Source organism: Megascapheus bottae, chromosome 10 (genome assembly GCF_031878675.1).
Source record: "Megascapheus bottae isolate mThoBot1 chromosome 10, mThoBot2.hap1, whole genome shotgun sequence".
Lineage (NCBI taxonomy): Eukaryota > Metazoa > Chordata > Mammalia > Rodentia > Geomyidae > Megascapheus > Megascapheus bottae.
In genome coordinates this window covers 18,100,776-18,353,275 of record NC_143518.1, presented here as the reverse complement: position 1 = coordinate 18,353,275, position 252,500 = coordinate 18,100,776, and the positions used below count along the sequence as shown (strand labels likewise).

Genomic DNA, 252,500 nt, shown 5'->3' with positions numbered 1-252,500 from the left:
AGCGTTCAGGCGGCTGAGGAGGGTTGACGGTGAGTTCGAGGCCAGCCTGAGCTACAAAAAGAGACCTTGTCATAACCAAACATACAAAATGAGCAATGAATGTTTTAGGTCAATCTGTAATAAAATATCAGATCCTTGTGACATTTATCTCTTAACTGCCTAACTCCCAGTTGTGTGATAGCTGGTTGTTTGGATCGGTTTGTATTTTTTCAAATCGCATGCATCAGGACTACTACAGCAAGCCTTGGGTATTAGTCATCTACAACAACAACTAATAATAATAATAACAATAAGATTGATAATAATGAATAATAATGATGAAAATCTGCATGAGCCATACCAGTGTCAGGTCAGCCTGCACTGCTAGGACTTGTGCAATTCATGGCAAGGGTGGCCCTGGCCTGGTGGGGACTGAATATGAGCCCCGAGGTTTGTAGGCCTGGCCCTCTCTGTATGGGTGAGCATCTGAGACCTTTGCTCACCATGCATGAACATTGTTTACATTGCTTTGAGCCAAGTCAGCGAAGTCAGCACAAACAGAAATCCAGAGCCAGGGTCAGGCACCACTCAACACTATCCTGAGTCTACTTGAGCAAGGCTGGTCCATAGCCACAACCAGTAGTGGTCCTCACACAGGACAAGAAGGGACAGGACAGGCCACCATTCTCCAGCCTCTCCCAGTGGCCCTCGCCTGCCCAGTCACTGACCCCCCCCCCCTATTTTCTGAGCCTCTAGGAGACCTTCCCACAAAGACCTTGGGATTTTTATCAAACTTGGTGTCATAACACCTGGAAAACACAATCCAGCGATGCCAAAGTTCCTCACAAGAAAGACTGTGTGCCACTCAGGGTCCCTGAGGATACCCCATGGGAGCAGCACCCTACTCTGGGCACTATCCTCCCCTGAAAGTAATGCATCAGACACGTGCAAGGGAGTCCACATCCAATGCCATCTAACGAGGAAGGAAAGGACAACAAGCAAAGAGTCAATATCCACCGATGGCCAGGAAAACAAGAGGAGGCCCCTGGCAATAATACCAGTGGATGACCAGCATTTAAACCCCTTCTGGCCCAAAAAGCCACTGTTCTGCTTCATCTGCACCTAGGCCTGAGCCCCTGACAGGGAAGTCTTGCTTCTCAGAGCTCAGAGCCCTTGAATAAGCCAGCAATGGCACAGGCACCACTTTGGGGACCTCCCCAACAAGCATGCACACAGGTACCATTCCTGGATCCTGCCATAATGCCATTACCAGTTCCTTATGCTCTTGAAGTCAGGCATGGCACAGTCCCATCTCCTCCCTTACCTAGATGCTAAAGAAAGTGAGAAAAGAGGAAGGCCAGAGGAAACTGTTTCACTCCCCATCTTCCATGGAGGTAGGACAAGGTGTGCCAGAGCGGTAGTTAAAACCACAGGAAGATAACAGAGCTCTTCCTGATCCTCATCTGCCATGTTTAGACGGGAGACTCAGTGCTGCCCTCGGGCAGAGGACACAATGACCTTGTCACCACCTCCCTAATCAGGCTATTCCATCACTGCCAAAGATCTGAGTGTGCAAAAGAAAGCGATGCTTCCATCAATTAACAAGGCCTTGGAGGGCAAGACTGACAACACATCCAATTCTGTTACCCAGAGTGCACGTCGCTCACCAGAGCCTTCCCTCACATTTCCACTGCCTCGTACCATTCCTGCTTCCTCTCCAACCTCCTCCCAAATCTGGATGCTTTCCTACTGTTGCAGAACTGAGAGAAGTCCCCTCAAGTCCCGATCCTGGCACCCTTCCCAGACCCTCCTGGAGCAGCTGCCCCTGCAGCCCTGCTTCTCCCCAGACACCAGGCCTTCTGGCAGCTCTTGGATCTTCGCTGCCAGGGCCCCTGCCTGGCACCTCTGCAGCCATCAGGGCTGTCTCCCGCTACATCCATGAAGCCAGTCATCAAGTCACCTCTAGCCCCCCAAGCTGACACATCTGCCTAAGCCCAAGGCCATTGGTCCATGTCCTCTAGCCCCAAGCCAGGAATGCTGTGTAGGAGCAGTCAGCCTCTTAAACCTTCCTCCTCTGCTGCTTCTGGCCATCTTCTGACCCCATCTGAAATCAAGAACAACACTCTCTTTCTGTCTGGCCCCGTAGCTACCACCACAGCCTCCTCCAGCTCCATCCTCCCCACCACAATCACCATCACCGGGTTGCCTTGCAGGTCCAGGTTTGACAGCCTGGAGCCATCTACCTCTGACCCCAATGCCCTTCTCCTTCAAGTAGTCAAGCGCTTCCCAGGCCACTGCAGCCACCACTGCCCCTTACTTCACTGGCCTCTCAGCCACCTCAGTCCCTTCTTTACCACAGACAGGACCTCCCTCCACAAACTGCCTCAAATCCCATGTGGCTTTGGGGTGAATGATGTGGCCTACACCACCACTTCTACCCCCACCCATTCCCACTGGGGTTCCCACTGCCACTGCTGTCCACTCATCCCCTCAGTGGGCTCCATTGTCCAGTTTCCCCAGTCTCCTGCCCTGCCAGCTCCCACAACAGTAGCCCTGACCTATGACCTTGACCTTCAGTCATCTCCTGTGGCCGGCCCTACAACCCTGACATCCGGCAATACCATCAACTCCACCTGCAGCCTTCCTCTTGTCTATCAAGACAGGCCTGCTCTCAGGGGCATAGCTAGCATCCAGCACCCAGCCAGCATTTGGGGCCACAGAGGGGCACTGGCAGGATGTCACCAAGTCAGGCCTTGCCCTGACCTTGGGAAACAACTTTGCTTTTGGTACTGCCACATCCCCAGCCCCAGGTGCAGCACCAAAACACCTGTGCAAGCGCGGGCAGCCTTGGGTGGCTTTAAGTGGTTGAAAAGGCCCAGCCACTACCTTCTCTGGCCCTGCCAGCAAGCGGTCTCCATTGGCACAATCACCACTGACCTCTAGCTTCCAGGCCACCAGCCAGAAGTCCTGCACAAGAACCAACAGCACAATGCATGGCGGCTTGTCTCTGTCTCCTTTCACGGGCTCGGTAGCACCTTGTGGTTCTGTGAGGAGTGAGGGCTGAAGCTTGGTACCTTTCCTTCAGCGGTTATACAGGTGAGATTGGAAACAAGAGGAATCTCTGGACACATGGTCCACTCTCTTCCCTGACTCTGTGGCTCCATCAGTTACATCTTTGTGGAGAAGGAGGCTCAGTGTTGTGTCCAGCATCTCTCCTGAGGGCATGCTCTTGGTGAGTTGTACGGATGTAATTCTTATTTTATGAATGATATGGGATAGCTTTATCCAGTTCCCTTCCTTCTTAAAGCTGAATATCACATCACAGAACCCCACATCTCTACCCTTAGGACCTAGAGTCCCAGGGGACCTGAAGGAGCCTGAATGTCAAAAAACAAAACAAAACAAAAGAAAAACCACCTGCTAGCACTGGAGGTTAAAGCTGGGCTGCGGACTAGAAATGAAGCCTCGGGTAAGGTTCAGCCTCTTGGTGGAGCCTGAACTGGTTTGTCTCAGCCCCACAGACAGGCCTAGGCCTGCCGGTCTTGGTGCAGCCTGGGTTTGTAGAACAATCCTGTCTGCCTGCCCTGAATAGGGCAGAGGCTGGGCTTCCCACTTACCGACTTCGTTCCTGTCTGGATTTTAATATGAATGTAAGATGCTTCTCCTTGCTTATGTCATTAAAATGTAATCAAGTCTGGTCTGTCAAAACCATCGGTAGAAATTTCTCTGTTTTTATTCCCCTTTTGGGGATGCTAGGGTTTAAATTTAGGGCCTCACACAGTGGTCTATCACCTGAGCCAGGCCCTAACCCCAAAGAAATCTCAGCAACAAAAGTTTGAAATCCCTGCAAGTGCATTCTGCAGCTCAGTTGATGTAGAACATCTCTTTACATCCTGGGTTTTCATTCATTGTTTGCAAATCATTCTGTGGTCTGCTGAATATTTCATTTGTTTTCATTTTAATCTTTTAACAAAAAGCCTATCTCCCCAAAAGCAAACAGTACCAAGAAAACAAATTTAAAATGAATATCCTTAATGAAAGTGAGGAAATAAGAACTTGAGACTTAATTTTGTCTTTAGCAGAAGGAACTGAGCAATGTTCTGTGAGAAGATAAGCAAGTATCTGAAGTATAGTACTGATCTCCATAGTATCTCTCTGGGCCACATGGTTTCTGTAGCAAAAAAAAAAATTGAATTCTAACCTGGAGTGTCTTGAGTGGCTGCACAAGTGTGCTGTGATTTCCACAGGGTACATATGCACATTGCCTATTTATTATTCCCCTGCCCTCTTCAGGACACATCTCTGTTTTAATTTCTCATTGGGATAAACTGCTTATCTCCTGTGGTCACATAGCTCAGAACAGGCTGAAATAGAGACTGAGGACTTAGGGAATTATCCTCCAGTCTCAGGCTTCACTCACACTTGCTCAGCCTTCCAGTCAAGGCTGTTTCTTGGTGGCCATACCTTTTCCCACTGCTTCCTTCTCTCTCTTATCCTATGTCTGTGCATGAACAATTTGCTATGGTTTGGTCTGTTTTTCACTTGTGTTTTGATCCCTTTGTCTGACCTTCCTGTGTTTCCCACAGGGAGCCAAGATACCTTTTTGCCTTATTCAGTTTAACTGGAAGTAAGGATTGTTAGAGTGGAGTCTAGAGTACTCTTGCTTACTTTATCCTTTCTTTATAAAAACCCCTATGAGTTTTATCCCATTTTTTTCTGGTGAGGAAACTGAGGCATGGAACCAGACAGAACATCTAAATGCTAGTGGGTCCAGCTCAGTACCTTGGCCATCCAAAGATAAAAGGATAGTATTATGTGTTGGCAAGGGTATTGTGCAAATGGTCTTATAAGACACTGTGGGTATGCAATTTAGGTAAAATGATTTAAAAATTTTCTAGAAAACTATGTTCACAAGTTTCTTTAAAAGTTTATGAGTATGTGTTTCCCAAAGAGAAATACAAATGTGTGTCCATACAAAGACTTGTACAAAAAATTCCCAGCAGTTTTAATTCAGAATAGCTCTGAACAGGAAGTTACTCAAAAGTCTGTCAACAAATTTTGGTATAGCCACCTAAGCAGTAGAAAAGAATATTGAATCAGAAAGAAAAGGTGGCTGACTCTCACAAAGATGCTTACTGAAAGCAGCAGTATAGGGGATATGTACTTCAAGATTCCATTTATATGAAATTCTAGCAGAGACAAGACTAGTGCATAGTGGTAACAGATCAGTGTTTTCTGGGTTGGAGGCTGGAGGAAACCAATTGGAAAAGGGCACAAGAAAACACTCCATGGAAATGCTGTCTGTGTTGATTGTATATAAACGTATCAAAATATGTGAGAATAAATAGTAAAAATGAATACATTTTACTGATCAATAAAAGGGAGTTTGGAAAAATTTTAATGTCCTACACATAAAGCCAAAGGACGTGGGTTTGAAATCAGGTAGCATCTCTGCTGTCATCAGAACACAATGCCACTCATTGGCATATTATCCCTGTCTGGTTGTTAAAATTTTTGGGTCTTGGGAGCGTAGCCTAGTGGTAGAGTGCTTACCCATTATGCCCTCGATTTGATTCCTCAGTACCACATACACAGAAAAGGGGGGAAGTGGTACTGTGGCTCAAGTGGTAGAGCACTAGCCTTGAGAAAGCCTAAGGACAGTATTGAAGCCCTGAGTTCAAGCCCTAGAACCGGACCAAAAAAAAATTCCTGAGTCCTTTTGTTATGAAGTAGTTGAATCTAGCTTTCTTTCTTGTGTGTCTTGCTGGCCTTAGACATCTTTGATCAATGGAATAAAGCAGATATAATGTCAATCCAGTTGTAGATCTGGCCTTTAAGAGACTGGTCTTTGAAAGCCTTGGATACCTTCAAGTAAGCCCAGTTATCCTATTCAAGAGATTACATGGAGGAGCTTCTCAGGTTTCATTGAGGTACTCAACTGAGTCCCGCTTCCTGACATCCCCCAAAGAGAGCAGGTGTGTGGATGAAAATATCAGAGACCTCCAGACCAGAGAAGCCACTGTTTGAGAAGAATTCAAGGACCCCAAAACACCTCAGAGAAGAAAAGAAGCAGCCAGACGATCTTTAACCCTATTCCCAAAGCTGGAATCCTGAATGTAGAGAAAGATGGTTACTTTAAAGTACTTTTTGCTGTACAATAGTAATCTAAAAACCCAATCTAAGGCATCCATATTTTGGTTTCTGTTGGTATCTTTTCAGAACACTCTGCCTGCCTTTCTTTAGTATTCCAGAGATAATAGCTATACTGTAATTCTTGCATTTGAGGGCTTTAATAGAGGATGAAGAACTGAACAAGCTGTGAAGACCCCTCTGTGTAAGTTTACTAATAAAGAGAAACATCAGATCCCAGTCACCAGCACATTTTATTCAGGCTATTGCATCTGAACTACAGCTTCATAAAGGAAGGTATAGGCAGCCGGAAGCATGACTAATCTCAAAATCAAACATAGTTTTAAGATGAAGAGGTTTGTGCAGAAGCTATATATTTGGGGAGTTGTCTGAGAGATGACTCTGAAGTGCCGAGTCACTGCTGGGCCCAGGTAAGCCATCAAAGACCTCAGAATGAAGGTATTTTCTGAACTATTGGGGAACATCTGACTTCAGCATCTGCGTTAATGCACTGTGATTAAAATATAAAGTACTGATTCTTCACTTTGTGGCTCTGGGGCTCTGCTTAGCTACAAAATGCCAGCTGTTCTAAAGACTCCAATTGCTTACTTCTCAAGAACAGAGTCAATGTACAAAAGAGAAAAGAAAACTCTGAGAAAGCTGGCAGAGAAATCCCTGACAAGATGGCAGAGTCAAGAATCATGGAGACTGTCCTAATGCCTTTTGGATAATGACATTCCATCATCTGTTCTCATTTCTCAGTATACTCTCAACGAATCAACCATGTTTGTTTGGTTGATTGGTGTTTATGATAAGCTGCTTCCCTATACTCTCAAGAAACAAGGTCATATGGTAATAGACTGCTGATCTGCCAATACTACTGGAAGTTCCAGATTGTGTCACTTCCTCCATAGAAGACCTTAATGGGTACTTATTGAAAGCATTTTCCACGGCCTAAGAAAAGTCTAACATGATCTTCCCAGCACCAGTCTCTTTCACTCGATGTGGTCAGTGTACTTTAGTCACAGAGGTCATTGCTACATTCCTCTATTCCAAATTCCTTGGATGCTTTAGCTCATTTAATGTGCATAATGACCCTATAAAATAGATAGTATTTCTTCCATGTTGTAGACAAATACTGACCCAGAAATTATGTAATGCAGCATAGGTAACATAAATATTGAGAGTTGGAGACAACTGAATTCAATTCTCTAAATTATATATATTTTTGAGTGCCAGTTCTGGAGCTTGAACTCGGGGCGTGGGCATTGTCCCTGAGGATTTGCTTTTTGCTCCAGGTTAGCACTCTACCATTTGAGCCACAGTTCCACTTTTGGCTTTTTGGTGGTGAGTTAGAGATAAGTGCCTCATGGACTTTCTTTCCTGGCTGCCTTCTAACTATGATCCTCTCAGTCCACACAAAGCTATTCATATATGAAGAGATAGAGTTAAAAAGATACTAATAATGCCTACGTTCTTGTTTTTTTCTAGGCCTGGGGTTTGAACTCGGGGCCTTTTGGGAGCTTTCTCAAGGACAGTGCCCCACTTCTTGAGCCCCAGAACCACTTTGGCTTTTTCTGTGTATGTAGTACCAAGGAATGGAACCCAGGGCTTCATGCATGCTAGGTGAGCACTCTAGACGACTCTAGCACCATGAGGTCACACTCCCAGCCCTGCCTCTCTGTTCTTTCAAGTTAGAAAGACAAAAGATGAAAAAGTGTTAATCTTCCTGATTTTTCTTCCAATTTAGAAAGACTTTATAGGGATAAAAATAGAATTTAATCAAATGAAAAACAAAAACTAGCAAAACAAATCCTAGCTACTCAGGAGGCTGAGCTCTGAGAATCAAGGTTCAAAGCCAGCCTGGGCACAAAAGGATCTGTGACTCTTATCTCCAAGTAACCTTTAGAAAACAGGAAATGGGGCTTGGCTCAGGGTAAGGTGATAGCCTTGAGCTGAAGAGCTCAGGGACAGTGCCCAGGCCACGTTCAAGCCCCATGATCTACAAAAAAAAATTAAATTAAATAAAAATTTGAAAAAAAACAAAGAAAACTAATGAAACAATAATTAATCCAAACATGGTATTTCAAATGAACTACTGAAATACATAATCTATTACAAACTTGATTAAGGCAATAAGAAAGTAAAAGTACAAAATATTAAGAGTGCAAAAAGAGGCAATACAATATGGGAGAGATTTTTAGAAGTATGAAGGAATTACACACAACTAAGTCTATGTCAAGAAGTGATGTCTAGGTAAAATATAAATGGCCAAAATTAACCCAGGGTATAAAAACCTTTCACCAGACCAATTACCACAGAAGATACTAGAAATGTCCCTTTGACCTTTCAGTGAAAATGTCACCTACTAGCTTCATAGCCTTAATCTAGCTAACCTTTAAAGAACACTGAATCCTTGTGTTATCTAAGTGGTGCTTGGCCATAGGAAAAGATATAGAACCTCCAGACTCAACTAACTTACTAAAATAATAATAATTAAAAAAAACTTTGTGATGAAGTTGCAAAAACAGGTGACTGGAACCTTCTTTATGTGCATATAGGTAGAAGTTCTTTTTAAAAAGTTAAATACTAGAATCTAATGCTATAAAAATGAATGTTTGTTTGCTACTCAAATATTTATGAGTAATCAATAAAAGAAGTTTTCTTGAAAACCAGCATGAATAACTAGGATTTATTCAAAGTAGGCAAAAGTAATTATAAGTTAGGAAACCTAATAAAGTACTTCAGTAGGAGAAAAACTATGAACATAAGGTGTGTGTGTGTTGTGTGTGTGTGTGTGTGTGTGTGTGTGTGTGTGTGTGTGTGTGTGTGCATGGGTATGCACACATGCTGGTACTGAAATTTTAACTCAGGACCTCACATTCTCCACCTTTTGTTTAGGACTGGCACTCTACCACTTGGCACACCCCTAGTTGTGGCTGTTTTCTGTTTTTGTTTTTGTTTTTGAGATAAAAGCCTCTGGATTTGTCTTCCTAGCCTGGCTTAGAAACCTCAAACCTCAGATCTCAGCCTCCAGAGTAGCTAGGGAATCCGCCTGCACCTGACTCCCACACATTTTAGCGCCCATACTCCCATGTCTGCTGCCCTGACCTTTGTTCAGTTGTTTCTGTTGGTCAGTTTGTACAGTACTGGGATTCTAACTCAGGCCCTTACACATGCCAGGCAGATGCTTTACAACTTGAACCTCATCACCAGTCCTTTTTGTTTTCATTATTTTTAAATTGTGTCCACATTTATTTTTTATTTTTTATTTTTTTTTTGCCAGTCCTGGGCTTGAGCTCAGGGCCTGAGCACTGGCCTTGGACTTTCTCAAGGCTAGAGCTCTACCACTTGAGCCTCAGCACCACTTCCGGCTTTTTTCTATGTATGTGGTACCGAGGAATCGAACCTGGGCCTTCATGCATGCTAGGCAAGCACTTTAACCACTAGGCCAAACTCCCGGCCTGTGTCCACATTTCTATAGAAGTATCTTGAGATACACTTCTCCTATTTATGCTTCCCACATCATTGGATGAAAAGTTTCTAGGGAATGGAAGAGAAAGATAAAACTATTATACGTACAAGAGGCACAACAAACAGCAAAAGGAATGGGCAATAAGGAAAATACGATAGAGATAAAAAAATTAACTATATCATTGGAAAGATTTCTGTTTGAGGTCAGCCTGAGCAAAAGGTTCATAAGACCTCATCTCAACCAAAATAGCTAAGTATTGTGTCACCTTAGCTACGTGGGAAGTGAAAATAGGAGGAATGTGGTCCAGGCTAACCCCAGATAAAGACGAATACTATTTTGAAATCTAACAAAGGCAAAAAAGGATGGGTACATGGCTCAAGAGCTTAGCAAGCTCAAGACTGAATTCAAATCCCAAAATTACCATGAAGGAAGTCTGCTCTCTTCCTTGTTATGTTTTAACTCTATATATTGCCTTTCATGAACTTTGTTCACTTTTAGGATTTTTCTACTTGACTCTAGTTTTCAATAAGTTGTGATCCTTGGCATGAGGTTCTTTGATTTCTTTTATTTGTGCAAAGTTGTTACTAATTCCATTCAGTATAATTTTTATTTTAGATATTTCATTGTGAAAAATGAAATAGGAAAGGGAGAGAGAACCAAGATACGTGGATATTTAAATAGGATCACCAGAGAAAAGCTTACTAAAAGGTGGGATTTGAACAAAGAACTGAAAAGGGGGCAATAATAAGACTCAGATTGCCATCAGAACTTTTTCTACCACAACTTCTCTACTTCCCACTTCCTATTTAATCTCTTCTTTCCCTCCAGCAGTAGAAAGAACAGCTCTCCATTGTCTTCTACATCTTCTTTTTGTTTCAAACTCTCCTTGACCACATCTGTTTTCTTTTCTTTTTTCTGTTTCTGCCCTGTCTTCCTTCACCTTACCATCAATTACCGTTGCTGCTTCCTGTGGCTTTTGTATCTAAAATGGTTTCATTTTTCTCTTTCATTTTTTATTTAAAATTCAATGTAATTGTCCAGGTGACATACAGAGGTAAAGAGGTTACAGTTTCATATGTAAGGTAATGAGTACATTATTTGTAAAACGTTATTACCCCTCCCTCATTTTTCTCACTCTTTCCTTCCCTAACAATGCCCCCTCAAGTTGTAAAGTTCATTTCCAACATATTGTCTTGAAAGCATCACTGTTGCATTGGTCTGTCCTGTGTTCTTTGTCTCACCATTTTGTTGTTTCCCATCCCTTCCCTCATTCAGATAAATGTATATACAATAAACAGGGTACCAAAATCAAATGCAATGACAAAAGGGGATAAATTATATGTAAAAAATGAAAGAAAAAAGAAATAACTTCACATGGTACATTAAAAACAACAACCACAAAGATAAAACTCTTGTTACCATATCTTGGAGTTCATTTTCCGTAGCATCATTTCATATGGTCGTATGTACATAGCTATTGAGCTATTGTGATCCTCTGCTAGGACTATCCTAGACATATACTAATTATTACAAATGAGGGAAACCATGGAGTCTATGTGTCTTTGGGTCTGGCTTATTTCACTTAATATGATTTTTTCCAGTCTTTCCATTTCCTTACAAATGCGATGGTGTCATTCTTTCTGATGGAACACAAAATTTCATTGTGTATACATACTACATTTTCTTGATCCATTTGTGTACTGAGGAACATTTGGGCTGGTTCTATGGTAAATAATGCTGCAATGAAACATGGCTGTGCTGGTAGCTTTAGTGTGGCCTTGTTTGTGATCATTTGGTTAAATTACAGGAGTTAGATTGGTGGGTCATAGGGGAGCTCCAGAAGCCATTGCCCATTTCTTATCTCATTTAATAATTTCCTACCTTACATTGGGAAACCTTTTCCTGTTCTGTGATATCTTACTGCTATAGACCATGTTTTCCTTAATTTATCTGAAATCAGGAAGAAACCTAGGGACTATCACCTTTATCTGGTGATTTTTTTTCTCTCTCATTTTGGGCTTATCATATAACTTTCTCTTTGTGATTTGTGGGAGCCTGTAAATGCTGAGCCATGTGGTCTAATAAAGAGAATTGGAAGCTCCTGTGGGTTGGCGGTTAAACATTACGACATGATCAAGTCCAAGAACCACACTAGGCACAATCAGTCCCAGAAATGGCATCAAGAAACCCTTTCTTACACAACCTTTTATTAGTAACTGGTCCTGGTGAAGCCCAAAATAGTGAGTAACGAATGCAAGCTCCCCAAGCAGGCCACCCACAAGCTTCAGCGACTCACCTACATCACCCACACCAAGCTTGGGAAGGCCATCCATGCCTACATCGCCAAGGGTTACAGGCTCACCCAGCCTAAGAGGCCCTGGCTAAGGCCAAAGTTAAGGCACAAGCCAAGGCCCAGGCTTCAGCTGCCACTCGAGCTCAGGCCCAGATTGCAGTCCCTAAGGGTGCCCAGGCTCCAACCTCTAAAGGTGCCCAAGGCCCTGTGAAGGCCCCACAATGAAGACCTCTGTCTGCCAGTGTGAGGACAGGAGGACTGCTGGGGATGCCTGGCTGCCATCTTCTGGGGGGCTGGTGGCCTGTGTCATTTCTACCAGTAAACCTGAGGAAGGATCTGGTGAGGGGGGGAGGGAGAGGGGGAGGAGAATGAGAGGGAGAGAGAATTGGAATACCATTTTCTGATCCTCAGAAAATTGGGAGTGGCCCAGGAAAGACCAGTTGCTCTTGGCATTACAGAGACCCAAGATTCAGCCCTTAATGCAAGTTAAGCAAAATCTATCCATCAACCATAAACTCTCACAATGCTGAGAGCCTCCCAAGTCCCGTCTTGAAGAACCTCAGATTCCTATCCTAGGTGTAGGCTACTTCCACACCCAACCTTTTGGGAAATTAGGGAAAGACTTAAATCTGGGCTAATTGTACCTGCCTTTAAGATAACGTGTTTGTCACTTGAGTCTATCACATGCTTGTTGCTGTGACTTCAAGGTCCTGTACTGTGACCTCACTCTTGCTGTTTGAACATCCCTGTATCCTTCTCAATTAATACCTTGTAATATGGACTCAGGACATCTAAAACTGAGGAAGAGTTCAGACCTCTGGTGCTCCATACCTTAATTCCATGGTCTGGTGTCCATTGTTGTCTGTTACCATGCTTCGGGACAGTGCTTGCTTTAAAAAAAAAAAAAAGATAATTACAACTCACCTTTCTGGACCAGTTATTAATGAAAGGTTGTGTAAGAAAGGGCCAGGAATTGAGCAAAGTCAGGAGTGAGCCTTTTTAAAATTTTCTCACACTTTTCCTTCCTTCCATGTGCCTGGCATTTTGTCTTTCGGTCTTGTCCTTTAAGGCAAGCAGAAAATCTACCTCTCTCCCACGTGCAATATTTATTTGGATGGCTGGTGGTGATCATTTCTTCTTTTTCCAGTCTATTTACAGAAGTAGTTAAGCTGATTGCCACTTACCGTCTGGTTCCCTTAGTCCACCAATATGAACCCCTCTCCCTGTAAAAATGGCAAGCTGCTCAGATTGTCCTGGAGCCCCTCCTCTCCCGCTGTTCTGAGATGGTCACTCAGCCACAAGATGCTTCCACAGCCCGCCTCTACCTATACCTACTGATAAAAGGAAGTAACAATGCACTGATGCTCAGGATATCTACCAACTTCGATTATCCATGTACATCTCATAATCTGACTAGGCAGGTATCTGGTATTTGATTTGCATATTCTTATATTTGAAGTCTGTGCTTCATTGATATTTTGAGGAGAGGGCACAGTACTAGAACTTGAATTCAGAGTCCATGTTCTTGCCTGGTGATCTATTAAGTCAGCCACACCTCCACTTCTGGATTTTGCTGATTGATTTGAAAATAGCAGTCTCACAGTTTTGTCTTCCCAAGCAGGCTTTGAACTGTGGTGCTCAAATCTCAGCGTTCTGAGTGGTTGAGATTACAGGTATGAGCCACCAGCACTTCGTTGCTTTGGAGATTCTTGGTCTATGCATTACTCCTTCCTCATTTCATCTTCTCTGTGGTTTGTTGTTTGTTGCTATGATTGCGGGCTGAACACAGAAGAATGGAGTCGAAATGTATTATTTCCAATTATCTGCTAGGAGTCTCTATTTGAATTTAATCAACTCAATACATATTTATTCAGTGCCCGAAAACACAGCCCCTTCAGGTTCTGATTTTAATGTTGGAGAAGCACAGGAGTTGGAAGTAGAAAAAAATTGTACCAAGTACTCAAAAAGCACATGCCATCGCATTCTCTGGGAACACAAGTGTAAAAAATGAAATCTTATACATGGCAACCCCATGGCAGTAGACATTTTTGCTTCAGCAGAAAAGTCTTATAACTGCCTTACATATATAGTCCTATTTATGTGCTGGGAGCCCTCAGGATCACCCTAACAAGAGCAATTTTTGGAGATATTAATTTTAAAATGCTGAACTCTGATTATGGTAACTAACATTCAGCATGTTCTTTGGCAGATAGCTTCATCCAAAGCTGTGTGGCCCACTTAACAGCAAAAAATTTTGCTTAAAAATTAAAACAAAATCTAGATGTATGATAAGCAGTTTCTGGAGTGGTCTTTGCCAGCCAAGAATGCAGCTGTGCCCTGGAGACTTAAAGTATGGCTCTATGGTAACTAAAGGAAAAAAAAATGTTTCTCTTCAGGAAGCTAGGTAGAGAACAAAAAGAAAAAAAACTGAGATCAAGGGCTTTAGGAACCTGTGATAATGTTTCAGGCAAAAAGGAATGAATTTAAATACAATTAAGCAAGAATAAGAGGTGGTGATTTGTTTAATCTCAAGAAAAGTTAGCACCAAGAATTAAACTCCAGTAGTAGAGCAGTTGCCTAGCAGATATGAGGCCAAGTTCAGTCCCTAATATGATCAATGAACTGATTCCTACCTCTGCCCCAAGCCATGGCAAAAGGCTCCCCAACAAAGAAGCAATTTCAGGCTCTCACTTACCTTCCCACATTTCCTACTTATCCCCTTTTTCTGACACTCTTCTTTCCTTAAGAGCTGGATCTTGTGCACTTGGGGATCTAAGCAGGAAGAAACCAAATATATTCTGCCAGCTCTGTGGGATCCATGATTTTTGAGGTGACCAGTGGGAATCTTGGGAACTCTTCTTATAAGGTCTGCTGAAAGGAAACTTCACACAGTTCAGAAGAGGGTTTATTGTGTGAGGAAAGAGCAGACTCCTGATGCCCAAGATGGAGTCAGGCAAGCAAGAGAGCTTATGCTGGGAAGTAAGAGATTATGTATGGAGAGGGGTATAGCCACAGCGGAAGTGGATGTGATCTCAGAAAATGGGGAAATACCTCAAACTGGAGAATCTCCCACTGTCCCCAGGGGCGAGGTTAGGAATTGAACTGAGGGCTTCACTATGTGTGAGCCACCCCCACAGTCTTCTCTGCTTTTGGTTCATTATCATGGTAGGTTCTCACACGTTTGCCTATGCTGGCCTTGAACCATGATCCCCCTACCATATCTTTCCAGATAAACTGAGGTTGCAGGCACGGCATCATCATTCCTAGATAATCTTTTGTGATTTTGATGTAAGTTGAAGTTTGAGAACCAGTGCACTAAGAAGAGGAAAAATAAGCCCTCAGGGCAGCCATCAGAGGATCTCAAGTTTTATGCTGCATCTGAGTCATTTGGTAAGTTTATTAAAACAAAAGTTCCTAGATTCCTTCCGAATTTAAGACTCATGTTCCTAGGTGCTGCTGGCTGCTGTGACTGCTGCTGTTGCTACTGGTCCAAGGACCACGTTTGATAACCACTGATCAACATAAAAGACTTTTCTAGTCACAGAGTAGAAAAGGATTGTCTGAGCTCAGGAATGGGCGGTTTGGAGGGTAACATGATGACCGGAGACTTATCAGTGATTTATACAAAGACCCTGTTTTTTTAAGACTCAGAGAGAAAGCAAGGGCTGAGCACCCAGCAGTAGGATTTTACTTAGATAGCTCCCTGCTTGCAGGGCGCCAGTGGCTCATACCTGTCCTAGTTACACTAGAGACTGAGATCTGAAGATCAGGGTTTGAAGCCAGCCTAGGCAGGAAAGTTCATAAGACTCTTCTCTCCAATTAATCACACACAAAAAAGCTGGTAATGGATCTGGGGTTCAAGTGGTAGATGACCAGCCTTGAGCTCAAAAACTCAGGAATAGTGCCTAGGTCCAGAATTCAAGCCCCAGGACTAGAAGAAAAAAACCCTGCTTGGTAGGAGTTCTAGACAGAAACAGCTGCTCAACACAGGCCCAAAGAACTGCCTTTGGAGTAGTCTGTGTAAACCGTTTCCCAAGGACCAACCATATCAAGAGGACAAATGAAAGGAAGAAAGGTAAATTCATAAACAAGAATCTCCTTCTCATACAAAGACCCCCTGATAACTTAGCACATCAGAAACTCCCAGAACTTTGGCCATAAACCGAAGGAAAGTTAAGAAACTGATCGTTCATTTGGGAAGAGACCACTTTATCAGCCATCTTTTATGACTTTTGGAACTTATTTCAGGTAGGAACTAGGAGCAAGGTTCAATTTCTTGTTAACACATCCTTCACACTTAGATCTCAAATCCTGCCTCAGTTCCTCACTCAAGCAACTAGCCAGATGAAGCAGTCAAATGAAAACTGAGTTGTAAAATACAACATGACTAAGTAGGAATTGGTCAGATTTGAGTAGCAAGACATTCCTGTGAAGAACAGATCTGAAGTTTCAAGGAGGTGCGATCTATTGGGTTGCAGAACTGGGTAGATGACTACCTGAATGTGCACAGAAAGGAACATGACTTTGTGGATTGAGATTTTTATCTGCTATTCTCATGCTCCTGTTATAAGTGATGTTTTCTCCCCCAGAGTGATGGTCAGGATAGTAGTTTCATAGTTCAATACAAAGAATATACATCTGAAGTATAAGAACTGATCTGTCTTTTCCACTGGGGATGATTTTCAAACGTTCTTCAAGAGCCCACTGTTGATTTCCTCCTGTAGTTAGTTGGATGTCTTGGAGCTGGCTGCTAGAAAGTCCAGGGCCAGCATGGACTATCACACCATTTCATTTGGTTTCATTTTAGTCTTTTCTGGGTGGATCACTGCATTTAGTGCTGACATCTGACACAGAAGGAGCACTCTTGCAATCCCCTTTTCAGAATGACTCTTCTCTCCTGTGTGATCTTTCTTGTGTCTGAATTTCTTTAGTGCTTGCAGTTGGAACAATATACCTTCATGCTTGGTGTTTTTCAGCCTCGTATAATTCATCTCTAGCTTTAAGTAGTTATTACTCCTCTCCCAGCCCAGATGCGACCTGCTAAGAGGCAGAAACCGTGTCTTCTCTTACTTTAACACACTTGCTAGAGTTGCACTGTGCTAGGTCCTGCATGCCCCAGAGACATCTGCTTGTTTATTTGCAAAATGCTCTGAATGAATGAACAGGGAGTGCCCATTTCTCCTAATAGATACATTTACGAAGCATTTCTACTCATGCCTATATTCCTAATTATAGAGGGGCTGAGATTTGAAAAATCACAATTCAAAACCAGCTCAGACAGACAAGTTCAATTCTCATTTTCAAATAAAAAGCCAGAAATGAAACACGTATGGCATCAATCTTCAGCAGATAAAGCTTAAACAAGAGGTTTGAGTCCTAGTACTGGCTAAAAATCAAACAAATAAAAAATGAACTCCTCTTAGAAGCATGCCTGTTGGGAAGAACTGAATAACAACTATAAACTAAGACTTTCCCATCTGCTTAGGAAAATATGTTTTATTTGGCATTAACTGTTGCCTGCACATTCTTTCCAAATATTTGTTAGAGAACTGCCACCTGCCCATTACTTGCAGCACCTATAGGTTTTTCTCAAGTCACTAATAGTGACTGACCCAGGCAAGGCTGTGAAATAAGGAAATTCTAGCTGCATTTCCCTCCTTACAACTGTTCATGTTTTCATTTTCCCCAGGTCCCTTCTCTTTCTTAACTAGTAGTCAATTAGTAAATCAGATAATAAGAGCTAAAGTCCCCTTGTAGAACTATTTTTCTTTTAATAAAGGATTTATGAAGAGCCAGCTTTAAAAAAAATTAGAGGAATGAATCTCTAACTGTAGCTTACCCTTTCTTGAGTAGATGGTGGGAGAGTAGACTAGGGGATCAGTTTTCTGAGCTCTGCCTTTCTAGGAGGAAGTCTTTCCTCACTGCTCCTGGGCTAATGCTAGTAAGATTTAAGGAAAAGACTCTATTTCTATTAGAAGTTTAAAAATTCTTTTTGTTCATGTTGCACATGTATTTATGTATGCAGTAATGTATCGAGGAATGGATTTGAGCTAATGAGACAAATCACTAGTTTGTAAGTCTATAAAGCAATATCTTAACATAGTTACACTCTTCCCATTAGAACATTCATTTGTTTTTTAATTTTATTTAAGAAATGGGTGTCAGATATCTAGTATAATTTCAATCATGTCTCCTACTGCTAAGCTCAGGGAAACCATTATGACAAAGCATCAGATTCCCTGCTTCCTTGAGCAGTGACCCAAGCATGTATCACAGCTGATGTAAGAGCATGAAAAATAGAACTTTGCTAAGCAGTGTGGCAGTGCCTCAAAAGGCTAAACATAGAGCTCCCCTATGACCCAGCAATTCCACTACTTGGCATTTACCCAACCATCCAGAAACAGGGGCATACTAAATCCACTAGCACAACAATGTTCATTGCAGCACTATTCACCATAGCAAAGATATGGAACCAACCTAGATGTCCCTCAGTTGATGAGTGGATCAACAAGTTGTGGTATTTGTACACAATGGAATTCTATGCTGCTGTCAGAAAAATGACATCGACCCATTTGTTAGGAAATGGGAAGACTTAGAAAAAATCATATTAAGTGAAGTAAGCCAGACTCAAAGGAACTTAGGCTCAATGACTTCCCTCATTCATCATAATCAGTAGAAACCTTGGGCTCTACTAGCAGAGATCTGCAATAGAGCAAAATCTTGATACATAAGGCCATATAGTATGAAGCTAATTGAAAGGACCTCCAGGATATTGAAACAAAAGCCGTATAATGAATGATAGTTGTCCTTAATGTACTATGCTATCTCTCATCTCCTTTGCTGTCCCTTGGTTATCTCATATTGTTACAGTATCTCACTTTGTTATCTGATATATTGAATTTATTTGTATTTGGTTATTTGAAATTTGATAGGGAAGGGGGAAAACCAAGACGGGTGGGAGGGTGGGGGGAGGGTAATGGGTACCAAGACATGTGAAAGGGTATCAATGTATGTGAATTAATGCACCTTCTATCTGGCAAATATCATGGAACCCTTTTATTAAGTACAATAAAAAATAAAAAATAAAAAAAATAGAACCTTTGCTGCTTTTGCTATTCTTCCTGACATCCGGGCATCCAGGAAGGAATCATGTGTTAGAATAGTGTTTGACAAGAAAATGGCTCATCATAAAAAATACAATTAGAGGGCCGGGAATTTGGCCTAGTGTAGAGTGTTTGACTAGCATGCATGAAGACCCAGGTTCGATTCCTCGGTAGCACATACATAGAAAAAAGCCAGAAGTGGTGCTGAGGCTCAAGTGGTAGAGCTCTAGTCTTGAGAAAGTCCAAGGACAGTGTTCAGACCCTGAGTTCAAGCCCAGGACTGACAAAAACAAATACAATTAGAAAATATATAAGTAGGATATGAGGAATTATAAAAAGGAGTAGACCATAAAGATGAGAGCGGGAGCGTGGTTCTACATAGCTAATGTGAGGCTTTTGTAAATTGCTTTTAGAAGCTGACTTTTTAGATCTTCAAATAGTTACATAAAGGGGTTTCATAAACATGTCAATTTATAAGTACAATTAATTTTGATCAGTGTCATCCCTTCCATCATTTTCCCCATCTTTGCCAACCTCCTCCATAGCCTTTCAAGTGACCTGATTCCATTGTCACCTATTAACCTTGAATATAGTTAATACATGCTTACTGGCCTCACAATTTTGTGAAAGAAAGAAAAGAGAAAAAGAGAAAAGAAAGGGGGGAGAGGAGAAAGTTATTTTAATTAATTTGTTTGTTTATTTATTTATTTGGAGTAGTGTTCTGATATTTTACTCTGGACTGCATATGTGCTAAGCACTTGCAACCCAGGAAAGGTAGGATGGAATATCACTGGAGGGATAGAAAATGATCTGCTAGACAATTTCCTTATTCTCATGACAAATAACTGCAATGAACTTTATAAAATGATTGCTTGTATCATGCCTCAGTAAATGCCAAGGGCATAGACTTCAGGCATAATTCACTGAAGGAAGTTACAGAGAGGGACAAGATAATAAGTTCAAATTTGATCCCCCCAAAAGAACTTACACTACTGAGAAGTGAGTGGGTAGTCCCGAAGGGAATTTGCAAGTTCTGCAGACTATTTTCTAACTTGGGGATATTACTGCCACTTCTACATAGGATCGCGTTCTAATGAGTATAATACAAAAAAAAATGTCACTTTCCGGAAAACGCTGACAAAATATTGCTCTTTCCTTCTCCCTTTTAAGAAATCTTTCAAGTGTGCCAGAAAATTTTATCCTTGCATTTCCTAGCATTAAGGCGTTTCTGATTGGTTAATTGGCAATTGGTTTCTTGGAAACACGTGAAAAGGACAGTTGACAATATTTCTGAATTCTACCATGCAGGATATATGAACCATGTCCCCTGTGTATTTCCAGTCCCCTCACAGTGTACCCTGGCTGTACACAGAGCCACTCAATAAATATCCATTGAATCAACAAGTATCAAGGACACTGATGTACAATTCACTCCTATTATTTCCAGATCATTTGCCTAATAGTCTGTGTCTCTGTAATAACTTTCTTGTGTCAGATCATTAAGATGCAACTAATTTTATCTCCTGGGCTCCATATAATCAAATGCAGAGGAATAGGTATTTTAGTCTGACCTCCTTTGACCAAAAGTAAATGAAAGTCTTCCTGAGATTCCTGAAAACCCTGATACTTTATGCTATTTGATTCTTGCTCAGTTTCAATGAAGGAGATTCAAGGAGACTTCTTAGTTTTGGAAAAGAGCCTTAGTTTGTGAGCTCTATGTTTGTGTGTAGCTCTTAAATTATACCATAAACCAAAGTAAATTCCAGAATGATTTATGTGGTAGCTTTAGACAATGTAATAGTATTTCTAAATAAAATATAATTTAGATGAATATTTATGTTACATTTGAGAAATGAATCTAAATGTAAAAATATTGAAAAGTTATAGATATTTAATTACATAAAAGTTAAACTCTACAGTCCAGTGTGGTGGTATATGTCTGTAATCCTAGCATTTAGGAGACCGAGATGGAAGGATCCTAAGTTCCAGGCCAGCCTATACTACGGAGTGAAACACTCCTTAAAAAATTTAGGAAATAGAAAGACTTAGAAAAAATCATATTAAGTGAAGTAAGCCAGACTCAAAGGAACTTAGGCTCAATGGCTTCCCTCATTCATCATAATCAGTAGAAACCTTGGGCTCTACTAGCAGAGACCTGCAATAGAGCAAAACCTTGATACATAAGGCCATATAGTATGAAGCTAATTGAATGTACCTCTAGGATATTAAAACAAAAGCCATATAATGAGTGATTGTTGTCCTTAATGTACTATGTTATCTCTCATCTCTTTTGCTGTCCCTTGGTTATCTCATATTGTTACAGTATCTCACTTTGTTATCTGATATATTGGATATATTTGTATTTGGTTACTTCAAATTGGATAGGGAAGGGGGTAAAACCAAGATGGGGGGTGGGGAGAGGGTAATGGGGACCAAGACATGTGAAAGGGTATCAATGTATGTGAATTAATGCACCTTCTATCTGGCAAATATCATGTAACCCTTTTATTAATTGCAATAAAAAATATTTAAAAAATAACTCATAATTAAGAGAAAAAAATTAAATTCTCAAATATCTAAAGGCAAAAAGTAACAGGTGTTCTTATGTGACATGAATACATATATTCATATGCAAAGATTTAATAGCCATTACTTGTAAAACACTCATATAATCAATGAAAAAATTAATCTCTCAGTAGAATGATTGCAAAGGGTACTGACAATTTTATAAAGAAAAGACAAAAATAGACATTAAAGACATTTCCCATGGTTGGCATTTACCATGGAAATTCAAATGAGACACTCAGTTTGACTATCATGTTAGTATCTATCTCAGAAATAATAATACTGGCAAGAGCATAGGGTTTCTGGAAAGCATTTTGACAGTATATGCCAAAAACCTTTGAAGTTACCAGTCAAACAAGGGCAAGGTTATATTTCTCACATTATTTTCATTACATTACTTATAATGGCCAAAACTGGAAAAAAGCTACAGATATTCAAAGAGAAAAGGAATGGTTAAAATAATTAAAGCATGTACTGGAAAACTTTTGAAAAGATTATATAATCATGAGAAAATTCCTATAAAGTAATTTTATGAAAACAGAAGAATGCATAGACATATATGCCATATGGTTTTGTTTGCTTAAAATCTGCACATCAGAGCCAGGCACTTGTGGCTCATAAGTATAACCCTAACTACTCAGAAGGCTGAGATCTGAAGATCACAGTGTGAAGCCAGCCAGGGCAGAAATGTTTGTGTGATTCTTATTTCCACTTAAGTGCCCAAAAGCCAGAAGGGGAGCAATAACTTAAGTAGGAAAGCACTCACCTTGAGCATAAAGGCTCAGGGACAATGCCAAGGCTTTGAGTTCAAGTCCAAAGATTGCCACAAAAAACAAAAACAACAATGAATAAAATTATGTGCTTATATATGCATAGGAAAAGGTTAGAATAAAATATGACAAAATATTCAAATATTATCTCTGAAGTATACTAAAATAATAGGATTTAATACTAATTATATAATTTTCTTTTTTTGTACTTCTGCCTTGTTCACTAAATTTTCTGCAATGAGCATATATTATTCTCCCAAGTGTTACTACATAGCATATGAAATATGCCAGACAGCCGAGTGTGGTGGCTCATGCCTGTAATCCTAGCTACTCAGGAGGCTGAGATCTGAGGATCAAGGTTCAAAGCTAGCCCGGGCACCAAAGACAATGAGACTCATCTCCAATTAACCACTAAAAAACCACTAGTGGTGCTGTGGCTCCAGGGACAGAGGGTAGCCTTGAGCTGAAGAGCTCAGGGACAGCACCCAGGCCCAGAGTCCACGCCCCACGACCACCACCACCACCAACAACAACAACAAAAAGCAATACGCTAGAAAGCAGATTCTGGAGAAATTCCATGTAAGCACTCAGCTTTTTCTGTGTGAGTTATTTTTCACTGCCTGCCTGGGCTTATGGTCTGGTCCTGCCCTTCAAACCAGTTTCAATATACCAACCCAAGGGTAGGTGTACTTCAGTGATGAAGTTTTTTTCCAAGACTATGCCTTTAAACTACTAAGAGCCAGGTTGAGCCTGGATGGTTGATAGGTATGCTTTATACTAAGAGAAATAATCTAAGGCTGGTACCATAGCTCAATATTAGAGCCTGTGGTTAGCCTAAGAAAACCTCTGGGTTCAATTCCCAACATTAAAAAAGAAAAACATGGCAATGTATGAAAGTGGAGGTCATCACGTTGAGCAACACAAGCCACGCTCACAAAGCCAATTATTGCATGCTCTTACTCATTTGTAGAACCTAGACCTAAAATGTGATAATGATGATGTTGATATTGGTAACAATGGAACAATATCAAGGGGGAACTGTCTGAGGTTGGTCATTATATGAGACACATATATATATGTATATATGGAATGTATGTGTATATTTAATATATATACATTATATTTCATATGAGAGACTACCATATATATACACACACATATATATATGGAATATATGTACATATTTAATATATGCCTACATAGTTGCACATTTATATGTATATATATATACTAATAACATTAAAACTTTCCAATAACTGAAAAGGAGGGGGAAAGGGAAGGATATAGAAAGGTAAAGGAAGGGGATGAAATTTTTGGAAGCACTCTATACCCATGATGCATGGAACTATCATAACAGAATCTCCTGTATTATTCATGTATACTAGTTTTAAAAAAATAAAAACAAAACAAAAAGAAAACAGAAAATCTGTCTCAAGAGAACTCAAAGTCCTTGCTATCCAACTTCAGAAGAGACTTGGAGCACAGAAGCATCTCCCTTGGGCATCATCCTTAAGCCTCTGGACAGTCCGGATGTCTCCGGCGTTCCGTTGGCCTCAGCATTTCTAGCTTGCACTGTCAACTCCTCTTGACGTGTCTGCCTTGTCCACCTCCCCACACCCAACCTAACAAGGGCTATGAATTCTTTACGCACAAATCTCTGCTTTGCTCATTTTTGAAACAAAGTGCTAGACAATCAACTATTTCTTGCCTCAGGCTTTCCTCTGCACCTTGACCCTTAAAACGTACTCCAAAGAGAAGTAAAATATTTGCTTCTTGAAGTAGGATCAGTAAATAATGAATGCAAGCTTCCTCCACTTCGTCTGGCCAATCACCCAAACATAAGGCAGTGCTTTACGGATTGTTCTGCCCACGAAGTGGCTGTATGAAACCCAATCCTGTATCATTGCCACATGTTCTCTTCCAACTCTCCTTGTCTATCAACATTCTAAGCATTAACTCAAATAAGCATTGCTTTTAATAACAGTGCTTGGAAGTGACTGTATAAAACCATGAGATAGCATTGAAACTTTGTTGTTTTACTGAAATTGGATCGACATTTATGGTCACCCAGTAAGTGCTGTGGTCACTGGCTGGCCTAGGGCCTTTTCTCTGTTAGCAGCCTGCTTGATTTTTATATGTACAGCCAGAATCAAAAGTCAAGTGGAGCTCTACCGTCTGTAGGAATTCTGCAAGACTATCCGACCTGGCAACTTTCCTTTTGGGGGGATCAGTTTCCCAGTCCAAGTGGAGAGGAAGCATCCTCACTGAGTCTTCTGCTCTCTGATGCCTCCATCTTCTGAGACCTTACTGGATCAGTGTTTGGAGATACTAGTGTCTTGTGACTCCCTCTGGAAATTACAATTGTGTTTACACAAAATCTAAACATTTTCTAGGATACATGTGGTTGGTAGAAACATTTGGATCTGTATTTTAGTCCTCTATCAGCTTTAATTCCTCTTGAATATTAGTGCCTCTGAATTTCACCTCCTGTGTAGGTAGTATTACAGATGTACACCATCATCACACTCAACTTCGTTCTGAGATGGGGTCTCATTAACTTTCACCAGCATGCCTGGCTTTACACTGAGAGCTTTCTCTTTCTGTCTCCTGAGATAAGAAGGGCTTAAAAACAGATCAGCAAGGTGGGCGTTGGTGGCTCACACCTGTAATTCTAGCTACTCAGGAGGCTAAGATCTGAGAATTGCAGTTCAAAGCCAGTCCAGGCAGGAAAACCCGTGAGACACTTGTCTCCAATTAACTACCAGAAAGCCAGAAGTAGAGCCAAGGTTCAAAGTGACAGAGCACTAGTCTTGAACAAAAGAAGCTCAAGGAGCTTCATACAGGCCCTGAGTTAAAGCCCTATGATCCAAAACAAACAGCAACAAAAAAAACAGATTAGTGCCCAAAGCTTTCCTATACTAAATCAGAAATATCTTCATTGTGACCAGAGTGCCAATTTAAAGCCCTGCAGATGTTTCCATATGCAACTTCTGTTGTAGGGAATTGCTATCAGTGATTTAGGAGGTAACTATGATATTGTAAAGAAAGGATGAATGGAATCATTACTAAAGGGCTGGGAGTTTGGCCTAGTGGTAGAGTGCTTGCCTAGCATGCACCAAGACCCAGATTTGATTCCTCAGTACCATATACATAGAAAAAGTCAGAAGTGGTATTGTGTCTCGGGTGGTAGAGTGCTAGCCTTGAGAAAACCCAAGGACAGTGCTAAGTCCTGAGTTCAAGCCCTAGGACTGGCCAAAAAAATCATTATTAAGAGTAAGTAATACTTGTTAATCTTGTTTTGACATTTTTCTCCCTTCCTCCCTCCTACTGTCTCCCCTCCCTCCCTCCCTCCCTCCCTTCCTCTCTCTCTTCCTCCCTCTTTTTGGTAGTTCTGAGGATTCAGCTAGGAGCCCCAAGCTTGGCCTTCCACTTGAGCAACCTCCCCAATCCTGTTCTTTGTTTTTCCAGATAAGTTCTCACACCTTTGCCCTGCCTGGCCTCATTCCACTGTCATGATCCTCCTGCCTCTGCCTAACTAGAGTTCTAGTTAGAGGCCTATGCCAGTGTACATGGTCCTTTCTATTTCTTGAAGGGTTATCTTACGATAACACATTAATAGAAGAGAGCTATTCATAACTACATATAAAGAATGTCACTGGGCACAAAGCAAGAACCAACTTGATTTCATAAGAGTGAGCCTGAAGGATCTCTTTGCCTGTCATGCCCCCCCCACCCCATACCCATCCAGCTTGTACTCATTACTCCATTGTTTCACACTGATGGTGTTGAAGAGTGATTCAAAACTCATTTTGTTTTCCTCTGAATATTCTGTGTAGAAAAAAATGTTTGTAAGGCTTTACACTGGTAAGATAATTCTAGAGTACTACATTTGACAAATGACATCAGCTAGCCTGCTCTAGCCATAAACCAATTTAGAACTCTTATGCATAATTTGGCTGGAGGTCAAGGTGGTGTAATATGAACCAGCAGAATATACAGCACAGTGTGTCCTTAGCAGCTATCCTAAAGATCAGCAAAACTCATTCCTGTAAGAGAAGCTCAGCTGTAAAGCAAGGTCAAGCCCTGTGGTCCTCAGTGAATGATCCCTTAAGGAGAATTGCTCCTTGCCTGAGTTGCTTCTGCCTTGTCCCTCTGCTGTGCCAGATCCTCGCCATCCCTCCTGCCACCATCTTTCTTACAGCACTTCCCACTATGTCATGCTCTATAGAGAACTCTGGATTTCTCTTCAGCCTCAGGCGTCGGCACTCATGATTAGACAAAATATGGTAACTGATTTCCTTTTTCAGTGATTTCTTCTAAAAAAAAAAAGCGTATCAGTATATATAAACACACGATGGAGTGTGTGTGTGAGTGTGTGTGTGTGTGTGTGTGTGTGTGTGTGTGTGTGTGTCCCCAGGCTTGAATTCAGGTTCTAGGCCCTTTCGCTTTTGTGCTCAAGGCTAGCACTCAACCACTTGAGCCACAGCTCCACTTCTAGCTTTTTGCTAGTTAATTGGAGATAAGAGTCTCATAGGCTTTCTTGCCCAGGCTAGATTTGAACCACGGTCCCGAGACCTCAGCTTCCTGAGATTACAACCAGGAGTACAGATGTGAGGCAACAGCACCTGGTCACAGTGGAATTTTAGTCATCCGTTGGGAAGAATGATATCATGTCATTTGCAAAGAAATGGATGGACTTGTCTTCTCTCATATGTGGAAGCTAGAAGTAATTTTTAAATGCACAACTAAATACATATGGGGTTTTACACAAATAAATTAGCAGAAGTATGGTATTTGCAGAAAATAATTCAAATGGCATAATTCCTTTAAAAAGAAGGACAAACAGTCCAACAAAATGAATACCAGGAAACTGGCACTGGAAGGAAGGGGTAAAGGGGAGGGGATAGAGAAATGAAGGGAGGAAGGTGGGAGAATTCAGTCATAATATTCAATGTACTTCCTATAACATGAAGAAACCTGAGGTGAGGTATTGAATAGGGAGAGGAGGGGTAGAATAATGACAAGCGACAAGATGTATTATATCCATAAACAGTTGTTAAGTGATAACTTCTTTGTATAACTACTTGAAGGTAATAAAATTTAATTTTAAAATAAGTACATGGCATACAATTCTGACCAATGTCATAAATTAACAAGGTTCTCTTTGCTGTTCAAAAAATGCAGAGAATTTTTAATTTTTGTTTTTTGTTTTGTTTTTGTTTTTGAATTTAGGGAGGGCCTTTTACATGCTAGGTTAGCACACTTTACCACTGAGCTACAATCACACCATAAGGTGTTATTTCTTCAGCTATTAGTTATAATATTGTGAGGATATTGTACTTAGAGCTACTGTGGCCCTCTTACAACAATGGGAGCTGTATCTAACCCCAAAGCCCACATACCAAACTGTGTATTAATCAACATTCTCCATAAAAATAGAATCAAAGATAGATAGAGACAGACAGACAGATAGACAGATAGCTGTTACAGAATTGGTTCATAATTATGAAGGCCAAAAAGTTCCACAATATGCCATCAGCAGATTCTTTTTTGATATTTTTTGTTTTTGTTTTTATTGTAATTAATAGAGGGGTTACAGTTATATTCACCAGATAGAAGGGGCATTACTTCACACACATTGATACCTCTTCTCATGTTTCTGTTCCCATTTCCCTCCCTGCAACTCCTCCCCTCATCTTGTTTTTCCCCCTTCCCTTTCCTATTTCAAATAAACAAATAAGCGTATATACAATATACCAGATTACAAGGTAAGATACTGTAACAATATGAGAATAACCAAGGGACAACAAAAGACATGAGAAATAACATAGTACATTAAGAACAACAATCACACAAGGTAAAACTCTTGGATCTATATTCTGGATATCCTTTCATTTAGCCTCATCCTATATGGCTTTAGGTATCTAAGTTTTGAGTTATTGTAATCCTCTGTTAGAAGAGTCCAAGTTTTATGCTAAACGATGTTCCTTTGGGTCTGGCTTACTTCACTTGATATGATTTTTTCCAAGTTTTTCCATTTCCTTATAAATGGGGCAATGTCCTTTCTGCCATCAGCAGATTCTAATTTCATAGAATGCCCAAGGCTGAAGGTCTGAGAACTAAGTTGGGTACTGGTATAAACCTGAGTCAGAAGAACTAGAGTCAGAAATATCAATATCCATGGGCCCTTTTTAGCCATAAAACCACATACAAAACAATCTTGTCTTACAGCTAGTGTCTGATCACTCCAGTGTTAGCACTGGAGGGGGAAGGTAAGTTGTTTATTTTCTTACTTTTCTTTCTTACTGACGTAGCTCTGTCCATCATAAAGCCTTCTCACACATAATGCCCCATCTATGCAGAATACAAACAAAATGCAGGACCAATCTTCTTGTGCAGCTGTAATGTATTGCTTGTATCTGTTGTTGTTGTTGTTGTTATTCTTGAGTTTAACCATGGACTGAGCTTCTTAAAAGCTCTCTGTAAGCTCAGTGCTTCACACATGAGAGTCCATCAGTGAATGCAGAGTGAATGCCTGAATGAACAGTATTTGCAAAAGGAAGGACAAGGAGCATTTAGAGGACCTGGAAATATTTGTAGCTCTCTATTTTTGAGACAGAAACCTGAGCCCCAACCAATCCTTTTGTGCTGCACCTAACTGAAAACCACAGTGAAAAGTATAGTAGCTCTCCTTTCAAAAATAAAGTGCCTTCTCTTCTCGCTCTGGTTCTGAATCTATGCCTGCCCTCTCTGTAACGTTTCCAAAAGATGTGATCCCATTCTTTGAAAAATGTTTAAAGCAGGCATTTTTATGTCTGTAAGTTTTTCTTTGAAGTCCAGAAAATGTTTATCATTGTTGGTTACAAGTATCAGATGCATTGCTTCCCCCCCCCCCTCTGTCTTTCCTCTCTGTTTGCATGAGCACACATCTTGAGAGAAGCATGCAGCTATGTCAGATCCACAATGATTACTTTGTCAGACAACTTCAAAGTCCTGGGCTGTGTACAATGCACCTTTGAAGACATGCCATCTTCGGAAATGTCTCATCTTTTCAGACTGACTTTAGTAGCAAGTATGAAGAAGACTAGCTTTGTTTACCTTCTCCTCTGTACCTTTCCCTCAGAGAAAGGCAGATCTATGACATTTAGGGTGAGCATGGGCATGGAAGAAAATGTCCTCCTGCTTTCTTGTGGAAACTCTCTGAGAAGGGGGGCTAGGATTACATGTCTCAAGAGGCTGATTCTACTAGCTGAGAGAGATTGAATGACCTCCACAGAGAGAAAGGAGCATCATGCTGAGACCGAGCTTTTCTGAAGGCAACTCTACTTTAGAAATGTATTCCTCACAGGAAGGAACACATGCAGGAGTTCCATAAAAGAAGAGAACAAGCTGGAGCAAAAGAAGCACATGTATTAAATGCACTCCCTGCAGTCCTTGGCCATGCACAGGAGGATGCAAAAATAATCAAACCAATTCCAGTGATTAGTATTAATTCCACAACAGTGTTGTCTGCATCTGTACCCAACCCATATTTAATGTTCTTTATGAAACAGTGTCTTGCTTATATGTATCTCTGTTCCATTAAATCTTAAATGCCCTGAAGCCTGACCCATGTTTCAACTCATCTTTGAAACTCAGTCCTGGAAGACTTACAGTAGCAGGCACTGAGTAAATATTTTGAGAAGGGATGAACCATCATGTAGTAATGAAAAAGCCCAGGTGCAATCAGCTGACAGATCTTACTAAGGCCACAAGAAATAAAGCATATACTATAAATAAAGATATATTGCTTACATACGAGACTCAGGACTTTTGAGTCTAATAGACTATGCTTCGAATGCCACACTTAACAGTGGCTGGTCTATCTTAATGACTTAGTTTTATTGGGTCTCAGTTTCATCCTTTGTCAAATGTTGTCAAATGTACATTAAATTGTTATCCTGTACAAATTAGAAGTTGAAATTCTAACTGCCCCCACATCTCAATCCCTCACAATATGACCTTCTTTGGAAACAAGGTCACTGGCTGGTATCCTTTCATAAAGTGAAAATTGAGAAACAGACCTGAACACAAGAACAGTATGTGAAGATTAAGGTAGAGTTTAAAATGACATTGGTACAGGCCAAGGAATACCAACTATTTCCAGGAAACCATCCACCACCAAGAGAGAGGCAAGAAACACCTGCTTCCCTGGAATGCCAAAGAAGGATTAACACTGCCAACAACTCAAGATCTTGGTTTTCCAGCCTCTGGAATGGTGAGAAACCATGCTTATGTTAATGAAGCCACTGTTCCTGGTATTTGTTAAAGTAATCCTAGAAAACTAATACAGGAAGCATGAGAGAGTAGAGCCTGAAATAATAGAAATTTATGTTTTATGCTTACTATTCTTTTTGAATTATACTCTCCTAGAAGGTGAAAATTGGCTAATGGTGGGGACTATTGAAAATATTAATGAGGGGCACACTGATTTATGTTGAAAAGAAAAGGATGGGCTCAGACAAATGAGAATAAAAATGTGAAGAAATGGCATTTGGTAGGGTATGCCTTTGAGTGAAAAATCCCTCTGCCCCCCAAACATGAAACCATTATTAAAATTGTTTCTTTCTTTCCAGAATTTTTCTTTTGAAAGCTAGAAGTATACTGGGCACCAGTAGCTCATGCTTATAATCCTAGCTATTTGGGAAGCTGAGAATAGGAGGATCATGTTTTAAGACTAGCCCAGACAGAAAAAAAATTCAAGAGATCTTCTCTCAAATCATACCTGCAGGGGGAGGGGGCAGTGGTGCGTATCTGTCCTTAAAAGTTATGTGGAAGACTGAGATTTGGAAGATTTCTATTCTAGATCAGCCTACATAGAAAAGTCTGTGAGATTCCATGTCCATAGGAAAAAAGCAGGGTATAGTGGCACACTGCCGTGATCCCAGCCACAACTCAGGCATGCACACAGGTGGGAAACAAGATACTATCCTAAAAGTAAACAGGGAAAAATGAGGCTAGAGGGTGAGAGCATAACCCCAGGACTGCACAAACAGCTCGAAATAATGACAGCTACACGTAGTCTTTGTGGTTATCTTTTTTTCTATTGCTATAACAAAATGCTCAAGGCTGGTGACACATAAAGAAAGCTTTAGTGAGAGCCTCATGGTAGATGGTATCATAGTGTTTAAAGCGAGTGTAGATGAATTTGTGTCACATGGTGAGATATGAAGGCAGAGACTGGGAAGGAGATCTTGTTCTCATTTCCTGTTATTAGTTCACTCTCAGGAGAACTAACTCCAATTTTTAAACTATGTTCCAGAAAGTCCCAACTTTTCAAGGTTATACCACTTCTCAGCATCATCACATTGAAGATGAGGCTTAGAATACCTGAGCCTAGGTGAACAGATCCAAACCACATTCATCCGTAGCAGTTTTCACCGTACATCTTCAAAGCTAAAAGAAAACCAACGAGCCCAAATTAAAAGCAGATGAATGAATTCCATCAAGAATTTACTCTTACCGGCTTAGGGTAAGACCACTATGTCTTTAATAGGTAAAGTGCCAGAAACACTTCCTCTGTTTCCCAATAGAATAAAGATCTTTGTTCTCATGGTCAAAGTCCATTCATTCAACAAAGGGGTTCTGAGTGGACAGTTTTCTCTGTTGCATTGGTATATGCTGGGGTACCATGATTTTGCTTGAGAAGCTGTCAAGTTAGTGAGAGCTAGAGAGACTAACATTTGCCACACAAAAAAGAAAGAACATGAGCTGGGAGTTTAGCCTAGATGGTAGAGGGCTTGCCTACCATGCACAAAGACCCGGCTCGATTCCTTGGTACAACATACACAGCAAAAAGCCAGAAATGGTGCTGTGTCTCAAGTGGTAGAGCTCTCGCCTTGAGAAAGCCCAAGGTCAGTGCCCAGGTCCTGAGTTCAAGGCCCAGGACTGGCAAAAAAAAAAAAAAAGAACACTGAGAGATTCAGGACATTGAGAGATGGTTGCTGGAAGCAGTCACCTGCCTGAGGCTTCACATGGGACTGCAGCCCAATGACATCTTGAGGCATAAGTATGAGCTGAAAGGCTCTGAGTTCAGCTTTAGAAGACTTTCCCAGAAGGGATGCAAAATGTCATCATTGACTTTATTATTGAGGTAGGAAATACCTGTCTTCCTAAACCTTCCTCGTCCCTTTCCTTTCTACCAAGTGGATGAATGGATAATAATATATTTTGTAAATGTATAACCTATTTAGGTATATTTCTTTAATAGTAACAGAACTAATTCACTTGTATTGTTAATTATGGATTATCTCTTCATATCTTGAATCACTTTTCCATTGAATTTGTGTCCTTTTTATTCCTTTATAAGTCTTTTTACATATGAAGCAAACTCTGCCAAATATATGATAAATGTTATGCCAAACTGTCATTTTCAACTTTCTGATGCTTTTCAACATAATTGTTTCATGCATTAAAAATCAGTCTTTTCCATCACAAAGGAACTTATGGGACACAGCAAGGCAGTTCTAAGGGGCAAATTTATTGCACTAGGAGTGCATATTAAAAAGACAGAAGAAGAGCATGTAAATAACCTAAAAAAGAAATCAAAACAGCTAGAGGAGCAAGAAAAAAGTTAATTCTAAAACAACTAGAAGGACAGAAATAACAAAAATAAAATTAGAAATATCAGAGATTGAAATAAGATCTATCATACACAAAATTAATAAATCAAAAAGTTGGTTCTTTGAAAAAGTCAACAAAAAGAGACAGACCTGGCAAGATTAATCAAAAAAAGGAGAGGGGAGACTCAAATAAACAAGATTAGAGACCCCATGGGAACAATCACAACTGATATCTAAGAAATTCAGTCCATTATGAGTATATATTACCAGGGCCTATATTCAAAGAAACAAGAAAACCTAGTAGAAATGGATGATTTCTTAAATAAATATAGGCTACCCACATTGAACAATGAAGAGGTAAACAAATTGAACAAGCCAATCTCTTACAATGAAATTGCAGAAGCAATCAAGGAAATGCCAACCAAAAAGAGCCCAGGTCCACAGGGTTTCATTGTGGAAATCTACAAGACGTTTAAAGATGAAGTAACACCTATACTCTTGAAACTCTTCTGAGAAATAGAAGCAGAAGGAGCAATACCAAACTCATTTTATGAAGCTAATATTACTTTCATCCCCAAACCAGGGAAAGACCCAACCAAAAAAAGAAAACTACAGACATATCTCTCTAATGAACTCAGATGAAAAACTCTTCAATAAAATACTAGCCAACAGAATCCAGAAAAAATTTTAAAAATTACACACTACGCTCAAGCAGGCTTCATCCCACAGATGCAAGGCTGGTTTAACATTCGCAAATCAATCAATGTAATACATCACATCAATAGAGCTAAGGATAACAATCATAGGATACTTTCTCTGGACGTGGAGAAGGCATTTGACAAAATACAATATCCATTCATGTTGAAAGCACTAGAAAAAATAGGAATAAGAGATACATTCCTTAAAATAATTAAAGCCATATATGACAAACCTACAGCCAGTATTATACTAAATGGTGAAAGACTGGAACCATTTACCTTAAAATCTGGAACTAGACAGGGATGCCCACTCTCTCCACTTCTCTTCAGTATAGTGCTGGAACCCTTAGCCAGAGCAATAAGGCAAGAAAAGGACATCAAAGGGATCCACAAAGGGAAAGAAGAAATTAAACTATCCCTATTCGCAGATGACATGATCCTCTACTTGAGTGACCCAATAAAGTCCATTCCCAAACTCCTAGAATTAATAAACTACTTTAGCAAAGTGGCAGGATACAAAATTAACTTTCAGAAGTCAGTAGCCTTCTTGTACACCAACAATACACAAACAGAAGGCCAAATCAAGAAAATGATCCCATTCGCAATAGCCCCCAAAAGAATAAAATACTTAGGAATTAACTTAACCAAAGATGTAAAGGAATTATTCAATGAAAACTATAAAAGCCTAACAAAAGAAATTAAAGAGGACACTAGGAAATGGAAAGACATCCCATGCTCATGGCTAGGGAGAACCAACATAGTGAAAATGGCTATACTGCCAAAATTGATATACAAATTCAATGCAATCCCCATCAAAATCCCAAAGACATTATTTACTGAAATAGAAGATACAATCCAAAGGTTCATATGGAACAAGAAAAGACCTAGAAAAGCCAAAACAATTCTAGGCAAAAAGACCAATGCTGGTGGTATTACAATACCAGACTTCAAATTCTACTATAGAGCCATAATAACAAAAACAGCATGGTATTGGCATAAAAATAGACCAGAAGATCAATGGAACAGAATAGAAGATCCAGAAATAGAACCACATACCTATAGTCAACTTGTATTTGACAAAGGAGCCAAAGATATACAGTGGAACAAACACAGCCTATTCAATTATTGGTGCTGGCAAAACTGGGCAGCCACATGCAGAAAACTAAAAATTAACCCTAGCCTTTCACCATGCACAAGCATTAACTCAAAGTGAATCAAAGACCTCAATGTCAGACGGGAAACTGTGAAACTGCTACATGATAGATTAGGAGAGACCCTGAAACTCATAGGCACAGGCAAAAGATTCCTGAACAGAATCCCAGGGTGACAACAGATTGGAGAGAGACTCGATAAATGGGACTACCTAAAAATAAAAAGTTTCTGCACAGATAAAAGCATAGCCACAAAAGTAGAGAGACAGCCAACCAACTGGGAAAAGATATTTACCAATAATACATCTGACAAATGCTTAATATCCAGTATCTACAGGGAACTCAAGAAACTAATCCCCCCCAAACCCAACAAACCATTCACTAAATGGGCAAGGGAACTAAAGAGAGACTTATCAAAAGAAGAGATTAAAATGGCAGAAAAGCATATGAGAAAATGTTCATCATCCATGGTCATAAAGTAAATGCAAATAAAAACAACCCTAAGATACCACCTTACCCCAACAAGAATAGCCAAGATTTTGAACTTAGACAATGACAGATGCTTGCGGGGTTGTGGAGAAAAAGGAACCCTACTACACTGCTGGTGGTATTGTAAATTAGTTCAGCCACTCTGGAAAGCAGTGTGGAGGTTTCTTAAAGAACTGAAAATTGACTTTCCTTATGATCCCGCCATACCACTTCTGGGCATCATACCCTGAACATCATAACCCAAGATATGATAAGGACACCTGCTCAGCTATATTTATCTCTGCACTATTCACAATAGCCAGGCGATGGAAACAAACCAGAAGCCCTACTACAGATGAATGGATACAGAAAATGTGGTATGTATATATATATATATATATATATATATATATACACACACACACACACACACACACACACACACACACACACACAATGGAATTCTACATATCCAACAGACAAGATAAAATATTGGCATTTTTCAGGGAAGTGGATGAATCTAGGGTGAATCATATTGAGTGAGACAAGTCAAGACCAAAGGAACAAAAGGCGCATGGTATCCTTAATATGTGGCTATTAAATCCAAAGAGTAAAAGAGCGAGGACTCAATATTTGCATACCCAATGCTATGGACATGGTATTGGAAATATAAAAACAACTGCATAGACATAAAAACCTATGACTCTATAGACATAATGTTTTATTACATAGATGAATATGTATCTATCATATACAAACCCTTAGCCTAATTTTGATTATGTTCTAAAATCTAAGTGCCAGTGATTGTATGTAGAGATTCCCTTCTTGAATACTTGTTTGTTAAACATGTCATTTGAAAAATGATGTAAAAATCAATGTTAATAAATTCTTTAATAAAAAATCAGTCTTTTCACTTTTGCTACATAGATAAGCTTTGCCTATTTCAGTATTATAGAAAAATTTTCTTTCTTTTGATCCTACATAAGAGACAAATAATGTTTTAATTTTCATGTTCAAGTATGCCGCCCATCTGGAATTTATTTTTATATATTGCTGAATAGGAATCTAATTTTACTTTATAAATTTTTGCCTGTTTCTCCAAACACTATTTATTTATTTTTTCCACAGGCGAATATGTTTATTTGACTCTAAACCTTGGAAAGGTATCTATATGTGTTCTTCAGCCCAGCTGGAGAATTACCCTACAACTAAGGTTTCTTTCTTTTTTTTTTTGCCAGTCCTAGGCCTTGAGCTCACGGCCTTGGCACTGTCCTTGGGCTTTCTCAAGGCTAGAGCTCTGCCACTTGAGCCTCAGCACTCTTCTGGCTTTTTCTATGTATGTGGTATTGAGGAATTGAACCTGGGTCTTTGTGCAAACTCCCAGCCCAAGATTTCTTTTTATTAGGCAGGAAAGGGTCTGAGGTAGTTTGCCATGCCAACACTACTTATGGCTTAATCTATCTGTTCACAGGTTTTTGTTTGTTTGTTTGTTTGTTTGCCAGTCCTGGGGCTTGAGCTCAGAGCCTGAGCCCTGTCCTTGGGTTTTCTCAAGGCTAGAACTACCACTTGAGCCACAGCACCACTTCTGGCTTTTTGGTAGTTAATTAAGATAAGAATCTCGTGGCTTTCGATCAGGGCTGGCTCTGCAGCATCATCCTCAGATCTCAGATCTCAGTCCTCTATGTAGGACTACAGTTACAGGCATGAGCCAATGGTACACAGATCCTATTGTGTAAAATTTTGCAAAATAAATGGTTGTAAGTAATAAAGTATTTAAGCTTAGCACAATGTACATTTTGATAAATTCAAGAGTTTCAGTTTTCATTTCTTTTTGGCAGTAGTAGAGATTGAAACCAGCCTCATGCTTACTTGAGTCAGGCCCCCAACCCTTTTGTTTCTATAGCTTATTTATGAGAGAAAGTACCAACCAACTTTGCCCAGGCTGGCAATAATCTTGTGCTTCCCCTGACTCTATATCCCAAGTAGTTAAGATTTAGGTGTATCCCACCATCCCTGGCTAAGTATATTTCTTGTTGTGTCACAATCATTGTGATGTACCACGGGGACGGAATGGTGGGTGCTATCTGGAGTCATATCAGAGCAGGGCAGTGGCTTGTGGAGGTTGCTCTGTGTTGGCTGTCTATGAGGTTCGACATCCTAGTATTTCTGATTTCTCATTTCCAGAAAATGTTCCACAATGCTCCAGAAAGTAATTACAGTAATTCTTGGTCTCTCTGACTCAAGCCTTAATGCCTCACAATAATAATAATAATAATAATAATAATAATAACAATAATAATAATGTAATAGTAATAAAGAATCCCCAAGATCTCTAGGCTGGATGAAAGGACCAGCAGCCTGAGGAGGAAGGTAGTCCTAAAATTCACTCTTTGTCCCTAAAGGAGGCAGACATCATTTGAGGAGTTAGCCATGACCCTAGCATTGAAGTGGGGTCTGTACTTTGGGCTTCACTGTGTTTTCCAGGGGGACTAGTCTGCATCTCCTCCATCCTCTTTAGGTGCTAAGCTCTAGCCTCTGCAGTAGCCAGGAGAATGGGATTTCACTGCATAGCCCTTTCTCTTGCCCCTTATTTCGTTTCTTTTTGCATGTCATGAATTGAGGTTGCCCTTCTTTTCTCTGAAAGGAATTCCCAGGAGCTCAATGGATTTCACTGACTGAAAATACCTAGCAAGTATTCTTCAGATGTTCAGGAATGTAGTATGATCTTAACTGAGTTCTAGGTTGGCTACAGAATTAGTTCCTTTGGAAAAAAATGTGTGTGTGAGTATGTGTGTATGTGAAGTTAGGGCCTTGTACTCTAATGAACACCATGACTTAAACATTCCTTCTCCTAATTTCATGTTTCTTCTTACTTTAAAACTTTTACTTTTTTAAATAATGTTTCCTTGACTCTACCTAAGTAGTTATGGGAAAAACATAGTGATTGGGAATTCACTGATAGACACAGGAGAACATCCTTAATAGCTGAAGAGGATGATTCAACATATAATTTGATAATCTCAGAATAGTATTGCTTGATATTTTCCTCTCTATTCTTTTCTCACCTTTTTTTTAAGTCTCTGCCTTTTCCTTCATGTTCAGTTTACACCAAAGGCCTGATGAGTAATAGTAGGGACAAATGGCTAAGTTGATTATCATACCTTGAACTCTTTTACCTTTTTTTTTTTTTCTATATTGAGCTGTTTGAACTCAGACTCAGAGTCTTATGTTAGGCAAGCACTCTGCCACTTTAGCTACACTACCTAGCCCTTTTGTTCTTAGAGTTTAGTTTCTTTTTCAGATAGGCTTCTAAACTTTTGCCTCTGCTGGCAAAACCATAACCTCCCAAGTGGCTAGGTTTCCAGGTGTGGGCCATTAAGCCTGGCTACTATTGAAGGATTTGAAATGTTTATGTCAACCTTACTTTCCAATGACACTTGACATTTGGAATATGGCCAAACTGTTCCTCATCAATAGTTATTTCAAACCAAGGAATGATTTAAATAAGTGCTATGGCAATGCATGATAAAGGTATTTTGTCCTAAGCCTTCTAGCGGCTTTTGCCCTTTAATCTGTCTCTGTTAATAGTGCTTTGACAAGAAGCAGTGAAGGAGCATTTCCCTCCACCAGTGGGTAGCCTGGTTCTAGAGTGCTGATTCCCTTTCTTGTCATGCTGTCTATAGGAGAAGGTGGACAGTAAAGTGAGGATGTCTAACATTTAACAGATTCCACAGACTAAATTGTTCTTTCATGCCCAGAGCCACCCTGCTAAGTTGCCACATCACCCTGTGGTATGTCGTTAAGTATCAGGCTTAAGCCCAGATCTCTGCTCTGCCATGTAACTGAGTCACCTTGTCTGTGGCCTATTTCCTTAGACTCTCTGTTCCTTGAATTTTGCATTGAGAAAAAGCAGAAATTACAGTAATAGTAATATCCTTCGAAGCCTTGTTGGGCAACTTAAATGAGTTACAACAGGTAGGAGAAATTAGAAAACTGTCTTATATATACTGATATTCAGAAACTCCTTGAAACCTTCATTTTGAAATTTCCTAGTTCCTTCCTTTCTCCCTGTAGAATATAAAGTGTAAACAGTTTTATTATAGCTCTATGATTAAAAACTAGTTTCCACTCATTCTTAAAACAATCTGATTTTGGGGCCATGAGTTTGGCCTAGTGGTAGAGTACTTGCCTAGCATGCACAAAGGCCCGGGTTCAATTCAAGGTACCACATACATAGGAAAAAAGCTGGAAGTGGTGCTGTGGCTCAAGTGGTAGAACTCTAGCCTTGAGAAAGTCTAAGGGCAGTGCTCATGTCCTCAGCTCAAGCCCAGGAGTGGCAAAAAAAAAATAATAATCTGAGTTTTGACTGTCTCTGAACTAGCCAAACAGGAGATTAGCCTAGATGCCTTTGAGTAGATGTGTGGATGAAGCAAATGTTGTTTGTTCACATAGTAGGAAACTCCTCAGCCATAAGAAAAGAATGAAGTCTTATCATTTATAATAACATAAATGCTAGGGATTATTATGTGGAAGGAAACAAGCCTGCCATAGGATGAGCAAACCAAATGTTCTTACTCATTTGAGGAGACCAACAAGTCAACATGGTAGAAGCGGAAAGAACAGACTAGTGGTTGCAAAAGACCAGGAAAGACAAGGAGTTTAGGGCATAGGAGAGGAAATTAAGGGTGATTTTAAGGCACCAGGAAGGGTGATGCGGCATGAGGTAGAAGAATGGGAGGCATTCAGTTAATCCGTGATGTACAATGAACTCATAATTTTCCATCCACTGTATGTACTGTATGGAAAATCAAAGTGAATCTCATTATTTTCTGCCATTACTACATATTGATCACTGTCATAGAAATCATAAAAGATAATAATTGTGTAATAAAAGATGATAATTATATCAGAACCAGTACAGCTTTTGAAAAGTAGTGTAATCAGTGCTCATGCCCTAGCTGTCTGAGGGAGCTGCCTATGTTTGCACCCACAAGAGTTCTCTTTCTGGAATGAAGGAGAGGAAGGAAAGGCCTTTCCAAAGAGCTGGTGAACACAATGTTTTCTTCTGTTTCAGGCCCATTTTTCTTTCTTCTCATTTCTCTCCTTTTCTCCTTTCAATCACATTCTTTGGGCTTTCTGAAATGTGTACATGTTAGTGTTTGATATCACCACTAAGACTTAATGGACTGATCTCTCCATCCACAGGATGAATTGAGCCCAAGCCCCATAGGAGCTACTAACTGTGTGGTCCTTTATTCTCACAGTGCACACAGTTCATTGGAGAGATGGGAATCAACATGTGAAATAGTACAGCAATTGCAGTATAGACACTTAGCAGGAAGACAGTACTCAAGAATCAGGTGACTTGAACAGCCAGGGGTTCGTGGGTTATACCCACCATGCTAGAATTGTCATGCGACCTGAGAAAAAAGTTCACTGTAGAAAATGAACCTCCAATATCTGAGCATAGCAAAGGTGATAAGATAAACACACAAAGGGGCAAGCAGCAATCTACTCAGCCCTCTCTGCCTCTGGCTTCTCATGCAGCTGACTGAGTAGCTATCCCTGCACTTGGCTTTTTGTCACCCTTGTGCACCATCTAGTCTCTTCTATCAATCCAGCATTTGAAAAGCAGATAAAAGAAAATACATCTCCTAAAGAGAAACTCAAGGGAAAAAAATAGGCATGAAAGGTATAATTTGCAGAGCTCGAAAAGCAGGTTAGAGTAATTCACACCACTGAAAGACCAATTAGAACCATTAGCAAGTTGTTAGCTCTGACTTTGAACTCTGGGCTCTGATTTAGCCTGAATCATTCAGAAGCAGCCTTGTGTCAGTCAAGTGACACCATTATAGTCCAAACACATAAACAACCTTCAATTCACAACTATTTATTGATGTTTTGCTGTGTCTACAACCTCCGCCCCCATACACACATATACACACATCTTTCAAGCTTCTAGATACTGATCATCATGGTGGAGTTAACAAAATATATGAAGGGTCCCTTCAAAATGCAGGCTTTAAAATTTCACCAAGAAGAAGAGGACACTCTGAATAGTTCAAGAATCTCAAGAGACTGGGTTCACCCATATGGACCTCTCTTAAGAGTTTGAACCTGACTTTGAAGGATGAATAAAACTGAGGCAGAAAGCAGAGACAAGGAAAAGAGAACATGTTTTGTTTTTTTGTTTTTTTGTTTTTTAAATAGCGGGGGATCGGGCATGTAACAGGGGAAACTGAATTGGCCACTTGGCTAATTAATTATTTCACTCCTGCATATCTCTGTTTGAAAGAAGATAATATGAATCTGATTGTGAGGTTGGAGGACAAGTGATTTAGCACACAATTATTATGGATATTCAAAGTCTACACTTGACATTAGCAGATGATTAGCATTCAATGATTGAAAGGACAGAATGAATTTCAGAGTACCCAAGGCTCCTCCCCCTGTGTGAATTATGTCTACACTATTTTTAACTTCATTATTCAGAAAGATCAATGGGAAACCTTTGCAAAATAAATCATTATGCCATTAATTCATCTAGATTTGTATGAGAAGCTAAAGGAAGGCAGTGCATTGCTTTTATCCTCTTAGTCTTTGGTCAACCTGCATTTCCCTTGGGTTTCCTTTTATTTTATTTTATTTTTGCCAGTTTGGGGGCTTGAACTCAGGGCCCGAGCACTGTCCTTGGGCTTTCTCAAGGCTAGTGCTGTACCACTTCAACCACAGTGCCACTTCCAGCTTTTTCTGTGTATGAGGTACTGAGAAATTGAACCCAGGGCTTCATGCATGCTAGGCAAGCACTCTACCACTAAGCCATGCTCCTGGCCTCCCTTGGATTTCCTTTTACATTCAAAGATAAAGCGAGCCTATATGTTTGAGTTCCACACTGGATATCTTGAACAACAGAAATACCTTTCTTATAGTACTGGAGGTTGGAAGTATGTGGTCCACTGCTGGCATGGCCAGGTCTTCCATGGAGACCTTCAGGGACAGACTACTGCCTTCCTGAGTTCTTATTTGGAGGTAGAAGGTAGCAAGCTCTCTGGCTCATCTTCTGAGGGTGTTAATTGAATCTGAGGACCTTATCCTCATGACCTCATAGGTCCCACCCCCTTATATCACCACATTGAGAGTTACATCTTCACTCTATGAATTCTGAGGGGCCAAAACCATTCATCCCATAATACAAATACACCGGAAAAAAATCATAGAACAAAGAAATTTAGTCTGCTGAGTTATAAATGGTCTTATGTAGCTAAGTATTAATACTAGAGAAAATGTATTGAGATGATGCTACCCCTGAAGATTAAAATGTTGCTTTTCTGGGCAGAAAAAGAAAGAATATCATTGTTTGAGGAAATTGTATTTATTCGTAGATTCTGGTGGTGTGGTGAGGCCGGGAAATTTAAAAAAATTCTTTTCATGCAAGTGGTTTCAGTCAGAGATAATTTGGTGATAAAAGGTCTAGAAGATTTAGCTTGTGCTCCGTGGGTAATGGCACAGGGCCACCTCTAGTGCCTGGTGCTCAACCTGTTTGTCTCCTTCCCTCCTGTGTTTTTCTTCCCTTCTTCTGCAGCCTTGGCAGGTCCATAGTTCCTCCATCCCTCAGAGGGGCTGGTGTGAGGAAGTGTGTGTGTGTGTGTGTGTGTGTGTGTTTGTGTGTGTGTGTGTGTGTGTGTGTGTGTGTGTGTGTGTGTGTGTGTGTGTGTGATTTTGTTGCTGGGAGTTTCCATTTCCATCTTTTCCAAATATGGGGAGGAGAAGGGGAGAGAGGCCTCCAGGGATCCTGGGTGAAAGGCATGCTGACTTTTCACATGGAAACAATGTTGATCAAAGTATCTGATTCATGCAGAAATGCTGGCACCAATAACTAGGCATACTGAAAGACCTAGGAGCTTGTTCTTGACCTTCCAAGATGTTTTTATATTTTGTTATTTGTTTTTTCTTTCCTTTTTTCCCCTCTAACATTTTGAAAACATATGTGTTGTTATATTTAAGAAGTTGTACAAAGGAGTTGCCATTCAACACAGCAATATATGAATATCTGTACTGTGAAGGTATTTTTATTTTTTCATTAAATGATTTTATTAACACTGAATTTTTTACATCATATTTCAATGCCAAGTTTAACAAACAAGTATTCAAGAATGAAATCTCTATAAGCAATCACTGACACACAAATTTAAGAACAAAATTTAAATTAAGCTGAGAGTTTGTATGTCATGGATACATTTCGATCTATATAATATATCAATATGTTTATAGACTATATATTCCATCATAGGGTTATATGTCTATATAGTTATATTTATATCTCCAAGTTCATGTCAGTGACCTTGAGTACCCGAGTACTGAGTCATTGCACTTGTACTGTTTGGATCTAATATCCACATAGCAAGGAGACCACGTGCCTTTTGTTCCGTTGGTCTTGGTTTATATCTCTCAACATGATTCGCTCTAGTTTCATCCACTTCCCAACAAATGCCATTATTTTATCTTGTCTGATGCCTATGTAGAATTCTATTGTATATATGTACCACATTTTTTGTATCCATTCATCTGTCGTGGGACATCTTGGTTGTTTCCTTCGCTTGGCTATTGTGAATGAACATGGCTGAGCAGATGTCCTTATCATATCCTGGATTATGATACTTGGGGTAGATGCCTAGAAGTGATATGGCAGGGTTATAGGGAAGGTCTATTTTTAGTTTTTTTCAGGAACCTCCAAACTGCCTTCCAGAGTGGTTATCCTAGTTTACATTCCCATCGGCAGCACAGTAGGGTTCCTCTTTCTCCACATCGCTGCCAGCATTTGTTGTTGTCTGCGTTCAGAATACTAGCCATTCTGATTGTGGTAAGGTGGTATCTTAGGGTTGTTTTATTTGCATTTCCTTTATGACCATCATTTTCATTTACTTTTAAAACATACTGACCTGAATTTTAGATGATTCAAGCCTTATACAACCTCTGGTCCATTTAACTCTAGGATCCCTTTTTTGGGCTTTTCTAGATTATTTTAAGCCCTCACTACCATATACATTATTGCTTTTTAGTAATGGTTTCTCTGAAAAACAAACACAAAACAATGCAATCTACATCTGGGACCTGGCAAATTGTCTTGTTTCTAATGACTAGTTTTGAAGACATGTTTGATGACTGGCTGACTGTTAAAGGAATACAAAAAATAAGAAAGGAAAATAGAAACCTTTGAAGCACTTCCTGAGTGATTCTCTGGGGAGTATGGTATTAGGATGACATTTATTTTTCTTATACTTAGCTGAGTTTTTCACGTTTCACAATGCTCCACAACAAACATAGTTCCTTGAATAATTTAGAGACTTGTTTCAGAGGCTGTCTGCATGGGTGGGCCTGCGTCCACAAATGTATGAAGTGCTGGCTGGGTGGCTTTCTGTTACTTCTGAGGATATCAATTCAAAGAGAATTCTCATTGCCTGGCCATCAAGTGCCTACCACTGTCTGACGATTTCTGGGGGGAAAGAGTCTCAGGCCCATGTGGAAGGGCTATATCCATTCAGGCCAGTCTGTGGTGATGAGGAAAACAGAGAAAAGGGGAAGGATGAAGCATTTAAGCCCCAAGTTCTTTTTATATAAATACAAATCTGTGCACCCACATACAAATACACACAATTATATATGTATTCTGTTTTTTTTTCACAAGTGCAAGCTTCAGGTATGGCCCCTAAAATCCAGGAAAGGGCTGAATATGGTTGGACAAATTCAGCAGCAAAACCCATCATTGTAAGAAGGAATATAAAGAGCCAAAGCTCTGCCAACTTTGGGATTAAAATATATATGCTCACACCCACAATCCTAGCTACTCAGGAGGCCAAGATTGGAGGATCATGGTTCAAAGGCAGATTGCCTAGGAAAGCCTGAGAATTGCTTATCTCCACTTAAAAACTAAAATTAGAACTCTGGCTCAAAGTTGCAGAGTGCTTGCCTTGAGCAAAAAGAACTCAGGGACAGTCCTGTCCCTGAGTTCAATCTCTACCACCACACCTCACACACACACACACACACACACACACACACACACACACACACACACGTTATATAATATAAAACTTACATTAGCAGTTGGACACAGGTACCTCATCCTCAAACACAGAGTCTGAGATCTGAGGATAGTATGATGTAATGACAACGCTGGGTACAAAAGACTAAGAGGTTCTTATTTCTAATCAACTAGTAAAATGCCAGAAGTAGAGGTGTGGCTGAAGCTGTAGAATGCCAGCCTTGAGTGCAAAAAGCTAAGAGAAATTACAAGGCCTTGAGTTTAAGCCCCAAAACAGGCAAAAAATAAACTGAAACCAAAGAATATTTGAGATACTGACTACTAGTTATTGATATCTTCCTAGACTGAATCACAATGCAAAGTGTCTTACACACATGGCCACCTCATTTTATTTGCTATTTTCTTTCATAAAGAAGCTCAAGAGGTAGAACTTACTAATAATCAATCTCAGTTGACAAATGAGGAAAGGTTGACAGAAATCAAACCCTAGGCTTGTGATAACTGGGATGTGGCTGAGAGCCACAGATTGAAATCCCTCTTTGTTTACCCCTCCCTTTTTAGCCACTCCCTTTCAAGTGGCTAGACTACAAATTCATGTTCCACAGGGGGAAAAATATTCTAGAATCTGGATAATTCTCACCAAACCTAGTCTGTTAAGTTTCCTGAGCAATATCTTTTTCAAGCCAGAAAATGAGTGGGAAAGTTAGTACCTCTTCCACCCCCAAATTACAAAAACAAAACAAAAAACCATTTCCAGGCATGGGTGATTACTACCTTATTTCATTAACTGAATTAGAAATTTGCTTTTCAATCAAGTGTCTCGGCATTGTCCTGGGTCTGGATCCTTTTCTATTTCCCAACTTCATCCTGGCAGAATGTGGGAACGACTACGTGCATAACCCACTAGGGCTGCAGAGGGTCTTCCTCCCCCTCCTCATCCATTGTTTCCTTGGGTGTCCTCACTGGGGGGGGGGGGCTGACATTCCTCGCGTGTGTGTCTAAGGCAATGACGGGGCAGTGAAGCGCGGGGAAGCTGCACAAAAGACGTCCAAAGGCTGTCGACACGGAACGCTCAATTCAGTGAGCACACGAAAATACCCAGGATGCCAGGCAAGAGGAGAAAAATAGCCGTTCCCAAAGGGTGGGAGATTGGTTGACCTTCCCCGAGGGTTCCCTTGAACTGGATGAATGAGGTGCTGGGTGACGACCTCTCTGGACGGCCCCCTCCCCTCCTCCCTCGGCAGGCCCGGTCTCGGCCCTTGGGCTCTAGGAGACCTGGGAGGGAGGGGAGCATGGCGCAGGACGCCCCCACGTTCCCTCCGCGGCGCAGCTGCTCGGGACTCGCCCAAGTTCCATTCATCTTGCCCGCGCCCCAGCAATGCGGGCCGTGTGGAGGCGCTCGGTGGCGGGACCTCGGCCTCCGCTGCCTATCCAGCCTGGCCTAGGAAGGGGCAATGAGGGTGCGTAGCCGTCTAGCCTCCTCGGGTCGGCCTTTGCATGCACAGCCCCTCCGCTGGGCCCGGATCTCCCACTGAGCTGGATCCGCTCGGGATCCCAGAATGACAGGCCCTGGGAAGACCGGGAAGGAACCAGCAGGCTTCCAGTCCCCCCACCGGCCGCCCCGCCAGCTCGGGCGCGCGCGCGCACACTCACACACCCGGACACACGGCACCTCCGCGCGCGCGCACACTCATGTATGCACACAGACACCCGGACACACACACGCGCGCGCACACACGCCCTCTCAGCAGCCAGGGCAGCCCCCTCCGATCCAGCTTCCCCGTCCCAGGCTCCCGGGGGCGCCGCGCCCCGGTGGCCTTTGCAGGCCCCGCCTCCGGGGAGGGGCGCCGGACGCGCGGGAGCGGGGGCGCAGGGAGGGGCCGGCGATGGGGGGTGGGGGGAGTGTCTGGCTGCCCCCGCCCCGCGAGTGAGTGACTGGGCGAGGAGGTCTCCACCCTCCTCCCCTCCCTCCCCCCTCCGTCTCTCTCTCCTCCCCCTCCCCCGCCCTCCTCCCTCCCGGTCCCCTCCCTCCCGCGATCGCTCCCTGCCCACTCCCGGGGGGCGGGGAACGTCCGTGCCGCGGCCGCCGCGGCCACCGCTTCTTTCACACTTTAGTTGGGAGCCGCGCGCCGCGCTCAGTTACTGGAGAGCTGGCCGCGCGCCGCCGCCTCCCGCACGCACGCACGCGGGCCGGACTCCGGGGTTCTCGGCTTTTACTCCGAGCGGCGGGAAGGAGGGGGGACACCCGGACCCTCTGTGGGGAGGAGAAGGAAGAAGAGGAGGAGGAGGAGGGAGGAAGAAAAACATAAAAACCCCACAGGCGAGGAGGCAAGGGGCGGGGGGCGGGAGGCTTGCCACCTTCAGCCCCCCCCCGCGAGCACCCAAGGTAAGCGAGAGGCACAGCCAGCCGTGGGGTGCCGGGGGGGGGGGGAGGTTGCGGGTGGCGACGGCACGATCCGTCCGGGCATCCCGGGTGGGCATCGAGGGAGGCCTGCGGGGTGTCTGCCTGCCGCGCGGAAGGGAAGGATGGGAGCCCGCGGTCGTGGCGCTGCCGGCGCGGTGCCCGGGCTGGGCTGCCGCCGCCGCCGCCGCTGCTGCTGGCGGCGGTGGTGCGGGGCTGGTGCAAGGGAAGGAAACTGGGGTGTATGTGGAGGGGAGAGCTGCAGGGGGAGCCTGGCTGCTGGGTGGAGGGGCTAGGATGCGGTTGGGGTTGCTGACGACTTTCGTCACATCGAGGCCTGGGTGGCTTTGGTGTGAGACACCCCTCCCTTCTCACCCGCACCCCCCACACCCCACCCCACCCCCGCCCTTCGCCTTCCAGCTCTTCCCCCTAGCTCTGCCCTTAGCCCCTGTACTTTGCAAGACAGAGCTGGAAAGAACAAGAAAACATAGCCCATAATCGAGGAGCCTTTGGCTAAGTCTCCAAGTCCCTTCGCCTTTGCCTCCGGACTGATGTGTGTTTATGTGGGTGGTGGGATTCCTCCCCCTCGCCCCCCCTCGAGATTTCTGAAGTTTTGACCTTTCTGGGAGTGGCTTGTTTGGGGGGCGCATCTGTTTTGCCATGTTCTGTGTGTTTATTATTCGTGCCCATGCGAGGCAGCCGGAGAAGGTGGCTTGGTTGTTGAACACCAAGGCCACAGCTCACTCTCTGCTGCAGGCAGTTCCTGAAGTGCCCTCGCCAGGGTTACCTCTGGTCTGCTGGTTATGGCCTTCCTGCTATCCTCCCTGCACCCCCCCCTCAAAAACTCCCCCCTCCCAGCTGTGTGTGAGAAGTGCCTAGGCTTAAGGGACTTCACTCATTCATTCCTTTTCCAGAGCTCTGAATGGCTCAGGCAGGCTGGTAACATTTGGGGTGGCTTTCTTTGCTCTTAAGAGATGCACAGATTCAAAACAAAAAAAAACATGCCCATGTAAACACCCATTAATCCTGAGAGAGATGGCAAGTACAGTTTGAGAGGGAAGTGGGAAGTGACTTTTTTTTTCCCAAAAGGAAGTTGCCACCATTGCATGTGCTTAGGAAAACGGTTTTAAAATAGAAATTGATAGAGCTTATGCTGTGCATTCTGCGTGGCTGGGAGACAGTCCTAAGTTCAGTTCTTGTAGCAACTCTGAAAGTGAGACACCCTGATCCACCAGAACTTTGGTGAAGACACACACACACTGTGACTCATGCGCTGGGAGGGGTCTGACACTGACACCATGGATTCCATGCAAGACTTTTTTTTCTTGATATGAGCACCTCCCATTTCCAATAGATGAGCTTGCATTCTACCTTGAGAAAGAATAACCTTTTAGTATGGAAGGATTGTAATATACCAGGATGAGGGGAGAGAGAGAGAGAGAGAGAGAGAGAGAGAGAGAGAGAGAGAGAGAGAGAGGGGGGGGGGGAGGGAAAGAAAGAAAAGGAAAGAACACAAACAAGGGTGGAGTGGGCCTGGTAAGACTTTAACTTCCATAGGAAGCAATTGGTGTTTTCTAAAGGATCTTTTTAAGTCCAAAATGATGAATTTTTAATTTTCTTCTTTTTCCTATTTTTTTGGAAGATGCATAGAGCTTGTTTTGTGTTGGCTGTTTGAAAATGCAATTGATCAGACATAGAACTTGGACTTATTCACCCATCTTTTTGTTTGTTTTGCTGCTTATAAAATGGAAGTGGTTGTGTGATAGAGCAATGGAGTATTTATAGGCATCAACCCCGTTCTGACACCAGCTTCATAGATCACGAATGCAGCATTGAAATGTAATCTCTCCTAATGATTCCTGCTGTGCAAACTGGGCTCAGAAGATAGCCCTGGAAGGTGACTGGGAAATCCACAAAGACTACCAGGCTGGGCCCTAGGATTGGAGATTGACTAAAGAGGGGTAGGGTGCCTCTGGGGGTGGCTAGCTCTTCCTTGGTTTGGGGCACTTTTCCCTATTGGCTAGCTGGTGTGGTAGAGAGGAATGATATCCTTCACTGTGAAAAGTTCATCCTAGAAAGATCTGGAGGATCTAGCTTCCTCCTTTGAGACTGACTCATTTTCCCTCTGAATTGAGAGAGCTTATGATTTTATTTGGGGGGTTAGTAATTGATCCTTTTCCTCACCCCACCTGGCTTTATTATGTGAATTTCTGCAAGTGGTTTGAGCTTCTTGAAGAAATCACAGAGTATAAATGAGTAACTTGTTCACTCATTGCTATTGTTTCTTGTGACTGATTCAAACACCTTGCAGAGAAGAAAGGCGGGCTGCAGGACTGTTTAACAGGTTGCCTGTCTCTCCACATAGTGTTGAATTTAGGACCCAGCAAGTTCTGCATGTTATAGCTGAGTGACTGGTGCCAGGATCTTTTGGCCCTGCAGATGGGAAAGCCTGGAGCCTCCTTTAGGACAGGGGACTCAGGAGGTATTCAGAGATGATCCCAAGTATGCCACGTGTCACAGGCTCCATTGGAACTTAGTGTAGCTTGTAACCCTTCTCTTCCACTTAAATGCATAGGACATGGGATACTGCATTGTTCTAAGTTTCTTTGGGGCTGCCCTTTGATGATGGCCAAGAGAGAGAATGTGACAGTCGTTATGGAGGGACACTAGAGAAGGAAAGTATCAGCTATGAGACAATCTGTGGAGTGTTCCCCAGCTTATTTAGAAGCAAATATCCAGGGAGGGGAAGGCATTTCTTTGTATGTCCTGTGTGGTTTTTCCCACCTACTGTTTTGCTTTTATCTCAGACGGTGGGCACGGCTTGTTTTATGTGGTTTCAGCTGCTTCATTTTGGACCTCCCCATGGGTGGAATGAAATCTAAACTTAACAGGGAGTTGGGTAGAGACGGAGACACTTGTGGGAGTGGACAGCAGCTCTCTAAGTAGCACAGTGTTCATTGCCAATCAGGAGCGAAGGGCAGCAGATCTGATCGCCAAATACAAGGTTACCTGAAAAGTAAGTTTTACATAAAAACCCATTGATTTTTCCCCAACGATTCAGGAATGTATTGACTAATGAAATCAACTCATATTATCCTGTAAATAAGAATTCATTCAGATATTGGATGGATCAGACTTAGTTTCATGGAAATGTACATCTCTGAAAAAGATGCTGTTTTGCAAGTATGGGTGGTGCCATCCTCCAGGAGAAAACCTGGGTCTGCAGGGCCTCCTGCTGTAACAGAGTGTGCCTTCAGTTGTTTTGCTGACCTTTGTGCTTTTCAGTTTTAGTGGAGAGATACTTCTTTTGGTGGTTGTAGGTAATAAGTACACTTTTGGCCATTCCTTTGGACTTCCACTTTCTAAAAGCATCATAGACTGGGGAAAGAAAAAGTGACTTTATGAAGAGTCTTGATACAACTTGAAAAGCAGATTGCAGTACACATTATACCATACTGCTGCAGCTGGGCACCAGTGGCTCATACCTATAATCCTAGCTACTCAGGAGGCTGAGATCTGAGAATCACAGCTGGACGCCAAAAGAAGCAGGAAAGTCTGTGAGACTCTTACCTCCAATAAACTGTTGAAAGCTGGAAGTAGAGCTCTGGCTTAAGTGGTCGAGTACTAGTCTTGAGTACAAAAACTCAAAGATAGGGCCCAAGACCTGAATTCAAGCCCAGGACTCACATCAAAAAAAAGAAAAAAGAAAGAAAGAAAGCTCAGTTGGGAGGTTAGAAGTGTGATTCAAGTGTTAGAGCATTAGCCAAGCCAAGCAAGCACAAGACTCTGAGTTAAAACCGTAGTACTGGCAAAAAACAAACAAACAAGTAAAAACTGTTTAGAAAACTGCAAAAACAAGGATTGGGCTCATGTACAGGAAGCATTACGACAGTGAAACTCTATTTTAAAAAAATGGTGACAGCTTTGACTTTCAGAGATCATAACTCAACAGCTTATCTGAAGTGGCATGTAAATTATAGACATATCTTAAAAGCAGGTAATTATTTAGCTTGACTATCTGAGTTCTGAAGTTTAATTTTCTAAGTTACAGTTGCAACAAGAAACAACATGACATGCTCTGGTTATGCAATTATGACTGAAGTACTTGGATGTCCATGGGGCCGGGATAAACACAGACAAACACACAACCGTGTCTGCAGGCGCAAGGTATTAAGAAGCACCCTTACCTTCTGATTGACTATGTTGCTGGAAACTGTCTTTACTAGGTTGTAGGCTAGGAACAGAATATCAGGATTGCTCTCTGCATCCACTTGCAGGGAGAGGGCCTGCAGCTCCGTCCCCATTTAGAATGGAAACAGAGAAGTGTAATTGATCAAGCTATGGGGAGGCAGGGCTGGGAGTCTGCTCATCTCAGCAACTCCCTTACAGCTGGCACAGCACACTGCTTGAACTTGGAACCCACTCAATATGTGATCAAATCCAAAGACTTCACCTAATTAGTTAAAATCTGGAATGTGTCAACCCCTAAGAGAAATACATTTGGTGCAGATGTCAGTTTTTAATAAACCTGTATGAGAGTTATATATGAAGAGTTGAACATGATACTTTAGGTATGGGTTTTAAATGTAAACATGCCCAGTATGATGCTCTTTGTTTAATCACTGGAATTCCTACTGGTTTGAATAGAAGTAACTCCTCACTTGACAAATACGTAAATACGTCTGTCCCTTACGTGGTCTTTGCTTTACTTGTTTGAGAGGCTTGGTGAATAACAACATCTCTTATTTGTCCTGTGACTTTTAGATAGCTTGTTTGATATAGACCGTGGCCACAGCAATAAGGGCCTTTCAGGATGGGATCTTGGAGAATGTTCTAGAATCCAGGAAGCGGGGGAGGGAGAGAAAGAGAGATCTTGAGAAAGTGCAGGTAAATCAACTCTTGATTTATTAGATGCACAGCTTCTCCTAATCTAGCTTGTGACTGTAAGCTCCCAACATTCAGTGGCTCTCACTTAGATCTGTTTCTTTTTAAAGCTCTTTCTACCTTTTATGTGCCCTTCCTTTCCCTCCTAAATACAAACAAGACAAAAGGAAAAGAAAACAAAAACTGCCACAATGGCAACTAATGAATGTTCCTTGTCTCCTTTTCTTGGCTTCATTTCATAGAACACTGTTTTATATGATCATCTGTCCACAGCTATTGAGCCTTTATTCATCACTCTTATGCATTGCCTCCTTTGGCCTCTGTATGTTAATGACTAAGGGAGGGCACATACAAGGTTGAACAAGGATGAACAAATAGAGCAACAGTGATACTCCCTAGACACTATGTGGAAAATCAACTGGGTGTCTTGTGGGTGAGGACTGGAGGGAAAGACTGGGAAAGAGCAACAGGAGAGACATGGTTCAAAAAGAATTGTACTCATTACTGATTACCTGATTCATGTAACGTGTTCCCCCTTTGTGTATCAATTCTATGGTAGCAATGAACGAAAAGAAAGAAAAGGAAAGAAAAAGAAAAAATAACTCTTGCCACTACCCAGTATCCTTCCCATCTTCCTACCTTCCTATTCCTCCCCAGGCTCTTTGGGTTTCTATGTCACAGATTTTCATCCACAGACCCTTCTGCTTCTTCTCCTACTACCACTCCTTAGACTGAAAGAAATGGATTTTGTGGGTCTGAATGAACTGTTTTTAGCTTTTTAACCACAGCTTCAGAGCCACTCTCTCTGGACTCCTCCCACCTGTCTAACAACAGTAGAGTTCCTGCTTCTAGCCAGCTTTTCTAGTCTACCCCCAGGGCCCCTCTTCTGTTGTCCTGCTTTGCCCCACGCCTCCCCCTGATTCCTCCCACCCATTTCTCCCCATCTAGCCTCAGATCTCCCAGGATATGCCTGCCTCTGCCTGTTCCTCCAGCTTTTGCCATCTCTGCAGACACATATAGCATTCATGAGTGGTATGTTTGCTACCTTGTCAGAAAAATGGAATTAGAGCCACTCCAAGTCCAGGGATCTTTCTGCCTTTGTTTTCATATTTGATTCTGTGTTATATTGTTGACTTTTAAAGCCTCTTAAGCCATTTAATAGCAGCTAAAGCATTTTGCGTCTTTGTTCCTTTTAGCCGTTTACATCCTCTGATGGGTAGTACAGAAGGGAAATATCTTGGTGATTATTGTTGTTTTTAAAGATTTTGACAACAAATCTTGGAAAGTGTTTCAGAGCTTTTCATAATAATACCATTCAAAGGCTTTATTACACACCAGCTCCTACTTGGTAATCGTAAAAGTTGAATGGTTTATTTACTATCACCTTCATTATCTTTTTTTCTCTGCTTGTTAAATATATGTTTGTGTAAGTTGAAACATTTTATTTTTCTCATTTGTGGTAGTTTTAATGCTCTCCATGAAAAATTTATAAATCATGAGATGCATTTATGCCAAATAAAGATTAGCTAAGACCTAACGTTGTTTTCTCCTAAAAGTTTGTTACTTACACTTATGTTAATCATATTAGTATGATTTGTGGGGAGAAAAAATGGCAAACTGAAGCCTACTGCCAGGCAAACATACCCTATTGACTTAGTACTTGAAAGTGATGATTGTCCTAGAAAACAACTTAAAAGTAGATCTAGTCAGGTGTCAGTGGCTCACTCCTGTAATCCTAGCTACTCAGGAGGATAAAATCTGTGGGTTGTGGTTCAAAGCCAGCCTAAGCAAGAAAGTTTATGAGACACTTATCTCCAATTAATTACCCATAAGCAAGAAATGAAACTGTGGCTCTTGAGTGAGAATGCTGAAGGGTAGTGCCCAGGCCCTTAGTTCAAGTCCTAGTACTAACACACACACACACATACACACACTCCTATAATCCTAGTATTCCGGAGGCAAGGTACCACAAGATTATGGTTTGAGGCTAGCCTTGGCATAACGTTTGTAAGACTTTACCTCCACCAATAAAGAGTGGTACATACCTGTCATCCCTGCAAAGTGGGAAGCACAGATAGAATGATCATGATCTCAGGCTAGTTTGGGCATAAAGTGACTTGCTTTGAAGAATAAGTAAAGCAAAAAGTATTGAAGGCATGGCCCAAGTGGTAGAATGTCTCCTGAAACTTCAATTCCCACTACTACTACAAACAAACTAAAAATAAATAAATAAAAGGTAGATTCAACAATATTCTGAGTGGACACTTCAGGGCATTTGGAAGCAGATGCGCACAGCAGAGCAGGGGCACGATGGTTTTCTGAGTAAGAATTCCTCATTTGATGGATTTCTTTGCAAGTGGTGCATATTGCAGTACTTTTGCATTTATTGTTAAACCACCTGTTAGGATATATTCCACTTCATTTGTTGACTTATGACTTTTCCTGCCAGCGGTAGGTAGGGAGAAAGTCCAAGAAGGGGATCATTTTCTCTGATTTGTTTCACAGCTGTCACCTATGGGGTAAATAATAAGAGGCGCCATTATGGCTGAACCCCAGGGTTTGATGAGGAGCCCTCCATATGGTCATTTTCAGCATGATGGAGTCTCTGGATGCATACTAAATTCTCTCAGGAAAAGACTGAAGGAGGAACTTCATGCCAGGGACATCAGTGAGCTTTCCAAACATGTGGCTAGTTTTTACATGCCAAGATGGATAGAATATCTTTGGCTGTTCTGTCTGAAGGTTTTATCTGAGAATAGCCCTTCTTCTAATATTCTTCCAGTTCCTACAATTAAAAGGTTATAAAGGAATAAGCAACTTATAACTCATTATATGGCTCAGGCAGATAGTTTTATTTTAGTGAAGGAATTGATGATGCAGGAACCTTTCTGTGCTACTTAATATTTGCTAAAGATTCAGATGGCCTAATTTTTGGTTAAGGAATCTTTGATAGTCCATGTACAACTCTCCAAATCCTTCTGATGGTTTCCTTCATGGCCTTTTCTATAGGCTCACTGCCTTGCCCTGGGACAGCCTCTCTTTTCTCTCTTGAGATAGAAGTCATTTCTCAAGTGTCATTCTTTAGGGAAAAATGTTTTCCTACTTACTTTCCATAAATTCCTGTAACATATTTTTATTTTTATTGAATTACTAGGTTGTTGTGTGTGTGCATGTGCGGGCACATGCCAGTCCTGAGGCTTGAACTCAGGGCCGGGCACTGTCCCTGAAGTTTTTGCTTAACGCTAGCACTTGATCCACAGGTCCACTTTCGTTTTGGTGGTTAATTGGAGATGAGTATCTTGGAGTTTACCGCCTGCAGTTAGCTTTGACTCTTGATCCTCTGATTTCAGCCATCTGAGTAACTAGGACTACAGTTGTAAGCCACTGGTGTCCAACTTACTAGTTTTGATTAAGTACTTTAGCTTTTTTTCTTTTTTGCCAATCCTGGGCCTTGAACTCAGTGCCTGAGCACTCTCTTCGGGCTTTCTCAAGGCTAAAACTCTACCACTTGAGCCACAGCACCATTTCTGGCTTTTTTCTATGTATGTGATACCAAGGAATAGAACCCGGGCCCTCGTGTTTGCTTGGCAAGTACTCTACCACTTCGCCAAACTCCCAGTCCCAGTACTTTAGTTTATTTTGCGATGCTGGTGGTCAAGCCCAGGACCTTGATCATAGCAAGTGCCCTGCCACAGAGCCATCATTTCCAGCCAATTGTTTATGTACTCTTTGACCCCATCAAAATATGAACAAGACAAGATATTGGGAAGTAAAAAAGAAATGCTGACCAAGACTAAGGCATCTAATTTCTCTTATTTGCTCATATGATTTCTTGAGTAAATAATTACTTTGGTTGTGTCATCTCAGTGCCTGACACTAGAGAACTGTTAGAGGCAGGGAGAGAAAAGACCCTTGTCTTTGTGCAGTTCTTAGATGAGCAGAGAAATTGACAGATGTTATAGGAAATGCACAAAAGTACTTTAAATGCTGAGATAAGAAATCCCACCAGGAAAAGCCATGTACAGCTTCACATTGGGAAATTTGTGGGGTGTGGAAAGCAACATAGCACGTAGCAACACAGTAGTCCATCCACCAAGCTATTGCTTGTGTTTCCCAAACTCTTGGGAGACGAACACCGACTTGACACCTTTTTACTTTTCTAATTTTACTCGTTTGTAGACTCATCTCTCAGTTTTCATGGACTGGCATTTGGGGATAAAGGATACTGGAGTCAAATGGCAGATGAAGTAGGGCATTGTAGGCTGAAGAAACAGGTGATGTGGAGTCACGTGGCTTTTCACTGGTGAGGCTGGTGAACTATGTAGAGATTTGTAGGTCATACTATATAATTTAGATTATGAAGAGGGAAGACACAATTGGCATGATTGTTCTTTCCTGGGTGCAAGTAAAAGACCAAGAGGGGACAGAGACAGATCAAATAAACCAGTACCAATTTGGTAGGAGCTGCTGAGAACAGCTAAAAAGAGAGGAGAAGGGGCCAAGTAAAAGGATTTAGGAAGCAGAATTGGCAGGACTTAGTAAGACCATGCAAGGAGAGCGATGAAGGGAATAAAGGATAATTTCACATTTTCTGGATGGACTAAACTCATGGAGATGAGGAATTGAGCATTGAGGGGAAAGTAACTGTTTTTGGTGTCTACCTTCTCTTAGATGGAGCTAGTAACTGAAATTCTAGACTTGAGTGTCAGAGGACAGGATTGAGATAGAATTATGAGTTTGACCTCAGCTCAGCAATCATTTCCTATGGGTATTATTTTATGACATCCAAGTTCCTCCATTCTGCTCTCTAACCATACCATATACTTTCGTGCTGATATAATTGTAATTGCATCTTCATCCTTATGACTTTTAGATTATCATTAATACCACCCCCAACTGTAATGTCCATGAGGGTAGAATTTTGCATTGAAAGGAAACCTACGACACAAAAATAGGGGTGGAACGCATATTTGATGAGTGGATGAGTGAAGGAACGATTGAATGAAATGCCGTAGGTGCTGCCATACTGTGACATGAGACTATGCAAAAGGAAAAGATGGAGAAGGAAGTTGGCAAAGACAGGGTTGGAAAGAAGCAGGAGAAACAGGCAAGAATAGCTGTGGCCAGATCTTGAAACAAAAAGAATCCAGCTATGGCATGTGGTCAGAATTGTTGCATGAAGATGATAAGCTAAAGAGGTTTTCTCAGGATTCATGTAATGTTTTCTTTCAAATAGAGGTGTAAATATTTCAAAAAGATGTCTGGCTACTTAGCATTGTGATATTATATTATCTTATGCGTGTGGGAAGGTTGATTTTACATGCTTAAAATCTGAGGCTGGCCTTGTATAATTAATGCCATCACCTGATGTAGTAAAAATTTGAAGCCATATTTGGGGAGGAGGAAGAAATAGCACAATGTTTAATCACTATAAAGTTAGGAGTGTATATATCAATTTAGAAGTTTGATAAAATCCTTCTAGCATATGACTAGCCATCGACAGCAACAACATATTAAGTTACCACCTTATAACAAAGGCTTAAAGGTTTTCAGTATGAAGCGGGTGTTTATTGCAGAATATGATTCTTCCTTGCTCTCATTCTCTACTGAAGGTAGAGGCTGGGAGACATCATAATACACTGGGAAGGATATAGAATCAACAGCTTCTCTCCCACCTCTGACTTGGTGATCTTGAATAACAATGGCAATAACTGACAACAGTAATAATAGAAGCTAACGTACTGAGCTAATTAACATAGACTGTGCCAGTACTGTGCTAAGTACATTATATGTGTTATCTTCAGTGCTTACACTAGCTAGCACCAACAAGTACTTCTTTTTATACATAGGAAAACTGAGGTTCAAGATGCTTACGATTATGATCCAGATCTTGCATCTAATGAGTGTTTTGCTGAGATGGGAATCTAGTCACTTTAAGTCTACAATAAGAGTTTTAATGATTGACTCCTGGCCAGTTCTGCTGCCTTCCCCTCCCCCATTACCTGTTAGTTCTTTTTGCAGCAAATTCCAGACATTGCATCATCAGTTTGTACATATGAGATTTTATTTCTAAAATAGGGATTTTCTTTTAACATAATGATAATACAATAATCATAACTAATCTTTTTAACAATAACCCTTCAAATGTCCAGGCAGAGAAAAATAGTTCTTTGATTGCCTTCTAGTTGTTTTTTGATGATGATTTGGTGTTATTCAGGGTCTAAATAATTTCCATACCTGAGATACATTTGTCTTTATAGATTTCCTTTTTCTATTTTTCTTTCCTGTTTTCTTCTCTAGCAGTTTGTTTATTGAAGAAACAACAATTTGTCCTGTAGCATTCAAGGACTGTGTCTTCTTTCCATTCTTCTGTTTCCTACAGTTCCTGTGAACTGGTAGTTATGAGGTTAAGCAGATGGTTTGGGGAAAGTACATCATAGGAATTGTTGTGTCCTTACTGATATATCTTCTTGGGAGACACAGAGCACCTTGTTTTTTCTTTGGGATTGTAAGACTGATTAGTGAATGTGATATTATCAGCCTTACTATTTTGTTTGTTTGTTTGTTTGTTTGTTTATTTCTCAAGGCTAGAGCTCTACCACTTGAGCCTCAGCACCACTTCCGGCTTTTTTCTATGTAGTGGTACTGAGGAAATGAAACCAGGTCTTTGTGTGTGCTAGGCAAGTACTCTGCCACTAGACCAAACTCCCAGACCTCAACCTGACTTTTTAATAAGTTGTTCTGGGCCCATCAGAAACCATTGATGGTCACAGTTATTATTTCAGTAAAGGTTGCAACATGGTGATTTTCTTTTACCCTTTCTATATTTGCTATCTCTTAACAACATAACTCAAAAACAAACCTTAACCACACCATCCCATCTGTTGCCTTAAGGTACAGTTTATGTAGTTTAATTAGTGTTTGGTCTTCTTTCCTTGAAACCACAATGCAGAATAATGAGTTGATTTTCCAGTTATCTTCCAAATTAAACAAATGAAGTATTTTGATATATTTTTTGTGTGTTTCAGTAGCCTTAGCACACATGGATTTTTTTACACAGTATATGCTTCAGTCCTTTATAGTTGTTTATTTTGAAGCTCAAATTATCTTTTACCGGTGGGAGATTCTTCATTTCTGAATTTGACAAGATTATAGTAGTCTTAGCCTTGTTAAATTTCTGGCTTAACAAGATACTTTAGACTTGTACTTTTCTTGGCTGGTGGTAAATGGCGTCTAGAGACCAAAGACCAATTGTTAGAGGATTTCATTGCCTGTGAGCTTGTCATTGTTTCTGGATCGTTTAGTGGGCAGGGATAGGAAACCATACATTTGTATTTGTATATATTAATGTATGAAAATAAATTTATGTATATATATGAATGTATATGCATCTGTTTTGTGTGTGCATAGATATGTAAGACATATCCATGTATACACATATATGTATATTTACATACTGCATCTATTTAAGCTAAGTGGACATCTGTTTTTCTCTAGAAAACAAGGTAGCATGCAGAGGTTTAGTACCTTCCTTTTTGCACTTCAAAAGCATATTTCAGAGATGACTTTGGAGCTATACATAGAATTTTCTATGTATTTTCTCTTGCATAATCACCTCAGAATCATTCATTTAGATCTACATGACTGTTTCTAGACCTTTACTATTACATTGCAGGAGGGAGTAGTAGTTTTTTTGTTGTTGTTGCTGTTTGTGGATATTTATTTGCAAATCATACACATACAACCTTAAACTGGCTGAGTGTTGGTGACTCACCCCTATAATCCTAGACACTCATGAAGCTGAGATCTGAGAATCATGGTCCAAAGCCAGCCCAGGCAAGAAAATCTATGTGACTCTTATCTCCAGTTAACCACCAGAAAGCCATAGTGGAGGTATAGCTCAAAGTGGTAGAGTGCTAGCATTGCATGAAAGAGGTCAGGGACAGCACCTAGGCCCCAAGTTCAAGCCCCATGGGCTATTCCTGCCAAAAAAAATATCCCTTGAACTGGAGCATTATTATTAATTTTCATTATAGTTAGATGAATGAATAGTTGAATGAATAGTGTGGCAATAAAGAAACTTGTGAATATTTATACTAGCATTTTTGCCAGTTTATGACAGATTGCTAGAAGTAGAATACTGGGTTAAAGGATACATTCAGTTCAGTCATGCTAGGTACCACTGTCCCCTTCCATCCTTTAAGCCCTCTCATCTTCCAAGCTCTCCCCCTCTAGTGAATGGCCTGAAACCCTATAGATAGATACAGACATGTCTGTGGTAAAGCTTAATGTGTAAATTAAGCACAATAAGAGACTGAAACAGAAAAAAATCCAGCATTATTATCTAAACATTATTTAAAACTTACAAGTTTCTCATTTCCAGAAGATTACTTTTAATGTTTTCAGACCCTTGCCATTTGGTACATTGTAGAACCTTGATGTCTAAATAGTGAGAATGGATCACTGTTCATTTTTATTTTTATGAGACAGCTTGAGTCCTTTTGTTGCTGATAAGTGTCTAAATGTGCTTATTTGCCCTTTTTCCCCCCTTGTGATTATTTCTTACTTTTTGTTCACTTTCATTGGGCTGTAAATCTTTTCTGTTTTGTTAGGAATATTATTCCTAATATGTGATGAATTTTTGTCACACTATATCATTTGCTGTTTTCCTCTGGTTACAGTTATTTTCTTTGATATAGTTAGTTTTAGGTCTTTAAATTAAAATATAACCTTTAAATTCATTGCATTGAGTCTAAGTTGGGCCAAAAAAGTCCTTACATTAGTTGTAGAGCCTCACTGGCCAGCAAGACTATGTACAAACCACATGTGTAAAATTTTAGTAGCTACAAAACAAGGAGAAACAGGTAAGTCTAATTTCAATAATACGTTTTACTTAACTCAGTGTGGAAAAATTATTTCAGTAAATTATCAGTATTAACAGTTATTTTAGACTATATTAATCCTACCAACTATAATGGGTTTCATTATCACATCTTCATACATGTATGTAATGGACTTTGATCATATTCAACCCCCATATAGCTTTTAAAGAACTTTATGTCTGTTTTGATTTTTAACACATCTCAACTTGATTACTAAACTTTGATTATAAATTCTTGTTCCAAATTTGGATTTCACAGATTTGCAGTTGAGAAAAGTAAATTCACATAACCGAGTTGTTCCAAGTGTCCTTGAATTTTTTCCAATAATTGAATGATCAGTTTTTCTGTTTCACTTAGTTAAAATTAAGTAAAAGGCTCTTCAGTTTCTCAGTTCTGTCAGCCCCGGTTTAATTCCTCAGAAACCAAGTGGGAAGTGGCTGCCATTGTGGAGAGCCAACTGTACAGGGAGTCACCTAATTTCTGATAAGACTGGATGACTTTATTGTATGTGAATTTATTGTGCTACATGGTGTGGGAGATTTTAAAAGAAATCTTTGTTATGTGTCTACTGTAGACTTCTTGTTATAAAGTCCACCTTTCTTCAGTGATTTGAGATGTGTCCTATTATGGAGTTACTTTTCATTCATCTTCAGCTATATTTCTACATTTTCTATTCAATCTTACACTTCAAGCTCTAATACCCCACTATTTTAGCAAGTGTATAATATGTTTTAATATTAAATTCATCTGTGGATGGGCTTTGCTTGTTCATTTCTGTAATTCTAGCTATTCAGGAGGCTGAGATTTGAGGACTGTAGTTTGAACACAGCATGGGTAGAACAGTTTATGAGACTCTTCGCTTGAAATAATCACCAAAAAGCTGGAAAGAGAGTGTGGCTGAAGTGTTAGAATGCCAGGTTTGAGCACAAAAGCTAAGGGACAGCTCCCAGACCCTGAGTTCAAGCCCCAATATCAGTACACAACAACAACAACAAAAATCTGTGATGAAATACCAACTGAGATGAATGAATGCATGGATTTAAGGACAAAAGGAACAAAAGGTCTGCTTATACAGTGCTCCAATAACCAGTACAAATGATTTTAGAAAGAGATTTGGAATGTCTGGTACAATGGTCACCTTATCCCTGTAACCATCCAGGTAGCAGAGCAAGATGGGGATGGAGCAGATTAGAGGCTGGAGTGAGAAAAATTTTGTCAAATAACTACTTCTAATAACAACTTCACTTAATAAATTTGGCCTAATAACTTTGTCATGCCAAAATTATCATTTTTCTAGGTAAGCTGCATTGTGCAAAAGGTTAGGAAGTGTTCTTGGGGGAACTCTCATTCCTAAGCAAGCATGCGTGAGGCAATGCCATTCACAATAGCAGAAGATTTGAAACAGATTATGCGTCTATCACAGGGACATAGGATAAGGACATTGTGGTGAATTTATACTAAACCATACGGAGAATAGCCTATACATGTGCTATCGTACCATGTGGCATTCATCTCCAGTGTTCCCCTCAACATTATGCTTTTGAGATTCATAATGAGTGGAAAATCAGTATAGAATCTAATAGGATTCCATTAGTATAAAGTTCAAAATGCTAAATTATATGGCTAGATTTTAAATAAAGGGGGATTATTCAAAAAAAGCAAGAACATGATTTGCATAAAGCACAGGGAGTTAATAAGTACTTCTACAGTGAAGCACCGGTTATCCACTCCCCAGGAGACATACAGAACTTCACAGGTACTTGTGCTCATCCGTGGGGGAGAGGGGTATGTACATGTTCATTTCCCTTTTTTATGCACTAAGTTGTGCTTGCATTATGTGATTGTTTTATAACAAAAGAAAAAAAAAGGAAACAGGAATAAAAATCCTGATTCAGGAGTAGGCCAACCAAAACTCCAAACTTGTGCTTGAGAAGGATTTTTGTTTACTATTCATTGGCAGTGATTATTATTTCTTCTTCTTCTTCTTCTTCTTCTTCTTCTTCTTCTTCTTCTTCTTCTTCTTCTTCTCCTCCTCCTCCTCCTCCTCCTCCTCCTCCTCCTCCTCCTCCTTCCCCTCCTCCTCCTCCTCTGCTGGTCGTTGTTGTTGTCCTCGTCTTCCTCCTCCTCCTCCTCCTCCTCCTCCTCCTCCTCCTCCTCCTCCTCCTCCTCCTCCTCCTTCTCCTCCTCCTCCTCTTCTTCGTCTTCCTCCTCCTCCTCTTCTTCTTCTTCTTCCTCCTCCTCCTCCTCCTCCCCTCCTCCTCCTCCTCCTCCTCCTCCTCCTCCTCCTCCTCCTCCTCCTCCTCCTCCTCCTCTTCTTCTTCTTCTTCTTCTTCTTCTTCTTCTTCTTCTTCTTCTTCTTCTTCTTCTTCCTTCTTCTCCTTCTCCCCCCTCCTTTTCCCTCCTCTCCCCTCCTCCTCCTCCTCCTCCTCCTCCTTCTTCTTCGTCCTAGATTTTTGAACTCAGGGCCCCCCATTCGCTTAGCTTGGGTTCTTGGCTGGCACTCTACCATTTGCATTTCTTGCCGGTTATTTTGAAGATATAGTCTCATAGACTGTTCTGTCTGTCTGGTTTCACATTGTGAGCCTGGATTTCAGCCTCTTCAGGAGTTAAACTTGGGCCAATTCTATACAGTAAGCAACTGAGTTTATATACATCAGTTTTAAGCTACAGTTGGTATTTTCTATTTAAGCCATGCCTCTAATTCTGGCTTTTTGCTGGTTAGTTGGAGATATGTCTTGGATTTTTCTCCCCAGCTCTTCCAAACTGCAGTTCTCAGACCTTAGCTTCTGAGGTAGTTAGAATTGTAGGTGTGAGCCAAACAAAGGTGCCTGACTCAACTTGTGAGATTGTAGCATCATTTCTGCGTCTTGTTTCTTCAAGATTAACCTATGTATCCCAAATTACAATAGGAAATTAAACTTCTTCCTTGATCTGGGTCATCTTTAGCAGTATTTTAAAAATCAGACACAGCACTAATAATTCCAATTATGCTTTGATGTTACAGTTGTTTATCTTCACAATTCCTAGTCTTATTCCCCCTTCCTCCTACTGATATTTTCATCAGGAAACACAGCTGCTACAGGGGCTGCTACAGAAGAATATGTGGTTGCTAGGGAACCTGGTTTACGCAGAAATTGTGACTTGCAAAAGTTATGTAGAAATCACAGCAGAAGTATTTGGAATCTTTGTCTATTCCTTTTGAGATTGCTGCATCTCTGGCTTTTTTCTGGGAACTTTCTACAGAAGAAAAGCTTTCATCTGCCGTGGCCATAGTTCAGTGGGAGAGAACTCACTTAGCACAGAAAAGGCACTGGGTTCCATTTCTACTATCACCCAAAAAAAGTTTGTAAATCCAAAAGAAAAGAAAGTCCACATAAAAGTAGAGATGTCAATAGAATGGAAGAAAGACAGCCTCTTCAACAAGTTGTGCTGGCAGAACTGGTTAAGCACCTGCAGAAAGTAAAGTTGGATCCTTCTTTGTCACCTTGCACTAGAATTAACTCCAAATGGATCAAAGACCTGGAGGTAAAAGCTGACACACTGAAAACTTTACAGGAAGGAATAGGAGATACACTAGGCCTCCTTGGCACAGGTCGAAACTTTCTTAATAAGGACCAAGAATCACAACAAATCAGAGAAAGGCTGGATAAGTGGGACTGCATTAAACTGCAGAGCTTTTGTATGGCAAAGGACATAGCTAGTAAACTAATCAGGAAGCCTACAGAGTGGGAGAAGATCTTCACCAACCAAACAACGGACAAAGGCCTCATATCTAAAATATATCAACAACTCAAAAAATTGAATCACTCCAAAACTAACCTCCAAAGTAACAACCATCCCATTAAAAATGGGCCAAAGACTTAAAGAGAGTCTTCTCTGAAGAAGAAACAAAAATGGCCTATAGACACATGAAGAAATGCTCAACATCTCTGGTCATAAAAGAAATGCAAATCAAAACAACTCTAAGATTCCACCTCACTCCAGTTAGAATGGCCAGGATCAGGAAAACGAATAATAACAGATGCTGGAGGGGATGTGGCCAGGAGGGATCACTATTACACTGTTGGTGGGAGTGCAAACTCGTTCAACCACTATGGAAAGCAGTGTGGCAGTGCCTCAAAAGGCTAAACATAGAACTCCCCTATGACCCAGCAATTCCACTACTTGGCATTTACCCAACCATCCAGAAACAAGGGCATACTAAATCCACTAGCACAACAATGTTCATTGCAGCACTATTTACCATAGCAAAGATATGGAACCAACTTAGATGTCCCTCAGTTGATGAGTGGATCAACAAGTTGTGGTATTTGTACACAATGGAATTCTATGCTGCTGTCAGAAAAACGACATCGCCCCATTTGTTAGGAAATGGAAAGACTTAGAAAAAATCATATTAAGTGAAGTAAGCCAGACTCAAAGGAACTTAGGCTCAATGGTTTCCCTCATTTGTCATAATCAGTAGAAACCTTGGGCTCTACTAGCAGAGATCTGCAATAGAGCAAAATCTTGATACATAAGGCCATGTAGTATGAAGCTAATTGAAAGGACCTCCAGGATATTGAAACAAAAGCCATATAATGAGTGATTGTTGTCCTTAATGTACTAGTTGTCTCTCATCTCCTTTGCTGTCCCTTGGTTATCTCATATTGTTATAGTATCTCACTTTGTTATCTGATATATTGAATTTATTTGTATTTGGTTACTTGAAATTTGATAGGGAAGGGGGGAAAACCGAGACAGGTGGAGGGTGTGGGGGGGGAGGGAAATGGGTACCAAGACATGTGAAAGGGTATCAATGTATGTGAATTAATGCACCTTCTATCTGGCAAATATCATGTAACCCTTTTACTAATTACAATAAAAATGCAAAAAAGTAGAGATGTCAACTTTTATCTTTTCTTCTGATTTGTTTATCTTTGTTGTAAGTTTCTCTAATAACACCAAAGCCATCTTCATACATGCTTGCTATTTTCATTATGTGTGAGTCTCTGCCAAGTTTGCTTTTGGTTCAAATGTTGAGAAAAAAATACTTTCTTATAGTGTAATCTCAAATGAAAGTTTTATGACGCTCTGTGTGAAGATAAAAATCTCCAACATGTGTTTTGATTTTTTTGCACTTTTTTGCCATCATGTTTCAAACTAACCAAATTAAAAAGTTAACCGAATCTTCCTTAAGAAAAACAAAAACAAAAACAAACGGCACACTTCATGGATTAGTCTAAGTAAAATGAACATATCCAAAAGTGATGTGTCTGGGAGACTCATCTTACTTTTCTGTCACTGGTTAAAAGATGAATTAACAACTTGGGAATCCTTCTCTTGGTCTTAAATGTTTCCAGTTACAAAGCTGGGGTTAGAATGAAGAGAATGGTCGCAACGTTCTTGGAAGAGAAGGAAAAGGAACCCAGTATTTATGATCAGTTGTTGTTCTTTGGAAAGTAAGGTTCCTTGTTGAATTGTAGAGAGAATTGGAATGGTGGGACCATCCAGCAAGGCCTGCCTTACAGCCTGGAGACCTCCTTAGGATGTGCAGAATGCACTTGGACTCTTCCTAAGGGGCTACTCATGAAGAGTGTGAGACCACTCAGTGTCTTACATTGTGCTTACTGCACCAGCTGCTCTGCTAAGGAGTAAGGGAAAACTTGGTAGAGGCCCTGGTCTAGGTTTGTATTCATTCATCAGAGTATATTAATGAGTTTTTTTTCTTCTTTTCTACATTATCCCTTCCCCATTTGTTTTTCTAGTTAAGTTTTTGATGTAGAATGATAACTGTCACATTTTACATTTCTCAAATGAGTGGGCAAAATATGAAAGATCCTAAATGGTACTTCCCATAGTTGACTGCATAGACAAGCTATATGAAAATCTAAGAAACTCTTTTAGGTGAGCGCTATCTAAGCTAAACAAAAACTTTCTCTACAGGCTCTGTTGCCTCTACTTAGTGTGGCATGTATTATCTGTTGGGTAAATGAGTGTGGTTAGTCCAAAGAGCCACTAATGCCATCTCCCTCTTAAGCATATAAAATGTATTGTTTTGACTTATTTTGATGGCTTAAAGCAATATGTTTATTTCCCTTTGAAGTATGGTGCTTTTGGTGGGAATGGGAGGTGGATAGACAAATTTAAAAGGAAGTGTCTCAGCCTCTAGAAAATCATTCATGGCTATTGGGAGGCCAAACCAGCACTGTATCTGACTTAACTACATCCTTCTTTTTTATCAAGAACTCTAAAATATGTAAAATATGTATGCCTTTGTTAATCGATTGTCATGATAAACAGGGAAAAGATCCTGGTTTGGCTTTTCACTGCATGAGCATATAAATTTCATCTTATGAGCTAATAGATACCAGGAGAGGAAGAGAGCCCAGTTAATCCACTGTCAGGGTTTAGAAACCATCAAGCAGGGCACAGGGAGGCTGGACTCTCTCTCTCTCTCTCTCTCTCTCTCTCTCTCTCTCTCTCTCTCTCTCTCTCTCTCTGTCTTGTCTCTCTCTCTGTCTTGTCTCTCTCTCTCTGTCTTGTCTCTCTCTCTGTCTTGTCTCTGTTTCTTTGTCTCTGTCTCTGTCTCTGTCTCTCTCTCTCTCTCTCTCTCTCTCTCTCTCTCTCTCTCTCTCTCTCTTTCTCCCTCTGTTCCTCCCTCCTGCCTCTCTTCCTCCCTCCATCCCACTTTTCCTCCTTTCCTCCTCCTTTCCGTCTCTCTGTACTATAGTTTAAATTCTGGGCCTGGGCTATCTAGGCAGGTTCTCAGCCTCTGAACTACATACCTCCAGCTCTTTTTTTGTACTGGAAATTTTTGAGATAAAAGTTTGCTTCCTGACTAGGTGCATGCCTGGACTGTGATCCTCCTGTTTTATACCATCGTCTATTTGCACATCACTATGCCTAGACTTTTTTAGTTGAATTAGAATTGTGGTGGAATTTTCTCTTTTCTGCTTAGGCTGTCTGGAAACTTGATCCTTTTTGATTGCTCCTGTACAGCTAGGTACCCCGTTACTGGTCGAAAATAAGTCTTTTTGCCCAAGTTAGCCTCCAATACTAATTCCAGTGTCACCTTCTTAAATAACTAGGAATACAGGTCTAAGCCACTATGCCTAGCTTAATTTTTACTTTTATTATCCTGTCTATGACTTTGTTATCTCATATGGTCTACAAAAAAAGAGAACAATTGAAAAATTAAATAACCCAGCAAAACTGAGATTAGTCAACTAAGAAGGAAAAAAAGGTCTCCCAAATAGAAATTGTAGCAATTTGGTATTTCCTTGCTGAGTAGGTAGATGACTCAGTATACTTGGTAAAACATTAAAATTGTTCTATTAAAACTGGGAAGTGTATGATTGTTAATATTATTACATCACAGTGGGAAATGGCTTGTTTTTGTTGGCAGTGGTTTATTTGCAAATCAGTCATAAAGCCCGAACTGAAACATTACTTTTCATTTACTAGATGAATAGCTGAATGGGCAGAAAAGTGTGTCATTTGATTCTGTAGCTGTGGCTGAGAGTTTGGAAAGTTTGTGCTTGTAAGCTGAGCCGGCGCTCAAAGTGACTTCCTCTCCCATGAGTGAGACCTTTGCTAGTAATGAGAAATTGCTGCTCTATTGGACTTCATATTGTCTTCATTTTTTCATTCATCATTCCTTATATTGAATCCATATCAACAAAGGATTTTCAGTGAGATTTACCAGGCTAGACCTGGAGCTTTGGTAAACTAAGCCATAGCTTTAGTATCTGTCATCAAGAAAGAATTTTTACCTGTGGAGACAGAGGGGTTCCTGATAAGCATTTGGGAATGGTAAGAGTCACTGAGCTGCGGGCAAGTAGCTAGAATGTGGAGGCACATCTTCCCAAAGGCTCTGCTGTCCTCAGGGGATAGTGTGACATTTAAAACAGCAGCTGGATGGGTGGTCAGGTTTCACCATCTTTTCTGTAGTACCCCAATCTGATGGAGTCTCAGGCCTACCCAAAACGATAGATATAGGTCCTTTTATTGAATGCTGACAATGCGCTGTCTGAAAATGCTAGAACATAGTCTACCCTGGATCCCAGGGCTGTTCTCACAGTGACCCTTTGAGTCTGGCTGTTCTATAGGAGATTGCTTACAGTTACTTGAACTTAGAGGGTGATGTGTGAGTGGTTTCTAGTACTTCTTTTGTTTTCTGTTTCATCCTTACTCGTTTTTTTGCCAGTCCTGGGGCTTGAACTCAGGGCCTGAGCATTGTCCTTGGGTTTTCTCAAGCCTAGAGCTTGAGCACTTGAGCCACAGCACCACTTCTGGCCTTTCCTGTGTATGTGGTACCGAGGAATTGAAGCTGGGACTTCATGCATGCTAGACAAGGACTCTACCACTAGGCCAAACTCCTGACCCCTAACTCATTTTTTAAACATGGTTTGCTTTGATATCTTCTTCATTCTGGGAATTGTAGACCATTAGAGGGCAGAGGTAGGAAGGGGGTCTTGCTGTGTTTCTTCTTGGTCCAGATGAGGAACACCTGAGAGCTGCAACAATGTGATATTATTTGGGGCTGTGAGAAGGTTCTTCCTATATTGGGTTCCGTTCTGATCCTTGCTTTTCTTAGGAAGAAATCACCTCCTCAAGATATTGGGGAGATGGCAAATGAAATGAAGTGATGCTGGAAAGTTTGTTGAGTAGGCGTGTGGGCTTGTGGCCTTAGGGGAGGGGACAGAAAGTCACCTTGGATGAAGCAAAACCCAAGTACTTTTTCACCTATCTATTACAATAAATTAATTCATAATGCATCTTGATGAATTAAAACAAAGAAGAAAGTGATCTGCATAGAAGTAGTAGAACTTTCTTGATAATGAATTACTTACAGAGAGCTGGATCATTCCTTATAGTGAGGATTTTGCTCTCTATGTCTTGGCCTAGGTCTAACTCCTCTCAGCTTCATAGTGCCAAGTTGACAGTGGGTCTCCACAAACATGCTGAATTAAATTAAATGCAGTGTGAGGGGATCTCAGAGTGTTGATTGTTTCATTTCTCATCTCTGTGAGTTACTGAGTAATATCTTTTGGTCTAAGCTGGACCCCCCAGTTGGCCTCTTATTTATACAGTTCCCTAGAAGCACAGGGCAGTAGCTACTATCAGAAGAGAATTTAAACATTTATATAAATTTGTGTAGTGGAAAAGAAAGAAATACAACAATAAGGAGAAAGTGTGAAAAACTGGCAAGCTTGAGAGAAATAAAAGTGATATATTAGACATTCTTTCTGCAACAGAAGGTATAGAGACAGTAGAAAATTTATTTTTCTCAATATGAACTGAAATAAAGTCTCTGCTCTGAAGTTAAAAAAATAGACAAGTTTCTTCTTGTTTTAGACTTTATTGTGTTCTTTTAAAAAGAAAACCTGTTAAATAAAAGATCTGTGAGTAGTGCACTACTTTGAAAGTAAAATCCTGATAATTATGTAGGTAAAGGTATTTCAAGAAGTTCAGATTTCTCTTCGGAATGTTATGCCAAAGTATATTTTTCAGGTAGATGTCTGATTTTTTTTAATTTTATTTTATTGTCAGGGTGATGTATAGAGGGGTTACAGTTACATTTGTAAGGTAATGAATACATTACTTCTTGAACATTGTTACCTCTTTCCATGTTTTTCTCTCACTTTCCCTCCCCCACCACCCTGATTTTTATACTTTTAATCCAACTTTGGAAGATGTTGAAATATTTTAACCAAGTCTGTAATAGCCCAAGACATAAGGAATTAACCTTGGTTTGTTTTTAGTTGGACATATTTCTGTAAGTTGAAATGAATTATAATGGATTTCATGTTAATAAATATTGAGTATGATGCTGTCTGTAATACTAGATGTTCCAACTCTCTAGACTGAGACTTGGAGGATTGTAATTTGAAGCCAGCCTAGGCAGATAAGTTGCAAGATTGTATCTCCAATCAACCAGCAAAATGCTAGACTGGAGATGTGGCTCAAATGGCAGATTACCAGTATTTGAGAGCATTGAAATGAAAGTATTGAACAAAAACTTGTACAGATTTTCTTTTAATAAATCTTCTGGATTTATTTTATCTGACATGATAAAAGGCTGGTTTGCTGAAAATACTTATTTTCCTAAATGTCTGTGTCAACTATAGTTGTTTCTGTCAGGCAATGAATTCTAAAATCCTACAAAATAATGCAAATGAAATAGTTCCAGTTTGTAGATAACTGCTTCATCAGTTCTCATATTTTACTGCTGATATGCCTCTGAATACAAAATATATGTGACCTAACAGAGAGTTTGCAGTCAGTTGCAAGAATCTTTGAGGTTCCATTTACCCATCCCGTTTCCAGGTCTTGGCTTTTTTTCAATATATTTTTATTGTAATTAATAGAAAGGTTGCATGATATTTGCCAGATAGAAGCTGCATTAATTCACATATATTGATACCCTTTCACATGTCTTGGTTCCCATTTCCCCCTCCCATCCCCACCTCTCATCTTGTTTTCCCCCCTTCCCTATCCAATTTCAAATAACCAAATACAAATATATCCGATATATCAGGTAACAAAGTGGGATACTGTAACAGTATGAGATAACCAAGGGACAGCAAAAGAGATGAGAGCTAACATAGTACCTTAAGGACAACTTAGAAAAAAATCAGGTCTTGGCTTTTAAGCGAGCTTAGCACACTTGCTGGCTTTTCAAGTCTGTGGAGGCTCTTCTTCAGGCAGACTTGGGGAACTGCAGTGCAAGTATGTTTACTTGTTCTTTGCAGTAAAGCCTGGATACTGAGCAGTGTCCCATGCTTCCCAATTAGAGTTCAGCGCTGCCTTTTCCTTAAACCTGCATCATGAAGAGCATTGGTGCTGTGCATTTCCTCGGGTGCCATTGGTTGCTGCTGCTTCTGGCCATGAGCCCAAGCCCAGCTCCAATTCACAAGCTTGCTGCATAGCATCACAGACCCCAGTGTGAAGCACTTATCTGATGCTTCTCCTGGTGGTAATGATCATGCCAGATGGCATGTTTAGAAATGACCTGATTCACCTATAATAAAAATGATGTAATAAAATTCCAGAGAAGTTGGGTACTGAGGTCTCATGTCTGTTATCCTAGCTGTTTAGAAGGCTGAGATCTGAGGATCACAGTTCAAAGCCAGCCCTGGGCAGGAAAATCTGTGAAATTCATATCTCCAGTTAACCAACAAAAAGCCAGAAATAGAACTGGAGTTGTAGAGTGCCAGCCATGAGTAAAAAAGCTAAAGGAAAGCACCCAGGCCGTGAATTCAAGCCCCAGTATGTCCTCTTTTCTCTGTCTTTGTCATTCTGTCTTTGTCTCTCTGTCCCTGCCTCTCTCTGTTTCTCTGTCTGTCTCTCTCTCTCTCTCTCTCTCTCTCTCTCTCTCTCTCTCTGTACACAAATTCTCAGAGAAGCAGGGATGGAAAGGATTTACAGTCTACTTCTGTATTTATTTATTTATTTGTAAGAGAGATAATGTACTGGCTTGGAACTTGAGATGCTACTGAGTGCTGGGATTACAATTGTGTACTATATATGTAATATACATTATATATGTACTATACTTGGTTGGATGGCTTTTTAATGTAATACATTCTGCAGTGAAGGTTATCATTGGGTGGCTGATATATTTTTATTGTGTTTAATTTGCTTATTTTACTTCCCACACCCACATTAAACAAATGTCCCTGTGAGATAAAGCAAGTTTTTTTTCTTAGGAAATGATGCAGCCAGGTCTAACACTATTAGGGCAAAATGAGTCATCTCTCAATGACTGTAAACAGTATTTTTTTTGGGTAAGCAATGTGTGCCTAAAGGTATAAAAACAGGCTTGGGTCATGTCAACCTGTTTCTAGGCTTGAGAATGTCCTTACCAAATGTAAGTGTCTTTAGGGCAGAGGCAGGAAGCATCCAGCTTGTGAGCCACGAATGAGCTGGGAAATCGCTTGATACATGATGAGACAGATAGACAGGTATGCTTGTTGTCAGCTGTCTTCCTGTATTGATCATTTTGTATGGCCTGAGAATGATGTTGTAAATGTCCAAGTAGTGTTGGCAGAGAAGAGGTGAGGGAGTCTCGGTAGATACACAGCCATTTGTTTGTTAATGGAAGAAACACAAACACAGCAATAAAGACAAAGAAAAAAAACCTCAAAGCACTAATAATGGTCTAGTGACCAATCAGCCAGAAGAATGCTATATCCAGAAGCACATTCTATAAGGCTTTGAAACCTTGCAGTCTGCAAATGTGGCTTTTAACTTTCCATGTACTTCCATGATAAGGAAGAAACCATCAGTTAGAAGACTGAACTGTAAGATAAAAATACATCTTTGCTTTGAATGAGTGTGGCTGCTGGTACTGCCTATACTGAGGAGATTTCTCCTTGTAGAGGAGCACACAGACTGACAGTTTCCCTTTGCTTGGGAAAATCCAGATGTCTTTGAAGCCAGTCTAGAATAATCCTGCTGATTAGTGCAAGTAGGGAAGGGTGTAAGACACCGTGATTTCCACATGTAGAGGGTTTATCTCTCTTCATGTAGTCAGCCTAAGCCTTCAAGAAGGTACAGCCATCTCATCTCTGCTGCTCATCCTGTTGTCTGCTCAGTGGACTTGTGATCCTGAGCTGATCCAGCTGCTGTGAGCAGTTTCTGGATTTCCTCAGTCCAAGGAGTGACTGGGGCTCCTTTGGGCTGCCATGTGTCTGTCTGTTCATATGCAGAAGAAAATTCTTTAAAAAATGCTAATGCTGAAATTGTTCTTCAGTGGAGCATTGGCCTAGCATGTGGCAGGCTCTATTTTCAATCTTGCAAAATGAATGAGTGAGTAATGGTTGGATGCATAAATAAAATGCTTTTTGTCATCAAACCCTAGAGAGAAGGCTCAATCACACATCTCCCTAGAATTATAATATAATTAGTCACTATCTGTGTTTATTTGAACTACCATCTCACAGTCTTAAGAATGACCAAAGTCAGGAGGGGTTCTTCTGCATTCATATGGATGTCTTGTGCTAAAGTGTTAGTGATAACAGGAAGGTTTTGTTTGTAATTTCTTTTTGATGTGAATATTTCTTTTTTGTTTTGACCAGCTACAAAACTAGGCAGAAAATCTCAGAAATAGCTATGGTGAGCCCCGCCTATCCCTGAAGAGTCTGTATCTGCAAAATACCCAATCACCTGAGTCTGAGGCTGTGATTGGCTGTCTGTTCACAGGCGTTCTTAGAGGAGGATAGGTGTATGAAATGAAGCCATAGGACATAACTACTTTGCTTTCACTTCTAAAGCCTTGGGAAGAGAGATCCCTGCCACTGAAAATGTGGTCCATGTGTAGGGCTGAGGAATCTTCAGGCCTGTTTTTCCATTTATATTTGGACAGGAAAGTAAAAAGGGAAGGAAGAAAGGAAAGTCTCAAAGCCAGAAAAGAGCAGCAAGGGAAGGTCATTTCACATTTGCCAGTTTTCCTGAAAAGAAGTCAGTTTGCAGTTGTTTCTGTCTTCCTCCCAGGTGAATCTTGGATAGCCTGGTGTGCTTTCTTCTGTGATGTACAACAATAGCAGAATTCTAATCCCCTTCCCACAGAGGGCTTTTGTCCTAGAACATGTGATTTGGGAACAGTAGAAGATCTGTCTCAATCCCCTGGAGCTTAACACTGGGTCAGAACTTAATAGTGGCATATTGAATTAATTTGGCTAGCCTATGGGCAGACCATCTTTGGGCTATCTCTGGAAGGGAGGGCACATGCACACAGCAAAATTCCCACTAAGCACAGCTCTTACTGTGGGAATTTCTGTGTCTGTGGACAGAAGCCTAACCAAGTAAACATGAACTAACTGGAAAAGCCCTTCTGGTGGAAAAGCCAAGTGGTAGAAAGGCAAAGCCAAAAGTGTAACCAAACTATGTAGTTGGCGATAAATGCTCCCACTTCCTGGTTTCATTTTATTTTCTTACATACTGCTTTATTTCACATTCTAGACGGACTTCTTTTTTTGTTGATCTTCTTCCTCTGAGGAAATGTTGAGAACTTGGAGCATGGCAAAGTGATAGAGTGCTTGCCTTGCATGTGTGAAGCCCTGGGTTTGATTCCTCAGTACCACATACACAGAAAACACTGGAAGTGGTGCTGTGGCACAAGTGGTGGATCGCTAGTCTTGAAGAAAGTCCATGAACAGTGCTCGGGCCCTGAGTACAAGCCTCAGGACTGTCAAAAAAAATCTTGGAAAACCATTTGTGAGCTTTATAATTTAAGACCTAAAGCCAGCGGTTCTGGTGACTGGTTCTTTGCTTCTTTTGGTCACCTTTGGATCACTAATGTAATGTTTTCTTACCTCTGTAGGAGGGAAAGCAAAGTACTTGTGCTTCCGATATTTCAGTTTTTTTTTAAGTTGTTGAAATCATTTTTTTCTCCTTTTGGTAGGTCAGAGGCATGTTGGATGAGATTGATACTGCCTGAACAATGACACAAGAATTGCAGTATCTCCTTCTACCCCTTAGAGCCTAGCACTAGGCCGGAGGTTAATAGTTGAGTTGGCCCTACCTGTGATGTTTTTGGTTCCGATCTTTTTGGAAATCTCGTGTAAAAATGGTCGCACCCTCCCTATGGTTCTTCACGATGCTCATCTGGATATGGTGTGTTGTAGACCATGGAGGAGTAGACGTGGCCATTGAGTCGAGAGCGGGATGATAGACATGAATCATCCACTGAGCCTTATGTACTTAATGAACACAAATCTGGGCGTTAGGAGGCCAAGGATTCCCACTATGGGTCTGGCGATTAATTAGTATATGCCTTTGAAACATCAACTAGCCTTATTTACTAGGACTTATTTTCCATATGATTAGATCATGATCTAGACTGGTTTTCAGACTTGAGAACACATTGGAATCAATTAAGGGGCTCATGGAAAGGACAGTTCATGGACTCTTCTAACAGATATCTCATTGTAATAGGTCTAGGAGGGAACCCAGGAAAGGTGTCCATTTTGCATGTGCTGTTTCTGTGGAGGTGGACGGTGGCTCACATGATCCGAACACATGGTGTGGGTCAGGCTTTCCAAACTGTGGAAATGACCCACACTTGAGTGAGTCACAAAATCAATTTAGTAAATTTGGAAAAAGCCTTATTTTACAACATGAAAGAGCAATAGAAAAGAGAATATCAATGGAATCACAGAGTGAAAGATCAACAAAGTTAGACAGTCCCCTTGTACATCTTAAGGTGTTAAGGTATTTGTTATAGCAGCACTCTGCACCCAAAAACTGACTTACTTGAAGGGACTGCCATGCCTCCCTCACTGGCGGTTGACCTCTTGAGTGAAAGTAGAAGATTTGGATTCACCTGTTGTGGGGGGGTTGGTACTGATAATAACACCTGGAGTACCACAGGATAGATACGTTGATTCCACTAGCTCAGGGCAGCTCTTTCTGTTCTTCACATTAGAGTAAGAATGCCATTCCTAACTCTTCTCTTTGAGAATACTGTGGTACAAAAACACTAAATAGAAAAGTCTCAGAAATAAGGCATTCTGCTTGGCCTGTTGGCATCTTGCATCACAAGTATATGAACCATTCCTTTATGCAGTGTACCCATGCTGTGTCTTTTAATCAACTGTTAATTGTCAGTAGCTGATTCAGTTATTGATCAATAGTCAGGACATTGCTGAGCTTCTGTCTCAGTAATCTTTATTTTTCTCAATGACAAACCTAAACTGCAAGAGTGGGAACACCGGCAGTGGATGGATGACAGGGAGAATTCACAGTGTCCTTCCTTTAGTTCTGCAGAGAGATAAATTTACAATAAGGTATTTTGAAAGAGACTTTTATTGTTAAGATAATAGCATTTATTATGGTATATTAAACTTGTTTGAGTTATTAATCATTATTGTGTTAATCATTTATTACGGTTCTTCATTTATAATTGAACTTTATCACTTGCTTAGAAAAAAAAACCCTCACAGTCTGAATAGTTTTCACTACATTATGCTTTAGATATCATTTGTTCTCCAGTGGTTCAAGTTCTGGGAGTTTGATCCCCAGAGTGGCAATGTTCGGGTGGTAGACCCTTTCAGGGCAAGGACAGAGGAAGGGAACCATAAAGATGGTGCCCTCAGGAGGGACTGATGCTGAGCTTTACAGGTGAGTGCTCATGAGAATGTGCTGTTATAAACTGACACTTCTTTATATGCTTGGCCACTTTTGTATTTCCAGAGTCACCTTTCTAATCCCTACTCATGTTGTGATGTAGTGTGTGTGTGTGTGTGTGTGTGTGTGTGTGTGTGTGTGTGTGTGTGTGTGTGTATTTGTGTGTGTTCCTTGGCACTGTGCTGGTCTTGTGCTTTTGGACTTCCAGAACTGTGAGTTAAACAGTTTTCTCTTTATAAAGCATCCCAGTCTCATGTATTTTGTTGTAGCCACATAAAGTAGTCTAGTATAAGTCCTGTGGTAAAGATTAGCATGCTAGATCAAAGACCTAGAATTCCTGGCATTCTTGGGCTAAGCTGTATCTTCACAGAAGCAAAATCATCTGCTCCAGAGCCAGTCTATTGAGAGAAGGTCTAGATGGTTATTCTTCTCAAACTGAACACCTCTCTTGCACTGTTTCTCTTTCTTACTCTCTTTCCTAGAATTTGATCAAAAAATAGTTTTAGATGACTTTCAAAACCCAATTCCATCGTTCAACCATTTGCTCCCTGGAAAAAAATTATGATTGTTCGTATTTTGTTTCCGTTAAAGATAGCAGGTTATGAGATTGACAATGAAAAAGACATAAAGTTTTTGAAAATTAAACTGCTAGGTTGAGAGGCAGTTAATGGAAATCATTCATTTAATTTTATGCATTACACATCCACACATGTATGTCTAATTTTAAAACATCCTAAATTAGTTTCAGTGATTTAGTACTAATTTCCAAAATCTTATCATTGCATGAAAACAAACAAAATCCAAGATTACCCATCACCAAATGCTTTTATAGCTTTTCCTTTGATGTTTCTTTCCATCCTTATGAAAACAACTGGTTTCACTACTTAATGGAAAGCTTCTCTTCTAGGAAAAACACCATTTCTCAACACGAGTACCTACTGTACTTGGCAAGTTTGGCTCTGAGTGCCTGTTTTCGTTGCTTCCCGGAGTCAAATACATCTTCAGAAAAATGACAGATTGCGGCTGTAGAACTACAGGATTGGGATTCAGGTTCTGAATGCAGTTGAACAGGAAAGGCTTTAGGCATGTAATTAATCTTTTCTGGTGCTCCGAAAGTGTTACATTCTAAAGGTGACCACTGCCACAGGATGCTTATGTGTAATACTTTTGAAGCACTCATTTGGAACTAACTTGGCTCACATATAACTTGATGATTTTGATTGACAGTTGCCATCCAAAATCTAGAAACTGAGGTGTTAGAATTAGGCCAGTTTAATTATGACAGGGACCAGAAAGGACCTTGTCTATGACCGATTAAAGGAGTGCAGGTGTGTGTGTGTGTGTGTGTGTGTGTGTGTGTGTGTGTGTGTGTGTGTGTGTGTGAATTCCAGTGGATTTGTACTCCGCACACAGGTTTTTCACTCTGCAGTTTGTAAATAGTAAGAGGGTGGGGTGGCTGCCTAGAAAAAGCAAGGGATGTACAAAGTAGGTGTGTTGCTGTCCACAACCTTTGATGTGAAAAGAAAGCTGCATACAGAGATGGCCTTTGCTAGCATAAGAAAAAAAAGTCAAAATTTAGAGCTGCTTCCATAGAGACAATGCTATTTTTTTTAAGTACAGTTAGATCCTAAGTACACCCTTCCCCCAAAGACATCGTGTGTCAGCTTCACAGTTGTTTTGGAATACTTGGGAAGGCTTTTAATGCCCCTCCACCCAGGACAGCTTGTTTATTTTACACTACTAATAAAATATAAATGTCTACAAATTCTAGCCTTCACACATGAAGAGTTTAGCATTTAGAGTTATCTTGATTAAAACAGCTTAATCAGGGAATTAAAAAGTTGGAGATCCTTGGGGGAGGGGGAAGGGAAATGGGGACCATGACATGTGAAAGGGTATCAATGTGTGGGAATTAAGGCACCATTTATCTGGCAAATATCATGTAACCCTTCTATTAATTACAATAAAAATATATTAAAAAAAGTTGGAGATCTTAAATGATCAAAAAGGATTTATCTGCATTTATGTTTTAATCCCATGTTAGATCTTTGCACTCAGATCACAGCATTATGAAGTCAAAGGAAAACAACAATAGCCATGTGTCAGATATTTTACCTGAGTCAGGTCACTGAGATGATCACTTCTTATCTCAGAAAGGTGAAAATACAAGCTTCTTAAGCAGTATGGGGGAGAAGGCACCTGGTGAGTTTGGATGAAAAGCGATGAGCTGTATTGGAAGGAGGCAGGCCTAACAGGTATCACAGTGTCCTCTTCCCATTTGATGTGCAGACCCGCTTTCCCCTTTTCCTCCCATGTCTTTGGCTCAGGATCTGGCTAGGGGGCAATAGTGGCCTCCAGCTGCACATTCCCAGCCCTCTCTCCCCACCGGGTCTGTTGTCTATTTTCAGCTGAACAAATGGGTAACTAACTAGTTTGGCCTGCCTCCTCTTTGAAGAGGCAGACCCTTCTGGAAACTCTTGCTCATCAACTCTGTCTTCTTTGTGGCTGGGTGTTGACCAACACCTTGGTTAACCACTATGGTGATTCAAGGGAGAAAAAACAGTTCCGGTAGAATTGTCATATCTGTATCTGCTGCTTTTTGAGTCCAGCAGGACATGACTCTTTGAATGGATTTAGGTTTTGTTCTATTCTGTTGGGGTCTAAAGCTACTCCTCAGAAATTATGATGAAGAAGTAGTTGAGTTACAGGACCAGAGATGGTGGCTTGTAATCCCAGATATAGGGATGGAGGAAGGAAAATCATAGTCATACCAGCCCAGGTAAAATTGTGAGACCTTACCTTAGCTCAAAAACAACTAAAACAGTAAGGTCTGGGAATAAGTCTTAAGTGGTAGAAATAATTGGTTTACAGAGTACTTTTCTTGTATAGAGTCATTAATTTTATAGATAGACATTTTTTCTTATTTCATGTCAAGATCAGCAGGTCGTAAATAAGGCTGGCAGCATAGCCAGTTTGTTGAGGCTCACTGAAGAGGTCAGGGTCTGTCTTGGTCCATAGCAAGTCTTAAGGGAGACCAGTGTTGAATTTAGCATTTGCCAGTCTTGTTACTGTCCGTTTGCTAGAATACTGTTTACTATTGTGTTCCCTGTTGGAATGATTTTTACAAGATGACCATATTGTATCCTACAACTATAACTTCTTTGACAGAATTTTTATTGTGCTTATTTCATAGTCTGGGTTCTTTCTCTATCAATAACTGCACCCTAGAGCCTTTCCACAGAATATCCATATGGTCTTGCTCTTTAGCACAGTTGAAGAGGCATATCAGTGTATGGTGAAGGAGATTGAATGGGACCAAAAGGTCTGTCCTGAATCTGCAGAAAGCCCAGTATGGTGGTATGATTTGGGTTTACTTATTCAATTTTCATGAGGAGTTTCCTCCTCTGTAGAATTAGGACCGAATGTCTTACTTATTGACTTTTAGTGAAGATGAGATAAAAAACCAAGTAAAACACAGTGCCTGGTGCTCAGCAAGTGTGGTCATCAGTGCTTTTGTACTTGAATGTCTGTTTGTTTTGTGTTTCCATAACAAATAACTTAAAATGAAAAATCTATACTTGGCTTATGAGTCTGGAGGCTGGAAAGGGCCAGTTAGTATGATGGTGTTGCAGTCTCTTGAGAGCCCCTGACAGAGTTACTACATGGTGGCTGGCAGCACACAGGGTGGGGTGGGGATTGCAGACCTGGTGACCGGTGCCTGTGGAAGAGGCCAAGGATGTGCGGTGACCTTGTCTAATAACAGCTCGCTCTTGATAACCAGTCCAATGGTCTGTTAACATCCAGACTCTCAGGAAACGCTTTAATCCCTTTTGAAGGCTCTGATATCTCTCAAAAATCACCACCTCCAACATCATGACATTGGGGGTGGGAGTGGGGAATGGCAAGCTTCCAGCACATTATGGGACATCTACATCCAAACGCTAACAGATAGCAACTCAATTTCTTGGGTTAGTTTCTGTGGACATAGTTAAACTAGTCACCACCTACAAAGTACAAAATATTGAGTACTTCATGGAGTCAGAAGTTAAAGCAGTAATAGGTATTCATTCACTTATTCATTCATTCTGTGATTTATGTATTACACACCTGCTAGCTAGTGAGTGCTTGGGATTTCTTCTCAGCCCACACAGCGCATGTACTTTAACTAGGGAAAATAGACAATAAACATAGTAAGTTCAGTATGTCATTTGTTTGAAAGTGGTATTACCATGCAGAGGGAAAAAAAGAGCTAAAAGAAATGCACTTATCAACACATCTACTTGGGTCAAAGACACTCCTTCCAATGTTTGACAGTGAAGGAGTTGGGCCTGCAGCTGTTTGGGGAGAAAGAGCATTCCAGGGGAAGCCCAGGTGACCTGGTCAGTGGCTGAGATGAGCAAGAGAGAACTGCAGGAGGGGACTCCATGCTATGAGATGCAGGGTACTGGAGGCCAGGGAAAACTTGGGTTTTTATTCTCAGAGGAAATTAGAAGGTATCTAGCTGAGAAATGACATGATCTAACAGTTGTAATGGGAACACTAGCTGCTACTGGGGAGGGAACCATGGAGACAGAGGTTAATGATCATTCTGGACGCCTTTGACCTCACCTGCGAGGTAGCATGGAATTCAGAGTCAGGGTTTGAATATTGTGTTTGCCTCTGTTCTATCATGGCTGTCAGATGTCCAAGGCTGCAGGAAATCTTCAGGGAAATCTTGAAACTGTGCTGTTAGACTCTAGAAGCCAGGATTTAGGCTGGGCAAGAAGGAGAACAAAAATGCTGATTCCATTTATTTTTACTCGCAATGTATTTATTTTTGTAGCCTACAATTACTTTTGGAGTGTTTGTCCACATAGCTTTGGTTTTATTTATAGATACTTCAAGTCTGAGGTGGGATTTCATTATGTTGCCTGCGACATGTTATTAGACTTAAATCTCTGGGTCTGGTTAGCTGGGAAGTTGGCTGTCAAGCCATTATGGGACTGAAATGCTTCGGTGGTGTTACAAAGTGAGTCTGTGACAGGATATCAACTTTACCTAAAGAAAGACCATTGCTAAGGCAACTAATTTTAGACTGTTAGGGGAAAAAGAACTTGGCTTTGGCTTGCCTTCATGTTAGGCCCTTTTACTTTTAGTTAAGGTCTAATATAGGATTACCTCAGGCTTTTTATCTTAACCTCTATGTTGAGAAACCCCCCACCCCTGCAAAACTTCATATTTAGCACTAACCATATATAACAAAATTATTAAATAATATAAATAATATATATTATCCTCCCTTGGTGCTAAACTTAAAACCATTGAATGAATTTTTTTGCCAGTCTTGGGGCTTGAACTCAGGGCCTGGGCACTGTCCTTGAGCTTTCTCAAGGTTAGCACTCTAGCACTTAAGCCACAGCAACACTTCCAGCTTTTTCTGTGTATTTGGTACTGAGGAATCAAACCCATGTCTTCTTGCATGCTAGGCAAGCACTTACCGTAAGACTCTGAATAATTTTTTTTAAATTGAATGAATCCTCCTTCAGATATTTTTCCTAGTATTTTTAAGCCCATTATTTAAAACAAAAAAACAGGAGAAGAGGTTTATTGGGAATAAACATGGGAAGTTCATAGAAAAGGAGGTCATTAGACCTGAGGCATATATATGGTCTTAACAAAGAGTGATCATGTATAAAGGGACCAGACAAAAGAAAAAGGGGATCATGTGCTTGGAGGTTGGGGTAAATTGTGAGAAGAAGGTGACTGATAAGGATATAAGGTAACTAGAGGTTGACTAGGAAATAAATGTTGGATAGGTTTATCATGCAGTTAAAATTTGGTTCTCCATTTTCAACACAAGAGAATAGTAAGCATCTTTGAAAATTTTATGTCACCCTTCTAAAGAGAGATTTATATTCTACTTTCAGGCAGGAAACGGGAAGGCAGAGAGTGGTTCTTGTGTCAGTAGTTTTTTAAAATGGTTTTCACCTCGAAGAATTCTAATGCCAAAGTAGCAATAAGCCTGTGATTCATTTTTTTCCTGCAAGAAGACCTATAATAAATAAGTATTAATTGATGTACAGATGGTACATGATTAATTTTGGGGGCGGGGGGGTGGAAATGACTGTCATTTTTAGATCGTCCTGGTCTCTTTGTTTTCTTACTGTCACCTTGTCTATATTGTGATTAAAGATCCATGTCCTTTTCTGTGACTGGATTCCATGAGGGAATAGAGATACAATTCCTATTATCCATTTCTGTCCATGAACTTCGCAGTCCCTCCAAAGCCGTGGTCCATTTTCTGCGCATTTCCTCCTGACCTGCTATTACTCTTCTACTTCAATGCATTCTTGATGTGTTTGGTTAAAGCAGAAATAGACCAAGAAAAAAATAAAGTTCCTTCAGGCTTTAAATCAAACAGCACCAATATTTGCCACATTCTGACATTTGGTCATTTTTCATATGTTTTGTATCATTTTCAATGTAAAATGACTTCCTACTTTTTCTACTTTATGTTTATAAGGAAATAAAGAAAGGCAGTAAGTGTGCCTGGTACCTGGACATCAGTGGGGGTGAAGGTGTCTGTTTCCAGGTCTCCTCATCTACTTAGGTAGACAAAATTTGAAGTGAGAATCAGAGCTTTCCTCTCCCATTGTTCAGGAATACAGTTGAGGAGTTAGGATGTGGAAGAAATATTGTTTACAGCAGAGCAGTTCTGCAGTTTGGGCATGGTTTCTACTTTGAACTTCAGAATGGTAATATAACAAGTGTCTCTGAACTTGAGCTGGCAAGCATTATCCATAGTGCTTCACGAAGAAACCTGCTCTTTAAGCAGTAGCATCCAGAAACTCTAGGGAGATCTGATCATATGTTTATATGGATGAGAATGTATAAACACCAACTGATTGAGGTATTAACTAGGTTTCTGAAGGAAGGGTTATAGTTCAAGGAGTGAGATGAGATGGTTTTACATGATGGCTAAGATATCAGTGGGTTGAGATTACTAGGCAATGAGTGTTGGACAGAGAAAAGAAGGAGCCATAATACTATGACAGGGTAGGGTGGATATTGATGTTTCCTCCTCTCCCCATTCCTTCATTGCCTTCCCAAACTCAGCTGCATCCCTTCGAAAAGTTTATGTGGTGAAGGTCTGATTCCCCAAGCTGGTGATCCAATCACTGGGAGATGACTAGCTCCTGAAGGCTTTGATGTAGTCAGTAAATCAAACCACTGATGGATTCATAATTTGGTGGCATTGTTGGGAAGCAGTGGAGACTTTCAGGGGTAGTTGGAAGAAGTAGGTCCCTGGAAGGAGGGCTATGCTTTTTTGGGGTCTATAACTTATCATGGGCTGCTCTCAGGCTTCCTGGCTACCAGCTCTGTCCCACTGCACCCCCCCCCACTACAGTGTTCTACCTCATCATCATAACGTAAAAGCAGTGAAACCAGCTGAGCATGGACTGCAGCTTGTGAGTCCATGGCCTAAATAAATCTTTCTTCCTTTACGAACTTTGTCATACTGGTGGAAAGTCTGGGTAATACAAAGATTTTGAAATGTGGATGGATATTCAAATCTTACTTTTTATGCTCTTCAACAAGTTTATTAAGTGAAATGTACATAATACTCAATGTCAGGCAGTGACTTTAGCCCTGTGTTGCATTTTGTCTCTGTAACACCCCATGTGGTAAGAAGTGCTTTCCATCTCGTTTCACAGGTGGGGAGACTGAGGTGCAGTGAGGGTAAATGATGTGCTTGAGGTCACATAGCAAGAAAATAGCATTACTGAAAGATCAGTAGTGGCATGTTGACTCTAAAAACAATGCTCTTAGCTACTACTGTAACCTTGCCGGATGCTCGGATATTTGTAGTTTTGTGGTATGATTTGTAGCAGTGAGCAATTACTTAATAATTTGAAACCAATTGCTAGTATGAATACTTTCCATGTCTCCACTGTGTTTGAGAGGCCACTTAGGGTCATAGGTTGTGCTGGGCCACAGTAACTGATTTGTCTATTTCTCACTTAGCTTATAAGCTTTATTTTCAGTATTCAGAATGGATCTTGTTCTGGCTTTGCTGGTGCTCTATATTTAGAGATATATCTCCAGCCCTTGCTTTTCTGCTAGTTATTTTAGAAATTGAATCTAATGAACTTTTCTCCCTGGGATGGCCTGAGACTACGATCCTCTGCATCTCAGCCTTCTGACTTTCTAGAGTTATCCACCCAATTATAAACTTCTGGAGGTAGAAACTGTCTATGTAGAACTTGTCTCTTTTTAAATGAGTGAATAAGAGAAACAGTTCGACCATGCATAGTACAGATTCAGGAAAATCAGTACTGTAGAATCATTTACAGTCAGGACTTCAGGAAATGTCTGACTTGCCCACCATCCAGCCTTTTCACCTACTGGTCTGGTGTCTTATGTATATTATATATCTTCCCTTAAGCCTTCTCTCCCTTGTTTATTTAATAGAAATATTAGAGTTGTCATTAAAAGCTAAAAAGATAATAAATATTAAGAATTTAACAGAAAATCTTATGTATGCTAGGCAATAAACAATCTTGATAATTGCTTTTATTGAATAACTGCTGTATGTAAGGTATTTTGCTGAGATTGTTGTTTCTGCTCCTCCATTTAGAAATTTATCAGTCTCACTGGAGAGAAAATTTACCACCAAATGCATTGCAATTATGTGCAGTGCTAAACAACAGTACACACACTCTGAATAAACTGTAGTGTGAGAGGACAGAAAGAAGAGTCAACTTAGTGATAGAGGATATATCTAAGTTGGGCTCTGAAAAATAGGAATTCAAAACACCAAGCAGGAATGAGGCCCTCAGATTTGTTCACTTGACTAGGCAGTAGGGAGCCATTGAAAATTTTTGAGTAGGAGGGTGACATCAACAGAGCTGTCCTTTAGGAAGACTAATCTGACAAAAATATGTAGGATGAGTTAGTAGGGAGAGAAGTCAGGAAATAAATACCACATAGACCTTTAGTGGAACCTCCTACATGGGACAAAAATCCACTCTGCAGAAGCCCTTACAGATGGTCATCCTGAATGCACCCAGCACAGAGAAGTTTCCTATCCCTTTAGGCAGCTCCCTCATTCCTTTTCTTTCCTTTCTCTCTTCTCCCCTCCTCTCCCTCTTCTTCTTTTCTCCCTTTTCTTCTTCTCTCCCGATCTGCCTGTTCATTCATCCATCAATCCAGGCAACACCAACCTACCCATCCATCTATTCATCTGTCCATTTATCCACTCAATCATCTACATGTTCATCCATCATCTGCCTGTCCATCCATCATTTAGAAGTTTCCTTCATGCCAGTTCCTGGCTAGGTGCTGGATATGACAGAGAATACCATGATCTTGCCCTTGAGGATCTCACAGTCTCATCATCAGAATGTTTGTAATTGTTTAGAAATTGCTGTGGAACATTTGCTGTTGTTAGAATGTCCTCTTTTCTTTAGCCAAATATTCTCTCCTAGAAGCCGCTTGTAGATTCCTACTTTTTCTGATTTTCTTCTGTAAAAATACACTTGTGTACACTTTGTATAAAGTATAATAAAGAGTGAATGCTTTGTGTGAATTTTTTACGTCATATTCACAAACCTTACCATGGAATTTCTTGACTTTCTCTTTGGAAAATGTAGTTCCCCTAAGATGTTCTCGTAAGTCAATTTCCTAAGATTTTGGAACTTCTGGAGCTGAATAAGACTCTAGAAGTCATGTAGAATTCATAGTTGAGTCATCTTCACTCCACAGGTAGGATCTGAGTCACAAATAAGTTGTGTCTTGTCTGAGATCAAGGAGCCGGTGAGTGACAAAACTGGGGTGGGAACGCAGGCTGTCAGTGTTCAGACTTGCACAGCTAGTGCTCACTTAAGCTTCTACCCTTGATTACCTTTCCCATGTGTTCCATAACATTTTTAACATCTCTCAAAATGTCGACCTGAAAGTCAAGTGTAGGGTCTCCAGCGTGTTCTAAAGGTGACAACTGTAATGCCACTTAATGCCAACGTCACCAGAGTGCTGGCTTTGTGCCAGCCTATGACTTCATTTTCTCACTTTGTATCCTTGAAACCTATATGGGATAGGTTTCATAGGCCAGAATTGGGGTGGGGGAAACTTGAGTTCCACAAAAGGGAAGAGGTTTGAATTTTATGGCTGGGTTTGTTCACCCTTGTTGGTGAAGGATAGAAGAAGGCTTGAGAATGGGGCCTGATGGCTTGTGTGACCTCTGGCTGAGTCTCCATTGGGTGGATGGCTGGTAGGGGGTAGTCCATATCAGTCACACTGGTACTGACCTGGGTGTGGATGTGAGATTGGACAAGCCGGTGTGGATGGAAGGACTTTGTTAACCAGCAAGAGAACTCTAATCCTGATGTCTGAAGATGTGGACCACACAGCTTGCTGCTAGGAATACTCTCCTCTTCCTCTCCGAAGGTTATTTGCCTGCAAGGGCAAGGGTAGAGGTCAGTTTTGAGAAAACGTACCTTTTTCACCAGAATTAATGCCTCTTGCCAATGTAAACTCTCACCTATGTGTTTAGAGTACTTTGAAAACCCTTATCTCAGTCTGTCCTGATTAATGCTTGTTTTACCCAGACTTTCCTGCAAGCCTGAATTCCTTGAGAACACTGTCCATCTAGTTAAGTAGTGCTTCAGTTGGGTCTTTTGACACCAGCCATCCCTCTGAGAGTTGTATGCTAGGTAGCTTTTCTAATTTCCTTCTGGTGGCATCATCCTCATCAAGATTAAAAACTTTGGAGAGGACAGGGATCAAGAACAGAGTCAATGAGAAATGTAGCTCCATGAAGCACTTCCTCCACATTATTACACAAACATGAATTAACTTGGATTATGTTGGGAGCCAGAGTGGAATCAAACTGTACCTTGACTTGCATCAGACGATGGCTATATTGTCTTATTGCTTTCTGGCCCTATTCTATGTAAATGACCTGAGAATTACCATATGAATGTAACACCTGGAGGTTCCCTGGGAGAGGAGGAGGGAAGAAGGGGAGTGGAAAATAAACGCGGCAGTCTAGTCAGTCTTTGCCTGGACTGCGGACATCCCGGACCCGGTGTGTCTGTCTCTCTTCTTTTTCTTCCTAGTCCTTGTCCCCTATTTCAGGAACCCCAATCTGCGAACCCTGGTTTGCTGCCGGTTGGCCCCGGCAGGATTATTGATTGGTAGTGGCAAGAATAATGTATGAACTATGATCTAAAACTCTCTAGGACTCTCCTAGCTAGGGAGACTCTTCCAATTTGTTCTGCAGCCACAATCTCTTTGATTACATCTTTTCCTTGCTTTATTGTGTATGTGATATGTGGTGTGTGTGTGTGTGTGTGTGTGTGTGTGTGTGTGTGTGTTAACAATACTAGTTTGAACTCAGGAACTTAAGCTTAATAGCCAGGTGTTCTATTGCCTAGGCCACACCTCTAGCCTTCTAATTTGTTTGCATTTGTTATTTTTTTCAGGTAGGGGCTCATGCTTTTTTTCTTAGGACTCTGCACTGTGATTCTCCTCTAAAGTCTCCATAACAGCCAGGATTCCAGGTGTGCGCCGCCATTCCTGGCCCAGTCACCCCGCTTTTGGCTCTTCCCTGTCAAACTGCATTGTTTTCAAGGCTGGAATACAGTTCTCAAAAGCCCCATCCCCTGTCGAGCTTGGCTGTTTCCTGAGTACATCTTGGGGGACATCCTACCTTGTTTTCATTCATGAGCACTACAGATACTTTCTTCTTTCAAAAATATCCTTCCCCATCCCTTAATGTTTTTTAATTCCTGTCTTTCTTCTTGATTTAAACAGCATTTCCTTAGAAGAGTCCTCCCAAGCACCCCATTCTCAACACTCAGTACATTCCTTCATAATACTGCTAGTTATTAGTGTGATTATCCTTCAGGTGATACTTGCCCATCACACTGGCATCCCATTTCTCTCCTGGAAGACAGGGACCATGGCTTTCTGCTAAGCAAGGTAAACTAGAGGCTCAGTATGGTAGACATCTTGTAAATCCTCAGCAGACCATGTGAATGAGCACAGATACTAAGTATCTGTGTGATGGTCCAGACCTACCAACCAACTTGGGGAATTCACATATATAAACAAAGTACTAGAAGTCTGCGCCACCACAGTTAGCACAGTGACTGAAAATTCCCCTGAGAGTATAGAAGTCTCCGTGATCCACAGGGGCAGGCAGAGGTGTCCCAAGAGTCTGTGAGTCCAATTCTTATTTTGCCATTTCACTCTTCAGCTTTGTGACTGTCACAAACACTTGCCAACCACCCCACACCCTGCTCACCAAAGTAGGATCTAAAACTTGGTATGATATTCTTAGTGGGTCCTTGTAAATGCCTTGGGCTAACAGAGATTTGCTAAAAGCCTTGTTCTAGCTTTGACAGAATTCTCTCTACTGGCTCAGCTTCCTGAATCTAATCTCATTTGAAAAAAAAAATGTTTAAAAAGAAAACTTGGCATGCCTCCTTTGGTTACAATAACTTCTCTAACTGGTGAGTTCCTAAAGGTTTCTCAGAGAAGCTCCAGGGTCAGGACCTCATCCTCTAGTTATTTTTCTTTTATCCTCTCACTAGAAGGTTTAGGTACACAATTCAATTGAGCACTGGCACTGACATGGTGTTGGACGGGATATTTAACTTTCATCTCTGGCTTAGTCCTGACATGGTTAAGATGAATGAACTCCTCTCCCGGGAATACTTGGTTCTAAGAAGCTCCACTTCCTACTCTAGTCGTTTTCCAGCTCCAAAACATAGGCCAAAGAGTTTCGCCTTCAACTTCAGCAGTGTGCCCTTACCTTGCCATCCTCCTTGATTGGAAAAATCCAGTTGTCTTTCTTCTCCCCAACCCTCCACTGCCATTTCTCCTCGAATTAGCTTCATTTGTAGCACAGCCTTCCTGATATCCTTACAGATTTGAACCTCACTTGGGTGAAGATTTTTGTCTGCTTCACTCTAGGGCTAGTGTTCCATGGCTTACCTAAAACAGAATCAGCTTGCCCAAGTTTAAATCCTGGCTCAGCTCTTACCTTAGTAAGTTTCATCTCAACTTCATCTCCAAAACAAGGGTGCTATTTGGTGGTGTAAGGTGTCCATAGCTCATTCTGCTCAGTAACTGAGGTGTGGTGAGCATGATATCCAAGATAGACATTTTACATATTTGTGTCAATTTCAAATTTTCAACCATCAGAACTATTCCCAGCAGATCTACACTGAGTTCTTCAGCTGGCTAGTATGCTATGATATGGGCAAAAGCTTATGGATCAGGAGGTCAACAATAGGTCAAACTTTGCAAACTGACAAGTGCATGGCATGAAGAAGCTCGTGCCTGCATTGAGCAGGTCTGGGAGAAACTGGTTAGCAGGCAGAAAGCAGCAGCTGGATTCTTTTTCTGCATGTTGCCGGTGATAGCTTACTCCAGGAGGCAATGAATACTGTCATGGAAGTACCACATTTGATGGGAAGTATGGTGGGCAAAGTTGCACGTGGCATACGAATAAAGTGCCTTTGCCTTGTGTCTAGTTAGAATACATTGAGCCACTGAATTGCAGCTGATTATTGGTTTAAAATAATCATGTGTTGCAGACATTTAAACAAACATTGGTTCACTTTGACAGTTCTGATTTTCTTTTGTAGTCTGGAGCAAATTATTTGTGTATTTGTTTGATTTTTTTCCCAAGTCATAGACATTTCTGCAGTTCTGAGAAAAGCCTATGACCCACTGACCTGTGCTCCAGATACATAAAGTAGGCCCAGGGAAGAGAAGTAGCCAGATCTGATCTGGCCCTAGGTTGATGGATGCTGGATTTCCCCTCAGATGCAAATACAGAGAGGGATCTGGTCTCTGCATTGTTATTAGCAATATCACCAACAAAGGATCTGGTTAGGACTGTGGGCTGCAGGCAGGAACTGTGGTCACCAGGTGTATGGATCTACTCTCAGCTGGATCTGTCCCCCCAGCATGCATTTATTTACAGTGATTTCAGACTACCTGCAAAGTCAACCATCCATCCAACATCCACTAAAAACCCACTTGGCTTACACAGCTGAGTTCAATGCCCTCTTGTGCTAGAAATGCTCTTAGTCCATTTCTTTTCTATTTATGCTACCACACATAAAATGGCCCTTAACAAATTACTGACATTGGGAGAATAATGAGAAGATGGCACCACTAAGGCCTGGCAGGCATCTTGACTGACCTATTAAATGAGGTATTTACATCCCTTTTTTTACCCTCACATTGGAAGCTGGTCACAGGAAAATTCTCTGCACTTGCAAATGACATAATATTTTTTTCTTAAAAAAGTAGAATCTTTGCAAGCCTCCAGTTCTAAAGTTCTATGATTATATGATTTTGGATTAATTTAGGAAAGAAGGCAGACAGTTTTTTGAATGTGTTTCCATGGACACTGGATGTTCTGTTGAGACGACTGCTTAGTCACATTTGTTGCCATCTGCCATAGAAGAATTAGTGGATTTGGGACTGAGGGCAACTCAAGGTACTTAGAGGATCTGCTGTCCTGACACTACTGAATGTTCTAGAAGTTTAGCATAAGACGGGTGGTATTAAGTTTGCCATGGTGAGCACAGTTTATAAAAAAAGGTACAGTTTTTACTTGTAATAACCATTGTCTCATGCCTGTTTCCTAGCTACTCAGAAGGCTGAGAGCTGAGGGTCGCAGTTTGAATCCAGCCAAATTAATGTGACTTATCTCCAGTTAATCAGCTGAAAGTGGAAGTGAGGCTCATGTCATAGTGTGACAGCTTTGACCAAAAACTGCTAAGGGAAAGCACCCAGACCTTGAGTTTAAGCCCTAGTATCGTCATTAAAAATGTTTTGCATTTGCAATATTTTAAAAAAAATAGTGTAAATTCATTCCCAAAGTGTTATCTACTGTTTATAGGTAAGTCAAATGGAACTGCAAATTTGATAACTCTGGGCAGCAGCTATTTAGAATGTGACAGAGAGATACTGATACTAAGACCACACAGAACTATTTATTTTATCAGTTTTTTTTTTATTTTTAGCAACTTTTTGCCTAGTTCCAGTGAATACCCTCCACTCTGGCCTTCCTGAGATGAGGAGTTGCTAATTCAAATATAACACACTTTGTCATTTGTAGGCCTTTGATTAATGTTTCTTCCCCCATTAATGAAGTCATAAACAAACATTCTATTAAAATTCTTGGAGTGTCCGTAAATATCTTTGATACATTCACTTGCAATCAGTTACTTATGTTTTGAGAAGTGGATCTTCTTTAGACAATATTTGGTGGAAGTGGAATTTCTAGAAATTGAGTGCTTTTGTAGCTTTGTTGTTGTTACTTGATAAAATAGCTGGAGAACTTCATCTGCATCGGATGTGTTAACTCAAGCACACACTTGCCACCATCTATTTCCCAGCCCATAGATACTTTCATAGCTCCTCTTTAGTTCTTATTGGCCTTGGAATAGTTATAATTAATTATACCCATTCATCATTTCTGGTAACATCCTTTGCCTCTGTGGGGAACAAGGAAACTTACAGTCCAATGCCTTTGGAAAATTGTCAGGCTTTGATAGTCTTAAAGGGAAAATGTACGAGGTATACAAATCCTTTGAGATAATTAAGAATTCTCCTGCTTTGCTTTCGTTGTTGCCAGTGAAGGAAATGATACTACAGAGTATGATTTTGAGGGTTTTTTTAATTGTTGCATTTGATATCAAAAAGTAAATGTCAGAATCTTTCAAAAAATTTAGATTTAATCACAGGATTCTTGATGCTAAATATAGGGTCAGTGATATACAAGACGCTTCCAAGACATTTCTCTTTTGTCCCCTTAAGTCTCCAGAATGTAAAACCATGTGGAACATTTTTTTTTTGATGATCTGCTTATAAGGCTTGGACTTAACCTCACAGAGGTTAAAACATTAAGGTGGGCTTAGTTGGTCTGGGTGTGGCCTAAAGGATGGAGATGTAGTCTAAGGCCTACAGTGTGGCCTAAATGATCAGTGTGTGGCCTAAAGGGCCACCTCTTCTTAGCCTATAGTGGAGATGTACAACTAGCAGTCAGTCTGCTGGTAGAATGGTTGGAGGGGATGTGCATGGATGATAGTCATACATTGTTTTTAGTCTTCCCTGCTCAAGCTACCCAGTGCTGGGCCCCAGGCTCTATGCTGGGCTGGCAGAGAGAAAAGTAAGTGCAGAAGAACCCCCACCTCCCGCCCGTAAGCTTCTCTTCCTAGAGGACAAGAGAAGACTGGTTTAAGCTGGGAGCAGTGGCTCAGGTTTATAATGCCAGATATTCATTCAGGAAGCTGAGATCTGGAGGATGATGGTTGGAAGCCATCCTGGTCCAAAAATTGGCAAGATTCCATCTCAACCAATAGAGGTAGTAAGCCAGCTACACAGGTTGAACACCAAGGGAGATTGTGGTTCAGGTCAGCCACAGGGCAAAACTGTAAACTTGATTTGAGAAATCACTAAATCAAAAAGAGGTGGAGATGTAGCTTTGTGTTAGAGTGCTTAGTTCATAAGCATAAACTCTGCATTCAAACCCTAATATTGGCAAAATTAAGTCATGAAGGTGTGGTGACACTTTGAGTAATTTTTTTTCTTGTTATTTTGAAGACAAGAGTGTTACTTCCTGCTGGGGCATGTGTCTAGGCCATGATCCACCTATATTATAGGTTTTCTGTCTTCACTAACATAATGAGTATACAGCTTTGCATCTAGCTTTCTTTCAAAAGATATCTTTTCTTCCCTGGGATGGCCTTGAACTGTGTTCTCCTTCAATCTCAGTCTCCCAAGTAGCAAGGATTCTAGACATGAGCCACAGGTACCTGGTTCTTAATTTTATTTATTTTTAAGTTGTTTGTGTGAAAGTTTAAAAGATTTGAATCTCACCATTGGAAAGTATTTCAATTCTCTTTATTCCTGTGTATCCCTATTTCTGTCTTTCTGTCGGTCTCTGTCTTTCATACACATACATGAACACATACATTTTCAATAGCTATTCATTTCAGGAAACAAAATCATCCTGTAAGCATAAAAAGGGATCTGGTATTTGGATAAAGCACAGGCTCAAATGAACATGAAAAATTGACCTGAAACACACAAATCAAAGCTTTTCTTTCAGCAATACAAACAAACATAGGTAAGTAATGAGATCCTTTTCAAACAGGAAGCTTTTTCCAGGCCCTCCCTTGACTCTTGGTTTTCCTCCTATTTGAGCTCTTTGTACATGGCTCCTATATTACCAAGAACCTTTCCCCCCTCCCTCCCCAAGTGTCACACCCAGAGTGTAAAGATAGAGAGCCACTGTAGATGAAGGTGATCTGGAGTTACACAGGTGTCAGGTGTGTGTGTGCTGGTTGGGTGGGGCCTTGAGGGAATTTACATGTCACCTGTAGCCCTCACACCTTACTGTGGACATTTCCCAGTGATAAAAAGAAGAAAGCCAGAGTTTACATTCTTAGGAGCTCTTAGAGACAAACTAGCCTTATTCCTGGTCAAAGCAATATAGCACATTCTGAACTCTGCTGCCTGATACTCCAGCAGGTTCCAGTCTAAGAAAAGAAAAAAATAAACAAACAAACCTTCTCTCTTCAGTTGTGTTCCTTCTGCAGGAATTTGAAAGCTGGAGCTTATCTGCTTCCCACTATCCCCTCCTCCCAGGCCTCTGGCTTCCTCTTTAGTTCAGGACCAGTGGTTTATCTGGCTGACGTAGTGCTGAAAGAGTGAACTGGTCCCTCCAGCTCCCCGGTGCTTTTTCCTGACTTTTCTGCACTTCTCAATGCGTGTGAAAATGACAGTCTTGTCTAGGCATATTGGGCCTATACCTAGACAATAGGCAAGGGTGCCCAGGGCGCTTTAAACTCTTTAAGGCTGGAAATAAGTGCCTTTTGGCAAAGAGGATAATTAATATCTTGGTGTATCTACCATCCATTGGTGGCTCTCATACTCTCAGCCATCCCCATAGAACTTAGTCCCATTGCTTTTGGGAATGTGGGGAGGCAGCACTTCATGGCAGGAGCCTGTGTGAAAGACTGACATGAAGAGCAAATGGCTGTGATCCTAGCACCTTTCCATGGAAGCATCTCAAATATCCTACAAACCTCCCAGTGGGCTCCACCTCCCCTAAAGTCCCAAGCTGGGAACCATGACTTTGACATGTAGCCCTTTAAAGACCACCCCAATCCTTGCTATAGAACCTTCATCCCTTGAAAAAGCTTTCTACAAGCTGGGCATGGTTGCTCACACCTGTAATCCTAGTTACTCAGGAGGCTGAGATCTTAGTATCGAAGCTCAAATCCAGCCTAGGCACTAAAGAACGTGACTCTTACCTCCAGTTAACCACTAAAAACTGGAAGTGGCACTCTGGCTCAAGGGGTAGGGTGGTAGCCTTGAGCTGAAGAGCTCAGGAACAGCACCCAGGCCCTCAGTCCAAGCTCCATGACCAACAAGAAAGAAAGAAAGAAAGAAAGAAAGAAAGAAAGAAAGAAAGAAAGAAAGAAAGAAAGAAAGAAAGATTAAGAAAGAAAGAAAGAGAGAGAGAGAGGAAAGACTTTCTATAGTGTCCAGATAGCTGGATATATCTGGAAAATCTTTAGTGGGATTTCTTTTTTAGCTTCATTAATAACTGAAGCATTGGGTTGCAATCCAGATATATTAAAAGTGTGTGTGTGTGTGTGTGTGTGTGTGTGTGTGTGTGTGTGTGTGTGTGTGTGTGTCTGTGTGTGTGTATTACTAAGGTTTGAACTCGGGGCTGCCTTTGCTAGACTGGCACCCTTCCACTTGACCCATATTTCCAGTCCTGACCTTTGTTGACTGTTTTGGAGATGGAGTCCAGTGAACTTTTCTACCTGAGCTGACCTCAAATGTAGTTCTTCAGCTTCAAGCTTTCTGAGTAGCTAGGATTATACTGCAGTTGTCTGGTTTGATTACTTCAGCTCTGTGGTGAGTCCTGGTTCTGCCAATCGTTGGCTGTTTAATTTTGAGCAGGTTATCTCACCTTTTTGGCCTTCGTTTCCTGCCTATTTAATTGAGGATGGGAATATCTAGTATGTGATGGGAGTCTGGACCCTGCCCTGGTATGACTGAGTCTCAAGCCCTGGTTTTGCATAAGTCTATACAATTCCCTCTCTAGACCCTTTTGATTACCACTCCACCTCATGTGCACACACTGGAGAAGTCAGGGACTATATTTTTTAAAAGGATTTTGTGGTTTAGTTGGAACATATTGGTTGACAGTGTCTGGGTTTATAAAATACTTGAGACCAATCAACATGTTGTAAAGCACCAGAGTTCAATCATTCAGCATGTGTAACTTGGCATTGTCTCGTGTTTTGGAGTCATAAGTTGGTTATAACAAAGATGCTATGACAAGTGGCATAAAAATGGAATCAAATGATTTCTTAAGGTTTGTTTTGGGTAGTTGTTCATTTTGGAAAATAAAAATGTAGTAATTGAACTTGGTTGCAAATATTTCCTCCAAAGAAATGAAGCTGTGAGAAATCATATTGTACATGTTTTGATTAAAAATCCCCCTATGGGGAACACTACAACACTGTTAGTGGAAGTGTAAACTTGTCCAGCCACTCTGGGAAGCAGTATGCTGGTTCCTGAAAGACTAAACACAGAGTTCCCCTGTGATCCAGCAGTTCCACTCCTGGGCATTTACCCAAAAGACCACAAACAAGGCCATGCTAAAGGTACTGGCACAAGCATGTTCCTTGCAACATTATTTACCATAGTTATTATGCAATCAACTTAGATGCCTCTCAGTAGATGAATGGATCAAGATATGATATATAGATGTATATGTACACACACACACACACACACACACACACACACACACACACACACACACACACACAATGGAGTTCTATGCTTACATCAGGAACAATGGCATTGCCTGGTCTGTAAGGAAATAGAAAGACCTGGAAAAAAGTATGCCAAGTGAAGTAAGCCAGACACAAAGAAAAGCAATTTGCATGTTTTCCCTCATTTGTAATAACTAGAATATGTCCATGATATTCTTAACAGGGCACCTCAGTAACCCAGCTCCTTATTGCATAGGACTATATATAGTAAAGTATACCAACATGAACTCCAAGATATGGAAACAAGAGGTTCTTATTATGCCCTATATATATGTGGTAGTCTTTTTTTCCCATTTTCATCTCTCTTAGTTTTCTGTATCGTGTGTCTTGTGTATAAGATTAATCGATAAGTGGAAGGGAAAGGGAATTTTAGAAACAGCATAACATGCAGGCACCATTAATCCTAGCTACTAAGGAGGCTGAGATCTGAGGATCATGGTTCAAAGGCAGCCCAGGCACTGAAAGTCCATGAAACTCTAATCTCCAGTTAACCAACAGAAAGCCAGAAGTGGCCTAGTGGTTCAAGTGGTAGAGCGTAGAGCAATAGCCTTGAGCTAGAGAACTTAGATAGAGCACCCAGACCCAGCTTTTAAGCCCTATGACCAACCAAAAAAAAAGAAAAGAAACAGAACAAAGGTTGAACCAATGCAACATTGATACTCATTTATACTGTGTTGGAGACGAACCTTATAAAGTAGGGTGTATTGATACTATGTTGGAAATGAACCTCATATCATGGGGTTTGAGAGGGGAATAGGGAGGGGTAAGCAGGAGAAAATGAGGAATGGGGTAACAATGGTTAAAAACTAATGCAACTATTACCTTCACTAGGGAACTATAATCCCCCTGCTTACCACCTTTTCAATAAAATTCTCTATGACTGAGACTCGTAAGTTGAGGTAGATTTATTAGAAGTGATTGTTGAGAGAAGTTGCCAAGAAATGATTTCTGATTTCTCCATAGTATATATTTGGCTGCTTACATGGAGAATCATTTAAGATGAGCAACATTAGAAACTATCTCTATTTCCTTTTTTTCTTTTGAATACTAGAATTTGTCTAAGTATTTTTCTTAAGGAAATTTGAAGACTCTATCAACTTCTTTGAAAGAAATTTACTAAGAAAGAAAGGAATTTACTAAGAAGTTATACGAACACATTGCAGTACTGAAAGTTTGAAGATTGTCATTGATACTTTCAAGGCCATGATATGAGAACCCAGAGAATCCAGTATGTGTATGCTCATATGTATGTATATGTATACATGAGAGGGAGGGAAAGAAGTGAGAAACAGAGTTGTGAAGTTTCTGAAGTTCATGTCACTTGTAAGTACCTGTTAAGTTACACATTCAACATTTATGATAAAAAAAATTATTCGAAAGCCAAACTGGATCGGACGCTCTGACAGTAGGATCACATGTTCCAAACCAATGTGGGCTGTATAGTGGAGTCCTGTTTCCAAACAAAGCAATAATCATTTCAAAAAGGATTTGAAAACTTGGTTTCCCTATTTTCAACTGAAGGGAGCTGGCAGGAGGCCAGCAAGATTCTGGTTTCAAGAAAACCAGGTTCTAGAAAGGTTTGCATTTCCTTTTGAATGGTGATCTAAAGATATGTCAAGAAGTGGAGAGAAACTTTGCCTGGGTTTTAAATGGAAAAGATCCAGGTCCCACGCTTTTCTGTTAAACTCAACCTCTTCAGAAAACTAAAATCTCTGATGCCTTTGAAGAGGCATCAGAGCAGAAGCATCTTCCTCTTCCATGCCAACTCTCCCAAGAGAAAAAAGCATTCTCTTGGTGAGTGGAAATTTCCATCCCTGAGTCTGTACACATTTTCACCTCAGTATAGCCTCCTCTTCCTTTTTGTGATTAAGTTATTTTTAGTGACTTAACTGTATTTCTCCTTTTCCCTACTTAAATATGCCATGGTCTTTGATTTCACCATTAACTAATTCCCACAGCCCTTTTCTTAAACTTTTCCTACGTGGGGAAATGGTTTAAATTTTATGTTCTTGTTAAAGAAGGAGAGAAGGCAACATTTGGTTTGTGTAGAAATCAGACGCTTGTTCTGCCCCCAAATTAGATGCTTATTCTAGATTTATACTTTTTTGTTTCATGTAACAAAATTTGAATTCATTCACTAGTTGATTGGTTCTTTTATTCTTCTTCATCCTGAAAGAACCTTCTTATCTGAGATCCAATTCTAAATGAAAGGGCAATAGTAATGTGATTATTGTAATGTTGAGTTTTTATTATGTACTGGGAAGCAAAGCATATATTCTTTTTTGTAATAATAAAATCTTTATACATTACCCTGACAATAAAATTATAAAACACATGATTCTAAATAAGTATGAAGCTTATATTCTTTTAACATTCATATAATGATGCTACCAAATTGGTTGCCTTTTCAGTTTTATTAACTGGTAGGTAGAGGTAGTCACTTTGATGACTGTGGTTTGATTTCTGTGCGCGCGCGTGCGTGCGTGCATGCGTGTGTGTGTGTGTGTGTGTGCTTGTATTAGGGCTTAAATGTACTACTGTCCCTTAGCTTGTTCATTAAGGGTAGCACTCTACCACATGGGCTATAGCTCCATTTCTAGCTTTTTAGTAGTTAATTGGAGATGAAAATCTTACAGACTTTTCTGTCTTGGCTGGCTTTGAACCCAAATCCTCAGATCTCTGCCTGCTAAGTAGTTAGGATTACAGAGGTGAATCACTGGCACCCAGCTGACCACTGAGTTTATGTTTCTTGCTCACACTATGCCATTCATGCCTAATCCTGACCTTATTGGAAATTTATCAGTACGTGTTTTAGAATCATATCACAGAATGTGATAACAGAAGAAATTTGTAGACCTAGTTTTCAATATTTCCTGCCTAGCAGGTATTGATGTTTATAGGGCTTGATCTTCACTGGTGTTATGAAAGATAGTGGTGAATGTTAGTAGCCAAACTCTTAGACTCCATCCATGGTGTTATAGTAAATAAATCTAGCAGCCCTCATGCAAAGTATACCCTGGATTCTCAGCTCACATAGGACTTGATTCAAATCCCAACTTTCCCTCTACTCTTAAAGGGCCTTGCAAGCTACTTGACGCTTTCAACCTCACTGTATTTATCTGTAACATGGAACAATTATACCTCATGCAGCAAGTAAATTAACCAGGAAAATGTATGTGGCTTGCTTGAAGGCTTACACATAACAAATATACAATAAAATGATGGTTGTTAATTACAATTGTCGTGGTCATGGCACATGTTAGGAAGGATCTTAAAAGGCCAAAGAGGAGCCGGGAGTTTGGCCTAGTGGTAGAGTGCTTGCCTAGCATGCACGAAGACCCGGGTTTGATTCCTCGGTACCACATACATAGCAAAAAGCCAGAAGTGGTGCTGAGGCTCAAGTGGTAGAGTGCTAGCCTTGAGAAAGTCCAAGGACAGTGCTCAGGCCCTGAGCTCAAGCCCAGGACTGGCAAAAAAAAAAAAAAAAAAAGATAAAAGGCCAAAGAGATTACTATAAGTTCTAGGTTAATAGAACGTCAGTTAATTGTCACTCTGAACTTCCCTTTCCTCATCTGTATAATGAACATGATATTTCAGTGATATTTCATATTTATGGCTGAGTTTCATGGCTCACAGCTGTTATGCCAGTTATTCAGGAAGTAGAGATAGGAGGATGATAATCTGATTCCAGCCTTGGACAGAAACACCAGACTTTCTTTGAAGAACAAAGTTAAGCTTAAAAAGAGATAATAGAGACATGGTTTAACTGATCGAATGCTTGCCTACCAAGTGTGAGGGCCCAGTTCAAATCCCATTATTGCAAGTAAACCAATAAATGAATAGTATAATAACATTATATAAAAATATAACGTCTGAAAGTGTCATGCACTAATTGGTCTGTAGAAATTGTGATATGCTGTCTCTTTGTTAATATCCTCTTGGAATATGGGGGCTTTTAGGGATCAAGTTTCAGTAGAACTTTAATATTGAACATTAGTTTTCTAGGCTGTTTGCTTGTTTGCGCTCAATAATGGAAACTTTATGAGTCATGATTTTGAATAGATCTAGTAATAATGTAAAGTTACTGATTCATTCATTGGTTTGTTAAGATTAAAATTTGTACTCTCAGCCAGGTGGTGGTAGCTTACGCTTGTAATCCTAGCTACTCAGGAGGCTGATATCTGAGGATTGTGGTTCATAGCCAGCCCGGGCAGGAAAGTCAATGGGACGATTAACTCCAATTAACCACCAGAAAACCAGAAGTGACACTATGTCTCAAAGTGATAGCAAAAAAATGCAGAGGGACAGCGCCCAGTCCCTGAAACAAGCCTCATGAGGAATCCCTCAACTCCCCCCCCAAAAAAGTTGTATTGTCTTCATCTCTTCTTCTGCTGGACAAAATTATTTGTCTATGTGCAAAACGTAAGTTCAAAGGAACACAACGTCCATCATAGCATATCAATTTATATTAACCTACAAATTGTATGGGTCAATATGCTATTGTCCCCAGTGACTGGGAATATAATATTAAGATCATTAGCATTTTTTTGTGACGGAACTTGAATTCAGGATCTGGGTTCTGTCCTGAGCTTTTTTGCTCAAGGCTGGTGCTCTACCACTGCACAACTTCACTTCCAACTTTTTGGCTGGTTAATGAGTCTCAGAGACTGGCTTTAACCTGTGATCTCAGATCGCAGCCTTCAGAATAGCTGTGCTTACAGATGTGAGCCACTAGCACCCTGCCATCAGCATTTTAAATAGCTTAACACGGGGTGACTTGTAAAATGTTTACCATTGCTTCATTCTCCTTTCCTGCCCACCTTTGTTTGAAGCATTATTTGAAATCAGTAATAGTAACAAGTGATGTACACAGTTCTGAATTTGCAGAAAAGGTGAGAAAAGCATCTCAATAGGGTGTTTGTGTATTTTCCTAAGGAAAATTCCCTGATTGCAGCCTCTCCCCAGAGGTTTAGATACCAAACCGCTGAATACGTAGTACTCTTTTTTTCTAGATAAAATTTTTTTCATATATTTTTTTTTTTTGCCAGTCCTGGGCTTGGGCTCAGGGCCTGAGCACTGGCCTTGGACTTTCTCAAGGCCAGAGCTGTACCACTTGAGCCTCAGCACCACTTCCGGCTTTTTTCTATGTATGTGGTACCGAGGAATCGAACCCGGGTCTTCATGCATGCTAGGCAAGCACTTTAACCACTAGGCCAAACTCCCGGCCCCTTTTCCATATATTTTTATTGTAATTAATAGAAGGGTCACATTATAGTCACTAGATAGAAGGTGCATTACTTCACAAACATTGATACCCTTTCTCATGGCTTGGTCCTCATTTCCCTCCCCCCACCCCACCCCTCATTTTGTTTTCCTCCCTTCCCTGTCTGACTTCAAATAACCAAATTGAATATGGAGTACTCTTACTCACATGTGCACATTTATTTTAGGTCTGGGAACTGTGCCTTGTGTGCCCTGCATAAAGAGCTCTAGGTGAGATTATTATGTGCAGTGTTGGATCTTCCATAACCTGCTTTTTCACTGTTTTGGAACTGATGAGTGAATGTAGTTATCTTGTTTTGAACCCCACAATTTTGTTCACCACTGGGTGCCAGATTTTAGATTCCAGTGGTGGACAGGTCTGCAAATGCCATGTTAACTTTCTTCCAGCAGCAACTGTCATGAACATACAGCTGGAGTGAATCCCGGAGCCCACAAAGCACAGTGCCTCTTAGAAATACAACCCGTAAACGTCATAGTATGCCTGCTGGTGGTGTTTAAGGAGTGTGAGGAGACTTACTCACTCCACCTTATTTTCTCCAGTAATTACATTGTTGATTTGTTACTCAGAGAACCACACACCTCCTCCCCTGTTTCCCAGGAAGGTCATTGCCAAGGTCTCTAAAAGTTCATTATTTTTCACTTCCCCTGTCCAACTCTTTCTTGTGAGCTACAGAAAGGATGGAAGGACAGAGTAAGTTCCTGTGGACATGGAGTTTATGAAGTGAGGTTTCAGGCTCAGATACCTAAGCAAAGTTTGAAGAACATTGGATCCTACCATGTATGGAGGCTTTGTCCTGTTTGGGCAGGGGATGAGAAGATGGGTCCCCCAGTGCAAGATGTACACAGGCAGCATCTCCCATAGTGGTTGGAAATGAATTTTAGAATGAGCTGGTAACTAAAGATTCCTTTTCCTCTGCCTCCTCCTTCTCTTCCTCCTCCCCCTTCTCTCTTTTCCCTTCCTCCTCTCCTACCCGTTCCCTTTACTTCTTTCCAGTACTGCAGCTTGAACTCAGGGCTTCTTGATGTTCATCTTGCTTGTCTGGTGCTCTTCCACTTGAGCCATGCCTCTACTCTGGCATTTTGCTCATTAATTGGAGATGGACTCTCCAGGACTTTCCCTACCAAGACTGGCTTGGAAATGAGATTCTTTGAGTCTCAGCCTAGAGTAGCTAGAAGTTCAGGCATGAGCCACTGGTGCCCAGCTTGAAAATTTTCTGCTTAAAATATTCATATTTCTTGGATAATATAAATTCCTAAAATCCCATTCATCTTTAGTTGTTAAAACCTGGTTTGTGGAAGGCCAGACCAACCTGGGAAGGGATTCCAGGACCTCCAAGTCTCAGCCAAGGAAGATACTTCACCTTTTCTGCCTCCATCCTTTGTCCCCAGGTTGAGATAGTAACCTCCCCAGACCATTGTTCTCTCACTTGTTTACTGTTTGAGTGGACTAAGTTTACTGTCTGTGAGACTCTGGAGAGGTCACATTATGTGGGAGCCTGATGGCTTCATATAGATGTGAACATATGATCTACAGCCTTCCTGCGTAGAGAGAAGATAACAGTGAAAGAGCTTTACCCAACCATTCCAGGCACACATGATAAGCCCTAGAGTGAGGTTAAGGCCAAGCACAGAGTCTGAAGGGGGTGGGGGGTGAGGGAGGCGGGGGAGGGCTGTCCAAGCAGAGCCGATCCCACCTCATCTGCTGAGCCCTCAGGTGTGAGCAGCAGCATTTTCTCAGTGACCTGTGATGCAAGGTAGACAGGCACTTAATTCCAGAGGCTTTGTGAACAGCTGGACCTCAATGGATAAGTAACTGCATGGAACACCTCAGATGCTGCCTCAGCCATGCGCTGGCATCGCTTGCTGACTTTTGACTCATCTATCCATTGTCCTACTTAAATTACTTCATAGCTGGGTTTATAAATGCAGTAAAAATAGGTTTGCTTTCAGATGAAAGTTTTTTTGGGGGGTATAAAAGTCTATTAACTTCACTGGACCTTCTAAGTTAAAACATGTTTGGTTTTTTACACCCGGAGCTTGTTGCTAATGATAGAGTAATTACAGTACCCAAGAGCACTTGATGCATTGGAACGCGCTCACTGCAGATGCTGAAACAGAACGTGTTCTTTAGAGGTGAGGAGAAAAGTCAAAGGCAATGGGATAGGCAGGTTTTCTGAAGGAGAGCCAGTGTGAGTTCATTGAATGTTCCCCTTATTGAGGCCTTTAGTAAGGGCATCTTTCCCTCCTGCTCTCCAGACCTCCTCTCTCTCCTTCTTACTCCTCTTCTTCCTCTTTCCCTTCCCCTCCTTCCCCTCTCTTCCTCCTCCTTCTCAGGGCCTGGAACTTGCTTGGTAGAACCTGCTCTACCACTTGAACCCCACTTCAAATCTTGTATTTCTAATAGGCACATTGTGCAAAATAAATGTTTGGATCCTTGGGAGAAAGTGTTATGAGAGAACACACTAGTGAAAATCAGCTACGATGATATGCACAACCCTGAATCCCGTTGTGACTGTTTGCTTATAATAATCACAACAATGCTAAGTCATTGACTAAATAGTTTACTAAGATGGTACAAGGAAGTGATTATATGGACTTTGTAAGATAAAAATAACTTTGATCCTCCTGGCTTTGCCTCCCAAGTAGCTGGGATTACAGATACGAGCCACCACACATATTTGTAGTCTTACTATTTTGATGTCCTTAGGATCAGGGTGATGAGTGCCAGTTTATTAGCTCAGTGGCATGGGGAGATGCTTGGGGCTACTTGAAATGACATTTGAAAGCACTAAAGCACTACTAGAGTGTGTGCTTGCTTTTTATATTTTTGATTTGCTCTTCACTGTCCACTGTCTGTTTTTGTGCTATACTTTTCCCTCTTCTTCAACCTCACATATTTTTCAAACTGGCTTTTATCCTGTGGCCGATAAGTACCATATGATTTTTCAGCTCATCTTCTTACTGTTCTCCTTTCATGTCTCCTGATGGAAGTCCATACTTCTTACAAATTATTATTGCTCACATGCTGAAACTGAACTTGCTCAAATCTGTATAACCCAGTGCTAATCTGTGGATGCAAAGGAATCAACCAAACCAGGTGCAGTAGCTCCAGTCTGTAATCCTAGCTGTTTGGAAGGCAGAGATTGAGGAATTATAATTTGATGCCAGCCTGGGGACCAGTAATCACGAGACTCCATGCCAACCAAAGTCTGGGTATGATAGAACATACTTAGTATCGCAGTTAGAAAAATTCAGTGTGAATCAGCTCCAGTGACATGAGGAAGCATGAATAGGAAGACTGAAGTCAAGGCTAGTTGGAGTATAAATTGAGATCCTACCTTGAAGCAGACTGAAGCAAAAATGATTGGAGGCATAGCCAAAAATAAGTGAACAAGTTAAATGATACAGTTAAGAGTCTGTGGGGAAGGAACAGACAGGATGTGGAAGAATGATGGAACAAGAAGCACTGGACACTTAGATGGACATATTTTAAATTGTAACCGTCAGTGCATGTTTTTGAAATTAAAAAAGAAAAGGAATACAGTCAACAGACCAACCTTGTTTCTATGTTCGGTGGTCAGTCTACCTGGAGGCTATACCATCTTGAGTGAACACCTCACCTCCTCATCTTGACTATATAGTCATAATACTCTTCCTCTATCTTAAGGATGACCCACTTCTCTGAGACTTTTCCTGGTCTGTTGGGGCTTCTTGAGTGCTAATGCTGTCATTTATAAATACCATTACTCCGGATTCTTTTTTCCTGGTGTTCAAACTCAGGGTCTGTTCTTGCTAGGTCGGTCCTCTATGGCATAAGCCATGTCCCAGCCCTTTTTGCTCTAATTATTTTTCCAATAGAATTTTGCTTTTTACCAACTTTTTTTTTGCCAGTCCTGGGCTTGAGCTTAGGGCCTGAGCACTGTCCTCAGACTTTCTCAAGACTAGAGCTCTACCACTTGAGCCTCAGCACCACTTCTGGCTGTTTTTTTCTAAGTATGTGGTACCGAGGAATCGAACCCAGGTCTTTGTACATGCTAGGCAAGCACTCAACCACTAGGCCAAACTCCCGGCCCCGAGTTTTGCTTTTTAAATGAATATCTTTAAGTAGTTGTGCCCAGGAGTTGCCCTTCAACGAATCAGTTTTTGAATACAATATATCTTGATCAATGTCAACCCCCACCCCTTTTTCTTTTTTGCACAGGACAACCTGGACAGTGATCCTCCTATATATGGTTTCTACATAGCTAGGATGATAATTGTACACCATCACACCCAGTTTTTGTTGATAGGGGGGGGTCTTTTGAATGAGTTCCCTAGACTGGCTTGCAATCATGGTCCACCTTATCTCTGCTTCCAAGTTTTGGGAACCTGGCAGGATTGTTGTTGATTTGAATTGTCTTTTGTTTGCAGCTCTGCACTCCTAACCTGCTGGTATCTTAACATGTAGGTCTTGTTTTAGACTGCTGAATGCAGGATGCTCTGGGCCTCCAAAGACTTTAGTCTTCCTCCATCTGGCGGGTGTCATTTTGAGCTTTTTCAGGGAGAAAAAGGCAAGGAGACCTGAGTCTTGGCTCTTGTTCCCCTAAGGGAAGAAATATCTGAAGCACCTGCTTCAGAAGGCTATGACAGAGTATGCACGGGAGGATTTGCTCAGTTCTGTTTCCACTCCTTCTAAGATCTCCTACTCCCTCACATCTCTTATTGACCCCTCTAAAATGTAAAAGCAAACAACTTGACATATAGCTACTCTCTTCCTAATCTTCCTGTCTTAAAGAGCTATTGTTAAATGAGTAAGGCGATCACACTTTATTGAAAATAAAAATTCAAGATTTTTTATGGTGGAAACACATAACTTTTTAAAATTATAATTAATAGAAGGGTTACATTGTATTCACCAGATAGAAGGTGCATTACTTCACATACATTGATACCCTTTCTCATGTCATGGTCCCCATTTCCCTCCCCCTCTCCCCCCACTCATCTTGACTTCCCCTCTTCCCTATCCAATTTCAAATAACCAATTAAGCACATATAAAATATATCGAATAACAAGGTGAAATATTGTAACAATATGAGATAACCAAGGGACAGCAAAAGAGATGAGAGATAACATAGTACATTAAGGACAACAATCACTCATTATATGGCTTTTGTTTCTATATCCTGGAGGTCCTTACATTTAGTGTCATACTATTTGGCCTTATGTATCTAGGTTTTGTTCTATTGTAAATCTCTGCTAGGAGAGCCCAAGGTTTCTACTGATTATGACAAATGAGGGAAACCATTGGGCCTATGTTCCTTTGAGTCGGGCTTACTTCACTTAATATGATTTTTTCTAAGTCTTTCCTTTTCCTTACAAATGGGGAGATGTCGTTCTTTCTGATAGCAGCATAGAATTCCATTGTGTATAAATACCACATCTTGTTGATCCATTCATCAACTGAGGGACATCTGAGTTGGTTCCATATCTTTGCTATGGTAAATAGCGCTGCAATGAACATCGCTGTGCTAGTGGATTTAGTATGTCCTTGTTTCTGGATGATTGGGTAAATGCCAAGTAGTGGAATTGCTGGGTCATAGGGGAGCTCTATGTTTAGTCTTTTGAGGAACTGCCATACTGCTTTCCATAGTGGTTGAATGAGTTTGCACTCCCACCAACAGTGTAGTAGTGATCCCTCCTGGCCACATCCCCTCCAGCATCTGTTGTTATTAGTTTTCTTGATCCTAGCCATTGTAACTGGAGCGAGATAGAATCTTAGAGTTGTTTTGATTTGCATTTCTTTTATGACCAGAGATTTCAAGCATTTCTTCATGTGTCTATAGGCCATTTTTGTTTCTTCTTCAGAGAAGACTCTCTTTAAGTCTTTGGCCCATCTTTTAATGGGATGGTTGTTACTTTGGAGATTAGTTTTGGAGTGATTCAATTTTTGGAGCTGTTGATATATTTTAGATATGAGGCCTTTGTCTGTTGTTTGGTTGGTGAGGATCTTCTCCCATTCTATAGGCTCCCTAATTAATTTACTAGCTATGTCCTTTGCCATACAGAAGCTCTGCAGTTTAATGCAGTCCCACTTATCCAGCCTTTCTCTGATTTGTTGTGTTTCTTGGTCCTTATTGAGAAAGTTTCAACCTATGCCAAGGAGGCCTAGTGTATCTCCTATTCCTTCTTGTAAAGTTTTCAGTGTGTCGGCTTTTATCTCGAGGTCTTTGATCCATTTGGAGTTAATTCTAGTGCAGGATGACAAAGAAGGATCCAACTTTATTTTTCTGCAGGTGCTTAACCAGTTCTGCCAGCACCACTTGTTGAAGAGGCTGTCTTTCTTCCATTCTATTTTTTTGGCTCCCTTGTCAAAGATTGGGTGGCCATAGATCTGTGGTTTAATATCTGGGTCTTCAGTTCTATTCCATTGGTCTTCAGGCCTGTCCTTGTGCCAGTACCAAGCTGTTTTGAGAATTATAGCCATGTAATAGAGTCTAAAGTTTGGTATTGAAATTCTTCCAGCGCTGTTCTTTCTGCTAAGAAGTGTTTTTGCTATACGAGGTCTTTTATTATTCCATATGAAATTTTGGATTTCCTCTTCTATTTCTTTAAAGAATTACATTGGGATATTGATGGATATTGCATTGAATTTGTAGATAGCCCTTGGCAAGATTGTCATTTTGACGATGTTGATTCTTCCAATCCAGGAGCATGGGAGGTTTTTCCATTTCCTCAGTTCTGCTTTAATTTCCTTTTTCAGGGTTTTAAAGTTTTCATCAAAAAAGTCCTTTGCATTCTTAAGTTAATTCCCAGGTACTTTATTTTCTTTGAGGCGATTGCAAAAGGAGTTGCTTTCCTGATTGTTGCCTCGTTCCTCTCACTGTTAGCATAGAGGAATGCAGTTGATTTTTGAGGGTTAATTTTATACCCTGGTACCTTTCCAAAATTTTGAATCAGCTCAAGGAGCTTGGGAGTGGAGTCAATAGGATTCTTTAAATACAGAATCATGTCTGCAAAGAGGGAAAGTTTCACTTCCTCTTTCCCTATTTGGATCCCCTTTATGCTTGCTTCTTGCCTTATTGCTCTGGCTAGGAATTCTAATATTATGTTAAAGAGGAGTGGAGAGAGTGTCTTGTTCCTGATTTTAGAGGGAATGACTTTAGCTTTCCACCATTAAGTATAACATTGTTCTGCTGTCTTTAAGAGACACATCTTGCCCTAAATAACAAATATTTTTTTGAAAGTGAGAGGTTGGAATAAAGTTTATCAAGCTAACGGCCCCCATAAACAGGCTGGAATTGCCTTCCTCATATCAGATAAACTAGACTTCAAACTAAAATTAGTGAGAAAAGACAAAGAAAGTTATTACATACTAATAAAGGGATTTCTCCTCCAGGAGGACATACCATCCTAAATATCTACACACCTAATCCTGGAGCACCGAACTTCATCAAGCAAACTTTACTTACACTGAAACCATAGATAGATCGAAACACAGTGACTGTTGGTGACTTTAACACACCACTCTCACCTATGGACAGATTAACCAGGCAAAAACTCAACAGAAAAACCTTAGAATCAAACAACTGCATAGACCAACTAGATCTAACAGACATCTGCAGATTATTTCACCCAGCAACAATACAATATACGTTTTTTTTTTTTAGCAGCACATGGAACATTTTCCAAAATAAGATGTTTTTTTTAAAATTTAGTACTTTTGCAATGAAAATTTGGGTTTAACCAGATTTCTAAACCTCCAGGAACCACTGAACTCCACATAAAGCATGGATTTATTAGCCCAGACACTTATAATTGAAGTCTTCTGAGAACAGGTTTAGTCAGAAAAGGTTTTTTGTTTTTTAAATCAGAGATCTCACATTATTCATAGAATTCAGTCAAAATTAATATCTGTGTATCTAATATATTTATAAGCCTGAAGATTGGCAGCTGTGAGTATCTATCAAATTGTTCCATCACACAGCTCCTTGTAGTTCTCCTTAGGTCTTGAGCAGCCTCGTGAGGGATGGGAGGAGGCTTGCATGGCCGCGAGGGCAGGGTATACTGGCTCTTCCTGCTCCTGGAAATGGGAAGGCTAAACAGCAGCTGGGGGGGTGGGGTTCTGGTGAGATCATGGTGTGCAGTGTGTCCTCTGCAGGTATTATGAGTCAGTGGTCTAAAGACAGGATGATGGAGTCATGGGAGTGATGCCCATACAGCCGTGGGGGCAGCGTGTGGACGTCACTACGCAGAGGGTTAGCACAGAAGGCTTGCATACAAGGTTCAAGTCATGAATCTCCTTTTCATTGGGCTTGCTTGGAGTGCATGAACTAGGGAGCTGAGCTGGTGCAGGCTTCTCAGATGCTGTTCAGGCCCAGTGTCCCTCCAAGCAGGCAGAATTCTGGTCTCCCTGGCTGCAGTGCAGTCTGCGGCGGCTGCTACTGCTGCTGCCTGGCCATATCTCTAACTAAGGAAATGAATGGTGCTAATGATAGAATCTGTTATCTGCCCAGTAACACATGCATTTAAATGGTTGTCATCAATGACATCGATAGAGAAGGAGAAAAGAAATCCGTAAGCTTTATGGGGACAGGTGACAGAAGTGACATTCCCAGTGAGGTACCCACCTTGTAGGTTTTATTATGCTCCATGATGTGTGTTTTCCAGCCTCCCTCTCTCCCTATCTCTTTTCTTCTTCCTCTTCTTCCTTCCTTCTCTGTCCTTCTGACTCTATATCTCGGTTTCTCTCACACCTATGCACATTCATATCCCCTCATCTGTATGCACACACACCTACATGTATACACACCAACATATGCATTCCCACACACATACATACCCATATCTTCATATACAACTCACACACACATGCACACATACACCCATACATACCATTCAGTCTACTCTCTGCGTGATCACAAACAAAAAGTTAAAAATTCAGCCAGGTGCAGTGGCTCATGCCTGTAATCCTAGCTACTCTGGAGGCTGAGATCTGAGGATCAAGGTTCAAAGCCAGCCCAGGCACCAAAGGACCTGAAACTCTTATCTCCAATTAACCTCTAGAAAAATGGGAAATGAGGCTTGGCTCAAGGGTAGGGCAGTAGCCTTGAACTGAAGAGCTCAAGGACAGTGCCCAAGTCAAGTTCAAGCCCCATGATCCACACACACAAAAAAAGTTCATTGAGCAGGGTGGTACATGTCTGTAGTCTCATCATTTGAGATATGAAGACGGGGTGAATCTGAAGTTTGAAGACAGCCAGGGTTACATAGCAAAGCTCTGTCCCAAAGCAAGCTGCAGAATTTCCCCCAGATGAGATGGTGCACACTGAATGCCTCTTCTGCTCCCAAGTTCACAAAAAGGGCAAGCGCAAATTACAAAGCATCTGAAAACTCAAGTTTCCCATGTTTATAAACGTAATGAGCAAATGCTCCATTGAGTGATTACATCCTTTATAAATAGTTTTGTTTTCAGAAATAAATGTTAGTTTGTTGTTGGAGACAAATAAAAGTGTTAATCGGTCCCCAAGTGATCTTTTGCTTTCCCTGGAAGGCTAAATATTTCCTGACATTGAAGTCTAAGTGAGAGCCAACTACTTAAATGAGATTCCTCTCTGTGGCATGTGGTGTGCTTCTTAGACCTGCGCCTGTGCAGTGTGGCAATATCCCTAATAACTGCTTCCCACAGCAAGCCCTGAGCAGGATCTCATCATGTCCAAGAGAGGAGCATGGCTCGCAGGGGGACAGTGAAAGATGATGATTCCTCCTCCATGTGGCTGGGCCGCTAGCATCCTGGGCTCCTTCTGTAGGACTTATTCTCTTGTAGAGAGCTAGCTGGCCAGTGACTAGGACAAAGCTCACTTGCCCTTGTCACCCATGTGGCTGTGAGAACAGTTTGTCATTTGGAAAGGAAGGTGCAGGCCTCATCACATTGGTTGGGTCTATTTGGAGACTGTCACTGGGTGCTGTCTTGTTTGGTACACACAATGGAGTGTGCTGGGAGTGAGCTCTGTGTTTCTCTGTGTGGAAAAGAAACCCTATTTTCTCCACAGAACAGCAGCTTGATTCCATTATGGCCAAATGAGGAGAGGAAGATGTGACCTCTGGTTCTTCACTTGCCCTTGGGAAGGGGCCATGACTTCTACGTTTCTGCAATCCTTCTGTGGCTGATAGCTGATCTTTTGAATCAATAACAAACACAAATGTGTGGTGTTGCACAGAATGGATGACACACGGCCTGGGTTAAACCGAACACGATCAACATTGTTTATTCGCTGTTTATTCTCAGCCTTGTCTCCTCCTGAGTGCTCTCTATCTTTCCTGTGACCCGGCTTAGGTTTATCGTAAACTGCCCTGTTTGATGAGGGATATTTTAAAGCCTTTAAAAAATTTAGTAGCTTTGCCTCATCTCTGTTGTTTGTGCCTTAAAAGCCTTCCTTGGCCTCGTGACTGGAACTTGCAGCCAGAAGGTCACATAAAGCTTTTTGCTGGGAGAATCATTGTTCTACCGAGGAACTCTGGTCTCTTATCCAGCTGTTTATCTCTTGAACAGAAAACTGACCCACCCAGAGCCTTGGTCTGCTTCTAGAAAGGGTGAGCTGGGAAGCCCAGTAGGAGATGTCTCTAAATAAGCCAGGCATCTGTAATCCTTGCTACGTGGGAGGCTGCAATTGGCCCACTTGGTCACATATGCAAAACCCCCTTCTCAGCCCAAGCCCAGGATCCTGGCATGTGCCATCATCTCAGTTGTGTGGGAGATTGACATTGGGCGGACACTGTGGTTCTAGACCAGACAAAGAAGCAAAGTCTTTAGACACCCAATAGAGACAGGCCGGGCATGACAACAAGCATCTGTCATCCTGCCTACAATGAGATGCCTAATATAAGCAGATCGTAGTTTGGATCATAGTCCAGGCTCACTCCCAGGCAGGGAGTGTAACTCTCTCTCAAAAATGGCCAGTTGGGAGTAGGGAATGAATAGGAGAGAGGGGAAAGGTTGGCATTGTGTCTTAGTGGTACAGTACCTGTCTGGTAAGCATGAGGCTCTGAGTTCTAATCCTATGTTTGAATGGTGTCAACTCCATTGGGGGACAGGGAGAGAGCTGTGCAGAAATGAGCATAATTCCCTTCTGCAGAGAATCCATGCAGTGCTAACTGAGCTACATCAACCATCAACCTCCCACAAGCCCCAGGTAAAGCCAGCGCCACTTCTGGGGCAGCCTGGGCAGGAAATGATGCTTCTGCTTTGGTTTTGCAGCCTGCTTTGCTCTTCATAAAGTTTTAGATTGGAGTATTGTGTAATATGCAGTGTAGTAGCACTTTAAAAAAAAACTGGAATTGTCTTTCTCAGGGAACAGCTCAATATTGAAAATGGTCTGTGTTTCCCTGGTCTGCCCTTTCATGGCTTGGCAGAATGGGTTGATTTTAATATCTTCTTCCTACTCCAAGGCTTGACTCTGCCATGTATTTTTTGTTTTAAATCTCTGAAGCAATCTCCACCAGAACTGGTTTTTTATTGTGTGGTTTGCTTTTTACTGTCATGTTTGACTTGTTCTTCAAGAAACAGCTATGAGTTTTCATGTGTGAAACCTCAGAGATACGAAGCAGTGAAAGCTGGGTATTACCAGCATTTATCTACCCATTTAGAGTTCAGTCCTGAATGAAGCTGCTTTTGCTTTGTCCAGCATGTGCTTCTAAGTGACAATATAAAAAGTGATACCTGAAAGAAAAGAGTGATTACACCATCATTCATCCTGGAAATGGGAGAGATGGATTGAACTTAGTTTTGAAATTAAGTAAGGAAACAATTTGCTGCCAAACACATAACATGAATGGTGTAAACATATGGACAGGGTAAATTCCATTTGTTTATCCACAGTTAGAACGTAATAAGTAAGGAATTTTAAATGTTTAATCCCTTTTCAGTAATTGAAAATGAAATTGAAAAGAAGAATAGGAATAGTTCAAGCTTTGTCATCTTTGATATACTTCACTGTGATCTGATTGGGCAGGCAGATACTTTTTATTCTGGAGGGAAAGAGTATATAAATATACCAGCCACAGAGAGTGTAATCCACTGGCTAGTTATAGCTGAAGGACAGAACTGGAAGATTGAGATTTGAAACCAGCCTGGGCAGAAAGGTCTACAAGATTCCAAATCCACTTAACTAGCAAAATGCCAGACTGGAGGCATGACTTAAGTACCTTGGGCAAGAAAGCCTATCAAGAGTGAGAGACCTAGAAGACCCCATACTGGTGCATGCATGTGGGCATGCGTGCATGAGCACACGTGCGTGCATCCTACACATACACAAAGCTTCCCTTCCCACAATGTGGTTTCCTTAAATTCCTTACACATGCAAAACTGTCCTCAGACACTTTCACATTCTTTGGAGGAATTAAGGAGTAGTAAACATCTTTCTCTTACATAGATCATTTTAAATTAGTTAATTATGTCCTTGTTCCAAATGCAGTCTAGATTTTGGAAGTAGGAATTAAAATTTAATGAAGTGTGATGTGTCATGCATATCTAATTATAGAACTATTCTGACATCTGAATTTTGAATTTCTCCAATTCGGCTGTGAAACACAGTAAAGATATTTGCAGATTTATCTGACTTTATGACCTGACATTTTGTAAGGGCAGATGGGCTCCTTCCAGACTTTTGATACCATTGTCCTAGTAAATCTTGGGCTTGATGAAATGGAATGTTCCTCCCGGATGGATTTCCACGGCTCTTTAAGCTATTTTTCCAGTGTGGAAGTGGGTGCTTTGTGGACACCTCAACCTCCTTACCAGTCTGTTAATGAATAGCAATTCTATCTGATACTTTGAGCCACTCACAAATGGCGCAGTCATATTCAAGCCAAATTATGTGCATTGACCTGTTGTGTTACTGTTTATTTAAGTCAAGTTCTCAGCCGTTGGTCTCTTAGAAAAGGGTGGAGCAGCCTTATAGATCTCATCTACCAGTTGCTAGGTGAGCTGCTAGCACTGAACCTATAAATAAAACTCATTAAACTAGCAACTAGTGCTCCTGAAACTTTGGTGTGCTTAGGGATTCCTCAGAAAACTGGATGAGATGGCAGAAAATCAGTTCTAGGAGAATCAGAATTCCTAAAACAATTCCAGATTACCTTAGTCCCCTCTGGTCCCAAACCACATTGTGAGAAGCAATCTTGGAGAGTCGTTGTGAGACTCTGTTTCTCCAGATATCCAAATCAGTAACTGTTCTTTTAACAAGAGAGAGTATATTCTTGGATAAGAACATTCCTCTCCCTCACCCCCACCCCACCCAGAGGACAGAGATGAATATATTGCTATTACTGGGACTGCTAATATTCAGATTTACTGTGAAATTCTTTCAAGTAACTTTTTAAAGCTTTGGGTCTATCTGGGTCTCACACCTGGAATCCCAAAGACTCAGAAGGATGAGATCTGAGGATCAGTGTTCAAAGCCAGCCCAAACAGGGAAGCCCTTGAGACTCTATTCTCCACTGATTAACCACCAGAAACTGGAACTGGTGCTGTGGCTCAAAACAGTAACACGCAAGCCTTGAGCAGAAAAGCTCGGGGTCAGTACCCAGGCCCTAAGTTAAAGCCCCACAACCAACAAAAATAAAAATAAAAACCAACTTTGGGTCCAAGAAAAAAGAAAGGAAGGGAGGGAGAGAGAGGGATGAAGGGAATGGAAAAAAAGGGAGGGGAGAGCTGGGGAGGACAAAGCGCCCTTCAGGCTTCTAGTCCTTGTGTGTAGGGTCTCATGCCGATGATCCTAGCTACTTGAGAAGCAGAAGTCAGAAAGATCGCTGTTCAACTTCGTAACCTTGGGAAAAGTTTAACAAGATCTCATCTCCTCAAAAAAGATGGCTCTCATCTCATCTGTACAAGAGGTATAAGAAAAAACCCAAACAACAACAACAACAAAGCACTTCAAGACCCTACCTGAAAAATAGCTAATGATTAAAGCAAAAATAAAAAGAACTAATACAAAAAAGGCTGGGCTTTGGCTCCAGAGTGAGTGTAGATTGTCTGCCTAGCAAGCTCAAGGCCAGACTTCACACCCCAGTACTACCAAATAAAATAAAACAAACAAAACAAAAACTAAAACACACACACACACACACACACACACACACACACACACACACCTAAAACACAAACTAAAAAGCCCTTCAAGAATTTCTACTCAGGTCCATTACACAGCAAGGTAAATCTAGATAATAATAAATGATATAGATTTTTTAATGCTAGACAAAAAGATTTGAAATGTTTTTCTATAAAGTAATGATAAATATTTGAAGAGATTTAAATCAATAATTTACCTTTTAAGAAGGGAGAGGATTGCTGTAGATTTAAAGAGATTAAAACTATTTCATCAAACAAAATCAAAAAGAAAACAGACACACGGCGAGTTAAAATACTTAGGGAGAGAGAACCCAGATGCAGATAGAAAATCCTATAGGGGCAGCTCTCTGGAGCAAGCAACCTTGACCATTTGTTTTCATTTCATCTCTTGACTTGTAAGCATATGACAGCATGGCTGTTTGTACTTCAGAGGTGTGAATAAAGGCTTCATCAGATGTGTTGTCATGTACACAATATCTGTGAAGATTCTCACCTTGTTTTCTAACTGAATTCTTACTTAAAGGGCAATATGTACTAGGGACATTAGATGGGTTTGACACACCAAGTGCAGATGAATAATGTTTTTGACCCACTCGTGGGGACTCCGGTTGAAGCCCATCCAGTCACATTGTGCAGAGCTCTGTGCTGGAGAGAGAAGCACGCACTTCTGTGGGTACCTGACTTTGGAGACAGGGGCCTGGCTGGAGCAAGTGCAGGCTACCGAGCTGGAGAGAAAGCAGCCTTCTCACCTCTCCTTTCTCTTCCCTCAGCTTGATTTGTTATGGGCTATAATACACATTAAGGGAAAGGAAGACTGCATCTACTTTTGGAAATGACACTTAGAATAAAGTTCATTTAGGCAATAATGGTCCATTTTATCATCTGAAGATTTGTGTACTTTCGGATAGGCATTTGCCCATTTATAATGATAGATAACGTCCAGTAAGTACCTACCCAGTGCTTGGCATCATGTGTTGGGGGAGATACCTCAGGTCTTTGAAAGCATCCTGAAAGGTGAATGGGGACTTTTATTGTGTGCCAGTACGAGGTGGGGGCCGGGTAAATTCAGGACCTGGGTGCTGTTCCTTAGCTTTATTTGCTTTACCACTGGAGCCAAAGTTCCACTTCTGGCTTAGGTTGGTTAACTGGAGATAAGAATCTAACAGACTTCCGTGCCTGGACTGGGCTTTGAACCATAATCCTTATATCTCCTGAGCAGCTAGGGTAGTATTACAGCCACCAATGCCCAGAGTGGAACCATTTCATAGGATAAAATAAAACTGACATTTTGAGAAATGAATGAGGTTTCCCCGAGTCTCATACTAGTAAATAACAATAGAGGCTCCAATTTGTTATTATAATTTTTTTGATGGTGCTAAAGATTGAATCTAGGGTCTTTTACATTCTGGGAGAATGCTCTACCACTGAGCTGCACCCTAGCTTCCCATTTGCAAGTCATAAGGTTTACCTTAATGATTTCATGGCCGTGTTAATAAGTTTATGCTTATTGGGAATTGGTGCTAGAGAAATACTGAAAAGAGAAACACACAGCCTTCCTTCTTTGTCTCCCAGTGACTGACTTTCTGGATGTTTTATAAAAGAAATATATTTGGGTTTGTTATGGTGTGCATTGGTGCACAATTCCAAAGCTACGCCGGGATTTTTATGGCCAATATATGGACACTTACGTGTTAGTCACAGTTGGAGGGGTGGGCAGTTGGAAGGTAGGTTGCTTAAAAAGGGAAGAAGTCCTTACAATCTAGCTGGGAAGAAGGGTACATAAAAGAATAATGATGCTGGGCATAGCAGCATAGACCTGTAATTGTAGGCACTCCATAGAAGAATTTTTTGTTCAGCCAGAGCAAAGGTTTGAGACCCTGTCAGGAAAACAAAGTAGAAGCCAAAGGGTTGGGGCATGGTTCAAGTGGCAGAACACCTGAGTAGCAAATGCAATAGCCATTACAGAAAATATCAGTACTTCCCCCACAAAATGGACAAAGAAAAAGACAGAGAAGGCAATGAAGATAGCAGTCAGAAGTGTTTGGAAGGGCAGCAAGGAGTCTGGGCCCAGTGAGAATCACCCTGGCCTCCTGGAGACTGTGTCTGAGTCTCTGACGTGGAGTGGAGCTGGCAGGGAGGGAGTGCGTCCTCAGAGGCTTCCCCATCCTGTGGCTTCGCTTCCATTTTCATTTCTCTCTCATTTCCTCTGTCAGCTTTCAGTTTCTCAGCCTCCCAAGGCTGCTAGCCCAGCAGATAGGGCTTGTTACCCATCTCTCTCCAGCTCTTCTGTTGTCCTCTTAGCCTGGGCCAGTGGTGTCAGCGAGGGTCCTGGGAGGAAACAGCTCCTCTGGATTGGGGATGAGGACTGCTTTTCTGTAGACATTCAGCTACACCTTGAACTCTAAACTGTTCTGCTAGGTGGTGACTGAAATCATTGAGGGGGTGGAGACCAGCAAGAAATAGAAGGAAAGCCAGCCAATGTGTCCCCAGATCCCAGCATTTGTCCTGCTTATTTGCACAGTGGTTTCCATAATCAGGAGGGCCAAGGATCCTTGTGGATGGCCTTTGGCCTGCAGGCAGTATGCTGGCCTGGCTCATCTAGTGGAGGATCCTATGATGGAGGCAGGCTCCCAGGGCCTCTCAGACTCTGTCTTGGCCTGCTTGATGGCCTCGTGGGGTGGACCTGCTGATGATGTTTGGTGGAAAGGGAATACACTGAACTGAGTCTGAGGTTTCTGGTCTGGAGTACCGCACACAGCCTGGTCTGCAGAGCCTGGGGACGTTTGGGTCTCCATGTCCTCAGACACTGCCCCCCGAAAGTCTGTCCCTCACCACTGCGGTTCTTCAGTGTTCGCTGGAGACGGGGCATGTTTAAAAAGCTGCAAGCCTGGCTGCTGCACTGGTGTCTTTAGATTGATGGTGTCAAGCTGTTCTGCTTATGCCGTTGTGCATCTGTGTTTGGGGAGAGAGTGTAAGAGGATGGTTAATCCAGCAAGAGCTCATTACACCATGAATGATGAAGGGCAGGCACCCGGTTTATTCCCGTTTGATTTGCTTGCTTCATTGAGGAAAACAAATGATCGTGTCACCCCATTGAGAATTTCACTTTTTCTTTTACATACAAATAAACAGCCTCCCACGATTCATTTATTTTTGCCTGGGATGGTTGGGTTTTCAGAATACATTGTTTGGCTTCTTTCTTGGATTATGACCGTCATTACTAGAAGGGAAGGGAATCCAGCAGAAATACACACGCACGCACTCGTGTGTGTGTGTGTGTGTGTGTGTGTGTGTGTGTGTGTGTGTATTTCAAGAAATAAAGGACCCTTAAGTACTAATGCTCACTAGAAGGCACAGTATGATGGAAGTGACAGCACACACCTGGAATCCTAGCATGGAAAACTGAGGTAGGAAGATCAGAAGTTTGAGGCCAGCTGGGTTACACAGCCATGACACTGTTCAAAACAAGTTTTTTCAATTTATGCTTGTAACCAGCTGCTGCCGTATATTTGAAGGGAAGGACACAAAAATACAAAATGAATAAAAGTAGTTAGAGTACCTCAAAAATAATTAAAAGCAGATGTTAATGAGAAGATAGGTGAAAGAGACTGAATGAGGAGAATTCCTGTTTGTGCTAAGGGAGTTATGGGGTAGGACAGAGAGGTAGTGTTGACTTAGTCTTGAACTAGATCTTGCAATAAAAGTAAGCCGACAGTATGGGTAAGCTATCATGAACTTGAGGGAGAGTTGGGAGTGTAAATTTTAGGTACAGAGGTGTTCTTTTCTTTCCCTTTTTATTCTTTCACTACTATTTTTCTTCTATTCATACTTTATCATATGGATGAAAGTTTCTATTTAAAAATAACCTTTATTCAGAGAGTATTTTTACCAAATTATGGTATAATTATGTTACCACCATTTGACCTTTTTGTAAAGCAGCCTCTAACAATTAGAAAACTTCATCTACACTTTCAGTGAAGTTGATTTATTAAAAATAATAATAATTCCCACAATCCTTTTCCCCCCCTGAACACTTTGGCTTTCTAGCCAACATGTCAGGTTATAAATGTTTAGCAGCCTCCTATTCTATGCATGCAAAGGGTTTCACGGGTTCAAAGACAACAAAGGCACAACTTGCCTTCAAAATTTATAAATGCATCAGAGCACCAAGTCACACATGTGCAAAAGCTAACATGAAACATCAGCAGAGGAGATGTCTCGAGGCCATGTATATAATTATTTTCTAAATGAGAGCTAAATAGTAATTTCAGAAGAAGGGGATTCCAATGGGATTCCAAGTAAGATGGAAATGGGAAGATACCTGTATACATGTACATCATGAACAGGTGACAAATGAGCCCATGTAGGCCCATGCTGGCAACCCCAGGGAAGCAGAGGACCTGTGGCCTAGACTGACTCTTCCCAAAGATACAAGACTTATTTCGGACTTTTGGGTACAATTTGAATGGCTGGAAAGGCGTAAGCAAGAAATAGAGTACTTTCTTTTTAAGGGGACAGCTAAGAACCGAAGTGTTTTTAGCTGGAGTGAGGCACTTGTACAAATCCAGGAGAATGAATTTAATGTTACTGCTTTTATCAAGTGCATATGCTGTGCTAAACCCTAATAGAAGTCGGAGATAATGCCAGGTATGGTGATATATGCTTGTAATGCTAGTACCTGGAAGGTCAAAGGAGGGAAAACACAAGTTGGGGGCCCAGTCTGTGGTACATAGTGAGTTCTAAGCAAGATGAGGCCACATAAACACAACTGTGCCTCAAAAAGGAAACAAACGTCACTCTGCTGTCTTTTTCACAGTGTATGTAGGAAAGACTATCATGCTTGTGAACCACAGGACCTTCAAATGGGGACCCTTGAGCTGATTTGAAATAATTATAGAGCAAGCTGCAATTTCAGGTAACATATACAAACTCAGAGTAGCTCAAGTCCTGTAACCCTATGTGTTCTTGTATAGCCTTCCCTGGCTAGATAAGAACATTCATGCTGTGGAGAAGCCACCTGCCCTTCCTTCTATGGTTTGCTCTGTCAGACCCTATTGACAGGCAGGAAATGACAGCAAGTACAGTAGAAAGACTTCAGTTCAGAGCCTCAAGCAAACATGTTAGGGGCAGAGTCTAGGCTGAGCCAGTCTTGTTCCTTCTGGATCTCTTCTCTCCATGTCTTTCTTACTGTTTTCTTTTAATAAGTGATGGCACTGAAAGTGTTTGGGTGGAATGATACAAAATCAGTGAACTTCCCGAAAGCCTTGTGCATTTCTCAGGAGCAGTATGAAAATGGTGATGCTTTAAAGAAAAAAAAAAAAAGGTAGGCTAACGGGGAACTGGTTTGTGCTACCAAACAAATGAAACTTTTCACTGTGATCTGTTTGACCTTTGGAGGACATCATTCTTAAATAGCTCTTTGTTATGGAAAACGAATCAAATTTCAATTCATCAAGAACAAAGAAGAAAGCAAAGACGTTGATTTTGCAAATGAGTGAGTTTTAGATGTGTCTAGGATCCATGGAAATGAGGAAGCATGCCCACACCTTCTGACTCTCAAGAACAACTTTGATCCTTTATTTCCCATGTAGTTTACATTCATCACTGCTGTTTCGTTTCACTTTATTATACTTATGACCTTCTAGCCCTATCTGAATTTTAGTTCTTCAAGGTCAGGAAAATACCTGATTTTTATAATAGATTTCAACACAGAGATTGCCTAGAATATTAGGATTGCAACTTGTTTGATTTGACTAAAATGTGAGTGTTCTTCTTAATAATTTTTATTGTACCTTCATGTGTTGGTCACCTTTTGATTTCCGTTCCTGTCCTTCCATGTTCTTTCTGTCTTTCCTCCATCTGTGTGCACGTGCTGATTGGCAGAGTGACTTGATGAATCTCTCCTCAAGCAAACAAGTCTGCCCCAAGGGCTGATGGGAAACTCCCTCTACTTGGCCTCCCAGACCCATACAGAAGGATGCTGCCTCACATTTTTTAGTACTTTTCTGACCATTTCATTATTTACATAGATTTTTAATTCAAAGGGAAGGAGAGGAAAATTGTGCTACTCTAAAAATGATTAATTTTTTGGACACTGACAAGGAAGTCATACAGATTTGTCCTAAGTAATGTGGTAAATTAGCAGCATGGCCGTCAAGAAATCCTACTTATGGGTGACTCCCCCTGAAAACAAAAAGTATAGTAGAAGGTTCCCCCGGATACATGTTGACAACTTCCCATAAATAATCATGGCATCCGGGATCTCCACAGTGGAAGAAGGAAGAGAAATCATTGTCCAAAAAGACCTACCATTGGTCATGACTTTTGAAGGGTAAATCTAGAAGGTACATAAATCTCTGGTTAGGTTCAGGCTGCTGTGTGTGGTTTTAATAAGGAGCTTTTCTACTTGGTCTGAAAAAAAACATCAAGGGGGGTTAAGATTTATATATGCAGGTAAAGCAAACGTAGACACAGAGCTCTTACCCTTAGCTTGAGGGACAGTTACTCCACAATTTTTTTTCTAGCCCATTCTCTATAAGAAGCAATGTGAAAATTAAAGTTATATAAAAAAGAGGGATTCGGAGAGCCCAACTTTATTATTTAGCGTTTACACAATTGAAGTCAACACCCCAGGGTCAAAACATTATTGATAATAATTTTAAGACCCTGGAAGGTTTCTGGAATGTTGTGGATTTTAAGCTTGCAGGTACATCCTTTTGAAAAGAAAGTTATAAATTAATTGAGTCTAAGTGAGATCTGCCCTTCGTGCAAGTGCTCATTTTATCCTTAGCATCAGAGAATCCAGGAAAGAAGCCCAGTGGCATATAAACCATGCCTTGGTCCCAGGCAGGCCTGTGACAGCTGAGACCAGAGCTTGATATTCTTGTGCCCTGTCCAATGCTCTTTCCATTTGCATCTTGCCTCTCAGTCCCCATTCCTCCCCTAGAAATCAGCTGAAATGTGTCCTCCCAAATAGCACTCATTATTATTGTATGGCGGAGAGACCTCCCTATCCAATTATTATGTGCCATAGTGTGAGTTTTCCTATAAAGGCAGAAGCCAACATTTATGTATCTTTGGAGTTAATAGCATATTGTCGCTCATTGTGTCACCAAATGAGTGTGAGAGGCAAAGAACTTATTGGGTGTTAAACCAGCAAGGACAGGTTAACAGGAAGGTTTGGCTTTCCCACATTGTCTCCATGTCAAGTGTTATAGCTCTTCCTGTATTTTTTAACATTCACAATGAAATGTGAAATGGTATTAACAGTAGCTCAAGGATACCAATGCTTCAGGATTAGAAATCACTTTAAAACTCGCTTCAATCTCCTCCCTCCCCCCCTCCCCCAGTGGGCTTCTGCATTCACACATATTATAGCAAGGCTGAACAGATGGGCAAGCAGACTGATTAGTTATTTATATATTTATATATTTCTTTTCTTTAAGTAGCTTAGATGTTAGCTTTTTCTTCAATAAAAGAGAGGAGACTTTAGATGCTGTTTTGTCTTGATTTCCCTTTTTAAGCAGAAGTACAAAGGGAGGTATTTTGCCCCTTATCAGTTAGTAATGGGGCCGCATGCTTTCTTAACTGTAGACTTCAGAGCCCCCTGAGTGTCCATTGCAATCAAAATTTAGTTTTTCTCTAATCTCCATCCCAAGCCTCAGATATATATTATATCTGTATTCTTCTGCCTTAGGGTTTCTTTAATGGAGTTTATCATTTTAATTTTATTTTTTAGAAATATTTTTTGCCAAGAAAAATTGTCAAAAATATTTTGACTTGATTAATAAGGGAAAAGTGAAATCACCCCTAATATTAGGTAAATAGAAATAGTTTCCTGTAGCTTCTTTCCCCCATAGGTCAAATGGTATGTTTCTCAAAAACAGATTGCCTATTTTAATCCTTCTAAGTTTCACAAACATAAGCTTTTTGACTAAACTGTGCTTCTAGTTAAAACATGAAGAGAAAGAGAAAATAACATCATAATTTTACCCCCTGGTACCAGGGCTGGAACTCAGGGTCTCACACTTACTTGGTGTGGTGATGTACTAACACTTGAGCCACTCCTTTGGCCTGACTTTTGGTTGTTAGAGATGGAGTCTTTCAGACTTTTCTTCCTGGGCTAGCTTTGAACTGTAATTCTCCAAGCCTTAGCCTTTCGAATAGTTAAGATTATAGTCATGAGCCACCTGGGTCAGCCATCATAATCTTATAAAAAGGTGAATACATCCCATGAATGTAATATGTGATATGTAGTTTTGAGAATTTCTTGTGCTGAGACACAAAGTGCTGTTGACACAGTAAAATTGCTATATCATCTAAAAAGGCTTGAGATGTAATGTAAGGAGAGGAAGAAGAAACACAAAATGGTTACACATTGGTCAATCCTTTAAAAATTTCAACTGTGTTTAAAATTTGCTGATGTACACTAACAAAAGAAGGAAGACATGTCCTTAAAAGATAGAGGGCATTAAGCTCAGTTAGCTCCTAGCCTTATGGGTTGGGAATTTGTAGAGAGATTCAATTGTTTGGGGGAAGGTTTTACACAAAGCCACAGATGATTAATGAAGCCCTATATTTTTAGAGGTACCTGGTACTACTATCATATAGATTATGTAGCCCAGCTCTGATGGCTCATGCTTCTAATCCCAAATAATCAGAAGGTTGAGATCTGAGCATTGTGGTTTGAAGAAAAGTCCCTGTGAGACTGGGAGTGGCACCGTGGCTCAAATGGTACCATACTAGCCTTTAGCACAAAGAGCCTCAGGAATGGTGCCCAGGTAGGCCCTGAGTTCAAGTCCCATAACCAACAAAAAGAAAACAAATAGATCCTCAGTGAAATTTAGTTGTAAAAGCTTCCATGAAACATCAAAGATGCTTCAGATTCATTCTTGCACTGTGATCTGCAACTTCAAGAAAAAGCAATCTCTGCACGTTCTTCTGTAGCATCAGATTGATGCTGTGGTTTCTGAGAAGTAATGAATAGAGGGGAAAAAATAAAGCTAGAGTTTATGGGAAATAAAAGGAAACCTGTTCTAGCAGTCTTTAGGTTACCTTTCTGAAGATCTCTTTAGGATCTCAGTGGAGTTGAGGTTAAGGGAAAGACTCTGGAGTAAAAATAAAGTCTTAATACCCCAGGACATGATGAATTATACAGTCATTAACATACAGTGAGACAGATCAAAGGAGGATGCTCTTAGGAGTGGAACATAACGGTGCAGTGCTTTTGTGTCTCTGATCATATAATGTTTATCGAAATAAACTCCAGGAAATGGACACAAGAGGTCTTTTTCCTTGTTGTTTCTACTTTCTTTTCTTTTTGCCTTGTTCATGTAATTATCTGTCCTTAGGAAGGTTAAACAAGACACAGAAATGGAGGGACAAAGGATAAACAAAGCAGCAATGATACTCCTTGTCAACACAATCTGTGTTCATTTTCAACACAATCTGTGTGGGTGGGATGGGAGGGAAAAACTGGGAGTGAGAGGGAAGGGGTGACATTGTCCAAAAAGAAATGTACTCTTTATCGGATTCATATAACTGCGATCCCTCTGTACATGATCTCTATAAAAACCAATTTGATGGTTACAATGAGAGAGCTACTTCTTCATGGACTGACCACAGGAAGCCATTGGATGTGGAAAGATGTTGTGCTTCTTAGTGTCACTTCCTAGGGGACAAATGAAGGCCTGGGGGAAACTCTAGAGGCCACAATTGGGTGAGGGAAGCCAGAAAAGGTGCATGTAAAACTGTGCACCTGGGAGCCAGGAGAATGGCCTAGGAGCAGACTGGCTGCTTAGCATGCACGATTCCTCAGTACCATGTAAACAAAACAGGCTGGAAATGTTTCTGTGGCTCAAGTGGTAGAGCACTGGACTAGGGAAAGCCCAAGGACAGTGCTCAGGACACAAGTTCAAGCCCCAGGATCTGCAAACAAAACTTCTTTAATAAAAATAAAGGAGGGGCCAGGAGTTTGGCCAAGTGGTAGTGTGCTTGCCTAGCATGCACAAAGACATGGGTTCGATTCCTCGGTATCACATACATAGAAAAAAAGCTGGAAGTGGTGCTGTGGCTCAAGTGGTAGAGCCCTAGCCTTGAGAAAATCCAAGGAGAGTGCTCAGGCACTGAGCTCATGCCTGGCAAATATATATATATACACACACACATATATACACACATATATACATATATATATACATACACACACACACACACACACACACATATATATATATATAAAGAAAGAAAGAAAGAAAAATGAAACTGCAACTGTCCCACTACAGCAAGTCCCACACTGGCCCCAAACTAGACCAGAGTTAGATGGGGTTGGGATTGCAGGAGCAGACTCTACCCATTCTGCCTGGATCGCCAGATTCTGGCCACATCCCCTATTAGTTCCTGTTTCTCGCTGGCCAATGGGATATGAGACTTGGGGACACGCCCACATTCCATGCTGCCTAGCAACACTGGTATTTTCTCTGTTGGCTTACACCACTACTAGCAGCTGATGAAGGTAGAGGTGGCTGAGTGGTGAGCCAGAGAATCCAGGTGATTTGGTGATATACAAGGATACACGCATATTTGTTAGTGAGTGGGAAAGTACAGGAGATTTCAAAGAACCTGGGATGTGGCCCGTCCATCTTTCCCGTCCCAGTGCTAGCATGTCTGAACGAACAAGACCAAGAAAGAACGATTGCAGGAACATCAGCAGAAGAACTGTCCTCATGGACCTGAAAAATCCAAGATAAAGGAAAAAAATAAAAGGGGAGGCAAGCCCAAGACCAACATCACAGGGGTCTGTAATTCACGTGAGGGTGCAGCCAAAGACCACGCTGACCCTGAGCCTCGCCTGCCTGCGGACACAGTTGGAGCAGCCAGGGTCAAGAGTGTCACAGATCCTAAGAACAATGAGGATCTGGAGAGGTGATACCAATGCCTGCTGCTGGCCCTGGACTGAAGCAAATTAAGACATCAACAGCTCTTCAGTGAAATCCACCAACTGAAGCAGGTAAAGAAAGACCTGCAGGAATAGCAGCAGGAAGAAATGAGAAGATGGCCCAGGTGCAAGAAACACTGAAAGTGGAGCTAGAAAACCACAAAGTAGCCATACAGATGTTGCTTTCAGAAAAAGGCCACTTACAATCTGCCCTGGCCCACATGGAAAAGGAAGCCAACCAAAGTCAAGGGGAGCATGAAGATCTGACCAGCCGCCTGCAGGCTTCTCAGCAGTGCAGCTTAGACCTAGAGATGGCCTTGTCTGCACTCACCACCACGCAGAAGGACACTGAACAGAAGAACAGACAGCTCATCCAAGGCCTGGGTGATGTGAAGCTGCAGCTCGAGGAAAAGAGCAGAAGCTGTGACAGCCTGGAGGAGCTGAATGCGGTGTTGCAACGGAAGCTGGACATGCTCCGGACCCAGAAATCCAACATGAAGTTGAGAATTGAAAAGTTCCAACAAGCACTGGGGGAGTGGGCAGTGCAGAAAAGAAGAGTAGAGAATATGAAAAGTGTGGTGAGCGCAATGAAGTTGGAGAGGGACAAGATTGCAGAGGACCTGAGAGTGGAGAGGTCCACGTGGATGGAGAAGGTCCGGCAGCTCTCACAGGAGATGAACCAACTCACAGAGGAGCTGGAGGAAGACCTGTGGCAGGTGGTGGATCTAGAGAACAAGTTGGCAGAAATGGAGAAGAAGCTAGCAGGGGCACAGCCCCCTGCAGGACCATCTCAGGCTGAGCAGCAGCACCAGGCCCAGGCCTACCAGTTGCAGGAGGACTTAAAGAACCTGGAGCAACAACTTCAAATCCAGGTTCAGGAAAACCAGAGCCTCAGTCTCCAAAACCAGGAGCAGCAGGAACGGGTGCTGATAGTGGAGAAGAAGGTGGAGGAGTGGGATCAGCATGATGAGGCTCAGCCCAACATCCTTGACACCCAGAGATGCACAGACCTGCAAACCAGAGAGCTGAAAGAGCAGCTGGAGCAGATGCAGGAAGCTGTCCGTAGACTGAGCACTGAGAAGGATGAGCTCACCAGCCTCCTGACCTCAGAGCAGCAGGAGAAGAAACATCTTCAGGGGAAGCTGGAGCAGCGAGAGATGGAGAGATGGAGGTTGCCAAGCAGCCCAGAGTCTACAGGAGCTCAATCCCAGTACCTGGCCCAGCTGCAGGAGCTCAGAGCCACCTGTGAAGAGAACATGGCCTCCACTCAGCAGCTGAGTGCAGAGAAGGAGGAGCTGCAGCAGCAGGACCTGACAGTGACCCAAACATTACAGGACACTCTCCAGTGTCTAGAAGCCACTAAGCAAGAGAAGGAGCAACTCCAGGTCCAGCTGAGCTTTTTGGCTTTCCCCAGAGAAGATACAGAAGGGGACAAGGAAGAAGAAAGGAATGAGGAGACAACTCCAGCCGCCATGACCATCCCAGAGGCTGTGGACAACCCACAAGTCATGCAGCACAATCAGTTGCTGAGGTGACAAAAGTGAAACTCAGCCACCAGCTGCAGGAGCAGCAGGCCCACTACAGGTGCCTTGCCAACCTGGCAGCCCAGTGCCAGACCAAGCTGGAGCAGCAGGCCCTGTTCCCAGTGAGCAGGAACCATGGTCCATCAGGGGATAGCAAGCAGGACACTCGGATGTGTGAGAAGAAGATGAAAATCTGCTTCCTGCAGGCCCTGCCTCACCAGGTGGAGCACCAGAGTCCAGTGGGGGCGCTCCAGCACCAGTGTGCCCAGCTGTCCAAACACATCAGCGCCCTCCATGACTCCATAGTGCTGTGCAAAGAATGGATGGACCAGTCCTGAACCAGCCATGTAAGGAGAAAGATGAGTGTGTCAAGCAGCTGACCCAGGAGAAGGTGCAGAAGAAGGAGCTGCAGGAACTTCTGGTGCTCCTTGTGGGTGAAGGCATGGAGTGCCAGGGCCAGATGCCCACACACCCCGAGACCCCTGCTGCTGAGGCTGCTTCACACCTGCCAGGCCCCTCCACCATTGAAGAGATCGAGGAGCAGAAAATCTTTGCAGATGCCCAACTCAAAGTCAGTGTGCAGCCTGCCCAGGTAGAGGCGGGGGCTTTGTTCCCTAAAGGCCTCTACCCCAGAGCCCACTGTGATGTGGATGCCTGATACCCAGCCCCCTGACGAGCTTTCGGGCCTGGGCAAGGAGCGATCCCCATCCGCTCCTTTCTTCTCCAGGCTGAGGAAAATGATGTGCTGGCCATAATCACTCTCTAAAGACTTGTAGCCACAATGGCAATCTCTGAGGCCACATAGGACAGAGACTGCAGGAGGTGGCCCTAACTCTAAGTCATTAAACAGTCACTGGTTGCCGGGGAAGGCGGGTCCTTGATATAGTGTTCACAAACAATAAATTTTTACAAAGGAAAAAAAAAAAGGAATTTGTTTAATGAAGCCTTAACATTACATTAGGCTACAAAGGAGGTACAACTCTTGGGTGTTTTAAGGGTTATTTGTTAGTTGTGGTCAAGGTTAGAGGGATGCTGACATCTTTCAACACTCCCTTTCCCAGAGTGGACCCAGGTGCCTGTGAGGTAAATGGTCCATTGTTCTAAATTTAACTTACAGTAGTTGGAACACATTGCTTAGGAACTCATCTTTTAATTAATCTTCTGGACCTTGATGCTTTATACAATAGAGTTAAGAGAGGAAGACTCTAGGGAAGAGACCAAAATCCTAGTAAGTATTAAATCCCCTATCTCTTCCAGACTAAACAGAGATTAGTGGCTAACAGCACACTTTCCACCAAGAATCCCACTCCATCGGACCTCTAAACAGATAAAGACTTAAACAGACTAAGACCTAGCTCCTTGGGAAGCCTGAGAAAAAGGAAAAAAGAGAGGAAGATTTATGTCTACTTTATCATTCTTTACCCAAGACCTGCCAAACACAAGGCTATAACTTGGTAGTTATATTTGTTAAGTAAATATTTGGTGATTGAATGATTGAATGATTGGACAAGTACTTCTTGGGTAGAGTAAGAGACTATCCATGAAATTACAAGTAAGAATGAAAGAGAGCATAGCGATAGAGTTTTCAACAAGGATGGTTGCATGCTGTCTTTTAGAATTGGAGATCTTTTGATGGCTTGGTTAATATTTTCTCTTCTCACTGCTGTTTTGACTTGGTTTATTCCAAACAGAGGGGGAGGTGAAGCGAGGTTTCCTCTCTCACTTGGCTCTCTTTCCTTTGTGTGTGTGTGAGATGGTTCTCCCATACTTCCTCTTTGGAAAGTCAGACACTCCTCTTTGGCAGCTCACACCTGTGACCTTCCGTGATGAAGCTAGAGATGAGGAGGGTGAGGGGTAGGCAGTCCCAGAAGCCATGATTCCCTAGCAGCCTCCTGTTGGGAGTCTCTCCTCCCTCCATTTTGAGCGCTGAGTCTCTTTTCCTTTCCCTCAAACTCTAGTGATTTTTCTTTAGAAACTAGGGAAGGCTGACAGAATGGACTTCCACATTACTAATTGAATATTCTTACAGTATACACAGATCTGGATCAGAAAGACATGATCATTTACTAAGTTGGGTAAAGGTATAGCAAGGAAGTCTTCTCTGGGTCCTTTACAAAGTACCAGCAATCCAGACCTCTTTCTTGTCCCTTTCTTGATCATCTTAGAGCAAGGACACCCACAAGTGCATTGGGCATTTCTACCATCCAGTGACTGACACAGGCTGGCCCTCATGTCACCCCACTGCAGTGATTCTTTCAGCCTGGAAATATCTCTTCAAGCTCAAGACTCCACAAAACAGCACTTCCTCCCTCCAGTCCTACCTCCACACGGTCATAATATAGGCTGCTAGTTTGTATTTCGCATTGTCACAGGTTCCTGTCACACTACTTAAACATTGTGTTATATACAGTATATAGTGTATGTATGTGATATGTGTGTGCATGGCATGTGTGCATGCATAGCAGTATGGGGGCTTGAACTCAGGGTACTCTCCCTTCACTTTTTTCAAACAAAGCTGGCATTCTACCATGTGAGCCACACCTCTCACTTCTGGCTTTTTGGTGGTTAATTGGAGATGAGAGTCTTATAGGCTTTCCTGCCCAGGCTGGCTTCAAACCTCAGTTGTCAGATCTCAGCTTCCCAAGTAGCTAGGAATATGGTTATTAGCCACTGGTTCTCAGTATGTATCTTTTTTAATATCGACATTTCTCCCCAGCAGGCTTCTAAGGTCTGTATACATTATGAGAAGACCAATAAGTAGAAATGCTGTAGTTTAAAAGACATTAGTGCTAAGTAATAGAATTGTGTGTGCGCGTGTATGAGAGCAAATGAAAGCATCATTGGCCTAGACTAGCTTTATAAAGATGCAAATGTGTTAACATGGGATTACCTAAGGTATTAAAAAGACATAAGTATTAAATATGTAGGAAAAATTCTTCCTGTTATATAGTGTATCATCACCTCGTTTTTCCTATTCATGATTTAAAATAACCATTGATATTCTGAGGAATTGTGTAGACGTGACTGATATCAGAGTCATCACCAATATTTATTTCAGTTTACATTTCCTGGGTTTAAGATCATTGCCTTTTATCTAAGCTTATTTATTAGGTTTATTGGGAGAAAAATTCTCTTTGGGGGGGGTTTCTTGTTTAGCTGATTATATTTCTATGTAGAGGTCCTGAGTACTATAGGAAGAAGGGCTTAGGGTCAGAAGTTGTGTGGGAAGAGAAGAGTGGCAATTACATTTGGTAGCACCGACTGTGAGATTTGAGAAACACCCATGTACACAGCAGGGATTTATGTGGTATGGGTTACAACAAGCTTCCTTGGCTATGAGGTTTTTGTAGTGGGGGGTGGAGGTGTGGGACGGGGTAGGGTGCAGGGGCACTGTATTGGGACAGCAGAGATGAATGAGTGAGTGCAAAACACAGTTCAAAAAAGCCACTCAGAAGACTGGAATACACCATCTACAGAACTGCAGTGGCTGGATAAGCCTAGTGAAAATATGAAACATAGAAGAGCAGGTTGGCCATAGCAAACGCGAGAATTTGGGCAGCCCCTTCCAGTGAGGCAGGTAAATTCACTGTAGCCAACTTACCATGACCTTTTTATGGTTTATCCTTATTCCTTTATGAAAGGCTTGGGTGAGGCACAAAGGCTAGACCAAGAATAACTTTGCTTTTCTTCTTATTCTTACTTTTTCTTGTGGGGGTACTGGGATTTGAACTTGTGGTACTGTGCTTGCTAGGCAGATGAGTTACCACTTGATTCATATCCTGTCCATTTTTCACATGGAGTCTTCAGCTTTTGGCCCAGGTTGCCCTTGAATCATAATCCTTCTGCCTCCACCCCTCATGTAGCCGAGATTACAGGCAGGATTCACTGAGTCTGGCCCATATTCCTGAATTTTTTACTCAGTCCTGAAAACATTCCACCAGATCTCCAGGAAAGGAACAAACATAAGTTTAAGACTTTGCTCAATCTTCTTCCTTTGTCTTTCAAAACAGTCGCCTCAGGTAAATTAAAATGCGCAATTCTTTCCACCACCAACCAGCAGTATGAAACTAACCATAGTTTTAGTCTGACAAAGAAGGTTACCTCCTCTTGGAAGAAAATCTGGGGGACTCCAAAGAACTAGTCTGTAGGGTAGAATGGGAAGGAGGAAGTATAATAATTTTTATGATAACATTTATGCAAGAAAATGAATATATTTCTCTGTAGCACCTCTAAAGTCCCCTCTCGGTCCTATGTTGAGGACAAGGGGCATGCCTTCTGATCTTGTTTTTTGAGTAGGAACCAAGTAAAAATGGGTAGCGTTGTACTTCCTTCTTCATCCCTGCTCTCAGGGATGCAGTCTCAGCACTGATTATGCAGACACCCAGAGTATGCTGGCTACTAACACAGAATGAGCAATGCAAGGCACTGGTGCTGCTGGTTGCCCGTTCTGATCCAGCTTTCTCTTCTTGCAGGTGCACACATCTTAACCGACTCTACAGCAAGCTGGATTTTCTTTGCATTTAAAGAGAAAAAATGTCCCCGTGTCTGTAGAGATGATCTGCAGTTCAGCCCTGCTGAAGCTGACCGAATGAGACTATGGGCTGTGCCTCCGCTAAGCATGTTGCTACTGTTCAAAATGAAGAGGACGCCCAGAAAGGGAAGAATTACCAGAATGGAGATGTGTTTGGAGGTGAGAGCTGGCACTCTGTGCTCTGGACTAGTGGTGAATTGTAGTGATTGGTGGCATATCCTGATGGGTATATAGGTGATGCGATCTGCTGGCAATCAGGCCTCCCTTTTCTGTTAAGAAATCCACATCAGATTCTGTGCAGAGGGGAAGCTCATGGAAATATATATACTGCAGCCATTAGCCTATTAATCAAGCTTTAAAAATCAATTCGAATCGAAAGGGGTACACGGGACCGTGGCCTGATTGGTAATACTATAAGTCTCTATGACAACAGGGTGAATAGAAGTTGTTCAGGACAGAGTGAGGTCTGTTTTAGGGCAGCTAGAATGAATTATATATTTTCATATTCAAAAACTCAAATCCTATAGCTATTATAATTGTCATTTACCTTTTCTATGATGATGTTAAATGACTTTAGACTCTCTAGTATGAAGGTTACAGACTGCCAGTTTATTAGGTCTGTCAGCCTTTGCTTCCACACCACCACCAAATTTTTTTTGCCAGTCTTGGGCCTTGAACTCAGGGCCTGAGCACTGTCCTTGGGCTTTCTCAAGGCTAGAGCTCTATCACTGGAGCCACAGCACCATTTCCAGCTTTTTTTTTTCTATATATATAGTACTGAGGAATCAAACCTGGGTCCTCATGCATGCTAGGCAAGCACTCTTACCACTAGGCCAAACTCCTGGCCTACCAAATTTTTAAATACAAATCAAGGTCAGGCAACTGCAGCTCACACGTGTAATCCTAGGTACTGAGGAGATCTTATCTCCAAAATAAACAGCAAAAAAGCCAGAGTGGAGGCATGGCTCAAGTGATAGAACACCAGGATTGAGTGAAAAGAACTGAGTAGAAGTGTGAAGTCCTGAGTTCAAGCCCTACACACACACGCCTGATAGACATGCAAAACCCCCACCAACTAAGGCAACCTTTGAAAAGAAGGATGTTTCCACTTAAAAGTTGAGAAAAGAAGTTCTAGGTACCCTGGCTCTTCAATCTTAGGCAACAATAAGCCAATGGCTTCTGGGAAACTGTTGATCTTCTCCTGTAGATGCCACTAATCCCAGAGCCCTGTTTGGTACTGCCCACCTGACCACTTACTGGCTTTTGAGTTCCCTAATTTTGAATTTGTCCCTTGGAAGATCAGGTTCTGCTCTGATGAAGCAGGCATGTGTGATCATAGTTCCAGTTAGTCTAAACAGCAAAGGATTCTGATTTTATGGAACAATTTCAACCATTCTGACTCTTCCTTGACACTGGGTGGCCCTCTCATTTATGAGAACTGCCTCTTCAGCTTTTACTAAGGAACACCATGGAGATCATGTTTATCTTCAGATGTACCATTCAGTCACTATCAAATGATTCTGTGGTTTGTCAGTGCCTGGCTTTTGGTACTTCATAATGGTTGATCTAGTCCTTTGGGGAAGACCTGGGAATGCTGCAATGGAGTCTATGTTGTATTAAAATGTGCTGGGGTGAGGGCAAGAAATAGTTTTTTTGTTTGTTTTAAAGAGATGCATTTGTTTCTGAGAATTAATTGACCTTTCACAGTGGCTACCTATAGATATTAGACCTGTGGAGAAAAATAATGAATAGATAGATGAACATCCTGATGAAACTTGATCTAGAATACTGAGATTGTGGTATCTGGGAAAAGGGCTAATTGGAATCAGAGCCATTACTGTCACCATCAAACACTTAACTTTCAAGAGAAAATAACAGACTAGCAGGGATTTTTTAAAACTAGTTCTATGTGATGTTCTGTCATTTTTATTTTTACAATAGACCTGCCATCTATGAGCTGCTACCATATGTTAGACACCGTGAGGCATTTACATTCACGTTGAATTATCACAACAGCCCTGTTAAATATGTGCCATCCCAATTTTGCATCTCCAGGGACTGCAGCACCATTTGACTTATCTGGTACAGGGTTGCCTGGCTACCAATTAATAACAACAGCATCTCTCAGACTTGATTCTGCCTCTCTTTCTCTATGTCATTTCCTGGTGCCTGGCTGTCTCCCCTGGGTCACTCATCTTTTAATGTGATATACTGTGTGCAAGACCTTTTACTAAATACCATGGAGATTACAGAAGCAAATAATCCACAAATCTTGCTATCTAGGACTCCAGGAGAGAATAAGGAAGTGATTCAACACAGAACAAGTCAAATACCAGAAAAGGAAAAGAAATCTATTGTGATAAGAATCAGAAGGATGACATGGGGAATGAAGCGTGCAGAATCAGAGCTGGTTTCTTACAGAGGTTGCATCTGAACCTGGTCTTCCAGGGCTGGTAGAATCTAAACCTGTTGGATAAAGGTGCAGGAAGGAGCTAAGTAAGGAAAAACTAGAAACAATGTAAGGCTTATTCAAGAATTAGGAGTAATTTGAGTTTAATCCAGAGAAAGCTAAGTGTTAAACTGTGGCAAACTTTGAATACTAAGTTCCAGTGGTTAGAAAGATTGAACAAGATTAGGTGATATTTAATAGAGTATACTATGCTTACATTCTGCTTAGCAGTGAGGTCACCTAACCATTTTCTGATTTAGTTATAACTTGGAGAGCCAGGACGAGTCTGTTGTAACAGACCAAGCATATTTTGCAAATGTTAGAGTCTGATGACTAGCCTTTTACTAGTTAACTGTGGTCGGTATCACACATTTCATGATCTCATCCATGTTCAAGAGTGAGCATTTCTTTCTTGAGCCCAAGTTGGTGAGCCAAATGGGGTGGCCCTGCTCCACTTAAGGCTCTGTCTCCTGGTCATCAGAGTCATAAGCCAGTAGGGGCCCTACTTCCACAGAAGGGCAAGAGTGTGAGCCACACACAGGATGCCTTTGAAGCATGGACTCAGAGCTGTCACACTGTCACTTGCCTCTGCGTTTCACTAGCCAAAGCAAGTGAGACAGAAAGAAGCCCAAAGTCAAGAAATAGGGAGTTCATTCTGACAATGATGTATATCCAGAGCTGGGAATTAGGATTAATCAATCTGCTCCTAGACTAACATGTCCTTTTTATCTTGATGGTCCCATGTGTTTTATACCCATAAAGTGTAGTTAAAGTCCAGGTACATGACAGGATTACAGATATTTCTGGAGCTTGAGTTTAAATATGAAAAGAGAAAATCCGATCCAGGACACTATTACTTATATTAGTTTGTAAGAATCTTACAGAATCCCAAGATGATCATTGATGGAGGCAGATGATCAGTAGATCTGCATTCATTTTAACCACTTGTTATCTTTGACACTCACTGGTCCTGTGATCTATTATTGAACAATAAATTACTTCAATCTTAGTAGCTTGCAACAGCACTGCTTTGTTATTTGTCATAATTCTGTGGGATGGCTGGAGTCCATTTGCGATTCTCCCATGGACCCAGTCACAAAACTGGGATCTCAGCGGACACAACTGCCTATGATGTTCACAAGACCTCTTTTCCCAGCCAGGTGAGCATTCTTTTCACATGGTGTCTGTCATCCATGACAGGAAATAGAAACTAGCAGGCCTCTGGTCCTTGTAAGATCTGGACTAAAAGGTTAAGGAGTGTTACTTTCATTTCATTGAGTTGATCTAAGCAAGTCACAAGATCAGTGAGGGAGCCAGAGACACTCCATATCTGAATGTGTGCTCAGTGAGGAGGATCCATTGACAGCCATCTTTGGAGATGGGAACCATATCCATTGGAGAGGCAGTTTACAATTCCCTGACTGCACATTCTTTGAACTGAACAGAATGGCCTCATTCACTTTTTAAAAGTTAAATGTTTTAAAAATATTTTGAAAATGTTATTTCAACATATTGGAGATTTGACAGAATTTGTGAAGGGCAGCATATTTGGGGATGGCTCTGAGGGTGAATACATGCTCATATTTGATTCTTTTCTCAAAGGTGTTAATTTCATAGAGTCTGAAGACATGTTGGGGAGTTTTGATATTGGTGTCTTTACACAAATGGTATTTTTTTTATAGTGCAGCTTGGTCTCTATAATGCTTGGGTTATTTAGAAGACCCAACACTCCAAATGTGCATGATAGAATTCCAGTACAAATCCACCATCTAGAATTAAATGTCAGCTGGGCATCCAGACTCCTGAATTTCAAAGAAATTAGGAAATCATTAATGAAGAACTTTATCACTGGTATTATTTGCATGTATATTTCCTTTCGCTGAATGTAGAAGCATAAAAAGTGTCAAATCAAAATCCAGTTTACCTGGAGGGGCCTTCTCAGATGTCAAATCCTGTTAGAAAGGTACATTTCTACATCGGATTGTCTCTTCAGTGGTCAGAGGAGATGTAAATAGTAGTGAGATAGTCATTTAGCAGACAGCTGGGCACACTGCCAAAACCAGCTTACAAAACATAAATAACCAGCAAATTCAAGTGATCATTAACTAGTTAAGCAAGTGGTAAGGAAAGCCAAGTGCCTACTGGATTTCTTTTAATAGTCCTTCACTTAGAGTGTTAAAGTAGAACAAAGTCAGAATTTGAGACCATCATTAGATTTTCAGCCTAGCCCCAATGTAGGGGGACATAAAACACTTTACATGGACTTTCCCATTTACTCATTTGTTTCTATTCTCCCACTATTGCAGACTCTAGACTTGAACTACTTTGGGCAGTTCCTGGATCTTCTGAGTCTTCCCCTCTTCTAGTATCATAGTTGAGTTTGTTACAACCCATCACTTGCAGGATAGCAAAGTCCTCTGAGCCTTCCTTATGATCCAGTTGTTTCTTTGCTCATGTTTACTATTTTAAAGTTTTTGTTTCATATATTAATTGAATTTTTACATTACCAGATTGCTTTTTTCTAAATTATTCTTCTGTTTGTGTTCATTGTTGTGCTCCAGAACTTTCCATACATTTCTAGTTCTGTAACCATAAAATTCTAAATCCTTTGTCAACACTGAAAATCTGAACATGGCCCATGTCCACCTTAACAGCCAGCCTTATTTCATATTCCATGCCTTCTAGCCAGACTGGGCCACTCAGCCTTGCAGCTTCATCCTATGTAGAATGTGACCTCATTCCTCATGAGCCCAGTAGCCCACCATAACATAACCTCTGCTGATGTGACTCTTTCGTCTGCTTGTGTCTCTTTACATCATGCTTATTTTCCAAATGTAGAGGGTAATGTGAGGCTTTTTCTAATACCTGCAGAATCCCTTCTACATCTACTCTCGTGTTTGATGTATTTACTTAATGTATCTAAGCTCTCTCTTGTGTGCTGGTTAGCTTTCATAATGAATAGGCTCAGAGGGCCTCCATCCCTAACACTTTAGGCATCTCTTACTTCACTTTTGCAGTTTTCTCTTTCTCACACTCTTTCTGGACCATCTCCTAGGAATAAACCTCAGAATATGCACCTTGTACTTCCTCAGCACAATTCTATTCTTGGTCCATTTCTTATGTACATTTAATAAGTTTTTCATAGAATAACTGGGTGGAATTGTTAAGAATTGCAGTCAATCTACAAATTTATTGTGGAGACTTGGCTTACTTTATTCATTTATTCATATGTTACAATGAATTTATTGACAACTTCTGCTGTGTAGTTGAATAAACTTGTGTACTTTTCACATACTTACACACACACACACACACAGAGTGCATTGCCCAATGTCTGATACAGAGAAAGTATTAAGGTTATTTTCTTCTTTGAGTGGTTTCTGGGCTATTTGGGTGGGTGCTGACTTGTCAGGAGAGGCTGTGCTCTCTGCCAGAAGCAAATGGACAATAGAGCTATTTTTCACTTTTATAACCTAACTGCAAGAAAACAGAAAATCAGTTCTCAGAGTCATCACAGGGACATGTGGGCAGGGCAGGGTGACTCTGAGAACTCTGTATTTCTTTAGTTTTCTATTTATTTTATTTTATTATATCATATTGTAAAGGTGATTACAGAGGGGTCACAGCCCTGGAAAGTCAGGGAAAAAGCTGTGGGATGGGATCTCCTCAACTTTCTGGTATCATATGGTGACAGACAGGGAACTGGAGCCATAAACAAGGCTAGTGGGTACTGGGAGAAGCTCTACAAAAGTGGTAGCCAGGGCTGGGAGTTTGGCCTAGTGGTAGAGTGTTTGCGTAGCATGCACGAAGACCTGGGTTCGATTCCTCAGTACCACATATTCATAGAAAAAGCAGAAAATGGTGCTGTGGCTCAAGTGGTAGAGATCTAGCCTTGAGAAAGCCCAAGGACAGTGCTCAAGCCCTGAATTCAAGCCCCAGGATTGGCAAAAAAAAAAAAAGTGGCAGCCCAATGAGAGTGGAGGTGACATGTTTCTTTACCCATAACAATATAACAAGTCTCTTCAGAATAACATGCTCCTGCAGACATCACAGATATTCAGAATAATCGCTGCTTCCTAGGATCCTGGCTGGTGTTTAGTGCAAGCACCTACCTGGTAGTGTCCAACAAGCTGTGTCCACCTAGTATGTCAGTATCATTTAAGCTGTGGCTTTACTTTGGAGAGACCAAACTACCTTTCACTTCTGCCCGCGGTGGTTTCTTTTGCCGCCGAATTGTTACCGAGTCAACGAACAAAACTATTGGACTCCTACTTCACAGTTTATAAGATATGTTCATATATAGTTATTATGAACAGGGGCTATGCATAGGTTTGACAGTGGCCCTTGAACTGAGAAAGTTCCTTTTCAGGAATAAGATACCTGTCCTGGACATTAAATCCAAACTAGACTTTGCTCTGGACAGCAATTGGTATCTGATGGTTTGAGCTTAGCCTTGGGTTTGAAGGAGGATGCCTGGAGACTGTCGGAAGAATTAGGGCTATTTTCAATGGACCTGAATCACAGCAGCATAATAACCCTGAATAATGGAAACCTGGAGTATTGTTTTAAAATCCTGGCTGAATATCACTATCATAAGGCTTGGCAAGTTCCTGAGGCACTCATTCACCTCAATTTCCTCCCCTGTTGAGAGGAATCTGGGGATTTACCCTGCTACCTGCATAGGGATGTTGTGACACTTACTCATGGTTGTCTATGGATCTCCTTAGCAACTCCTGAAAAGCAGAGTGGACATTTATTACTATTATTATTATCATTAGTATTTTATTGCTGTCATCATCTTGTAGCCTGAAGAGACATGAGCCTCTGGTATATTCAATTGTAACTTCTTAAAATAGTTGCTGTGATTCTTTGATTGCAGTGAGGAAAAATGCATGTTCAGTTAAACTCAGAGCCGCAAGCTTACTAGGCAGGTACTCTATATTTAAGCTATCCTCAAGTATCCCCCCCGCCCCTTTTAGCTATACTTTGTTAGGAAGGCTCTGGTGTATTTTTGCTAGGCTGACCTTGGATTTTGATCCTCCTGTGTATACCTTGAGGGTTCTAAGATCACCACATTGGGCCTGACTATAATCTTTTTAGAGTTAAAGAGTGTATTCAAAACTATGTGTTTGTTTTTTAAAAATAGGGTCAGGAGTTTGGCCTAGTGGTTAAAGTGCTTGCCTAGCATGCATGAAGACCCAGGTTCGATTCCTCGGTACCACATACATAGAAAAAAGCTGGAAGTGGTGCTGAGGCTCAAGTGGTAGAGCTCTAGCCTTGAGAAAGTCCAAGGACAGTGCTCAGGCCCTGAGCTCAAGCCCAGGACTGGCAAAAAAAAAAAATAAATAAATAAAATAAAATAAATAAATGTTGCTATTTTATGAAGGGCTTTTGATGTGTTTCCTGGGCATTGTGAAATCTCTCCCAGGGGAGAAATTTTTATCATTAGTAATAGCATCTGGGCACCAGAGATGTTTGCCCAGATCAACAATTGGAGGCAGTTACTGGCTTTTGCTAGTGTTGTTGAATCTACTTCATGCAGTATATGAAACTGTTAGAGTACCTTGTGTGCCTCAGGCACAGTGCTAGGCATCAGGCTGTAAGATGCTGAACGTGGTCTCTGTCTGTAAAGAACTGATAAAAAGGCAATAGACTGACATCTCAGCACAGTGTCAGAGTCTGATGGGAATAATACAGAAGGGACTCTCATCCCAGCAGCAGAGGAGACCCAAAGAGACAATGATTAAGGTCTCTGCTGACTAACAGACAAAGGAACTGAGCTGAGGCCGGAATTTGGGGCTGAAAGGCTACAAGAACAAAAGCTCAGGAGGTAGCTGTAATTTTGAGTGGGGATGAAGAAGATAACTAGATGTCACATTTCTTGAAAGTTTAGAGAATGTATACTTTCCTTTTCTGAAAGATCGTCATAGACTATACAAAAATCATATTGGGAATCTGGAAGTTGGATGAATATTTGGAAAACAGAAGACAGAGATACGGTGCTAGGAGATTTATTCTCTAAATACCACCTTCACTTTAGGTTAGATAATTACAAACCCTGAAGTAGTAATTGAAGAATGCAGCCTTGCATGTATGCAGACACTGTTATCATCTGAGCATGACAGAACCAGCTCAGACAAGATAAGACAGTGTGGTGTTTGTCCTTAGTAGGACTAGATGACTCTTATTTCTTCCTGCACATGGATGGCAGTGTCCCTAATGTTGTGTGTGCTAGGCATCATATATATGTGCACATGTACATATTCTTCACATGTGCTGACATCAAAAAAATACTAAAAGTCCATCCCTTGGGGAAAGCAGGAGAAAGATCTACCATGAACTCACCCACCTTTCCCAGGAACATCCTTCAGCTGTGAACTGTTTTCTGTTGAGTAGTTTGTGATCATCAGTGGGTATTATAGTTTGATTGTGTTGCAGATAACAATGTCCTAAGTATAGAGGAAAATGGCTTCATCCAATTAAGAGCTTCTCCTGCAATACTCCTTAGCCAGGGGGTGTCCTTTGGCCAATTCCAAGGTTAGGAAGCTTCCACCAGAATGCTGTTTGTAAGCAGGCTCTCCCCGCTCATGGGTGGTAGATACAAAAGAGACAAAACCAGTAGTCTTGTCCTTAGAGTTCATCCTGTTTTAAAAGAGGCAACATTTATGCAGAAGAAATAATCATTCAGCAAGAAATTGAGACTTGTAAGCATGACTGCTGTTCCATAGCACAAAAATGCCCACTGCTGTTGTGGGGCTGTAGTCTGACTGTGTGACTCCTAAATTTTGTGTGATGAAATCCTCACTTTCAGTGGGATGATATGTAGCAGGTAAAATCTTGGTGAGGTGAATGGGTCCTCAAAGGGCTCTCATGAATGGCATTACTTCTAGTAATTGAGGCCTCTAAGCCAGGCATGGTGGCACACACCGACCCTCTTAGAATTTAGGAAGCTGAAGTGGGGAGATCCTGAGTTCCAAGACCACACAGTGAAACCTTGACTCAAAACAGAGCCGTAGTTCCAAGCACTGCCTTGCCCCTGCCACCCAGTAGAGACCCACAAGAAGTCCATCTGTGAGTATGCAAGTCTCAGCAGTCACCAGACCTGCCAGCCCTTTGATTTTTGTACTGCTCAGCCTCCAGAGTTGCGCAAAATACATCGGTGTTACTAAGCCATTAGACTGTGGTGTTTTGCTGTAGCAGCTGAACTGAGTAAGACACATGGCAGTGGGACAATCAGTGTAGACCTTCTGTAGGAATCAGGTGAAGTGAGAACCAAGATAAAAAGACTTCATGCTTGGAGAAAATGAAATGAACTCTAGGATATGGAAACAAGAGTCTGATCTTGTGTGATTGATGTTCTTAATGTACTATGTTATTTCTCTTCTCTTTTTTTTGCCCTTATGGTTAATCTCATATTAATACTGTATCTGACTTTGTTACTTTGTATATTATATATATATATGTTTATTTGTTTATTTGAAATAGGGAAGGGAAGGGGGTGGGAAAGAGTAATGGGGACAGGAGAAGGGGTACCAATGTGTTAGAAGTAATGCTCCCACTACCCAACAAATGTAACTGTAACCTGTGTCCTGTAGCAGGATACTGTAACAGTATCCTGATGATAAAGAAAATGTAGCCACAATTCAGCCAATTGCCTTTACTTTATGATCACTGGATGTGAGATTCTTGAAAATAATCAAATAATTTAATTACCTGTAGTGCCTAACATGTAGCTGACATACAGTTGCTCAATAATTAATGAATAGAGGTAATGATGGCTGTTGTTACAGGATGCCATTTTGTTCACTTGTGGACAAGGCAAAGAGGCTGTGTGAAGCTGTGTGATTTGCCTAGGTTTACCCAAGGCATGTTTTTGTTTGTTTGTTTGCCAGTCCTAGGTCTTGAACTCAAGGCATGGGCACTGTCCCTGAGCTTTCTCAAGACTAGCCTTCTATCCTTAAACCAGAGTGCAACTTTCTGATTTGTGTAGGCTAGGCAAGCACTCTACCACTAGGCCACACTCCCAGCCCAGGGCCATGTTTTTAAGAATCTTGATTAGGAGCTGGGCTATGATATCCAAATCTTGGTGAACAGTAAGCAATAAGTGTTCATAAAGAGGAGGCAAAGAAGCTGCTCTATTAGCCATAGTAAAGGAGTGAGGAAACATGCAGAATGCAATTCCACTATTCCAGAAACTTCCAGCCCCCTGGAAAGAAAAAACTTCACATCACCTGTGTTGGCTCATCAGGCACTGATTTATTGTGTCTATTCTGTGTAAGGTTTTTTGGCTTTGCAGGGTTGCCTGAAATAAGAGAAAACTGAAAAGCGGGAAGTAACTGGTATAATTCTGGTTTTTATTTAATGAGCATTGTCTTAGGTTTCATTAAGTTCCTCAAGCAAAGAAGAAATCAGAAACTTGATGGAAATGTTGTATGTGGAGTGGGGAGGGAGATTGACAAATTATTATCAAGATGAAATCAAATCTTAAGCCCTTATCCTTACGCTCAGTTTTAGTTTTTCTTATTTTCTACTGTCAGTGAATCTTTGGAGAAGTATTTCCTGCTAAAGAAATCAATGGGCCATGTATTGTGTAAAATTTTACTAAAACGAAGAAAACAGACAGCTACAGTCTATTAAGACATTTGCAGCAAGCACTTGGCTTTGGGGCTAGAGATCTGGAAATTTGGAAATCTGAGTGTATTGGGGCTCTGCCAAGGACTGCCAAGCACCACAGCTGACCACTGTGGGCTTCGGTTTCAGTATCCTGGGAATGAAGCTAGGTGATTGTCAGTATCCAAAGACTCAGCCCTCAACCTTAACTGCTCCCTAGATGGTAGATGGTTCACTCAGTTGCATCCTGCATTTCTTTGCAGTCATGGGAAACAATATATGTAACTTCATTTTGAGAGTTGTTTTCAGAAAAGTGATGATGGAGGATGCATTCAGCCAGTCACTGTGTGTGTGTGTGTGTGTGTGTGTGTGTGTGTGTGTGTGTGTGTGTGTGTGTGTGTGTGTGTGTGTGTATGTCCTGAACTGAGGGCCTGGGTGCTAGCCCTGAGAATTTTTGCTCAAGACTAGTGTTATAACATTTGAGCTACAGCTCTACTTCTGCCTTGGTTTGTTGTTGGTTTTTTGGGGAGAGGTGGAGTGGAGAATTAGCATCTCACAGACCTGTTCTGTCCCATCTGGTTTTGAACCATAATCCTTAGAGTCCAGACTCTGAGTAGCTAATACTCAGGTGTGAATTACCAGCAACCAGCTTTATTCATAGATTTGCAGTCCAAAGTTGATCATGGTGTTGGTTACAGTTTTTCTTTGTAAGAATATTAGAAATATCACCAATGTCCACTGCAGTTTCAAAAGTACATGAGCTACAATGTGAGAAAGCTTGATGTATACAGGATATTCCTTCTTCTACTAAAGACTGCTTTATCTTTCACCCAATGATGCCTAAATTGGTGCAGCTACTAGTCAGTGATGGATACAAATTATAATTTTGTTTTAAAGTTGCACAAGAAGGAAGGCTAGGGTAGATTGATTCTTTTGTTTAAAAATGATTATGAGCCAGACACTGTGATCATGCCTGTAAATCCTAGCTACTCAGGAGTCTGAAATCTAGTAAATTTAGATGTGATTTTAGCCTGGACAGAAAAATCGGAAGGTTCCTATCTCCACTTAATCAGCACAAACTGGGCTAGAGATATGGTTTTAAGTGGTGGAATGTCAGTTTCAAATAATCAAAACGCCAAGTAAGAACAAAAGACCCCAAGACCTTTGGGTCTAAGCCCTAGATCTGGACACACACACACACACACACACACACACACACACACACACAATGAAATCCACAATAGAAAGCAGAACAAAAAGAACAACTTCTTCTTAAGTTGCACTTTCTAAGAACTATTGCATTTTAATCTCACACTATGTCTCTGTATGTGTTGATTTAGGCAGATTATAAAAGAGCAAAAGAGTGTCAAAACTTAAAAGTCCAATTCTAGATGATAATAAAGAGATAATGTTTCCATGGTGGTACATGCATGAATAAACATTCTGTATATACATACATACCAACATGTAACTAACAGATTTTTTAACTGTGAATAAAATTTTCTCTGATAGTTTTTGAAAGTTTGCATAATTAAAGTTTAGACAGAAGGGCAGAGGTTGAGGAGTGCGTGACTAAGGCTGTGAGAATGCAATGATAGTAGTTACTTCCTTCTTAGTAATAGTCCAGGTTTGAAGTTATGGTAAATATGGGTATTCATGTCTTCATTTTAAAATCTGTTTTTCAAAGCTTATATATAATACATAAGAATTAAAAGTAGCCAATCATGGTGGCTTAAACCTGTAAGCCAAGCTACTCAGGAGGCTGAGATCTAGAGGACTGTGTTACCAGATCAGTCTACCACTCCCCTAAAAAAGTTCAACAGAAAAAGCTTGTTTAGTGATATGTGCCTGCCATACCAGATATGAGGGAAGCATTAATAGGAAGATCATTGTCCAGGTCTGCTCAAGCATAAATGCAAGGCAGTATTAGGTATGATTCTACTGGTAGAACATTTGCCTAGCACATGCAAGGGTCTGAGATCAAACTCCAGGAAAAATCACCACTTCCACCACCCCAAAAAAGAGAAAAAATCAAAGGTAAACTATCAGGGTGTAGTAAAAACAGCACATCTACAAAAGTATTTTAAAAATAAAAAGCACATTCTTGAAATAAGAAATTTCAAGTTGAAAACACAGCCACACAGGTACAAATCCCTATTTGGACTGTGTTTTATTTCCATTTTGAAAGCCAAGATTAGCTAAATTACATTTGGATTCCCTTTCCAGCTAGAGATAGCTGTACTTCACCGGGTAAATGTCATTGTTGATTTTGTTCTGTAACCACAGAAGGAATTGTCTAAACAAAGTATGAAGAAGTGTGCATGCGTGCGTGCGTGCATGTGCATGTTTCTGTGTGTTCTGGTACTGAAGTTTGAACTCAGCTGTTTTTGCTCTTTACTGGTACTCTACTACCTGAGCCATGAGCCATGTCTCCATATCTGACTTTTTGCTGGTTAATTGGAGATAAGAACCTCTCCGATTTATCTGCCCAGGCTGGGTTTGAACCTCAATTCTCAGCTGACTGAAGAAGCATGTTGGCATTTATTGTGTGTATTTTAGATCTGATCTCTTTCTTTAACTCAAGGAAGTGTTATTGAAAAATGGTAAAGACCTTAAGTCCTGACAGTGGCTTTTCTCCTTGTTCCCTGGCTTCTTTCTTTTGCTTTGGTTGTGAAAATGCTCATTTTTAGATATATAGTATGCTTTATATGCTGGCCAAATGCCTGAAAATCTCAATTACTCATTCAAGAAGTGTTTATTGAGCAAATTCTTCTAACTGGCTCTTCTTGCAGATAGGATATGTAATAATCCGATGACTGTCCCAGTATGCTTACAGTCTAGGTTTGAACCAGCTAGTAGCAAGAGAGAGGGATGTATGTGGTCAGGGTGATATCTGTGGAGCAAGCAGAATAAAAGTGGACTGAGGGTGACAGGCAAGACAGCTAGTTTAGAATCACCAGTCAGAACAGTCTATCTGGAGTTGATCTTGGTGGAACTGAACTATATAGGATGATACCTGGTAACACAGTATGTTTCAGAAGCGGAACAGCATGTCAGATCTCCATGTGGGAGCTTGCTGTGGTAAACTCAGAGTGGCAGCTGGGCCCTGGAGATCAGTTAAGACCTGTATTCTATTCTGAAGGTAATAGAAGGAGTCAGGAAAGGGTTTTAAGAAGAGGAAGTCTGACAAGAGCTTTTGCTGCTACTGGGATTTGAACTCAGGGCCTCATACTTGCTCAGTATGCTTGACTTCTGTCATTTGAGCCTCCAGTGTTGCATTTTTTTCTGGCTAATTGAGGATGAAGTCTGATGGAATTTTCTGCTCTGGCTGGCTTCAGACATCTATCCTCCAAATCTCAGCTTCCTCAGTAAAGATAACAATATGAGCCAATGGTGCCTGGCTGACATTTGAAGGATTACTCTCAATGGGGAGAATTGGTTTTTTTTTCTTAAATAGGCACAGAAATGAAGAGTAGAACCTAGCATTCAACTAAAAAGCAGAGTGGCTATAGTTATATCGTATATATTTAAAAATAATTAGAAAAGAGATTTTATGTTCTCACCACAAAATGGTAAATGTTGCTGTGTGTGGTAGCTCACTCCTGAAGCTACTCAGGAAATGGAGATTCTGAGGATCGTGGTGAGGCAACCCAGGCAAAAAGTTTGCCTGCTAACAGTTTTTTCCCCTCACAATACTGAGGACTAACTCAGGACTTTTAGCTTGCTAATCAACAAGCACTCAATCTACAACTTGAACCATAATCTCAGCCCTTTTGCTTTTAGCAGGGTTTTAAGTAGTTTTAGATGTTTTGAGCACTTGCTCAGCCAGACTCATAACAAGATCCTTTTTACTCCATCTAATGCGTGATTGGTGCCACAGGTGTGTACTTCCATACACAGCTTGTTTTTGAGGTAAGATCTTACTCATTTGTCCTGACTGGACTCAAACAGCAATCTTGTCTCAACCTCCTGAGCAGGAATTATTGGGATTATATATAAATCACCACACCTGGCCTTCACCAACATGCCCAGTCTGCCCAGTTACCTTTTTACAAAAGGAGTTGGGACAGAAGCCAAGAAGGGTGGCTCACATCTATAACTCAGGAGGTGGAAATCAGAAAGATCTGGATTCAAGACCAGCCTTGGCTAAAAACACAGTTGTCAAAGCCAGATATGATGGCACATAGTTATCCTCATTATGCAGGAAGACAGTAGGAGGATAGGTTGAGGCCTGCCATAGAAAGAAGCATGCCAGCTATTGTAGATGTGTGAGATCACTCACAAATATGTGGTCTTTGGCTGTTTGATTGGCCTCCACAGATTGTGGCAAGTAAGATAGACGATAGAATGGCCAAGTGGAAGGCAGTTGATAACAGGTTGATTAGAAGGGAGTTTAGGGAGACAAGGTAAGGCTGCCATGGGAAGTTCTGAAGGATCCACAAAACAGGCAGTCAGTTACCCTTGGGTTCTCACCAGTTAGGAGAGCTACTGAAGGCCTAGCACAGGAAGGATTTCAAGGCTGAAATTCTTCATCAGGAGTGAGTGACAGGAGCTGCTTTGTAGGATAGCCTCCTCTCATAGTGCTCAAGACTGGTTCTGGCAATAGACATGGTATGGGTCTCAAAGGGAGTAAGGCATTCTGGTGGGCGGAGTATCTCTCAGGGTATGTGCAACATGATCATCTGATGTCACATGCCCCTCTATAGGTCCTGCAGGGAGGAGCTGTGTTCACCCTGGTTTGATCAGAGGAAAGGTGCAGTGTGCATGCAGCTTTAGATGTAGAACATTACAGAACTGGTAACTGCTGATATCCAGAAAAATCCTCAAAAGAGAGCCAGGCCTCTGCCTAACCCTGAGAGACTTAGTTCTTGATGCTGTCCTCCCAAAAGAATTTGAAGACATATCAAGGAAGGGACCAAAAAAGTTCATTCGTACAGCAAAGTGAAAGAAAGATGGATAGATAGCACACTACTCAGACAAGAGTGACCTGCTCTCAGGTCAACGAGTGCTCTAACATTGTGGGGACTCATGGTTGGAGCATGGCTCAAATTCAGCTTAGGTAAGTGCTTCCTTTTGTTCCAATACCTGGTCCAGTCTGTCATCCTTTCTGTTACGCCATTTTTAAGCAGCTAAGCCAGAGATTTTGAGGTTAGCCTACTCACTCAGCTTGAGTCAGTGATGTCTGAGCACCCCTTTAAAGAAAGGATGGATTCTGCTATGTATGCTCCTTATAAGTCAGATGTCAGACCCTGAGATAAGTAAAATGGTTAGTTTTTTCAGAATGGGCATCTTTCTGGGGCCTGAACTCAGGGTCTGGGCATTGTCCCTGAGCTTTGTTTCTGCTCAAATCTAGTAGTCAACCACTTGAGTCACAGCTCTATTTCCAGCTCTTTTGGGTGCTTCATTGAAGATAAAAGACTCGTGTACTGACCTGTTCTGGCTGGCCTTGAACTTTATTTGGATTTTAGTCTCCTAAGTACCTAGGATTACTTGAGCCACTGACACTCAGTTTTTCTTTCTTTAAAATGTCCTTACTTAGTTTCCAGAGCACACTAATAATTCTGGACAAAGCTTGTGAACAGTGTAAAGCTTAAAGCAGAGAAAATAATGCTTATATATTTCTAATACAGCTAGTCATAAAGATAGTGTTTGTCTCTGAATTCCTGCTGCACTCTTCTATGCCTTATTTTCCCTGATTCCCCTCTTGACTCAGACTTGAGTAAAAGAATGCTGAGCCATGCCAGGCTGTACATCCATCTGCCTTGAAAACCCTTGTACTCAGAAGCTTTGGCCAACTCAGGCCTTCAAGTACAAGAGCATTCCTCACAGGGTAACACTGCCTGCAAGAAGCTAGAGAAGATGAGCATAGAACTGTAGCTGTCATCGTGACTTCTTTAGGTTGTTCAGTTATGTGTGCCTTTCCAGCTCTACTGTCCACTGGGAAGCAAAAGTCTGATTTAAATCATTCAAGTCCTAGAAACTACAAATCCTTTTGCTGTCAGGTGCCCTCTTTGAGGAAGCAGAATGAAAAGTCAGCTATGAGAATGTTGAAGATGTCTTCATCTGCATTTAAATAGCTTTGAAATAGATGAAAAGCAAGCGATGAGGACCATCCTCACATGCACATAGCTCACCTAGCTACTGCCCCTGAGTGCTGGACTTGAATTGATTTGCATTGCTTAGATGTCTTTCTGAATGAATCCTCCTTTCCTCTCCCCCAAAGAGAAATCTTCAGAAAGGTTCCCACCTTCCACATGCAGATTGAGCAGAATGTGTTTCTAAAATAGACTTGTTCAGAGCTACCTAAGGGAAATGTGCTCTTATTTACCACACCACTCACTATTATTAAGCCATGAGGGAGAGTATGCACCCTCCGCTCCCTCTCCCCCCCCATTCTCTGTGCTATCACTGTCAGACCCCTTTTCAGTCTCCAGAGGAAAAGCACTTGGAGATTCCTATCAACTGGAAGCATTGTTTTGTTTCAGGAGAATGAGGCTCTGGTGGGACGAGGTCTAGACTTGTCAGAGGCGAGGATGGCAGAGTCTGCAGTGCCATGCCCACTGGCCTGCATTCCAGCCCCAGGCTTTCAGCCGTCTGCAGTCCAAGTCAGATTGTGAACATTTTTCATCGGTAGAGAAACTATGCTATTTTACCACCAAGTATATTTCAGATGTGCGTTTCCATTTTAAAAATTCAATGGCACTGCTTAGACCAGGGAATTACTTGAGCTGAAAATGACTCTATCCATTTTCTTCCTGCTCTTATTAATGATTTTGCTGCCATCGGAATCCTTCTAATAGTTCTATAAACCCGGATGAAGTCAGGCCCCTGGAAGCCAGAGTCAGTCCAGAGGCACAGTGAGAGAAACATCATATAGCATTGAAAAGCTTTTTAAATTTCACTGAATAGTCTCAAAGAATCCAAAGAGGACTCTTGTTCTTGAATTACAGCCTAGTATCCTGAATTACACTTTTCCATGAATGTAGTTCTCTGCCATTCGGGTGACTTTTTGTGCATCTCTGTTTTGCTTTCGACTATGTCATAATTTCTTTCTCTCTACTCCTCAGCAACTCTCCTTCCAAACCAGTCTCAGGGCTTCTTGCTTCTGGCAGGATGTGCTTTCCTCTCATTAGCTGGGCTCCTCTGTTTCAGTTCTGGGCAGTTGGGGTCTCTGGCTCACCTCCTCACCCTTCCTCAATCTGCATCACAAAGCACACCAGACCATCTGGCCCCTGGTCTGTCTCTATGTATGGTGTCCTGGGAGTGGGGACAGGGTTGCTCAATGCTGAGAAGGTTCTTGTTGGGGTTATTTTCTCCAAAACCTTTTCTTTACCAGAGATTCATTGAAGTCAGAGTTCAATGAAAGGAATTAAGACCATTAGTATGAGCTTTACACACACACACACACACACACACACACACACACACACACTAGTAAAAAGGCCTCCTAGTTACAGAGAGTTTCTGGAAGGATCCTGTGATTTTTTTTTATCTGAAGTGCTTGTGGTTAGAAGAGGTTCCAATTCTAGGGTTTTATTTTTTTCAAATTTTGGAATAACTGAATATACAGAATTTGCATATGCATAATGATATTTTTTGGGATTGGACTCCAACTTTAGATTTCATTTGTTGTATAGAGACTTTGTGCACATTGCCTTGTTATAATTCTGTACAATACTTTCTTTCTTTCATTTTGTCTAGTCTTAGGACCTGAGCACTGTCTTTGGGCTTTTCTCAAGGCTAGAGCTCTACCAATTAAGCCAGAGCACCACTTCTGACTTTCTATGTATGTGGTACCAAGGAATCGAACCCAGGTCTTCCTGCATGCTAGGCGAGCACTCTACCTCTAGGCCAACCTCTCGGCCCTATGTACAATACTTGTAATATTGTTGTGCATGAAATCATTTCATGGAATTTTCCACTTGTGGCAGATGTTAGTGCTCCAGAAGTTTTGCATTTGGAGGTGTTTAGAGATTTTTGCTTTTTAGATAAGGGAGGCTCAAACTCAGTATGGTGTATGTATTTTAAAGACTTAAGCCAAAAACCTTTATTTGAAAGATTACATTTCAGGAGCGGATACATCTTCTGAAGTTATACGAGCCCTTCAGGCTTTATCGTGACAATCACAAGAATTTTCCTCTATACCAGAAATTTACTTCACTACTTCACATTTGTGAGAAACTCCAATGAGAGCCGAGGTCCTGGGTTAGACCTCGGGTTCTTCTGGATTAAGGTTTGGTTCAAACCAGTAGACTCACAGCCAGAGGAGTAAATGAAGAGGCTGTGCCTCAGGTTCCCTCTCTGAGTGATGTGAACATGATAGCCCTCCTTCACAAAATGTGTAAGAATTAAATGGGTATTTATATTTATATGCCTACTTTTCAGGGGGGCTTTTGGTAAATAAATAAATGAAAGCACTGATGCCTCTCTTGGGCCCACAAAGTAACTACGAGCAGGAGTAAAGTCCCAGCATCTCTGCCTTCATTTTTACATTCTCCTTCTCCACTGTTGTAAAACTTTGGTTCAGTCTCCTACCTAACTCTGAACAGAGTTCATTCCTCAAGGAGACAGTGCCCAAAAAACAGGGGTACTCATCTGGCAAGGCTGGAGGCAGAGAGTAACTCTGGTGTCTTGCTGTCAGCATTTACAGTAGCCCTGTCCCATCTCTCCCAAATGCAGGGAGAGTCTCTAAGTATTGTCCTAAAGCTAGTCACCATGGGTCCCAGACACAGCAAGGCCTCACAGGCAGATCACCCCATTATGAGATAGATCACCTCCAAGCCCGAGCAGTCAACTTGTATAAACTGGTTGTCCCCTCAAGCAACAAGGACATTTTTGGACCATCTTGCAGAACCAGATTTGAGATAATAGTGAAATAGACCACACTTTGATCCAGACTGCTTAGCTATGCATACCCTGGCTCTTGCACCATTTTCTCTTCCTTTATTTAAACCTAAAACTCAAATCAGTGCTTGAAGATGTGCAAGAATGCTCCCTCCCTCTCTCTCTCTCTCTCCTCTCTCTCTCTCTCTCTCTCTCTCTCTCTCTCTCTCTCTCTCTCCCTCCCTCCCTCCCTCCTTCCTTCCTCCCTCCTCCCCCCCCCTCTCTCTCTTTCTCTCTCTCATACATTTTATCATTTTTTTACATATTTTTTGACAGTCCTGGGGCTTGAACTCAGTGCCTGAGCACTGTCCTTGGACTTTCTCAAGGCTAGAGCTCTACCACTTGAGCCTCAGCACCACTTCTGGCTTTTTGCTATGTATGTGGTACCAAGGAATCGAACCTGGGTCTTTGTGCATGCTCGGCAAGCACTCTACCACTAGGCCAGACTCTGGCTCCTATATTTTATTATTTTAAAGTTGATATACAGAGAATTTATAGTTACTTAAGTCAGGTGCTGAGTACATTTCTTTTTGAACCATGTCACCCTTTTCTGCATTCTCTCCCAGTGTTTCCTTTCCATCCACACCCACAAGCTGTACAGTTCATTTTGCACATATAGTCTAGTGAATACCACTGCTGCATTTGTTCACCCTTTGTCACACCATTTCTGTGCTTCTCATGACCCTCCCCAAACAGATATAAGAAAAAATGACAAAAAGAAAAGAAAGCAGAAACAGCAACAAAACAACAACAAAGCAACAACAACAACAAAAATCTCTTATTTCCATTTCTTGAAGTTTGAAATCCCAGCTCTCCCTGTGTTGATTAAAGCCTTTTCTTGGTTTTATTTTTCACTGGTACTTTCATTTGCATTATTTGGGGTGAGTGGCCCAACCTGGGTAGTTAGAACCCCTAGTCAGGCCTGTAGTTCAAGACAGGTTTCAGATCTAGAACATTAGCGAATCTCTACAGGCCAGGCACAATGACTAAATTCTGTAATCTTAGAAGAGATCTAGGCTAGCCCAGGTAAAAAGGTAAATCACATGTCATGGTTGAAGTGGTACACACCTGCCATCCCAGGGGATGTGTGGGAGGCATAAGTAGGAGAATTGTGGTCCAGTCTCACTCTGGCAATCACTCCATCATCTGTTTGAAAAAAGGACTGTGGGTGTGGCTCAAGTGTTATAGTGCCTGCCTAGCAAGTGCCAAGTCCTGAGACCGAACCCCAGTACTGTCTAAAAAACCACCAAACAACAAAACAAATGTTGTGGTTAAGAGCTCTATCCTGGACTCAGTTGCTACTGAGTTCAAACCCAGCACATCTCCTTGAAGACTTTAAGTTGTAATAGGGAGTTAGGATGCTGGCCTCCTGGGACTGTGTGAATTAAGTCAAAGCTGGGAAAGGAGAGAAGCCTGGACAGGCATTATCCAGAATGGTTACCAAGGGAACAGGAACCCTGTCATGAATAGCAGAGAAGATTTAGCCAAGCTCAAACTTTTCAAGAGTCCCAATAGTTTTGTGCTAGAAAAAGAACCCATGCCACTGTGAAAGGCAGGACAGGGCTCTTGGGGAATCAAATCAGTCTCTGTCACCACCAGCTGGCTTGTCTTTATACTCTCCCTCTGGGGAAGAGGGCTGAAACCTCAGCCACTCATTCTCTTCCTAAATTGGGAACTGTTACTGTATGAAATTCAGCTCCTGCCCATATATTAAGCCTTAGTTTGCAGGCCACTTATCTAAATCCAGACTGGCCTGGGTCTGGTTGTATCTTTTGTCAGTGGTTCGAAGATGAATGTTCTGGGGCCCTTAATGACTAGGGAATAGTTCTTTGACCACTGACTAATGAACCCCACACAAATGAAGGAAATGGTTTGTCTGCCCACTGGAATGATTAAGTGTGCCAGGAATGGAGCCTGTAGGTCCAGTCTTAGATGTTAAAGGTGCTGTAAGCAGAAGATTTATAACTTTTTATCCTTCCCATGATACCTCTGAGTCTTACGTTTACTTATGTTCCATGTTTTCTCTTGTCCTCAAGAGAGAGGCAAGTTGCTAGGAATGCCAAAGGCTCACAATCATCCAAGGAGTAGGTTCTGTTGGTTGGGGTGTCTCTAGAAGAGAGACTAGATCAGGACCGAGAATAGAACCTTTAGTCTTTCTTGGCTTCCATGCTTGAGCTCTAATGGGTGGGTATCCCTGTCACTTTCCAAATGGAGCTGGGAAATTTGCTGTCTAGAAATGGCAATTACTTTGTACAACTCCCTTGAGATAATAAAAGAATAGAAAAGAAAAAGGGGGAAAGAAGAGACTGTCAAGAGCTGCTCTTGTCAGACTATTGACCAATCTCTATATGTCCAGAGAGTCCACGAGCAACCATCTCACATACCATTTTTACCCTTTAATTTGTCATATATTGTTTTAATGGACAGTTTGCCCTTTTTAAGGAACAGATAATGCAATGGATTTTTACCCTTCTGTCCAAGTCCTTTTTTGCTGCTATGACACCCAGGACAGGGTAATATTTTAAAGATTTTATCAACACTGATTTTTACATCATATTTCAAATGTCATATTTAACAAACAAGGTTCAAGAAGAGAATCTCTATGTGCAATCACTGGCACATAGATTTTAGAACATAATTAAACTGAGGGTTTGTGTGTCATAGATACATATTAATCTGTAATAATACCTTATGTCTATAGAGTATATATCACATCATAGATTTTTATGTCTGTGTGGTTATGTTTATATCTCCAAGGCTGTGTCCATAACCTTGTGTGCCCAAATATTGAGTCACCACTCTTGTACTGTTTGGATCTAATATCCACATATTAAGGATACCATGCGCCTTTTGTTCTTTGGTCTTGACTTATGTCACTCAATATGATTTGTTCTAGCTTCATCCACTTCCCAGTGAATGCCATTATTTCATCTTGTCTGTTGGCTCTTATCTCCAATTAACCACCAGAAAACAGGAAATGACGCTGTGGCTCAAGGGCAGTAATGAGCTGAAGAGCTCAGGGGCAGCGCCAGGCCCAGAGTTCAAGTCCTATGACTGACAAAAAAAAAATTGTTTCTTATATTTCTGAAATCTGGGGAGTCCAAGACCAAGAAGGTGACCTTTGGTATCTAGTGAATCATTCCTTGGCCAAAAGCAGAATGCAACAAAGGACAAACATTCCCTCAACTCATTTTGTGACAGCATCACTTGCATTTAAGAGAGTGGAGCCATCACAACACAATCATTCCCTAAACACCCCGTTTCTCAATAGTATTAAGGTGGGATTAAATTCAACACGAAGTTTGGAGGAGATATCTTAGCGAGCACAAACAATCCCCAGGTGCTGGCGGCTCCTGTAATCCTAGCTACTCAAGAGGCTGAGATCTGGGAGAGCAGTTCAAAGCCAGCGCAGACAGCAAAGCTTTGAGATTCTTATCTCCAATTAACCACCAAAAATCTGGATGTTGAGCTCTGGCTCAACTGGTAGAGCACTAGCCTTGAGCAGAAAAGCCCCAGCTCTGAGATCAAATCCCAGTACCTCTCCCCATCCTCCAAATAAAAATCCAAACAATAGTACACAGTACCACCACAAGAAATCTTTATCTCTGGTGTTCATCTCTACTGCATTAGATTGAAACAATCCATAGGGGAAAAAACTAAGGTATTTTATATTAAATTTGTCAAAGCTTGATTTTAGAAATGTTCCCAACATTAAGAATAGGCACTTTATAATTACTTTGAAGCAGCTTAAGTATTGGTGAGATTATGATAATTATGCCTTACTCAGGGAATTGATAATGGTATGTGTGTTTGTCCAGTTGAGTGTCTATGCATGAGGTTCTTCCAAATTTAGAATCCATCCCAGTGAATTGTGGGAGTAAAATGTGGTTAGCCTGGGTGTGCAGAGAGGATTGCATTCCCAGAACAAGCTGGTTTCAACACATGCATGGTTCCCTCAAGATAGCTAGCTTTCCTGACCTCCTCTATCCCTTTCCCTCGATGCTTCCAGGACAATTTATCAGAGACCAGCACACAGCAGCTACTCAGACTGTCATATAGGTGGTTTTTTACACGAGGAATAGTAGAAATGGTTAGAAGGGACCCAAGCTCAGATATGCTGACATATCTTCTCTGGTCTCCAATATCTCTGTAATTAAGCTTATGTTACTACTCACTCATCAATTGCTACAAAAATGTGACTATAATACTGCTATATTTTGGAGATTAGGATGGTGGGATAGACAAGACAAATTTAAAAGCATAACACAATTATGTAGTAGTTAAGTACAGATGTTACATATCTTGGTTTCTTATTCCAGATCTGCTATTTATATAAACTCTGTGAATTGAGGGAAGGATAAGGAAAGAGGAAGGGGAGAAGAAGGAAGCAAAAGAGAAAGGGTGAGAGAGGAGTGGGGAGAAAATGGAAAAGAGGAAAGGAGGGACAAAAGAAGGAAGAAGTAGGGAGAGAATAAGGAAGGGAGAGAAAGAGAATGGAAGGGAAAGATAAATTTCTAGATTTGATGGAAAACATCAACACACAATCCTGGAAGCTCAGCAGCACCTCAAAGAAGAAAGGCTGATTTGTCCAAAGTGACTCTGCTGGCCCCTAAAGAGAGATTCATAATTAGTAAGAATCACCTTAAAATTGAGCAAAAAGGGTAGGTAAAAAATGTGAGAATTGACCTTGAAGACATACCTTATGAAAATGTTACCCTAGAAGCAGGGCCAAGGGAAGCCAGGAAAACATTGGAGGGGTGAGTGGGTGTGTGTGTGTGTGTTTTATGAGAGGATTTAGGACCACTTGACAAGACAAAGTTGTCTGAGGTCAAAGATCCACTTTACATTTCTGGCCTTCCATCCAGAAACAGAGGAAGTGTTAACCCTTGTCTACCCCTTCAATTACCCGAATCTCAACATCACCTCCTCTTATGACCCCAGTACTGGGGTTGATAACAAAGCTCAATTCTATCCAGTCCAATCCCTAGATTCCCAGGGAAAAAGAAAGCAACCCCTTCTTAGTAGTTTCTGCTCCAAAATGCACTTTGAAGTGCAGACCATCTGAACTTTGATTGGTGGGGTATTGTTTGTGTCTGCTTTCAAAAGCTCTTCTTTATCCAGAACCCCAGTGGCTTAATTCCGGGGCAGATTTTTGTCCTCTCCAAGTAGTTGAGTATCATTAGCAGGACACCATGGGGTTAACCTTGTTTGAGATGTTTCAATTGAAAAAACTCATTAGCTGAAGCCACCTTTTCTCTCAGGCATTGTGCATAGAAGACTTGCTACGAAGTTGCCTTCATAATTAATAAAACTTACTTTAATCAGCTAGAGAGAGTGAGCTTATATCTGAGTTCTTACAAAGCCAGGAATTTTTACAAATGTACCTTTTAGAGGCAGGACCCCAGGATAAGAAAGGATCACACAGTTGTTTTCCCAAACAGCTCAAATCTAAATCTGCTTTGACACCTTCTAGCCAAACCTCCTTTTGATTAATGACTGCCACCCCAAACAAGCAAACACAAAAACCAGCCCCTCCATTATAATCTCAAGATAAGCTACTAAAAATGTCACCAAGACATTGCTTTTCCCCAGATCTATTTTGACTAGCACAGCCTGCAACTGTTTACACGGAGGAATGGGGAGGTAGCCTCCTGTTCCTGTCGTGCATTTCAATAAGCCACCTGGCAAGATGAACAGGAAGAAGAGAAAAATGGTGACCAGGTGCGCAGAAGTGTGAGGAAGATGGTCCTGTTTCTCTCTCCTCTTAATCAGATTGGCACATTGATCCTCTGCCAGGATTCTCTGGCTGGTAACAGTGGCTGGCCTCACTGCCTCAACTGTGGCTCTGAGAAAAAGGAGCCTTCAGTCTCAAAGAAATTCCCTTGAGCCTTCCACAAAAGGAAATCTGGATTTCGGCCTCACTGTCATGACCCCAAATGCTGCATTTGTCCTGGCAGAGGTCTGGGGGAGAGCTGTTCCTGATGGCTGCACTGCCATGGAAATGTGAAACACATTGTTAATGAGTTGTCTGTTTGCAGATGGACATCTTCATCCCAGCATCAGCCTTAGTGAGATTTGAGAGATGGCTCTTTAAGTATCTTCTTTGTCCAAATTGTGGCTTCTCTAAGCATCTAGCTGACATTTTTTGCTTTATGCCATGATAGATTTTGGGCAGAGCATATGTAAGTAGTAATGACATGTTTGGCTTTGTTATTTTGGATATCTTTCTTCCTTTCTTGCTTTCTTTCTGTCTGGCTTGCTTGCCTGCCTTCTTTTCTACCTTCCTCCCTCCCTCCCTCCCTCCCTCCCTTCTTCCCTCCCTCCCTTTCTTCCTTTCTTCCTTCCTTCTTTCTTTGCATGTAATCATATTGTGTTCTTTTAATATCATCTTAGCTAGCCAGCTAGGATGGCTAATGATTCATTAAAACCTAGCTGTATTCTAAATGCTTGGAGATTTTTGTCTTGATAGAAAAAAAAAAAAAGGATAAAACCTATGTTTGGAATAATGTTACTTTGAAAGTCATGTTACCAGGGTTTGCCATTTCCTTGGAGAAAAACATTAAGGAAATATTAATAGATGTAATTTAATGGAGCTCCTAGAGTGATAGGAAAATGAAGGTTGGATATTGCCACAGGACTGTGGCATAGCAGATAGCAGGACAATTGGAAGGAAGGGTGGCTCTTTCCCAGACACGCCTTTTGCTAAGTAAGATGGGAAGAGCCAGCTGGGATTTTCAGGTCTGAAAATGTATGCTCTTCCCTATCTTATTATTTGAATCATGTAGATAGAGTCATTGAATCTATTGGAATTTTAATTTATCTGTATGATTATATATCATATATGTGACAGATGTTTATATATTATATATGTGACATATATATGTTATAAACACACATATAGTGAAATGAGACCTGCAAATGTGTGTGTGTGTGTGTGTGTGTGTGTGTGTGTGTGTGTGTGTGTGTGTGCCAGTGTTAAAGCTTGACCTCAGGGCCTCTGGCTCTCACTTAATTAGTGTTCTTAATTAGTGCACTTGAGCCTCACCTCCAGTCCTGGATTTTTGCTGATTAATTGGAGATATTATGCTTGAGGATTTTCTCCCCAGAAGGCTTTGAACCACAATTCTTATATCTCGGCCTCCTAAATTACCTGAATTATACATATGAGCCTCTAGTTTCTGGTTGCTTTGCAAATATTTAAGTAATTAGAGATGCACCAGAAAGAACTAAGATCACAATTAAGTTTAATTAAATATTGGCAATTGTTTCATCAAGCCATAATTATAGATATTAATTAATATTCCAAACCCAATTCAGAGGCTTTATTGTTTTTACTTTTCTTTTTGAATCTTTTGTTTGTTTGTTTGTTTTGTTTTTGTTTTTGTTTTTGTTGCCAGTTCTGGGCTTGAGCTCAGGGCCTGAGCACTGTCTTTGGGCTTTCTCAAGGCTAGAGCTCTACCACTTGAGCCTCAGCACCACTTCCGGCTTTTTCTATGTATGTGGTACCGAGGAATCGAACCTGGGTCTTCATGCATGCTAGGCAAGCACTCTACCACTAGGCCAAACTCCCAGCCCTTGTTTTTACTTTTATTTGTCTTTTTGTTGTTTACATTGGAGACATAATTTATGTCTTAAAACTGACAATTGTTTCTCTTTATGTGCTTTTCAGTAAATAATTCTTAATTGTGTTGAAATTTTCTTTCTTTTCTGAATACCAAACAGGGATGTGAACTTTTTCATTTGTATTTCTACAGAATGTTCAGTTTCACTTTTAAGAAAATATCTTTAAGGGGTCAGGAGTTTGGCCTAGTGGTAGAGTGCCTGCCTAGCATGCACAAAGACCCAGGTTTGATTCCTTGGTACCACATACACAGAAAAAGCCAGAAGTGGTGCTCTGGCTCAGGTGGTAGAGTGCTAGCCATGAGAAAGCCCAAGGATAGTGCTCAGGCCCTGAATTCAAGCCCCACAACTGCCCAAAAATAATATCTTTCAGTGTTTTTATGAAAGGATTTCAATTCAATAATCACCATTGCATCATGCAATACATCTTGATCAGTGCCACCCTTCCAGCCACCATCTTTCCCAAACCCAGCCAAATCCTCATTTTATTTGTTTGACACAGAGTTTTTCTATGTTGTCCTTGAACTTGAAATCCTCCTGCCTTAGTCTTCTGAGTGCTAGATTCTAGCATGCACCATTCACAATTGTCTGTGAAATTCTTTGGAATTGTAATTATGAATTAAAAGCCACAAATTAGCTTCTTAAGATATTCAGGACTCAGAATCCCTAGATTGTGTAGTACTATAACCTTACACCAGGCTCTCCACTTTCTGTAGAAAGAGGCAGAATCATATCTAACTTAAGTTGTTAGGTAGAACAAACAGGTGGCTTTGCTGTGAGCATGGAGTTCACATGCAGAACTATTTAAATATATTAGTGTCACAAAATGACAGTTCTGAGAAACATTTGGCCAGCATAATTACTTGGAAAACTATTTCTATAACTGTCTTGAGGATGGTATGTTAGAAAACCTAATGAAGAAGAAGAAGAAGAAGAAAAAGAAGAAGAAGAAGAAGAAGAAGAAGAAGAAGAAGAAGAAGAAGAAGAAGAGGAGGAGGAGAAGGAGGAGGAGGAGGAGGAGGAGGAGAAGGAGGAGGAGGAGGAGGAGGAGGAGGAGGAGGAGGAGGAGGAGGAGGAGGAGGAGGAGGAGGAGGAAGAGAAGACAGGTTCCAGTGGCTCAGAACTCTAATTTTAGCTACTCAGGAGGTTGTGATCTAAGGAGTGAAGTTCAAAGCCAGCCCAGGGAAGTGACTCTTACCTCTAAAGAACCACCAAAAAGCTGGAAATGGAATATGGCTCCAGTGGTAGTATTTTAGCCTTGAGCAAAAAAGCTGAGGGTCCTGAGTTTAAGTACCAGTAACTGCACATACCAAAAAGGAATGGGGAGGAATAGGAGGAGGAGGAGGAGGAAAGGGAGACAGGGGTGAAGGGAGTGAGGACTGAAGGGAGGGAGGGGGGGAGGGAGGGAGGGAAGGAAAGAGAAAAAAAGAAAAAGAGTAACACAGGGAGTTTGTAAGAAGGTAGATATTGTATCCAATTAATTCTGACCAGTAAGAAAATATATCACAACTTCTTAAACTATGAAGCATGAACTCACTTTGTGGTAGACAACTATTTTTCTTATTATATATACCCATACCATCTGGCAAGCAAGCAAGCAAGCAAGCATCAGTTTGTTGATACTAGTGGCTTAAACCTGTAATCCTAACCACTCTGGAGACTGAGATTCACGGTTTGAAGCCAGCCTAGGCAGGAAGGTGCCTAAGACTCTTATCTCTGATTAACTACCAGAAAGCTGCAAGTGACACTGTTGCTCCAAGTAGTAGAAAGCTAGTCTTGAGCTCAAGGACAGCACCCAGACCCTTAGTTCAAGCCCCATGACTCAATAAAAACAAAAGTTACACCAAAGATGACTCAAGTCACTCTGTTTTTGAACTTTGGAGGTCCAAGTCATTTCCTGTTGACAGGAATCTAATGAGAACGCCATCATACTCATCACCTCTGTCCTCCGTCCTCTGTCCTGGAGGAAGACGCCAGCTGATATTGTCCTGATTTTGTCCTGGAATGATGATTGACATTGGGAATTTACAGCCTCCCTGGCTGATGGGAAGTACAGTTTCATCTGTGACTTTGTACACTCAACAGCTTACAGTAATATCCTTTCCTACTAGATCTAGTTCATATGATGGGTTTTCATGGGTGTGACTTTACTTCCTGTGGTAACTGCACACTGCTCAAAGATTTAATATGCAGGTCATAGGCAGGAGAACTTCACTTCCCAATTGTTTACATTTGTTTGTTTATCAGTACAACTCCTAAGTCCTAAACAGTGCTCTGTTTTCATATAAGAAAGAAATTAAGGTGTAATCATGCCACTTGAAAATTACCATTCCAAGCCTTTTACACTAGTATTCTCTTGAGGAGAACTAGGAATTTTTTTTTAATTTTCCTGGGTCATTTTGTGTCTCTGTGTATATAGATTTAGAGCACTCCTTAAGCAGATTTGCCTATTTGTCTGCTTCCTTGCTGTCTGTGAAGGGACTGGGCAGAGTTCTCATGTCCTTGCTCTGGATGCTGAGCACATCCAGTCGACAGAACAGATCCAAGATGTTTGATTGAGCCTTTTCCAGATTGTTCCAGAGGATCTACATAAAAGGGCCAGAGGGAAGAGAGTCTAACAAATTAAGCCACAGGACCTCTCTAACTGGCAGTTTTCTTTGATTATGAGGGACAAAAATGTAAGATGTCTTTTCTTTTTTTGGCATACAGATGAATATAGGATCAAACCAGTGGAAGAGGTCAAATACATGAAAAATGGGGCAGAAGAAGAGCAGAAAATAGCAGCCAGGAACCAAGAAAACTTGGTAAGAATTAAATCTACTCTTTAATGATGACTTTGGGTAACATGGTTGTAATAAAAGCTGCGCTGTACATTTAAACTGCAAGTCACATACTGGCACACGATTTCTGGAAAATGTTGTGTCTATTTCTAGCCTGCCTGGAAGCTACACCATTACTCCCTGTATCCTGTTTGTTTCAAATAAGCCCCTTTTTTATCTTGATAAGGAATGCTCCAGGGAACATACAGCAAAATTATTAATGTCTTTAATAACTGAAAGGGAAAAGATGAGTTGTGTAAGATTGATATTTATGGATAGAGATTTTTTTTTTGTTTTCTCTCCATGTCTTTTAACTTTTATCCAGTTCAGGATAAATGGTAAAGTTTTATTATTCTGGATAGGTAATATGATTAGGAAAGCTGTCTTGCAAAGGAAAATTATGTACTGCTAAGGTAGGTCTCCAAAGACTTTGCACTTCTGGGAAGGATTGTGGGGGTTGGTTTTTTTTATTATTGTTTTGTTTTGTTTTGTGTTTCTGTATGACTTACTGAAGCATGAACTCAGGGCCCTATGCCCTTACTTCACTTTTTCACTCAATGCTGGCCCTCTGTCCACCATTTGAGCTACCGGGTACATCCAGCTTTTTCGTGGTTAATTGGAGATAAGAATATCACAGTTTTGTCCTCCCAGGCTAGCTTTGAACCTCAGTCCTCAGATCTCAGTCATTAGAATAATTAGGTTTACAGAGATGAGCCACCAGCACCTGGCTGGGATTGTGGGTTTTGTGTCAATATAAGACTTGTTGTTCAAAGGAACTTAGGCTCAATGGTTTCCCTCATTCGTCATAATCAGTAGAAACCTTGGGCCCTACTAGCAGAGATTTGCAATAGAGCAAAATCTTGATACATAAGGACATATAATGTGAAGCTAATTGAAAGGACTTCCAGGATAGTGAAACAAAAGCCATATAATGAATGATTGTTGTCCTTAATGTACTATGTTGTCTCTCATCTCCTTTGCTGTCCCTTGGTTATCTCATATTGGTATAGTATCTCACCTTGTTATCTGATTTATTGAATTTATTTGTATTTGGATATTTGAAATTTGATAGGGAAGGGGGGAAAACCAAGACGGGTGGGGGGTGGGGGGGGGGGAAGGATACGGGTACCAAGACATGTGAAAGGGTATCAATGCATGTGAATTAATGCACCTTCTATTTGGCAAATATCATGTAACCCTTTTACTAATTACAATAAAAAAAAAGAATGAAGCAAAAAAAAAAAGAATGAGTTAGGGTTAGGGTTAGGGTTAGTGTGAAGGTGGGCTGAGGGTTAGGGTTAGGGTTAGGGTTAGGTTTTGGGTTAGGGTTAGGGTTAGGGTTAGGGTTAGGGTTAGGGTTAGTATGAGGGTATGGGTGAGGGAGAGGGTTAGGGTTAGGTTTAGGATTATGGTTAGGGTTAGGGTTAGGGTTAGGTTGAGGGAAAAAAATAAAAAAAATAAAAAAAAATAAAAAAAAAGACTTGTTGTGACATGAAATATGTTACAAACTTTTTCCCTTAGTATGAATCAATGTACATGTTCAACTCTGTTATTCTAATTCTATAAAAATAATTGTTAGTGGTTACATAAACTGATTTATTGGAAGTTAATATTGTTAAGAATATTTGTTCAGTTGTATTGGCACAAAATAGTAGTTGTTTGTATTTTGTATGTGTTTTTTGATTACTTGCTTTCTTTTATGACCGAGTGAATGCGTTTTTAAGAAAACTACGCTACATCCAGATGAGGAACTATGGCTCAAGTGGTAGAGTGTTAGTATTGAGCACAGAAGTCCAGGTACAGCACCTATGCCCTGGGTTCAATCCCCACACCAACAATCAATCAATGAATTTGCATTATCAAAACAACTGCATTTCTCCTACATTCCTTTTTCCAACTTCTTATGATTTCTGCTACAAGCAGCAGGAACTAGCAGAATATTATCTAGTACTTTTGAGGATTTCAGACTATCATTTCCCATATACTCTGGTGAATATTACAGGTACATCATTTTGCTTTATTCTCTTTTGAATATATCATTTCTAGTCTGTGCTACTAAAATATCAGGAAGTGGACATTTTAGGTCCTTCACAAAGGGGAAAAAAAGGCCTGAATACGTTGCTCAACAGAAGATGCTTCAGTAGCATGCAAAGGCCCCAGGTTCTATACTTACCACCATAAAAACAAAACTCTAGATAATGAACTGTTTCGTTAGGCAGAAAAGTCTGTGAGACTCTGGATAAACACACAAAAAAAGCTGGAAATGAAGGTATGGTTGAAGTGATAGAGTGCTAGTCTTGAGCACAGAAGCTCAAGGATAGGATCCAGGCCCTGAGTTCAAGCCCCAGGATAGGCAAAGCAAGCAAGCAAGAATGAATTGAATGAATGAGTATTATGTAAGTGACTGAAAGTCATCATCCTATAGTAATAATAGGTTTTTAACATCAACACTTAAATCTAGGAAAACATAGCTAGGATTAAAAGGTAAAAGTATATACTAGACTTCTTACATGATTTTTTTTTAACTCTGAATGGATAAATTCAAGACCTAGGTAGATGAATTATTTGCTTCATTTGCCTAAAAAGTACAGTTTTTCCATGCTTGATAGAGCTCTGGTTTGAATCACAAGTGCAATCTTCAACCCTATTATCTCCAGTAGAAGAGGTCGTGAGCAGAGACTTTGCCCTGAATCTGACTACCAGTGTGGATCTCCATATCATATGCTGGGGTGTCAGGAATCCTAAAGGAAGTACCCCTCTGACTTGGTGGCTTGTGGGTTCTTCCTCCATGTGCCCACATTCTAGTTAGGAAAGTGTGGCCCTGTGCTTTCCCTTTTAGTTCTTACGTCTATCACCTTCGTGTTAATGTACTCTTTGACAACACCGTGTACAGCACTAGCACTGATATCTTCCTATGTAGACTGAATAGCGAACTAAAAACAGAAGGAGAAAAAAAAAAAAAACCTTCCTTCTGGTCATTCTGACTTAGTCCAGCATCATGTCTCCTTTTCTCTGCCAGCCAATTAGAGTTAGGCCCCCAGTTGCACTGTTTAAGTGTGTAAAGGTTTGCTTGGGGAATGGGGAGCAATTGTCTACTTCTCAATCCCTTTCCTTCCTCCCTCCTTCCCTTCCTTCTTTCCTTCCTCCCTGTCTTCCTCCCTCCCTCCCTTCTTCCCTTTTTACCTTCCTTCTTATGGTGCTAGGTTTGAACTCAGACCCTCATGCTCACTTGGCTGGCATGCTCAGCTTATACTCTACCACTTGAGCAATGCTGCAGCCTTACTTTCAGCTGGTTAGTTTGAAGGTGGAGTTTCATGGATGGCTCTGTCTAGTCTGGCCTCAAATCATGATATTCCACATCTCAGCCTCCTGCGTAGCTAGGATTGCAAGGGTAAGCCATATGGAGGCCCGGCTAACACATGGCTTTCTAAAATTGATATTTATTTTTACTTGACTGGTAGTATGTTTTCTGAGTTCACTGCTTTGTTCTTTGCCATACATAAACAAGTATTGGCCATGCATGTTGTTTGGGAAATATTAGTAACATCCTGAACTTGAAAATTAGATTGAAAGTGACATGGAATCGATTTAGCTTTGCTTTTTACAATCTTTAAAATAATTTAAGTTGCAAAGTTTTAATGTTTTTAGACATTAATCACTTTAAAGAATGAATTTAGTATATGCCAGGGGGCTTTTTTTTTTAAAGATTTGTTATAAACAGGTGCTGGGGGCTCATTCCTGTAATTCTAACTCCTCAGGAGGCTGAAATCTGAGGCTCATGGTTGGAAGCCAGCCCAAGCCATGAGACTCTCATCACTAAAGAGCCAAAACTAAAGCTGTGCTTCAAGTGCTAGAACACTAACTTTGAGCCACAAAGCTCAAGGACAATGCTCAGTGCTGAGTTCAAGCTCAGGACCAGCACGTGCATGTGTGCGCGGGCGGGCGTGTATACACACACACACACACACACATACACACACACACACACACACACACACACACACACTCCATTTGTTTTAGAACAAACAATTTGAATTAAGTGACTCAGTGAAAGAACCAAAACATTATGATGAGACGGTGAAGACTTTGGGCTCAAGAGGCAGAAGCTACCTGAGTTCAAAGCTCTGCTGTGCTGCTTGCTTACTGTGGGAATAAGTTACTTTACTACACAACCTTTCATGGCCCAGACAGAGAAAAGCCAGTGCCTCCTGGTGCTTCTATGAGGACTCTGGTGATATGAAGAAGAGAATATTGTGTGCTGTACATGTACTGGGAGAGAGGAGACAAAAGGAAAGAATAGAGAACACAGCAGCTGGAGTTTCCCCCTGCCTTTTGCCTTCTTTGGTGAGAGATTTCTAAATGAATGCTATAAGTTACTGCCAGTGTTATGTGCATTTTGAAAAACTTTACATTGGCAACTAAAATCATTTCTAAGCCTACACTGAGCATGTTAGATGCAGAGCACATTCTGTGTATCCAGATACTAGGTGTGCTTAGAGTCACTTTTCGCAAGGAGCTTAGACAGCTGAGAGAGCAGTGTAGTTCGGCTGCATTCATTGGTTGTCTGCTGCAGACAAAGTACTGTATTATTCTTCAGAAGGCAGAAATAAAGAAACCATAGGCTCAGTTTTTCTAAGGAGTTTGTGTTACAGTAGAAAAGGTAATTACCAAATGACTACAAATGAAACAGTCTGACTGAATTCCAAGAAAAAGCAACAAGTTGCAGCCAGGTTCGCTAGTACATGTCTTCAACGCCTGCTTCTCAGGAAGCTGAGACAGGAAGATCTCAAAGCCTTCCTAGGATAAGTGAGTATGAGCTCCTATATGAAAAGCAAACTAAAGATACACAGAAGGACTGAGGTATGGCTCAAATTACACAGTGCTTGACCACCATGGGCAAAGCCCTGAATTCAGTCACCACAAGTGGAGAGAGAGGTTAAAGGAAAGGGAAGAAAAGAGGGAAAGAGAAGCAGACAAATGCTACAAGTACTCAAAGTGGTCAGAGATCATGTCTGTTGGGGTTCGGACCTGCTTTATGAATGAGCTGAGTCTTTGATGGGTCTTGAGGTGTGGAAGGAGGATGGGTACTCCCAAGTAAAAGTCACAGATGAGGAACACAGAATATAGTCCATTTAAGCATGTAGCACTGTTTGAGGAATGGCAGGAGAAGGAAGAAGGTGCGAGGAGTAAGGAGAATCTGAATATGGATGAGTGTCGGAGCTTCATGTCCTGCTCCTCTGAGTATACTGGATTAGAAAGGCTCCAACTGTTGCCAGGCCAAGGACTGGAAAGATGGGTCGCCCAGGCTGGGGTGTGCTTCCCTACACATGTTCCATGCCTTCCTTTTGGCTTGTTTACATATTACCTTGAGACTACTCAATGAGAAGACTCCCTATCTTCAAGAGAAGTCTCTCCAGCCATCTAATCTGTCTCTTCTTCATTCCCTGGGATTCCATTTGTGTTTGCCTTTACACTACCCAGCACTCCTGTCTCAGCATAACAGAAGAATTTATTTAAAGTGGATTCTCTCACAGTTAGCTCACAAGCTTAAAAATGTACTTTGTGGCTTACAGTTGTGTCTAGTATGGAGCAATGCATATTCCCAGTAGGTGCTCAATAAATGCTGAGATCTCCAGTCACTTGACACTTTGGCCACTGTTTCTAGGGCTGCAGGAGATTGTGTCAGATTCTAAGGCTGAGTCATATCTATATCGTTTATATTCTCTCCATTCAAAGATAGGCATTTGTCCCAATTTTTATCCCCATTTACCATCCACGTGTTCACTTTGCTTCTCTCAGCTTCTTATCTTTCTTGAGGAAGGCAGTGCACAGTGCCATGGGCATTTGTTATAATTATAAGAATTCTACATCCATAAATCCCCATTTGAAACGCAGGGTCTCCATGTCTAGTGTCATCATTTTGGTGAGATATCTGAAACTTCTGTACTTCAAGTTCATCCAGAACCTAAGGGGGAAAATTGTTAAAGCACTAGAAGAAAATATAGGGGAGATGTATTTCACTTCTTAGCCCAAGCTATAGAGAAAAGAACTTTCTTTCATTACATAACAACTAAGTACTATAAGACAGATGACTACAAGAAATAAATAGTAAATAGGTAAAAGTGAAGGGTTATATTTATAATGAATGAAAGACAAAGGATTAGTGTCTGGGATTTAAAGTGTATTTGTAAATAATTAAGGAAAAGTCTTCCTAGTACTTTATTAAACTGTAAGTTCATTGTTAATAGGAATTATGCCATCAGAATGCTCTTCTGAACATACAATACTTTGGTCAATTTGTTTCTATATGTCTGAATATGACACTGTTTATATTTTCTTATATGTTTATAATGTAGATCTAGGAGAGAAAACACATATAAGAGAAAATTGTCCTTTGCCTGAGCCTGACTTCACTCAATATAATTTTTCCAGTTCCATCTGTTTCCTTGCAAATGGCATATGATTCTTCCTAACTGATAAGTAAAATTACATTCCATTGTGTGTATGTTTATAGATGCAAATATATGTCTATAGATGCGTGTATACATATATGTCATATATTCTGGATCCACTCATCCATTTCCGGGAATTTGGGCTGTTCCTATAACTTAGCTATGGTGAGTAGTGCAATGAACATGGTTGTACAAGTGTCTTAGCTGTAACCTGACTTATAATCTTTTGAATGAATGTCCAAAAGTGATATTTCTGGCTTATAGGATAGTTCAATAATTAATTTTTGCAGAATGTCCAAATGCCTTCCATAGTGGTTGCAACAATTGTGAATGGAGGTGGGAGGGTTATGAGAGACGGAGGTGAGCACTGGAAGGGATGACATTGTGCCCATGTACTGTGAGGCTGAATTACAAGCATTTTATACAACTGCTTTAAGAAAATAATAATAGAGAAAATCAATCAAGTGCACAGGAAAAAGGTAAAATGTAGTATGTTAGGGAACACATGGTTTATGAGACACCCTATTGAATGAGAAATGTACAGAATTATATTCCACATCATTAACCTGGCACATACTTTTTAACCAACACCTCCTACCCTTCCTCTCTCTTTTAGACACTGCAGCTCAAGTCCTTGTTCTTTAGGTGGCTATTGGGCCATTCTCTAAAACACCCACATGTTTTATTCAATTTCATTTGATGTTTTCCAAGAGTTAGTGGTGTCTGATTGTCAACCCAGTTTATATTGGTGGAATGTCTTGTCTTTGGGTAATGTAAGGAATATGCAAACCAATAAAACCTAAGGTGAAAAGAGCTATGTCTCTGAAAACTAAATTGAATGCTATGAAAAGTCAATGGAGGAAAGCTTGCTGCTCAGTTCCACACTCAAATAAGTTCACAAGGTCTTTAGGTCTTTACATTCACTTCACAGAAGGACACAAACGCACCTCTGAGGGAACCTGGGCTACAGCAGGAAGAATGAGTGGAGCCCAAGACAGCTCCTTATGAAAAGAAGAAGCCTGCTGCTGGATCCAAAGATAGAAAAGTATCCAACTGGGTATTTTCAAATAAAGTGCACAACCCTTCTCCTGTTACCTTAGTTTAAACTCATGGAATTGCTTAATTACCATCTGGGTAGTGTTGCCTCATACAATGTTTATTATAATTGAAGAAATGCCAATTAGCACAGGATCTAATTTATCACCCATAGTTTTGGCGTGGCTTTAGAAAAAGCATATATTCTCATTCTTGTGGCAAATGCATTGGAGGAGAGTTCAACCACATTAATGAAAGTCTGAGCCATGGGCCTCATATCTTGTTGTACCTCACATGGGTGCCTAGTGTGTGAGGATGCTTGAGTGAGATTCTTCATGGTGCACTGCTTCCATCCACATTCATGCTTGTACAGCAGTAATAAGGCTGCACCACTTAAGCAAACTTTAAAAAGGATGAGTTAAACCATTAGAAAGAATGACATCGCCCTATTTGTAAGGAAATGGAAAGACTTGAAAAAAATCATATTAAGTGAAGTAAGCCAGTCTCAAAGGAACATAGGCTCAATGGTTTCCCCATTTGTCATAATCAGTGGAAACCTTGGACTCTCCTAGCAGAGGTTTACAATAGGGCTAAACCTAGATACATAAGGCCATATTGTATGAGGTTAAATGAAAGGACTCCAGGATATGGAGACAAGAGCCATATAATGTGTGATTGTTGTTCTTAATGTACTATGTTATTCTCATCTCTTTTGTTGTCCCTTGGTTATCTCATATTGTTAGTGTCTTACCTTGTTATCTGGCATATTGTATGTATGTTTATTTGTTTATTTGAAATAGGAAAAAGGGGGAAAACATGAGGGGAGAGGGTGGGGGAGGGAAATGGGGACAAAAACATGAGAAGGGGTATCAGTGTTTGTGAAGTAATGCACCTATCTGGCGTATATAATGTAACCCTTCTAGTAATTACAATTTAAAAAAAAAAAAGAAAGAAAGCCAGGGGGAAAAAAGGGATGAGTTAAGGCTGGAGGTGTGGTTCGTGAGATAAAGTGCTTGTCCAGCAACGAGAAGGTCCTGAAGTTAAATACCAGTACCACCAAAAGGAAAAAGAAGAAGGCAAAGAGGGAGGGATGGAAAGAAGGAAGAAAACAGGAAAGGAAGAAAGAAAGAAGGGAGGGAGAGAGGGAGGGAAGAAGGAAGGAAGAAAGGAAGGAAGGAAAGAAGGAAGGAAGGAAGGAAGGAAGGAAGGAAGGAAGGAATTATATGAGCAATGATGGAAAAAATCTTGCAGATTGAAGAATTAAGTATATAGAATGATCCACTTAAGAGATACCAAGGCTTGAACTCAAGACCTTACACTCATTTGTATTTCTTAATCAGAGTTGGCACTCTGCCACTTCAGTCATGCCTCCAGTCTGGCATTTTGCTTGTTATTTTTGGAGATGGAGTCTAGAGAACTTTTCTATCTAGACTGGCTTTAAAAAAACCAAGATCTTCCAGATCTTGATTAGTTAGGATTGCAAGTATGAGCCACTGGCATCTTGCTTCATTCATTTTGATTTATTTTATTTTTTATTGTCAGGGTAATGTTTAGAGGGGTTGCAGTTACATTCATCAGTTAGTGGGTGCATTACTTCTTACACATTGATACCCTTCTCATGTTTTGTCCCTGTTTCCCACCTTCACCCCCTCCCAATCATCTTGTTTTCCCCCTTCCCTTTTTTAATGAAACAAAACAGCAACACTCTCTGTTTGCCTGAGTACCCAAGTATATTCAGAGACTCATTGACAGAACCTGGATGGCCATGTCCCGAACTCTTCTCAGTGTATTTCCTAGTGGATGAGGCTGTAGCATACCGAGGTTCAGTTTCATGCTCTGCAAAATGGGGATGGATAGTACAGTTCCAGCCTAGATTGTGCATTGTTGACTATTGTGATGCTGTAATTACTGGAAGAATACTAGATGGGGCTGTGGACAAAGACTCTTTTCTTTATACGTAACATTCCTGATTTTATTTTACAGTTCATTTGTTCCAAAGTGGTTAATAACAAATAGCAATTTGATCACTGACTGTCTGTCTGTCTGTCTGTCTGTCTGTCTGTCTGTCTGTGTGCATGTGCGGCAAGTCCTGGGTCTTGAACTTAGGGCCTGGGCTCTGTCCCTGAGCTTTTGTGCTCAAGGCTAGTGCTCCACCACTTTGAACCATAACTCCATTTGTGGCTTTTTGGTACTTCATTGGGGATGAGAGTCTCACAGACTTTCTTGCCCAGTCTGGCTTTGAACTGTGATCCTCAGATGTCAGCCTCCAGAGTGGCTAGGACTATAGACCTGAGCCATCAGCGCCAGCTTTATGAATACAATACAGCTTGATTGATTTCAGCCCTTTGAACATTCTTACCCATCCGTAACCCATGCAGCCCACCCCTTTCCTCACTTCTCTTAACGTTCCAGGACATGCATTGGATTTAAAACTGCAGCGTTTCAAGGTACTTCAGCATAAGAGAGCAGAATCCAGCAGAACTGCCACTTCCTGCCTGGGACCTTAACTTACCTCGAATGCTTTAAATTTACAGAAAATGTCAGCACATTGGAAATGGAGGACTAGTAGTAGACATCTTTGATTAGGAGAAACACTCTAGAAACTCATGAGAACCCTCTTTGGAAGGAACCATAGAGTAGAGCTTCAGGGGCAACTCTCAAAGGATGGAGTTGACAGCCCTTAGCCCAATCCAGAGGATGCTCTGCAGTTCCACTCAGAACTGGAGGTCAATAGGGTAGGCTAAGCACATAGGATAGCCTGACACCAAGTCACTCTCATTACGAGAGTACCTTTGAGAACTAAGAAGTGTGTGAGGGCATGCTGTAAATAATCTCTAATAAGATATTTGCTATTATAAGATGTATACAGTTCTTCATCATCAGGAATTCTGTGGAATCCACTTAAACTCTACTTTTTTATGTAAATGAATGCAGCCCTGTTGCCTTTTCCCCTGACCACAGAGTAGCTACTAGAATTGCGAATCAACTTTCCTGTTGAGGAATTATGGCCCTGAGCTAAGGATTGTCTATTTACCTTTGAGTGCTTGTCCTTAAAGACCAGATCAATTACTTGTTTTCAGGAACCAAGTCACGCAAGAAGACTAGGACTTTGAACTGTCACAATTTCTGAGATCATTTAAACAGTCTTGGCACTTTGGAAAACAAAGTAAAAATACACTGACAGGGTCAAGTTGGTATTAAAAGACAAGCTTTAGGAAGCGCTTCCCTTCCCCTCTGCTTCCTGTTCACTCTCTTCCCCTTTTCTCCTTCTTCCAGCACAGAGTGGCTTTGAGCTCAGGTAAGGGCTAAGGTGCATTGCTGGGAATGGGGTCTAGCCTTGATGAAGCTATTTCTTGGTTTAGAGACCTCCCAAAGTCTGTGTTATTCCCAAAACAAAATGAAGGCCAGAGAGATTGAAGGGATCTCATTTAGACAAGATATTCCCTTTGCTAGGAGGTAAATATAGTATGAGTGCTGGAATCATTACCAAAGGTCCCCGGTCCTCACTCTGGGGGGGCCCTACCCAAACTGCCATGCATGATAGGAGTTTGGTATCAGCCCAAAGTTGTGCCAGGACCCAGGCCCCTCCCCAGTGTCTCCAGGTAATTGCAGATGGACTCTCTCCCCTCACTGGACTGAGGGGGTTTGGCAGTGTCCTGAGCTGCCATCCATCTCGGGAGAGTCCTTTGTCCAGCTACTATTGTTATGTTGCTTCAGACAAGAACATTTGAGGTCTCAGCAATGACCAATTTGTCTGAGGCTAGAATTTAATTTTCTGTGGAGGAAGGATTTGTCCACTCAACCTTCTGTGTTGAGTTTGAAATGTTGGGCACAGTTCCTGATTCAGGAACAGAACATTATGTGAATAAAATCATACACACACAAAGTGTATTGCGCACATAAAGCCCACCACAAATTACAGCTAGCTTTGTGAGCTACTTAAATGGAACAGGTGGAACCGGGCATGATGGCTTTTATCTATTAATTCTAGCTAGTTCGGAGGTGAAGATGATTGGGGTGATTGCAGTTTCAGGCATGGGTAAGAGAGTTGATCTTTAACAAATAAAGGGCTAGGAGCACTGGCACGTGCTTATCACCTCAGACGCATTGAAATACTAAATGAAAAGCTTGCTGCCCAAGCTGCTGGGGATAAAAAGTGATACCTGGTTCAAAAACTAAACGAAAAGGTCTGTGAAAGTCTGGCTCAAGTGGTAGAGTGCCTGTCTAGCAAGAACAAGGGCCTGAGTCCAAGCCCTATTGCCACCTAAATTAATAAATAAATACTAAAAATATAATACAGCCTATCTCTCCAATAGGTCTGCTTCCAGTGTAGCCAGTTCTCACTATCTGCCAGGCCTTACAGAGAGAGCTCAGAGCAGACAGACACTCGTGGGGCAAATAGAGATTTGCTAGTTGTGTGTGTGTGTGTGTGTGTGTGTGTGTGTGTGTGTGTATGCCGGTCTTGGGGCTTGAACTCAAGATGTAGCTGCTGGTCCCAAGCTTCTGTGCTCAAGCCTAGCACTCTACCACTTGAGCCAAAGCTCTCCACTTCTGGCTTTTTTGGGGGGAAGGAGAGGGTGGGAGGCAGTGATGCTCAGATCTTAGCCTCCTGAGTTGCTAGGATTTCAGGCATGAGCCACTAGTGCCTAGCTTTGCTAAAGCCTTTTACAGAGGCCTAAGAAGACTTGTAGAAGAAGAAGAAGAATGACATGGTGGGCTTAAATGTGAGATCTGAGGAAATTCACAGCGGGCTAACATTGCACTTGATCCCTGAAGATGAGGTTGAGAATGGGATTCGTGCCGAAGGAAAAGTAGAAGCCAAACACTGAGGTATGACCAGAACAATGAGGATTTGGGCGCCTGGTTCGATGGCTCATGTTGTCATGTCAGCCATGAGATGGGAAGGACAGAAGGATTGAAGTTTGAGGCCAGCTCAGGCAATAAGTTAATGAAACCCAGAACAACAAATAAGCTGGGTATGGTGGTATACAGCTGTAATCTCAGCTATGCAGAGGCATAAATAGGATTTCAGTCAGAGGCTAGGCCAGTCAAAAAGTGGGATATTGCTGGGCATTGGTGACTCATACCTGTAATCCTAGCTGAGGAGGCTGAGAGCTGAGGATCACGGTTCAAAGCCAGCCTGGGCACTAAAGCCCATGAGACTCTTATCTCCAATTAACCATCAGAATACCAGAAGAGGTGCTGTGGCTCAAAGTGGTAGAACACTAGACTTGAGCTGAAGAGCTCAGGGACAGCACTCAGTTCCAGAGTTCAAGCCCCAGGACAAATAAAACAAAACACCAAAATGGGACATCGTATCTAAAAAATAACTTACTAAAGTTCCTAGTAAGCACAGAATTCAAACTGGAATACCATTTCCACGCCCACCCCCCATCCCACCCCACCAAAAATAGTTCAGGAACTAATAGAATATATTGTATTTATTTAGCTAGCTAGCCAAGTGGGCTTTAGCACTTTCTTTGTCGTTTTTGGTAAGCACATTTGTTTCAGTTTATGAAAGGTCACATTGTTTAGTCTGTTGGTAGCATTTGTTACTGACTCTACAGACTAGAACTATGCTTGTCTAAAGGCAATTGAGACTATGGATAAGGACTTTTGACTTCCGTTCCCAGCATTGTTGTGAACCTGATTGTTTTGCCTCATGCTCTCCATGGATGCAAGACGCCCTAATATTGCTGAACACATTTACTCTTTTTTTATTGTATTTTATTGCTGGGATATGTTACAGTTACATTCGTCAGGTAGTGGGTACATTACTTCTTGAACATTGATACCCCTTTCCATGTTTTTTGTCCCCATTTTTATACCCCTACCCTTCAGCACAGCCTGACCTCTACATTATCCTTCCAAAATTGCCCTGTTAACATCTTACGAATCCAGCAAGGACAGCTAAGATTTAGGTGTAGATTTCTGGCCCAAATCCTTGCTATTTAAGTAGAAAGTGCACAGGTGCCAGGCTCCAGGCCTGATTCTGTGTGAACCACACACATCTGTTGGTCTCACCAAAATCTGGCCAGTGTGTAAATTCCCCAATCTGAGTCCCAGAGTTCAGGCTTTGTCACTGGACCCCGGAGAACCATGGCGTGCCTGTGGGCGTTTCCTGCCAGTTGTTCTGACTTCTCTCTTAGCATGCAAGTTCCAGTCATCTGTTGGCAAATTCAGTTTGATGGATTCCACTCAAAATATTATTTATGTACAAAGTGTGAAAGTGTGAAAGGCAGCCATCCATTTTCTAGGATTATGGATCCTGGTCAGCATGCCTACTTCAGTTGTGAGCAGCAGTTTTTGTCTTTTGAAGAGGCTCTTGGTGATTGTGAAAATCAGTCCCTATCTGACACCGGGAAAAGAAGGGGCAACAAATAACCACACTGGAAAACTCCCCAGGTGTCTTTTGGAGGCAGGATGACAGAGAAGGGAGAGAGGCGGCGTGGCAGTATATGAGACCACGCTGCTGTACACTGTGTGCGAGGGATGTGCTCATCCAGGCTCTGGGTGATATGGAGTTTCTTCCTTCTTTGAAGCAAGTAAAACAATGAAGAATGACACTAGTAGTTTTCAAAATGTAATCAGCTGTCCTGGTGGAATGGTTCACTGCAGGTTTTCTGTTATGGGCAAACTTACCATCACTGCTCATTTCAGAGAGTTACTTAATTTCAGATAACTACTTTTTTATTTTTAATTTTTGCTAGTCCTGAGGCTTAAACTTAGGGCCTGGGCACTACTGATAAGCACTTTTGCTCAAGTCTAGTGCTCTGCCACTTGAGCTACAGCACTACTTCTGGCTTTTTCCATGTATGTGGTACTGAGGAATCAAACCCAGGCCTTTTTGCATACCACTAGCCACACTCCCAGTCCTCAGATAACTACTTTTAGAGATCTAAAACACTTCTTTTTCAGTGGTATTCAAGTTTGAACACAGGGCCTTGTGCTCTCTGGGCAGGTATTTTGTCACTGTGCCATGCCTCCAGTCCTTGCTGGCCTGGTTATTGTTTTTTTTAGATTGACTCTGCTGCCCTGAATCTGTCGCCTGTTTACACTTCTGGTTTTAGCTAGGATGACAGGCACCCAGCTATGAGCTGAGATGAGGGTCTTATGAACATTGTACCCAAGGTGTTCTTGAACTTGAGCCTTTCAATCTCTGCCTCTCGAGTAGCCTTTTATGGATTTTGGCAGATAAGGTGCTAAAACCAGAAATGAGTCAGGAATGTGGTAATAAGAATGGGAATGTGAGGTAGAGGTGGTCTCACAGGGTGTGTTACTGGAATGGGGGGTCCAACAGTGCTACCATGATTCAGAGCCTCCTGAATGCAAACCAGAGCTCCTTTACTTCCCCCACACTTGAGACATATGAAGCCCAAAAGGTCAGTGGGAAACAGCAGCTGTAAATGAGAAGGAAGAAGCCCCTGCTACTCAGTGGCTTCCCAGGATTTTCAACAACCACAATGCTAAGCTCATATCGAAGAATCTTGGCTGGCTACCAGGGAGACTAAGTGAGCCATACCTACCTAGTACAAAATAGGTATGTACCTATTATATAATTGTACTTGAACTTTTTCCTGTTTATAAACATACCATTTGCTTGAATTACTTTCCAACTTACTTGGAAAAATGCAGAAGTGAATAAAAAATTAAACTCATAAATCCCAGGTTTTGTACTGAATATACACAAAAATATAACTTTTCCTAAACAAAAATAGCCGTGAATTCCATGTAGGCTAAACATAGCCTCTCCATATGCCTATCAGTCATGCTAGATATACATTGATACGTTAATAGCTTTATTCATAATCACTGGAAACAGCCAAATCCTTTAGTCATAAGTGGGCATTCTGTGGAATATTATTCTGTGGTAGAAAAGAGTAAGCTACCCGGCCATAAGAAAATATGGGTGAATCTTAAATGAGAGATGTCACTCTTCCTTGAATCGTTAGTGTGAGCTGCATCTTACAATCTTGGTTAAAGCTGTGGTATCATAAACGTCAGTCCATCCGTCAGCATTTTTAAGCTGATCAGTGACTAAATCATGTTTTGTATATTGCTTCAAAAATGAGAGTTCTTGGAAAGACAGTGGAAACCAACTCCTAATGTATCTAGTCATTTTGTGAAATCCTATTTTCTGAATAAAAATAAAAAGCATCCATTTGGCAGTGTAGCTTCTGTTCATTGAAAAGCAAGTAGCTGTCCCCAGAGATTTAAGTTATCGTCTCTCAACTCTTTCATTTGCTGACCCCCCAAAGAATGTCTTAGTGGTCCCCTCATTGGACTACCACTTAAATTGTGCATGGTAATTTAATATAAACACCCCAAATATACTTCCAGGGAAATACATTTTCATTACCCTAGACGAAAACTCCTATTCCAGCTTTGCTGAGCTTGAGATCTGCCGCTGCAGGATCCATACCTGATTTACCGTCTGGCCTGTGGACCAGCGGGGCCAGTTGGTCAAGCCCCTAGTCTCACACAGCTGCATTAGGCTTCAGGCTCCGCTGGGCTGGCTTCTCAAGATGGCTCACTCAGTCTGGAAGCTGATGGTGGCAGGGAGCTCAGATGGGGACAAGGGTCCATAGAGAAACTTCCCTACTTGGTGTGGTCTTCTCACACGTGGTAGCCTGAGAAGTCACACTTGTCAGCCGACCACTGGCCTCCTCCAGGCAGTGGTCCAAGCAGTCACAGTCCCCCCAAGAAGACCCACTTTCTTGAAGGTTGAGTAGCCTGGTGAAGGCACTTGGGGAACAGGGAATATAAGGCAGCAGCCATCTTTGGGCACTTGAAGATTGGCTGTGATTGCCCACTTGTACTCATGCCTCCATGGGTATGGAGCGCTTTTGGCGAAAAGCACTGTGAAATTTCCATGGTGCTCTGGGATTTTATTTCTGTTTTAGAAGAAAAGCTGAACTGGGTGGGGCAGCTGAGGCTTGTAATCCCAGCTACACGGGAAGCAGCAATAGACTACAGATTGTGGCCAATGTGTGCAGCAAAGTTATGGAGACCTTATTTTAAAGAAAACAACAACTAGGCATAGTGGCTCATATCCTAAACCAGGGAGTTATACCCAGGAGGATCACGATCCAAGACTGAACTAGGCCAAAAATCCCGAAAGCACAAAAGGCTGAGGGTATCTCTCGAGTGGCAGAGCAGCTGCCCTAGCAAGTGCAAGACCCCGAGTTCAAATTCCAGTACTAGTTTTTGGCATCAAATGGGGTCAAACCGCTTTCTAACTTGGTGACCTTACTCAGCTCCATGAGCTGACCCCTCTTCTACAAAGAAGAAATAATTTTACAATTCTGGATTGCTGTGAAGAATAAGGTTGCTTTTGTAAAACTCCTGTCTGATTGCATGGCAGCTCATAGAAGCGAGTGTTTTAATCCCTCTCCCTCTTTCCCTTCATTTCTGTCTGTATCGTAGCCCCTCAAAACTCACTAGCATATTCCAGGCCCCTCAGGGCTGGCAAGTTATGGGCTAACTATTTGAGTATCATCTGTAGAATTTTATTTCTTTCTTCCACATTTTTATTCACATCCATTAGTTTGTTTTTTATAGTATTTTTTATTAAAACTAAATTTTTACATAATATTTAAAATGTCATGTTCCACAGTCAAGTACTCAAGAAAAATATGAAATCACTGGCACATAAATTTAAAAACATAATTAAAATTAAGCTGAGTCATTGTATGTCATAGTTATATATTGGTCTATATATCAATATATGCCTATAGAATATACATCCCATCATAGGGTTTTATGTCTATATAGATATATTTATATCTCCAAATTCATGTCAGTGACCTGGAGTACCTGAGTACTGAGTCCTCGCTCTTGTACTATTTGGTCTAATATCCACATATCAAGGAGACTATGTACCTTTTGTTCCTTTGTCTTGGCTTATCTCACTCAACATGATTTGCTCTCATTCCATCCACTTCCCAACAATGCTATCATTTTATCCTCTCTGGTGGCTATGCAGAACTCCACTGTATATATCACCACATTTTTAGTATCCATTCATATGTATTGGGACATCTGGGTTGTTTCCATCCCTGGGCTATTGGGAAGAGTGTGGCAAGCATCCATTAGTTTTGGGGGTTTTTTGTTTTTGTTTGTTTTTTTTTGGTTTTTGTCGGTCATGGGGCTTGAACTCTGGGCCTGAGTGCTGTCCCTGAGCTCTTCAGCTCAAAGCTAGAGTTCTGCCACTGAGCCACAATGCCACTTCGGAGCATCCATTAGTTTTTGAGGTTCTCTTTCTCTTCTTTTTTCCTTCATTTTTTATTTAAACTAGGAGTTTAAAAATAAATTTTACTAAATTTAATTACAGGTCTTTGAACCTACCTCTAACGATAGTGTCATGATTGGTATGAACAATTTTTCAACTCTCAGTAGTTGTTCTAATGTGTTTACAGTTGTAGTAAGGGTGTTTAAAGATCCCTAGTCTTAATTTCTAACTTTCCAATATAATGTTTGAAGACAGTCCTATTTTCTTTTCAGTCTAGATACCACATATGGAGCATGCCTATAGCATTTGTCTTTCTGAGTCTGGCTTGTTTCACACCACAAAACCTAATTTCTTGCAAATGACATCATTTAATTCCTCTTTTTTATGCCAGGACTAGAGATAACCTTTCTTGGCTTTTTGCTCAAGAACACTATTGTCACCATTTGAATCATGCCTCCCTTTCTGGCTTTTTTCTGGTTAATTGTTGATTAGTCTCAATTGTTGATATTTCTCCGCAAGCTACCTTCACACCATGATGCTCAGATCTCAAGTCTCCTGAATAGCTAGAATTTCAGTATAAGCCACCCAGCACCCCACTTGGTTTCATTCTTCTTTATATCTGAATAGTATCCCATTGAGTATCTGTGCAAGCACCTGTCAAGTATAAATAAGTTAATGTTATTAGAAATTGAGGAAGGCATAGTTCAGTGAATCTGGTTATCATTCATCGATAAGGAAATATTGTGTTTCTCTCTAAGTCGCCCTCTTGTCTCAAGAGATCTGCTAATTAGCTCAATATTTGGCCTATCTCAGTCACCCCAGTTGCCTGTGTAATTAAGATTAGCTCCGAACACAACAGTGCCCCTGTATTCTCTCCTTTTGTAAAGGCATCATCAGCTAAGCTCTAGTAACAGTCGCTCTGTACTGAGCTGTTTCAAGAAGCAAAGAAGTCTTCTCCATTCACATGTTTTCCAAGAACACTTTAGTTACAAATATGTTTTACTTTCTCAAAAGTAAAAAAAAAAAATCTGTTTTTAACAGGGAAAAAATCCTTAAGGGGCTAAGGCTCTGGGTAATTTATTTTCCACTTATTGAAGAGAACAAAGAAAAATTCAACATAATGGGGTGGACAGTTGTTGACTGAATTTCTTACCCAAAATTTAAAGAATGTCTTGAAATTGGGAAGTCTTAAATCTGGTGCTGGTGTAGTAAAGCATGTTATAAGTTGAAGTAGAAACTAGAAGAAGACATTTATTCACATGTTTTTAATGTTTGGTGGTCCCCAGGTTTGCACTCAGGATATTGTCCTTGCTGGGAATTTCTTCCCTCTATACTTGAGTACCCTAGCTGCCTCTTTTTTTTAGTCTTTTGTTTTGTTTTCTGATTGTCTCCTGTTGCTCAGGCTAGCCTAGGACCCACAGTCCTCCTGCCTATACACTTATGTGTAGCTGGACTTAAGGCTGTTCCCACTCCACTCCACTAGTTATTATTGTGATGTTTCACTACCATTTTTTCCCAAGCTAGTCTCACAGTCCTCTCGACCTCTGCCTCCTGAGGAGCTGGGACTACTGGTGTAAGACATCATAGTCCACTGTTAATAAATACTGTTAATCACCAGTTGCTTGACAGTTTCTGTCAATTGTTTGAAGTATTATAAGCAAAAGCCATAGTTTTGTCCTCAAGGAGCTTTGTCCAGAAGCAAGAAGTGATCCAATGAGCAAAACTTCCAGGGATGATACTGGTAGGTAAACGTCTACTCCAAACTTAGCATTCTTGGGTAGTCTCCCTGCCAAGTGGCCCCTTTATTTTCTCTTTAGCTAAGTGTAGAGACATCAGATCCAGGCTGTATAGATAAGTGGGGTCCCCTATCCTTTATCTTCAGCAAAGGGCACTGTTGTGGGTTACAAGGATTCTTCTAAACACTCATTCATCTGCATGTACTGTAGTCACTGAATCCTTAGCAAGCCTGGAACCAGCCAAGAATAAGGCACTTCCCCAAATTGCACAAAGTATCATGTTTTCCTTAGGGAAAACACTCACAGCATGGAAGAAGAGGGTGCAGAGGAAATACACACGATGGCACTTGAGATTTTTAAGCATGTTGCCATCTAGGTGAGCAGAAGAAAGAAGTTGGAAGGAAGCAGATGTGGGACAGCAAGAGATCCAGGATGGAAAAGATTCTGGAGGCCACTCAGAACTCCCCCACCCTGGCCTGGTGGAGTGGTGACAGTGGGTGAGGTTCAGAACTGAAGGACTATTACAAGTCCTGACAGAACTGAACACCCTTTGACACATATCATGCTAAAGCACCTGGCTGTGAAATTCAGACAGACCTGGGTCAGAGCTCCGTGCTCTCTCATACTAGCCTGCTACTGACCTCTCTGGCTTGAGTTTTTTTTTTACTTTTTATTTATTGTTTTATTAAAGAATTTATTAACATTGATTTTACATCATATTTCAAATGACATGTTTAACAAACAAGTATTCAAGAAGGGAATCTATATATATAGTCACTGGCATTTAGATTTTAGAACATAAAATTAGGCTGAAGTTTTGTATGTATATATATATATTATATATATTAATCTATGTAATAAAACATTATGTCTGTAGAGTCATAAGTTTTTATGTCTCTCTGGCTTGTGTTTTATGAGGACACATGTGTGATCACAATTGTAGTGGCAGTCACACAGGACACAGCACAGGAGGGTGCAGCAGCTGTGCTCCTTGGGTTTTGCCCAGGGCCATAGAAGCCCTTTGTACATCATCTTACAACATTGGGGGGGTGTTGGTACATTGTTAATGGTACCTGCTGACATTTTCGTGGATATATATATATACATTCATATACACATACATACATACATATATATGTGTATAAAACTTAAAATATACTCACCTTACTTTTCTCTTTTATCCCATTCCCTCTCCTTTTTTTCCCCTTCCTCTTCCCAGACATTCCCTGTTCTGCATTCATGTCCTATTTTCTTTTCAATCTAGATTCCACAGGTAAAGCATGGCCCTACAGCATTTGTCCTTTTGAGTCTGGCTCATTTCATACCATGATCCCTAATTCCCTCCACTTTCTTGCAAATGACATCATTTTGTTCCTCTTTTTTTTTATGCCAGCAGTAGAGATGGCTCTTTCTTGGCATTTTGCTCAAGAATCCCACTGTTACCACTTGAGCTATGCTTCCCCTTTTGAATTTTTTTTGAAGTAATTGATGTGAGTCTCAAGGATATTTCTTCTCAAACTAGCTTCAAATCATGATCCTCAGATCTCAAGTCTCCTGAATAGCTAGAATTTCAGGTGTAAGCCACCAGCACCCCAGTACTCAGGTGTGTGCCAGGTCCATAATCCAAGCTGGACTCAGTTTTATTATTTCATTTTATTATTTACATCTACAGGCAGTAGAAATGGCCTGTTTCCATTTTTCAGTGAGGATGCTGCAGTCAAAGAGACCGAGCTTCTTCTAAGGAAGTCCAGCTGATGGTGTGTGGATCAGTATTCAGCCTGGGTCTCTCCTCATCATTATGGGAACTGCTTCTTAACATTTGATTTCAGTACATACATGTCATCAGCACATGCTTTTTGTGTCTGTGAGGCACTGCACATCTCTAATAAGGTGCAAAGGAAAGTTCTTACAGGACCTCACTCACATTTTGTGGTCCAGTTTTTGGTTTTTTTTTAATCATATCTCATTTTCTATTTCCCCTGGTTGCCACTGTGTGTAGTTTGGATGGGTGTGTAAAAGTCCCCCAGACTGATTTTCCTTCACGTTTACCCTGTTTCAGAGGAATGTTTGTTACTTCCTGTTTTTTATTATCACACATGCATGATGCTTCTGTGAGTATCTCTCATATAGCCATCGTCTTCAGATGCTTGATTTCCTTAGAGACAGTCCTAGGAGTTGAGCTTCTGGTGGTGGATAGTTTAATAATGTTTTGGATGTACACTGACCACTGCCTTCCACTTGCAGTGGACAGACACTGCCAAATCTCAACATTGGAAGGAGGTGAGTACTTAATTTTCTTCAAACTCTTGTAGTTTTAAATATGAAGAAAAAACGATACTTCACGGCTATTTGTGGATTTTTTTTGCATGCCTTGATCACTCATTTTTGAAATGCATTGTCACCTAATTAAATAAGCATATCCTACCTGTTCTTTCTGCTCTTGTTTTTATTGTTCTGTTACTTAGTTTTTAATCGTTCTGTTACTAGTTGAGCATCTACTCTGCACAAGATTTTGTATTTGAGATTCAAAAGGCAAGTGAAAGATGCAGGAAGTTTGAGCTCAGAGCCTTGCACTTGCTAGACAGGCACTCTCCTATTTGAATTGCCTCCAGCCCTTTCAACACTAGGTACTTTTGGACTAGGGTCTCTAGTCTTTGCCTGAGCCTGCCTAGACTACAGTCTTCCTATAAAGATGAATTTTTTTCTTCTGAATTATCTTCATTTATTTTTCTTGGTGGCTCTCTAGATCTCTGCTTGACTAATTTAGCATTTCAGACAATTTTGTATAGCTTGGTTTTGATGTAGAAAAGGAAATTTCTCCCTTCTCGCTCTTGTTTTCTTCAGAATACCAGAGTTGAGCATTTGATCAGGAATTAAGAATTCCAAGTCCACCTGGCAGGTGTGGAAGTCTGTGGGTTCTGATCACCTCAAACTCCCTGAGTAGCCTTGGGCAGGACACAGACCATTTCTACGTCTCAACATTTTCATTTGGAAGACAGTACAATTGAGACTATCCTACAAGATTGCTGTGAAGGTTCCATAGAGGAAGTGCCCAGCAAGCTGGTAGCACGTGTCAGGCTCAAACAGGGGAAGAAGCAGAGTCAGTTCCATGCTTTTGAAGATGTGAGTGAAAGATACAGCAGTGCATGACCTCCACATCACAGTTGCACTTTTAATTATAGGAGAAAAAGAAAACACTGAACCGGTAGTCAGAAAACTAGGCTTGATGTTATCTCTGTGCAGCCTCGGTAGAGGCCACATAATGACAGAGTCGTGCAGCCGTGGAACTCCTTCACATCCTGCACACTTCTGTATGCCTCTTGTATTAAAGACATGTAACAGGCTTGCCATGGTGGCACATGCTTTATTCCTCATACACAGGAGGCAGAGATCAGGAGGAGCATGGTTTCAAATTGAGCCAGGTAAGAAGTTCATGAGACTCCATCTCAACCAGTAAGAAACTGGGCATGATAGTGTGTGCCTGTCATTCCAGCTACAAAGAAAGTATGAAAAGGAGGATGGAGATCGAGGCACACGCAGCTATAAACTTGAGACCTTATTTGAAAAATATCTAAAGGAAGTGGTACTGTGGCTCAAGTGGTAGAGCGCTAGCCTTGACCTGAAGAGCTCAGGGACAATGCCCAGTGCCTAGGACCAGTGTTCAAGCCCCATAACCAACAAATTAAGGAAGGAAAGAAAGAAGGGAGGGAGGAAGGGAGGGAGGAAGGAATATAAAGCAAAAAAGCAACAGGTATGGCCTAAGTTGGTAAAGTACTTACCTAGCAAGTATAAAGCCCTGGGTTCAAACTCCAGCGCAAACAATAGTGGTAAAGTAGTAGTGGTGATGGTAGTAGTAGTATAATGTCAATTTTTCTGTGTCTTATTCTATAGCTGATTGGGTGACTTCTTCGTAGAAAGCCCTTCCCACACAGAGCCTTCCTATGGCACTTTGGTTAGCAGCTGAAGAGATGATTCCTCACTCTTTCTCTGGTTCCTCTTCCCCTTCCTGAGCCTCCAGGTTTCCTTTGAATCTGTAATGTGCCCCTTGGCCTACAGTGCCCACCTGCACAGTTCTTCATTTTCCTTTTCTGCAGCATGGTACAGTGTATAGAAAACTTGCATACAGGGCCGGGAGTTTGGCCTAGTGGTTAAAGTGCTTGCCTAGCATGCACGAAGACCGGGTTCAATTCCTCGGTACCACATACATAGAAAAAAGCCGGAAATGGTGCTGAGGCTCAAGTGGTAGAGCTCTAGCCTTGAGAAAGTCCAAGGACAGTGCTCAGGCCCTGAGCTCAAGCCCAGGACTGGCAAAAAAAAAAAAGAAAAGAAAAGAAAACTTGCATACAGCTCACTGGAGCTTACTCCATGGTGAGGGAGGGGCTGAGGGTATTTTTGTCCTCATTTGAACAGATTTAGAAAAACAAAAAGAAATTGCAGGGGGCTATCTTTGCCCCAGCGAGTGTAGAGACTTGCTTTGGAATGAGATAGGATTTCTATTTAGAGTGTATAAATGTAACTTGTAGAGTTGAGAAGGCAAAGGTGGCAGAGTTGGGCCTTCATTCTGGGTCCTTCTGCTTCCAAGTGTAACAAATCCAGGTGCTGTCATCTCACTCACATTTTCTGCTCTGTAAATTCTTTGTTTCTATCTTACTACAAAAGACAGGGCAAAAAGGCACCATTATAAATCATGATTCAGAGTTGTTTGTTCATGGTCATACTGCAGTTTGAACTTAGGGTCTTGTGCTTAGTTAACTGTAGTTCTGCCACAGGTAAAAAGAGCCAAAGGTTACTTTTGTGTTGTTTTTTAATAGGATCTTGCTTTTCTCTCAGGGCTGTCCTGAACCAAAATACTTCTATTTATACTTCCTGAGAATCTGGCTGACATGGAGAGACTACTTTGCCCACTTTTTTAAATTGGTTTAGATGGAGTCTAGACAGAGTGTTAGACTGGCCTTGAGCCAAAATCCTTCTGTTCTTTGCCTCCCAAGAAGCTGGGATTATAGACATGAGCCACCATACTTAGCTTTCTTTCTTACTTTTTAGTGTTATAAACTGTGTATTGTAGGATGTTTTCTTTTATTCCTTTTCATTCAGTAAACATATATTGTACATCTCTCAGGGACCAAGAACTATCCCAGGTATTAGAAGCAAGACTAGGATATGATCCATCTCCTTTAAGTACTCCTACCTTATCAGTGGTCATGGAAACATGAATGACTAAAATACAGTTAAAGAGACAATGCCATGGACATAAATGAGTCTAGGCTATGGTGACTCTTATAGAGAGAAGAAGAGGGGACACATAAGGACAGACACTTGACAGAGGTGATAAATGGGCGTAGAGAAGGCAATAGTTCAGAAAGTTACTGAAATAGAGATGGACCATATTAGGTTGGCAAAAAAGCCATTGGGTGGGGGCCGGGGGGTTTGGCCTAGTGGTAGAGTGCTTGCCTAGCATGCACAAAGACCCGGGTTCAATTCCTCGGTACCATATACATAGAAAAAAGCCGGAAATGGTGTTGAGGTTCAAGTGGTAGAGCTCTAGCCTTGAGAAAGTCCAAGGACAGTGCTCAGGCCCTGAGCTCAAGCCCAGGACTGGCAAAAAAGAAAAAAAAGCCATTGGATGATGGATGTGCGGAGTATGGTGTTAAAGCTCATGCATCTTTGGGCAGCAGGAAGCCCTGGCATATGGTATCAGCTTTGACAAGAGAACTGTCATTGAATATTTTGGGAGCTAAGACTGAGTAGATTTGAACAGCAGATTGTCATAGGAGACTGGGCCCAGCCAGGAGTTTGGTCTAGTGGTAGAGTGCTTGCCTAGCATGCATGAAGACCCAGGTTCTATTCCTTAGTATCACATACATAGAAAAAGCTGGAAGTGGTGCTATGGCTCAAGTGGTAGAGTTCTCACATTGAGAAAGCCCAAGGACTGACAAAAAAGACTGGGTCCTGTTCACACTAGTTGTTATTTTTGATAGTAGGAAAAAGGACTTGGTCATATGGCTGTGCTGGAATGCAGAAAAAAGAATGTCAAATCCAGCCAGTGGCTTTAGTTGTCCTATGAAGTGACTCAGAATCCGTTCTCTTCACAGAAAGCCCCTCAGTAACACCTAAAAGAGATGCTCACCAACATGTTTCTAATGAGAAAACGAATTCTTGTCATCCATAAACTATATCCAAAGTGTAAAGCAAATAAAACAGTTCCAGGACATTTCACAATGCCTTGCAGCACCAGACAACCAACAACATGATTCTTACTGAATGTTGTTTTAAAACAACAAACAAGGAAACCCCATGGAAATGATGGTTGGGAACCATGTTTCGTGTGCAATGAAAAGATCCACTGAAGTGAGATATGGCTCCCAGGGTAAACATGATTTAAGGCTCTGGTTTCTTGAATATGTGCTGAAAGCTGCTTTCTCCATCAAAGCCAAGTTTCAGGTGCATCTGAAGGCTTATTTCCCAGAAGGAAATACAAGTGTAGTATAAGTCAATAGTCCCATTCTCATCAACTTGAAGAGATGCACTTCAAGAATCTCATAGTTGTTTTTTTTTTTTCTGTCCTTGGTCAGACCTTCAGAATTTCGCATTAGATTTGCATCCCAGCAATCTGTAACAGATCAACTATATGGTGTTAACAGGACACGCTGATCTTCCTAAGACTTCACTGATACAGTTTTAGCATTGAATTCTGCTGTCAACTCTCTCTCTTTCGGTGGTAATTAAGGTCTCCATCAGATGGAAGTAGAGCTGCAGAGGACTAAAGGAGATGTCACCCTCATGGCTGTCATTTTAATGTGCAGCCTACAGAGGAAACAACTGTATGGCCCTAGAGATGTCTTTTAAACTCTTGGTTTTCAGTTTCTTTATCTCAGATCTAGAATACAGGTAACAGCTTTTTATAAACATTTCTTTCTTTTTATATGTAGCACTAGTAAAAAGAGCCCAGAGCTGTTATAGAAGCTTCATAGTTTTAGCAACCCAGATTCTGGCCATCTTGTTGCTCTACCATACTCAACACACAGTTTCCACATTGGAGTCAAAAATGCTTGCTCAGGACCCATCCACATATCCACATCCCAGCCAGTAGTAGAGGAAGAAAGCCAGATAAATATGTCCCCACACCTCCCCAAGACTTAACCGATAAGAAAAACAGCCTCCAGAATGTAACCAGGACTCCCCTACTGGGAGAACTAACTGTTGTGTCATCTATGTACGTGTGTAAGCAGTAGGTATTTAAAGACAACTGCACATTCCAGCCACATCTAAATTTGTATAAAAATCAATGAGAGAAGTAAACACAAGCTTCAAATCTAATTGCCTGCCAACATGGAATGAAAATTCAGACAGCATTTTTCCTCTGCAGAGAAGATAGGATGACTTCAGCAAATCCAGAGTCAAATCCTAATAAAATGTGCTTATGAGAAAAATGAATTGTTTTTCTTTAAGAAGAAAAGAAATAGGAAAATTATTTGTTTCACTCCATACTTACCTCATAAATCGGCAGGAAGCAGACAGACTACCTTAACCTCTTTTTACCAGTTTCACATCCAAGTTTTGTTTTGCAAGCAAAGGAAAAATGGGTTGCTTTCTGTTGAATACACATAGCCGCTTCCCTCTTTTTCGAGATCAGGAAATGCGGGCGTGTGTGATGTTTCAGTTAGATACAGCTGCATGGCTTTTCTTAAAACTATGGTTTAAAAAAATGCATAGCATCAAAGTTGCCATCTTACCCATTTTTTAAGTATACAGTTAGATGGCTGGTATTACATTTAATTGGCTTACTATAAAGGCATTACTGCCCAAAATTTCCAGAAATCATCAAATATGCACCTGTTAAATAATAACACCTCATTTTCCCACTTCCCATCAGTAGAAGCCAGTCACCATTCTGTCTTCTGTCTCTAAAATCTTAACTGCTCTATGCATCCCACATAAGTGGAATCATATATTTGTATGGTTTTCAGATCAGCTTATTTCATTTAACACCTTTTCTTTTTTTTTTTTTTGCCAATCCTGGGCTTTGAACTCAGGGCCTGGGCACTGTCCTTGGGCTTTCTCAAGGCTAGAGCTGTACCACTTGAGCCACAGCACCATTTCTGGCTTTTTGCTATGTATGTGGTACCGAGGAATCGAACCAGGGTCTTTGTGCATGCTAGGCAAGCGCTCTACCACTAGGCTAAACTCCTGGCCTTAACACCTTTTCTTAAAGATTAGTCCTAGATATAGCCTGTGTCAGGAATTTCTTCCTTTTTAAAGTTTTTCATATATATGTATATATTAATGTAATATATATTATATGTAGTATGTACATATACATACACATATATAGAACATGCTTCGCTCATCCATTCATAAAATATATTTAGCCACCCTTTGACTTCCTATTGTGAATAATGCTGCTAGGAACTTGGATATACAAACATCTCTTCTAATGGCTTTCAATTCCTTGGGATATATATGCAGAAATGAAATCATAGGATCATAAGGTATTTTTCTTTTTTAACATTTACAGTAATCACTATACTATTTTCTACAACTCTACTATTTTACATTTTCCCCAAAAATGCACAAGGATTTGAATTATTCTACATTTTCAACACCTGTTATTTTCTGGATTAAAAAATGGCCATCCCTAAGGCCAGGAGCATGACTTAGTGGTAGAGTGCTTGCCTAGCATGCATGAAGACCTGGCTTTGATTCCTCAGTACCACATACACAGAAAAAGCCAGAAGTACCGTTGAGGCTCAAGTGGTAGAGCTCTAGCCTTGAGCACGCCCAAGGACAATGTCCAGACCCTGAGTTTAAGACCCAGGACTGGCAAAAAAAAAAAAAAGCCATCCTAATATGGGGGAGCTGATGCCTTATTGTTGATTTTTGGTCTATTTTGGGATTTTTGACGGGGCTGAGGTGGTAAGATAGAATTTTACTGTCACAAATTGACCTTGAACTCAAGATCCTCCAGTTTCAGATTCCTAAGTACTGCCCTTGGACTTTCTCAAGACTAGAGCTCTACCACTTGAGCCACAGCACCACTTGTGGCTTTTTTTCTATGTACGTGGTACTGAGGAATCAAACCCGGGTCTTTGTGCATGCTAGGCAAGCACTCTACCAGTAGGCCAAGGACAGTGCTCAGGCCCTGAGCTCAAGCTCAAGACTGGCAAAACAGAAAGAAAGGAAGAAAGAAAGAATTCAGGGCCTGTGCTTGCTCAGCTTGCTTGCTGGACAGGAACTCTACTCCTAGAGCCAAGCCTAAGCCTTGCTTCTTGATGATTGAATGGCAATAGAGCCTAGCAGACTTTTCTACTCGGGCTGGTTTCAAACCATAATCCTCCTGAGTAGTTACATTTACAGATGTCAGCTCCCAGCATAAGTGAATTTTTGAGTATGATATTAGGTGATTGTCTATCAATGTCCAGTTTTTGCAGCTCCATTTGATTGCTCTGATTGCTTTGACATGCTTTTCAGAACTCATTTGACCATACAAGTAGGGGTTTATTTCCTTGTTCTATGTGTCTACACTAGCACTGTACTCTATTGGTTATTTATTATAATTTAGTAATAAATTATCAAGTTTTAATAAGTTATTTCATAAATGCTTAAAATTTCCATATATAAGGTCATGCCATCTACAAATACAGATCATTTTTCCAATTTGGATACCCTTTATTTTTTTCTTCCCTTCATTATTGTGGTTAGAATTTCCAGGGAAAAATGACAAATGGTTCTATTTTCATACATGCATATATGAAATGGTAAAAGCAGGAATTTTTCTTATTGTTTTTCCATGTTCTTAGAGTTTCAGTCTTTCACCATTGAGTGTAATGCTTGCTTTGGGATTTTATGTATGGATGTTATTGTGTTGAGATACATCTTTTTTCTTTCTAGTCTTTTGACTGTTTTTTTTTTTTATCATGAAAGGTGATGGATTTTGTCCCACATCTTTACTGCATCAACTGAGATGGTCATGTAGGTTTTTCTACTTCATTCTGCTAATGTACTGTGTTATACTGACTAATTTTCTTAGGCCAAGCCATCCTTGCCTTCCATGAATAAACCCAGCCTAAGCATATGGCGTATATGGTCTATAGTATACCCCCTTTGTAATATTTTTTCATCGCTTAGAATGAATTGGGAAGTGTGCCTTCTTTTTCAAAAAACTTTTCAGGAAAATTTGAGATGGAGTAGTGTAAGTGTTATAAGGTTTGATAGGATATGACCCTGAAGGCTTGGAGCATCTCTCACTGCATGCTTCAGACTTTTAAGTAAAAGAATCTGTGAAAGGGATTCTGGGAAAGAATCCTGTCAGATTCTTTTCCACAGTGCAATAGTTGAGGGATACCTGTTATAGTCTCAGTCTTCCCCTTCTGGGGCCAAGAGCACTTCTTTGCCCTTGTCAACCTTGTGACTTAATAGACTAGAATAGAGGCAATAAGACCAGTCAGTAAAGGCCAGTACAGAATTCTACAGATTCCTGTCTGTCTGCCAGGAATGATGATGACTCACACTTATATTCCTAACACACAGGAGGTTAAAGCAGGAAGATTGTGAAATTTGAGGCTAGCCTGAACTACGAAGGCCTTACCTCAAAAAAGAATTCATTCTGTTTAGTGTTATTATTTAATCAAGCTGTATATCTCTGAGTGAAGACAGGATATGGTTCAACAGCCCTGCCTATCTGTGATGAACATGTAACATGCATGGGAAATAAATCTATTCTTTTGAGGATATGTGTTACCACCACATAAATGTGTGTCTGTGCCGGACAGTGGTGGACAATAACGTGTCAGTTACTGCTCAATTTGTGAAAGTGAACTCATTAAATAAATATTCATAGTAGTACTAATGCTTTGAGTAAATATATATTCATAAACACAACTCAAGTTTGAAACATCTCATGATGTACCAAGATTTTAGAAGAAACTGGAAGACTTATAGCATATCCTTGAATTGGGCAATTTTTATTATTTTGGGCCATCAATGTTCCTAAGCTAGTGTTTGCTTTTGTTTTGGGTTTGTTTTTTTTTTTGCCAGTCCTGGGCTTGAGCTCGGGGCCTGAGCACTGTCCTTGGACTTTCTCAAGGCTAGAGCTCTACCACTTGAGCCTCAGCACCATTTCCAGCTTTTTTCTATGTATGTGGTACCGAGGAATCGAACCTGGGTCGTCATGCATGCTAGGCAAGCACTCTACAACTAGGCCAAACTCCCGGCCCCTCCTAAGCTAGTTTTGAGGGAAGTTCATTATACTAGAAAGTTCAAAGGAAGTGAATATCATTGAGAAAGGAGAGAGAAATGGACAGAGTGAATGAAAATGAAGATAGAGCAATAACACTATTGGCATTGTCATAAGAAGGGGAGGGGGAAAGGGATAAGGGAGGAAGTTGAGGTTGATGGAATACATTACGTTTGTGCACAGAAATGTCACTGTGAACTTCCCCCTTGTACAATTAGCATGTGCTACTAAGAAGTATTAATTTAAAAGTTCAGTTGAAAAGGTGATAAAGTCTTCAGAATAATCATCTTTTGCATGACAAAATGGAGGTACAGGGAACAGGATATGTTCCCAGGCTCACACAGTTGGAAAGTGAGGGAATTAGGGGTGAAGTTGCTCTGTCTAGCCCCCGAGCCTCTGTCTCTTTCTGTCCTGCCTTCCTGCCCTGGAAGAATTGGCAGGATCCGAAAGTCCTATATTCATCATTGTCACGTGTGTATAGGTAACATAAAGATGAAATTTAAATTACCTGTCCTTTCTACCACTGTATGGGATGACTTTTCTCTCTCAGGAAATCCTAGATTTTGTTTGTTTATAGTGAGTAGCTTAAAAACCTTCCGTGGAAGCCACATCCTAAGTAACTGAACTTTCTGTTTATCACCAACACCAGCCTCGACCCAGTGCTCTCTTTCCTGTCCAGCCTACTCTTCTCTCTCCACATAGAGCAAGTCATGATCTCCTTTCCGCTTTAGGATTAGAACTTTACAAGTGTCCTCTCTGGATGTCTCTAGGTAACAGGGTAATGACGTAAATTATGTGCTCTGAGCCTGGCAGAAATGACAGGAAGAAAAGGTCTGATAGTGACTTATTTACCTAAAAACCTCATCATGGTCTTCCCATGATATCAAGAGCCCAAAGAGCCTATACATTTATGGTACCCAGCAGTTAAAAAAAGCTGTATCCTAGCTCTCCATTTTTGTATGATAAGCTACATCAGCCTGGAAGTTCCTTACCCAGCAGTTAGCACTCTTAAAAGCAGTATCCTACCTCTCCTCTTTTGTGTGATAAGCCACATCAGCCTGACAGTTCCTGTTGCTTGACCCTGTGAGAAAAGTATGACAAGCAGTGTGACTTAATTCAATAGCTTGGATCATGCGCCATAAGATTTATGTGCAGAACGTACTTGGACAGAACCATCCAAACTTCAGCAGGAAGTGACAGTATTTAATATGGCTTCAAGTAGTAGTGGCAGGTCTCCTCAGTCAGCCATACTTTTTCGTTTTATCTGTGCAGAATCCCTGAATTGGCTGAAGTTGAATATTCTGGGAAGGAAGGGTGATTCATGGCCTGAACTCTTTCTTGTGTTTGCTCTTAGGCAAATTCCTCCTTCCTGCAGGGTGCAGTCCTGTTTAGATTGTTAACATGTTGTTGTCACAACTTGTTGAGAGGCTCAGCAGCTTAAATCCATGGCTGCCTAACTAAAGAGGCACCCCTCTACAGGATCCCACCTAACAATCCTACCACATGTGGAGATTGTGTAGAACTGAGCAACTCATACCAAAAAAAAAGTTACTGAGCAGCAAACTCCGTGTGTCAGGCTCATGTTTAAGTACTTTACTTGTCTTAACTCAATAATAAGAGTCATTCTTGAAGATGATGCTTTTGCTCTTCCTCCCCCTCTTTACAGATTAGGAAAATTTAAGCACTTAACTTGCCTAGGGCCACCAACCAGCCCAAAAAGGAGATGGAGTTGGTCCCAGGCAACTTGGCTTCTGTCCCTGAGATGACACAATCATGAGTCGCAGAAATATGTACTCTGAGCATGGCAAATTATAGCATCAATAATGATTTGAAGAAAGGAGTGCATATTTTACTGATTTTTTTTATTTTCTGAGATTACAGATTATATATTTCACAAGAGGAAAGCTCAGAATTCAGAGCCAATAGCGAATGAGAAATATCTTGGTAGGAATCTTTATTCTCCTAATTAGAGAAGTAGCACCGTTTGAGAGAGCAATAACAGATCTGCTTATGCACAGAGAGAAATGGATATTTAGTAGAAAAATTTTAGTCAGAAAATTCCTGTAATACTGTGTTGAATAGATACCAGTGAAAAGACAAGGGTCTTTTTGACTTGCCTAATGATCCAACACACTTTTGAGGAAAAAGCATGGAGTTCTTATTCATGGGCCCAGAGCTCACGCTCTTGTTTCTTAATGACTACCTCCCTCAAAGGTCACAGCATCTTCAAAGAGCTGAGGTACCATAGCCTCATCCAAAGACCTCTTTGACCCTGAGCAGGAGATGACACTGAATATTGAAAAGTAAATCCTTCTCCCTCCTTTGGAGGGCTTAATGCATAGCAAAACCAGTGTGATGGCCCACACTTTTCATTTTTCTTCCGCAGACCAGGGTAGCCTGGGAAAATAGCAGTGATGATTGGATTAGATCGTCACTTATTCCTCATGTGCTAAGTATGGACTCTAGCTAGTTAAACAGCCACGTAAAGTCTGCTTATGTAGGCCTGTGATGATTTGATATCTTCTTTGCTTAATTTAGGGGCCTGGGTGCTAGGGGCAAAAAACTGCTTTCTAGAATTTCCCTGATACATTAAATCCACATGTTATATCCACTGAGTCTTTGGTAGGTCTTCCATAAAAGTAGCGTTTTATGATGTCTGGTAGTAGAAGCAGATGTATTTAATAATTTAGTGAACTATCATCAAGAATAATTTTTTAAATACTAAAAACCCATTTGTCTTCATTAGTGTGGTATTTGGAATTACTGGTGTGGGAGACTTCTAATGATTTTCCCTATTGTCAGATGCATTTCTCTAATGAAGAGCATTGTTACTTTCTTTGTTGTTTCTCTCAAGTATCACTGAGTTCTGATCCTTTTTTATAGTTTTTCTTTTATGAAAGGTACAGTGTCTGTTTACCAGATCCATTTATTCTCACCAAGAACTGATGCCAAATATTCAAATTATATATGAGATAGTTCATATATAATTTTGAGACTACCGTGAACATTAGGGATTGTATAAATACTTAGTTCTGTTTGAATTGTTCAATTTTGTTCTTAAAATTTCAAGTCAGTGACATTAAGAAAGATTGATCTTTGGAGTTAGATCACTTCTGATTCGAGATTCATAGCATGAGGCTCAAAGTTCTGTCTCTCCTTAACATTTAATGTTCTTCTTTAAATTATGATTGTATTTTGTCGGGTTAATGAACATTTAATGTGCTGTGCATTTTTAGAAATTAATTAGTATGAAAGCCTTCTACCTTCACAGCCAACTTTGATGATTATTCTTTTATTAAAAATAATTGTTGGGCCGGGAGTTTGGCCTAGTGGTAGAGTGCTTTGCCTAGCATGCATGAAGACCTGGGTTCGATACCTCGGTACCACATACATAGAAAAAAGCCGGAAGTGGTGCTGAGGCTCAAGTGGTAGAGCTCTAGCCTTGAGAAAGTCCAAGGGCGGTGCTCAGGCCCTGAGCTCAAGCCCAGGACTGGCAAAAAAAAAAAATTGTTGAGTGGAAGTTTTAAATGACACGGAAGTTGCCTGAAGACTGAAGCAACCTCTCAGTAATAATTCATTCAGAACCTCACCTTACCCATTTTCGTGTGCATTCATGGTGGATGTATGGTGTGCCCAAGAGAACTTTTGAAATTAAAGAAACACAAATCAAAGCCAGCAAATATCAACTTTGATCTATTAGCAAACTTGTTTATGATGAATAATTTCTGGTCCTGGTAAGGATTTAGGAAAACCATAGTTTTCCTTTCTTGGTGCCTCTTCTTTAATATCATCAGTATCTTTCAAAATTCTACTGCATGTACCTTTGCAGCTACATGTGGAATATTAGTTTCTGTTACTGCATAACAAGTTACCACCAACTAAGCACCTTAAAACAAATACTATGTCAAGCTGTATGTGAATTCAGGAACTCAATGTCATTTAGCAGGTCATTCAAACCCAGCTGTCTCATGAGGGTGCTGTGGGCCCTGCCACTGTCATCTCAGTGTGCAGAGAATTCCTTTCCAGGCTCATCCACAGCATTGTGGGAGGCCTCAGATCCTCACCAACAGGCACCTTGCGAAGGTGCACATGCAAAAGCGGAGACAGCTAGCAAGCTACAATCTTTCTAACCTAAACTGGAAGTGACATATCAGCATTTGCCACATAGACGAGTTCTGTGAGAAAGGGCCTATACCAGAGTGTGAACACCAGAGGCTTAGATCCTCCCAGGCTACCCTGGAGGCTGCTACCTCATGAGGCTACTCTCAAAACAACCAAGCAGTGTCACCAAGCCAACCCAAATGCCAACTAGCAATGCCCTATATCCTGGGGTGTGTTGCAGCTCTTAAGAAGAAGAAGAAATAAGAGCTTACTCATGCCTGTGATCCTAGCTATTCAGGAGGCTGAGATCCAGAGGGTCAAGTTTGAAGCCAGCCAAGGCAGAAAATTCCATGACATTTCATCACCAAAATAAGCAGCAAAAAAAAACAAAACAACAAAGAAACAGATTGAGGGGGGGTGGGGGGAGGGAAATGGGGACCAAGACATGTGAAAGGGTATCAATGTATGGGAATTAATGTACCATATATCTGGCAAATATCATGTAACCCTTTTATTAATTACAATAAAAATATATGAAAAAAAAAACAATAGACTGAGGATGCGGCTTAAGTGGTAGAACACCAGCCAAACATGCAAGTGCAAGACCCTGAATTCAAGCCCCAATACTGCCACAAAAAAAGTATAAGATCTTTATGTGAAGATTTGAAACAACCTTTAAAATGAACTGACAAGTAAGCAGTCATCATCAGATGTAATGCAAATGTTGATGCAATTGATACAGATTTTAAAATAGCTATGAAACCATAGAGAGCATTCTTTTTTCCTAGAATGTAAATGGAAAGTGGTGGCCTTCTATCCTGTCTTCCTTCTTCCCTGACTTTGTGGAAGAACAGTCTGTAATGACACCTGCTTCACCCAGCTTGCCATGAGCACCCAGAACTTGCTCTTTACCAACCTTTCTCTCCCATGCCTCCAAAACACTGGTGTTGCTCAAGCTGTAACTCCTCCTCCTTCTGTCTTGGCTTTTCATTTGTAGGCAGTTTCCCTGTTGTCCAATTTGCACACCGAGTGACGGGCTTTGTGCCTCAGTGTCCTCAGATAACTGGGCAAGAGTTTTTTGTCTCAACAAGTTTTGTGAGTTCCAAGATGCCTAGCATATCAGTAATCTCATGAGTCACTGAAATTCTGGCTCACACAGGATTCCTCCCAGCTGCTAGCCTGTCTAAAATCCCCTTTAACCCCAAGCCAATCTTGGGGTACTGCTGGCCGGATTCTGCTTTTTCATTTTCCTGGAAGCAATGCATTTCTTTCCAACCTGAAGGAGAAATGGAAGTTCTCCTTCCAGTATGAACAGATGAATCCTAGCTTTTTGTCTGGTAATTACTGCTTCTTATGATCATTCAGTGAAATATAAGCAAATATGTCAAGTTCCTTCTTGGTGTCTAAAGTCTGCTTGTTTCTTTCATTATATCTCCATGGCTCTCCATTTACCAATTTATTCTATAAATATGCTTGCAACACCTACTGTGTACCAGATGCTGTGTTAGGGACCTGAGAAGTAGCTGTAAGGAGGAAGCCATGGTTTCTGCCCACGGGGTTCTTACCATCCAGCAGAAAGGTCTGAAAGCACTCAATGGAGCTTGCACAACAGGAGTACATGCTCCCTTAAGTGTGTCAGTGAGGAGCCATTTGTAGACGCAAATAGGAGAGACTTGCAGACTCAGTGAAAGGCTTTGTAAATGCCTAGGTGCAAGTTAGAAATGCCCACCCCCACAAGGTGGGCAAATTCAAACCACCTCCAGGTATCTGCACAACTCTGGATGCACAGTTTCATAAGCTGTTGGAGCCATTTCCAATTTATACAAAGAATTCCTTTTTTACCAGTTGTGACCAGGACACATGATTTGGCCAGCACCGAAACCTCCCCATCCCTGCTCCTTGACTAGAAGCTCGTATGTAGATCAGTCTGCCCAACCAAAACCTAGCTTTGGGCTCCTGACTGACCAGAGAATCAAGAGAGGCCTGAGATGAAAGGCCTGCAGGAAGCCTAGCTGCTTAGTAGAAGATAAGAGATGGATGATACGGTGACCATCTGAACACTTCCAAGTAAACAAAGTGAGACAGTCATGGAGGCACATGCCACAAAGCCAGCACTCAAGAAGCTGAAGCAGGCTGTAGGAGGGAAATGGGGGCAAAAACATGAGACGAGGTAGCAATGGTTGTTAAGTAATGCACCTTCTATCTGGCGAATATAATGTAACCCTTCTATTAATCACAATAAAAATATATATTTAAAAAAAGAAGAAGCTGAAACAGGAGGAACACAAGTTCAAAGCCAGTCATACAATCTCTATCTCAGAAAAATAAATAAATAAAAATAAAGAACAAGTTAGATACCTATGACTCCTACCCATAATCCTTGCTACCCAGAAGGCAGAAATTAGGAGATCTATAGTTTGACTATCCTGGGCAAAAAAATTATGAGACACCCCTCCCAACTAACTGGGTGCCCTGGTATGAACTTATCATCCCAGCTTCTCAGGAGACAAGATAAAGAGGAAGATCACTATTCAACACCAGCTAGAGCCCCATCTCAACAAGAAGAATAGCATGCACCTGTCATCCCAGGTATGGAAGGAAACATAAAAAACAATAAAGGAAGAATACAGTCCAGATGTAAGTATGGGCTAAGTGGAAGACTGTCTCAAAACTAGCAAGAACGACTGGAGGTGTGGCTCAGTGATAAGTAAGCTCAAAACTCTGAATGCAAACCCCATTGTTCCGTCTGACAAAAATGTCACCAAACTAGGAGAAAGCCTAGGACATTCCAGAAACTATGTTGAACAGGACAAAAGTAAACGCCAGGCAGGACCTCCTAGGACATTCTAGTAGGCAAGCTTTAAGCTTGAAACCTTCATAGCCAAGCTAAGGAACTTGAACTGGGATGCCATTCTCTTATTTATTTAACTGTCTGGATTTCTCATCATCTTTCTCCTCTCTGTCTTTAAGTATAGCCACTCATGGTTTATACTCATTTATGTGGCATAACTTCCTTGTTAGTAAGCGTATACACAAACATAGGTGTTGTTTCTCCCTCTTTCTCATTCTCTCCGCCAAAAGGATATGCATACCAAGGCAAGTTCTATAATTTCTGGTGGGGATAGAGATATCAAAGAACTCGTAAGGAAGAAATCTAAGAAATAACAAGAAAGCCTAGTTCCTTCCCCAGAACTAGTACGTACATACACACACGCACACACGCACGCACGCACGCATGCTGAGAAAGTTTCCTCCCTGCCTACAAAGTAAGAAAGATTAATGTGTTTGCCTATTTTACTTTGCTAGCACTTTAGACTTTTTAAACTTTAACTAACATCTTGAGCTAATTTTAAAATTTAAATAGATTAAATAAGAATTGAAAATAAATATGCTATTTTCTTAAGAAACCGTGATTCAAGCAGTAGGGCACTGGGTATGAGCAAAGACGTTAAACAGAGTGAGTGGAGAGCATGAGTACAAGTCACTGAGTTCAAGCCCTGGAACTGGCAAAGAAAGGAGAGGAGGGGAAGGGCCATGGGAGAGGAGAAGATCCAGGACCTGCCCTGTTCATTTAGAAACAGAACAGTAAGGATATCACCTCGCACCTTCCCTCTCCAGACAAGATTGTTGAGATCTTAAAAACCTGTACAGTCACAGCAGGATTTTCTGCAAAAATTATATTTTATTCTGGAAAAATTCAGTTTGTTGAGGAAGGGGGAAAAAAAGACTTACTAATCATACAAAGGTGATTCCTGTTGAGGGCCTGGGCCCAGGGCCACTAGGCCAGAAAAGAAACAAATGCCACACTCATTTCTTAAAAGCGTGATCCTTGGTGGTTTAATTTTAGAAGAGAAAAGATGAATGGGAGACTGGGCTTAGAGAATCCATTTCTATTTTTTGTCCAACTGAGTCACTGCATGATAAAAGCCACCCAGAGCATCACAAGACTTGTACTAACCTTTCTGTCATTTCCCTCCCACCCTGTTCTTGAAATGGTTATTTTTATTAACTCGTGCCAGTTCTTATCTTGCTCCAAACAATATGTATTTTCTTCTCATCTGCAAGTGTTACACCCAGTTAGAAGTTATTGCTGATTTGTTTGCATGCATGTGAGCTGCCCTCAGCTGCCATCCGTCCATGAGTGCCATGGGAATTCACAGAGGATGTATCTGGCCTGCTGTCTCTCATGAATACCAATGTGGGTGTGCAGCAAGAATTCTCATGATTGTTCTTAGTGGTGGGTTAGCCTGGGATGTTCAGTTTAAAACATCTTGCCCTTCACCTCTTCATTTCACTTAGAAATTATTTAGCCTGCTTCTGGTGCTCTTGAACATATAGAAAGTTTTTAAAAGAAACTAAGCAGCAGTACCTTGGCAGTAGAACCATAGACTGTAGCTGACTGGCAGAGACTCCCATTCTAGATCAGATTGCTGATTGGGCTGCTCAGATGGGAAGTTGGGGAATTCCAGGGGCATGTTCACCAGCTCTAGTCCCTAAAAGCCTTCATGGAGATAAACCCTCCCTTTTTTATATTAATTCTGGCACATGTCTGTATATAAAGTTTCCTATCTGTCCGACTTTATCTGTTTGGCATTCAGAATGGTAAGAATAAAACATAGCTGGCTAATGTCCACAGCTAGCTTTCCAAGGGCTGGGATTTTTCAACCCAAATATTTCCATCTCTCCATTCCCACTCCTCATTACTTCATTAGTACAAGTCACTACAGATTTCAGTTTTCCATTCCCACCTCTCACCACTAAGTAGACTTTATAGGGCTTCACACAGAACACAGGAAGCTTCCTGTTCATCAATAAATTAGCCTCAACATTTCTAAGGCCTTGATTTATGTGAATAAGAACTGGGAATTTCTTTCACAAGGCTTGTAGAGGACTTAATCTTGGCAAAGAGCCAAGTTGTGCATCCTCTTTTATTTCCTTGAATGGTGACTAGGATTTTGTGTGTTCTGCCTCAACAAAACAGCCTCAGATTCACTATGTAGGCCAGCTTGGCCTAGAAGTTAGCATCCTCCCTCAGGCTACCAAGGACTGGGATTAAAAGCATGTACTACCACACCCAGCTTTGAACATTCCTTAAGGCCCATGTTATAGGATAGAAATTCCAAGGTCAAAATATACATAAACCATCAGATTATGAACAAAATTTGGTAGGAAACTTTCAGAAGAAATCTAGAAGTCAAGTGCCACCATTTGCCCTTTCCCAGCCTCCCAGACAAAGGGTCTATTGACTGCTGATATTATCCAGGATGAGAGGAGCAGGTCCTGCCTCCCATCCCACCCTGACTGTTGAGAATCTGGAATTAGACTCTTGGTGACGTACTTCAGCTCTCTATCTCTTCCCCTGATGTGGTGCGTTAATAATAGCAATACTTTCTCATATACATCAATCACACTTCCACTATACATGACCAGAACTTAAGTGCTCCATCACTGCTGGGACCATTGGCCTTGGTGGAATCATGAAGAAGAGCAAGGAGGCTATCTAGGCCTAAGTCAGACCACAGTGAGAGTGTGCCCGAAGCTAGCCCTGCAAACTTGAAAGCGACATGAGTTAAAATTTTTCTGAGTTTCATTTCCTTCCCTGTAAATCATGGATATGGAATTCATCTTCAGATATACTCATGGAAATAAGTACCTTATTAGAGTCCATAAATTAAAAAAAAACAATAAAACAGGAGAAAAGCTAAATACCTCAGCCTCCTCCATTTTGATTTGGGTCCTTTGCCCAAAGCTGTTCTCTCCTGCAGTCACTTTGTAGCCATCTTGAAAACCAGAAAGGACAGGACAGGAAATTGGACCATCTGCCAGGAAGTCAAAGACTCCTATTGTAGCAGGCCCCACCTGACCAATTAGGAGACAATGACCTGTCCTACCATCTCAGCTTCTGGGAACATGGCTATGACTGGGATTATTATAACTATGTAGCCTTTCACTCTCTACCCTCAATTATCTATTTAGACCTATAGCTCATGCTGTCTGTACCCAATAAAGGGCTGGAGACAAGCTGAAATACTGTGATCCTGTGGTATTACTGTGCCATTCAGTAAACCTTGTTTCTCTGCCCTTTACTGTGGCTCTTCATTTGGCATATGAGGGCAGGTGGGCAGACCCAATGTAAAGAATCTCAGGAGTCTGGAGCTTAGAGTTTAAACTCCTATCCCACTTGTTGTAGCAGGCAGTCAGGTTATTTAAAGTGTCAGCCAGAATTCACATAAGCTACTCAATACACAGTGGACGTGCATTAAGCGATGGTGATTAGTCATCTTTTCCTACAACTCGAAGAGGTCAAAAAGGAAAGATGTTTACTCTGCTTTGCACAATAATATAGCACTAATGCCCAACAGATAGTGCATTATTTAGGAAGACAATGCAGGAGTTGAGTTTCTGGGAACTCTAAGCTTTTTGTAAACCTAGAGTTTGGAAACTTTACAGTGGCTTACTAGAATGAATAAGCTGGTTGGATGTACCTTTCAGTGATAGCAAAATCTGTGTGCGGTCACATGAGCCAGAAGAAAAAGCATATCAGGATCTTTTAAGGGAAATTGATACGTTTGTCAAGTATTCCAGTAACCTGACTCTCCTCTTCCTAGAAAAAGTAATGATGTGAAAGAATCATTGTTAGGTTTCTTTTTTGCAGATAAAAGAATAAAAGGGCAGGGGGCGGGGAGTTTGGTCTAGTGGTAGAGTGCTTGCCTAGCACGAATGAAGACCCAGGTTCCGCTCCTTAGTACCACATACACAGAAAAAGGCCAAAAAAGTGTTGATGTGGCTCAAGTGGTAGAGCTCTGGCCTTGAGTTCAAGCCCCAGGACTGGTAAAAATAAATAAATAAATAAATAAGAGGGCAAACCAGCACCCTTAAAACAATTGTCTCCAACATCCTTGACCAGCAAGTCCTGAACCCCACTTCCCCTGCCAGGGACAATGAAGTGGGACCCCCAAACCACCACCACCCAAAAATGCCAGTACCTTGCAGAGATGCTCCTATGACATGAATTCTTCATTTTACCTGGAATAATTCTTTGATGATAGGTTTCTGAGATGGTGACTGACAGCCGTTCTTCAATTGCTTGTTTTCACGAACAGACAGGACTATTCTCCATTAGTGCTTGATAAAAACAACAATCTCCCCCATGTAAATGACCATTGAAAACAGTTTATTTTCTTAATTCTGTTCAGTGGGGGCCTGAGCTCTCTTGTTTACAGTGCTATTTGTGCTTTCCATGAGAACTCTGGCTGAGTACAGATACATTTCAGCCTTTCATGGAATTGTCTGATTTTACAGAAGATTACCTGGAAAAAGACATTTACCTTATTTATACCACACTATAGAGCAGAAGGTGTGTCTAACTCCAGGTTCTCTCTAATCCTGTGCCCTCTTCCAAGAAACAGCCCATGGGCATAGCTTTCCCTCCCCACCCATGTCCTGACTGAAGAGTGAGGGATAGAAGCACACCTGCTGGGTTTTGTCGAACCACCGCCTTCTGGCCTGGTGTGAGTCAGGTAGATGTTACTGGGATGACAGCAGACATTCAGTGGTAACTGGGAGCCAAAAATCAGTCATTTTAGGATCAATAGATAGGTGTCAGCTAAAGGGCACAATCAGAGCATATACCTTGCCTAGCCCAATAACTTCACTCAAAGTGTTTTCTCTCCCGTGTCTTGTCAGTAACTCTTTGAAAAGTAAATTTGGGGCTCCAAAAAAAATCTGACTTGCTGGATAGACATATTCAAGTATCTCTTTTTTTAATTTTATTTCTTTTATTTTATTATCAGGATGATGTATAGAGAGATTACAGTAACATTCGTAAGGTAGTGAGTACATTGCTCCTTGAACATTGCTACCCTTCCCATAGTTTTCTCCCACTTCCCCCCCTCACCCCCTGCATCCTTCACCCCCTGCATCCTTCCCAAGTCGTAAAATTCATCTCCAACATATTGTCTTGTGAATATCTGTTACACTGGTTCATCCTTTGTCCTTTGTCTCACATTTTGTTTGTCCCTTCCCTTCTCTGACTCAAATAAACAAATAAATGTATATTTTATAACAGGTACCAAAGTGAGATACAGCAACAACAGAGGATAAATCATAAGGGGGGAAAAAGAAAAAGAGAAAAAAAGTAAAGAAATAACTTCACATTGTACATTAAAAACAACAATCACAAGGATAAATCTCTTGTTTCCCTGTCCTGGAGTTCCTTTCAATTAGCCTCATCATGTAAGGCCTTATGCACATAGTTTTTGAGCTATTGTGATCCTCTGCTAGGAAAATCCAATGCACATACTAATTATTACACGTGGGGGAAACCATGGAGCCTATGTTCTTTTGGGTCTGGCTTACTTCACTTAATATGATTTTTGTCCAAGTCTTTCCATTTCCTAACAAATGGGACAATGTTATTCGTTCTGATGGCGGCATAGAATTCATTGTGAAAACATACATCTTCTTGATCCATTCATCTACTGAGGGGTATCTGGGTTGATTCCATATCTTAGTGATGGTGAATAATGCTGCAACGAACATGGTTGTGATAGTAACTCTAGCATGTCTTTGTTTATGGACATTTGGGCAAATGCCCAGGAGTGGGATTGCTGCTTCATAGGGGAGCTCTTATGTTTAAGTATTTCTATAACGATAGACTGGATGAGGTCTTCCTTAGATTAATATCTACAGTCAGTTTTCATATGCCAGAAAACTTCTGGTATTTTCTTCTTTTATCTCTTACACCAGAATAGTTGTTTTATCACTGCCAACAGCAAAAGGGCCTGTGTGTTTCATGTGCAATTGTGAACTGCTCCTAAGAACAAACTAAATGCTTACAGACTAGCCAGTACATGAAGAAACACACATGCTTTATAGAGAACAAAGTCTCCTGTGTTCACGTCAGAATCCAGAAAATTCCAGATCTTTTATTTATTAGCAAAAGTTATCCTGGACTTCGGAATAAGGAGAAAATAGATGATATTAAACTGAGTAATTTTCAAGAGATTTGGGGTGGGAGTTAGAACAAAATAGTGTTGGGCTCTTCACCTTTTCTTTCACCACAGTTAGGGAGCACTATCTCTCCCTGTATCCCTGGAACGCTTTTGTGAACTTGGATAAATTCCATACCAGTCCACTGACATTTCTCTCTGAACAGGTTGCCAGTCAGTCAGCACATGTTCCCTGGGACCCTTTTGCCTAATAATGGTTTAACTTAACATATCAAAGCTGCACAGAAGGGCTTTCTCCTACTTCAAGTCCTTCATCCTTTATGGAAAAGTGATGACTAAAGCAATCAGAGAATAATGACCGTAACAAGCAATGAATAAAGCAGACAGAGAATAATTACGGTAATATCATGACACTTTAATGCATTGTCATCTATCTATACACAGGGCCTGTCAGCAGATACCAATGATTCTTCCATGCTTTCTTTCTATAAGCAAGTATTAAAGTGTTAGAAACTTCGTAAATTGCTGGAAATTATCATTATTACTCATTCAAAACTTAAGCCTTTACTTACTACTATTATTATTTGTTGGAAAACAAAGCAGTTCTATAATCAATCATTTTATGTATCACTAATGAAAGAGAAGAATAGAAATTCTTATATGAGCTTAATTCCTAATGGAATGGCCTTTAGGATAGGCTTAGTTTGTATGATTAACATTGTGTCAGTCAGCAAAATCACAGGCTTTTCTCAACTCGAGGTATTTCCTGACTCATCATTGATTAACAAATACTTAGGCTATTTAGCTTACTTATGGACAAAGGGAGGTAGAACTAAGGTGTTCTGAGCATGAACAGTTTGATTTTGTTTTCCTTTCTTTCATGCATTCTTTAAACTATCACAAGACATAAGTCTTTATACATGCAGCGTAGGGACGCTGTCATCTATTGGAGTTTTAACCCCGACATTTCATCATCTTTTCATAAAGTTCTCAGACATAAGAGGGGAAAAAAGAAAACAAAAAGTAATTAATGCTATGGCACGAATTAGGATTAACTGCACATTTTCTGAACGTAATTTATTTTTAAATCTTTTCTGTCCTTAACAGTTTTGGTTAACAGTTACCAGACTGAAATTCAACATATTTTAATTAAAAATTACAAGTTCGTTCTACCCTGATGCAATACTATATCAACTCAAAGACTAAGTGGACAAAAACCTTTAAATTGTTCAATAGCACCCTCTAGCATGCATAATTTTAGACTATTAGGCTAGACAGCAAACTCTAGCTGTCATTTTCTCTCTTGAAGTATATTTTTTTCATGTGCCTACTTGTATGGCACATTTTTTGACATTATCCTTGAGCTGAATGTCTGCAGGCAACTACAGTAGACAGTGTGATTTAGCAGAATAACTCATGTGAAATGTTTTCAAAATGATTTTACTTTAGCTGTTTAATAACTATTGCTTCTGTTTGGGTTGGCTAGTTAAAGAGGTCTGTTTTTAAGTCTTAACTATAGCTTTTATACTTTTTTGTTAAATATTATTGAAACTGATCTACAGAAGAGAAGAAACAGAGCTAGGGAAGGTTGTTAAAGCAAGTTAGAGGAATCTTCAAGATATATCCACCAGTGATTGTCTTTGGTGCTAATCAGTAGATGGCTCTGAAGCCGCCATCTCTGGGCTTTCTGACATGGGCTGGTAGGCTCTTGAAACTGCTCCATGGACTTAGTTTCTTCCCATGTAAAGTGAGTTAAGAGTAACAGCACCTGCCTCACGGAGCTGCTACAGTTAATGCATACAGAGCACATACCTGGTGATGTGGCCGTTGTTACCAGGGTTTCACAAGAACCCTCAGATCATCATCTACAGCTGGAGAGACCTGAATTCAAACCCTCTGAGAGACTTTGAGCAACTTCCTGGAGCTCCATTTCCTCATCTCCAGGTGGACATGTTAATAACAACTGCCACATCCGATTGCAGCGCTGGGGAAGGTGTGGAAGTGACTAGACTGGGCTTCAAGGTAGATGGGACACAGCCATTGGATTTTGTGCAATAATAATAATCCTTTAAGATGAAGAGAACAGGAGCAGTAATGTCAACATTCTATAAGCTGAAAACAGAAGACTCAAGTAGAAACTAATTTAGTACACCTACAAAAGCCTAAGTTAGACTACAGAAATGACAAAAGAATCGGAGATTGCTAGCACAGGTATCTCTGGATATGGATCGAGCTATGAAACAAGAGCATTGAGTGAAAGTTTGTTTGAAAAGCCGGCATCTGATCACTGAGCCCATTGCAGACAATTCTGTTAAGGGCAAGAACAAACTGAGTCTTCTGTGTTTGGAGTTTGAACTCAGGGCTTGTATGCAGCTCCTGAGCCTTATGCTCAGGCTAGCACTCTACCACTTGAGCCAAGTTCCATTTCCAGCTTTTTTGGTGGCTAATTGAAGATAAGAGTCTCACAGACTTTCCTGCACAAGCTAGCTTCCAACCATGATCCTCAGACATCAGCCTCCCGAGTAGCTAAGATTACAAGTATGAGCCACCTGGTATGAGTCTTTGAAGTGGAAATCCATGTCTGAATGCTAATGCTCTAGGTGCTAGCAAGCAGGTACCATTGTCAAAGTAGATAGGAGATGAGATGTGTCATCTCACTTCTGTTTTCCAGCTCTAACAGATAGTCCCAAGCTCACTGCTCTTAGAGGTTATATAACAAAAAATATGTCACATCCTCAAGGTTCATAGTCCACGTGTCCATTGTGTATATAGATTTCCAGCCTTATGTCTAGAGCCCACATTGAAGCAGGAGCACGTAGCCAGGGTCCTATACTCTTCCTGGGTAGACCCACTGTCTCTTTTGATGGCCCTGTCAGGGATTTGTCACTGTTTACACAATTCTCTCTTTCTGGTATGTGTGCAGTATTTCAACCTAACAGCATATAAACCTTTACAGCCAAACTTATTTCTTTGTGTACAGTTGTTAATATTCATTGACACCGAATATTGCTTGAGGAATGCATAAATGGACCTCTGTCTAACTTTACTTGTATATTATACTATTAATTCCAGTGAAGAAAGAGATAGGATTGAGGGCCCAGGAATAAACGTTGGGGAGAAGGTATAAAGATTGGGAAATATAAGAGGGAAGAAGGATCACTATCTTGATTATCATATTGAATAAAACCATGACTGTGACCCCAGGGAAAGAAGAGAGCAACCATCCAAGCATGTAGGCAGTATCACATTTAAGTTGGGTTATAAGAACCTCAGGAGAGTGTTTTTCTTTTTAAAGTATGTCCCAAGTTTCTTTATGGAAGGAAAAAAAACCTTAACATGCACCATTTCATTCGATTACCTTTGAAATGTTTCTCCATAATCCTTTTAGGTCGTAATAGTTTAGGAAAATATCAGTTGTTATTCTCTCATTTATAAGAGTGGCCATTTGTGTAAGATGTTCTCCAAAGTGCACAGCAATCTAGCGTAGTCTCATTCATGAGATGTAAATGGTAGTGAAGGAGAGAAAAGTATGGAGAGCTGGTGAGGGATTAGCCAGAGTTTAAGCTTTGCAAGATGGGAAACGTTTTGGAGACAAATGGGAGTAGTGGTTTCTTGTTTAATTCATCAAATCATTAAATGTCCGTTGCTTGTTTTATATTTTTCAAAGCATTAAACAGAAAACTTATGTATATAAGCATTAGACTTCTGTACATAGGTCTGTTAAAACACTTACTTGTTTGTTTACATAGTGAGTAATCCTAAAAGACAACTGATGTGCCATATAAGCCATTGCACAACAGTGGCCTGTGGGCTTGGCTGTCCTGGACAAAGTACAGGTGCCATAAAGATATAAGATGCAGGGTTTTACTGGGGTATAAACTAGCTTTAGGAGAGAGATATGACACTTGATTTATGACTTAAGTGTCAATCTATTTTACAGACAGAAAGCCCCGTGTAATTTCCACTGAGAGACAAAGTTGGACTAGAACCAACATAGCTGAAGGAACCAGAGTGGCTATTACAATTTGACCAAGGGAAAATGGAAGTTCAGAAAAGAAGTACGTGTTGGAATCTAGAAAACTAGACTCCTAGAAGTGGCTGGATCTTCACAAACTGGATTAGACCACTTATGGCCTAAACATTTTTAAGTAACTTCATATTTTTAACTAACAGTTTTTAGATAATTTCCAGAGCTCCAATTTTTTAATCTATAAAACAGATATAATAGAGCCCCTCTCATAAAGTACTGTTAATCTGTTAAATGAGGTTAAATAATAAGTACCATACCTCAAGTATGATGAGCTTAAAAAATTTTAATGTTGTTATATATTTTCATGAAGCATTATTCTGTTATAATTAATTATTGTAGTAGTATATAGACCAAAAACTGAAGTGATAAGATCCATTCCTGAGTCTTGTCCTGCAATACTTTCCTGTCCTAATGTTATGCATGAGTTTGGAAGCAAGGCAGGCACCTTCAGAGATGGTCTAATGTGGCCTTTTTTCTGCATCAGAGACAGCTAATGCCTGGAAAGACAGAAAAACTTAAGGGTCAGCTTTGGTCTGTTGTCTCCATCTTCCAATAGTTCCACCCAGAATAAGAGAACAAAGGTGAAGAAAGGAGACACCCAGTATCAACTCATTGTCCTTTTAGGGAAGAGTGGTTTTTCTTTGCCCCCATATACATTAAATCTGCTAGAAGGGTTTGGTATGGATGCCCAGGGTATGAGTGCTGTTCAAAAGGGAGTTCCTCACCGATGTACCCTTAGGAATCTGGAAGAAATACTTAGCATGTTGTCATATATAGGCAAGTTAAAGCCTTTTTGTTGTTCTTCTGGTAGTCCTGAGATCTCAAGACCTCAAGGATCTCTAGCTGGTAAGCAGGCACTATACCATTTGAACCACATAATTAGCTAGTCACTCTGCGCCCCCCCCCAGTCAGAAAAGAATTAGGTAGAGATAGTAAACAATAAATCTTATATAAAATAAGATTTATATATTAACAGAGATGGTAAACCAGGTCTCTGGAAAAAATAGCCTTCAGGAGAGCAGTTGGCCTTATATCTTGAGGTTCATGTTTGATCTGAATCCAGGTTTGGGAGAAGACAGCTTAAAACACTGACATAGTTTGTGGTCACTATAAGTTCTTATAGAAGTATTGCAACAGGGCCAGTCCTATTTATTTTTTATTTTGGTCTGTCCTGGGGCTTGAACTCAGGGCCTGGGTGCTGTCCCTATGCTCTTTTGCTCAAGGCTAATGTTCTACCACTTTGAGCCACAGTGCTACTTCCAGTTTTCTGGTGGTTAATGGAAGATAAAAGTCTCATGGACTTTCCTGCCCAGCCCAGGCTGGCTTTGAACCATAATCCTCAGATCTCAACCACCTGAGTAGCTAGGATTCTAGCAGCACCTGGCTCAGTTTTATTTCTAAAGGAGTAAAAGTTAGCCATTGTTTTCTGCCATCTTCCAAGCCTTCCCCTCTACAGTTACTTTGAAGGAATCATTCAGTTAGTGGTCATAGTGTGGAGTGCTGGCTGCTTGGAGTGAATAATTCACAGTCATTTTTAGTGCAAACAAACTAGAAATGAAAACAATACATCTTATAAAGAGAAGAGAAAAATGTTGGCAATGCTGATTGTGAAGTATTAATGTCAGAGGCACAGGAAAAGTTGAAATTATCTCAATAGACCTGCATGTGAAACAGTGATACCTTCATAATAGATGATTGTAAATATATGTACAAATGTTTATAAATTAATAAACTCTGTATGTAGCTGTCTAAAGGTCTTAAGTGTGTCTAAAAGACCATGTTGTTTTTCTCTTGCCAAGACATGCTATTGAGATTCTGCTTGGCAAAACAAGAGTCAGTTCATCTTCAGCACTAATGTATTTATTTGGACCCTTAATCATATACTTTAATTTTCTTCTAATTTATTTTTACTCTGTCAGTGGAAAGTTTTCACTAAAGTAGAGAGATAAGGAAGGAAGAAACAAGTTGATTTAATTTGCATTCTTAGAAATAAAAGAAGCATCAGCAGTGTTGAAAATTACAGTGTATCATCTCAGTTCAAAGTGTTTGGACCATGAACAGAAGGAGAACCATGTCATTCATATATGCCCATCTCAATGCCTGGTAGACCAGACAGACAGCGTAGGGTGGAAAATGATGAGCAGGACCCTATATTGCAAAATTAGTGACATTTGAGCTATTTTCATCACTCACTTTCTGTTGGTGGTGGTGGTGGTTGTGAGACTTGAACTTGGGGCCTGGGTACTGTTCCTGTGCCTCTTTGTGCTCAAGGCTAACACTCTTCTCGAGCACACATCATCACTTCCAATTTTTGAGTGGTTTATTAGAGGTAAGAATTTCATGGGGACATTTCTACCCGGGCTAGCTTCCAACTGTGATCCTCAGATCTCAACTTCCTGAGGAGCTAGGATTACAGGTGGGAGCCACTGGCGCTTAGTATTATAGATATCCTTAAATTATGCACACACCTTACAGATGTGTGCGAGACCCCTTCTCAATGGAGAGCAGGCATATTGGTACAAGCCTGTTAGCCTAGGTACAGTGAGTAGCCTAATATAGGTAAATAGTAGGAGCCTATTTCAAAAACAAGTGAAACCAGAGGCCGGGAGTTTGGCCTAGTGGTAGAGTGCCTGCCTAGCATGCACGAAGACCCGGGTTCAATTCCTTGGTACATACAAAAAGCCAGAAGTGGTGCTGTGGCTCAAGGTAGAGATCTAGCCTTGAGAAAGTCCAAGAACAGTGCTCAGGCCCTGAGTTCAAACCCCAATATTGCCAAATAAATAAATAATAAACATTGAATAGTAGTCTGGGAATAATATGCTTACTGATAAGGCGCATGTAAAGATTGGATAATATTTCACTGCTATGTGGATTGTATACTGGGAATAAAAAAAAAAACTGTCCAGCTAATAATTTTTTTTGCCAGTCCTGGGCTTGAGCTCAAGGCCTGAGCACTGTTCTTGGGCTTTTCTCAAGGCTAGTACTCTGCCACTTGAGCCACAGCACCACTTCTAGCCTTTTTCTATGTATGTGGTACCGAGGAATTGAACCTGGGTCTTCGTGCATGCTAGGCAGGCACTCTACCACTAGGCCAAACTCCCGGACCCAGCTAATAAATTTTAATAGTCCAATTAAATCCAATTCTGATATTTGTGATGAGGTTAAGAATGTTAATCTTAGTCATGGCTAAAGCCCATGATGAAGGCAGTTTTGTGTCTCAGAAACTGCGGTTGTCTTCTACAAATAAAATGTACTTCACCAGTTAGCGTGGGCAAGCCAACAGCCGCTGGGTGGTACAGCCACTCCCCTTCGTCTTGCAGGATTCTTCTGTTCTTTGATCTTTGAAAAACTGAATATTAGCTGCTAGTTGTTTTCTAAATAAAGCAAATTCCTCCTTCCCCAGCTGTGTTCCCTGTTTAAATGTCTGGCAGCTTCCACTTGAATTGTATAGCATCTTTTCAAGGACCTTTGTCCTTATGAGGTAGATGATAGCAGTGACCATTCTGTGATGAAAAGTCCCAATGATGTTTTATTGCCAGTCCTGACCTCATCTTACCTGTGTGTTTGTGCATTTCAGGAAAAAAGTGCCACCTCTAATGCAAGACTTAAAACTAATAAGGAAATTCCGGGATTAGTCCATCAACCCAGAGCAAAGTAAGTCCTAATTCTTGTTGTCTTCTTTTTAAAACCACAATGCTTTCAGAATGAGTTCTATGTGACCTATAAAGTAACAAAGATTTATTGTAATGCTTTAGTGATTGCAGGAGTGTGGCCCTGCAAAGCAAGAGAATCTCAGTATATCCAAAATGCATATTGAAGCCAGAATTTTCAGGAAAAAAGAAATACCTCTATCATGAGATGATTTTGAAAAGAAGTTTTCTAGTAAGGCACACAAGATGCACAGATCTTTTTTTTTGTAGTGCCCAGGCTGGCTCTGAACCTCGATCCTCAAATCTCAGCCTCCTGAGTAGCTACGATTACAGGCATGAGCCACTGTGCTTGGCTCAGATCTTAAGGAAAATCAGTAACTAATGTGGATGCACTAAAACTAAAACTTCTATTGGCCAAAATTACTATAAAAAAGTAAAGAAGCCACAAAATAGAGTAAGATCGTGTATATAGCAGTAGTTATCTTTTAAGAAAATAGAAAATAATTCTACAAACGAGTAGTCAAAAGACAGAGAGCCCATTAAAAATAAAAGCTTACCATGTGAACAACTCCTTGACTGAAGAACTACAAATGGCAGATGTTTATGAAAAACAATACCATTCTATACCACCAGACTAGATACATTTGACATAATGTTTCTTGTTTACAGAATATGGAATAAGTACTTTTAACCTCTGCTGGTAGGACTATGTATGCTGGTACAATTTCTCAGGAAATCAAGTTGTATTATCTAGTAAAATTCAATCTAGGTGTACTTTACCCTGTGGCAACTCCACTCCCTGTTATATATCCTTGGGAAATTCCTGTAATGCTTGTACAGCTAACATGTTTTGATATGCTCATATCAGCATTGTTTGCATGAGCTATTGAAAGCAAAGGTCCATCAAAAATATGATTGTATTGTTTACAGTGGCTTGCACCTCTACTTCTGCCTACTTAGAAAGCTAATATCTAGGGAATTAGAGTCTGAGGCCAATCTGGGCAGAAAGGTCTTCAAGATTCCATCTCCAATTAACCAGCAGAAAAGCTGAGCTGAAAGAGTGGTTCAGGTGGTAGAGTACATATGACTGCTAAACAAAATGGCTGCTTTCATGTTGCCAAGATTACTTCTGTGGAAATTAGTGACCATTGTAGACTGTTACAGTAGGAGGCACTCAGTGACCAACTGTGGATTTTCTGGGTGAGGAGGCAAAGTCCCTACACTTCACCTGTGATACCAAACTCTGCTACTACTGCCAAGCATCTGAATTATAAAGTTTTGAGTAGCACTGTACTTCATTAATAAATATTACCTATTATGTACAAGGCAATATATGTACAGAACTTGAACCAGAAAGTGTCTACATGAACACCAGCTCCTCAATATGACATTGTTATGAGGCCATTGCATACTTCCTACAAACACTATACATACACATGTGGTTAGCTCATTATCTTATATTGAGGCATCTGCCTACCACTTAATGCCTTTCCTGTCTGGGGCCTATAACCATCCAGAAACCTTCTCTTTTAAAAAGTTTGGCCCAACAGGTGTCATAAATGTCACTGTGCTCTGCGCCTCTTTACATTACTTTTTGGTGACAAAACAAATTAAAAGAGGAAGAATTGATCTTGCCCAGTTCCAGAGTACTCAGCCATGCCCGTGTGCTTGCACCACACCTCATGGTGTCAGGAGCATGTGTCACAGTGGACAGGAAGTAGAGAGGCTAGAAGAAATTGGGGACAAGAAACAAGTTTCAAAGGCAGCCTCTCTGGGACCAACTTCCTCTATCTAGGTCCCACCTCATAAAGTTTCCTGAGCCTTCCAAAATAGTACAGCAATAGGACTCAGAGATTGACAGATAAGTCTAGGGAAAATGCTTCATATTCAAGCCATGATAGAGCCTGTTTACATTAACTTCAGACAGCTGCCAAACCTGGCAGTGCTCTTTCTAAGCCTAGGGTAGAAGCAGCAGCAACTGGCGGGGGAGGGGGGAGGGGGGGACTGATACTTCTCTGACAAGAAGAGATGAGAGCTGGATCTTTAAAACAAACCCCACAGGAGTTTCAGGCCATTTTACTCACAGCCAGCCAATTCCATTCATACTATTGGCTCTGGGTATCAGGGGAAAAGTGTTACAAGTTGAGATCATAGGAATGGCCCCATTCAGAAATCAGGTAAGTGGTATTTGTAATGTCTCTACTGAATATTCTACTTCGAAAGGTTTGCAGTTTTAAAACCTGTTTTGATATAGCCAGATGCTGTGACCCAAACCTGTAATCTTACCTAGTTGGAAGATGGAAATCGAGGAACTATGCATATAGTTCAAGGCTGACTTGGACATAAAAGTTTGTGAGACTCCACCTTGGCTGTGTGAGGTGGGGAATCTGTCATCCCTGCTCCAAAGACAACACAATGGCTGAGTGCAATGTGGCATGCCTGTCATCTCAGTGACTCCAGCAAGCACAAGTTGAAAGACCTCAGCCCAGGCTGACTCCGAGATAAAGTGAAATCTACCTTCAAAATAAATGCAAAAGGAGCTAGAAGCATGCATGTCTTCAATGCAGAGTGCCTGCCTATCAAGGAGACTCTGAGACCACCAAGTTAAAAAAAAAAAAGTACTTAAGCAAGCATTTGCTTAAGCAGACAAAATCATGTGGAATTAGGAGAAAGTCAGTACATAATAAATGATTTCCCCCCAAAATTGGGGGGAGGCGTGCACCTGCATGCACGTCTATCCTGGAGCTTCAATTCAAGGTCTAGGTTCTATCCCATGTCTTTTGCTGAAGTCGAATTCTGCCACTTGAACTAGGGCTCCACTGGTGCCTTTTTAGTTCATTGAAAGCGAGAGTTTCACAGACTTTTCTGCCCAAGCCAGCTTTGAACTGTGATCCTCAGATCTCAGCCTACTGAGTAGCTTGGATTACAGGCATGAGTCAGCAGCGCCTGCTTCTCTCTATATTCTAATCATCCAAAAGTATGTTCTTCCTTTCAAGCCTACATAGAGGGGAAGTTTGCCAGACAGAACATTTTCCCTTTTTTTCCAGTGATCTAATGGATGGCAAAATTACAAATACGTGTGAAAGTGCTTTGTAAACTGTGAAACAATTAATGGTGTCAGGTATTCGCATCGTTTGCCTTTGCCATCAGAGTGGATATCATGTGCTTGTAGATTCTGAATCTTGGCTTTACACGTAGGGAGAAACTGAAAGCCCCACTGTCAGAACACAAGTTTGTGTCACTTGTGCCCTTCCTCCATGTCCCATACATATTGAGAGGTACATCAGGTGATCTCTCCACAATTAGGTTTCATTTGTCTGTGTAGTTCTGTGGATTGAATTTAAGACCTTACACTTGCTATGTAAGCATTCTACCATTTGAACTACAGTCCCTCAAGCCCTTTGGTTTTTAGTTTGTTTTTCATGTTAACTTTACCTCACCCAGCATCTTCTACCACCACCTCCTCAGCAGCTAGGAGGCATGTACCACTACACTGGCTCAGTATATGTAGTTGGAAAGGAAGAAGCCATTCAACAACTTACCTTCCACTCCAACACAGACATCACAACCAATAGGTATTAACATTAACTGAAAAAAAAACTGCTAAATATGGCAGGGTGTGGTGGCTCACACCTGTAATCCTAGCTACTCAGGAGGCTGAGATCTGAGGTCATGGTTCCAAGCCAACCCAGGCACTACAAACCTGTGAGACTCTTATCTCAAATTAATCACTAGAAAATAGGAAGTGGGTCTGTGGCTCAAGGGTTAGGGCAGTAGCCTTGAGCTGAAGAGTTCAGGGACAACACCCAGGCCCAGAGTTCAAGCCCCATACCCCCCCCCAAAAAAAAGAAAGAAATGCCAAATATGCCTGTCTGTCCCTCAGCAGCTTTAACCGCCCTAGTATAGCCACAACTATTTACTTGGTAGAAATAACAGCTATTATTACTAAGTCATATTAACTTAGTTATATTAACTAAATTATATATATAACTTATTATTATAAGTTAGTACTGAGACCCATATAGACCCCCCAACACCCTTTCCATATGACTCTTGTCACCTTGCTTTTTTACCTTCAGTCCTCACCAACCATGTGAGCCATCTAAGGCTGTTAGATGATACAGAAGAAGCAACAGCACAGGACAAGTGCTACACACACATGCTTCCAGACACCCAGTGCAGTGAGATGCCTCCGCTGTTACCCATGTAGGAGGCCATGGAACAATGTCAGGTCTTCATTGCATTCAGGGCTCATTGGTCTCCAGCTCACCCGTGTAGGTAGCTGTGTACCAATTCTGTAATATACGTGCTTCAATACAGCTGGGATGCAGTGGGATTTGGTTCGTTTGTTTGTTGCCAGTCGGGGTAGGGGGGAGCTTGATCTCAGAGCCTGGGTACTGACCCTGAGCTTTTTTCACTCAAGGTTAATACTCTACTTCTTTGACCCACAGCACCCGTTTCAGTTTTCTGATGGTTCATTGGAGATAAGAATCTCACAGCCTTTCCTGCTTGGACTGGCTTCCAACTCCAAATCCTCCGATCTGAGCCTCCTGAGTAGCTAGGATTATAGGCATGAGCCACCGGCTCTGGCTTAGGGAGATAATTTATTTATTTTTTATGGTTCTGTGCAGAGCCGGGTGCAGTAGCCCTCGTCTGTAATCTCAGCTACTCAGAAGGCTGAGCCCGGAGGATCGCTTGAGCCCAGGAGTTCTGGGCTGCAGTGTACTGTGCCAATCCAGTGTCCGCACTAAGTTCAGCATCAATATGGTGCCCTCCTGGGAGGAGGGGAAACACCAGGTTGCCTAAGGAAGGGTGAACCAGCCCAGGTCGGAAACGGAGCAGATCAAAACTCCCGTGCTGAGCGGAGTTGAGACATGCAATGTGCCGCTTGCTTTTGTTTCATTTCTTCTTATACATGTGTTTTTGAAGAACATCTTTGGCACATACTTCCCGGTAATGTTACTACTATAAATACATTAAAAGGGAAATAGTATTCCTTCACTCATGGACACAGATAGATTGTTAGGAAATATATTGGCAGAATGACAGCACTGGCATTTGTTCTTAATATAGCATTAAAGTATTTCCATGAAAAATTCTACAATGAATAACTGTCCTGGAATTTAAGGATGCATCATTTTTCATTGGAATCATTTAAATAAAGACTCAACTGTTTGTTTTCCAGCATGCACATCTCTGAGAGCCAACAAGAATTCTTCAGGATGCTGGATGAAAAAATCGAAAAGGTAAGAAGCTAAATGTATGGACCATATATTTCTTTTTTAATATATTTTTAGTGTAATTAGTAGGAGGGTTACATATATTTCAAGGGAAATGTGCAAATTAATTCACAAATTAGGATAAAAACATTTTATGTGTTATTAGCTTTTTGTACAGAGGTAAAGCAAATAAGGGTGCTGGGGTATTATTCAAGTGATAGAGTGCTCGTCTACCAAGCTCTGAGCTCCAACCCTAGTACTTCCAGAAAAGCAAACACACGGTAGTGTCAGCTGTGCAATAGTGCCCCTGAGCTGCGCCCCCCTTCTTATTAATGTGTGTCAAAGTCAGACAGAGACTGGGAAACAGCCTTTGCCTAGACAGCGAGTCCTTGTTACTGTGGGTCAGCTTGCACCTGATGCACTACAGACATGGATTCCTAGGGGTCTAGTGGATGCCCTACTGCCCACAGAATTGTATGGAGCACCTCCTATATACTTGACACCGAGCTGAGTTCTTGACTGACATCCTGGTGCAGTTAGTACCCCCTGCGGGATGGTGACGGGCTTCTCCTGGGCTAGAGCCCAGGCCTATTCATACAAGTGGTACAGATGGACATCATCTAAATGTTAGAGACAAGAAAGCAGGCTGAAAGGTGCCTGAGTAATTTAAACAGATTCCCATGTCTGTGTGGAAACCTGTCTGTGGTTTACATCTCAGAATGCCGTACGCTAGTGAACTGAGTGGCCTGTGGAAGACAGCAGTCGAAAGGGCTGACATCCTCGTAGAATTTAAAGTCATCACTACAGAGAAATGACTTATAAATGTTAGTGTTACAACTCTGAGCATTGTCTTTTATGAAGTTTATTATACAGATGAATAAAGTTCTGAATTCAGAACAACTCTCACCCTAGTTATCATGAGCAGATTTACAATGTATATGCAGTGCTTTCATAATGCAATGTACATATAAACACACACACACACACACACACATATAGTTTTAGTTGAAGATAGTAAAAGGGGTTTTAAATGTATCAGTGCTCTTCTACCTCTATTAAAAGATGAACATAGGGCTGGGAGTTTGGCCTACCAGTAGAGTGCTTGCCTAGTATGCACGAACCCCTGGGTTTGATTCCTTTGCACCACACACACAGAAAAATCTGGAACTGGTGCTATATCTCAAGTGATAGAGTGCTAGCTTTGAGAAAGCCCGAGGACAGTGCCCAGGCCCTAAGCTCAAGCCCCAGTACTGACAGCAAGGAAAAAAAAAAAAGATGAGCATGATGTAGAAGCTACATCTTAGCTATTCAAGAGGCTGAGATCTGAGGATAACAGTTCAAAGCCAGCCTGGGCAGGAAGATCCATGAGACTCTTATCTCTAGTTACCAGAAAACTGGAAGTGGCACTGTGGCTCAAAGACTAGTAGAGTACTAGCCTTGAGCTGAAGAATTCAAGCCCCATAACCAATGAAAGAAAGAAAGATAATGAATTCAAATGGTAGTTTACTCTCTACCAATCCCTGACTATGTATATTTAAAATCATAATCTATTTTTTTAAATTTTCATTGAAATTTTGGCTTATACATGCCTTTTTAGATTGAAAACTTTATCTAGAAGCAATTACCAAGTCTCACATATTGGTTCAAAAACGGTTCGGCTTGCTGGTAACCCTTGTTTTAGTAAAGAGAAGAATACAGAGAAATACTTTGTTCCCACTGTAAAGATATTGTCTCTTGCTGTTTGTTTGGGTTTTTCCCTTTTTGGTAATAAAAAGATCTGCTTAGCAAAGAAAAAGTTGACACCTGAATGTTATCTTTTTGAACAGCATGTACAAACCCTGACAAGGCACTGAAGATAATTTAATCTCACGCCAACATAGCTGTGTAATTAAAATCCTACCTCTTTTCCTTCAAAACTGAAATTCATTACTACCTAAAATCTCATTTCCTTTTTTCCTTTTGCTTCCAAAATACAGGGTATGATATGTTTAGCATGACAAAAACAATATTAATAATGCCATCATATGTTGGCTGAAGGCCAACAAAAATAGTCATCTTACTATTGACTAATATGTGTGTATGTGGTGTGTGTGTATACACATGTGTGTGTTTGTGTGGGCTGGGGGATCAAACCTGGGACTACGGTAGGCAATCATTCTAATATTAAGCTCTTTTAAAACGTATTTATATTTATAGAAAGCTATTTCATTTGACATGTACCTAGTTGATTTCTTTTTCTTTTTCTTCTTTTTTTTTTTTTTTTTTGTGGGTTATGGGGCTTGAACTGGGCCTGGGCACCGTCTCTGAGCTCTTCTTCTCAAGGCTACCTCCCTACCCTTGAGCCAAGCCCCACTTCCCATTTTCTAGAGTTTAATTGGAAATAAGAATCTCAGGTCCTTTTGTGCTCAGGCTGGCTTTGAACGTTGATCCTCAGATCTCAGCCTCCTGAGTAGCTAGTATTAGTCATGAGCCACTACACCTGGCAAACGCTTCGTTGATTTCTATGGAGAACTTTCCATGCTCTCTGACCTATGATTTTTCTGTTTCTTATCATTTCCATAAAGCTTAGATTTCTGAATATTTTGTGCATGTTCTTCTACTTATCATTTGAATATTAAGCTTCCAAAAATTAAGACACTCTTTCCTGTCTGGCTTAACGTAATCTTTGCCATTGTGTATATAGTGAAAATTGAAACTTAAATTCTTCCAAATTATTTTCCTAGGTTTTACTATTGCTGAATATTTCTTTGTCCAAGGCTAACATGAGGACAAACATACAGCTTAGATATATTTGTAAAATATATTTCTTAGACTTGGCCGGGAGTTTGGTCTTGTGGTAGAATGCTTGCCTAGCATACACAAAGACCCTGGTTCGATTCCTCTGTACCACATACATAGAAAAAGCTGTAAGTAGTTCTATGGTTCAAGTAGTAGAGCTCTAGCCTTGAGAAAGCACAATGTTAGTGCTCAGGTCCTGAGTTTAAGCCCCACGACTGGCAAAAAAGAAAAAAAGAATTTCTTAGACTTTATTTTTTTTTTGAAAAAACGGATTAAACTCACCTAGAGCTTTACACTGAGAGATTGAGTCCAGCAGAGAGGTCTTGAGTTTTAAGATTCCACCTCTTCAGACAATGTTCAGAAATTCCATTCTTCCTTAAATTGCTTTTAAAAATAAAATAAAACCAGATTGATTGGACGTGTGGAGATGTAAGCCTGTCCTTCCTTGCGCGGTCTTTTTTTCTCTTGCATTTGATAGGGCATGAGCTTGATCTTGGCCTTCCAAATCTCCTGTCTGGGTACCAAACAAAAATTTCTACACTTTGTTTCTCAGAATAGATGGACGATCACCATTGGTATTCTGAAACTAGGGCTGTTCGATAATGTAAAATTTACAATGGAACATCCTTTGAATTTATCTTGAGCTACCTTGCTTTGGGGTTGTGAAGGGCTGCATTGCATCCTCATGCCTCATCTGAGAAATGATTTCCTAATAAGTTAATAATGACTTCCCTCTCCCCCTACACAAAAAGGGATACTGAAAAATGATTCAGCACCTACTAATACCACCCGTTTCTCAAGAAATAGAAATGGTCACGAAATGTAGAATGCATAATAAATGGGGACTAACTCTCACCTTAGTAACTTCCGTTTATTATTATTTTTATTTTATTGTTGGGATAATGTATAGAGGGGTTACAGTTACATTCATCAGGTAGTAGGTGCATTACTTCTTGCACATTCATACCGCGTCTCATGTTTTGGTCCCCGACTTCCTCCCCCAACTCCCCTCCTAATCATCTCCCATTTTTAAGATGTGTTTCTTTGAGATATGAATCTTTCAGAGATGGAGGAATCTGTCCTTCATCACTGCTCAGTTATCCCCCTAACCTATGCTGAGCACAAGGGTTTGCCTCTTAAGTCAGGTGTGGAAATTCGGGTCCATTAACCAGGCAGTTGAAACAGCTTCCATGTCATTTGGTACAGTTCCACTGTGTCGCTCAGTGGCAGCCTGGCTCCCTGCTATATAAACAGATGTGGGTCAGTACATAGCAAAGTTCAAAGAAGCTTAGTAACTGTTGACTTACTTCTGCTTGCCTTTTGGAGAGTTAAAAAAAATTACTATTAACCAAGAGAACCAGCTCATTATTTTTAAAACTTTATTGTTATGATATAAAGATGGTATACAGAGTAATATAAGCCAGGTAGTGAATACATTTTTTCCTTTTTTTATATTTTTGCCAGTCCTGGGCTTGAGCTCAGGACCTAAGTGCTGTCCTTGGACTTTCTCAAGGCTAGAGCTCTACCACTTGAGCCTCAGGACCACTTCTGGCTGTTTTCTATGTATGTGGTACCAGTCTTCGTGCATGCTAGGCTAGCACTCTACCACTAGGCTAAACTCCCGGCCCCCATTTCTTCTTTTTTTTAACCAGTTCTGGGGTGTGAATTCAGGGCCTGAGCACTGTCATTGGGATTTCTCAAGGCTAAAGGTCTACCACTTGTGCCATAGCACCACTGGCTTTTTTTTTTCTATGTGTGTGATACTGAGGAATCAAACCCAGGTCTTTGTGCATGCTAGGCAAGCACTCTACCAATAGGCCAAACTCCTGGACCAGTGCATTTCTTTATGAACAGTGTCGCCTCTTCTCTCATTTTTCTCCCAGTTTTTCCCTCCTGGCCTCCTTCCCCCACAAATTGTATAGTTCATTTTCAACTTAGGGTCTAGTGAGTACCACTGCTGCGTTTGTTCACCCTGGTCCCCCCATTTCTGTGCCCCCCACCATCCCCAACTGATAAACAAATAAAACAAAAATAGCAACAAAGAAAAAAATCTCTTATTTTCATTTCTCAGAGTACATTTCAGTAAATATTATTTATTTATTTATTTATTTATTTATTTATTTATTTATTTATTTATGTGGACTTGAACTCTGGGCCTGGGTGTTGTCCCTGAGCTCTTCAACTCAAGACTACGACTCTACCCCTTGAACCTCAGCACCACTTCCAGTTTTCTGGTAGTTAATTGGAGATAAGAGTCTCACAGACTTTAGTGTCCTGGCTGGTTTTGAACCGTGACCCTCAGGACTCAGCCTCCTGAGTAGCTAGGATTACAGACGTGAGCCACCATGCCCGGCAATAAATATTATTTTATACAACAAAATGCACATAAGCATTGCACTTTCTACTAAGAATAGCCTCTGGTCTGAGTATGTGTGAATATCTAGAGTCTTGTATAATTTATCATATCCCAATATATTTTAGATCTGTCTTCCCCAGACAAGAGAAAACATGTGCCTTTGGTCTCTGTAAGCTTGGCTTACCTCACTTAACCTGATTTGTTTGAGGCCCATCATTTCCCCACAAATGACATAATATTATTTTATATAATGGCTGTGTAAAATTCCATTGACTATGGGTACAATTCATTACTTTTTAGCTTCTTTCTTTCTTTTTAACTCTGAAATCCACCCATTATTCCTTTGGGATCTGTAGATGTTATTGTAACTGACAAGACACAGACTCCTAGAACTTTATTGAAATATTGGTGTTAGCTTTAAGAAAATGACAGTTTGCTATAGAGAAAAATAGTGGTTTTATCTCTAGCCTTTCACTGTATGTAAAGGAAATATCTAGACTAAAAAAAATTGTCCATGGAGGAGGTTATGAATATAAGTATTAAATATAAGTACTTCAGATTATTTTTTTGCCAGTCCTGGGCTTGAGCTCAGGGCCTGAGCACTGTCCTTGGACTTTCTCAAAGCTAGAACTCTACCACTTGAGCCTCAGCACCACTTCTGGCTTTTTCTATATATGTGGTACCAAGGAATTGAACCCCGGTCTTTGTGCATGCTAGGCAAGCACTTTAACCACTATGCCAAACTCCCGGCCCCAGTACTTCAGGCTTTTGACTTTATTTTTCTATTTTTTTCTAGAAGAAAAATGGAAAACTTTATATTGTGCATATATATATATATATGCATACCAGCACTGGGGCTTGGACTCTGCTTCTTGGCTTTCTACTCAAAATTAGTGCTCTACCACTAGAGCTGCACAGCTCCACTTCCTATATTTTGCTTTATAAGTAGGTAAAAATCCTACTGATGACCAATGAGTCTTCAGATCTCTTAAAGACCTTAAATATTTAGTAAAGAATGACTCAGTGCAAAAGCCATCTTTATCCGGTTAGTTTTTCTCAAGCAAGACTTCCTAGACTTTGTCAGGATTTAGGTATCTTCTTTAACTCTTATAACAAGTTATCAAGACTCTCCAATGAAAAATGCACATCGCAGCATATACCCCAGACTTTTTAACTGTACTTTCAGGGTTGAAAAATCTCCATGGAAGCTGTTCACAAGCCCCAGAAAAGAATTTGTAGGTTTCTTGGTTGTGCTTCATCCATGTATTTCTCCCGTAGACCAGCTGCAACTGCACGGCACTGTGTAGGTGGCGCCCTTGTCACTGCATGTCTCTGGCTTAGAAGAGAATTAGGGAAGTGAGTGTGGCGCTATTCTCCTTATGAAAGAGCCCAGCATGCTCCTAAGGCGCCTTGCCTGCCCACCCATTCTCCCCAGCTCCTGTAGGACAGTCACACTCTGGCTCTGTCAGTAGGGATTATTCAATGTGACTTTTGGAGGAAATAGTGAAAGTGTGATCTATGAATTTAAAATCAGCTGACTTGAAAAGAAGCAAATGTGTTTATCTGGTGATCTGTATATTAATCAAACCATCACTTATTTACACTTAGAAAAAAATGGGTTTCGGGGGGTGGGTGGGGGGTGGGGGAGGGTGATGGGGACCAAGACATGTGAAAGGGTATCGATGTATGTGAATTAATGCACCTTCTATCTGGCAAATATCATGTAACTCTTTTATTAATTACAATAAAAAATTATAAAAAAAAGAAAAAAATGGGTTTCTAAAGTAGCCTAGATTCCCTTGTCCAGGTATATATGTCTGTATGTGTAAGTTTCTTTCAAGGGCTCTATCTCTTGATATCACATCAGGTCAGTTTGACCCATGTCCTGCATCAACAAGCCAGGGATCAGGTGTTTGGTTTTCATCTGGTGAAAAAAGTGACTTGGTGTCACGATGACCTGTAATGTCAGGCCCTGTCCGAACCTCTCTTTCAGGAACCATTGGATCCGAGTACAGTGGGAGAACTTGATGTAATCTTTGACACATGAGCTCATGTGGCAAGTTTTACCTTTCTGGCAGCCTGTTTAAAAACCTCCAGTGATCAATAACCTAAGATTCTTGTCCCCAATCTTTCAGAGTATCCTATGGCCCACCCTGTGTGAGGGAGTCACACCATGTGTATTTTAGAAATACTCATCTTTTATTATCATCCCTTCAAACAGTTTCCTGCTCCATAATAAATATACTCCGATCTTGCTTTTGCTAGGGACCATGTCCTGCATGCCCTTGCGTTGTCTTCTCCTCTCTCTTCCACGTGTACACAAAAATTAAATCTGTAATCACAAAGGGCAAGAATGTGACACAGTATTGTTTTGTTTTTATCCCCACTGCATAGTTTTATGCACAAGACTTTGTAATCATCGTGACAATGGCCTGGGTGTAGGAGCTACTGACACCGTGAGTGCTCTGGGCTGTATGAATCCTAGCATCCCCTAGCTAGAAAGAACCTATGATACTGTCTGGAGAATGAGTCAGACCCCAAGTGTGAAGAAACACCACCTCCTGAGCCTTTGCTAGCTTTTTTCCCTGAGACACTTGGTTTCCAGAGAAGTAAGCTCTTTAGCAAGCAGCATGAAAAGATTTGGGGTTCTGAAGCGATTGTCATGAATGAAAGAAAAGCCATGCCATTTCTATGAAGGAGGCATGGCCGAAATGCTTACCCTCCTGCTTTGCTATCCCCTCATTCTTCTTTGGCTTCTCCTCCCTTCCTCCCAGAGGCATTTCCACTCTTAGACGCCTATGAGCAATGCTGCAGCCCTACAGAGAGAACCATGGGACAGTTTGTGCTAATCTTGGCAGCTTCTATGGCATTCTTTACAGAATATCTAAGAGAACTAGAAGCAGTAAACATCTCTCTAAGGTTAAGAATTGAATTGGGTCTCACTTGTCTTCGTTTCCCCCAGAACTTAGTACAGGGCATAAGAAACACATTGATGAGTGAACAGTGCTGGTCAAGCGTCAAATCAAGGCAACTGGGAAAGCCCCTGTGGTATTGGGCTCAGTGTGACAGGTGCTATGACAGCTCTGAGCAGTATATAGAGGATACAGCAAGGGGCGCTGCCAGGACAGTGAATCCACAGGAGTCCAAGGAAGGGGGTAGCTGGTTGTAAGCAGAAGAGCCTGGGCTTCAAACCTGGACCAACTCAAAGCACTCACCTCAAACATAGCTGTGTGGCCCAGGCTAATTGTTCCAACACTGATCCTCTGTTTCCTGACCAAAAATGTGGGTGATACTTCAAAGTTGGCACAGAAACTACAGAAAAGACACGTAGACTCTCTAGCACAGATTTCTCCATGTTGCTGGCGTTCTGTAGTGTACAGCTTTTATTTGGGTTGAAGTTGCCTATGGTTGTACAACCAGGTCATTCAGGAGGATTTGAGGAACTAAGACTGAAACTAGAAATGTATTACTTGCCTAAGCAAGTGCCTTTTCATACCTCCTTCTATGGGAGCTTTAGGATACTTCAAACTCATTGATCTGCCTCTTTGCTCTGTTGGTTAAATGTGTTCAGGAGTCTTGTGAACATTTATAGAGCCATTAAATAACCTCTGCTGGCTTTTCAGCTGTGATTACAGAATGAGTCAGTGAGTCAGTGGCTCAGTACAGCTAGCTGTACCTCTCCTATAATTTTCCTGTTCTTTTTGAAGAATTTTTTTGGTAGTATTAAGATTTGAATCGGGCTTTGTATATATTCAGCAAGCACTCATCACTTGAGCCACTCACCTAGCCATTTTTGTTTGGGTTGATTTTCCCCAGGGAAACCTGGACCTTGGTCCTCCTATTTACACTTCCCACTGTACCTCAGAAGACAACATCCCTAGCTTTTTCTCTTGACATCCGGTCTCATGAACATTTTTGCCTAGGCTGACCTGAACCCACAGTCCTCCTAGTATCAGCCTCCTAGGTTGCTGAACACTTGAGAAGGGGGTCCCAAAAAGGTTTTGCCTAGCCAGGTGCCAGTGGCTCACACCTGTAATCCTGGCTGCTCAGGAGGCTGAGATCTGAGGATCACAGTTCAAAGCCCAGAACTTTTCCCCCAGACTAGCCTTGAATCACTGTCCAGTCCCTCTCCACCTCCCAGGTAAGTGGAGTTACAGGTGTGACCCATCACACTTGGTGGAAGCTTCATTCTTTTTTAATTCCTGCAGGGTTTTATTTTTTTCAAACTTGCTTTTCCTAGCCTTTTATTTAAAAAAAATCGCTGCAACAACATCAACAACAAAAAATTAGTAGCAAATTGGGGGGGGGGAGTTAGGAATAGCAATTCCCAACCAAAAAAAAAACCAAACCAAAAAAAAAAAAACACATAGAAAGAGTGGCACTGCCTTCTCTGATTCCTCCGGTATCTTCAACATGGTCTCTGAAACCAGCAATGAATCAGAGCCAGAGGAGGTACATACAAAATGAGTAATTAAGTACTATAACTCTTAGCTTTAGGAAGCTTCTGATCTAGAGCCATAACTTTGGGGATTGGAAAGTCTTATAGATAGTATTTTTCAGCTTTCAACTTTTTCATCCTCCCCTGCAGCAAAAAATGAAACCCACCTTGCCTACCCATGGGGAGAGGATTATGAGGCATGTTATGTTTGCACATTTCTTTTCTTTCCTATTTATATTACCATTCAGCAATGGTACAAGACGGTTTTGCTATGAAACTTCCATACATGCGTAAAAAAGTTTACACCCTCCATTGTATTCATACAGCCCCCTTTTTGTTCTCCCTTTTTCAAACAATATTTGGTGAATTTCATTATGTGTCTTTACTTGAGCATGTGTGTATATGTAATATATTTGATCTTCTTCACTCCCTCGGACACTTTTCTTTCCCCTTTCTTCCCCCATGATCTCCCCTAGTCATCCTTTTATAATCTGTATTATTACTATTATTGCTATTTCTAGCATCATCATTTTAGATCTAGATTCCACATGAGTGAAAACATACTATATTTTAGCTTTTCAACTTGGCTTATCTTACTCAACATGATGATCTTCAGTTCTGTCCATTTTCCTGTAAAGGACATGACTTTATTATTCTCCTTTATGGCTGAATAATACTCTCTGGAATTATTCAGATTATTATTATATTACTCTGGTACTATTCTGGTATTATTTGCTTTCTCTGTATCTATCTATCTATCTATCTATATACCTATACATATAGACATATATATCACATTCTCTTGTTCTAGTCATCATTTGCTAGGTATCTAGGTTGATTCCATAGCTTGACTATTGTCAATAGTTCTGCATATGTCTTCAGATTTTTATTTAGAGATCTGTGTTATTTCTGAAATATTTTGCTCCCCTCTTTGAAGTTCTGTTATGTGGAAACCTAACCCTCTCCATTTCTAGAGCAAGTATTCTTGCATCTGACATTTCTGGGCTACCCTCACTCCAATACCATTAAAGCAAGACAACCAAAATATTGTAAGCCCATACTTACGAAATGGATTACCAAAGGTGTGGACCCAGGTAATCATGTCCTGACTCCCTTGTGAGTTCTTAGCTAATCATAAGCAAATCAAAGAGCCAGGTGAGCATCCTGATTCAGTGTCCACGTTGCTAATAAGTTGGGGGATTCCCAGATTCAGAACAAGAACTAGTTTGCAATATATTTGCAACCCTGAAAACATCCAAAGGATTTGTTGTCAAAATACATAAAAGGTATTATTAATACAAACTAGTAGAAACCCTCTATTAAACTTCTGTGTATGTATTCCTGAAACTCACTTACACCTGTACAGCTTTCTGTGTTCCTTAGAAGAAAAAAAAGACACTGGCAACCTAAGTGTCTACCAGGAGCAAAATAAAAAATAAAATAAAATCATCTATATTTTTACAACGCAGTAAGTGCAGCACTTTCCAAACAAAATGAACCACGAAGCTAGCCCACACAGCAAAGTCTATGAGACTCTTATCTCAATTAGCCACTGAAAAGCTAGAAATGAAGCTGTGATTCAAGTGGTAGAATACTAACCTTAAGTGCAAAACCTAAGGGACAGAGCTCAGGTCCTCAGATCAAGTCCCATACTGGCATCAAAAAGGAAGGGAAGGAGGGAGGGAGAGACAGAGGAGGTTTGGGAAGGAGGGAGAGAAAGAGAGGGGGGAGCGAAAGGAAGAAAGGAATGAGAGAAAGAAGGAAGGAAGGAAGGAAGGAAGGAAGGAAGGAAGGAAGGAAGGAAGGAAGGAAGACACATATTTAGCATGGTGAAATATTTCAAGTTATTTACTAAATGAGCAGAGGAATATGCAAAAAATATGACATGATACCATATAAATTTAAAACACAAAAATAACACAACAGGGGGCATAGCCTAGTAATAGAGTGCTTGCCTAACATTCACAAAGCCCTGGGTTTGATTCCTTGGAACCACATACATAGAAAAAGCCAGAAATGGTGCTGTGGCTCAAGTGGCATGGCGCTAGCCTTGAGCAAACACTACCCAAGCAAAGCTCCCAAGACCCTAAATTCAAGCCCCAGGACTGGCGCAAAGAAAGGAAGAAAGAACAGAGAGAGAGAGGGGGGGGGGGAATGCTACGACATGTTTCTTATAGGCTGCTTATAATTCAATAAATATTTATTACTACCAGCACTTATCAGTGGATCAGTCTGTAAGTATAGGAGTCTGCCTCTTTGATCGACATCACCCTTCCTGTCATTCTTCCATATCTCTCCCAAGCCCACTCATCCTCTCAAGTCACTTGACTCATAACTAATGTACATTTCCCAAAGTCAAAAGAAGGCTATGGACACAGGAATATAGTGAAAACAGTGAAGTGGACACAAAGCAAATTACACCTCAGTCACTAGCCTTGCTCACTGCTTCCATTGCATCCCAGTCCACCTGTGCAGTAGAGTGGAAGAGAAACATCCAGAAACATTCACATGTGGGTCAGGGTTCATGCTCTGAAGTCACCTGAAACTTTCCTGTTGGGGTAGAGTTCCTTCGAACCTGCTCCTGTTCTGGCCACAGATGCACATGGGCTCCCTGAGACCTGTGAACTGTCAATCTATTGAAAGTTGCCACCATCAGCCCTTCCTGACCCCTCACTCATCTGCAGTCAGTTCTGCCTACCCAGCCTCAGCTCTGTCCTCCAGGCCATCCTCCATTGCCAGCCTCCCCATGCGCTCTTTCCCAGAGATCATGCCAGGTCCATCAGCTAGTAGCTGTCTCGGAATCCACAGGGAAGTCCCCTGTCCCTGTTTGTCTTTCTCTTCCGGGGTCCACACAGTCTGGCCACCTTAGCCATGTCCCAGAAGAAGAAAGAATCCAAGTAGAAGTGCTGTCCCCAGCCCTGGGCCAAGGATACCGTGCAGAGCCTCTCTCCCTCCTAGCTGGTTAGCTTACTCATTGTTCTCTGCCTTCTATAGTTCCTTCTAAGAGCTGCAGCCATCACTCCCCAAACCCCTGCCTTGAATAAGAACAGTTTTTACACGCTTACGGAGCTGGAGGGGGGGAGGAAGAAAGATTTTTCAGCATGTTAAAAAGTTGTATGAAATTCACTGTGCACTGGCGGCTCATACCTGTAATCCTTGCTACCCAGGAGGCTGAGACCTGAGGATCACAGCCAGCCTGAGCAAGAAGGTTCATTTCCAATGAACAAGCGCACACACACACACACACACACACACACACACACACACACTTGTATGAAATTCAGATCTCAGCTTCCACAGTAGTTTTACTTCATTTATTCACTTTTGTCTATGCTACTTCCATGCTTACAAATACAGAATAGAGTTACAGTGGAGGCCATCTGGATCTCAAAGCCTAACATACCCCAACCTTTCCCAGAGGAAGTCTGCCCATCCCTGCTGTAGGGTGCCATTTCAACACAGCCTCCTTCATGCTCCTTCCTCTTCTGAGCACCCACATCAGCTGAACTTGAAGCGGTCTGTGCCATGATGCTTCTACTGAGCCATGATCTTCCTTACTGTGAGGAAGAGCAGCAGCTTGGGTGTAATCAACATTTTGTGGGGGTTGGAAGCTGTTTAGTGAGTATGCATTCTCCCTTGGAAATGAAAAGCTCAATGGACTGTGCTCACTGCTGTTATGAACACAGTGATCGTTCCTGTGTATGGCCTGAGAAACAGTCAGAGATGGCCACACTCCACTGTTCAACCCAACAGACTTTCTCCAGAGGAAATAATAATAATGCATGAGTCTAATTAGAGTAAAGCTCATTAGAGATGGAAGCAGCCATTAATGCCTCGATTGATTTTTCTAATGAAGTAAGGCGGGGAAGGAGACTTTTATAGGGCAGCCTAATTATTTTTGCTTTTCTTCAGCATTTCTAACGCATTTAAAAACTCTTGTTACAAAATGGTCACTGGACTGTAACTGCATGCCAGTGAGGCTAAAAAGCAGGCTGTGACTGGAGAGGTTCTGGCATTTCCAGCCAGGGAAGGGGTAGAAGACCGTGGCTTCCAGACCCCAGTCCTTCCTTCTCTGCTTTGTTTTGGATCTGGTTTGCAGATGCACTACTCTAGGATGCAGTTGTCTGGTTCAGGAATATCCTGATTCCCACAGAGACCTAGAATCTGAGGTTCTTCTGGTTGGTGCTGTGGGGAGGACAAGATAGGATACAAAGTTGTGAGTTGGACAGAAAAGGAAAAACACCTATGCTGGGCCTTAGTGGTTCACACCTTTAATGCTAGCTACCCTGGAGGCTGAGATCTCAGGATGGAGATCCAAAACCATCCCAGAGAAGCAAAGTCCAAAAGACTCTTATCTTCCATTTACCACCTAAAAGCCAACAGTGGAACTGTGCCTCAATTTGTAAAGTGCCAGGCTCAAGTAAAGAAGCTAAGGGACAACACCCTGGCCCTGAGTTCAAGCCCCAGGCCTGACATTTAAAACAAAATTAAATTTCTAATTCTTTTACATGCAGACAACAACATCAACAAAATCTTTATCCTTGGACCTTGGAAACATTTGACATAGTTATTTGAATTTCCAGGAAAATAGTAAGACAGACCACTGAAGAGGGCATGCATGCACATGGGCAGAGAGAAAAATAAGCCAAACTTCATGTCAGACAAGAGCTCCTGGGGCTGTTTTGAGACTGTAATGCATGCCCATGTGGTTCTTTCAAACAATCCTGCCTTGTTGGCAACCCCGGGAGTTTCCATTCTTGCTGCTTACCGGGCCTTCTGGGGATCTTATAGTGTGGCTTTTGTACAAGGGTAGGATTGTGAGGAATAAAGTGTCTTCACAAAGGCTTCCATTTTGGGTGCCTTTGAGGGGAGAAGGGGGGGTGAAGGGGAAGGAGAGCCTTCAGCTGAGAGAGTTGCTGTGTATCTCCCAAGCCTGCTCCCTTCCTCCCTTCCTGCCTTCTGACAGCTGAAGGTTTTAACATTCCCTTTATAGCAATTCTTTAACAATTTAAATGAGACATGAAGTCATCTTACTGAAGCTAACTCCCCATCCTGCCCAATAGGATAAGGGTCTAAATGCCCCCCCCCACCGTGATGTTGACACAGAGCCATGCCTGTTCTTCTACCCCCCCACACACACACACACTGAGGCCCCTCTTAGCTTCAGTGTGTTGTGATTTCAGGGGCTTTGTTGCCAAAATATTTGGTTCCCAGAGCTGCTGCTGCTGCTGCTGCTGCTGACAGGTGATGATAACAAAAGTGAGACTGACTTGAATTGAAATGGTGTCCCATTGGTTACAGTCAGAAGGAAAAAGCCCAGTGTTCACTGAGCTTGGGTGCTCTGGAGTTTACCCAGGGGTAAGGAGGCTGCATTCTCACCACCCCTTCCCCAGGGCCTGCAGGGTTCACATGAATAATAAATGAAATGATGTCTGCAGAGCAACTAAATGCATTTCCCCCTCCTCCTTGTAGCAATTATAGTCATTTAGAGGAATACATGCTTGGGAAATGAAAGCCATAGAGTCATGCTCCAGCAAGAGGGTTTGTCCCTCAAAGGGTGGGATAGGGACCTCTTCTTGGGTTAACAACTAAACTTAGCGGGTTTGAAACAGGTTCTTTGGCGACTTAACCCTGTAGCTCCTACTCATACTGACCCTGTGTTATTAGTAAGTACAATGGTTCTCCTGTCTGTCTGTTATTGCTTCCAAGTTCTTCTTCATGGCAAAGGTGCCCTTTCAATGCCACATTGGCTTGTTGAACCTTTATTTAGACTCGAGGCCTCATTGAGGCATATGAAGGGAAGGAAGCATGAAGTCCTGAGTTCAATCCTCAGTTCCAAATAAAAGGAAAAAGATTATTTTAAGGATAATTTTAAAATATTTGGAGCCTGATGTAGAACACATGCCTGTAATTCCCGCTATTTTGAAAGCGGGCACAGGATGATAGAGGACTAAGTGCAGTCTAGAGAGATCCTATGGGGGTGGGGAGAGAAAACACTAAATTCAGAGGAGTAGGGTGTTGCCCAAGTGGTATAGTAAACACTTGCCTAGAAATCTCTACTCGGATTCTAATTCTACTACCCCAAAAAGAAGAGGGGGAGAAATGAAAGGAAGAAGAGGAGTGGTAGGAAGAGGAGGAGGGAAGCAGGTGGGGAGAACTTGAGTTTTAGGCACAGAAATCCACACTCACCTCACCTCTGCAAGGAAGGAGGACCCTAACCTCCTGGTAGGACCCTGAAGAAACCCAGAACTTCTGATAGGATAGTTACAACAAGAATGGTGTATTGGTAATAGTAGCAGCTGACATTTGTCAATTACCTGCCAGACTATGGCTTCTCCCATTTAATCACGATCACAACTTAGACAGATCACTGTGATCCCAGGAATCCAAAAGCCTGGTTTTGTGTCCATGTCTCACCCTACTTTCCTAATAATGCTTCAAAAACTCCATGCACCCAGCCTTTCCTCTCATCCAGTGTCCATTCGCAAGTCTATTCCTGAACTTTGTGAGTTGAGAATGAGTGGAGAGAAGGTAGCTTATTATAATTTTATGTTGAAGTCTTTACATCCTTTTTTTTTTTTTTGCCAGTCCTGGGGCTTTTTAACTCAGGGCCTGAGCACTGTCCTTGGGCCTTCTCAACTTCTCAAGGCTAGTGCTCTAGCACTTGAGCCATAGCATCATTTCTGGCTTTTTCTATGTATATGGTACAAAGGAATCAAACCCAGGTCTTTGTGCATGCTAGGCAAGCACTCTACCACTAGGCCAAACTTCCGGCCAATGACATATTTATGTATGTCCCATTGTCCACTGTGGAGAATGAACTCCAGTTGTCAGGAATCCTGTGAAGGCCTCCTTTCCAGCTCTCCTCAGTGGGAGAGCTTAGAGTGCTTTCTGAGTGATTTGGCCAAAACCAGGAATGGCATCACTTGAACAGTGTCACCAAGAGTGATGCCACCTGCATACTCTTCCTCTCCAAACCATTGGTTATTACCCATTATCCCTGTCTGAGGGAGATATAATACAAGTGAGTAGCTGGGATGATGAGATTGGGCCATCAAGCCTGGCTAAAATGTCTGTTTTTAAAGAGGAATTTCTCTCCTCTGAAATCAGGACATGTTTATATTTAAAAAGAAAAAACAAGTTGAACATTTATTTGAGAGATATGGATAGAGTTGGGAAAGGTAAGAGAGAACAATAGTGACATTAGCCAAAATGTACTGTACTTATAAGCTGATTTGTTGAATAGAAACTTCTTTGTACAACTAAATGTTTTTTAATCAAAGACAAAAGTAGGAGGAGTGGAGAGAAGTACCCATGTTGGGGCCGGGAGTTTGGCCTAGTGGTAGAGTGCTTGCCTAGCATGCACGAAGACCCGGGTTCCATTCCTCGGTACCACATACATAGAAAAAGCTGGAAGTGGAGCTAAGGCTCAAGTGGTAGAGCTCCAACCTTGAGAAAGTCCAAGGACAGTGCTCAGGCCCTGAGCTCAAGCCCAGGACTGGCAAAAAAAAAAAAGAGAGAAGTACCCATGTAGGATGCAGGCATAGTGGTATACATGGCTTTTTATAAGGTCTTGATCTGTGACATTGTTATGCCATGGGCAGGTACCTTTGTCCCTTTCTCTGGGATTTCCAAGATGTAGTTTGAGGAAGACAAGCAATGATGAGGGATAGGGAGCCTAAAGTCTAGTCCCAGCTGTGTCTACATGGATTTATAACCCAAAGGAAAAAGTATAAAATGTGTACAGAGCAACTATTCCCACCATCTTTAAAACCTTCCAGTGGCTTTGCTAGCAAATAACTTCAAAATATCTTTCTAGTGCTGTACAGTGACCAGGCACAGCCCCAGGACATCTCACACATTCAACAAAGCCTTATTTGCTATTTTCTAAAATTGTTTTAGAGTATAGTAAAACTAAGACCTTTCTGAATTACACACCCTCCCTCTGTGAAATCTAAAGTATCAGTCAAAGGGCCAGAGTGGTAGGAAAGCAACAGAGAGTGCTTTGCTCACTCTACCTGGTGAGAAATTGATCTGCACAATGGACCATCCATTTGGTCATTTCTTGGCACAGGCTGAGTCTTCTATATGCCCCAGTTGATAAGTGTTTTCCTGTCATAAAGCAAGGGATTAGTAGGTGTTTTCTACCTTGAGCTACACACACACACACACACACACACACACACACACACACACACACACACACACACACACACACATTCACTCACGCACACAGAGCTTTAAAAACCTGCCTTATGATATGTGAATCTGCCAGTGTTATTTATGATACATGAACTTCATGCCCAGTAGTCTCTGATAAAGCCTGGATTTCTATTACAAAGAGACATAGGCTGAAAGAAATGTAGGCTGAAAGAACATCGATCATCTGTAAGTATCTCAAGCTCTCATTTGCAGTTCTCATTCACATTTTCTTCTCTTTCTGTTTCTCTTCAAGGGTCGGGATTACTGTTCCGAGGAAGAGGATATCACATAGCAACAACTCTCCCATTGAGACCTGGAGCGACTACTGTGTAAATAGATTACACCCCAGTTGAAATCTTTGCAAAGGTCGGTTCTCTTCAACGAACAGCACTATAGCAAAAGAAGATCGTCCCATATTGTATGCCCCATTAAATTACAGTGTTTCTTAATGAACTTGCAAAGGAATCTTGCTAAAAAAAAAAAAAAAAAAAAAGACACCTGTCATGGAACTTTCTTTGTTGCTGCTAGTTAAAACTTGTTGCAACTCTTCACTTCTCTTGTGTCCAGATATGCAGCAAAACTGCAATTCACCTTAAACATACAGATACTCTCCAACCTATTTTCTATAAGATGAGGTAGTGGTGAACTCAAGAGACACAACTTATATTCTAAACTGGTTCTGCTTCTCAATCCAGCATCTCCCTCCCTCTCTTTCCTCCTTGTCTTTTCTGGTCAGTCGAGGTAGGCTGAGCCTTGCTTCTCATGGCAATGTTAGGTGGTGGAAATGGGATAGGAGCTGTGGTCAGCCTCATTTCTCGGCTCAGAAGAAAGAGATGCCATCAACAATACAAAGCCTGTTTCCGCCTGACTCCGGAAGTGACGTAGGCATGAGCAGCTGGTTGTTCCAGTTAATAGGTATCTTAATCAAGGTTTAAGCTCACAACATTGGCTTTGCTCAGATAGATGGAAGTATGATCGTCATCATTTTGAATCCCTCTTCTCTCTCCCCCGCCCTTTTTCTAAGAAATAAACATTGTACTGTTTTTATGTATCCTTGTCTTCTCCCATTCATCCAGCTCAGTGTTTTAAGCTGATCCTGAGTGTGGAAGCTGAGCCCTCCCTCTCAGTGGCACTAATCAGTGAACTCCATGGCTCCCCACCCTTTCATTAGCCATCAAGCCAGGTGTAGAAGAGCCTTTGAAATGAGGGGACACCCCATGGCTCTTTGGGAGGGTGCCAAAAAAACCCACCTTGTTACTTTTCAATGTGTTAGTCATGGGGGTTTAAGCATCCTGTTTTGTGGTTCTCTCCATTCACAATGTCACATGAATATGGCCACTCACTTCCTTCTTAACTTCCAGCCCTGGTAGCACAGTGAAAAGTGTTTGCCTACTCAAAAATACAGAACATTTACACTGGTGATGTATGGAGATGTGAAAGCCCAAAGCCCCTGGCGGCGGTGGGGAATGTGGACTGTGTTCCGTAGAGTTTATTTTTCCATATATATCGAAGAGTGTAACCTCTTCGTAAAGACAGAAGTAATATTTTTAACCAATATTGTCACAAGTAAATAGCAATCAAAAGGAGAAAATAACTTTTGTATTTTTTTAACGTGTTTGATAGCTTTGATGAGGGTTCTCTTTATTACTTTCCCGGGGAGGGTGTCCTGTTGGGCCTAGTGGTCCCAGCGTGGGTTTGGCCCACCAAAATGGAGAAGGAGCACTGTGTGTGTGTGTGTGTGTGTGTGTGTGTGTGTGTGTGTGTGTGTGTGTGTCTCAGGAGCACTGTGAACTTCAAGGGCCTGGGGCCACACGGTCCCCCTTCATTCCGAAGGTTGACAGCTGTGAAGGTGGGTAGCTAAAATGTTCTGTGTGGTCCAAAGACCACCTGCCACAAAACAAATTAAGAGACTAAATTTTTTCTTGGCTGAGAAGAGCCTTGACTTTCAAGTCCATCCACACCATTGATGCTAATGGTGAGATTCTTTATCTGCTTTCAGACCTAGAGTTGCAAGAGTAAAGAAAAATTCAGTCAATTGTCATAGAAAATAGACTTGAATGTTAGCAACAAAAATCCCGTCGTTCTTACAGCCAGCAGCAGCTATTCTGGGGAGCAGCTGTGGTTGTTACATAAATAGAGACACAGCCAAAATCTAAAGCTTTTTATCCTGCTTCAAGCTGAAAAAATGGTGAGAGTCAAGTTGTCTAGGGTTTTACGTTGCCTCTCCTTGTATGGATTTTAGCCAAGGGATAAAAATAGTTTTTCTTAACTGTAAACCAACTGTAAAGCCCCACCTCAAACTTGTCCACTGGGGCCTTTATTCACTGTTATGTGGATGACATTTTTAAAGGACCTCATGTTCTTATCAAGTTAAGAATGAAGCCGATGTTAATCAGCCTCCATTGGATTTCTCTGCTTGATGTCTCAGTGTCTGTTCAGAAAACCGCCATCCTCTACCCAAAGACAAAACATGCCACATCATTTTCCTCTCATTATGTTTAATGCCATGACATGTTGCACATGTACTTGGAGCCAAGTGGTTCTTGGGAACCTAAGTTTTGCGTGTCTAATAAAAGCATAAATTTGTTCCCAAGAACCAGTACCTTCTTGTACCTGGAGTTCTGTCTCCCATGTTGAACACTGGATATGTCTTTGCTGTGCAAGAAATTTCATCTTCAGATGTTTGGTACCTCTAGAAATAGAACTGAAGAATGGGGTGGGTTAGCATCATGGAATACTTGATTATGTTAGCAACATTCAAAACTATCTGTTTTCCATTTGTTGGTTTGAATCATAAAATTGTCAAGTGATTTGTGTTGACCCTTTATTTTTTCTATTCCTCCTAAAAGACTCTGTGGAGAGAAGAAAAAGCTTTGTTATGTTTCCCTGTGGATCTAAGCAGTAAACAGAAAGAGTGAGAAAAAATGAGGCAAGGTAACTGGTCTGTCTGTCATCTCTGTAGGATAGGGGAGGTAGGAAGAGGGAGGAAGAACAGAAGAATGAAACATAATGAGAAGGGGACTGAGTAAGTTTAGCAGAGAGGGCTGCTGGACTGGCTGGATGTGGAGTGGGGGGGAGGCAGTTGGAGACCCAGCTGCCTATGGTGGGTGGGGTGGGGCCTCCAGCAAGACTTCCAGCTGGATTCCACAGGATAATATCCTCCAAGTTATAGAGTTGTAAAGTTCAGTTGTATGTGCACAGCTTTCTTTTGGTTGGCAGAGATTCAGGATCACTAAGTACTGCTCTCATAATTGAATATGTGTTTGTTACTGGCAGTCTTAAAAGAGGTTCCCTTCCCCAAACCACTACCATGATACAGGAGCCTAGCGTGAGGCCTTGGTCTATTTAGGGACAAAAAGAAGGTACAAAGTCCAGAGACAAAAAACTAGGTCAGCCCTCTGAACGAGCCACAGCTACACAGCAGCCTGCTGGGCATCAGGTCTCTCTCCATCTGATGTGAGGCATGCTTCAGCAACTCAAATGAGAAATGACCGCTCCCTGGGAGTAGTTGCTGTGCTTCAGCCCGCTGGTCTCATACCCCTCCTACCACTCTAATATAAGATGAGGAATCTTAGTGTCACAGCCACACCCAGGCCTAGGAAGCAAGCTGACAGCAACTGCAACAGGCCCCCTCAGGATAATGGAACTCATTTCTTGCCACAGTTGATGTCAATCAATGTTGAGAAAACTTTGCCCTCACCCCTGCCTCTGTATCATCTTTCCCTATGAAGGCCTCTCCCATAGCCTGCTAAAAACCAATGATCAAAGGGATTTTACCTCAGTAGCTTATGATTTAAGTTTGGAAAAGTGATTATAACCCCTGCTTAGAAATTGGGCAAGAATTAAGGATTATCCTATCTCTACTAGTCTGAAGAAACTTGGTTTTAAGTATTTTGGTTTTGTAGGAAGACAGGAAATACTAAGAATCTTGGACTCAAGAATTCTGTGTGTAGGGCCGGGAGTCTGGCCTAGTGGTAGAGTGCTTGCCTAGCATGCACAAAGACCCAGGTTCAATTTCTCAGTACCACATACATAGAAAAAGCCAGAAATGGTGCTGAGGCTCAAGTGGTAGAGCTCTATCCTTGAGGAAAGCCCAAGGACAGTGCTCAGGCCCTGAGCTCAAGCCCAGGACTGACAAAAAAAAAAAAGAATTCTGTGTTTCTGTGTGTGTGTGTGTATATATGTATGTTACATACATATCTATGTGACAAAACAATAACATCCAAGTTTCTCTCCATTGAATATCCCTTTAAAAAGGAAACAAAAAGGAGGAAGTTATTAGAATGCACTCTGCTTTTACCAAATCTGCCTCCCATGCTTTTTTCCTCAAAAGGCATTTTCAGATCTTTATTTCTTTGTACCTCATAGAAGTTGATCTTTCTGTTAAGTTGAAAAAAATAGCAAGGCATAGTTGGTGGGTGGGAATATGTATTTAAAAGCACATTGAAAAGGGAGCTGTGAGGCGGGACTTTGGCTTTTCCCTGATGTGGGCGGTCTCTGGGCCCCAGGGTGTATTTGTGGAGCTGGGTGAGGTGGCACTGGCTTTCCAGGCTGCCAGTGCCCCTGAATAAACCTTTTGGAATTTGATGAATGAGGTCTGTGAATTGCCTTTTGCTAATAAATGGATGCATTTTTTCCCAAAGGGAAAACATTATTGACTTTAGGTATCACTGTTTTTCCTATGCTTCTGAGGGTTTAAAAAAAAAAAAAAGCAATCACAGAACTCTGGTACAACATGAGACTTGTGGATGAATCTATTTACCTTGGGATGACTAGTAAACTTGCAGGAAATTCATATCTTTCTATTCTAATCTTCGAGGAAGGCAAAAAAGAACTAATATTTATTATTTATACTCACTCTGTGCCAGATACTATGCTGAGCATTTCATAATTTTCTTGTGTAATCTTCACAGTAACTCTGCGGCATGAGTCCATCAGCTGTGTATCTTCAATGGTGAATGCGTCTATCTCACAAAAATGCCCAAGTGGGAAGAAAGAAAGGTGCCATCCAAGTATTTTTCCAAAATATTTATTATCCTTGGGCCCTTTGTAACACTGTGAACACAACCTTTTGGGGCCTACAGATTCTCTCTTGGGCTCCTCTCCAGCTCTGTTTCTTCTACTTGATTTTTGCACATCCGATGAGCCGCACACAAACAAGTAGAGACCACTACCTGGGGCCAGAAAGAAAGTCAGTGCTAGAGGGAAAAGGCTTTGAGAGTTTAGCACCTGGGTCCAGTACCCCCTGGAAATCTTTTTCAGCATCTGCGGTTTGATACCAGATGCAAGCAGAACAGGCTTTTGGAGTGCTGTGATTTCATCCCTTGGTCCCCACTGCTTCCGATATCCTCACAGGCTACACCTTTTCATGAGATGTTAAAAGCCTCAATCTTTCGAAGAGGTCTTGGAGAACTTGGTCTCTAGCAGTGGAGGAAAGACATCTGGATTGTTGACCTTTTGTAAAACCCTTTCTTGGGGGCTAGGTTTGGATGTCTCTTTTTGCTTGGTGGAGTAGAGATCTGTATTTTCCAGGCTAGTTTAAGCACCAAAATTAGATGTGAAGCTCAAGATTTCAAATGCTTTTAGATAGTCATACAGTGACTTAGTCATTACAAAGACCTCTTCCAAGGTCAGATGAGCACAGGAGCCACCAGAATTCCTCTCACTGCTTCTTAAGGTACATCATGTAGAAGAAATCTTCACTTAAGGTGCTGTCTACAGTGGATGCCTCTTCAGCCACCTTCATTCTTGTACTTAGAAGAATTTCCTTAAGAAGAAGCCATTCCAGCTCCCCTGTGAAATCTGATGTCAAGATCTTGATTCCCTCTATCTTGACAGCCAAAATCCCTCAAGGTGGTGTGAGAAATGGCTCTTATCTCTTAAAGGCTGGAAAAATTGCTCTCTGCTTCAGAAAGATTTCATGTTTCAGCTGAAGGCCCCATGCTGATTGTGATTCCCTTCAAATTCACTCTTCTTCCCTTTCCCAAGAGCTGTTTTTAGATCAAGACTTTGAACTTCCACTAGGGTTAGAAACAGCTGTAGAACTTTAGCAGGTCACTTGGCCTAGACCCAGGCATAAGAGAAAAGACCCCAGTGCCTGCAATATCCAGCGTCTGGAGTGTCAAGGATGATTCTGTCTTGACAGGCAAGTGAGCAAGGGAAGTTCCATAAAAGATTTCAAGCCAACTCTTCCATTCAGCACAAGATGCAATTTAAAAAAAAAAAAAACTATTATTTTCTTAGTTCTGAACCTTATTAGGGATTTAAATTTGGATATATTTTCTTAACACACAGATAGGTAGATAAAGAAAATACAAGTATCATCCACAGGCTTCAAGAAAAGTCTATATAACCTTTCTATGATAATACTAAAATGGGTAAAACTAGTGATCACTCTGTAGATGTTGGAGTTACAATCCAATAAGAGTGTCAAAGTTGGCTGGTGAGCCTGCCTTGTGCCCCCTTTGTGCCAGGCATTCACATCTGATTGACTCCTCTGGGCCTCTGGCTGGTGTTGTGGCTCACATCCTTTTCCACCCTGTGGTGCATAAAGGACCCATCCATAATGATGCATGCTAGATCCAGCCACACCCAACCTCAGTATTGCTCTCCCACTCTCCCACTCATCCTTTTGGCACTCACTGGCATTTCAGCAGCTGTACTGGGACACTCTTTAGCACCAATGAGTGGGACTGAGACCTTTTTTTTTTCTTTTTAGGTTGTTCCATTGCAGCATTTTTAACATTTCCCTTCTTAGCTGTGAGGCATTGTTCATTCAGGTTATTTGTGGATACCTGGTACACCCCGGGCCGTGAGCCAACTGCCAGCAATACACATTTGAACCAAATACAGTTCCCTGCCTCATGAAGCCTGCCCCTAGTGGCCTGGAAGGACCACTGCAGGGAGAAGTCCTGTGTGCATGGGAGCCTGCCTGTTACAGTGGCAGCTTTGGGGATGGTGACTTTCTGAAAGCAGAGACATCTCATCTGCTGATCAAGGGATAGATAGCATTACAAAGGGCCGTCCATGCTGAGAGATGTAGGAGGACTGCCTAGGGCCCACATGCAGTGATGGAAACAGAGCTTGGAATGGAAGAGGGAAAGGAGATGGGGAGAGAGGACAGGGTTGTGAGCCAGGGCCACCAGACAGGGCTCCTGAGCTTTGCTGTGAGCCCAGGGAATAGAAATAAGAGCTTCAGGTGCCACTCCACCCTCCACAGCCACAGCCTAAGTCTTCAACAGCAATATGAAATAACTCGTGGCAGATGGGTTGGCCTCCCCTCTGTGGAATTGCACAGTGGCTTGCTGAGACTGATTCCCACCATAGCCTTTGTCTCCATCTGACTCCCTTCCTAACTCCCAAAACTTGGTGAGTTCAAGGGCTTTTTAGCTTGGACTGTATCTGATTTGAAGACCCAGAGGGATCAAGCTGGGTCATCCTGACCTGCCTCTGCAGACATCATGGCCAAAAATACCTCTTGGGACCAGGCTTGCCTAGACCCTAAAATGAGAGCACACCCATGTCCTAAAATACATGGAAAGAGGGCTTCCCAATTTCATGTGTGATTCTAACCAAAGGCAGTGGCAGTGCTTTCCTGGGTTAGGCCATACATGTCTGATGGCAAGTTCATTCTAGGTCTGCTGGGTCAGGGGTGTGTATACCTGAGTCCTGCCAAAGAAAGGGGAGATTTTTTTCCCCAAAGGGGCGTGGATGGGTTGTATGTAAAGAGAAAGGAGCAGAAGCTGGGGTGGTTGCTGAGAATCTCTTGAGGGCTGTCCACACTTGTAGCTCTGCCAGTGTGTGCCAGGGAGGCTCAGAGACAGCTGAATCTCTTTGTAGAAACAATCTGTAGGACCTCCTAGGCTCACCAAAGAACTTATTCAAAGTTCAGAGTATGGGATTTTCTTTTTCCTATTGTTGTTGTTGTTGTTGTTATTATTCCTAATGCCTATAAAAAGAAAAGTTTTAGGCAATAAAAGCAGTATTTAGTGCATAAGTGTTAGATACTCATAAAAAGGTTCCACTAGAAGCCAGTTCCCTGAGTGGCACTGGTTCTCTGCTTAAGAAACATGGACGGCCCCTGCTGCTCCTTGGACTGGCATTTCCTGCAGGCTGCCCACCTCTAGCCTTAGGGATGCAGCCTTACATCTCCAACAGCAAATGCCAGCCTGCTGAGCCCATGGGAATATTTTCACTCAAATACCTGCTTTTCCCAGAGTGTCTTCTGGCTCTTCACTGACGAGTCCCTCTTTCTATATCTCATGGTTCCTACACTAGCATTCTATGCACCAAGGCCTAATAAGCATATATGGTCATAGGACTTCTAACACCGGGAATGACAGAACATTTAGCCTTCTACTCCCTCACTTGACACTTAAAAGGTGTCCTCTCCCCATCTTCTGCCCTGGCTTATTTCCCGCTCACCTCTATCTCCTTGCCAAGGAAATGATCAAATTACCTCCAGCCTGTTGTCAATGGCTTTCTATTTGCTCTTTCCACAGTATGTGTGTTTTGTTTAGTCACATGGGCTTCTGTTCAAGGAAAATCTTAAGACAGGATAATGGGACAATGGCTCCTAACCAGATCTGGATCTTGTTCTTCTTAGCACCCACAAAGTTATCCACAGGTGAGCTTGGGAGCTCAGAGAGACAGCCTTCCTGCTGCTTAGCCCACACAGGAACTCTGTAAAGAGCAGGGCCTATCTCTTCCCATGCCATAAAAACTGTCATGCAATGCACCCTCCTGTGTGCTTGTTAATTTGTTTACAGTATATATGTTTACTTTTCACAGTAAGTTAAGCCCATTGTTTTAAAAATACACAGCATAGATATTCTAAATGAATAGGATACAAAATATCACACACACAAAGGTTCTAATAGTTTCTCTCTCAACTCTTGAGTGTCTGCTTGGGCTCCCCAGGTATGTTGTACAACCCCTTTGGACATCATTGTTTTAGCACACCTTGTGGCACTTCACCTGTAAAACAAGAAAATTGTAAGGTAAAATTCCAAGGAATTGTGAATGCGGGAGATGAGGCCACTAGACAGTAGTAGCTGTGGGTGCTAAGAACAGGGCCATGCACCGTGGAGTGCACACTGTTAGGAAATACAGCGTGTGTTCTTCACCTGCCTTCCCTGGGTTCCCAGAAAAAGACATTGAATGATGTCCTCAGCTCACACCTGAGTGGAATTCTCTGACCCCAGAGTGTGTCAGTACTACTGGTCCCTGTACCACCAGTGGACAGTGTGGCTTAAATATTATTTTTTATTTGACCACCAAGATGCTATGATGATTCTGTTCCATTTTGAAAAGGGTCTGAGAAAGAGTACAGGCCTAATTATATATATATACATATTTATACATGTGTATTTTTGTTTATTGTTACATTTTGACATTGGACTTTCTATTAAATAATTTTTAACAGTTGGCCTGGCTTTGTTCTTTCATGTCTTTCTTCTTTCCTGGATCTAGGTTGGGAGGGGAGATTAGAAATGTCTATAATATCCTTGACCCTCCTTTCCCTCTCCCATATTCCATGCACATGGCTTGTCCCTTCCTCTCTTGTATATTCTTCTGTTTTTACAGGATAAGAGCTGCATCAGACACCCACATAAAGGCCCCCAACCTTGCTTCTACTTCCATCTTTCAGGGACAGTCCATTTTGTCCTGGACTGTTCTATCAGTTTGGTCAACTTCAGAAATTCACAGCCTTGCTGAAATTGCAAGAATGGAAAATAGATGATTCCTGGACTATTTCTCTCTCTCTCTCTCTCTCTCTCTCTCTCTCTCTCTCTCTCTCTCTCTCTCTCTCTCTCTCTCTCTCTCTCTCTCTGTCTCTCTCTCTGTCTCTCTCTCTGTCTCTCTCTCTGTCTCTCTCTCTGTCTCTCTCTCTCTGTCTCTCTCTCTGTCTCTCTCTCTCTGTCTCTCTCTCTGTCTCTCTGTCTCTCTGTCTCTCTCTGTCTCTGTCTCTATCTCTCTCTGTCTCTCTCTGTCTCTGTCTGTCTCTCTCTCTCTCTCTCTCTCTCTCTCTCTCTCTCTCTCTCTCTCTCTCTCTCTCTCTCACACACACACACACACACACACACACACACACACACAGTGTGGTCTTATCTGTGAGCAGTTGGCCAAGTTATATAACCTTCTTGAGCTCCTTATTTCTTGAGTGTCAGTGAATGTTTTTCTCCTCGGTTTGACTTGAGGAGATCCTTTAGTACCTGCCTAAAGAACAACCATCTGTTTCACAAAGAGTTGGGTTTTTCCGTTCTCTTCATTTGTTCATCTGACCTTTGTTCATTACTCAGGGCATGTCAGGCTCTGAAGCCCTCCAAATGAGGCATAAAGAATGTGAAGATTTAAAGAATCCCCACTCCAAAGTCAGATATACCAGAAGGGTATGAAAATAAGGTCTGACCCAGACACTAATGACTCCATTCACCACTCATACTATCTCTGCTTGTGAGGATGACACTAGGAGGACCACAGTTCAAAGCCAGCCAGTGCAGAAGAACTTCCCATGACTCCTTCTGAGCCAGTATCTGGACATGATGATGCACACCTGTCACCCCAAGCTACATAGGAGGCTGAAATCAGGAGGATTGAGACCCAGGCCTACACAAGCAGAGAAGTCTATTACATTCTATCTCAATAGGAGAACTCAAATATAGTGAGTGTGTTCATGCTCACCTGTCATCTGATCTATGTCAGAAAGCAACAAGATCACAAGACAGGCAAGGAGTGAAACTCTAATCACAAAAATAATCAGTGTGATTCTGGAAAGCAGTGTGGTGGTTCCTCAAAAGACTAAACATAGAGCTCCCCTATGACACAGAATCCAACTCCTGAACATTAACCCAAATGTCCACAAACAAGGCCATACTAAACCTACCAGCCCAACCATGTTCATTGCAGCATTATTCACCATCCTAAGATACAGAACCAACCCAGATGCCCCTCAGTAGATGAATGGACCAAGAAGATGTGGTACTTACATACAATGGAATTCTATGCTACCATCAGAAGGAATGATATCACCCCACTCAAAAGGAAATGGAAAGACTTGGAGAAAACTCATGTTAAGTGAAGTAAGCCAGACCCAAAGGAACATAGGCTCTGTGATTTTCCTCATTTGTAATAATTAGTATATGCCTTGCATTTTCCTAGCAGAGGAGTACAATAGCTCAAAAGTTATGTGCTTAAGGTCATATAAGATGAGGCTAAGCAAAATGAACTCCAGGACAGAGAAACAAGAGATTTATCCTTGTGATTGTTTTTAATGTACTATGTGAAGTTATTGCTTACTCTTTTTTTCTCTTATGGATTATCCTGTGTTGTTGTTGTTATCTCACTTTGGCACCTGGTATATTATATATACATTTATTTGTTTGTTTGAATCAGGGAAGGGAAGGGAAAAACAAAATGATGAGACCAAGGTCAAAGGATGAACCAGAGTAACAGCAATATTCACCATATGTTGGAAATATACTCTACAAACTGGAAGGGAAAATTGGAGAAAAACATGGGAAGGGGTAACAATATTCAAGAAGTAATGTACTCACTACCTTACAAATGTAACTGTAACCCCTCTATGCATCACTCTGATAATAAAATAAAACCTTAAAAATAATCAGTGTGAGGCCCAGGAGTTTGGCCTTGTGGTAGAGTGCTTGCCTAGCATGCACAAAGACCCAGGTTCGATTCCTTGGTACCACATACATAGTAAAAGCCAGAAGTGGTGCTGAGGGTCAAGTGGTAGAGCTCTGGCCTTGAGAAAGTCCAAGGACAGTGCTCAGGCCCTGTGCTCAAGCTCAGGACTGGCACACACACACACACACACACACACACACACACACACACACACACACACAAATGAAAAAGACAAATTAAAAATAATCAGTGTGAAAAAGGAAGGCCTGAGTCTTTAAGACCTAATGCCACAAAGTAAAATGGAGTCCTATACCTCACAGTCCACATGTCCCATCAACCCTGTGACTCCCTGTCACATTTTTGAAGGTGAAAACTGTGGAGTCTCCCATTGTCTGGCTGTCCAGGGTCTCCTGAAGAGAAGTACACAGTCCTGGGGTGCTTCAGCAGAGTAGGAAGGCAGAAGCCGCTCCTTTTGCTTTGTCTTCCCTGTGGTCCTGCCCATTAGCCCTGGCCTGCTCTTTTCTGATCAATCTGCCCACCAGCTTTCTATCCTCCACCCTTGCATTCGGGAACAGATAGTCTCTATGATTTCCTGGTGGTGTGGTGGTGAGAGTGAGGATGGGCCAGGGTAAAATGTGGGTCAGCCAGTGAGAGGGGAGGAGCAGATGACTGGTCCCAGGCTTTTTTCCTCCAAGCCATGAAGCTAAAGTTTGCCTGGTAAGTTTTATAAGCTGTCAAACAAGGCCCAAACTCAAGCATCTGCCCAAAGTAAACCTGAATCACAGCTGGATTCTCTTCAGAAACAAAACCTGTTTCTCCCTCCCAACAGCTGCTCACTAGAAGTCACAAAGGCCAGCCAACTGAGAAGACCTCCCTCAGCTCACCCTTCTCAGACACTCCTGGTTGGGACTTGAAGAGCTTTCTTTAGCTTCCTGCCAAAGAGCTCAGGAGCTGGCCTGATAGATTCTTGGTGCTTCTTCCTAGAAATGTGGCTTCCAGCTTATTAATAATAGCTGGATATGAGCCCAAGGCCAGTTGCCTGATGGTAGAAAGTGGGATGTGAGTGATGGAAGGAGGAGGAAATCAAGTTTCACTGAGCCCAAGTGCCTCACAGAAGACTGGGAAGAAGCCGGTATAGTTGGTAGGATTCTTGAAGCCCCAGGGCACCATCACCTCTGCCATATGCCTACCCTGCCATGACTCCCTACCTGAAAATACAGATTCTGCAATGTAGTAGAAGAAAATTGCTTTACTTTCTTGGGTTCCCATTATGTTATGAATGCAGCTGTCAAATCTGAAGCAAAAACATCTTCCATCATTGGCCTGCTCCATTTCCTCCTTGCCTGCACTGTGCTGCATCTGTAATGCACCTGTGTTGGTTCCTGCCACATGCTTACCAGGAAAGTGCACATTTCTCTCTGATCAGGAACTAAGATGACTTCATTTACCATATAAAATGATGACCACTTCACAAACCCTCCTCCCTCTTACCACCCAATGTGACCATTTTCTTGCCAAAGAACATTGCCCAGGAGGAACAGCCAAGCATGGGTGGGAAAGGAATCCCCAGTGGCTTGACCCAGGCTGAACTCTGGTGAAGTCCATCTCCAAGTGCAAATCAGAGCCTAGGAATCTGCCCAGTGTGTCATTGTACATCTCAGATCTGCTGCCCACATCGACTGGGCCTGTTGTAGAGGAAGAGTGGCCTCTTGCAGCCTGGAAAGGTAGAAGTGTGAGAACTGTAATGATTATGAAGAAGGAACTCAAGAAGAATACAGAATGCCTGCGTTCTAGGAAGCACTTGTACATTGTAAGTAAATGTGATGGCTTTGTGTGTTGTTCCTGTTTTGGAGCAGATCAGCCATTGCCTCATGCATGCCAGGCAAGTACTTGACCCCTGAGCTATGTCCCCATCCTAGCATTACTTTTAATAAGGAGAAATCAGACACAATCCATATTGGTTTTTTTTTAAATGGAAAGTAATGAATGGGACAGAAGGTCCAGCTTGCTAACACAGCCTATTTAGTTAGTCCCAGGGCTCCCAAAGACCAAGCCACTGCCTGAGCTCACTAGGGGACTAAAGGTGGCAAGAGATGGGACTAGCCCATGCTATGTAACACTCGGTCCTAGGCAGCCTTCTCCTCAGAGACCATGTCACACTGAGGGAAGAATGAAAAGGAAATGTTTACCACTGAAACATGAATCCTGGGCCTTGTCAGTGGCTATGCCTCCCAGCTTCGCCAAGGGATGTGATATACAGCACAAAG

General features: G+C 41.3%; 1 protein-coding gene and 1 pseudogene across 2 annotated transcripts; both read left to right on the top strand.

Moving 5' to 3' along the window:
* Positions 1 to 47,389: 47,389 nt before the first annotated feature.
* On the top strand, positions 47,390 to 239,637 carry C10H1orf21 (chromosome 10 C1orf21 homolog). 2 transcript variants are annotated; one of them, XM_090340255.1, is made up of 6 exons: positions 47,390 to 47,660; positions 133,739 to 133,956; positions 164,069 to 164,163; positions 215,525 to 215,601; positions 220,783 to 220,843; positions 238,844 to 239,637. In XM_090340255.1, the coding sequence occupies exons 2-6, from the start codon at positions 133,863 to 133,865 to the stop codon at positions 238,880 to 238,882; spliced, it is 366 nt and encodes a 121-aa protein (XP_090196381.1). In that variant the 5' UTR covers positions 47,390 to 47,660; positions 133,739 to 133,862; the 3' UTR covers positions 238,883 to 239,637. The 2 variants fall into 2 exon arrangements, with proteins under 2 accessions (XP_090196381.1, XP_090196382.1); XM_090340256.1 differs by lacking the exon at positions 47,390 to 47,660 and adding an exon at positions 127,073 to 127,355.
* Positions 220,230 to 220,508, top strand: LOC150057650 (signal recognition particle RNA; annotated as a pseudogene).
* Positions 239,638 to 252,500: the final 12,863 nt, after the last annotated feature.

Coding starts and splice junctions, on each gene's coding strand:
- C10H1orf21 (XM_090340255.1), top strand. CDS start 133,863: ATGGGCTGTGCCTCCGCTAAGCATGTTGCTACTGTTCAAAATGAAGAG. Junction 133,957..164,068: donor GAATGGAGATGTGTTTGGAG/GTGAGAGCTGGC, acceptor TTTGGCATACAG/ATGAATATAGGATCAAACCA. Junction 164,164..215,524: donor CCAGGAACCAAGAAAACTTG/GTAAGAATTAAA, acceptor TGTGCATTTCAG/GAAAAAAGTGCCACCTCTAA.